The sequence below is a fragment of the Pelodiscus sinensis genome, chromosome 6 (genome assembly GCF_052426305.1).
Source record: "Pelodiscus sinensis isolate ZL-2025 chromosome 6, ASM5242630v1, whole genome shotgun sequence".
NCBI classification, from domain to species: Eukaryota; Metazoa; Chordata; order Testudines; family Trionychidae; genus Pelodiscus; species Pelodiscus sinensis.
Window position 1 is genome coordinate 45891699 of NC_143057.1, and position 288358 is coordinate 46180056.

At 40.0% G+C, this 288358-nt stretch overlaps 2 long non-coding RNA genes across 3 annotated transcripts; one reads left to right on the plus strand and one right to left on the minus strand.

Moving 5' to 3' along the window:
• Positions 1–21834: 21834 nt before the first annotated feature.
• Positions 21835–72301, minus strand: LOC102450182 (uncharacterized). Of its 2 annotated transcripts, XR_332499.5 has the most exons (5): positions 72160–72301; positions 70403–70507; positions 60341–60510; positions 57917–58010; positions 21835–22946 (listed from the first exon to the last, which is right to left on the minus strand). It is a non-coding gene; the product is annotated as an uncharacterized LOC102450182 (long non-coding RNA). The 2 variants fall into 2 exon arrangements; XR_332498.5 differs by lacking the exon at positions 70403–70507 and having other exon boundaries at positions 21841–22946.
• Positions 72302–106675: 34374 nt separating this feature from the next.
• On the plus strand, positions 106676–149362 carry LOC142829860 (uncharacterized). Its single transcript, XR_016349793.1, has 3 exons — positions 106676–107157; positions 133481–133580; positions 149283–149362. It is a non-coding gene; the product is annotated as an uncharacterized LOC142829860 (long non-coding RNA).
• The last annotated feature ends 138996 nt before the right edge of the window (positions 149363–288358 follow it).

Consider the following 288358-nt stretch of genomic DNA (forward strand, 5'->3'; position numbering starts at 1 on the left):
TAATAGACTTTGATTGACAGCTTTGAATAATTCTAGGGATTTGGCTCAGAGAATAACACTATATAAAGCAAAATGTAACTATTATTAGGTAAACTATTCATCACAACCCCTTCATCAAAATTAATTCAGTTTCTCTAAGTGTGAATAACTATCTAATAAAGAGTTAGCGGCATCATGCTGTCTGTGGACATTCAATCAGGATGGAATAATGTTGCAAACATAAACCTTTCAGTAACCTGCAAAAGGTCCCTGGTAGATTATTTTCCTAAACTAATTGCAGTGAAGAACTAATTGCAGTGAAGTAGTCTAAAGTGAAAATAGTGACTGTAAATATGATCTAATTTTGCATTTCATTGACAAATGAATACAGCAGACCCAAAACAGATAGCATGATCAAAGAGGTATATGTGTGTTTTTTAAATTAATAGAGAATAGACACTTTAGTGGCTCTCAGAAAACCACCATGTATCATTAAATAAACAATAGGAGTTAATGCAATTTTGATGTGGTGTGTTTATCCCATTTTCAGTTTTCTGAAAGCATTTGTACAAGCCCATTTTTGTTCACATGATTATTTGTAGACTGAATTATTTGCTCTGGAAGTGCTCTGGATTATTTGCTCTGGAAGTGCTCTTATTGTATTTATTCATAGGCTTGTGTGTTGGAATCCCATTGAAACAGAACCAATATAATGCAACCTGGGTAAGCAGAATAAAATCACAGATATATTAGTTTCTCATCCGAATATTCACAGCAGACCATTTGTGAGCAATCATCACTTGGTAGAAACTAGTTAAATAATTGCAATTAGTAAGCCAATGAATAAAAATCAATCTGTTTATAGGCAATTCAGAAACAAGTAAAAGGGATAATTTTTACCAAATGAATTATCTGCTGTGAATTGCTTGCCCCGCTGAGTGATAGGCACTTTGCAAAGAATGTCCATAAGTAAACTGTTGAACTAGTTTGTAGATTAAAGGCTGAAAATCTAATTTGATCCCCTCCTCCAGCCTTAGTGTTGAAGGCCTTCAGCAGGTCCTCCTGGGTAAGTGAATGTCACGTACAGTTATGCATGCACTTCCACAGGAGATATGGACAATCTTTACCACAGTGTCAAAGGATATGTCTACACTTGCTCCCTTGTCCAAACTAGGGATGCAAATGTAGCGTATTGAAGTTGCTAATGAAGCGTGAGATTTAAATATCCCATGCTTGATTAGCATATTCGCGTCCGGTCGCCATTTTAAAAATCCGCTAGTCAGAATTAACTCGCCGCGTGTAGATGTGGTATTCTGAAAGAAACCCCTTCCCTTGGATTAACTGTTACTCCTCATTGCACAAGAAGTAACAGTTAATCTGAGGGAAGGGGTTTCTTTCGGAATACCGCGTCTACACGCGGCGAGTTATTTCAGACTAGTGGATTTTTAAAATGGCGACCGGACGCGAATATGCTAATCAAGCTCAGGATCTTTAAATCCTGTGCTTCATTAGCAACTTCGGTATGCTACATTTGCATCCCTAGTTCAGACAAGGAAGCAAGTGTAGACATACCCAGAGAGATTGGCAATTGGCTTTTCCAATGACAAGCACAAACACATGCAGTTTCAAAGGGAATAGGATTAAGGTGTACACACCTTATGTACAACTGATAAGGATTGTTTGTGTGAGTGAACATAGAGTCCATTTGATCTCATAAAAGGGACAGTATTTGGTTGGGCTCTGAATGTAGTAATTTTGTGTAAATTTTTATTCTATTTTGTTTCTCCATTAGCTCTGCAGCAATCACTGCTGTCCTTGTGTGTCTTTATCATGGGTGTGGAAATAGGGTTGGAAAATCTATGTGGCAGCAGCCTTCAGTCCCTACTTCATACTGGCACATTTTTCCTCATATCAGAGATCAATCTATTGATGTTTATATTCAAATACATTAGTGTTAATTTGACTGAAAGCTAGCCATTCTACCTCTCTTTAAACCATTAATTTTTCAACCACACACAATTCATTTAATCCTGAATAATGTCCTATTGACTCAGATTATTCTTTCTTAATTCATTTCTGTTTCCTAATCTATTTTTCTGACTTCAGTTAAGTTTTATCACTGCTATCAGTACTGAATTTGTCACATTGAGTTAAGAACACCTTAAAGAAAAATAATTACATCATTATGATATTTGGTGTGATTTTGTCATTTAATATATTAGGGAGAAAATAAATAAGAGACATTGTTACTTTGGTTTTTTCTGCTGTTTGCCTCTATTGCTATGGAAACTTACTACCCCATGATAGATTGCTTCTTTTTTTCTTACTGTCTCCATATCAAAGACAATTTTCAAATGATACTTGTTATTAAACTTTTTCACTCTCAATTATGAAAGTATGTCTTTCATCTACAGTAGCTGTTACTGTATTATTACTTCAAATAATTTCATATTAATTGATCATGACCCACAGCTGGTGATACAAACTAAACAATTACATCTATCTATCTATCTATCTATCTATCTATCTATCTATCTATCTATCTATCTATCTATCTATCTATCTATCTATCATAAAAGGTTTTTTTTTTCGTGATTATTAATTTGCTCTTGTGAATTAAAAGAAAAAATAGCTGTTAGGAAAAAGGCAGCTGAAATCAGAAACTGGCACAAGCCTGTCTTGGGAAACATGAAAAATAAAGAAAACTACCTGTTAGATGATATTATCCATGCCCACCTAATGTAGTATTGTTCCCTTGGTGATATACATTTTGTACATTTTTTCCTATCTAGTATAAATTGACTCATGTGAAAAGGCTTTAATTAGAGCTAGCTCGGAAATGGAATTCCCACCTATGGAAAATTTGGGGGTTGGGTGAGAGGAAAAATCATTCTAATTTGTGACCAAAACAAGAATTTGAGTCACAGAGTGAGTAATTCCTTAAAATTCCATTTTGGAAGACTTGAAATGAAAAATTTCAGTATAGCACTGCCGACTTGGAAAGGATCTTGTCAATATCATGGTCTCCCTGAAGGCAGAAAGTGATGCTGACAAGAACCTTCCTGACAGGCAGCTGTTTTTTAAGCAACATTCAGATTTTTCCCACTGAAAATTTTGATTTTGTGAAATGGGTATTTGCTGTCAACTCTTGATTTTTAATTGCTTTCTCAGTTAGACAGTAACACTCCCTAGGCTACACTAAATGAGTTACTCTGATTTCTTGGGGTTTGCATCCTTCACATATGTGCATAGTGTTGTATCTAATTCCCTGAGTCCCTGCTTTAGATAAGTACTTACAGACAAGCTTATCTTTAAGACTATTCATCGTTCCATTAACTTAACAAATATATGCTTAAAGTTAGAAATGTACTTAAGCTCACTGATGAATCACAATCTTAGGGCTTGTGTACCTGAAAAGTATTACAGCGATCAGTGCGACTGTAGCACATCAGAGTAGACATTGCCTCTAGCAACAGGAGGGTTCTTTTATTGGCATAGTAAATCTACCTGTATTAGGGGTGGTACAGATTGATGGAAGAATTATTCTGTATACTAGTTGTATCTATATGGTTACATAAGTCAACTTAACACCCTGGGTAGTTAAAATGACCTAATTTTTTAGTGTTGACTAGGTCTTAAGTATTGCTAGTTATGCTCATTTTGGTTCCATTGAGATCAATGAGAGAAGGACTGAATCCTGACCTCTTTAGTCTGTCCTCTTACTCTATTTTGAATTGCAAATAAAAGAAGGTGATCCATACAATTAGGAACATTATCCCAGAATAGTATTACTTACAACTTTCCATTTACCCTTAACAAGTTGCAAGTAGAAAATACTGTGAAAAACAGCAGGTGGAGCTCCAAAGTTCATTCTAACTCATTTTTTCAGATGTCCATTGGAGAGAGAGAGAGAGAGAGAGAGTGGCTGACTCTCCAAGTTATTAAAGTTCTCACTTGAGATAGTCAGGTTCAAGTTCCTGCTCCACATGAAGCACACTGGAGATGTGAACCTGACTATAACACCTTCTTAGTGAGTTCTCTAACAAGTAAGAACCATTCCTTCATTTCCCTGCCCCCATAAACACCTTGCAATGGACCCACAGCTGGGAAATGACTAATCTGAAGATCCCGCTGGAGTTTAGGCATAAACTGAGAGTCAAAACTTGATTGGCTTTGCATATGCACATTGGCGTAAATTTAGGTGCCATGGGGACTTTACCAGCAGAAACTCTTGTGCTTAAGGAATTTAGGTGACATTTGAATGGGGTTTCTCAAGATCTGAATATTTTTCTTAAGCACTATGATGGGGTAGACCAGGCCCTGTCCTCCCTCCTCCCACTGAAGGCCCTGTGGTTCTACCATACCACATCCTAGAAAAGGACAATAGACAAGTCCTCCAGGAGGCTACAGAAGCTGTGGAAGTTCCAGCCAATCAGGGGCCAGGAAGGCCTACAAAAGGAACTGCAAAGCAGCTATTATTTGCAGGGCAGAACTAAACAAGACCAGAGATGACTAGTTGACTGAGGGAATGTCAGAACCATGGACAGCTCCAATTACGGAGTAAAAGACTGTAAAAAATATACAGGACTATGTAGCACTTTAAAGACTAACAAGATGGTTTATTAGATGATGAGCTTTCATGGGCCAGACCCACTTCCTCAGATCAAATAGTGGAAGAAAATAGTTACAACCATATATACCAAAGGATACAATTTTTAAAAAATGAACACATATGAAAAGGACAAATCAAATTTCAGAGCAGAAGGAGGATATGGGGAGGGGGTAAATGTCTGTGGGCTAATGATATTAGAGGTGATAATTGGAGAAGCTGTCTTTGTAATGGGTAAGATAACTAGAGTGTGTGTTTGAGACCCACTTGTAAAGTGTCGAATTTTAGTATGAATGACAGTTCAGAGGATTCCCTTTCAAGTGCAGATTTAAAAGGTCTTTGAAGTTGGATGCAGGTAGTTAAGTCGTTGAGACAATGTCCTTTCTGGTTGAAATGGCAAGAAACTGTTTTTTCTTTGTGATCCTGTCTAATATCTGTTTTGTGGGCATTGATCCTTTGGCGAAGTGTCTGAGACGTTTGTCCAATGTACATAGCAGATGGACACTTTCGGCACATGATAGCATAAATTATATTTCTGGATGCGCAGGAATGAGACTAATGAACTGAGGTAAAGCCCTGAGCTAGGGCCAAGGACTTGACTACAGAAAGCAAAGACCTGGAGGTGCCACTCTCATCCAGAGTGGAGAAACAGACTCTGAGGCACATTACAGAGGACATCAAGATGGGCCCCTGTTAAGTGTGTATCCTGGGAAGGGTTTTGAGTGATTCACACACGGGTGTGATTCGGCTGAAAGGCTAGGAAGCCAAAAGGCTGACATAAAGAGAGTCCAGGCACACACACTTGACCAGATGGGTCTGGAGTGGCAAAGTTCTCCATTTGTTCATTTCTTTGCAATGCATCTTTACATTAAACTTTTAATTTCATCTGTGACTATCACAGATAATTCATTCTCCAAATAACTGTATGTGGGTCCCTGCCATTAAACTATTCCTCTTAATAATTTGATGGCTGTAAAATAATTTCAGGAGATTAATCAAATGTCTTTATTAATAAACAACTACCTAGGTGAAAATGTGTTCCATGAACCACTAATCTCCAAATGTTCTACAGAATATTCATGTCCAGTAGATTCTAGTATGAAGGCAGTCTTCTAGTGCAACTTAAAATGTGTCGTCACTTAGATGAGAGAGCTAAAAACACAGGTATATGTAAGTTTGAGTTTTACATTACTTTAGCATTATGAAGAATTAACCTGTTAATCACAAATACAGACAAGTGTTTGATATGCAGTTTTAATCATCATAGTGCTTATCCCTCAAAGAACTGGGAAAGGCAGATAATGGGATCTTTTTTTTTATGACACCAGCCCAAAAATTCAAATTCCCAAGCTCTTAGGTCAGAAAGGTCTTTTCAGATATTAACAATTTTATGAAAAACAAATATACTGTAACACATGCTATGCTGATCTGTTTTTAAAACTTGAATTCCTTATTTAACAGATGCTAAAATGTACTAGGTATATTGGAGACAGAGTGATAGAGACACTGTAGTGTGAAAAATTGGGATGGGGGTGAGGGTAATAAGAACCTATATAAGAAAAAACCCAAATATCAAGTACATCCCTATAAAATTAGGGCATCTGGTCACATTAATTGGAGACAATGTTTGTGCCCCAAGAACATGACATAGCCTAAATAAATAATAAACAGACACAAGACTGGAGGAAAGAAGGCAATAGAAAGCAGAAGAATTGCATAAAAGTTTAGCATGTGTCTATTACAGGAATGTTTGATTTTCCAACATCAATATACTTAGAGCTTTTCATGCAGTGCTACAAAGATTCTGGTTTTCCCTGAAGCCCAAGGAACAGTATAGGGATGCTTCTGTGACTTAGACAAGCCACCAACATTGTTGAACTCATGCCTGTGGCCTCTGCCTTCTCTGGAACAGCCCAGGATTGGTAACATGAAAAAGTGGCTCAAAGCTGCCTTAGTTCTGCCATCCCTCTGGACTGTGAGTTTTTAAATGGTGCTTTACTTAATTTCTCAGCTAGCTTCTTCAGTACATCTTCATCAAATCCCTGGAACATAGCAACATTACTTACTGGGGAATCAATTCTGTAGATTACATGGAGATTATTTTTTGGTAGAATTGCATTGCATACGCATTGTTAAGGCATCAAAGCTCACTCTTTTCAGTCTTTTTTAAGTGTGCTTTATCAAAAACTGCTGAAATTGTTAGGTAAGAAAAGTGTAAGTTTGCTTATTTCCCCCTCCCCACACCCCAGCCGCTTAATTTATCTGTATTTGCAAAACCATAAAATGAAGGCTATCTTACTCCTGGGAGGAAAGAAATAAAAACAAGTTCATTTTAATAGTTTAAGTCTGCCTGTTTAACATGTCTGAAAGAATGTATAATATGTTAAATAAGCAATTTAAAATCTAAGTTTTAGAGAATCCCTTAGGAAATATTTCAAAGTTTATCATTAGGAAAAATAACCATTCAATAGTATTTGGAAATGCGACCTCTCTTTTTTGGTGTTTGGTGTTTGCTCTTGACATGCACCAGTGAAGATAAGCAACAACGCTACAGAATTTGGGGTCTGATTTGCAAAGCAATAAAGATTCATTAATACACATATTTTTATAAAGCGCCTTTTCACTGGAAAGATTTCACAGCATATATTTGGAGAAAAATCACTTCCGACGCTAAAGGCCCATCACCTCTGAAGCATACATCCATGTTACGTTGCCAGAGCCTACAACTTTTGAGAAGACCTGCAGCAGTTCTCTGCAGTTCCCTGAAATTTTTCAGTGCATGTGATTTCTTCCTGCCACAATCAATCACCTTCACAAAACCCAAATCAGTCTAATGCCTTGTTCCCTCATCACAATCCCCTCTGACTCTCATATTTCCTACACCCTAGTTTTCTCTCCACTCTATTCCCTCTACAGTTGTTCTTTTCACACTCCCTGGGTATATCTAAACTACAAGCCTCTGCCGACAGAGGCATGTAAAATAGGCTACCCGACATAGTCAATGAAGTGGGGATTTAAATATCCCCTGCTTCATTGAAATTAAAATGGCCACCACACTGTGCCGGCTCAGCTGATCGTCAGCACAGCGCGCGAGTCAAGACGCGGATCGGTTGACAAGGGAAGCTTTTGTTGACCGCTCCCTTATGCCTCGTGAAATGAGATTTACAGGAGCGGTTGACAAAGGCTTCCCTTGTCGACCGATCCACGTCTTGACTCGCGCGCTGTGCCAACGATCAGCTGAGCTGGCACAGCGTGGTGGCCATTTTAATTTTAATGAAGCAGGGGATATTTAAATCCCGGCTTCATTGACTATGTCGGGTAGCCTATTTTACATGCCTCTGTCGGAAGAGGCTTGTAGTCTAGAAATACCCTCTATGTCTCCTTTCCCTGTGTTCCCTCCACTACCTTTTGCCTTCCCCATTTCTCCTCTTTCACTTTTCCATATATCTCTTCCATCCCTATGGTAATGAAATGCTAAATAGTATTATGTGTTCAGGCATTGTGTGTAGAATACCTTATTTTAGCTAACTTTAAATGTACCTGGCACAGCACTAAGGGTTCTGATGGTATGTATCTGCCTGAAAGTAAGCTCTGTAGTCAGTCAATATCTGGTACAGAAGCTTACCTGTTAGTAGCTGCTCTGCAACCTACTGCTTACAAGAAGTACATGACATCTGTTATACTTTCAGGATCTCCTCCTCTCCCACATACTCCCTGATAAAACCAACTGAAGAGGATATTATTAAATGCCCTCTGAACCTTGAAAGATCAAGCCCTCCTATGATTTCATATTTGTAATATGAGAGGTTAAGGTTAATCAGTGCTTAAAATCACAAAACCCCCAAATACTGACTGCATTGCAGAGTGTATGTACGCTAGCCACATAATGGTTAGTTTATTGGTCTTTAAACTTAGCTGCAAAGTAGGCTTAGTCATCCTGCAAAAAGACCCAATTGAGACAGGGAATTATGGATTGGATTGCTGCTCTTCCCCAAAATCAGCACTGGTTGAAGGACCTGAAGTTGGTTTGGGGAGTAAAGAGGAAGAATAAAGCTCAGCCCTGGTCTGCTCTAGGACCTTATTTTGAAATACCCCTCCTCCCCCCAGGTTGAATTTATAAGTTGTGAATCCTCACTACCAAGCCCATTATTTCAAAATAATGGGCCACTGAATTCAAACTCTGTACTCCTGCTTTTCATGGTGTACCAAAAGTGTTTTCCTGGAAACTGTATTTTAAAACTAAAAATTTACTTTTTAAGATGAGAATTAAGAACTGAATGATTTCTGAATTGTGACAGGTTGCAGAAGAGAATTCCAACAGCCAGGGAAATCATAGCTGAAGGTATTGTGTACTTTAGACACCATGGCCGTGTCCAGACTCAGGGGTTTTTTCGGGAAAAGTAGCCTTTTCCCGAAAAAACTTCCCCTGCGTCCAGACTCAAGCCGCGTTCTTTCGAAATTATTTCAAAAGAACGCGGCTTTTCTTTCGATGGCGGTAAACCTCGTTTCACGAGGAAGAACGCCTTCTTTCGAAAGTTCCTCTTTCGAAGGAAGGCGTTCTTCAATGTAAAGAGGCCGTCTTCGAAAGAGAGCATCCAGACTCGCTGGGTGCTCTCTTTCGAAAAAGCGGATTTTTCTTTTGAAAGATCCGCCTGCAGTCTAGACGCGATCTTTCGAAAGATGCTCTTTCGAAAGATGCTCTTTCGAAAGAGCATCTTTCGAAAGAAGCCTGCAGTCTAGACATAGCCCATATGCTTACAGTTCAGAATGCCGCTCCCCTTTGGGAGTAACTCAGTAACTTTAAAGTCACTATAGCTCAGGGTTCCTTTGTATCATCATAATACTTTTCAGACAAACTTTTTTACTAGTTCACCTCAGTCTCACATATTAGGCTATATCCAATTCTTAAGTAAATTGCTTGGTCTTTTAATAAACAGAGACCTTCTTTTGATTCAGCTCCTTGTGGTTTCCCTCTACAAAAGTCTATATTGATTTCATGCTAAGTTTGCCTCAAAGACATTTTTCCAGCAGAAATTTTTTATTTCTTATTATTTCTTTTTCTTTTAATCCAAACAATGTGATTTATGCATGGTATCTTTAGATACCATCACCTACTTCTATGAAACATGGGACTTGGTCCTGATCTTAGGTTAGGTCTGAACTAAGATGTTAAAGTCTAGTCGAATAGTTGACTATCCGATAAGCATTTGCTAGTCGATATTCCTCCCTCCCCCCTCCCACTGCCTCTGAGATAGGGGGAGGGAAGAGGTACTTCAAAGTGGCAGCACTGCACAGGGACTCCCAGTTGACCCTAAGCACCCCATGGCATTTTCCCAGAACCCGGGATCAGCTGGGGAGTCCCCAGATGACCTTCGGCTCCTAGCGGCATGCAGTGTAGCATGGAGCCTGGAGTCAGCAGGGGACTATGAGTTCCCCGCTAATCCTGGGTGTGACAGACTGGGCCGCGTCTGGGCACCACTGAGGGCGTCCGCTCAGGGAAAATTGCTCAAAACAGGGCTGCTTACAGCCCCAGACTGGAGATTTTTTCCGAACAGGTCACAAACCAGTCATGCCAAGCTCTTCAGATGCCTATCCGGCCGGCAGGAAGCCTTACAAGCAAAACCCCTCAGACACTCCAGCTCTCCCTGTGCCACAATCAGCCCCAGGCCTAACACACAGGTGAGGGGTTATAAAACCCAATCTCACCTACCCCGAATAAACCACAGATTCCCAGTCAGTTTACGCTTTGGATATTACCCACAGATCATGCTGGGCCAATCTAAAATCTAAGGCTACGTCTACACTGGCCCTTCTTCGGAAGAATAAGAGATCCTCCAGAAAAGGGCTTTATTCTGGAGGATCGCACCAGTCTGGACGCTCTTTTCCGGCTTTTCCCCAAGCCGGAAAAAAAGCGGCGGCCATGTTTATTTAAATCCAGCGGGGGATATTTAAATCCCCTGTGGATTTCCCTATTCCAAAGTTAGAAATTAGCATGCCTCTTCCGAAGAAGGGGCCAGTGTAGACGTAGTCTAAAGGTTTATTAACAGAAGAAAGAAAAAGTATGAGAGTAAGGTTACTAATGAGAATACATTACATGCACCAATCACCAAGTTCTTGATGCAGGCTTATAGCAGAGATGTTATAAACTGCTATCTTAAAAGTTTCTGGTGAACATCCTGGCTGTGTCTAGACTGCATCCCTTTTCCATAAAAGGGATGCAAATTAGACACATCGCAATTGCAAATGAAGCGGGGATTTAAATCCCCCCCGCTTCATTTGCATAAACATGGCTGCCGCTTTTTTCCGGCTCGGGACTTTGCCGGAAAAAAGCACCAGTCTAGACCGGGATCTTTATATCCATCCCTGGTACCTTCCAAGCTGGAGCGGGTCATGTCGCCAAGTGACCTTATCCTGTGTCCCATGTCAGCAGCGATGATATTGGCTGGTTTGTAGGTCTCCAGATGCATTCCTCAGGTGTGTATTGGACACCTTGAGAGCCATTGTTCCTAGAACATTGCTAATTAGCATAGTCATTGACTAAACAATTGCTCTTTACAACAAGTAGTCCAGAGTCCATTGCTCTGTCTCAGACAGAGAACATTCTCAGTATAAGCACATAGTCCATATGCATAACTCCACATACAGATATCACACAAGTACATGAACAGCATACATAGAATCAGTAGAACATAAGCTTTCATTTGACACCTCACATGGCCCCCTTAGTACAGACTTTGGGGCAAATGCCTTCCAGTGTCTGTTTCCCTTAAAATCCAATAATGTGACTCTGGGCTCCATGAGCAAAAAAGCCCTCAGTGGGGACTACTGTGCATTTCAAAGCAGGCACGCCATGTGCAGCCCAGAGTGAGTGGGACTTCACTCTGGTCCCAGGCTGTACACAGAGTTCCGCATTCCTCCTTTGAAATGGACAAGAGCCCCAACATGGGCTCTCAAAGGAGGAATGTGGAAGTGCCTATCAGCTAATCAATGGTAATTCCGTCGACTAGTCAATTAACTGCAATTTAACATCCTTAGTCTGAAATACAGAGCTTCAAAATGTGAAATAAGTCACACATTTGAAGGACTTCTAGCAATCTCTTCTTTAAAATGTTTAAGAAAAACAATTGTCATTCTTCTTGAATTGCCAGTGATTGCTAAGGATCAGCAGGAAATACAGCTAATTACTTTTCCCATTTCATTACTTAGATAGACACATTCTCCTTTATTTCTTTTTTCTCTTTTCCCAACCTGTGTTCTCCAACTGACATTGCAAAGCAATTTGGAAAAAGTGACTTGGGTGTGGCATTGGGGAGATACTTCATGAAGTTTGAAGGCCTTGTAAATGGGAGAGGAGAGTTCAGATTTTTGTGAACTGGCTTTATGCATTGTGCCATAGTACAATGGAAATCATCGCGCTCTGTGTACTTCTATAACCCTCTTCACTACCCTCTTTCAGGTAAGGAATTATCACTCCTATCTTAACAAGCTGCCCGTTATTTCAAAATATTTTTTGAAATAACAGGTGCACTATTTCGGCATCCCAGTAACTCTCATTCCACGAGGGTTAAGGGATGTCTCAAAATAGTGCATTAGTTAAAAATCTAGTGATGTGCAGACGTGCCAAAATAAAATTGAAATAAGATACACAATTTGTGCGGTGAAAATTGCGTATCTTATTTCAAGTTTAAGGTACTGTGAAGACGCACCCTAACAGAGCCAAGAGCTGAAATCAAATCTGCCTGTGTCCATGAGAGTGATTTAATCATAAGACCATTCTATTTACATATATTAATACTTATTCAATCTCTGTGGTCCCTAGTTAAGTCAGAGGGAGCTCTCTTTGTTCAACACCTTTTGAAAATCAAGCCATAAACATCTGTTTTGTATACTTTCTCCAGATAAGAAAATATTTACCTCACACAAGTACCAATAGCATAATGTTTTGATTACTGAAAAGTTAGAACCGATTTACTATCATTCCCATTTATTACCATGCAGAGTGAGGAATGAGAGTGAATCCATCTCTCTACAGCGGCAAACCAGTTGTCAGCTACTCACACTATGTGCAAACCCACCTGTTGCAGAAGGGGACCATTACTTTAGCCTGAGTGTATTTAGCCAGTTCCCAGGATCATAATAATTTATCTGTAGTCTGTTCTATAAACCAAAAGGAGGTAGTCTCTCTACAGTTGGACCAAGATGCTGAAGGCTTGCAGTAAGAACTCAGCAACTTAGAGCACTAGCCTTGGAAGTCAGTAGACCTGAGTTCTCATATTGGTCCCAATGTTGATTCGCTATTTGACCTTAAGCATGTACTTTAATCTCTCTGTCTCTGTTTCTCAGCTGTAAATCAGAGGCAATAACTTACTTGTGCATTTCTCTGCACAAATTCATTACTTAATATTTGCACTATGCTGAGACTATATAAAGCACTGTGTAAGTATGATTATTAGACGATACTACAGCTTGGCAGAGCAAAGAGAAATACTGCTCAGGAGAAATCAAAATCCTTTGTTTGCTAGCCCTCATGTTTTTCACAGAGCTGAGGGCTGAAGGGGAGTGTTGATACTCGCAGGGTATGTAAATTGAGAAGGATTAGAGAAGAGAGTCTGGCAAAATCACTTTTTTTAGGAAGAGAGAGAGAGCAGCAGTATTACAAAAGAAAACAATAGGGAAGGTGCAAACATTAGCAATGGATATTGGAGGCTGAGCTGGAGGGCTCAGCTTAATGGTCTAAATGTCAGATTTGAAATAATTTATTTTCCTCAGGCGTGAGTTTAGAATTTGGGAAAAACCTCCACCTTCAAGACAAATTACATAAAGTGTGGATTTTTCAAATTCAATTTAAAAAACTGAAGCTGTTTTCCTTCCCTTCATTCATTATTGTGCTGTGTTCATTTTAGTGTTCTTATTGTCCATTGTGTTCCATACCAGAAGCTGTGTATATTTACTGTGAAAAAATACATAGTACTTTGGGACAAATTATATATAGAAGTAAAATATAATTACAAGAATCACTGGGACATACTGAAGATGAATGGTTACTTTATTGGGATATATTCCAGGAAACTATTTGACTATTTGGCAGGCTTGGAAGGATTAGAATTTTATCAATGTGTATGGGTGAACATTAATTCCCCTGTGAACATACAAACTGGGAAAAAATTATTTCCATTGATTATAATTGAATGTACAGATAGACAAAGTAAGAACATTGCTGCCTGAAGACTTATTAGATTTTTATTTTAGGTTATAAACATTGTATATTTTGCTGTGTTGTTGCCAGTTTATTTTAATGGTCATAAAGTTTCATCTTTTAAAATCTAAATGCCTCATTGATTGATAGCAGACTCAAGGCCCAAAAGTATGAAGATTTCAAACTCTATCAACCATCACAAATCTTTGTCAATATCTTTCAATGTGTTTTTGAGCAAGTATCTTAAGTAGCTTTCTCTTGTTGTTCCCCTTCCTCCACCTCATATGTTACAGATATATATTTACAACATTTACTTCTACTTAACTAAATTTTCTGTCTACTAATATCATATATTGAAATATTTACATCTTGATAATTAGGCCTAATAGAACCATATTTAAATTTTATGTCATATTAAAAGCAACAAAACCATTTCACTGTAAGTCTAGAACAATTCTCATGGAAGAATTCCTGATTTCCTTCCACTTGTAGTCTGGAAATCAACTAAATTAGGTGACAGGAAGTTGAGAGCAAGTTCTTTTGGGAAGAGAAAAATGGAATAAAAGGTCTTCTCCTTTTTAGGGACTCTTCTACTGGAATAGCAGTATGTTAGGAGGCTTTTTAGTGATGAAGAAAGGATCAGTTGTGCTCCTTTACTAAGTGGAAGACAAGAAATAGTGGGGAGTTTCTGAAAGTTTCACAATCAAGGAGAAGGAAGAGGCATTTGGAAAGAATAGCGGGTTGCTGAGTAAATAACTGGGGTCAGAGTCATAATACATGGACCAGGGCCAGGGCTGGCAATTTTCCCTGAAGAGAATTGTAATAAATATAAGGCTATGAAGGAGAAAAAGAGGCACTCCATGGAAGACTGATAGGAAGAGTTAGGAAAGAAATGTAAAGAGGGAGAACAGAATGTAGCTTGAGGAACAGTGAAGTAGAGTGAGGTGTATATTTTTTAATGAAGTGGACAAGTACTTCTTGGTTTAGGTTCCTTGAGTGAGAGCCTGGGAGAGCTGATACTCCCCACCCCCACCCCCTTCTTGTGCCACATTCAGAGGGGATCAAATATTTAATTATTTGGGGAAATCCCTGTTGCTTAGCTCATTGTATGTACTTTATTTAAACAAGATAAAACCATTGGAGTGGAAATGGAATAACAAAAGAGGCTAGCCTCTAGAAGTTGGGACAAGATCCAAAGAATTCTCTTTGCTGGGTTTATGGTGATAGGAAAATGAACACCTTTCAAATGCTTAGCATGAGAAGGCAAGGGATTATGTAACCCCCAAATCTATAGATCTTGTTTGTGGAAGGCCTGTTTATTTTGTTTGAGGTTTTGTTTATCCAGTGCCAAGCTGCCAATGTGCCAAAGGGAGATTGTCTCCTGTGAGGAAACTGAGTCACAGTCATGAATTTGGATAGAAAAAGGTAAATCATATGCAAATTGCACCACTATGTCATTTCCTATTAATAGCCACACATATGAATGCAATATATTTACTTAGGTTTTGATAGTAAAATTCACAAGTAATGTTAACTGATAGGTAATTGAAAATGGAAATTGTCACCTTTTAGTTTGCTTTTATAATCTGTCTTCAGAGAAATATAGCCTATAGTGGTGGTGTAATGTAAGACAAAAAATTCCAAACCTGGCTAACTTCCATTTCATATATTGGCTTCTCAATAAGTAAACTGGCTTTCACAAAAAACGTGAGCACATGCAGCTCATTTTGACCATTTCATTGGGGAGCTGCAGGTGTTAAGCACATCTGAAAACCAGCTGGCTTTATATAGGAGCCTAAATATAGGGTTCAGAGCCAAAATGTACACACTCCAGTTTTAAAATGCTAGCTGCGGTTTGTCCTAGAAGATATGTCTGCAAAATTAGTTCATAAATTCTGTTGAGTTCCTTGGGATTCTTGCAGCAGAGATATATAGTTGTTTACTTGGCTGTGATTTAAGATGATCAGCACACACTCTGAGCTTGGGTTGGAATGCTATCAATCATTTGTCAGCATACATAATATTAGAAATGTACACCTATAGTGAAAGCCAATCAACTTATTCTCATCTCTTACAGAAAATTATTTGGAAATGGTCAGCAATATTACCCTTCTAAGAGTGTATGGTAGAATAGTTTTATTTTTAACAAACTAAATAGAAACAAACCCACACCTGCCTGGGTTGCCACTGCTGCACATCTGAAAACCGATTATCATCCTGTTATTTGTATAGTGCCAAAATGCCATCAAGACAAATGTGGTAATGGTGGGGGTTGGAAGAAGACCCAGTCCCAAGGAGCATTTTTAGAGGATCCTGATCCTTTAGGTCAGGGGTTGGCAAGAAAACAGTAGTGGTTCATCACAGTTAGCCCCCAGCAGGCCACCACTGCTAAAATTGCGCTTCCACAGGTACCAGTGATTGCAGTTACTATTGGCTGTAGATCACCATTCCTGACCAATAGGAATTGTGGGAAGTGGCTTGGACCAGAATACCTCCAACAGCTTCAGTTGATCAGGAGCGATGATGCAATCAGAAGCTGTGATCACCAATACCTGCAGAGGCACAGGTAAATATAGTGGTGGGGGTCTGCTAGATAACCTTGGTGGACCAGACCTGACATGCTCATCCCTACTTTACACCTTCTGTAAATGAAACTTACATGGAAGCCAATACGTATAAATGGTGCCAGATTCTGCTCCCAGTGAAATTCATGGGATTTTAGCTATTAACATCCATGTGGGCAGGATCCAGGCTTTAGCAGGTCAGTTTTTCAAATATGCACAGGAAAACTCCTTAATCACTTTAGGACATTTGCATTTTACTTAGGAAATAGCAGAAAAATACTGAGTCTAACATGTAGTGTTTTTCTTATTATTGATAGTAGTGAATACTTCAACATATAGTGCTAGATCTACTAAGGTAACTTAGCGATGCATTGCCACCATGCCCCCCAGAGGATTCTAGTGTTGAGTTACATGCCCATGCTCTTCATGCAATACATGGAGAGAGACTGATGCCTAAGAATGGGATCTAGGAAGCCAGCATGTGGAGCCAGCTGTCCAAGCAAACCAGTAGGAAATGCCAAGAAGAGGAGTGTGGCCTAAGCTCCACCATCAGTGGGAGTAAATCTTCTCCTGGAGTTTCATTGCTACATTTTTTTAAAAAAAAGAGGCAGTGTCCTTGGGCCATAGAAGTAACCCCGTGAATAAAGTACTCACTTGAGAGAGACAAATTCAATTCATGTTACAAAGATTTGTCCTCCCTACCAAAGATTGTCCAGGGTCCATGCTACACTGAAGGTCTGTTCTGTCATTTTGAGATCTCCAGATGACCTGGAAAACCTGTGAAACTCAGACCTATATGACTTATACAACAAAGATTCGCTGGAGTTCATAGGGAGCCAGGTGCCATCTTTCCATAAATTTGGACTATTCTTTGTTCTTCTCTATACAGCAAAGTGTGGAGTATATTTGTCCTTTCTTTTATGTTCATGATATTCAGCAACCATAAAAGAAAATCTTCCCCGTGTTGCAGGGCCGAAAGATGGATGAAGCCGGGTGGAGTAGTAAGAAGCGATTTATTCGGTTACAGCATCCAGACCACTCATTCCCCTCTGCCTTGCAACCAACGAAGTGATCCCTGAGGTATGGTCACAGCATCTTTTATCCCTATCCTTCTCTTCGTACCCGCCCTATTCCTTTCTTTCCAAATCATCCTTTTGTTTCCTAATATGGTGAGGATTACTCCTTCCCAGACCCAACTTCTTTGCTTCCTAATATGGAAGCTACCTTTCCCTGGACCCTACCTATTGATTCCATATATAGTGTATTTGGAAGCCTTATTTTACTGGCAGCAGATTGGGTAACTGGATGGCCTAACTTAGAGTAAACCCTCAAATTAGGGAACTTCGTGGCTTAATTTATGAGAGGACGCTAATCCTGAGGCAATCCTTGGATTGCCCTCTTTCCTGTTACACAGGGGCCCCCAATTCAGCTGAGGGTCATCTTACTTCCAAGCTGGGGTTTCTGCGGAGAATTATGAAGGCAGGCTCTTATGCCTGGATCCTGCCTTCAGCTCCCTGTAGGTCAGATCCAATGCTGAGACCCCCTTTATTCCCGTACCCATACCCCTAAGTGCTTTCTCCTTTTTACATGTTAACTATAACTCTCTTCTTGGCACTTGGTGTCTCTCCATGTATTTACTCACCTTAACCATCTGCAACACACTTCCCTGGAAGAGGATCTCCTAATCTGTCAACTTCCAGTTAGAACACAAGTCTCTAGTTCTACAAAGTTCTGAACCTAACAGATTCCATATGTAAGGTAAATGTAGGGTTGTTCTTCTCCAAGACTTAATGAATTCCCCAGTCAGCAGGACTTTAACAAAAAGTTTTATTAAACATCTAAAAATTGAGAAATGTGGATGAACTGCATTAACACTTCATATCTGTGGGAGGAAAAGGTTGTGAACATTCTTTTATTGGAGGTTTTCAAAAGGAGTCTGGATAGTCATCTGTCTTCGATGGTTAGACACAAGTTCTTCATCTTGGCAGGGGGTGAGATTATATATGACCCTTTTGGTTCCTTCTAGCCCTATGAGTCTATGAATTCAGCTACACCGGATGTTTTATTTTCAGTTATGGGGAGAAAAAGTTACCAGTTAAGTTTTCATATGGCCATAGGAGACAAACCTCAGCCTATTTCACATGTGAGGGAAAACAGCATCCTGCTTCTTTTTCTTCCACTCCTAGGCATCGGTCCACATCTCTGTTTTCCTTACAAAGCTCAATCTCTGTTGGCTTATGGGCTTTTAGGTGACACATTTGTTACTATATTTCACAGTTTGTCTTTGGCTGTGTTTATATGAGTGGGAAGGGGATACAGTTATTACCACCCTTTCCATGCTCCAGACCATTATTCCAATCACAAGAAAACTATGGGACCAGCTATCATTATTTGGATGGCTTAATGATTCTTGGCTGCTCCATTCCCAGTATCTGAAGATACTTATTCCTTTCTATCTTAAAGAAGAGCAGTTTAGCAAGGCACATTTCCCCGATGTTCTAAAATATACATGAGATAGCAATTGCAGAAACTGTATTTCTGTCATATCAGAAACTAATAAAGTGGCACCTATCTCAAATGAATGTGCTGATTAGTCACTGGGTTTATGTGTATTGGATCTTATTTAACCTTTCTTTGCCTTTATTTTCTCGAATATAGCCTTTACAATTTGACAGATGTGTTATGTTGTGATAGATAGGAGGAGTGCTGGCCAGCACTGTGACTTACTGGTTAAACTCAAATAGCTGGCAAAAGGGTTGGCAGGGAAACAGAAGAACCAATGAGATACGGTGTTGAAATTTGAATTGTATAAGATATCTTGCCTGATTTTTTTGTGGGAGTAAATTAAGTCATGAGGTGTAGGAAAACAGAATGATTTAAACCCAAGCAGGACTACCATGCCTCCAAGGAATTCAGGATGTGTGAGTGGACTGAACCAGGAAGGGATCATGAGTAAATAAAGGGAAAATGTGTATTTAGTCGCGAACAGGACATTTTTCTTTGTTTTGGTTGTTTGGTTAAATTTCCCTCTGTAAATCTATCCCCAATTCATTCTCTAAGAGCGTACCCACAGATGCTCTTGGTGTTTTAATTTGCTTTACTCAGTTGCTCTTTAACACCTAGCAAATAAATGTGCTTTACAATCATATCTTTTTGTTTTGTTAATAAAATCACCTTTTTTAAGGTGATGATTTGATTCTTGTGTCCTGGAAAGAAACAGGAGGTCTGTGTGTGTGCCTATCTGGCCTGAGATGTCAGCTATCAGAGACACAGTTTGTTTTCTTTTGTTTCTTTTTTCAAGCTGTCTTGTGGCAGAGGAGCTTGGGGCTATGGCTATACTGCCTTTTTTTTCGGAAGAAGATATACAAATCGTGCTCGCATTTGCATATCTTCTTCTGATTCTTTTTGTGGAAGAGGTTTTGCTACTATTTGGCTCTGTGTAGTCGGGGCCAAATGTTGGGAAAAAAACCTCTTTCACAAAACCTCTTATTCCTCGTAAATCGAGGTTTACAAAACCTCTTCCGCAAAAAGAATCAGAAGATATGCAAATGTGAGTGCAATTTGCATATCTTCTTCTGAACCTCCCCTCCCCCAGGCAGATTAGCCATAGCCTGAGAGGATCTCTTTAAGAAAGATAATGTGTTTGTGGATCAAGTGGATTGATGACTAAGGAAAAATTAAATTATTATTTCTGATGTCTAAAATGTAAAGGAAGGAACACAGTATTGAAAGAAAGTCTAAACTTCCAGCACAACGTTTTACATTTATTAAGAAGGACAATTTGGTTCATTTGTTCAATTTATAGAAAATTCTTCTTATGTCTGTGCTGAAGCAATTATAATGAAACAGACCATATTATAAAGCACCTTCTTTTCTACAAATTCTATGAATATTTACTGTTCATTTCTGGCATCTTGCCTTATTTTTTGCTCAGATCATGCATAGCAGATGGTCAGAGAGCTGTTCTGAAGTGACTTCTGACAAAGAAAATTCCTGTGTGATGTAAAGCTGCACTAAGCTAGTTCTAACTCACCTGTTTTCTCTCCTAGTATAGCGGTGTGGTTTAGGTAGACTGAGAATGTTTTCACAGGCAGGAAGGTAAAAGACTGAACTGTCTTCGCTTCTGACATTCCCTACTAGCAGAGTGGCTTTTTAGGTAACTACTGTAGCCAGGGAACGGCTACAAATTATGCCGGTGGTTGGGCCAGAGACTGAGCAAGTGAAAATGTGTCTTAGAGCTATTTCTTGACTGGTGATATGTCCCTTAGGATACGTCTACACTGCGGAGTTTTTCCAGGATGCCTCTGCGACCAGGGAACACGTTTGCTCTTCTGCTTTTTTTTTGCGGAAGTGCAAACACACTATTTCAGAAGACCTGTCTTCCTCATTCCAAGAAGTAGAAGGGATCTTCTGAAAGAGGGGGATTTTCTGAAATTTGGCCCAGTTTAGACAAGCTAAATTTTGGAAAAGCCTCTTCTGAAAAATAATTGGAAAAAGCTGTAGTGTAGACCTAGTTAGCCCATGGGTTGAATGAATATAAACAAGTGTTTCCTGCTACACTTTATTGTAATGTCTTTGACTATTCTTATTAATTTTTCTCCACTTAGAACTAAAAAGATGGGGCTTTTCTTTTGCATTGATGCGTTGGACTTACTGTTTTCTGAAAAAGTCTATTTTGGCATTATTTAATAAAATATAAGACTCAATTTATAGCATTTAAATAAGATCAAAATATTGTATTTAATATCAAATTAATAAAAAGAATGGAAGTGAGACACTCTAAAATCAACAATTGAACAAGAACATTGATATTTTCATATTTATTGGAGCAAAAAATCCATTCACTCTCAAGGCATGTTATATCCCAGGTACTGTATAAACCGCTACTCTGAGAGGGACAATTTCTAGCTCTCAATCAATGTCATGTTATACTGCTAAGGGACAGTAAGCTCTACTTTTTGACATTTATAATAAAAATGACTAAACAATCCAGAATTTGTATTATCTGCTGTCTAGTTTAGGGGTTTTATTTTTTTTCTAAAAGCCCAGATCCCTGGTAGAGCCATTAGACCTCAGTATCAAATGGCTAAAATTAAATTTCCATGAGGCCTGAAGAAGTATTCATAGCCAGACATTATGTCTAATCTTATTCCCCATGTCTAGAGTGTATGTGATCATCCCTTTTTATCATAAATGATGCTTTCTCGGTACAGTGCAAGCAATTGTTAGCTTTTCATGTTTACAAATAAGAACAATGATAAAAGTGAGGTTTTATTCAGAATACTAACACAGCTATACAGACTCATATTTATTGTTCTTTCATCTTTGATATAACCAACAAGTACAGGATTGTTGGTATTACAAATTTCCCAAACCTTCACATTTTAAGGGGCTGAATTTTATTACAGAGCTTTTTCAAATGGTGCTAGGTTGACATTTCTTGGATTTTGGTCCCAATGGTATCTAAACAAACAGAAGATTAGGTACCAAGAGGAAGAGAGCAAAACATTAATTTTATAGAGTTTGTAGTGCAGTGGTTGACATTAAATATTTAGCATTTGCTAACAATTCCCATACCAGGGATATCTAGGGTGACCAGATTTTTTTTCACGTGGTTCAGATCACAGCAAGGTATGGTAGTGTTTTTTTCATGGATGATAGTAGCAGACCTCCGAGCCATGCAGGTCAGTTTTTTTATTGGAACAGAAATCAGTGACACACATTCAGGGTATGATAATGTTTATTTACAGAATACACACAATTCTGCTTTCCTGAAACACAGGAGGTTACAACTAGACTTGTCAATTTCCTCTTGTAAAAACCTTCGACACCACAACCTTTCACCAAGAAGTATCTTTATCAGGTTTTAGATTTTGCACACCTTATAGTTTAGGTGAGATATGCCACTCATGGATAATAAGATGATACTATTTCCTGTATTCATTCTTTCTTCTAAACTAAATTTTAAAAGCAACCCATTTCCTCCTCCCCCAATAACCATAGTTCCAGGGGAGTCATTCAAATAAGTGCACTGCAAAAAATAGGACAGCCAATCCCCAAAGCTGCTGATTAGCCAATATTTATATTTACCAAATCATCACAAAACTGCTTCTGTATTACCTTATTGTTTAATCAGAAGTCCATATAACACAGTTTCCTTGAAGTATCTAGCCACAGGCTTCTACTCAGAAACCCAAGTCAGATAAAGTTGTCCAATCCCAGAGGATTAGTCACATTATCTTTCAGGTCAATAAATATTTCAGACTTTATCCCCAATCAATTCTTATTAACTAAACTAAAATTTATATTAAAAGAAAAAAGAGAGAGTTTTGGTTAAAAGATTAATATACCTATAGATGTGAGTTCAATTCTTGAGGTACAGATACATAATAGAGATGGTGATCTTGTACTTACAAAGAGTTCTTTTAGAAATTAGTCTATGGTTATAGTTCAAATCCATATCCTGGGTGATTCCGGCCAATGACTGGGATCTCAGTCCTTATGGATTAGTTTTCAGGTGTATAAAACCTCAAGCAAATCTGAGAGAAAAATGGATCCCGCCAAAGGGACTTTTATTCCTTTGCAACAGCATCTTGACCTGGGAAACATAATACATTTTAAATGTAATGTTCTGTTACCAACCATCAGGGCAAATAGCACAAGGTAATTTAGTCATTAAACTAGGATGGGCAATACAATGGTAGACGTCTGACAGCGCTAGCCCGTTGCAGGTTGCTGCTATATTTACCCGCACCTCCACAAGTATGGGCAATTGCAGTTCCCATTGGTTATAGATAACCACACTCAGACAATGGGAGCTGTGGGAAGTGATGTGGACAGGGACATCATTTCCCGCAGTTTCCATTGGCTGTGAGCAATGATCCACAACTAACAGGAGCTGCAATTGTCCATTCCTGTGGAAGTATAGGTAAATATAGTGGCAGCGTCCCACCAGGAACTAGTTCTAGTGAACTAGATCCTGTTTTTTGCCCACCCCTGCATTCAATAGTTAGTCTATAAAGTGCTACCAGACCATTTGTTGTTTTTTTCTGTAGCAGACTAACTCGGCTATTCCCTGAAGCCTCACTTCACATACAGTTTACCACAGCCTTCAAAGAGACACAAAGTGCTTTAATCAAGTTTAATCATAAATGGTAATATTCTCTTCTGATCTTGAATCAAAACTATAGTAACAGGCAAGGATTATTTGTTCACATCACATGACCTGAGCAAACATCTACCATTCTAATACTCTAACAATGCAAGATCACATTTCAAAGTTCTAATCTAACCTGATGTAATGGCCCAACTGATGTAATTTACACATCTCCCCAACGAGTCTTTAAAGGTTGACCTTGGTCATTCAGACTATGAGCTGATTAACACTTTCTGACTATGTGCTACATTTTAATCAGATATGTAATATTTCAAGCAGATTATATCACCCCCTTAAAAAAAAACCAAACAAAATATCTACATTAAAACAGAGTTGAGGATATGAGTATAAAAGCAATGTAAAAAGTAAAAAGCATTACAAGAATATTATAAGACTCCCAAGAGCTAGCAGTGCAAACTCAGGAAATATAGAGTTAAAATATTTGCATTTCCTTTAAGCAAATGTTTGAATACTTTAACTAATCAATTTTAAATTTGCCCTGAAATGATGCCATGAAATAACAAAGGGATAATGATTAACACATCTTAGTGTCCATGGTTTGGGGTTAAACTGTTTTTAAAGACACATTAGGATTTTCATGCCCTCCCTATTTTATGGTGTCACTAATTTGTCACTTAATTTTAGTTATATGGATATTTTGATTAGTCCATGTTTCATTATCAAGATAACTCATGTATAAGGAAAACTAGCACAGATGCTAAACTTCATTAAAAACCCAGTTTTTAATTAATATTTTAAATTAATTACATATTCACTTGTAAAGTCTTAGAAAATTCATTCTGTATTCAAACAGCAAGCGTTATCAGTTTTAGAAGAAATGCTATAGTCTCTTCATACATAAAGGTTGAATTCCTACTTTAACTGTAAAATAGAATTCAACCCTAACTATGATTTTGCGACAAGTAACTTCCTAATGTGTTTTAGCACCTGAAAGTACTTCTTGTGCTATCAAAAGCTCTTTAACTCTTTTTTGGTACAGTATGTATCTCTACAAAGTAAAAGGCCACATTTGCCTCCTGCAGCAAAAGGTTACATGTCACTAACTTTATTTTCTGCTGCTACCAAGTCTAATAGTGCAGTCCAAAAGTGCAACTAATTACTGTTTCAAATGTACATACTATTGGACTGTAAAAAACCCGTCTTGCTTTTGATGATCATATATTACTGTTGAATCAATTTAGATAGTCAAACAGTAAGTGGATAATATTTCTTTGTAAAAGTATTACATATATTAGCCTTTTTTCTTTCACATTCCTTTCTATGGATATGTCTACACTGCACGCTTATTTCAAAATAAATTAATCCAGAAGAAATATGCCAAAATAATTATTTCAAAATAGCACATCTACACTACAGGGAAGCCTCAAAATTAGTCCAAGGTGGACTAATGAGGACATGCTACCTCAGTTTAGAGCCCCAGGAGGCACTGAGGAGTAATTACTTTGAATAGCCCAGAAGAGGAGTTATGTCAAAATAGCAGCAGTAGAGCATCCACACTACTGCTATTCCGAAATAGCTATGGGTATGTCTACACTAGCCCCCTAGTTGAAACTAGGGTGGCTAATGTAGGCATTCGAACTTGCAAATGAAGCCCAGGATTTAAATATCCCGGGCTTTATTTGCATGTTCCCAGGCGTAGCCATTTTTAAATGCCCCGTAGTTCGAACTCCCCACGGCTACACGTAGCATGGACTAGGTAGTTCGAATTAAAGCTCTTAATTCGAACTACTGTTAAACCTCCTTGCAAGGTTTAATGGTAGTTTGAATTAGGAGATTTAATTCGAACTACCTAGTCCGTGCCGCGTGTAGCCGCTGACAGGGAGTTCGAACTACGGGGTATTTAAAAATGGCGGCGCCCGGGAACATGCAAATAAAGCCCAGGATATTTAAATCTCGGGCTTCATTTTCAAGTTCGAATGCCTGCATTAGCCACCCTAGTTCCAACTAGGGGGCTAGTGTAGACAAACCCTATGTTATTCCATGTTATTCCTCATGGAATGAGGTTTACAGAAGTCGGAATAAGGCATCCGTTATTTCAAATTTATTTTGAAATAACAGAATTGCTGTGTAGATGCTCGCATTGTTATTTCAGAATAATAGTCATTATTCTGAAATAACACTGCTGTGTAAAAGCATCCTAATTTAGATATCCACAGGAAAAACATAGATTTGTGCAGTCCCTACTTCCCCTTCACAAGTTATAATTTCTAACATGCATTACAAATTATAATCATGTTTTAAAATAACACCACCACAAAAATCTTATAAAAAAGGGAATGAGGCTAGATTAGGGATGCTGCTTAAAATAACTGTTCTCCTTTAAATAAACATAGAGACCATCTGGAAGGGCATTATGCTCTTTTGTGATTTAAGATCAAGGGAAAAGCTTTTCCAGTCATCTGAAGCTCTTATGAAAACCAAAACCCAATCATTCTTGATTCCACATACTGCATATCTATACTGTGGTAATGACTTCAAACCATAGGTCATGCAGTTCAGAGTAAAATAGCTTGGCAGATAAGAGGCATCATTTCCCTTGATGCTATGGCAAACACACTCAGTCACTGGAACTGTTTTCTTTCAAGTGGATGCAGTCAATTTAGTTTTTCATACAGGCTACATTACTCTACATAATTACAAAGCTGAGGAAATCATATAAAATCTCATACAAGACAGCAACATTTGTTACATACACATTAAACAATAGGATGGCACAGGATGTTACTCCTAGGGCACAATTTTGTTCTGCGTCTATCTCTACAATTATTCAGAGCCAATAAATGGAAAGGTGGGAAATGAAGTGATAGGTATCATTTGCTCAGATTCAAATCAATGTTGCCTGATTTTGTCATCAGAGAGAGTTTCTACTTTGCGATCCTCATTACCTAATTTAATAGGCCTGTCCCTAGAAAGGATGAATTAATCCAGGCTTTAAGGTGTTTGCAGCAAGAGAGATTTAAGTTAGATATCGGGGGAAACTTTCTAACTAAAAGGATAGTGAAACATTGTAACAGGTTCCTGAGGGCAACTGTAGAATTCCCATTACTGGAGGATTTTCAGAAAATGTTACACAAACACCTCTCAGGGATATTCTAGATGGAGTCAGGTGTTAGCTTGAGGTTCTTTTCAGCGCTACATTTCTGATCCTACGACCGAGACCCCTGTTTATCCAGAGGTAGGTCCATACCAAATTCACAACTTTGAAATATGGTCTCCCCTTATGAAATTTAGTCTTGTATACTTATTCCCTATATCAGGGTGGGCAATAATATTTTATGGGGAGCCATTCCAAGAATTTGGAAAGTGGTTGAGTGCCGCATTCTTCCATGCTATTAATGGAGGAGGTGCAGGGTCTGGGATGGAGGCTAGGTGCAGAAGGGAGCTTGCAGTAAGGGAGGGAGTTTGGGTGAAGGAGGCAGTTGTGACCTGGGGCACTGGGCTGGGCTGGAGGGGGTTGGATTGTGACCTAGGACAGGGAATTGGGGTACAGGAGAAGGTGCAGGGATTTGAGTTGAGAGCGAGCGCAGGAGGGGACTATGGTCTGGGACAGGATTGGGGTGCTGGATCTGGGAGGGGTTATGGGTGGAGGATTTGGGCTTGTGGAGTAGGGGGCAGGAGTGGAGGGCAGAAGGTTGAAGAAGTGAGGGACTGGGGTGCCAGAGGTCGACTGTGCCAGGAGACTTACCAGCCAACAGCAGACCCTAAGTCAGCCTCCTTACCTGCCCCGTCCCTGAACAGGCTGTAGGCATGTGCTCTGGAGCCCCGTGTGCATCATGGTTGCCTATTATTGAAACAAGCAGCTCCCATTGGCCACTTTCTGGCCAGAAACCTACCAAAGGGATTGTGCTGGGGCGGGAACAGCTCCTAAAGCTTTCCCTCTGCCTTACGGACTCACAGTTTTAAAAGAATAACTGCCCCACATCCGTATTTCTAAGCGATGTGCGGGTGGGGTGAGGCAAACAGGGAGCCTGCCTAAAGCTCCCTACAGCATCTGCAGGCTCTATCTGGCGGTTTGGGGGGCTGGATGTGACCCACAGGCCATATTTTGCCCAGCCCTGCCCTATACTATATAGATTTCATGGGGGTAACCATTGTCTGTCAAATTGGGGGGTCCTGACCAAAAAGAGAGTTGCAGAGGGGTTGCAGGGTTATTTTGGAGCAGGAATGTGGTCACAGTATTGCTATTTTTACTTCAGTGCTTCAAAGCTGGATGACAGGAGAATAAAGCTGTTAGGCTGGAGCTCAGCATTTAAGGCAGTGCCCAACCACTAGCAGTGCAGACGTAAGTGTATAAATACCATTCCATGCTACTCTTACTTCTGCACTGCTGCCTTCAGAACTGGGGGACCAGAGATGGCAGTTACTGATAAAAAGCCCAGCTCTGAAGACAGAGCACAAAAGTAAGGCTAGTAGTATTTGGGGGACAATTACATGCCTTTTTAACATCTCCAAAAATTGCATTGACCAGGGCCAGGAAAAACCATTAGTTGGAGATAACCCTGACAACTCTGATGAAATTAATGACAAAACCAGTTCTAATGGACTGTGATAGGATGGATGAGGCCCCGAGCCCCCCTGCTGGAGGCCCTGTGGTCCTGCCACACGCCGGCCCCGGAAAAAAGGCCATAGACAAGTCCTCCAGGAGGCTAGAGTGGTTGTCGAGGAACTGGCCAATTAGGGGCTGCAAAGATCATATAAAAGTATTTGAATGTCTCTGGATCCCTGAAGAGGGGAAGAGTGAGTGGCTAACTGGCTCAAGGGAGCAGAAGCACCCAAGGATAGCTGTGTGGGGAGCTAGTGTGAAACTATGGTGAGCTGAGGTAAAGCCCTGACCTAGGGGCAAGAAATTGTCTGTAGGAGGAGAGATCCTAGAGGCACCATTCTCTCCCAAGTGGGGAAACATACTGACACATAAAAGGGACACTAGCAGAGGGCACCAGGATTGGTCACTATTAGGTGTGTACCCTGGAAGGGCTTGTGACTTCACACAAAACTTGGCTGGCTGAGTAGCCAAAAAGGTTGAAGACTGAGGGCAGTGCAGGCACATGCATTTGGCCAAATGGGGTGTTCGCAGCAAAAGAGTGCCACCCCATTGCATGAACACATCACTGAAACCAGCTACACTCTTCTGCTATTTTAACTTGAGTCACCAAACAATGTGTCAAATATAGTAATGATTTTCAGGCACTTCTTACCTGAGCTGGATTCTCACAAAAAGGAAGAATGCCAAGCCACTCTGAAATGACTAGGGGTATGTCTACACTGCACAGGTATCCCGAAATAACTACACTGTGTCTCCACAAGCCATACGTTATTTTGAAATATTTTTTGAAATAACTGGTACACTATTTTGCCATCCCGGTAAACCACATTGCATGAGGGAGAAGGGATGGCTCCAAATAGCCTGTTATTTTGAAATAGGTTTGAGATGAGAGATGCAATTTGCATAGCACAAATTGTGTGGCTTATTTTGAGTTGAGGGTGCTGTGTAGATGCACCCTAGAGCTACACTGCCTCTTTTTTTTGCAGAAGAGGCAATGCAAATGAAGTGCTCCTTAGCAACTTCTCGCACTTCATTTGCATAATCTCTTCTGATACTTTTTGTGCCAGAGGTTTTTGTGCAAAAACTAGCACTGTAGATGGGTCCGTTTTGCACAGAAAACCCTTTTGCGCAAGATCCTTATGCCTAAAAAAAGGAGATATACAGATCTTGTGCAAAAGGTTTGTTTTCTTTTATAGTTAAGAGACAAATAATTATCTCTTTAATTTTGGGAAATTATTTACACTTTTCAAAAATAACATTAATCAACAATACTTAGGGAAATAATTTGGTACATAGGAACATCCACTTTTGAAAATGAGGTTATTGGGATTACCATTTCAGTTTTTTCTCCTACTTCAATTCTAGCAGTTGTTGTTCTCACAACTTCCTAGAGTCAGTGCTTAATTATTTATGCCATTGAAAAACTGGGATTGCAAGCTCTCCTACTGCATTGAACGTTACTTCTACCTCTTGGCAATTGCTATCGTGAAAATATCTATCTTTTTCCTCTCAGTGGTCCAGCACAGCTTCTCACTCTTCTGACTCCCTAGATGTCTCTTGGGCAGAGAGCTGATTCTGTCCTCCCTCCTGATCAGAGTATTTTAGGTTACATAGTTCCCTGCCTACATTGCATTATTCCCAGCAAGACAGAATGTATTTGCTTCCTGTTTGTAGGTTGTGATGTATCATAATAGTCCATGGTTTTAAGTTATCACCAATGTTCCCTCTAATCTTTTCCGTCCAGATACAGAATATTTTTTAAAATTATGCACTGAGATAGGTGCAAATGTGCACCACCACTAAAAACATAAAACCTGGCTGTGGGCACTCTGATAATCATCTGGGCAGCATTTCAGTTTCTCCTGAATCCAGGAGAATCCAGTTTGAGCTAGTATAGTGGACGTGGTATCTCTCTGGAGAAGTTACAACCTAAGCAAATTTGCATAACCATCCCAGTTCTCCATCCCAGGATAAACTATGGTCACTCTTTCCATGGAATTATGTATTATCAGTTGCTCACAATGATACATACACATAATACAGGAAGATCTCCCAAAGATATTGCAGAAAACTGTCATATCTGTCATAGCGGTCATTGAAAAGAATTTTAAGGATGGTGAGATAATAGTTAGAATTATGTAGAGTTGGGGATTTGATATCCTGTGAATCCCCGGAGGTCAGAAAAAACAACTGCTATGCCATATTAGAAGGATAGAATGCTGAATTCTAGATCTGATGCCCATTTCTGTTTGAACTGTGGTCACTGTAGGGACTTCACAGGAGGAGAGCAAAAATAATGTTCCAGAGGTCCTGTGCTTCTTTTCTAGAGAAGCCCCCAAGCTGGGGGCTTTCCCAATCACACTGTAAATCAGAGCAGTCCCAAGACTATTTGACTACTGGTGACATCAAGGGATAGTTCTCAGCCATAAGTATGCATAGAACAGCAATGTTCCAGTCATGTCTGCTATGTTAGAAACATTAAGATGGACTACCTGTGTAGAGTTTTTATGTGGGCACTAATTAGTGCTCCCACTACACCAAGAAACACAAAAGGGACCTAACACAATGAACAATTAACTCTTTTGTGACAACTGTGGGAATGTTAGCACATTTTTAAAGGCAAAATTTAAATAGAGCTAATGCATCGAATAAGTTTCATACATATGAGCATATGAGTTGTTGTTTTCTTTTTTGAATGTGCCACATATTTTAATTGAAAATATACTGGGGATTTTCTGATAAAACCAGAAAAATTTGCATATTTTAAAAAACATTGAGGAGTTCTGTGGCAGCTTAGGGTACATCTGCACTGCACAGCAATTTCAAAATAAACTATTCCGGAATAGTTATTCTGAAATAGCTTATTTCTAAATAACACATCTACACAGCAGGGAAGCCTCAAAATTAGTCTGAGGCTGGCTTTTCTGATGTAGATGTGCTATCTCAATTTAGAACCCCAGAGGCACTGGGGAGGGGGCTATTTTGAAACAGCAAAAGTGGAAAGTCTACACACACCTTATTTCAAAATAGCCATTCCAGAATAGGCATTATTCCTCATAGAATGAGGTTTACAGATTTTGGAATTATTCTGAAATAACGGAATGGCTCTGTAGATGCTTACATTGTTATTTTGAAATAACACTGGTTATTTCAAAATAATGGTACAGTGTATCATAGAATCATAGAATCATAGAATAATAGGACTGGAAGGGACCTCAAGAGGTCATCGAGTCCAGCCCCCCGCCCTCAAGGCAGGACCAAGCTCCACCTACACCATCCCTGACAGATGTCTATCTAACCTGTTCTTAAATATCTCCAGAGAGGGAGATTCCACCACCTCCCTTGGCAATTTATTCCAATATTTGACCACCCTGACAGTTAGGAATTTTTTCCTAATGTCCAATCTAAACCTCCCCTGCTGCACTTTAAGCCCATTACTCCTTGTCCTGTCCTCAGAAACCAAGAGGAACAAATTTTCTCCTTCCTCCTTGTGACACCCTTTTAGATATTTGAAAACCGCTATCATGTCCCCCCTTAATCTTCTTTTTTCCAAACTAAACAAGCCCAGTTCATGAAGCCTGGCTTCATAGGTCATGTTCTCTAAACCTTTAATCATTCTTGTCGCTCTTCTCTGTACCCTTTCCAATTTCTCCACATCTTTCTTGAAATGTGGCACCCAGAACTGGACACACTACTCCAGCTGAGGCCTAACTAGTGCAGAGTAGAGCGGCAGAATGACTTCACGAGTTTTGCTTACAACACACCTGTTGATACAACCTAGAATCATATTTGCTTTTTTTGCAACAGCATCACACTGTTGACTCATATTCAACTTGTGGTCCACTATGACCCCTAGATCCCTTTCTGCCATGCTCCTTCCTAGACAGTCGCTTCCCATCTTGTATGTATGGAACTGATTGTTCCTTCCTAAGTGGAGCACTTTGCATTTCTCTTTATTAAACCTCATACTGTTTACCTCTGACCATTTCTCTAACTTGCTAAGGTCATTTTGAATTATGTCCCTATCCTCCAAAGAAGTCGCAACCCCACCCAGTTTGGTATCATCTGCAAACTTAATAAACGTACTCTCTATCCCAATATCTACATCATTGATGAAGATATTGAACAGTACGGGTCCCAAAACAGACCCTTGAGGAACTCCACTTGTTATCCCTTTCCAGCAGGATTTAGAACCGTTAACAACAACTCTCTGACTACGGTTATCCAGCCAATTATGCACTCACCTTATCGTGGCCCTATCTAAGTTATATTTGCCTAGTTTATCAATAAGAATATCATGCGAGACCGTATCAAATGCCTTACTAAAGTCTAGGTATATGACATCCACCGCTTCTCCCTTATCCACAAGGCTCGTTATCTTATCAAAGAAAGCTATCAGATTAGTTTGGCATGACTTGTTCTTCACAAACCCATGCTGGCTATTCCCTATCACTCCATTACCTTCCAAGTGTTTGCATAGGATTTCCTTAATTACCTGCTCCATTATCTTCCCTGGGACAGACGTTAAACTGACCGGTCTATAGTTTCCTGGGTTGTTCTTATTCCCCTTTTTATAGATGGGCACAATATTTGCCCTTTTCCAGTCTTCTGGAATCTCCCCTGTCTGCCATGATTTTTCAAAGATCATAGCTAAAGGCTCAGATACCTCCTCTATCAGCTCCTTGAGTATCCTGGGATGCATTTCATCAGGACCTGGTGACTTGCTGACATCTAACTTTCCTAAGTGACTTTTAACTTGTTCTTTGTGTATCCTATCTTCTAAACTTACCCTCTCTCTGCTTGTATTCACTACATTAGGCACACCTCCAGACTTCTCGGTGAAGACCGAAACAAAGAAGTCATTGAGCATCTCCGCCATTTCCAAGTTTCCTGTTACTGCTTCTCCCTCCTCACTAAGCAGTAGACACACTCTTAGGGTATGTCTACACTTGCAGCCTAATTCGAACTAGGGCTGCAAATGTAGGCATTCGGAATCGCAAATCAAGCCCAGGATTTAAATATCCCGCGCTTGATTTGCATCTTCCTGGCTGGGCTCCATTTTTTGAAATTTACATGCCCGAAGTAACTACCCGTGTCTACACGAGGCAGTGAAACGGGAGTTCGAAAGAAAGCCCTCGTTTGAATTACCTATTAAACTTCATTGCAGGAGGAATAACAGGTAGTTCGAACTAGGGCTTTATTTCGAACGCCTGCTTCACTGCCGCATGTAGATGCGGGCAGTTATTCTGGGCTTGTAAATTTCAAAAATGGTGCCCGGCCGGGAAGATGCAAATCAAGCGTGGGATATTTAAATCTTGGGCTTGATTTGCAATTTGGAATGCCTACATTTGCAGCCCTAGTTCGAATTAGGCTGCAAGTGTAGACATACCCTTAGAGACTAACAGATTTATTAGGACATAAGCTTTCATGGGTAAAATCCACTTCATCGGGTGAATTGGAGTGGAAGTTACAGAAGCAGCAGTATTTTTAGAGATACACTCTCTCAAAAGTCACAAAGGGATCAAACAATTTGTAAAATAATATAAAATGTATCAAGTTGGAAATAAGTGGGCATGCACTGACAAGGCACAGTATTTGACAAAGTGAAAATCACAGGATTACCTTGCAATTCTAATACACATTAATCAAAACCATGACTGAACTATTTATTGACATTTAATAGGTTTGCTACTAAGTATAGAGTGGTTGGCTGAAACTGTGTTGCAGTATTAATGATTACAATTGATCGTCTGGGTCTGGTTTTCAATAAACAATGGCCTGTTGTAAGCATGATTTATACCCCTAAAACACTATTTCCCCTTCCTTTGTCTATGACTTATTTACGTGAAGTATTGCAAATACTTTGGTTTACTATTATGTCTCAGTAATCAAATGTATTTTTAGTTAGCTGTCTGTTCCCAATTTGACTGCTTGAGCTCACTAGGCTGTCAGGAACATGAGTGCTGAAAGATATAATGAAGAACAACAACATCCCAATGAACTAAGATCTCTTACGATTCTGTCTTCCTGGCAATTGCAAGTGTATCAACAAGCTGAATAGCCCTTGTCAAGAAAGTGGAAGTGAACAGAACCAAGTAGTTAAAGGGCGATTATGAGCATTGTTTTCTTAGTCCAAAAACCAAATCCCTATAAATAAGAAAGGAAACAAAATAAATGAAGCCATTAAAAAAAAAAAACTTTGTAAAATAATACAGGATGCAAAAGAAATCAAAAGGCATACAGAGCAAAAGGAAAGGCAGATGAACCAAGTTATCAAAAGCGGGGCTGAAGGGAGGGAAAAAGAGTATTACCCTCCATTTACTTGCTAAATCAACTAGTATAAAAATGAAGCATCACTAAGGGTATGTCTACACAGCAAAATTATTTTGAAATAACAGCCTTTATTTTGAAATAACTTTCCTAGCATCTACATAGCCAAACCACTGTTTTAAAATTAAATCGAAATAGCGGAAGGCTTATTTCGAAATTGGTAAATCTCATTCCAGGAGGAATAGCACCAATTTCAAAACTGCTATTTTGAAATAAGTGTTGTGTAGACGCTTATTTTGAAATAGGGGGACTCCAGCCCTTCCCAGGGTGCCTTGGTGGCCACTCTGGGTACAACCAAGAAAATTCCTCTCCCTCCAAGCCTGTCAGCCCAGAGCCAGCAGTTGCTGCACCTGACCCAGTGGCCCCAGCATGAGTCAGGCAGCCAGTGACAGCCAGCCCTCCACAGAAGTCTGCCAAGGGTCAGAAAAGGTGGGCGCCTGTCTGGTCCAGTGCAGAGATCAGAGACCTAATTCAGGTTTGGGGGATGCCTCGAACGTCCATGATCTCCACACTAAATTGAGGAATACAATCGTCTACAGGTAGATGGCTGCCAGCTTGGCCACCAAAGGTCACATGTGAACCCAGGTTTGCATGAAAATAAAGGAGCTGCGGCAGGCGTATGCCAGGGCCACAGGGAGCAGCTCCCAACCAGGGGCAGACCCAGACCCCTGCCCCTATTTTGATGCCGTGGACCACATCCTGGTCATCGACCCTGGGGCAGAGCTTGCTGCCTCCTGCTGCTCCAGCCCCTGCTGCCTCCCCAGCTACCGCTCCTCCCCCCACTCCTCCCCCTCCTGCTTCTTCCTTCCCACCCTCTCAACACCCCCAGGGATACCAAGGTCCCCGCACCTATGATGCTGGGAGACAGTTGGGCTGGCGAGACCCCCAACCCTGAGCCCTGAGCTTCTCCTCCCCCTTCCTCACCTTATCTCCCCCTGCCAGCTCCCTTCTTCCAGGTTTTCCCCTCCCCTCTCTCCTCCTCTCTCCCACCGTCTTTCCCCAGTCTCACCTCAGTTTCATTCCCCTCCACCATAGTTTTGTTCAATAAAGAGGCTTTGTTGTAATTGTTACCCCAGAGTCTCAGTAACCAGCATAATCTTTTGAATTAATTTAGAATTTAGGATCAGGGATCTGATTGATGATGTTAAATGCCCTGGTTACCAGAAGGGAGGCCCCTGACACCGTATCTGATCACCAGTGATTTCTCCCCCCAAAAAAACCACGCTTGGAGTCCAGATTAGAGTTCACTAATATATTGTAAGAATTTAAACTGCACCAACAAATCCAACCCCCAACCCTAAAATAGAAGAGAAGGGAGACAGAAAGATCCCCAATACAGGTAAGGTATTTAAATGTTACAACAGTCTCTGTGTTGCCAATGGTGGTACTGCTGCTTGCGACCTTCTACCTTCTACCTTTGGGCTCAGGTTAGCCCTTAGGGAGGAACTGCAAGTGATTCCTTGCAGTTCTGAGATGATTCTTGTTGGGCCTTCACCACAACAGAGTGTTTCAGGGATGGTGACAATGTTATGGTCCGAGGCAGGTAGAGATCACCTCTGCTTGGTGTATCCCAGATCACCAGTGCTGAGCCTTCATCACAGCATGGTGTGGGAACCCACCGCAGTTGCGAATAATCCCTCTGCCTTTCCCCTCTGTGGTGCTGTGCTGTCCTCACAGACACAGACCGGAACACTGATCACCCCCTCCCTTGGGGTGCAGTGCTTTTGTAGAACCTTTGGAGGGAAAACTTGTGTAGGGTGGTGTGCACAATTTTGTGCTGGGTGCCAAGGATCTGTGTGCCTGGTGCAAGCCTCTTTGTGCCTTGTGCCTAAGTTGGTAATGAGTGCAAATACTTCTGGCGGGAAACAAATCCAGATCTTTCGACAGAGTTCTGATGGTAATCTCCATTTTGTTTTCCAATCAGTGATGACAATAGACATTTTAAGCATGCACCTTACCCAAATTCTGTACACAACAATTTCACTATAACCATTATGAACAGTTAAACATTATAACATTGGAGTCCCTCTAACATAATGAACACATGTGCCTTTTATTGTACTGCAGGAAGGGGTGTTAGGGAGGGGTAAGTGGAAGGACATGAGGGAGGAATGAGGCACAGGCCCCCAGTGGGGCACACCAGGAAGACTGTTACATCCTGCAGAAAGTGCAGGAGAAGCACCAGAGTGCTCAGGGGCGGCTTTGGCTCCATGCTGCAGAGTGCTGTGGTGTCCTGAGTGAGGGCAACCAGAGCACACAGAGAAAAAAAAATGCTTTGCTGTCCCTCAGTGAGGGTAGGCAAGTAAGCAGGGAAACCTTAGACCGGGCTGTCGGGGGAGTCCCTTTAAGCACAAGTCTCAGATACCTTGTGTGGCTGCTGCCTGAAGGTAACTCCTGACCTGATGCCCTGCCAGAACCGGTTCCGGCTGGCCTTAAATGCGATTCATCATCCTATCAGTGTGGACACACTATTTCAAAATAGCAAAATGCTATTTTGAAATGCATTTTGTGTCTAGATGTGTTATTTCTAAATAAGATATTTTGAAATAACACTGTAGCATAGACATACCCTAAGGGAGTTGCATTTGTGGAAAAGAGTGTTCATAATTCTTATGGCTGCTGCTTTACTGAGGAGAAATGAGACTGGCTTCTGGGGCAGAGCTATCATACCAGCGCTCCTGTCTGTGGAGCTTGTGATTGTGCACAGTGGGTGTGGCAAACCTAGGTAGACATCTTTCTATACTGTTATACATTTGAGTGGACATTTTTGCCATTATTATGGGAACACATGCAATTGCACACTTGAGTGAGCATTTTCTGCATTCTGACCTTGGACCTCCATCTTTAAACAAAATTGTTATAATGGCTTAGTTCCCAGAGCAACTTCAGACCCTATTCCCAAGGTGAACTGTTGTAAAGTACTCCATTAGGGGATAAGTCAGATTAATCCCAGATATCCTTTGATTATGAAAGATGTAGAAAAATTACAAAAGCAAAACAATGGAAATAATGATTTGTTCAGGATAGTTCACCCCTGCTGCATAAAGTAACCTTCATTCCATTTCTACTCTTTTGTTGCTCAGCTAGAGAGCATTAACCAGCTCTTTAGAAGGAAAATTTTTCTCCAGATCACGGCATGACATGATTCATTACTGCACTGGGAGTCAGTTAGAATGTTCAGCTAACTACTAAGCCATATTTTTATAAGTTGTTCGCTTTCCTTTCTTATTATTTGAAGGGAGAAAGTAGATGAGTATTTTCAACTTCATGTTTGCCTGTGTTAGAATAATCTTTGATAAGGATGTCTGACTTATCAAGTTATTTTTTCTGGACAGGGGTTACATTTGCAGGCATGATAATGAACTGATCACAGTACATTTGATATTAAAACTGTAACGCAAAACCTTTTTAACTGCTCGTGCTGTAAGCAGCGAGTGTTGCTTGTAAAATCGGTTAGGGAGGGGCTAATTCTTGAATGACCATATAGTTCTGAGTTTGATTAGTCCACAACGCCAGTAAACACAATGAAGGTATTATTCTCTCTGGGCTTAGTTCTGGAAGGTGCTGAGAAGTCTGGCTGTGACCCAGCAAAGTATATAAGCATATGAGTAATACAACTGAAATCAATAGGAGGACTACTATGCTAAAAGGAAAGCATGTGCCTCAGGGCTTTGTTGGAACAAGGCTAGACTGCTCAGCATCTTGCTGAGACATATTTATGACAGAGGGAAGGCTTATGAAGATTATTTCAATTAGGGTTATGTTTATGCCAGCATATGAAGATGAGAATAGTCCTTTGTTGGATCTGTTGCTATTCAGGTTTGGTTGATGCACTTTTATGCAGTTTACATAACCCAATCACCAAAGAAGCAGCATTTGCTGGCAGCTGAGACAAATGTTCATTCTTACTGAAATTTAACTAAATTATTTATATTTGATGCCTGCATCTTATAAATGCACTTTATGAATTATTCTAAATTATATTTTAATTTTTATGAAATGAGACACTTAATGGGGTAAAAAAGGGCCGAGGAAAGGATTGATGAAGCAGCAGTCATTAACGATGTGCAGCTGTTGTAAAATCAACCACTCCTACTTCATAATAAACTATAGACCCCCAAATGTATAGCCACACAAATGTATAGCTAAAATTTTCTGTATCATAGAATATATAGATACATTGTAAGATTAATCTTCTCTACATCGCAGAGTAGCAAAATTTATTGTAAATGAAGAAGTCATAAAAGAAGTTTACACCTACCTAAAATGTCTTCAAGTTCAAAAAATATTTAGAACATGTCAGATTTTGTGGGTGAGAGAGAAAATATAGGATGTACAAATGAATCTTGATGTCTTTGGTCACATTGTCTGGAGTGGCTCACAAATGAGTGCCTATTTCAGGGCAGATTGTCAGCAAACAAGGATAGACACCCAAACTGGTGGCATAGTCTATAATTAGATTTCCCAAAGGCAGTAACAAATGTGCACTCCTGAACCACTAGTTTTACCATGAGGTCATAGTGGCTGGTGGTATTGTTTTTCAATGTGGGCATTTCCCTTTAAACTCAGTTTTGGGAAATGTCTGAACCATTTTTTGCTGAAGATTAAAAATAAGCCTGGGACAGACACCTGGCATGGAAAATTTCAGCCTGAATGGTTCAATTTTGGCAAAATTATAAGCAACTAAAAACAGAACCTTATAAGCAGATGTGTAGCCCATACTTAATAGTCCATACATACTAATTGTGCTAGAAATGACTGATTTTGAATATAATAATTCTTTCAGAAGTGATCTGTTTCCTTAAAAACTTGATCAGAATTAAACCTAAATGGTATGAACTTGATCTAAATTTGGAAATGGTTTCCATGATTTATTTAAGATTATTTAATTTTATACCTAGCAATTGTCCCGTCTATGAAGAGTTGGCTGCAGAATTTTATGTGGTCCTATGGACTTACTATTTCAGATAATCAAATATCCTGAGATAGTTAATATGTGTATTAGTGTATGGTAAGCTGCCCTCAGTAACACCTGATATCACTTAGGTTGTGTGTCCAAAAACACTTTATGGAGCTTGTTATTAAGTTAATGCTTCTCTTTAGAAAGTAGTCAGTCAATGTTGGGAAAAGAAAAACACTTAGATCCTTTCGAATGAGTTAAAAGCAAAAAATAAAGCACTGGAAAGAAGTAACTCTTTAGTTTTGAATAGTCAGGGAACTCTCAAAGCGATAGAGAGCTCATGAATAGATCTCAGCTTATCATTTGTAGGGACCTATCGTGAGATAAGATACCTAGGACTCTGTATGCTACTTGTGAGCGTTTCAGGCAAAATGCCAGACCAGAGTTCCAAGTTCAAGAGGGGAAAATAATATTATCTTGTTCCATACATTTTACTGAATCCTTAAGCCTTGCCAGGAGGATAAATTGTGAGTGGATCTGTGTTTTTTCCTGCCAGTGTAGGCTTCATAACCTCATCCCAAACAGAAATTGGGAGATTTTAGCCTTTTGGTTGCTTGTATATTAAATCTTGTAGGATGTATTAGTACAGTTGATTAACCGATTAACTGATAAGCCAAAGCTTATAGGTTAATGCTATTGACTACATACATTTTGCCCCCACTCCTTGCCAGTACATTTTTTTAGCAGGCTGGCCAGCAGCTCAGCTCAGTCCCAGTTTGCACTGGGTCCTGGACGTACCCCCACTGAGGCGCTGCATTTAGAGTGTATAAAAAGTCAGGCAGCCAAGCTCGCTTCCAGCTCAGGCTGGGTCCAGGAGCTCAGACCCCTCCGCTCCAGAAAGGGTCTGCCTGGGAATAGTTGACTAAATGATAAGAATTCATGAGGTTAATTGACTATTAAATTAACCAATATTTAACATCCCTACAATCTTTCAGTCACAGGAGTATGGAATCTATAGAAATCCTCTACTATCGTATGTGAACGTATGAATAACCATGCAGCAGTTCTAATCAAAATGGAGCAAATACTGTAATGAAGCATGGACATTTTATCATGATAAAAACATTTCAGTTAAATGTTATACAAAATTCACCAAAAATGTTGCATGATAAAAGAGGAGACCCTCTGATTAGATGAAACTCTACCATCCTCCTAGTTAGAGTTGTAATCTCTTTAAAATCCTTTCAGTGAACACCTCTTTGCAGTATTGCAATCATTGCAATTGCAATTATGTTCATTACATCTTTTTTGCATAAACTGTTTTATTCATATTATTACAATTTACCATACATCACTAACAAAGCCTAAGCTGTTTCATTTTCCATTTTGTTATCATCTGTGTCTGATTACTTAAATCACATTGCATGATCATGCATATACATTTGTATATTTTCCCATCATTTTCCCTCAGATCCTACACTTATTTTTCAAGCACCTGAAGTTAACTAATGATATGCACTTTTCCTCTATATATGTGCACCTAAAAACAAACAAACAAAAAAAGACTAGACTTCCTTGAGCATAAAACAGTCTGAATGTAAACAATTGTCAGACTAGCAAGACAGAGGCCTAGCATAATGTTTGTTGTTTTTTCACAGCACCACTTGAGATAGCAATGCCTCTTTTCAAAATGAATTTAGACAGGGGAGATACGTGTGTGTGGGGGGAGGATCACAGGAGGTCATGTGTCCATCAAATTTTGTAGGCAGGAGGAGCAAGGGGCCAGAGCTTCTGGGCATCCGAGGGAACTAGCAGGAATGAGGGTCTGGTGCCAGCCATAGGGAACTGGCCCCACCACACTCACTGGCAGCAGTGGGGGAGGGTGGAGCAACATAGCCCTAGCTCACTTGGCTCTCCTAGTGTGTTACTCAGGGTAGGGCATGGGACCATTTCCACACTCACCAGCAGGAATTGGAGCAATGTAGCCGTGTCTCGAGCTCCGCTTTCCCCACCCATTGCTAGAGAGTACTGGGAAACTGTTGCTCCAAGTGCTAGACCTCCAGCCTCTCTAGTTTTCTAGGCCACATCTCTTGGGGGAGGGAATTTTGGGAAAGAGGCAGGGCAGAGAGAAGTGGGGCAGTGGTAAAATGGGGGTAGGTGGGACAGAACAGGGGTAGGGAGAGATGTGGCCTGTGGCAGAGAGGGTGTTCTGGCCCTTCTCTGGGCTAAGGTTTGCGCAGGGAGGAGTCATGTGGCAGGGCTGGTCACATGACTGGTGAACCCCATGTCTCCCATCACCAGTTGCCCCTGAATTTTGAAGTTAGAGAAAAAAGTAATATATATCTGTATAAACAAATCACATTATATTTTCTTTTGGGTAGCAAATGCTAAGTCAACATGCTAAAGGACTCATTCCATGGAATGGCAGTCAAATCACTAATGGTCTATGAGGGCAAATGCACACAGCAAGGCTAAAGCAAAAATAAGCTATGCAACTTGAGCAATGTCAACTGAGTAGCTTAAGTCAAAATAGCTTACTTTAGCTTTTGGTGCTGTCTACACAGCAGGAAGTCTGAGAAAGAGCACTCTTCTTTTGACTTCCCTTACTCATAAAAAGAGAGTTACAGGAGTCGGAGTGAGAAGTCCTCCAGCTCAACATTATTTTGACATAATGTTGAAATAACTGCTTGTAGTGTAGATGTGGACTAAGTTATTTTGGAATAACACTGCTGGGTGGACATATTTTTATGTCGCATCTACACTGCACCCTTAGTTTGAAATAAGCTATGCAATTTGAGCTATGCAAATTGCACAGCTTATTTTGAGTTAATTTTGAAATAGCTTATTTCGTAATGTGGCGCTGCCTATAAAACTTAGTCCTGCCTCGGTGGAAAAGAGTGGGTTTCATGACTCATGAGATCCCTTCCAATTCAATATTTCTATGATTTCTGTGATTATTAGTCAATATAATGAAGTTAACTGCTTATAGCACTTGGATGGTATTCTAGAACTGAAATAAATTCTGTGGCATTATAAAGTTCAGTTCAATTCCTATGAAATATCAAGTGTTCTTTTCCCTATACGGTATTTTCACATTGCAGTGAACACATTGTTATAAAGGTGGCTGATATTAATGAAGAGCTAAGTTGAATTAGTGTCTGCACTTGCCTGTCATGTACCTCCAAAAAACTCGAGGAGATGTGCCCATCACTAGTTTTGTGCTCTATGGTAGGAAAACAAAATTCTTACTGACCATATGGACTCATGGATACTGGAACAAATTGTAGAGCCACTGAACCAAACTATAAGCACTGAATATGATGGAAACCACTGCAAATCACAGGGTGTTGCTGCACTCCCAGCTCCGTTCATTCTAGTGCCTGTGATTGGACTGGATTGTTCCTTTCATTCAAATTTGGACAAATTATGAATGTTAGACAAAAAATAAAGGTATCTTCACCCTGTAATATATACCCCAAATAAGCCATAGGATCATTGGATCAGATAGTTAAATAGCTAACAGGATTATGGACCAAATTCTGCGGTCATACACATGAAATACAATATGTACTTTAATGGGAATTTCATCTCAGTGCTGCAGATGAGGGTTGCACTTTTTTCCTTGGAATGATTGGAGGTGCTTAGGGGTAGTGATTGAGGTTAGGTTATTTTACTAAAATAACTACCTGTCTGCAAGACTCATATTGAAGTCAATGGTGAAAACCTCTTCAAATACGCATAGAATTGGAAGTAGTTTACAATGGATTTCACCGTGGCATAAGAATTTGGTGCCTTGTTATTATACATGTTGAGGGAGTATTCTAGTTTAAATGTAATGTAAACCATTTACGTTTTCTCACGCAAAGACACAACTTTGTCAGAACAGCTTTTTTTCCCTGAAAAACACCATATTTTAGTTTTTTCTTACAAATTTTCTAAGACAATTAACTTTTGAGGGATTTTTGTTTGTTTTGTTGAGGACCTGCCTATAATGTGAAATTATTCAGTTAACATTCCTGCTCCTTCCCTTTTCAATGAAAGGAACACTGAAACTGGCTAATTATATAACAGAATGGCCTGTAAAATTTATCCATTATACTCCATGGCTGTGTCTACACTGGGCCACTTATTCCGGAAAGGCAGCCGCTTTTCCGGAATAAGCTGTGAGCTGTCTACACTGGCCCCTTGAATTTCTGGAAAAGCAGTGACGATTTCCTGTAAGAAATCAGCTGCTTTTCCGGAAAAACTATGCTGCTCCCGCTCGGGCAAAAGTCCTTTTTCCGGAAAACTGTTCCGGAAAAGGGCCAGTGTAGACAGCACAGTAGTCTTTTCCGGAAAAAAGCCCCGATCGCGAAAATGACGATCGGGGCTTTTTTCCGGAAAAGCGCATCTACATTGGCCACAGACACTTTTCTGGAAAAGGGGCTTTTCCGGAAAAGCAGCCTGCCAGTGTAGATGCTCTTTTTCCGGAAATACTTATAACGGAAAACTATTCTGTTTTAAGTATTTCCGGAAATTCATGCCAGTGTAGACGTAGCCCATATGTCTGAATTTCACTTTAAAATCTGAAGGGAAAATTCTTAGTTCCACAAAGCCTATGTTAGGAGCATTTAAAGTGGGCAGAAATGATTCCCTAAGAATTGCTTTCCACAGAGGACCTCCCAAGCCAGTATAAAACTGGAGTAAATGTTCTCAGTTCCCAACTATAGAGCATGGCACTTTCTTGTTCTGCTCAGACTTGGAAGTTCCAAAAATATGTTCAAATGGGCTGCTCTTGCAGAATTTCCAGAGAAATGAAAGTTACCAGAAACTTATCTTTTCAGTCTAATTTTTCAAACAGCAATTAACTATTAAGCTGAGCATCTAAATTTGTCAGTACTTTGCTTATCTGAAGGGACCTTCACCCATCACATGTGGTTTTCAGTGCCATTCAAAACTGTATCACATCATAATAATCGTCTCTGAGAAAGATAAGACAACTTGGGGAAATGGTGATCAATTCACACTGTGGTACCAGTACTAGGAGAGACACCTTTTGAAAGACACTTTTTTGGGGGGGGGGGGGGAGAAGAGGGGAAGGAGATTGCATTTCAAAAGACAGCTCAAAATATACCTTGTGTATATACATGTATCCGTTATGGAACCTCAGCAAAGTTTGAGATGATGGACACTTTGAAAGATGGGGAAAAGTTTGTGTGGGACAGGGAAATTGGGTCACATGCTCTTAGGAATCATGACAGGACTTCTAAAGCTACTGGGAATGGGAAGTCATGGTGATCTCATTGGCCACACTTTCTTAATGGAATACATATAATTTCATAAATATTGTATATCCCAATTGCATAGATATCTATAGCTATTGTCATTGAATGCAAAATTTGGCAACTGTGCATATTGGAAAATAATTATAAAAATTAGCTTTATCTTTCTGTATCCTATTCCCTTACTTTAAATTCACAATAGAGATAAGAACTAGATATTGTGACAGAATGTAGTACAGTAATAGCTAGCTGGCTATTGCAACTGTTGCTTGTCTCTTGTATTTGAACTGCTGCCCAGCTGTCATACATTCTTCCTCCCAAATTCAAAGTAGAGTTTAGAGACTGGCACTGTAGCTAATACTTCATGCTGATTTTCTGCTTCAAATCAATATCCACTATTACGTTGTCATTAGCTTTAACAGTGTATATAGGATATTCATGCTGCACACCACATCAGAAGGATTTGTAACATAGTTTGCATTTACAATTCAGTTGCTGTATTCTAGCTTTCATTTACTTTACTTATGTTTTCAAGGTGAACTGCTCAGAGGCCTTAGGCATTCTGCAAAAGTTATTTTTTTCTTAGTCTAAACAGGGATTTGGGGAATTATTCACAGATTTTACTGATTTTTTTCCCCTAAACTTTAGTCCACAGTATTTTTCCCAAGTTTTTCAGAACTTAAAATTTAGAAAAGTTCACAAACATGTTAAAGACTTAGCATTTTTGTGATGGTAGTTCATCGAGCTCTGGTTTTAATGAAGTATTTAAATGAATGATTAATCAAAACAAGGAGTAGGCTTTGGAGAACAATGGTTTTAAACCCCAGTTCAGTGTGGTGTACATAAGATGTACATAAGACATTCACTTGTGACTAAAGATGTGTCTAGACTACAGGGTTTTGTCGACAAAAGTTCACTTTTGTCGACAAAACTATACCTGCATCCATGCTACCGCTGAGTTCTGTCGACAGTAAGTCGACAGAACGCAGCAGTTTTGTTGACAGTGGTAAACCTCATTCTATGAGGAATAATGCCTTTTGTCGACAGAGTTCTGTTGATAAAAGGCGCTATTGTATCCACACTGTGCTTTTTCAAAAGAGAGCGTCTAGACTCTCTGTCGAAAAAGCAGCTTGCATTGTCCACAGAACTGGCTGTAGTCTAGATGCTCTTTGTCAACAGAGACTTTGTTGACAGTATCTGTCAACAAAGCCTCTATCAACAAAAGCCTGTAGTCTAGACGTACCCTAAGTAGATGTACAGAATATATGCTTAGAATAATAGGGACATCTGTAGCCAAAATAGAACTGGTGCTGAATTTCAAAATCTTTTCCTTGCTAGACTCTTCAGTAGGTTCTGTATGCAAAGTGGCAAGGTAATCTAAAACAAATCACATTTGTGATGGTATTTGTATTGGTTATAAAAAAGATTACACAATTTATGCTATTTACAGAAAAAAAAGCACACACAAAAACCCCCAACAATTCCAGTTACAGAAAATGGTGCATGGCATTCCTTTATATATATTTTAGACATAACAAAGTTTTTGGACAAGTAAATACGCAATAAATACTTGTGTGGAGAAATATCATTGCTTTCTTTCAGTAACATTGCCATCTTCTGGTAGTGTTGGGCACTATCAATATAAAGGTAGCGGTCGGGAATACCTGAATTCACATATATATAAAAAAGACTAATATCCTTTTCGCTTCTGATGTTTTCTTTACATTATTGACACAGTTAAGTGCTGAAGTCATCTGTGCAGAATCAGCTATCAATGGAAAATGCATCCCCTCTTTTTATGCCTCCCTGGGCTCCATCTTCCATTCTGTTAGTCATGGCTTGCACCCCCTTCTTTGCTTATTCTCTTTCATCCCCTAATTCTTTTATCCTTAGTTTGGTTGAAAAATTGATAATACTCAAACTTGATGATTTTTTTGTAGCTCCTAGTTTAATCTTTCACCCTCCAATAGTAATAACAGATAATCTGCTGGTTACATTTATTTCTGATTGATCTAGTTATACTAGCATTGCTGATAATGTTCCAGAAACTAGTGCTGGACATATGTGTCCCATCTGGATTATATAACTTTTGGAGAAGACGGCTATATCTAGAGTGGAAATTGCCTTCCTTTTCCCATCTGATAATCTCTTTGATAGGATTATGTTGCATAATGGCTGTGAACTGCTTTCTAGGCTTGTCTCCCCACCCTATGTTTCTTTGTTTACAAGTGTGTGTGTTTGGGGGGGGGGGGGAGAATTAGTGCAAGAAATAAAGAAATGCAAGCATCAAAATACATTCATTAAGCAATTGATGCACCACAAGCTAATAAAGCATTATTATCAAGCTATACCAAAAGGACAGGGTGCCATTTGATATGGCTTTAATCAGGCTGCATCTTTATTGTTAGATGTCTGAGATTACCCAGCAGATAAAAGCATACAGTTCAGGTAACCCTGTCTTCATTCAATATCTACTATCCTTGGGTGCATCCACCAGGCTGTTGTTCCATCAAGATCCCCTAATCAAACCCATTGTTGGGACCTTATCAGCCTTCCCCCCTTGAATTAGGGGTAAGATAGGCTGTTGGAAAATTAGTTTGGCTCCCAGCTGCACCAGTCATAGGAGTCCCAAATCTCTCTGTTTTACTCCTTCAAACTTCTCTTTAAGTACTTTACCAACCCATTTATCTGGCTACTACATTTCTTCCTTATGGAGTACTTGCACTGGATGACCACCGTACTCTTGTTGCAACATATAGTCTCACTCCCTTCACTCCTCACATAATAAAGCCCTGCCTGAACCTGCTGTGGGGAAGGCAACTCCTCTACACTCCATCAAAGTCAATCTCAAGTTGAGGGGAAAATTCCTTCCTAGCTCCCCTAAAAGGGAGCAGCTACCATGATACACGCAGCAGGTCCTAACCAAACCTGGTATTTTGATACTTCAAGGAGAATTCTGCTTTTCATGCCTGGATAGGCATGCCCCTTTTCACCCCCAGCCCTTCTGGCCCAAAGGAATAAGTCAATGTTTCCATGCTGACCCACTCCCCTTTTCTGAAGCAGCTTCTTAATCTCTCTCCTCCCATTCTTCTGATGAATACCAAAGCACTGTTCCTTTTCCCTCAGCAAGCTGGAAAACAGCTGCCCCATTTAAAAGTGAGGTGCGGTAATTTTATTTTCTTTTTACTTTCAGCTCAACCTTGCCAGAATGCAAAAAGAAATTCAAGAAGACTATTATATTTACGATGTAATATAGGTGTGTTCAAAAAAGCCTTTTCTTTAAGGAAGATGGATGCAGAAAATGCTGTTTATGCTTTTATGAACACGGCAATACCTTATGTTAGTTGAAAGTCTGCCAAAATGATTCGTCAGGGTCCTGCCTTAAGCACTTATAAGTGGAGCTGTGAAGTGCTAGAGCTAGTGTGTTTGTCAGCAATTCATAGAGGATGGAAACTGTTCACCACACTAAAAATGTGATTCATTAGCCAAAAGATGATGCATAACTGAATGCTATAACTTTTTGTACAACATTCTCTAGAAACTGCAAATGCATATACTTTGTGCCTCTGATCCCACAACCACTGGAGTCATTTGACAAAATGCTCATCAATTTCTGTGGTTCTCATATCTGCCATTCACTGGGTAAAATTCCGATCTTTGAAGTAAGTGGAAATTTTGTCATTCATTTCAATTTCACTCATTATAGCTGCATTTTAACACAATGTTTAACTTCTGCTGTGGCAGTAGTAAAGGTGTACTTGGCTAATTCTCCTGTGTAACATCCAAATAGCCAGAAAGTGTGTTAATGCAAGAATGGCACTTGTTTCCAATAGTATAGGTTACATCTCTCTAGTCCTGTACTCTCTGGTACGGTAACATCAGTGGTGCAGCATGATTTTAATTAGTCACATGTCCACTTATTATGGATATGGCCAACTTTCCTATGGTCCCATAAAGTTTATTTGCAGGCACCAGTCCTGGCTCTCAGTGTTCTGTGCAATTAGTTAGCTCTAATTTACTCCTAAATGTCTTCTAAGAGTCCACTAAGCAGTGTAAGTGCTGGTGATGCTGCTAGACAATATTGACCTCCTGTGGTTTGGCAAATTCTCTGGTTTGGCACCAGTCAGGTCTCAACTCTGCTGGACTAGAGAGCTTTGACCTTCATATAGAAGTTCAGTTATCTTTCAACTGTGTACTGTATTGCAAGTATGGAGCAATAGTATTATCTTATAGTTGTTTTTTAAATATATCCATATCTGTGAAAATAAATAATCTCCACTGATAATCTGAAGACACCTTTGTAGTTCAGTTCTACTTAGGACATTTGTTTATTTAAATAACATATTGACTACCAATCTGAAATTTAAAAAATAACAAATAGTTTTTCGGCACCTTATAGACTAACAAAAATGTAGATGGTATCATTAGCTTTCATGGGCACAACCCACTTCTTCAGATGAATGGAGTTAAGGAGTCCAGTTTCCTTTGTTTGTTTTGACTTTTTCCTTATTCTCCAAAATGATAGCTTTTAATTCTCTTTTAGATAAAAATTTCATAATAATACAAGCTAAGGATTTTACCTTCTTAAAGTTTAGTGCCATTTGAGCCTTTCTAGCTCAACACACAGCATATTTCTAGAATACAGGTCAGAATTTTAGCTCGGGACATTCATCCTAATTGCATTTATGAGCAGTTCTCAATAAATAGACATCAAATTGATAACGTAGACATGTTTACATATGCCCTTCTGCAAGTATAGCTGCAAGTATATTAATTTTAATTTTTATTTTGCTCACCACTTTTTGTAATACACTTAGATGTACTATAGTGTACTGATTTTCAATCCTCCAGAATAGAAGTTCCCTACAGATTTTTGAGATCTGTAAAGTCTAAAGACTCTATACTGTGCAGTGTTTTTCATCCTCAAGTTCAGGCTTTACTAAACAAATTTCATAAGTTAATAATGACGCCAGAAACTTCGTAGTACACAAAAAAGATCGACATTTTGTATGGGTAGTAAGAATATTCAGAGTTGTAATAGGCAAATATTAAAAAAAGGAAAAAAACTCCACAAGTTGTGAAAGGGATATAAACTTTCATATTTGAGGTTATGAGTCAGGTTCTAATTGAGGTTTAAAAGAAACTTTCAATGGAAGCAAGCGATCTCAGAACTGCACATAACAGGATTATTTTGCACCTTTCACTAGCACAGCTAAAACTGTCCATTGCTCTTCATGGGATACTAGCCTCGATAGTCTTCTTGATTTATTTGATCTAGCATGGCTGTTCTGAATTCCTAATAGGAATACTGCTTTCAACAGGACTTCACCCAGAAGTGACTTGTTCTTAACAAGGGGCCGTGAACTGCAACATTTAGATCCAGATCTAAACTTCCTAAAAGTCAGGCAGATGTTCACTTCTGAAGTTTTGATTCAGCCCCACCTGACTGTTAACATTCATTTTTATAATACATCAAGCAAATACACTATTGCATATATATGGCCAATTGCACAATCAAACTAATACCTAGTGTATTTTGCAGACAATCAAGTGCCTATTCACAAGATAATTGTGTAATAACTTTAGACAATGAAAACAAAATCTATAACAGAGCTTGGAGACACTTGGCTTTCAGCCACATGCATAAAAAGCAAGTTATAGGGCATAATTTCCTATTAATAGACACTCAAACATGTTTTGTCACTCAATCTGCAAAGTATGATTATTATAGTCAAGAATATTATTTAATAGAAAATAAATCAACAAACAAACAATTGGGATGGTAAATTAAAAGTCAGATTCAAAATAGAGGAATCCACAAAATGCCAAATTAAATACTTTAAATAATAAAGTGTGATATGCCTTAATTGATAATCAACCTCAAAATAACAAATTAATGAAAAGATGTTAACAAAACCCCTTTTATACATAGATTAAATAAATGAATTGGTGTTAATTAAGATAAAACATGATAACATGATTATAGGTATTACTAATCAGGTTTTAGCTTAAAGGAATATTGAGTTTTTAGGCTTTGTCTGCTTTGATTTGATGTTTATCTGAGGAATTGTACTTTGCTTCTTCACAATTCACTTGGAGCGGGCCTGCTTCTCCAAGTTCATATTACAAAATAGAAGAGGGGAAATTTTGTTTCTCTATCAGAGAGAGGTGGGTCTTTTTTGTAATAAATAGCCTTGGTTCAGATGTTCCCAAACTGTGGTTCACGGACCACTGGAGTGGTGACTTGTGGACCAGTTACTGATTTTCAGCAGAGAGCTGAATGGTCATAGGGTGCCAGTTTCCAGCTGCTATATCAAATTAAAAGACACGATAAGTATTTTAAGTACTGTCCTAATTTCACTTTCCCATGCTGACAATTACTATAGTTGCCCTAGGGATATTATGTGATTGAAAATGGTCAGAGAAGTGGTTCACGAAAAACCTCTATTTGTGATGATTCTATCCTATAAAAATATCTGGAAACCATTAATTTAGTGTTGTGACTATCTCCCTGTTGTGCCTAGCCATATCAACTGTCACAGCTTGCTACTCTCACACAATTAAAGCTGTTTTCTTTAGCTCATGTGGTAGATGATTATTGCCTTTGGTATTGAGGATTATCAACTGTGCTCTCGATTGGTAGTGTGGTGGTTTTTATGTATGCACATTGGTGTGTTACAGTTCCATTGTTTTTGAGAGATCTTACGATCATTGAAGTGAGTAGTTCCCTTTCTTTAATCATCTCTGACCATTACAAGTTATTATTTGATGGAGATCTTTGGCTTGTTGTGACCTAGTCTTCCTTTTCGTTAGGAAATCAAGCCAAGGAGATATTATCTTTAGATCATGACATTCCTCTTAAAAAATATTCACATTGTGCCTGGTAAGAATGAGGCTGCATTCAGAGTTCAGGGATACAGTGAGCATACTCATTCTCACAGGCCTGCATGTCATGACATTCAAGCTGCATCTGAGACGCTAGTCCTAGAAAAGTGCAAGATTGGATGTCCATGTCCTGTTAAAAATATTATTACACAGGTATTTTTGTAATAAATAGAATCTGTCACAGCTACATAATCTGAGAGACCCAGGGGGCCTGTTCACATCATGAGCAATGGTAATGCAGGTAGCTCGTTTGCAAGGAAATAGGTATTATATTCTATATAGTTCTATCCTGATGTGAAAAAAGACCCTGCCTCAGTTTTAAATGCTGTTATATATAACAGAAAATCAATTCCTTTTTGCTAATTAAATATCTCTTTTTCCTGCTATGCTGCATCATTTTCAGTGTTGTGTAACCTGATCTACCTCCGAGAGGGACACAGTGCTGAGACAAGCATTTTAAACAGATGTTCACTGGTAAAGTAGGGGTATGTTATATTCTTCTAACATTAATGGGAGACACACGTGTTCTCTTGGGGAACAGAGCCATTGATGGGAGAACTGAGCCATTAAGGATCAAATCCCAGATAAGAAATTATAACTTAACCTCTGACACCCAGCATGTTTCTGAGGATTTTTTTCCAGTTACATTTATCTTCAGAAACAATAAGTGAAACAGTAAACTATTTTCTTTATCTCCTGAGTAGAGATTTTTTCCACCTATTTAAAACTTTTTCTAATACCTATAGATGCACTGGAAACCTTTTTCTCTTCTACAATGTGGATCTTACGTGTAGGGATTAAAAATATATAGGATTACATTGCATGAGTGCAATTGTTACCATTTTGTCAAATAAGTCCAGTAAATTTCTTATGTTAACTCTTACCAGACATTTTTGTATGTAACCTAAATTGGCTAGAATCCACTGGGATCCCACATCGTAAAAATACTTTAAAAAAAAAATCATAGCTGAAATAGTATTTATATGTTGATTCTAAAATAGGAAAACCCACAGCATGGCAGACATTACTCACAAGTGTGAGAAATATAGCTGTCACTTTCTCTACTATCACCTGGGGTACATCTAAACTACATGGCTCCATCGACGGAGCCATGTAGATTTGTTTGTTTGGCAAAGGGAAATGAAGCCGCGATTTAAATAATCGTGGCTTCATTTAAATTTACACGGCTGCCGCGCTGAGCCGACAAACAGCGCTAGTCTGGACGCTCCCCTGTCGAAATGAAAGCCTTTTATCGACATCCCCGGTAAACCTTATCCTACAAGGCATAACGGGGATGTCGATAAAAGGCTTTCGGGTTGGCATGGAGCGTCCAGACTAGCGCACTGAGCCAACAAACAGCCGATCAGCTGTTTGTTGGCTTAGCGTGGCAGCCATGTAAATTTATATGAAGCCGCGATTATTTAAATCGTGGCTTCATTTCCCTTTGCCAATCTATCTAATCTACATGGCTCCATCGATGGAGCCATGTAGTCTAGACACACCCTAAGTGTCAATAGGTTTTTTGCTTTTGGCATCTGGTTGAAATCCTGAATCCTGAAATCCTGGAGTAGTGTAGAGCTACACCACATTAGCAGGAGCACTGATGATAACTATATACTCAAGGAAATAAAACCTACCGCTATACTTTTCCAGGAAGTGTGCTATACATTTCCTAGCATACCTAGCCAGCTCTGCGGGGTAGAGTGGAGTTGTGCTATAGCTCACCTTCTCACTGCACCATTTGAGATGGTTTAGTCTTAACAATGTGCTGTCAAGAAGTGGTTTCAGGAGAACATAAAGATTCCAATCATATGTGGGCTGCTGCTGAGAGCAGGGAAATGCATGAATGGTGTGAAGTCTCATATGCACTCCCTCACCTTTGCACAATCATGTTGAAGCCACTCACAATGTGGCTCAGTGCTTGTGCTGTGTGATTTCAGAGGCATTTTGATCTGTGACTTTATATAGCCATGTTGGTAGTTTAAAAGATCAATGGCGTCAAATGTTCTGTCAGACAAGTCCCCAAAGGATCAATTTGCCTATTCCAAGAGGGAAATCCTATACCGAGGGATTAACTTTATTGATTAAACAATTAGCACTAATCACAAAATGTCCAATGGAACAGTTTATCTTTGGAAAATGCTGAACTGATGAATTAAAATGTTTCATGGGTACTATCAGTTTTGTCTAAATTTTCATGGGAAATTATTGAAATTTTATAAGGTCAAGGTGTTTTGGTTTTGGCTTTGGTTTGACTTCTGTGATTATAATTCATATTCATAATTTTTATTTTAATAAGATACAATAAAAACTATAACTCTGAAATTAATTTTTCATGAAATGATTCCAAAACATTTCAAAATTTCAACTATTTGTTTCCAACTATTGGGGCAAAACCAAATTTCAAAATCTTGATCTGTTCTATGGAATATACATTCTGGTTTTCCTGCCTAGAAATAATATACAGTTCAACCATATTTCTCAGTTATCAGATCAGATAGGCTTATCCAGTTCGAAAACCAGCTGGGCTTTTGTAGCTGACTCTACAGATATCATAGTGCTATCTATATATGTATTGTCATTGTGTAATTCTGCCTGTTCTTCAGAAACCAAGTGGTTTCTTATTATGAAGGAAATGTGTAAAAGTAGCTTTCAGCCTATTTGTTGCTGAATTTGTTGACTGTAATTGGCTTCCTCTGGTGCAATATTTTGAAATACCCAAAAAGTGAAGTTCTACAATGGAGATTTATATACTTTTGGTTCTACAAGGCAGCCACTTGAACTTTAACACTTTCTATCTCTCTTTCTCATTATGGTAATGGCATTTTAATGGCTGACAAGCCAATTGAACTTTGATTGTTTTAGGGTACTGCAGTGCCAAATTTTAATGGCTGATGATTGTTGTTAATATCGCTTTCCTTTTCAAGGAGTGAAATAATTCCGATGGCATTTTTAATGGCTAATTATACCAATTAAACTGTCTCTGCCTCTCTACTATTACGATAATGGCATTTTTCCATGGCTAATGATGCCAGCTTAATCCCAACTGTGTCTATCATTCTCATATTTTTGTATTTTGCAGAAGCTTCAAATGAGTCAGTCTCTCTTCCTCCCTCCTCCCACAGCTTAAGACTTGCTACATTTGCAATTATTAGAGATGGTGGGAAACAGCTCAGATAAAACATAATACTAACAAAATGTGTACCTCAAACACAAACCAAACATAAAGTCTGAGGATGAATGGAGTTTCACTTTTTAAAATCTGAATTTCTACTAAACCAGAAACAAATATATGAAAATAACCAACATGACATTTCTGACTTAGCTGACACCAAAAAGTTCTGCAAAAAAGCCAGTTGTAGTAAGATGAAGGCCTAAAACAAAAGCCCATGTAACATAGGTCTGGTTTGAGGCCTGAGGCCTAGCCAACAGACAAAACATGGCTAATATAAAGCAAAGCTAAACTGTGAGCAAGAGGCAGGTCTCTGCTCACAAAACTTAGCATGAACAGGACTACGTCTACGTTGAGCTTTCTTGTGCAAGATGATATGCAAATGAGGCATGGTGATGAATATCGCTGCACCTCATTTGAATGCATAATGAGTCTCAATTTTTGCGCAAGGGGCTTTTGTGCAAGAAGGATCAACCTACACTGCTCCTTCTTGTGCAAAACCCCCCTCTTGCGCAAGTGCCATTCTGCTGCTTATTTTCAGGTAATTGGTACTGGTCATAAGTTGAAAGCACGTAAGTTGAAAGCTCATTAAAAGACACCTTGGTACCCACTCTCCACAGATACAGATCAGGTTCAGGAAAGGACCTCAGGAGCAGTGGAAATTTCCTACTGACTGAGTCATTCCATTGTTATGGGGTACAAATGCATAGTGGTTCAGTAGAGTCTACTGACAATTATTTTACTGTACTTTGCTTAACAATAAACCTGGCCTGGCACTTTCAGTCCTTATCTGATTTGTTGTCTTTGTGGACTCTCTTGGGGTCTGCTGTGGAGACTAAGTGCACAAGTCAACAGAGAACACATTATTGAGAATACATGCAAGCAGCCGTCTGGTTATTATCATCAGAGGAGCCTGTGAGGACACCTCGGCAGGAAATCCTGACCACTCCTGAATAACTGCACCAGTAGCTTCTAATATTTATAGCTTAGCAAAAGAGATTTGGATAAACATTCAAACTAGGTCTTCTGAGGTTCACTTATCACTAATAATTACACCTTTGTAGCAATTTGGATGTTAGCCTGTTAAAAGCATTGAGATTCAATATAAGGATGAGAAGCAGTGAGATCTGACAAGTACAATTTTTTATTTGCTAAACTCTCCATATTGGAATTGAAAATAGTACCCTGGAATCATTTTGTGTTTGTCATTTTGACTCTCTTTACTATTATATGTTTGCTCATTTAGTGCCCGCTACCTTCAGTGGACTGGATCCTTAGTGCCAAGTCTGAACTTAGTGGAAAATCTTACACTACCTTCAACATAAAAGAATAGAGAGGCCTACTGTTCTGTTGTGTAATGAGATGGTAGATTCAAGAAATCAATACTTTTGCTCTTTAAATGTATCATAGTAGTCTTTTGTTTCTCTTTTTTTTTCTATATTTGAGTAAGATAGTGAAAGGGAGTACCATCCATAGCTGCTAAATATTGATTTGAACTTTTAATTTAAGAAGTGGGTTAAAGAACTTTATTATGCACTTTGATAGAATTCTGTTTTTTTTTATCCAGTAAAGTGGTACCTATCTTACACCCAATGAATTCAATGGCAAAACTCATAAGTGTTATATGGGGCTAGAATGATGCCCAGCAGCAACAAAAGGAAATATATAGTTGGATATGCATTTGTTTGGCTATAGAAATGCCACTACTACAGTAATTCCTCGTTTAACACTATAGATACGTTTCAGAAAATGATCGTGTTAAGTGAAAAAGTGTTATGCGGGGACAATTTTCCCATTGAAAATAATGGAAAAGGTGGGGGTTGTGTTTCAAGCGGTGGTGTCTGTTGGGACCAGGACATAAGATTGGGGGAGAAAGGGGACTGGGTTACAACAGGTAAGGGAGGTGTTTGGCTCTGGGGAAGGAAAGGGGAGGAGAGGGGAGGAGGATTGTTTTGGGAGTATACCCCTGTGATGGGTCTGCCAGGACCTGCACTGCGTCCGGCAAGGGGGGGTCGCCGGGGAACGGTGTGGCAAGTGGCAAACCCTCCACTGCTTTACAGGGAGTGGGGTAAGCCCCGCGCAGCTGCTGGCAACAGGCTGGCTGGGGAAACCCAGCTGCAAGCCTGCAAGCGGGGGTAGAGGAGAGGGGGCAAGGTGTCCAGCAAGGGGGAGTCAGCGAGGAATGGCGCGACGAGCGGCGATCCCTCTGCTGCTTTGTAGGGAGGCAGGGGAAGCGCCACGCATCTGTCGGCAACGGGCCAGCTGGGGAAATCGTGTTATTCTGGGGATGGTCGTGTAATTCAAAAAAGTTCCCTAAAAAAAAAATATCATGCTATCGCGAAAATGTGTTAAGTGGGCACGTGTTAAATGAGGAATTACTGTATTTTAAATCTTTCTTGCATGGGAGCACTGCAGCATTTGTGTATAATAATGCCAAAAGATTAAACAAATACTCTTTGAAGTTTTCTTGGAAAATAATTTATGAATGAATTGAAACTGGTACAGGTCATTTGAAAAGCCAAAGTTTGAATTTTTGAATTCATATTACAGAAGAAATTGAGATAAATTAGACACTACTATGCCTATTCTATTTATCTTGTAGACTAAGAGTTTGAGATACTGGTTTGTAGTCCTACTTAATCCATTTTCCAATAAACAGCAAAATGTTAACCTTTTTATTTCAATCCAGTTTTTTATGAGTATACATTTGTATGACAATGAAAGTTTCATATGGGATATTATGAAATGTTTACACTGTGTAATAATACACTGTGCAATTACAAGGTTATAATTTGCTGTAGTTTGAAAAATTCTCCATACCACTTTGTAGTGTGGGGAATTAAACAGTATATTTTTATGCATCAATTTTAATAAATAATTTATTCTTCAAAGTCTTGTATAAAAGGTGAAATCCATTTAAACTTGTTAGTAAGAGAACATAGCATATGTTTCATATTCAACTACGGTTAATCAGTGTATTTTGACTGCATTTGAATGATAATAATTATTCAGGTCTATCATGAGTTTTCAGCTGAAATGAAGTCAGGTACTGAACTTGTAACGAAGCCTTTGTTTTGCTCTATTCATTAGTCTATCTTTAAATTATTGTACCATATGGCTAATATTCATCATCCAGTTGTGATGCTTCAGTTTCTTTGTTTGGGTTGCAAATGAACTCTTCTCATCAATGGAACATATGGCAAATATTTAAGAAAGACTGATGAATGTCATTTGATGCCTTGCTTCATTTAATTTCAAGCATGAGGTAATGTATCTGTAGAAGGCTTTCAACGCACTTACATTACAGTGACAGAAGACATGAAGGTGGAGCTTTCTCCCTTTCAGCTCAAAGTGAAGAAATATGTCTCACTTAATCTTGACACTATGGAAAGTTCTGGTGAAATAAAAAACATTTATTAATAACTCTGACAAGTCACATCAGTAGAATAACCCTTTCAAGACAAACAAGCTGTTTACAATGATCTATTCAATGCTTTTGGGGAAGAATTGCACACAAGATTATGAACAAGGTTTTGTTACAGTCTGTATAGTGTTGATCTAGATTCTAATCCTGTAATTGGCTCCATGACATTTTTACTCCTATATACAAACTTGCTTGAATGAACAGGGCCTTCATTGTATTTGTTTGCATGGTCTGATTATTATAATATTTCTTATATAGCATTTTCCATCCTTACACCTCAAAGTGCTTCACAAAATAGTGAAGTATCACCATGCCTATTTCATAGGTGAAGTGATTTTCCCAAGATCACCAGATACCTTCTTTCTATTATGGTAGTGCCAAGAGACCCCTTTGTTCCAGATTCTACATACACATTTTGATTATGTCTAGACTACAGGCTTTTGTCGACAGAGGCTTTGTCGACAGATGCTGTCGACAAAGAGCATCTAGACTACATCCAGTTCTGTCGCCAAAGCAAGTCTCTTTATCAACATGAGAGTGTAAATGCAAAGGACAGTGTAGATACAATAACGCCTTTTGTCGACAGAACTCTGTCGACAAAAGGCATTATTCCTCGTAGAATGAGGTTTACCACCATCGACAAAACTGCCAAGTTCTGTCAACGTTATGTTGATAAAACTCGGCGGTAGTGTAGACTCAGGTATAGTTTTGTCAACAAAAGTCCACCTTTGTTGACAAAACCCTGTAGTCTAGACACACCCTCTGAGAGAGCATCCCTGATGTCCAATCCTCTAGACCATACTACTCACTCTCCGAATTGTTGCTCCCAGTTCCTTATATTTCTGTACCTTCATATTTTTCACTTCACTCAAAAATCTTTTCTGACTTTCAATATTTTATCTACCTTCCACTTCTGTTAACTAGTAGTCCAAGTGCTCTCTCTGATGGCCATCAATGGATTATTTTGTGGACTCTGAATATCATTATTGATTTCAATCTTGCACTATGTTCTTGGCAAAAAAATCTCTAACCTAGAAATCACGTGTGTCCTAAGACTTTTTTTCAATGATGCAATGCACTCTGGGCACAGCTTATGAGAAAGCCTCCGACTGCAGAAAATGGCATACCGAATTCAATTAAGGAAGCCACTGAATCTTCTGCACTTTGACCTAAGGTGTCAGAAAGGAGCAGCAACCAGACAAGCATCCGTGTAAACAGGGGGAAAAAGGGATCTGTGCCCTGATCTGACTTAAATTGACATTGATTAGTGGAGTATCTGATGAACTCAGAATATTCACTTGAGTTTTTGAACGCTTATCTGTGAAGAACAGCAATAACTGTAGAGGTTCAGCTAAGTCTAGATGTGATTTATAAACAATGAAGATGAAGATTTTCAAAGGCACAAATAGAAGTTAGGTGCTGAACTCCCATTGATTTCCCTGGGAATATGGTGTCCAAAACTCCCTTTTGTCTTTGGAGATTTCCCCTTAAATTAATCTGTTTCCATATTTATGATTATGATCCTTAGAGATCAGCCTGAACCAGAATACTAGTCTTATCCATTTTCACTTTATGCAGATCCAGGATTTACAACCAACATTTGCAGTTCAGGTCCATCTCTAAAATAATTTATAGAACCACAAAATGGAACTCAGCCAGATGTCAGTGTAAATTTTCATAGGTTCATGTAGTGTCACCTCTTGTATAAAACAGTACAAAAGAATTTCACCAGTTTTACATGTATATTGAGTCTTATCAATTGTGTATCATGAAAGCATATGTTTCAGAAAGTCATTGCTAAGTGAGAATAATACTGAATGAGGAGGGAGGAAGCAGCGGAGAGGTAGGTGAACTCCTTAATTGTCCCTTTCCAGATTTTTGAACATTTTTTAAAGCAATGAATCATTTTTATACATAAAGTGTAATATTGATTTTTGGGATTAGCTGTACTCATCTGAAAAATGTTTTAAACGCTAACACTTTTAGCAAAGTTAGTTGTTTGGGAATACTATAATGCATAGCATATCTTTCCACTGTGCTTAAATAAAAGCTATAAATCCCTGTTCTAGTTTTCACAGCATGAAAATGCCACCAGAGCTCCCCTATCCTGGTGTGTCGTCAGTCCCAGAATCATATGATGGAATTACAGTCTTATTATATACCGTTGGAGGTACACTATTCCTGGCATTGAGACTGGAGAACATTTTTATGAATATATTTTACTTTCATGAATGTTCGCAAAAGCAAATATGATCAATTTTTCCCAACTTCATACACAAGTGCGAAAACAAATCACTTACCCACAGAGGCTGGGAATAAGAAAATTACAAATCTCCTCTCTGAATTGATGTTGCCATTTAAAGTGATTTCCAGTAAACCATTCATGGATGCTGCTGACCTCCTTTATTTTGTTCTTTTCTTATATAGCTTGTACTGATATAGCTATTTCACAGCCTTATAAAGCCATCCCCTGCAAAACAAAATATATCAATAACAAGTGAAAGTGTGTTATTACAGAAGGAATATATATCAAAGGTCAAATTGTAGATTGCATATTAGTTGCAGTGTTCTAATCTGCCTCGTCCATTCCCAAAATCAGAAGTCCAGGAAATGTATTGCATAGTGTATACTAAAGCACTTAATAAAGACTGTATTTTAACCCTTTGCAAAAGATGCAGTACCAATCGATACCAATGTAGGGTTTGATCCTGCTTCTATTCCAATAGCAGATATTCTTGAAACTGACTTCAATATGAGCAATACTAAGCTCAAATTTATATGTTGTCTGTAGGTCCATCTTGCTTATCATACCTGATTCTGGATGTTTTAATATATAACACTGAATATGGTTAAGAACAGGTAGCAGCACAAAACGTCTACATCCATTTTAACTCTGAATTTTGATTTAATATGAATCAGATAATCAATAACCTGTTGTGATACTGATAACTGGAAAAGAGTGTGGGGACAGCAGTACAAATCATAAAAGAAATCTCCACAATCATGGTTCCATGAGGAGTAACAGTAGTTCGGAATAGGAAGCCTAATCCGAACTACCTAGTTCGTGCCGTGTGTAGCCACGGGCACGGAGTCCAAACTAGCGGACATTTAAAAATGGCGGCGCCCGGCAATATGCAAATGAAGCCCGGGAAATTCATATCCCGGGCTTCATTTGCAACTCCAGTTGCCTACATTAACCACCCTACATCGAACTAGGGTGGTAGTGTAGACATACCCTTACTGAGATAATGCATGGACAGGACGAAAAGGGTCATCTTGAGTGTTTAGAGGGGAGAGCCTAAATAATTTATGAACTTTAAGGACAATCAGAGGAACCGTTCATCCTTAGACGCCAAAAGATAAAGTAATTACTATCTGCTATGAGAAATATGATATCCCACAGACTGCTACTCAAGATTTCAATAATGAATAACTAAAGTTGGGCCTTTAAATCCAGATTTAGAATCCTACATAAATGACTTATTTTTTTTCAAAACTGCTGAGCACCTAGCAGCTTCTACTGAAGTCAATTTTGAAAATATTGATGAGCAATTTGAGAATAAAAATCTTGGAAAGAGTGGTACAGTGGAGATCCCTGGTAATCTGTCATCTGAAATAGGAAACAATGTTTATGGGAGCTTTTACTGGAGAAGACATATTATAAATGCTGAGCTCTGTCATTTGAAGTAATGACAAATTGACCTTTATGTCTCAGGGCTTAAGACTATTACAACAGGCTCCCTAACGAGCAAAAAACCATCTGTTTGTGCTACTGTCTGAAAAAAGATCTTTGCAGAAGGAGAATTGCAGCTAGCAGGTTACATTTAGAAAGGAAACTTTGGATTGTTTTGAACAGATTTTTATTTGAGTATGTTTCCTTTTACAGGTTGCTGAAGTAACTGTCCCTTTAAAAGTACTAGATTCTCCTGGAGATTTGTTGAGCCTATCAGATACTTAGTTGTCAGATTAGATCAAGTAATGAAGACTTGTTTCTTTCAAAAAATTAAGCATGCTGTTGTCAGAAACATTCATTCAAATTGGTCTCTGGCCTCATAAATGGCCATTTGCACATCTAGTTACCCAATCTGTGTATTTCATTTCTAATCTCAGTGAATTAGGTCACAGTCACATTAGGTCACATATCTTTTTTAATCAGTCCCCGAATGACGCAAACAACCATTGATTGGCTGTTGCTGAGAGAAGGTGAAAAGGAATTCTCTATTTTAAATGTTTAACAGGAAACTTTGTTACAGTAGGATGACATCGTTAGTATAAATATTCCACATCTATGCTAAATCAATCTGTTATCTATGTTACTTATTCAGTGATTATTTTAGCATGCCATTCTTTTAGAATACATTTACCCAAACTGAAAAATAATGTAACATTACTATCAAGGAATAATATATATGAACACTTTTTATGGCTCTTTCTGCCATATTTCCTGCAGATTGATTATTTCTTATTACTTATACTTCTCATAGGCTGTGTCTACATTGGCACCCTTTTCCGGAAAAGGGATGCTAATGAGACAAGTCGGAATTGCAAATGCCGCGGGGGATATTTAAATCCCCCACGGCATTTGCAATTCCAACTTGTCTCATTATCATCCCTTTTCCAGAAAATGGTGCCAATGTAGACACAGCCATAATGTATAGGGAATGCTGTGTTTGAAATGAATTCTGATTCCTTTTGATCACTTTAATGAGGATCTATATTAGCTGGAACCCAAAAAATTGATAGGTATTATACTGGCAAGAACCGTGTTGGAAAAATAGATTTTATTTTCTCCAGTTGATTAAAATCCCAACCATTTTTATAATTGAAAGTCTGATGTCCTTTTTAAATGCCTACTAGATAAACTAGTTCTGATCGTGCAAGAACAATCCTGTACTTCAACATAATTGGTTTCTTTCTTCACTTCTTGGTAGGCAAACACAAATTTTTGTACCAAATCTGTGCTGCTTCATACATTGACTTCAACCTCATATGAAAATGTTCAATCTTTTCACACTGTTTTATTCATTCTACTGTTGTGGGTTTCTGTAACAATAATGCCACTAAAAAGTAACTCAATGTTCGTGTCAGAGAGTGGGATTCCCTGACCAGAATTCTTCACCAAATAGTCGACACTCCCTACATACTATTGTACAAGGTATACCTGGTGAGGTGTCATTTGAAAATAAATGATTCAGTGGCATAGTTTTAAGTGATTATGAGGTGAAAAGATCTGCTCCCCACCAGGGACTAGAGGAGATCCAGGGTTTCTAGTGGGGGAGTGGTCGTGGTGATGGTGGAAAGAAACAACCACCCTGGGCTCTGGTGATTTAAAAGGACTTGGAGCCTCATGCCACTTCTGCTGCACCACCCTACTGTCCAGAGCTCCAGGCCCTTTAAATCACCACTGAAGCCCGGTAGTGTGGGTAGGGCAGCACTGAAGGTTATCTGGGGGAGGCTAGCACCCAGCCTAGCCCCTTCCACCCAAGACCCTGTGCCCCACCTCTCACAGGGGAAATGTTTCCTCTATTTGTTTCCATCCATGGGCTGAATACATTTTGTTATGTGCACTGAGGCATGTGTGGAAATGCACCATCAACAGAAACACTTGCTGCTGGCAGAGTTGGGGAGGTCTGCTAATTAGCACCTGACTCTCTCCTGGGAGGCTGCCCAAGCACTCATTTTACAGAGAACACTGTCCAAGGGCTTGGCAATTCTGTCAGCAGCACCAAGGTCATGCTTTGTCCTACACAGTATGTAGGAGACCAAGCAGATGTTTCCCCAGCAGAGGAAATAGCCATGGCAAGAGGTTCTGAGCTGTGGCGGGAGGAGTGGAAAAGGTTTCTGGTGGAGGAGAGATGGGCGATGGAGGCCAAGTGACTGATTTAAGCACCAGTGAAGAGCAACTGAAGCTTAATGACCAAGACAAACATAGGGGCTACGTCTACATTGGCCCCTATTCCGTAATAGGGATGCTAATGTAGCACTTTGGAATAGGCAAATCCGCGGGGGATTTAAATATCCCCTGCGGTATTTGCATTAACATGGCTGCCGCTTTTTTCCGGCTTGTAGATAAGCCGGAGAAAAGCACCAGTCTGGACGCGATCCTCCGGAAAATAAGCTCTTTTCTGGAGGATCTCTTATTCCTACTTGAGATCCTCCGGAAAAGAGCTTATTTTCCGGAGGATCGCGTCCAGACTGGCGCTTTTCTCCGGCTTATCTACAAGCCGGAAAAAAGCGGCATAACATATAACGTAAGAACATAAGAACAGCCGTTCTGGGTCAGACCAAAGGTCCATCTAGCCCAGTATCCTGTCTACCGACAGTGGCCAACACTAGGTGCCCCAGAGAGGGTGGACCGAAGACAATGGTCAAGCGATTCATCTCCTGCCATCCCTCTCCAGCCTCTGACAAACAGAGGCCAAGGACACCATTTTATCCCCTGGCTAATAGCCTTTTATGGACCTAACCTCCATGAAATTATCCAGCTTCTCTTTAAACTCTATTATAGTCCTAGCCTTCACAGCCTCCTCTGGCAAGGAGTTCCACAGGTTGACTACACGCTGTGTGAAGAACTTTCTTTTATTAGTTTTAAACCTGCTACCCATTAATTTCATTTGGTGTCCTCTAGTTCTTCTATTTAGGGAACTAATAAATAACTTTTCTTTATCGGCCCTCTCCACACCACTCATGATTTTATAGACCTCTGTCATATCCCCCCTCAGTCTCCTCTTTTCTAAACTGAAAAGTCCCAGTCACTTTAACCTCTCCTCATATGGGACTTGTTCCAAACCCCTAATCATTTTAGTTGCCCTTTTCTGAACCCTTTCCAAGGCCAAAATATCTTTTTTGAGGTGAGGAGACCACATCCGTACATAGTATTCAAGATGTGGTCATACCATAGTATCGTGAGCTTTTGTGGGCACAATCCATTTCTTCAGATGGGTGGAGCAAAAAGGAGAAAAACTCAAATTTAAAGCTCCACTCTTCTGAAGAAGTGGGTTGTGCCCATGAATGCTGATGATACTATACATATTTGTTAGTTTCTAAGATGCTACAGGACCTCTTTTTTTTTTTAAGTTACAGACTAACAGCTATATCTCGCTGTGTGTGTATAGACACAGCTATACCTCGCTGACTAAAAGAGAAAGTCAACTATGGCTGGGAAAAGGGAGACTGGTGAGAGAAACCACCTTGAACAAAGCCTATATTTTTCAAGATTAAGTCTTAGAATTGTACATACATGCTTTCACTATAACTTGCTTGTAACCCTTTTGATTTTCCCCTTTTTTTAGCACCATTTATTTTATTATGTTGTTATTATTATTTACTATAAACCAACCCAGTGCTATGTTGAAAGGGAAATCTGTACAGTACTTACACCAGTGAAATTAACAAGAAGGTGAGTTTTGTGTCTTTAGAGGAACAAACAAATCCTATTTTTCTCCGAACTGTGTAGGCAAAGGTTAGATATTACAACATATGCTGGTTTTGGTGGGACTAAGGCAGACGGAAACAGCTGTGTGTGTGTGTGTGTGTGTGTGTGTGTGTGTGTGTGTGTGTGTGTGTGTGTTAGACTTACTGCTGCTGAATGTAGGGTAGCTGTATGCATCCCAGACCAGGACCTATAGCAGCAAAAACACTGTGAGGCACCCAGGGGTTTCAAAGCAAGTGGTGACACAAGCCCTCAGTGGTCTGGACAGCACATCAAACTACATCACACGCAGAACCTGTGGCATATTAAATATCATATGCTTTATTTAAAGTGTGAACTAATACTGCAAGTTACCCACATTACAATGCTCTTATGTAACACCTCCTGAGTGTGGTTTTCTGTGGGCACGCTGAGGCCTTGTCTGTACCTGCCTGGAGACTGACACTCCAGAGAGCATCCTCCCAGGAGTTGATTTAGTGGGTCTAGTAAGAAACCCCTAAAATTGATCACTGATGGTGCCCCCATCAACTGTGCTTCTCCACAGAGTCGCAAGGAGTAAGGGAAGTTGATGGAAGATTTTCTCCCATTGACCTCCCACAATGGGAATATGGAAATTCAACTGAAGGTACACTATTCTAATGTCTGGTATTATGTATATTAAGTCAACTTAGAGATTAATGAGTCTGCTACAGCCTTAACTAAGGGCCATGTGGCTTTCAGCTCATGCATTAGAACAAGACTGCTCAACTTTGGATGCCCCATGGGCCACAATGATACTCACAGCACATGCCGAGGGCTGCAACTGAAATGTGGGTGTACATACATGCAAATATATATGCAAATAGCTTTTCACACTGATGAGCATGAATGCAAAGATTAAGCTGTGGCACTGGACACAAACATGTCCAGTGTGAGCCAGTCAGCACCTCTCAGGCACTGCCCACAAGACTAAGCAGCCAGCACTTCCCACAATGCCCCAGCACTTCTGGCACCTTCTCTCTGAGGGCTAGAAACACTCACACCCTGTACCCGTCTGTTTCAGCTAGCCTGCCCGCTTGCGTCTTTCAACGCTCACTCCACATGGGAGATGCCTCGCTGTTATGGAGTGTGTTTCCAGTGGAGGCCATGTTCAAAGGATCCCACCTGCAGGCCATGTGTCGAACCCCGTGTAATCCCAAACTGCACCATGTGCCGCAAACAAATGGGCCGCAGGCTGCATGCAGCCCATTGGCTGTGTGTTGACTAGCCCTGAAGTAGAGGTTCATGCATTAAGCTTCAGAGGTCCCATGTTCAATTCTGTCCACTGATGACCACAGTCTGTTAGTGTTACATAGGCACAGGGTTTTCGGGGGGGGCAGGTCCGTGTTTTCCCAGATAGCATTTGCCTGATATATCATCACAGTTGTCCTTCAAATTGAGTTTATTTGAGTTTAACACTGACATACTGATTTTCTGGAAAGCCTGCCCTTGTTAGGAAGAGTTTTTTGGCAAGCCAGAATTATCAGATACATTTGCTGGCAGCCTATACTTAACATATTCTAATGCTGGGGCAAACACTTGCTGGGGAAAAGACTCTGTTGCTGGGCCAAGACTAGCTGTCATATAGCATGTATCTTTTATTTGGATTTTATTGAAGCACACATAGCTTCAGAAATCTTTCCATAAGAGAAGTGGTGATATCACTGGCATTGGAAAGGAATATTTTAGCCTTGTCTCAGGCTGCTAAAGAAGCAGCATTGAGTGTGCTGGGTACTGATCAAAAACCTAAGAAATGGGGAAGATATTACATCTGTTTGAGAAAAATGATACAAAAAATTCTTAAAAATGTGTGAAGTGTAAAAACTTACTATGATCAGAACATGCCATTTAGTTGCTCCATTTGTTCAAAGCAGTAGGTCATTTACTGCTACTTTAATGTGCTTATGACTTTTTTAGATTATTGCTATTGCTATCTATTTTTGCTGTTTAAACAATTAGATCTCAATACCTGTATAGTATATTTGTTTAGGGGGTCAGCTGGACCCAAGAATAGGCACTGTGTAGTGTGCTTCCGAATCTAGGGAAGTTTTGACTTCATCACAGTTTTATGGATCAGTGTTTACTATAAGACCCCAATATGGAAATAGTTGGTGATTTTTGGTCCAATGTTATAGTTAAAGCATTTGTTTAAAGTATTATTTGTTTTTAAGATCTTTTAGTGACAACCATCAGCTGAGGTGATTCAAAACCAAAGTCTTTATCATAAGTTTTATGACTTGATTAGATTTACTGACGGCTATGATGACTGCTACCATACATAAAGTGTTTGCAGGATCAGAGCCCAAGATATTGCCATGCTAAGGATAGCATTTTGTGTGTGAGAGGACAGTCCTTCCATAGCAATAATTCTTTTATCAGTGTATAGAAGTGACCCTAGAAGTAAAATGAGTGAACAAATTATTCAGTGTGAGAGTATGTCTAAACCAGTGACAGCTCCCTATGTATAAAGCAGTAACATCAAGAAGAAGGACAGTTGTTTTAATATATAGTATAAAAATTCCATCTGAACCTCTGTCACCTCCTTCAGTACATGACAGTACATTATATGATACTAATGGAAAAGAATGACAGTGAAAATATAAGAAAAACCCTTTAGGATTTCTAGATAGTTATACTTTTTCCAGCTCTTATTTTAAGAAGACTTTTTCTTCTGGATATCTATTTTCAACTACTTGCTTTCTTTCCTTTCCTTTCCTTTTTTTTAAGAGTTTCTCTTCCCTACTAAACTCCAGATCTTTCTTTATTTCCTCACATTCTGTCCTTCTGTTCTCTTTTAAAATATTTGTCTCATAACTCTCCTGTTCCTCTTTTTTCCCTTTTCTTTTTACCTGATTTCTGGAAAATCTATTTTTGACAGCTTTTATATGTTTGACTTAAATGTTTATGGTTTGACTTTAAGAAAAAAATTAATGAAGAGTAATGATTATATTCTATTATTGTTTTTAAGATTGATTCATTTGGCTTTGTATTTTTCCATGAATTAAAGAGCATTAAACTTTGCAGGTAATGAAGTTGAAACAGAAAACATGTAAAAGGAGAAAGCTATAATCCATAAAATTCACAAAATACATATATAGAAACCATCTCCCATAAACTTTATTTTAGATATTCCTGAATGTCCATGGACCTATTTTATGGTGAATGTGCCTGTTTCTATCAAGCTTTGTCTACACAAAGGAAAGTTTTGAAAAATGTATATTCATTGCTAACTCCAGCTCAGCTGAACCTAATGAAGACAGCCCTAATGGAGCCAGTTGAAACATAATGGAACCAGTTAGATTTGCTCTGAGCATGTCTAAAAAATAGTGTACTCAAAGGCTGCGTCTAGACTGGCATGATTTTGCGGAAATACTTTTAATGGAAAAGTTTTTCCGTTAAAAGTATTTCCTCAAAAGCGCGTCTAGATTGGCACGGATGCTTTTGTGCAAAAGCATCCGTGGCCAGTCTAGACGCGATTTTGTGCAAGAAAGTCCCAATCGCCATTTTAGCCATCAGGGCTTTTTTGTGCAAAACAATTCTTCCCTGTCTACACTGGCCCTCTTGAGCAAGTATTCTTGTGCAAGAGGGCTTTTTCCTGAGCGGGAACGTGAAAGTATTTGCGCAAGAAACACTGATTTTGTACATTAAAAAGTCAGTGCTCTTGCTCAAATTCAAGAGGCCAGTATAGACAGCTGGTAAGTTTTTGCACAAAAGCACTTGCTTTTGCGCAAAATCTTGCCAGTCTAGATGCACACAAATGGTATTGGGGCTAATGTTGAGGAGTGCTCTTAGCATGACTAAAGCTATAAACAGTGGAAAAAAATTCAGATAATTTCTTGTCTACCCAATATCATACTTATACCAGTTTTACACCAGTGTAACCCTATGAGGTTTAAGTGTAAGAGAGGGAAATTGCATCCTGTGATTTGCTGAGCAGCTTGTTGTATCATGCAAGCAAGGTACTAACAAACTTCAACAGGACTTTATTTACCAAAAGTGAAGCCTCTTTACAAAGCTGTTGCATCCCTCCGTAGTCCCTGCCAATCTTCTCCCCACTCCTTCCTGTTTCCTGTGTTTCCAGACTCCCCACAGCCAATGCTTCCAGTTCTAATAATTACAAGCAGCATCTAACACACCATACAGCTTCGATCCCTGACAGGAGTAGAGCTTGTTAAATAAAAAAAGGTGATAGTGCAAGGATAGAGCCCAGACACTTGAGTGTGCAGTCCTGGTTCTTCTTTACTCACAATCAGGTGAAGTACAGGGAAAGGAGTGATTAGCTTGTTGGCTGACAAGGACTGTTTCTTGTTGGGCATTGAACATCTACTTGTCAGAGATAGTGTTTCATGGGAGTCTCAAATGTTGAATCTTAAAATTGGGCACTAATTAACACTAATTAGAGTCCCCAATTTGTTTTTCCCATTATGACAACCTGCCACTACTTCCTCTTCCACAGTACTTAGCTCACCATAGAGTTGAGGTTTTCCCCCATTTTTTACCTTATTTATCTATGTCAGTCGATTGGTAGCTGAGTGCTAGAAGTTGGAATACTCAAAGGAAAACCAGAATGTCAGGGAAAAGTGAATTTTTGTAAAATCTTTAAAACAATAAATAAATAAAATACCATTTTTGGACCAGGTCTGTTTATCCCTGACACTGTCCATCCCTGGCACTTTGGCTCCCCCCCACTCCTTTCTTGCAGTAGCCTGCAGGGTCAAACCCTACATTATCTTTTAACTGATGAAAATCCAATGCTAATCCTCAGCAATTTTAATGGGGAGTTTCCATTTTAAAATATTTGGAATTTCTGGTTTAAACCCCCTGAATTGATGAGAACGACAAAGGAGAATTATTCCAAAGTGTGATGTTAAGAAGCATCCTTTCACATATATCCTAGGAAACAACAAAATACCTAATATTTCTTGGGTCCTTGCACATCTCTTCAGTAGTTATAATGATGGTTTTATAAATTCCTGTAAGATTTCAAGGGACGCCTTATTTTTCCTTCAGAGATTTGCTGAGAAAGATAGTTGTAGAGAAAATGCAGTTGAAATAGGTTTAGGGGTTCACAGAGGACAAAGACACAGAATAATGACTCTTTGTACAACACAAATAAGGTGAGATGATGCACTTCATTAAAAAGTGGCTGGAGCAATCAGAAGATATACAGTGTAGCTGAGGGCTTTAAATAACACGCCAATACAAGTGAAATGAGTTTTTCTTTCCTCTGAGCTGACAGTTCTATGGTTTATTTGTGCTTTTGATGTATTTTTAAAGCAAAAATCACGGTAGTAGCTGAGCACTCTGGGCTGTCTACTCTGATAGTTGTTGTGAAGTACTTGCTGATGGAGATGGGGTATAGTGAAGGTTTTTTCCTTCCCTTCCCCACACTTATTGTATCATAGACTAAGGTTCAAATGCTTTGAGTACTTATTCCTCTATGTAGTCCCACTAGATCATAGCAGTGCTTGTTGCAGTAAAAACATGCCAAATTGCCTTTTAGTGATTGTTAGTTAAACTAAACCTCTGTATTTTGTACATTTGTACTTAAGTAAATTTATTAAAATGAAAAATTATATTCATCGTAAATATAGCTTTCCAACTGTATAAATGTTGATAATTTCCAGTAACTTTTGTGATAGTCAAATTCATATGAAATGCCTAAATTATAGATGAAATGACATCTTAGAATTGCACACATAGTATTTCTCAGTGCTTGTAAGTTTGTCAAACTCCTAACAGCTGAGAACATTCTTTCTGTGAGTGTTTTATTCTCTCAAGATTACATTTCTCCTTATTTGATTATTTGTGGAAGATGTGAATAAGCATTTAGCACTATAAACATGTTAACATTATTTCACTATAATTTTGTGATAATAGATTATACATTTGGGTGGACTATTGTGAAGGACGTACAGCCGGTGGTTCCTGATTTACAAATAGTCGATTTATGACCGCTTAATGAGAGGTTTGGTCATAAATGCGGTCCCTGAGTTATGAACGCGACCCGCGCTTATGAACAGCATGGGGTCCGACTTATGAACATTTCGAGTTACGGCCAAGTGTTTGGTCTGTAACCAGTTCATAACTCAGGGACCGGCTGTATAGAGTATCTATTTTCTCCTTGTTACATAAAGGCTGAACACATTTAATTTCTTTGTACATCAGTGGAAGAAGAGAAAATGAATGAGTGAGTGTGTGTGAGAGACAGAGATGAGTAGCATTTTTTCCATTGGTGTGCATTATCTTATCCAGTCTTTCATTTTAGAGAAAAAAATCTTTTATTAGACTGGATATATTGAGGTTTGTAATGAAATATGGGGCCTTTCAGCACATAGTGAATTATTTAATTACATCTTGTGACCGGGTCCTCCGTCCTCGATCTGTCCCAAGGCACGGTCACCCGTCCTTGTAGTACAATAAGCTCGCTCCGGGAGCCAATTCTGGCTAGGTCAGTCTCTTCCTCGGAAGGGGGAAGAAAGGGGGGCCCGGGCCTGCCCTCACTCACGGGCCCCAGCCCAGGGCCCTAGGGATGGAGCTACTTTTGAGTCTCTGTCCGACTGGCGGGGGTGAGCCCCTAAACACACCAGCCCACGGGCTATTTCGCCGCCCTGCCCTGGTCTACTTCCTTCTTCCCCCTATCCCCGTCCTCGGGGTATTGGTACTCACGCCTTCGCGTCTCATTCGGCGGAGACTGCCGTGAGCACGTCCGGGTCTCTTCCCCCGTCGTGGAGCCCTCGCGGTCTCCTCGTCTCCCCCCCCTTCTCCGGTGGTTGGCAAGCTTTTAAAAGCCCCGCCGACCTCGGAGGAGTTCACGCGCCCCGCCCCCTTCCCGTCCGATGCGGCGTGTTCCTCCTTCTCCCTCTTGCTGGAGGGGCTGAGTTTAACTCAGCTGTGCGGAGACGTCGCTCCAGCTGAGCTGCGTTGGCGATCAGCTGAGTTGCGGCGCCGCTCAGCTGAGCCGCGGCGCAAGAGCAACCGGCGCACCGGCGGTAAGCGGTCTGTTGCCCCTCTGTAAGGGCACAAAGTCCTGGGGTTTGGGTGCGGGGTCTCGACACCCCATCACACATCTCAAGGGACTTCTTTACACACTCTCTCCACTTCAACTGGGCACTGAAAGTAACTGGATGCCATTACCATCAAACAGTTTTGATGGCCTATAAGTCTCAGTCCAATTGTAGTGGACAGGTATCCACATCATACAGTGTCACACCATTACTATTTATTGGGTACTTGGCGCCCCAATCATGCTTCTGTTGTACTAGGTCAGTTATCCCTAGGTGGTAGGGTATGTCCCCTTGGCGTGTGTGCAAAGGTGGCACTGTGGTACCTGGGGCACATCCATAAGGGTGAAGATTGAGAAACACTAAACCCTGCTTTGCCCTATGCCCTGCTCTGGGCCTGCCCCTCAGCTCTGCCATAGCTCTGTACCTAGCTGCAGGCCCCCACCATGGCCCACATACTACCTCCCTGCCTTGGCCCCTGGCTGCAATTCCAGACCTGTCCCCAGCTGTGGCTCCAACCTCCTCCCTTCCCCCTGTCTGTTCCTAGGTTCCCTCCCAGAGCTGCAATCCCACTCTCAGCCCTGACTCTTGGAAGGAGGGCGTGGGCAGGAGTGGAGGATGCAAACAGAAAAAATTTGGAGACCACTGCACTGGGCACTGTACAAACTGAAAACAAAAGGACAGTCCCCAGCCCAAACAACTTACAATTCACTACCAAAAATTATACTTATTGGAGCAGTTGTTGGCAATCCCATCAAAAGCCAAAGAGTGATTTGGCAAGACTATTCTTGTTCTGAGACATTATGGCTGGTCCCAGAACAAGGTTGCAGTTTGCTGAAGGAGTTAATACTGTGTCTAAGAAGAGAGAGGTCCAGGAGTGTCAATCTGCCACCTTTCACAAACAAACAAAACCAATTAAGGAAAAGGGAAAAAAAAGTTAAAGTTCATTTCCATTTTTTTGGACAGCTTTGAACTTTCATTTCCTTTTGCTTGGAATGAGTGGTGGCAGGGACAGTGGTGGGACGGATAAGAAGGCTGCAGCCATGATTCTTTTCCTTTTCCCCTTCAAGTTCAAGTTCTTTAATTTGTGTAAATTTGGGAGAGAGAAGATCTGGATTATTCTGATAATCAAACCTTCTGCATTATTAAGTTATGATACAATTATACAGAACTTCAAGTAGAGGTGGTAGACTAAAGGCCAAACTGCTGGTTGTAATACTATGCTGTACACACAACAGTACTGAAATCATCTTCCACATTTGTAGAGGTATGGCTTTTTGTCTTTCCTAGTCACATTTTTATTGTAAAATATTACCTGTGAAGATCTTTCATCTTCATTTCAGTTTTAAAAGTACATTACGTACTAACCAGTAGTTGAAAAATCATAGGAATGTACCTGTCACAAACCTCTTTTTTAAGGCTAAAATAAAAAATATCTTCTCAAGATGCAAAAGTCCAGAGAGCTCCTTCTCTTGATGAATTATTATAGTCTATGGAAATTCCAGTGTTCTGAGCCAAAGTTCAGTGATTTATGCTCTTCTTAAGAAGAAGGAACGTAATTTGAAAACATGATTGTTTTGCAGACAAATGTGATTGTTAAGATGTTCCTGCAGTACATTTACAGTTTAAAAATCAGTCTTGAAACTTTTGTAACCATAAAATATATCCCTAAACCTGCTAAAGTGGGTTGCTAAGCAGCATTTGATATTAGAGGGGACTGAACTTTCCAGTATAGTATACTGTTTAAGTGACTATGCATGTCACAACCTCTGCAGCAAATGTAACATCATTTAACCGGTCTAGTCTTTTGGGAAAAGTCTTATGGAATTTAATAGAGATCTATATCATTACCATAGTATTCTGATAAATGTGTTCACAATTCTGCAGAAAGAATACAATTCTCAATTGCATTCTATAGATTTTTAAAGTCATTTCTGTAAGTCTTTATTCAATTTCTATAGACCCCTTTAGTACATTGCTCTGCTCCTGGACTCAGGCAACCATCTTCCTCCATAATTTCAGAGCTTCTTGCAAGGGAAGACAGCTGGAGAAAGTGGAACTAAGAACATGTACATTGTTTCCTTCCCAATCACGGGAAGCATAAGAATGGCTATATAGGGTCAGAGTAACGGTCAGTCTCTCTTGAATTCTGAGAGAGCCAGGTGCTTCTGAGGGAATGAATAGGACAAGACAATTTTAGTCCTTTATTGTCCAGTCTCCACCTCTGGCCATAAGAGATGTAAGGACACCCAGAGTACGGAGGCTGTGTCCTGACCATTTTGGCTAATAGTAATTGATGAGTTTCTTCACCATGAACCTCTCTAATTCTTTTTTTAATATAATTATACTTTTGGGCTTCACAACAATTCACAGCAGTGAGTTCGAGAGGATGACTGTGCATTATATGAATTATTTCCTTTTATTTGTTTTAAACCTGCTGCCTATTAATTTCAGGGGATGATCCTTTATTCATATATTAAGGGGAGAAGTAACACTTCCTTACTCACTTTCTCCACACAATTCATGAATTTTACACACCTCCTTCATATCACTCCCCCTCCTTAATTGCTTATTTTCTAAGATGAAGAGTCCCAGTCTTTTTAATCTCTCTTAATATGGAAGCTATTCCATACCCCTAATCATTTTTGTTGGCTTCATCTGTACTTTTTCCAATTATAATAGATTTTTTTTTAGATGAGGGGACCAGAATTGCATACATACACTAGTCAAGGTGTGGGTGTAACATGGATTTTATATATAGCATGTGTTTATCTATCCCTTTCCTAGTAGTTTTGAACTTTCTGTGAGTCTTTTTGACTGCTGCTTCACAGTGGGTGGCTAGTGGGAACTCCATCAAAAATATATTGCCTTTACCTTGACCCTGTTCCAGGCTATAGAATCTCTTTTTAACAGTCAAACATTGACAGTGATAGAATATTTCACAACCCTAGAACTGTACACAGTCTCAGTGTAGAAGGACTTGCTACCTACCACGCCCACCCTGCTTCAAATGAGGACTACGGGTGGTGAGCTATAAAGGGGTTCATTCCCTACTGTAACAGTTCTGAGAGCCTTCCACCCAATTTCTGCTCCTTTAAAAAGTACCTCGGTTACATCTTTCATTGGTCCATTTTATCTGATCACTAAATCCCTTCCCTAAACATTACTTTCATTGGACATATGCCCCATGCTTGTGTAGTGAGTTACAACACCATAACCTACCCCCCATTTCCTGTTTGCCCCTACTAAGCCTGAATCCCCTCTCAACAAGGTAAAAATGTCCCAACCTCATATTGATCAATCTGGTAGAGAGGGAAAAAAAAGCTTCCTAGTGCCCTGAGAAAGGACTGACTAGCATAATGTCCAAAGTGGATCACAAGAAATCCTGGTATTTAACTATTCCTATGAGAGGAAGGGCGGGAGCTGTTTGGTCTGTCCAAATAAAGAGGCTTTACTGTAGTGCCATGGACCTAAATATTTCCGTCCCTCCTCCCCCAGTCTTCTGGTCACCTGAGTCAGCATTCCCCTCCTAATCTGGCCTGAACCTGCCACAGCAAGTCACTCTTTCTCTAGTCTTTAAAGAAGCCACCCAGTTTTTCCTACTAGCCAGACAGCAACTCCTACCACAGGGGTCAGCAATAAGCGGTCCATGTGCTGGACGCAGTTCACCTGGATTATTCCCTAGCAGGCCACCAGATGCTTTATTTACCTGAGCATCTGTGGGCATGGCCAATCTCAGCTCCCAGCGGCCACAGTTCTTCGTTTCCACCCAATAGGAGCTCCAGGCTGCTTCCCTCCACTCCTACTGGCTGGAAACAGTAAACTGTGGTGGCCAATGGGAGCTGTGAGTGGCCATACCTGAGGATACTCAAGTAAAAAAGAAAAGCCTCTGGTGGCCAACCAGGGTCCAGTTCTGGCAAACTGTATCCAGGCCATAGGCCCACCCATGGTTTAGTGCTTAGAAGTGCAGTGAGAGCATTTTTATGGAACATAGTTGCACAGGAAAGGTCATTTTAAACTTTGAAGCTTTATGTTGTTTTTGCTGGATTGTGTTCTGGTTGCTTTGTTGCTTAATTTATTCTGTGATCCTTTGTCATAAATTTCAGGTTTCTGAATGATAAATTCCACTGTTCTGGAAATTCCTGTTTGTTTTGGAAGCATCAGAAGTTGCTTATTCTGCACTGTAAAAATTTTTAGAGAAGTTATTTCATCTCAAATATCACATAGCATTACTGAGCTTTAACTAAATATATTTCATTTAACATTTTATATTTTGATTTTCACTTTCTCTTCTTTCACACATGCTGACATTGATTTAGTCACATCCAATACTAACCTGTTGATTTTTCTCATATTTTTTAAACTTCATTCTTGAGATAAATGTGGGATCACTCTTACATATATATGGTAATATAGGTTCTATATACTAGAATAAGAAGATAAATTGAGAGTATATATTCCATTTAAGTAAATAAAGTGATTGTATGGGCAGTTATTTTCTCATTTATATAAGCTATTTATTATTATTCTATTTGCAGAGCTAGAAATGTCAAAGGAATATTTTACCACAGCAACAAAAAGAAAGCAAAGTATAGCTCCCTGAAAACAAATTGATAATGATAAAATAAATTAAAAATTCATTGATATTATTAGGTCTCAGTGATTCTGGGTTGTATAAATATGCTTATTTATTTAAAATATCTCTTTAGTTCCTGAGTTTAGTGAAATGAAAATATCTTGGTGTAAAAAGAAAGTGTGCTTTATTTTATTTAGTATATTCTGCTAGTATATTTTTATATTTAATCTTATTAAATTTTATTGTATTACATTTCATTTTTTTAACTAATGGGTTTCATACTTTGTAGGATTAATTCTTTGCTTTTGTGGAATCTGAGATTATAACAAAATTAAACTGTTCAAAGATTAATATATTCTAAGGCCAGAAGATACCACTGTGATAACACAAACTGAACTCCTGTATAACACAGGCCACAAAACTTCCTCAAAAATAATTCCTTTAGCATATCTTTTTCTTTGGGCAGCGAGGAAGCATCCTATCTTGATTTTAAAATGGTCACTGATAGCGAATATACCATGACCCTTGATAAATTTTTCCAGAGCTTATTACTCCCACTGTTAAAAATCCTTTTCAGTATTCACTATCAGAACATGCTGTGAAACTTCCTAGATATGGTGCATAACAGAATGTTACCCAAAAAAAGACATTTCACATTGCACTGCATACTGTAGCAAGTCCTCAAGCACAATACAAGTTAAAGACTCTTTTGCATCTTCACTATGTTTTACGATAAGAACATCATTGTAATGCTCCAGATGATCTTCTTTCAGTTTAACTGTCAAGCCTCTTCCTCTTTGTTTTGTCATAGATGTTGTCACTTTGATTAAACATAGATTAGTTACATACATGTTTGGAAGCAAAAAGTCAATGTTTAAATCCCAGCTACTGAAGCAGTTAATTAGAACTGAGATACACTAATTTGTGTTGGCCTGAAAGGCATTGTGCTTTTAAAATATAATCCACCGGCAATTAATTTGACAGATCAGAACAAAACTTACCATTAATGTCAGAAATGGGTACATGCTGAATTATTATAGCTCTTAAATGGTGAAACTTTCATTTCCATATTTTGATCAGTTTACTGCAAAGGCGAAGGCTCATAGCTGTTTTAAATTCCATGATGGAAACTTTGCTGCACCTGAAGGCTTATTTCTAGGTAGAGGATTCTACTGTTGTAAGAAACATCCTCTGTCTTGTCCTGACAGTAAAGTTCCCAGCTAACTGACAGTAGAAGACGCAGTCTTGTAGTGTGTCTTATAACATTCAGTCTCCTGGCTAAACACAAAATAAAAATAATTGGAAGGAAGATTTATATACAGAAATTGCCCTTTAACCCATGTCATTTTTATCTTGGAAATATAGACATGGTTACCTTAGTACATGTAATGTGCACTTATTTATTTATTTAAACCCTCTCCTTTGAAGCAGCTGGGGAATAAACAGTAACATCTACCCAAGAATACCAAGAATATACTTCATCATCAATCTGCATCTGGTTGGGTGAGTGGTGGTGGGAGGGAGGGGGCACTGTACTTTTCTGCCACATACGGAGTCCTTTGCTGGGGGTGGAGTTGGCAGAGCTAAACACCCCCACTGAAATACACAGGAAGTACTTTTTTTGTTGTATTTTTCTTGAAGATTCAGGCAACCATTGCTGAACAAGTTATACTTTAGTCACATTTTCAAGTTTTTCTTCTGAACCATCTGGATTAGAAGTGTGGGGCTGGGAGAGGAAGAGGTGGAAAACTCTGCCCTTATTATAGGATTCCAGGAGTTGGCTTGGAATAGGCATGAGCCTATCATGCCAATTCTATAATCCAGCTTTAAATACAAGTCTGTTAGACTTTCTGTAATCAACACAGATGAAAGGGAGCTTTATGGAGAAGTGAAATGCAGACAGTCTTGCAGAGAAGTACAGGGAAGTTGTACCACAAATAGGGGAAGGAAGAAGACATAAAAGTTTTGTGCACAAAGATTACATCCAGATCTGGAATTCCTTACTCGCTTTAATATCTTTTTAATAATCTTTTCTTAGGCAAACTCCTGTTGAAGTCTGCAACAACAAGATTTAATCTGAGTGAGATATTTGTGAAATCTGAGTTCCAAATAACTCCCTCTGATCACAATTCCTGACCCTTTTTATAAGGCCACAGTTAAGGAATATGAAATAGGAACAGAAAAAAAAAAGTATTATGAACTTTGAGATATTTGACTGTTTACATTTGGGCTGTGTCTAGACTGGCAAGTTTTTCCACAAAATCATCTGCTTTTGTGGAAAAACTTGCCAGCTGTCTACACTGGCCGCTTGAATTTGCGCAAGAACACTGACGATCTCATGTAAGATCGTCCGTGTTCTTGCGGAAATACTGTGCTGCTCCAGTTCGGGCAAAAGCCCTCTTGCGCAAATCATTTGCGCAAGAGGACCAGTGTAGACAGCACAGTACTGTTTTGCGCAAAAAAGCCCCGATGGCTAAAATGGCGATTGGGGCTTTTTTGCGCAAAAGCGCATCTAGATTGGCACAGACACTTTTCCGCAAAAAGTGCTTTTGCACTAAAAGCGTCCATGCCAATCTAGACACGCTTTTCCGAAAATGCTTTTAACGGAAAACTTTTCCGTTAAAAGCATTTCCAGAAAATCATGCCAGTGTAGATGTAGCCTTGTTGTTTCCTACAGACGGGATCCCCAATTAAATTCTAAACTGAGAACACCTGAGTGAGATTATAGGCCCAGGACCTAAACTATGGTCTCCAGGACAGCAGGACTACGTCTAGACTGGCCCCAAATTCCGGAAAAGGGATGCAAAGCAGGTAAGTCAGCATAGGGAAATCTGCTGGGGATTTAAATATCCTCCGCAGATTTAAATAAACATGTCTGCCGCTTTTTTTCCGGCTTGGGGAAAAGCCGGAAAAAAAGCGTCTAGACTGGCGCGATCCTCCGGAATAAAGCCCTTTTCCAGAGGATCTCTTATTCCTACTTGAAAGAGATCTTGGAGTCATCGTGAATAGTTCTCTGAAGATGTCCATGCAGTGTGCAGTGGCAGTCAAAAAGCAAACAGGATGTTAGGAATAATTAAAAAAGGGATAGAGAATAAGACGGGGAATATCTTATTGCTCTTATATAAATCCATGGTACACCCGCATCTTGAATACTGCATACAGATGTGGTCTCCTCATCTCAAAAAAGATATACTGTCATTAGAAAAGGTTCAGAGAAGGGCAACTAAAATTATGATGGGTTTGGATTGGGTCCCATATGAGGAGAGATTAAAGAGACTAGGACTTTTCTGCTTGGAAAAGAGGAGACTAAGGGGAAATATAATAGAGGTACATAAAATCATGAGTGTTGTGGAGAAAGTGAATAAGGAAAAGTTATTTACTTGTTCCCAAAATATAAGAACTAGGGGCCACCAAATGAAATTAATGGGCAGCAGGTTTAAAACAAATAAAAGGAAGTTCTTCACACAGCGCACAGTCAACCTGTGAAACTCCTTGCCTGAGGAGGTTGTGAAGGCTAGGACTATAACAAAGTTTAAAAGAGAACTAGATAAATTCATGGTGGTTAAATCCTTTAATGGCTATTAGCCAGGGTGTGTAAGGAATGGTGTTCTTGGCCTCGGTTTGTTAGAGGGTGAAGTTGGATGGCAGGAGAGAGATTGCTTGATCATTTCCTGTTCAGTTCACTTCCTCTGGGGCAGCTGGCATTAGCCACTGTCAGCAGACAGGATACTGGGCTGGATGGACCAATAGCTCCCTGTGGTCTTCAGAAGCATATGTCTGGAGGTGATACAGAATGCTTCTCATTCCTGTGGCGTATGAGTGAGTATACAACTTAGGCTGTGGCCTCCATCCAGATTTTGAGTTTCAATAGTCCTGCACCCCCTCCCACAATGCACTGAATTCGTGCCTTCCTGGACCATATCAGAGCAATTTTCTGCTGCTTTTGATCAACAGAGGTGAATGTTAATCTTGCTCCTAGAGCAGCCATCTAGCCCACTGACCCCACATGGATGTTGATCAAGATGTGGCCTGAGTACACCACTCTCCAGGACTTTCTTGTAGGGCAAGAACATGCATCTTTCCTTGGAAACTGCATGAGACTACAGTAAGTGTGCATTGAATGGACTTTGGCCCAATGCCAAGAACAAATTACGTGCCTGAGGCTCCTGTGCAGATGTCAAAATACTCTTACAGTCAGTCTGGGAGGGCTCCCCATACACACCCTTAATACAATGAGCTGGACTGTCAAGGGATCTCACCTCAGAGTTTGAAGTGAAACACAACCCCTTCCTCAACCTTGTCAACCTCTCTGCCCAATGGGGCGCTAATGAAGATCAGGCTGAAGAGGTTGCAATGACAGGAAGCTCCAAAACAGCTAAGGATGAGGAGTGTGTGATTTTTGTGCCTCAACCCAGGTGAGCGAGCTGAGGAAGTGCCTCTGACAGACTCAAGAAGGACTCCAAGCTGTGGCAGGAGCCAGAACACCAGGCTGGCAAGGAACCCCTCCCCCCCACACACACACACTCTTACCACTAATATCCGCCCCTGTCCTGGTTCTAAATTACCATTTTTTAATCCCAGCTCCTGCTCTCCTTAACCTCCAAATGAGCCCTGAGCAAGGCATGGCTATAAATAATGATTTTATTGATTCCTGAGTAATCGCTGTTATGCATTTGGCAGAAGTTATATCTGAAAAACAGATAATGAATGAAAAAATCACTGTCCCCCTAAGTTTGCATATTTCTTGGCCAAAGGCTAATAACCTTGTGCTACAAGGAAGCAAAAACCTCACAAAGCTATGCAGTCCTAGAAATATGTGACAAGAGATCCCTTATGTTCCTGCCGTCCCTCCAGCAGCTGTCCAGGGTAGGAAAATGTCCCTCAGCAAAAGCAGAGGTCATTCTCTGCCTGCTTGCTTTACCAAGATGTGTGCACATGTGGTATCCTTCATTTCCCTTGCATTCTGGGAACCAGGAGCCCTGTGTATGTGAATGCGATCCAGCTAACTGTACAGAGTTTGTAAACCTGTACAGAGTTTGTACAGAGTTTGTGAACACTGGTTCAGAGCCCACTCAAGATGGAAGCACAAACTATTAAGTGCATTTGCTACACTGCACACATGTTCATGAAAAGAAGATTTCAGCCTACCAAACATGTACCGTGACTATTCGGCAGCAACTAAATTTATAACTGAATTCCCTTTTGTGAGTTGTTTCTATTGATTATTCTGCCTCCGTGGTCCACCAAGTCTTGCAGAATGAGTGAATAGTGAACTTCCAATTCATATACTCATCCCTTTTGGTCAAATGTCAAAGACCCTATCCTCTGATATCTAGCTATTATGTCTGGCATTTTGTTATGGCAACTACTCATGGGTAGATCATTGTTAATTGCCTTGGAAATCTGCACAACCATGACCCCACCAGTAGTTGGCAGCAGACCTACAGCTGTCAGGTGTTGCTAACGTCTATAGGCAATAGCCACCCACTTCTGCACTAGTATGGTTTCATTCAGTTGAAACTTCAAGAAATTGACACAAGCTCCTCACAAAGTTCCACGAAGATCTCTTTTCTCATTTGGAAATCCTGAAGCTGCTGTTCATCATCTCAGGTTTCCAAAATGATGTAGTAATTCAATCATACCATGCTGGTTTTCCTGCACCAGAAGTGATGGCCCACCCATAACCAAACCAGGGCAATATCAGTATTCACCATCTTTGTAATGTGTGAGCTGAACAAATCGTCATTGACCTTCCAGGGTCGCCATCTTTGAGTCAGAAAGTTGAGCCCTAATTCTGTCTTGCATCTCACTGCTCACCTTACTCCATTGCATAACCATTTGTCCCACAAAAAGGAGCAGAAGCAGAATTAGAACCACATCATTATTCCATTGCTTCTGCCTCGTTTGGCTGGGGAAAGATGTGATTAGGAGCTGGCATCAACAAATGAGTGAGGGAAGAGACAATACTAACAAGATGAACCCTAATAGTCTCCCTGACATAAAAAGACCTGGGATATTGCTCGTGAATTAGTAAAGCTACTATTGTGTCACAAAGGCAGCAGTTTTGGTGTATGTGCATATGCATAGTGTTATACTAGCATTCAGCACAGCATATGTTGAACTAGCATTCAGCACAGCACAGTTGGCATGACTATGGGGAGCATGGGCAATCATATCAAACACTTCTGAGCAGTGAAGTCAGACAGCGTAAAGCTGAAGTTGAATCCAGATAAGACTAAGGCTCTGTAGATCAGGAGGCCATCTGTTTGTAATGTGGCATGGCACCTGTTCTAGATGGGGTTACTCTTCCCCTGAAAGAACATGTACACAGCTTGGAAGTCCTCCTGGACCCTTTTTTAACATTTGAAGATCAGATTCCTTCAGGGACCAGGAGTGCTTTTGGGCAGCTTCGTTTGATCCGCCAGCTGTGACCCTTTCTGAACAAGCATGACTTGGCCACAGTGATCCATGCTCTTGTTACATCCTGATTGGATTACTGTAATAAACTTTATGTGGGGCTGCCCCTAAAGAGTCTTCGGAAACTTCAACTGGTCCAGAATGCGGCTGTTCAAGTCTCAACTAATACTCGTTATACAAAGCACATTATGCCAGTGCTTCGGCAGCTGCACTGGCTTCCGGTATGTTTCCAGGCACAATTTAAGGTTTTAGTTATGACCTATAAAACCTTAAATGGGGTATCTGAAGGACAGTCTTCTCCCATATGAACCTCCCAAGGGATTGAGGTCAGCTGGGGAGACTTTGCTTCGTGTTCCCCCACTTGTGGAGATAAGATTAACATCTACGCGGAACAGGGCATTCTCAGCTTTTGCTCCCAGGCTGTGGAATTCTCTTCTTTGGGATATTTGCATGGCGCCAGCGTTATCATTGTTTCGGCATCAGGCTAAACCAACCCTTTTTACTTGTGCTTTTATTAATGTTTGAATCTGTATGTGTGTGTTCCTCTTCTCTATATGTTTTTAGCAGGTTTTATGTCCTCTGGGGTCTCGTATTTTAAATTTTTATATATATTTGTATTGTGTTTAAACATTTTTTGTAAGCCGTCTTGAATATTTTTAAATAGAGAGGCATGGTAAAAATATTTAAATAAATAAATAAAAATAAATATGTCCACTTTGGATTGATATAATAATTTTTAAAAGGGAGAATGTGACATTTTGTTTTTCCTACTCTTAAAATTTCTGTTTTAACATAGTCTCCATTGCTTAGCACATGCTAATTTGTTCCTCATACAACCTGAACACTTCTCCAGATGTGCATCTCTCCACTAAACGTGAGTTATACACATCAGCTAGAGAATATAACCATTACAAAAGCATAATATTGACTAGGTAAGTTAAACAATAAAGCTAAATTATTCTTCTTTCAGGTTTACATGATTTAAAAAACAAAACCCTCAGGACGAGCTATAGTAAATTGGGTGATGAGAGGGAAAAAGGCCTTACATATGCTTCATACTTTCCTGAAATTTAGAGTAATCTGCTCATTCAGAGCAAACAGTATAATGGCAAGCATAGCACTTCAGGTTTTCCTCTAATACTTTTAGCAAAGAAGGATTTGCATTATATGTCCTTTGTCTAGAACAGCTTAGAAAGAAACAAAGCTAAAGGACTTCATATAGGGAGAAGAAAAAACTACATTGACCTTGGGGTTTAAATGTATTTTCATGAGATAAGGTGACCGTTGCATTCTTTGTTAGTTTCAGAATGAAACAGAGCCACAGGTCAGAGACCCTGGGGCTAATGAAGGAAAATAAAACTTGTAGTTCACTGCAAGAGCTGATTTATTGTCTTTGTGGAGTCTAGTTATTTTTATATCTTATTTTTGCTGAGTGCTTTTCCCCTGTGAAGCTGACTTTGTAATGGAAGTTTGTTTTTCCCTGTGGCATTTCCTCTTCTCTCACATTGCAGCCTAATTTTAAAGGTGGCATTATTTTGAACTGCAGAATTTTTGTGTGGACTGTTGTTTTGATTGCTATAAAGAAGATAAATAGAACTTTAGCATGGCAGCACAAGGAAAGAGATGCCATTTTTATGTCTTTGAGTATAATCATGTTTTTTTCTGTATTATTTATTGAGTAACAACAGTGTGCTTAGCACCATGCAAACATAGGAAGTATTACAGTCCTTGCCCTCAGTGACTGATCCAGGAAACAGCCTGTTCAGATGCTCAAAGAAGCCCCATCTGCTAACTCACATGCTTAAAGTTAACCATCCGCTTAAGTGCAAATCTAAAATACTACTGATATAGATAATTTTTTCACAAACAACTGAGGTAGTATATTGGACAGCCAAAGGAGTTGGAAGTGGTATTAGGATTTTGTAAACAGACAAGCAATTTATTTACCTAAAGGCTTCACTTCAATACAGGTAAGTTTAAATATAATTTTTACATGGTACCAATCACATGTTGTAACCTATGGGAATCTCCCAGATGAGGTTAGCTGATAAAGTCTTCACTTTGATTACAGGGGAACAAGACCTCCCATTTGGTACAGTTTCAGACACTTGGGATACTCTGTATGCATTTCCCATTCAGGAGTGAAAGGTCTCTCAAACAAACCAAAACCAACACACAAAACCTAAAAACACAAAACCCTAAAACAATTACAGTAGACTTCCGATAATCCGGAACCTGTGGGACCTAGATGGTGCCGGATTATCAGATATGATGGACTATCAGGAGGTACTATAAGCTGGTTATATATATACTGTATACATTATATACTGTATATAAAGTGTTCTTAACCCTTTTTACTGTACATACTGTATACAGTATACTGTAATGTTTTAGTTTTTTTAAGCCTTTTTTACCCTTTTTGCTCAGTTCAGCTGCTGCCATTGTTACCTTGTGACTCATTTTTTGCTGAGGCTCACTCGCTAGGCTCTTGCCATTTTGATGCCGGACTATCAGGAGTACCGGACTGTTGGATGCCGGACTATTGGAGTTTTACTCCCCCACAGACACCCTTGTAGCTCTTAAGCTATGACTGCTTTTGATAACTGAGTTTCAAGGCTAGTGAATGCTTACAACTTCTATTGTAATTCTCTGTGCTCTGCCTTTCAAACACTGCTTGTTTCTGCTTCTCTGTGACCTCTGTCTCACTCCTGGCTTGTCCTTGTAAGGTCTTTTCCGTCCCTCATGTCCTACTCATTTTTGTTCTTTTCTATCTCTTCCAGAACCTCTTTCTGCAGCCCTTCTCCTCCCAGCCTAGCTGGCTGCCAAAATCTCATTCGTTTTATAAAGCCACATGCAACTAGCAATATTAATTAACAGATTGGATTTTATTGGGTGGTTGAGCATTTTAAACAGGTACATGACTTTGGCTGGTTATGAGCCTATATAAAACAGTTTTGGATGGACTGGAAAGGGATTTAGAGGTGTCAGGGAAGCAAGAGGTTAGGGTTATCAAAATGCAAGAGGAATGTTAAGTGTAATATAGCCCTTTTGATATCTCAATTATAAATATGATAATTACTTTGTAAAAGCAGGTATTGGGTATCATTTTGTTACAGGACAGAACATCTGTAACAATTAGGAGTTTCAAATACCAGAGGGTTTTTAAAACATGAAGCACAATGGTAAACTCTATTAAACTGTAAATAAGGAAATCAGTGCTACCCAAGGATGCTTATATGAAGGCTGATGTATAAAAAAGTGACATGAAATCAATGTTTATTGTTAAACAGTGTTTAGTGTTGGCTAGACATTGATTTCTGTACAGGCTTGAGTTCAGCTATTTTAAGTAAAGTTCTGCAAGTTTTCAAGAACTGCGAGACTTTGTTTTTTCTTGTCATTTATAATGTTTATCTAGCAAAGAAAGAATCTCAAAAGATTGGAAGTTTCTGAAAACTCCATATACTTATTCAGCCCTTTCCCCGTTGTTTGACCTACATTACTCTGTTCTCCTTCATATTATTGATCTTACGTTCCTATTAGCTTTTTCTCCATCTTTCCTTCTTTATTCTCCTCCTAGTTTCACACTAGCATTACTAGCACTAGTGGTTACCTTCCCACATCATTATCTCAAGTCTCTCAATACAAATTACATATAGGATTACTGATGGCTAGGGGTGGGTAGGGAGAGGGAATCCCAAAGAAAATTTGGAACATATGGAAAATTTTTGTACTGAGAATTATGCAAAACTCTTGTTTGTTTTATAGTATTTCCCCCAAATTTTGTGCTACTTATTATGACTCCCTAAATTTGATTTTGACTTCATTTCTGCATATTTTTGATACAAAGTTAACTTTCCCTGAAAGTGGGTGTGTTTTCACGTAAAAAACTTTCCAATGTACCAAATATTTCATCGAAATGAGTAAATTTCCGAATGCTATAAACATTCATTGTTTTGTTTTTTTTTCATTTCCAGGGGATTTAAACACAGCACAGGTTAAAAAAATGCAAAAATGATCAGAAATAGTTATCATCCAATGAACTCATGAGGTGGTCATCTTAATATCATTCCCATTGAATAGAAACCCCCATTGTGGAAAACACCACCAGCAAACGCCAGCCTTCTCTGCATATTACACTTCATTTTTACATCAAAAGCTAGGTATGGGACACTTGGATGCCTTCCCCCCCACTCGTGCCCAGCTCAATGGGAGCAGGGGTTGCCGGGAGCGGAGGCGGGAGGAAGTAGGAGGCTGGCTTGCAGTACCTCATGTGCCCCGCAGAGCACTAGCTCCCATGGCTCTGCCCCTGTGGCCAAGTATTTACTGTGGCTGTCTCCTCTTCCCCAGTGAAGAGCAGCGGCACTGCCAGAGTAGGATGGACCCAACTGTTGCCAGGGGACCCTCAGAGGGACTGCTAGAGGGTTGTTGCTGCTGACAGAGTCCCACTGTGGAGTTGAGACCTTCTTGCCTGCCCCATGTGCGTCTCCCTGGTCTTGGAGGCAGGAGTACCCTGACTTTTCATGCTGCAGCTGCTCCTGCTTTCCCCAGGAACACTAAGTAGGCTGGAGCTACTCTGCCCAGTTCACATGTGGGTCATGCAGGCTGGGGAAGGTGGGGCAGGCGTGTCGCTATATGCATCACCCTCTCTCCAGGGTGGGAACGAGGTGTCCTAGAACTGGCTCCTTTTAGGTTTAAGATCATGGAGGATTTTGTTCTGTTTTCCAAGAGCTGTCCCATAATCCCTCTACTTGGAATTTTCTGTTGTTTGGCAATCTTTAGTACAACAGTGGAGCAGCAACATTCAACCTTAATCTGGATTTTAAATTCAAATCCCAGGCTTCATTTGCAACTCCGGTTGACTACATTACCACCCTAGTTTGAACTAGGGTGGTAGTGTAGACATATCCTCACTGATTTCCCCCCCTCTCAAATTTTTCATTAACCTCTCTTATGCGCACTCATTGCATGACTATTTTGAACTCCTTTATGTATAAAAACATTGTGTCCCACATTTACAAAAAAACACGCACACCTTCCACCACAGAAATTCTTGGGTACGGGCCTATATTGGCTTCCCTACTGCTCCCTGGGCAGCTTGCATGGTATCTGCCCAAAGCTCCATCTGGGCTGTGGTGTGACTGCTCCTGGGCCTGGAGCCACCTGCATCTCTCTTTCCCGCCTCCAATACCTCTCTTTTGGCCCTCAGAGCTCCCTGCTCTCCCCACTCTCCCGCTTCCCACATGTCACTGCCCCACCCCCAGGAGCTCACTCCCTGCAAGCACAGGGCTCTGGCAGCAGCTTCCCTCTGCCCCAGGTGGGGACTCACAGCAGCCCTTGAAAGAACAGCCTGGGGCAGTCCCTGCCCTGCATACAGGCTGCCCAGGGAGCAGCTCTTCCTGTGGGGGGGCATGTTTCACCGTCTCCCCAAGAGGCAGGGGGGTGCTACCTGTGAGAATCTCTTAGGGAGCAGCACCACTGGTGGGTGTCACAGTGACACACACCTGAACAAGTGCACATGACCTTATTGTTGATGCACAAGACAAAACTCACTCCACTCATGGATAGAAAATCTTAGAGGGAACATTGCCTGCAGCCCTTAAAGCTGTGGCCACAGGGGAAAGGGCTTATGGCACATAGAAAGGGCAACCAGAGCAGACAGTGAGAAAAGTTTGCTGTCCCTCAAAGAGGTAGGCAAAGGTGAAGAACTTGATACACAACTGTATAGGAGGGTCTCCTTAAGCACAAGCCTCAGAGAGCAGTTACAGGAAGTGACTGCTTTCCTGATATCCTGCCCAAAGTGCTTCTGGGGTGCCTTAAATGTGATTCAGCCTCCAATCTCATCAGTGTGGGTACTCTATTTTGAAACAGCTCTGTGCTATTTCAATGGGCATTTGTGTGTAGTGTAGACATACCCTGGGGAGCCACATGACTACTCGTTGTTTTTAAAGTTACAGACTACATGGGTACTCTTCTGAGACAACCACTTTTGTCATTCCTTGTTGAAAGTGTTGTTAGAAACCCCAGAATTATCTTCTCAACTGTAAGAATGACCCTTCCCGAGTAAGGCAGGGAAACATTTTCAGTACAGTGAGGATGTGGTTAAATAGCTGCTTTACATGTTGTACCTGTCCTGTGGATACCATAGCATATTTTCCTGATCTCACACTGGCATTTTTTTTCCTATTTGAAAGCATTGTTAAGGCAGTTCAAGCAATTCAAACTAATTATTTGCCAGGATGACATCTCAGAAGTACATTGAGCACTTATTAATGTCTGTTAAGCAATGGAGCCTTCCTGAACTTTTACTTTTTGGCACTTAGCTTCAGGGCCTTTTATTGAAACCTGATGCAATGCCAGCACAGGAAACAAAAATGTCAGGTATACAATCTTCTGCCATCCACTCTATAAAATTAAGAACGAAACATTTGCTTTGAACTCATTAAGCTATTTTGCCTCATTATAAATAAATAAGAGCTACGTAATACCTATCTTTTGTTGTTAAAATACTTTCCCATCTGTATGAAACACCAAGAGTTCTCAGTTAAGAAAAGTTTTGTTCCTGTCCTCTGTCATTCAAGTAAAAGGGCTGGAATTTCCATGCTATAGTTTGAGTAGAAATATATCCACTCTAGAAATCTGGAAGAGCATAGAGCACATCCACTGCTGGCTGGGATTATTCAATTGACTATGAAGTGAGATGAGTTGTTCAGTTGCTCTGAATATGCTCGTTTCTCTGTGCTGAAAGCTGTACATGTCCTCAAAAATGTATGTTCACAGTGTGAAAAAATAACTGCAGTTTCTTTTCAAATGTCAGAGGCACAGCATATGACAAGCCTTTCACTTTTCAGCAGGGTATTCCAGCTGCCACAAAAAGCTTCAGAATTGCAGCTCCTAAGGTAAGGTGTCATGCCACATAAAGGTCAGGCATAGTAAACAATTGAGCTATATGTAATGCATTTTTGTAACCATTATGATTAAGATGTGAGAACTGGGTGAAACTAATTGGTCAAATTCTGCTAGGGCTTATCTGGGTTTCTCTTAAATAGCCAAAGAAAGTCTTCTCTGGGAGAATTCACAGCAATAAATTAGGGCCCAAAGTTGGTGCAGGGAATTTTTAGGGAGGTAAGGCAACACAAAATGTGAGGGGATGTGGTTATAGGTTAGCTGATGGTGGGCTGATTCAGCTTATTTCCTCAGTAGCCTGCAGCACAAAAAAGCTAATACAAAAGAAAGGGTTCCCAGGAAGTGGTAGCAGATAGAAGGAATCCTGTTGCTATATCTTTAAAGACCTGGGACCTGAAGCCTTGTAGAGAAGGTAGCACAGCCTCCCTTCTCCTAACCAGTAAAGATGAGTGGGAGAAGAGGCCAGCATAAATGCTGCATCTTCCAAGGTAGTGGGGTTGATGTCTGCAGATGCTGAAATGATAAGGAGGCTCCTGCAGTCCCCTGAGTTAGTAGGAACCAGAAGCCAGCAGCAGAGGGCTACTGAAACTCTAGCCTGATAACTAAGTGGTATCCGTTGAGAGAGAGAAGTTGCAACCTGGCCTCAGGAAGAAATGTGGGGATGCCTGGGAGAAGGGGGATAACTGCTAGAGTTACTCAACTCCAGGAAGAAGTCTGGGACTCCTCCCATGTGAAGAGACAAAGACATTAGGGCTGACAATTAACACATGTTAATGCTTGAGATTAATGCAGGGCAGAATAAATGCATTAAAAAAATTAACACATGTTAATGTAAGGTTACCACACATCCAGTTTTTCCTGGACATGTCCTCATTTTCACCTGTTAAATGTCTGTCCATCCGGCTTTTTTAAATGGCAAAAAATGTCTGGGATTCTGCCCTGCACAGGGGATCAGGGAGTGGGCAGTGGCACGTGCCTGTCAAATAGAATGTTTGGAGCTGCATGCATGGACTGTTCATAGCCACTCTGCACATGCTCCCCAGTGCCTGGAGGGAAAAGCATGTGGCTGTGATGGCAGGGGGTCCATGGGGAGGGCAGGTCTGAATGGGAGGGATTTGGCTTCTCCCAGAGTCACTGTGTTACCCTCTGCCCTGCTATGTGATGTCCTCTGGTCTGTGGGAGGGGTGGGGCATTGGATTAGAGCAGGAAGGTTGGGGGTGGCTGGTTCTGCAGAAGGGGTGAGGGCAAGGGAGGCTATATTCTTATTATTCATATTTGTACAGGGGTATCACCTTCAGCCCCTGGAGGCTCTCATCATTGGGCTAAGACCCCTGCACTCCTATACCTCTTATCCCACCCCTGACACCCGTCCTCCCCATGTCCTTCACCGGAGTCCTTTTTCCCCGAACCAATGACCAGTCTAACTTGCCCGCATCACCCACAGCAGCCAGCCACAACTAGCTCTTCTCCTGGCAGGATAGACAGGAGGCCTGGGCCCGCCCTCACTCCAGGACCCAGCCCAGGACCCTAAGGACAGGAACCCTTGTTCCCATCCAGTTGGTGGGGGGGTGCCCCTTAACTCACCAACCCACAGGCTCCGAATGCCCCGTCGTGGGCTACTTCCTCCAGTCCCTCTCTGGGTCTTCTGCCCCCTCCTTGGCCGCGCTGATCCTCCATCCTTCCCCCCCTTCCAGCGTTCAGCCTCTCGCCCTTTGAAGACCCACGCTTCCTTGGCTCTGCTCTTTCTCCACCCCTGGCACCTCCCTGCACGCCTATGCACGTAGCCATGGGTGTGGGCTGTGCTCATTGGCCACATGCCACAGCCGAGCAAGCTCCACAATGTCTCGGTCTCGGGGCAGCTCTCTCGCGCTGAGGCGAGTGCGGGAGCTGGTGAGCCCCAGTGGCAGGGGATTCGCTGCCCCATCACACATCCCCCCCTTTAAGTATCTTACTTCAGCCTCCGGTTCATCATCGTTCTCTTTTACGCGTGAGAAGACATCCACATTAAGGTGTCTTGCTCCCGCCCGATGTAGCACCTCGAACTGCAAAGCTAAATACCATCTCATTATGTGAGGGCTGGTTTCTTTTCATCAATTGGAGCCAGCACAGGGGGGCGTGATCTGTTATATGCTTAAAAGAGTTTCCCAATAAATAATACCTTAGCACCTCTTTATGTCTTGGGGTCATGGCGATATGATGACATACTAAGGAAGTACGCTCCGGGACTGCCGATAGTACTTTTGGATAATCCCTGAGGACTGCCAATACTTCCTGCCACTGGTCTGCCCTCAGCTCATCCCCTAACCCTACCTCCTTGGGTCCTTCTAACTGCCTTGTCCAGGGCCCCAAATCGATGGGGATTGGGGAAAGGTCTATTAACAGGCTCTCTCCCAGGTTCCATTTTTTAAATAAGTTAACGTGGTAGACCTGCGTCCCCCACCTCTTGCCTACCAACCGGACCTCGGAATCTACGGTTCCTACCTTACGGATAATCTCAAAAGGGCCCTGCCACTTTGCCAACAACTTTGACTCCTTCGTGGGCAGGAAAAATAGTACCCTATCCCCCAGTTTAAATTCTTTCAACTTAGACTCACGGTTGTAATACTCTGCTTGCGTCTCCTGAGCCTGTAGCATATTGGCCTTGGCGAAATCCTCTAACCAGTACAACCTTACTTATCTAGATCCAGAATACCCCTCGGTTGCCACTCATATAAAAGCTCAAATGGGGAAAACACGGTGTACGATTGTGGAACTTCCCTTACCGAAAACAGTAAAACTGGTAACAACTTATCCCATTCCTGGGGGGGCCTCATCCTTAAAACGTCTAAGCATACTTTTAAGTGTTCAATTAAATCATCCAACTAGTCCATCTGTCTGCGGGTGGTAGACGGACATACACAAGGTCTTAATGCGTAACAACCTACATAATTCTGTCAGCAATCTAGAAGACACATTGGTCCCCTGGTCGGTCAGTATCTCTCGGGGGATCTCCACCCGAGAGAAGATCTTCACCAATTCCCCGGCTAGTGTGGAGGCTATAGTATTCATTAAAGGCACAGCCTCGGGGTACCTCGTGGCATAGTCCACCAGGACGAATATGTATTGATAGCCTGCCTTGGACCTTTCTAAGGGACCCACAAGGTCCATAGCTACCTGATCGAAGAGTACGCCAACCACCGGTAATGGTACCAGAAGTGCTTTTCGCTCTGACCGGGGCTGGGTCAGCAGGCACTTTGGGCAGGAGCTGCAAAAGTCCTGTACCTCCCTATGTACCCAAGGCCAAAAAAATCTTTGGGTAATTCATTGAAGGGTCTTTTCCTTCCCCAGGTGGCCAGCCCAGGGATTAGTATGAGCTAGCTGCAATACGTGCCTTCGGTAACACGCGGGTGCTAATAGTTGACATAGGGGTCCCCGTCTGCCTCCTGCCTCTGTTACCCAATACAGGCAGTCCCCTCATACCTCAAAGCAGGGCCCTTGGAATCCACTCTTGCATCCACTCTTGATCCCCTGTCCTGTCTTGCTCCCAGGCCCTCTATAGGCCTCTGTTCCTGCAGGAAGTCTTTGCCCATCACCCGGTTGACTGTGTCATTCAGGCCTCCCCGAGATGCCACCCCTTGGCTCACATTGAGGGTCTTGTCTTTTTCAATTGCCAGCTTCTGAGCAGCTAAGGCACTCTCGGGCTCGTTGACATCTCTCTCCGGAACCACCCGTTGACTCTAAGTCCCTACAATTCGTTGGAACCCCGGCCAGGCCCACCCCAACAGCACGGGGTATACCAACTTCGGAGCTAGGGCCACTTGGCATATTACCTCTTCTACCTCATCCTCTATCCGTACCCATGCTGTGGGGTAGGGCCTCACATCCCCATGGATGCACCGCATCCACACTAGCACCCCTGCCGGTTTGGATTCAATAACCAGATTGGCCCTAACAATTGTTTTCCCACACTAGGGTGGTTACCAGGGTTCCTTCTACCCTTACCCGAACCATCAGCTTTCCTGAGTCCCTGGGGTTGGCCCTGTGAGCTAAGAGCACTACTTGGCTGTTTGAACAGTCCATATAGGGACAATCTCTTCGGAAGTGCCCCTCCTGGCCACATTCATAACAACACCCTCGGGTTTTTCCACCTCGTGTCCAACTATGTCTACCCTCATCCCCCCCCAGCTCCTTTTCCCTTCCCCGGGGTCTCTGTTTCATCAGCAACTAGTCTTTCTTCCTCCCTGTTCAGCGGAGGCCCACCTACCCACTGCCCCCTTCCTTCTTGGGATGGGCAGGCCCTCCCGAGTATGGGGAGCTCTACCCTGCCTCCCACTACGTCCTTACTTCCACCCCCCGACCTTCGGCAGCTAAATAATCCTCCATCTGTGGAGGTTGCTGGTCAATGTCTACACACCCAGTGCTGGGCTTCCCCTGGTAGGATCTGTAAAAACTGTTCCAGTACTATAGTATTGGCCAGTTGGGTACTCCTACGGAATTCAGGTTCTAACCACCTCCAACAGGCCTTTCGTAATCTCTGCACCACCGCCGGGGGGCGCACCCCTGAAGGATAATGTTCCTGCTGAAACTTTTGTCTATAGGTCTTGGGCATTACTCTGGCCTGCTCTAATATGGCTTCCTTCAGTTCAGTTCATGATAATTTAAAGTATCTCTTGCCTCCAGAGCCCTATAGGCCAGCTATGCAGGTCCCGTCAAGTAGGGGGCTAGTAACATGGCCCAACGCTCATTGGCCCATCTGGCCGCTGTGGCCACCCTTTCGAATGTTACTAAATAGGCCTCGGGGTCATCCTGCGGGCCTATTTTCGTTAGTCGTATTGGTAGTTGTGGGGCCCCTGTCGGACTTGTCTCTCCAGGTGCCAGGTTCTCCCCCCGGCTCGTCCTAGAGCAATGCCCTGATGGAGCCACTGCTCACACTGGGCTTGCTGCTGGTCCGCCAACTCCCGCAGCAGCTCCCGCTGCTGTTCTTGATTTTGGGTGGCTAACAATTGAGTCTGTTGCTGCTGCTGTTGCCGTTGTTGTTCGGCCAGCCACTCAAACATCTTTGTTGGGTCCATCCTGCCCCCTTGTCCTTATTCTATCCATCCATCCATCCATCCATCCATCCATCCATCTATTTAGTTATTTATTTTTTTGTGTGCTCTCTGCCCCTCTCCAACAAGGGCTAGGGTTGAGTGCCCACATTCTCCAACATCTGTACAGGGGTATCGCCCTCAGCCCCCAAAGGGTCTCATCATTGGGCTAAGACCCCTGAATCCCTATACCTCTTATCCCACCCCTGACACCCATCCTCCCCATGTCCTTCACCGGAGTCATTTTTCCCCAAACCAATGACCAGTCTTTAACTCTCCCGTGTCACCCGCAGCAGCCAGCCACAACTAGCATTTCTCCTGGCGGGGATAAGAGGGGGGCCTGGGCCTCAGCCCAGAACCCTAAGGACAGGAACCCTTGTTCCCGTCCGGTTGGTGGTGGGGTGCCCCTTAACTCACCAGCCCATGGGCTCTGAATGCCCCGTCGTGGACTACTTCCTCCAGTCCGCCTGTCCCCTCTCCGGGTCTTCTGTCCCCTCCTTGGCCATGCTGATCCTCCATCCTTCCCCCACTTCTGGCGTTTGGCCTCTCTCCCTTTGAAGTCCCACGCTTCCTCATCTATGCCCTTCCTCCGCCTCCAGTGCTTCCCTGCACGCCTGTGCATGTAGCTGTCGGCAGGGTTCGTGTGTATGCGCCATGCTCCACAGCTGAGCAGGCTCCACATCGGGGTGGCTCTCGCACCACTGAGGGCTTCTGCTCCCCATGGGTGAGTGAAGAAGCTGGCGAGCCCCTGTGGCAGGGGGTTCACCGCCCCGTCACAGTATTGTTTAACAACAGGATTAATCATGATTTTTTTTAATGGCTTGACAGCCCTAAAAGACATAGAAAGAACACTCACAGAAGTGAGAAGCAGTTCTTAGAGGGCAGGTTTCAGAGGAACACTGAAATCCCAAATTGTTTTTATGAGGTTTTTGAATAAACTATCCTTAAGCTTTGTATTACTGAGTGTAGTGTCAAGAGTTCCTGAAGTAAAATTATTGGTTTCATGAGACAAAAACTGAAACAGGAAGTATATGCTGTGCCACACTTACTCAGTACGAGTAGCTACACAGCAATCACACCCTATGGTGAGGAGTAATATCACTGCTCCTCTCCTTTTATAATCCAGAATGCTTCAATGAATCTGGTCCATTATATTTTGGTCAGATGTATGGTTGGTCAAGGGATAATATCATAATTGAGGTGTGCTCTACTAGCTTGAAATGGACTAAAGTCCATCCTTGAAGTAATTCAAATAAAGCCACACAACATATTACAGTTATCTGTCACTTTTTGTCCTCTGTTGTTCATAGCAGTATCGGATATTCATCATCTTAACCCCGCAAGTCAGAACTGTTACCAAGCAACAACAAACAAAGGAGCTATACACAACCTTAAGAAGGAAAATGATGATGACACTATTCTCTTGGGGCCAATAATCTCTTTTGCTCACACTATTCAAAAGTCTTAGAACTCTATGATGTCAGACCCCTTAATCCATCAATTGCCTTAGCTTCAGCCACTCAGAAGTTCTTTGAGCATGGAGTAACTTCCCTTTCTTATGTTGGAATGCAGGGTGAGGTTGGGGGGCAGGGGCAGGAGTTAGAGGACTCTAGGGTAGGTAAAGCAATTCTTCTAACTCCAGAAATGAATCCAATGTTTGGCCAGTCTTAGTCTTCAGAATTGAACCGTATGAACATTGTGATTTTTTTTTTAAAGGTTAATTTTATCTTTTTCATCAGGGTACCTTTACTCATCGGTCACATCATGGTGTAAATTTGAGAATAACATCACTGTAGTCAATCTACTAGCTCTCAATTTGCACCCCTGTCACTATGAGAATTTGTATTGGGATGATTGTTTGATATCTCTCTAACCCAACTAAACCTGAAATGGATGCAAAGTAATTATGGATTTTCATCACTGTTTGTCTGTTGGCTTTTAGGAACTTATCAAAAATCAATTTTTCCAGCATTTCAGCTGTTTTGTACTGGGAGTAAGCCGTACCATGTCAGCTCTGTAACTTTCAATGGCAGAAGTAAGCTGCACTTTCTGCACAGTGAATTATTACCAATTCAGCAAACATCCATGATTTTGGACTTCTTGTCCAGGAAGATTATGGGTATCTTCTTGCTGGATGAATTCCTAAAGAAGCTAAATATAGGTTTTAATATACCATCCAGGCACTTAATTTTCATTTCAATAATACACTAAAGAATATCAGAAATCATGCATGAAGGAAAACCACAATGTAGGTAATATTAGCCAGACTGAGGCATTTTTCAATCTTATTTCATAGTATTATAAATACATGAGAAAACTTGGAAAGCTTTCATTATATGCAAATAAGGCTTTCCTCTGTAAATGTGTTTCAAACTCAGAAGCACATAATTTACCTAAGTGGTGGTTGCCTTTTAACTTAGAAATGTTCTGGAAACGAGCAGAAATTAGCTCAAGTCAGAAAACATCTTTGGTTTGGCACACCTCTTAGTATAAATTCATTGCTATCATTTCCTCAGATGCTAGAGGGAAAGTGAGTTAGGATAACAGTGGTTACTATGCCGTAGAGGAAATCAATTTGTAAAAAATAATAATAAAGTCTTTCATTTAAAAACTCTAAATCAACTTGTATTTAATATTTAAATAATTTTTCTATATGATATCAAAATCCTACGAGTCAATGAAAGTTAAAAATTATACAAATTTATGTGCAATGAGAGAGACAAATAAATTCCAAAAAAGATTTGTTCAAGATTTTTCAGGTATAGCATCTCATTTTAGCTCATATTATTCAAATCAGCAGTGTTTTAAATTACTTCATTTAAATTCATGTTCTATTACTCTGTTAATCATTGAACCATATAAATATAAGTCTACTGTGTTGTCTATCTCCATTAAAACAACTGATTTTTTCCAGCTTTCAAACTTAACTAATATAATACAAACTAGAGGAAGTACTCATAAAATGCAAAGATGTAATTTCTGGTTGTATGCATCTTAAAAAGATATCTGCATAAATATGTACTATTACAACAGCTTAAATTGTACTTTGTATTGGTCAGATCTTATAATTATGTAAAGCAACAATAGGCCAATGAGTGGGCTGCGTGAGTAGTCTGCCTTTATTTCAGTGGGAAGCAAGACTGTTGTAAGCAAGATGGTTTCTCAGGATAAGGTAGTTTTGCTAACTGTGCTTATGTACCTAGAATTTGTGAGGTGTGCCAGTTGAACCTTAGCAGCACTCTGATTGGGTGCAGAGGGAGCACACCGCTCTTACAGTCAATGTTATGTGCAATCAGCATGCATCTCACTTCACACGTTGTTTCTTTTCACTTTATTAATATTGGCAGGAAAAAAAATTACATGGATGGAAACCAGCAGAACCTGGCAAGCCTGCATGTGGGCAACAGTAAACAAAGTATCTTGCAGGCTACACAGACAACCTCAATGAAGGGGACCTGCAGTTTCAGAAAAATGTAACAGCTATCTTCACAATGTAATTCATGAACAGTACCAAAACCACATTTGCTCAAAACATTGCAGGAAACAAAAATCTGTGGAATTAGGTATATTTAATATAAAGGCATGATCAAATTACAGTTACATTTTGGATTATTACTCTCAATTTGAAACAGATGAGTAGCTGATTAATAGAAATTTGAGGTTCTTAAGAAGGGCAAACGTCTTCTGAAGTACTGTAATAAGGGAACACCAAAAACCTGGCAAAGCAATGCCAAAATAAACCCAGAATGGCCATAGGAACTCTATTAAACATTAATAATTTGGAGCCAAAACATAACACAAAACATTGCAGAGATGGAGTCCTAACAGTCTTCAGGATATCTCAGGAATGACTACCCTGCCCTCTACTTTCCATTAAAGGTGGAGTCCCAATGATCACTACCATGTAAGTTCTATTGAAAGAGCTTATAGTATTGCAGTAACATGGGTGGGATAAGTGTAACATGCATTCGTGTGGAGCATATCCACAATAACAATTTTGTTTCAAATGCTGTGGCTATGCGTTTAATACTGGGATAGTTTTCTCTAACATAAGTAATGTCACCTATAGTCATACCTTCCAGATGGAGAGAAGAGAGCACTAAGAGCAGTTTGGACTCCCTGTTAAATTCTATTTGGATGAGTAGACTCATCTCTTTCATGATACAGGAATAAACTTTTTAATTAGAATCTTAACCATCAACCATCTTCAGTCTCTTATTTGGTTTGGTTTTGTATTATATTGTTGTCTGAATCAGCAGATTCAAAACTGAAGTGACAAGGAGGAATTAGTCACCTAGATGCCGTTTGAGGCACATAAAGGAAAATGTTAAGACACTACTGGAATTCACAGAACCCCACTCAGTTGTCACTTAACCTATTTGGTGTCTAAGTTCTCACTGTCAAAGTCTTTAAGGTACCTAACTTTTGGTAGCTGGGTACATGTACAACATCCTCAGGTATAAAGTTGCTGGACAGCTACAAGCCTAACTTCCCGTGGGATTTGTGAACCAGCTGTCCTGCCTTTCACATGGAGTTTGATTCAGTAGGTATTCTCAGAATCTGCCAAATACATAAAGCCCCACACAAAACATAGCTGCTAGAGGTGTAGAGGTGTTACCCATCTTAAACGTTTAACTTAGCAATTAAGACAATTATGATGGTGGGAGACCCAAATTTGAATCCTTGCTCCCCAACTGGCAGGAGAATCTCTGATTCTTCCTTATCCTGGGTGAACTTTCTTAAACCAGGGGTGGGGAACCTCAGGCCCGGGGGTTGTACACATCCCCTGGATTACCTGGATCTGGCCCCCAAGGCTCAGGGCTTCCCCCAGAATTGGGGAGCACGCCTACTGCAGGAGTGGAACACACAAAATCTACTAGCCTGGGCCCCACTGGGCTCTGGTGTGTGAAGGGAATGTGGGGAGTGTCTTTCTTCTTCTCAGTCAGGGGCCACATCAGTAGGGAGTTTTTTTTGGCCTCTCCCTTGTGTGAAGCCACCAACTGATTTTTCTGTGGGTTAGTGGCCCATGACCCCAAAAATATTCCCCACCCTTGATCTAAATACTGCGATAAACATTATGGGAAAGTGGGGCCGTGTCACTACCTCTTTCCTCAGGGTTATTAAATTGCTGGCCAGACTAACTTAGGTGACTAACTACAGGATCTGATGGCTGTGTAGCCCAAACAGATGTAGCTCTAATTCTCTTTGAGGAGTGGGGCTTAGGCTATATCTCTCTCCTTGGCATTTTCTATTGTCTAGTTAAGACACTATATAGGGAACATAGATGCTTTTATTTTCCCCCAGGGATGTTCCATCTATGCTGAGCCCTGAGGCCCTGCCCCACTTCTACCCTCTGAAGTCCCAACCTTAGTCTGCCTTTTCTGGCCACCACTGTACCTTTTACCCTAAGGCCTTGTCTGTCTGCTGCTGACTGTGCTCCACCCTACCCCAAACTCCTCCTACTACTAACCACACCTACTAATTTATTATATTGATTTTACTGTGAGTACTTCAGCCCCAGACCACCCATGGAGACAGAGTCAGTGCTTATCATAGGGAGTCTGGCTACTTGACTCAGGTTTGAGAATTCTACTAAGCAGCAGGAAGTTAAATGTTGCAATGTCTCTAAGGACCCACAGTATTTTCAAACTAGAGGAACTAAAGGAATCCTTTGAAGTCAGGCAAATAACCCCTTCAAATTGACTCCTTTAACTGTATATGCAAGGTCATGAATTCCTTAAGGAAACTTTGTAACATTGTAGCAGAACACTACATTTTTTCATTGTAATCCTAGGTATTAGAAGTCTATTTATGACTGTAGAAGACAAATGTGATTCATAATAGTGAGCAAAGAAAACCAATAAAATATATTTTAAAATCAAACATATTTCCCTGATTTCATTTTAATTTTGTGTTATAATCAAAACTAATAAAACTTAGAATGTTTAAAATGTAAAGTTAATCAAGTGCTCATGAAAGCAGAGTGGATTAATGTAAATCAGGATGATTTAAATCCATGACTTATATCATGATTTAAATCACCTAGAAGAAAGCCTTGATTCAAATAATCTATTTTTTAACAGCTTTTCCATTTGTACTTAAATTATTTTCTAAGAAAAGGTGCATTCATACTGGTTGATATAAACAGTAATATATGTTGATTTACAATTAAATGAAACTTAGGTTTGGTATCTTTTTTCTACCTAGGAAAGCACTCTATATATGCATTTATTTCAGTAAATATATAGCTTAACATTTGCACATTCTTATCAATTAAACATTTTTAGCAAGTTAGAAAATGATGAATGGTATAATGCTTATTTACTAGATAATGTACTTTTTGTTCATGATTTGTGTCAGACTGTATTAGGGTAGTAACTGGTTTTACAAAACAGTATATCAGATGTATTAAACAAAATGTTCTTAAGTTCTGGATACATAAAATTCTCTTATCAAAGCATGTTTCACATTTACAACTAAATGATTTACTAAACATAAGGATTAACTGTAGTGAGTGAATTAAAGTGCTTAGGTCAGCATAGGAAAATTTTCAAACATAAATGAAAGTAACTGGTGCTTAAGTTCCTACTTGCCTAAGGCTCTCTTGAAATGAGACAGTCTCTTAACTTATTTAGCCTGACCAATTGTGCCATATTTATATAGCTTGATCTGAAAAATAGATGTTTTCCCGCTAATTATTTCTTTATATAGAAAAGCAGCCATTATCAAAAACCCTGTGTTAGAGGCTCATGGAGTCAGCATATTTACTTTTTATTGAAATGTTCTCAGATATTATAAGTAAGACGTTTAGACTTTGATACATGTATGAAATTCAGATTTTATTTTAAACAGATTTATTTGTAAAAAGAAAAAAGTTATCTTTAAATAACAAAATAAAAAAACACTGATTTTTTTTTTTAGTCTCCCCTGAAAAAGTAATGGATTTTAAAATCCATCTTGCATGATGACAGATTGAACACTATAGCATATGAAACCTATTTATTTACAGGAAAAGCACTCCCTAAAGAGTGATATTGCTAACCTTCCTAATGTGCTTCCCAGGCCACATCAGTCACTGATACAGGAAAATGCAAGAACTGTAAGTCCATTCAAATATTTATTCAATTATATCTTATTAAATATTATATTTATTAAATTATATCTTAATTCAGACCATGATCTAGTAATAAGTTATCTTCACTACTGTAATTAGTCCCAATAATCTCAGGATAGAGTTCATAGCATTTCTATTTATTAATGGTTAATATATCTTTAACCATACCATTTTTGGCTTCTGTTCATTCTCTCATTAATCGAGTTGTAGCAACCATTAATCAATAATACTTTAGATTTGTGAATTTCCTTGGTGAGTTTTTGGGTTTATTTTAGTTTTCTTTAAGTAAAAATACAATTTATGTAGAAAACAAATAAGACTTCTATAGAGCTGTGAGATTTTTGTGGACTCATGGAAATGGAGAAATGTAGCACATAGAACTATTAAATGTGAAGTCTTGTTTCATTGCATTCACGCTTCCACTTCTGTCCCCATTTATTGGTCCACATCACCTCCAAATTGCTCTAATTCATGTGGTGTTTGAAAATGTAGTGGTTCAACATTTGATACAAATATCTTCCATATTTGTTTTCAAGTTTCACAATTATCCTTGACCATTTTAGAGGTATGTAGTAGACTGGATACTGGATATACTGGAAGAGAATGTGGAGACTTAGCTGTATTGGCAGGTTATTAACTTGGTTACATGAGTTCTGTAATTTGGCTCACTTTTAGCAAATTTCTTAAGCATATGCTTACATCTTTGATGTCAATAGGGCTTTATTACATACTCAAATGGCTTTTCTGTGTAAGAATGGGGTTACTTATACTTATTACATTAATATCTCCTTAAAATATCTGGTATACATTGCATATGACAACAACACACTATATTAAAATAATATTTATGCTGCAAAGTCAAACATAGAGAATTGAGGAAATGCTAGAATTAAGGTTGCCCTTCTCTCGTTATGATATAGTCTTTACTTTGCATGGTCACCTATTATTTTTTTGTCTGCAGGACTCCTGCTTCCTTTAGGGAATGGGTAGTTATTCCTCTTTTTTTCAACTTCCTCATTGTGTGTGTGGACGCATGCCTTTTTAGCGCACACCATGCAATGCCAAAATTGCCCATTAATTTCGGATGCCCAGCTAGAATCACCTAGGGCCTGCTTTTTTCAGAATATGTTTTAAAAATAGAACTTAATATGTTCAAAACTTAGTCCCAGTAAACATCAGTTGCATTTGTGAGCACTCAGCACTTCTGCAAATTTGGCCAACAAGGTCTCATGCTGGTTACGTCAAAAATGAGAAATACCCAATTAGTGGGCAGCTGGAAACATAGCGATTTCGTTGAGTTGCTTAGCATCACATAGAAACTTCACAGAAACTCAGTGATGGCAAAGGCAGGGATAGAATCCAATTCTGTGCAGGCATTCAACATCTTTAAACAATATGCTCTCCTTTCCCTTCCTTCTAGCATTTTCCTTATTCACTGATCAGGTGCCAGATTCTAAAAATGAAACAGGGATGTGACGGATAATGACTTCCTTTGCTCCAAAAGTCTAATTCCCAGATCAGACCTTTCCTGTGCAAAAGGGAGAATGTGTTCATGTAATTAAAGACTATCATAATACATATGCAAAAGAGGCTGTGTCACATGGGCAACCTGAATTTTGGCATTTCCTAATTTTTTGAGTTTTTTTCCCAAGCTTAATGTTTCTTTCATATAGGAATTTAAATGTTTTTTATGTAATTTCCAAAATATTTTCAAAGATAAACTGAATTCTCTTCATATTGAATCATACAGATAATGGCTCCTCCAGCAAGGTCTCAACCTTGAGACCCACAATCCCTTCCTCACCCCTCTGCCTGTCCCCATCTTGCCTTCTAAACTTGTCTCCTTGTGCCTGTCCAACCTCACCCTAAGCTTCTTTCTGTGCAGGCATTCAACTTCTTGCAAACCCCATTATCTCCTCCCACTTAACTCATTTGTTAATCTCTTTGCTTCCTCTTATCATGCTACCTGGCTGGTAGCATTTGGATCAGGAAGAAGAGGGAATACTGTTCTCTCAGGTCATGTATACACTACAGGCAGTCCCCGGGTTACGTACAAGATAGGGACTGTAGGTTTGTTCTTAAGTTGAATCTGTATGTAAGTCGGAACTGGCGTCCAGATTCAGCCACTGCTGAAACTGATTAGTTTCAACAGCGGCTGAATCTGGACGCCAGTTCTGACTTACTTACAGATTCAACTTAAGAACCCCAGGCATCCCCAAGTCAGCTGCTGCTGAAACTGATCAGCGGCTGATTCCAGGAAGCCCGGGGCAGGGGCTTCCTGTAGTCAGCCACTGGTCAGTTTCAGCAGCGGCTGACTTGGGGACACCTGGGGCAGAGCAGCTGTGGTGCTGCTGGGTTGGTCCCGTAGCGCCCAGAGCGGCGCTACGGGACCAACCGGCAGCGCCCCAGATGCTGTACCACAGGCGTCCGGAGCAAAGCCGCAGAGCACGGGGGCAGCGGGACAGCCCAGATGCGCCATGGCTGTCCTGCTTCCCTCGGGCTCCGCGGCTTTGCTCTGCTTTGCTCCCCGTCTCCCTGGTCTGCAGACCAGGGGGACAGGGAGCAAAGCGGCGGAACACGCGGGCAGAGGACAGCCCAGACGCAGGGAGACGGGGAGCAAAGCAGAGCAAAGCCGCGGAGCACGCGGGCAGCGGACAGCCCAGACGCATCTGGGCTGTCCACTGCCCGCGTGTTCCGCCGCTTTGCTTCCTCTCCCTGGTCTGCTGGAGATCAGGGAGACGGGCCCCGTTCGTAACTGCGGATCCGACATAAGTCGGATCCGCGTAACTCGGGGACTGCCTGTACATGGAAATTGATGCCCCAGAGGTCGATCTTCTGGTGTTCAATTTAGCAGGTCTAGTATAGGGCTGAAGGCAGGTCTGGCCAGAATCTGGTACTGCTCCTTTTGTGAAGAGTAAGGGAAGCCAACGGGAGTGTTTGCTCCCATCAGACTTCTGCCATATGGAGGGCATAGAAACACAATTTAAGATACGTTGACTCCAGTTATGTAATTAATGTAGCTGGAGTTGTATATCTTAATTTGACCTTCTGCTGTAATGTAGACCAGGCCCCAGCGTGATGCTACAATAACCCCCTTTGTAGATGGGAAAATCAATTTCAGAGAATGTCCTGCCTAGCCTGTACAGTTCTGCATAGGAACATGCTCTGAACAGATGAAATTTTTGAAGAACTTAACTAACAAACTCTGATATGTGTTCTTGTGCATAATGTGGGTTGGCTTTCAGCTAGGCCAATTTTGAGTAGACTTGCACAGAAGCATTAAAAGGCATATCTTGAACATAAGGGCAACACTCATGCCAAATTTCAAGCCACTGTTCCAAAGCCTGATGGCATCAGCGCTTCTAAAATAAAAGACTGAGTGATTTTTTTTTACTACAGTCAAAATAACTGTCAAAACTGTCTCCAAATGTGTGGCTTAAGGTGGACTCCCAGCCAAGAAAATTTCAGCCTGAAAAGCAGAACTTTGACGAAATTTAAATTTATTATATACAGGATTTTATAATAAAAAACGTTGGACAACCTGAATTGTAAATGGTGACACAGGCTCTGTTTACAGAGATAGTGTGCATTTTGGCAGACTTAAAGTCCCACTGTCCGTTAGTTTCTTTCCATGGGGATTGTTTTGAACATTTTAAACTTCAGCTACAAACAGCTATCATTACAAAACATCAGTTTTCAAAGAATTTCACCATAAAGGAATCTTTTTGCCCCCAAATCATGGCATTTTTCCTATTAAATAGCATTGGCCCCAGTACCAAGCTGGAAAATATTCTGGATGGGTGGCATGATTCCGGTCTCATATTTCATTGCCCATTAGGGCAAAAAGTAAGCTTCATACTGTTATGAAGGGAGACATTCCCTGCTTTTAAATGTTGTACAAAGCATTTATTTCTATTCCTGGAAGATTTATTGGATTTAATCATGACTTTTTCTACCATTAAGAAGATATTTTTAGGTCAGTGCTGGGGTTTTCATCCCACAGCAGCCCTGAAGGGTTAAGGCGGCTTATAAAGGACCATTTAATCTTCACAGTTGCACCAGAAAGGAGGCCCAGGGATTTACAAACGCTAACCACAGATGAAGAACAGCTGGAGGAGGAGGGGTGCTAGGTTTATAAAAAGAGGAAGGCTGTAGTAGCAGGAAGCTATATGTGGAGGGCCTGCAATTATTTGCTAGAAGTGAATAAACCCTGAAAGAATGGTCATCCCTATGGGAGTTAAAGGAAGAAAGTTTGAAAAGGCAGAAGCTCTGGGAAGGGAATTATGAAGATCCTGATGGCTGATTATAGGGTTCCTGGTCTAGAACCCAGTATAGAGGCAGGGTGTGGGGTCCCTATGAGCTAGTGGAAAGTAGGATAAGCATGTTGGAGGCCCCATCTGATGCAATGAAACTGATACCCCAGAAAGTGAATTATACAGTCCCAGCAGGCAGGCAGATGCATGAAGAAAGAGCATTGTGCATTATAGCAAGAGAGACAACCACAGAAAAAGAATGACCTGCTGTAAGGGATACCAAAGCGAAACCAAGCTGCTATATCACACCTGGACAAGAAGAGGCACGCTCACAGTAAGTGAACCCTGTTACTAGGTCACATTTAGAAATGTAATCAGTATATTATCTTCTTGCCCTAGAGACCTATACAGGTGAGCTTCTATTAAAAAAGGAATTTGGCTTTCCAGGTGGAAAAATATAGAAATAATCCCAATTTTCTAAATACCTAGATCATGTTCAATGGGGAGAGGGCTGTGTGCACACAGAGAGTGGGTTGATGCAAAAGTTTTAGTAGCATTCATTTGGGCTTCCTCACAAAATTTATTCAGGATTTTGCCCTACATAAGTAATATCACCATCCCAAACTCATGAGATAAAAATTATGCCCAACACTCCATGCTCCTACTTTCCCATAAGTGCCTACATATGAATATTACATACATCTTTCTATTTATGGTGTCTGCGTAAATTAATGATGTATCTTTCACATTGTTCGTGTGTGCGAAATACACGTTTTTACTGCTGAGGTAAACTTATCTTACTGCCCCACCTTCTTTCCTTTTCTGTTGTAAATATGGGTCTGCTCACAAATCTTATTTATAACTATAAATGTTGTGATTAATGGTCCAGACTCTTACATTTTTGTAGTTTTTTTCTTGTGTTTTACTTAAATATTAATCTAGTCAAAAAACAAGTTTGATAAGATTATTCCATTTGGAGAAATTCTGTCACTGCTATTATTGGGAAGGCTGTTTATTTCCATGCTTATCATAAAGTATATGGGAAGAGTATTGTTAAAGACAAACAGAATATTGGTGCTAAACTGGGAAATAGGACATAATTCTCTTGAAATTTCCCTGACAAAGTCTTGGCTAAATCTAAAAGTGCAACTGAAGAAGTCAGCCTTGACAAGGATTAGCTTTCTATTAAATAATGTTTCAATAAATGGATTTGGGTGGCATTTCCTTAATTTTTTTTCATAAGTTTATTGCCTCTGAAAAGATGTAGATAGTGACTTTTCTGTTACTCAAAGTTACTGTATAACAAGAAAAACCAAGCCAAATGATGTGTACCTCTTATAGGAATAAAGAGTCTTTAATCTCCTTTGGATAAAATGTAACAAATATTTACAAAAAGAGCAAGCGCAGTAAAAGTTGCTACAGTACTTGCAGTAATCTGTGAATATTTTTGGTAAATGCTGTAAATTCAATTCAGTGCTATTTGCCTGGCCACATTCATTGGGGTTGATCTTCATCGATCTAAATTGTGATATTATTTATCACAGCTATTCTGTTTATAGAAACTAATTTCATAATAAATTATCAGCATCAAGAGTTTTCTGCTTCAGGTTCCTATATTACTGATTTTTTTTAAACTAGATGTCTCCTCATTTTTTGTGTTTGAATAAACATAAAAATTATTCTTTTTTATATTTCTCATGGTTTCTGCATACACTTTACATTTATTTGCAGGATGTCTTTCTGCCAATCTGAGGAAAGACTTAGGCAAGACTTAATGTACTTCAGAAAAATCTTATCCTGTCTTATCAGTATTCTTTCAGTTTCTAAAACTCACTTTTCTCTTGCTTTAATCAGTGCTAAAATAGACTGATTAATGTGTTGCTTGTGGCATTGATCACCTCATGTCTTCTTACTGATTTACCAGCTTTTTTGTTATTAAGAATGCAGGTGCTATCCTCACCACCCCTGTATTCACATCCTAATCACTAAACTGCAATGTTTTTTTTTAAAAGTCATATGATACATCAAAAAATAGCTAGTACCAGGCTGGTTATTAATTTCCTTGTCAAATGCATGTGCTAACTTTATATGTGAAGTTGTAAAATCCTTCAGTATGATCTTACTAGAACAGGTGTAAGACCAATAAGCTTAGTTGTGGAAGTAAAGGTGAAACAAATTTGTGCTAGATACAATAATGTGGGTTTATTTCAACTTACATATAGCAGTAAACAAAGCTATTGAGCTAAGCCAGCAGGGCTTATCCTGTTTTTGAATTTAAGAGTTGAAGAATTTAATATCTTTCACTCATGAGAGAGAGACATCAAATCCTTCGGAGGTCATCTTGAATACCTTTGGGAATATAAGCAACGAGAAGAGACTCCATCTTTATTATTCACTTTGGAGGATGACACCAAGCAATTTGATCTCTGATGTATCCGACCAGGCCAACCTGTTAAAAAAAAGTATACTGGAAAGAAAATTGTTTCTCTTACAGTCTGTTCAACATTGAGGGTATCTTGCTAAATTAAGTTTTGGACCTAAAGGCATAGTTTCACCCATTTGCCTGTAACTAACTGCCTTCTTAATCCATGCTTTCATGTTAATACACATCTTACTTTTACTGTAAACAACTCAGTGCTGTGTTTTGAAGAGAGTTACAATCCAGTTACAATGAGACCGTGATGTAGTGACTCTTTAACAGGGCAACAATCTTAATATCTGTGGTAGGGGCCTGTGAATTGCGGAGAAACATCTCCAAGAATCTTGGGGGCTGGAGATCCTCATTGTCATCTGCTAGGCAAAGCTTAGGGAGAGCTTTGAGGAGTTTGCTCATGAGGAGTATAGACAGAGAGGGGCTGAGACAGTCTAAGAGCTAGCAAAACTCAGTGTTGCTGAGGCAGAAGGGAAACAGTGACTCACAGGTCTGGGTATCCTCAGCAGCTAGTTACAACACGATTCTTTTAATTTTATTTGTATTATAATAGTGCTTTGCTGATCCAACTGAGATAAGGCTCCATTGTGCTAGGCACTGTACACAGTAAAATAGTTCCTGTGTCAAAATAGCTTGCAAACTAAACAGACAAGGAAACAACAACATTGAAAGGTGATGTACCCAAGCTCATACAGCAGGTGAGCAGCAAAATCAAATAGTTCATTCACTGGACTATTCTATTTCCTGACTTGACTTCATGTAGCATATCACTGAGGGTATGTCTACACTACAAAGTTAGTTCGAACTAACGGATGTTAGTTCGAACTAACTTTCATAGGTGCTACACTAGCGCTCCGTTAGTTCGAATTTAATTCGAATTAACGGAGCGCTTAGTTCGAACTAGGTAATCCTCATTCCATGAGGATTAAGCCTAGTTCGAACTAGCTAGTTCGAATTAAGGGGTGTGTAGCCCCTTAATTAGAACTAGTGGAAGGCTAGCCCTCCCCAGGTTTCCCTGGTGGCCACTCTGGCCAACACCAGGGAAACTCTATTGCCCCCCTCCCGGCCCCGGACCCCTTAAAGGGGCAAGGGCTGGCTACGGTGCCCGTGCCAGGTGCAAGCCTGCCAGCACCCAGCCAGCAGACCCTGCACCTGGCACAGATCGAGCCACCCACCCGATGCCCCCCAGCTCTCCCCCTCTTCCCGGGACCAGACTGGCGGCTCCCAGGAGCTTGCCCGGGACCGCAAGAGGCGGGCACCTGCCTGGGCTAGTGCGGACATCGTGGACCTCGTCCACGATCTCTGCACTAGGCACAGGAAAGTGGCCGGCTTGGGCAGGAGAGCAGGTGTGCAAGGGAATCAAGGGGGTCCACTGAGACCCCCGACCCTGAGCTCTGAGCTTACTATGGCCGTCCTGGGTCAGACCAAAGGTCCATCTAGCCCCGTAGCCTGTCTGCCGACAGGCCAACCCTAGGGACCCTGGAGGGGATGGACCGAAGACAGTGACCAAGCCATTTGTCTCGTGCCATCCCTCTCCAGCCTTCCACAAACCTTGGGTAGGGACACCACTCCTACCCCCTGGCTAATACCACTCCATGGACCCAACCTCCATGACTTTATCTCACTTCCCTTTAAACTCTGTTCCAGTTCTAGCCTTCACAGCCTCCTGCAGCAAGGAGTTCCACAGGTTGACTCTTTGCTTTGTGAAGAAGAACTTTCTGTTACTAGTTTGAAGCCTGCTACCTATTCCTTTCCTTTGGTGTCCTCTAGTCCTTCTTTATGGGAACTAATGAAGAACTTTTCTGTATGCACCATCTCCACCCAACTCCTACTTTTAGAGACCTCTATCCTGTCCCCCCTCCGTCTCCTCTTTTCTAAGCTGAAAAGTCCCAGTCTCTTTAGCCTCTGTTCCCAACCCCTGATCATTTTGGTTGCCCTCCCCTCTCCCAGCCTCTCTCTTCCCCTCTTCCACCTCCTTTTCCCAGTCTCCCCCAGTTTTGTTCAATAAAGACAGATTCCATTTTGGAAGACACGTTATCTTTATTTTGTACATCAAGAAGAGGGGCTAGGGAAGGGTAAGTGGAAGGAGGTGAGGGAGGAATGGGGCACGAGCCCCCGATGGGAAGGACTGGGCTGGCTCTGCGGGCTTCTGGGGGTGGAAGCTCTCCTGCAGCCCCCCAATTGCCCCCTCTCCCCAGATGGCAGCCTGCGGCAAGTGCAGCTGGGCTGATGGCCGAGTGGTGTGATGTGCCCAGTGTGGGCACTCAGGGCACTCCAAGCCAGGACTGCTTTGCAAGCGGGGCACCCCGAGAACTGTCTGTCCATGGAGTGGTATTAGCCAGGGGGTAGGAGTGGTGTCCCTGCCCAAGGTTTGTGGAAGGCTGGAGAGGGATGGCACGAGACAAATGGCTTGGTCACTGTCTTCGGTCCATCCCCTCCAGGATCCCTAGGGTTGGCCACTGTCGGCAGACAGGCTACTGGGCTAGATGGACCTTTGGTCTGACCCAGGGTCGGGACCCTTTAAGCACAGCCCTCGGCTAGCCTGAGACAGCATCTCCATGCTCTAAGTCCTCCTCTGATGCTCTGCCGGCACTGCTTCCGGCCATACTTAACCCCGCAAAACGCTAATTCGAACTAGTTTTTAGTTCTAGATGCATTAGTTCAAATTAGCTTAGTTCGAATTAACTAATTCGAACTAAGTTAGTTCGAATTAGCGCTGTAGTGTAGACATACCCTGAGAGGTGTTGCATGGATAGGTCAAAGATAAGAACTCTCTTTAGATCATACCATATGAATCCTTTCTCCAATTTAATTTCTCTTTTCCTGGGTTCACATTCTCTGGGTACTTTTGTTTGTACACTGCTTTGGGGAAGGATGTTATATAAAGCTGCAGGATTTTCTTGGATAAACTAGTTGTTATAAATTATTAAATCTGTGGTAATCAGGTGTCAGATGTATCCATTCTATTGCTATTCTACAAGATTTATGTATATGTATCTCATTTTTGTCCTCTCTGCTGATTAAGAGAACCTCACAGCATTACTTTATGCAGCGTGGACAGTGTTTGGGCAGGAGATATGCTGCTGCTATGTACCCCATCTCCATTCTTCAAGCTTCTAGTGTATTTTGCACACAGGTAGAGGATGCAGCTGAATGGTGAAGATTCTCCAAGTCTCTCCCACTCTCAGAAGGAAGTGTTGAGAGCAAAGACTTCTCCAGACTTTCCAGGGACCAACTCCTTAGCCCAGAATTCTACAATGTTTAGCTGTAGTATTTAGACTGGACTATACTCCCAACCTTTATTTTGTGTTTGGAGAAGCTTTTAATTGTCTCTGAGTAGTATGTTATCTTTCTTGGAAGCATTAAGATCTCTCCATTTCCTGTGTTACTTAGTAGCCAAAGAGAAATATTACTCTTATTTCTTGAAATTATAATTAGCAGGTAGGCTTAATGCTAGATTGCGGTGATCACCTGAAGAAGTGGGTTGTGCCCTCGAAAGCTCATGATGCTATCTACATTTTTTTTTAGTCTCTAAGGTGCTGCAGGACCATTCATTGTTCAAAGCTCTAATCCTGGGGGGGGGGGGGAAGCTTATGCATATGCATGGTTATGCCCACTGACTTCAGAGAATTACTTCTGATTTAAAACAGAATTGAGATGAGAAAGGCTGCATGTGACTTCTAACTGGGCAGTGACTCTTTAAATAGATTGATATTAAATTAATATGTTTCTAAACAAAATAGCTGTATATAAAATGCCATGCTTTCATAAAGCTGTACCAGGAAAGTGTTCTCACAACCCATTAGAACTTTCAGTGCAAACTAAACAGATTAATGCTTTAGACACAATTTCCAACGCTGATGATAACCACCACTATTTCAAACTCTGCTTGTTTCTTAATGGCTTTTTTCTAATGGGGTAATGAAGAGATGGGGCAATTATGTATGTTTTTGACAATATTTTGTGTTACTTGCATATCCTTTGTGTTCTAACAGCAACTTTCTCCAAGGCTCAAGTAACAGAGTAATTTGCCTCACTGTTTTTTTTTTTTTAAGTAATTAACCTTCTGCACAAAGTACTGATTGCAAAAATCAAATCCAGAAATCCAGCCTAGATTCTTTGTACATCACACCTCACATGTTATAAATGTGTCTGGAGCAGAGAGCTGCAAATCTGTATTTCTATAGATCCATGTAATCCTATGCAAACATAGGCTATGTCTAGACTGCAAGCCTCTTTTGAAAGAGGCTCTTTCGAAAGATACTTTCGAAAGAGGCTCTTTCGAAAGAGAGCGTCTAGACTGCATGTTGAACTTTCGAAAAAGCGGCTTGCTTTTTCGAAAGAAAGCATCCAGTGAGTCTGGATGCTCTCTTTCGAAGAAGCCCTATTTACATTGAAGAACGCCTTCTTTCGAAAGAGGAACTTTCGAAAGAAGGCGTTCTTCCTCGTGAAATGAGGTTTACCGCCATCGAAAGAAAAGCCGCGTTCTTTCGATTTAATTTCGAAAGAACGCGGCTGCAGTCTAGACGCAGGTGAGGTTTTTTCGAAAAAAGGCTACTTTTTTCGAAAAAAACCCTGAGTCTGGACACAGCCATAGTGGCATAGTGCTTCAGTGATGTAAAAATGTAGCTGCTAAAGTTACTTTAGCTAACTCATTGAAGTCAATTTACACTAGCTGAAGTTCTGTCCCCTGTTTGTGTTGTCTTATTTTACAGAAAGATGAAAGCACACCAACTTTCACTACACATTCAAATAAATTGTGTTTTAAGGGGTCATGACCCCAAACTGGGTCACCAAAATGTGTTAATGTCATATGGGTTCAGTGATCCCTCTCATTTTTCCCCCTTCCCAAGTTGAACAAATTTTATATGTACCAATATGGAGGTAATATGTGACACATCACCTCCATATTGGAGCACATAACAAAATTCGTGCAGCAGGGCTGGGGCCACGGGGTTCTGAGTGTGGGAGGGACTCAGGCCTGGGGCAAAGGGTTGGAGTGCAAGGATGTGAGGGCTCTGGCTTCAGGTTTGGCTCTGGAATGTGGTTGGGGATGAAAGGTTCAGGGCAGGGACAGAGGTTTGGAATGCAGGGGTGTGATGGCTCCAGATAGGGGTGTGAGTCCTAGGGCTGAGTCAAGAGGTTTGGGGTGAAGGAGGGTGCTCTGGTACTACTGCATGGACTCACTCTCCTTGTAGCAGAACCTGGGCTGGAAGGGACAGGCACCTCTCCTTGCTTGGCAGCTCCAGGCTGGGGCTGTGGAATATGTGCCCCTCCCTCAGCTCTTCAGGTTCTACCAGGCGATGGGTTGGTGCTGGGCCCTTGCCACAACAGGGGCCCTGGAGGCAGCTGTGGGAGAGGCAGCCCTCTGCTGATTATGGCAGGTCCCCGGGCAGAATCCTTGAGCACCTGCACTGAGCTAACTAGAAAACTCAGCAGCTATGCAGTTTATAGAGAAATTAGCATTTGAGGCCTGGTATGGGGGTAGGAAGGATCAGGTCATGCCTCCGCAGATCAGGAGGAAGGCCTTGAATAGAGGCGGCAGAGCCTGTGCTGCAATGATTCCATGGTGGCTCTGTCCTCCTGGGCTCGGCTTCCAATTCCAGGTGTTGTGCTGCAAGGGGTTGCATTGCTACTTGAGCGTGGCCCAGCCATCCCTCCTTCATGAGGTCACAACACACAGAGCAAGGAACCCTGCCACCACTATGGTGTGCATGACATATTTAGTATATTAACGTGTACAATGTAGGCAAGAAATATTTAGTAAAACTGATATTTTTTGTGCAAAATCTTTTTACTGGGTCACAACAGGCCATTCAAGTTTACAAATGGGTTCTGACTCCAACAGCAATTGAGTCTCACTGGAGTAATATTCTCTTCCAATAATCCAGTTTTACAAACTCTGCAAACTCATAAATTAGAGTGGTTACAGACCACTTAAATACCAAGGGACTTGTCATTCCCTCAACAAAGAAAGCAGGTGACGATCACTTAAGTTAGAGACATACACTTGTTAAACATGAGTAACAGCTAGAGTCAAAATAATAAGCTTGAAAGAAAGCTGCACTATCTCAAACTTTGAGGCTGTTTAGATCTGAATTTTGATTTATGCTCATCCATCCTAGTATAAGAACTTTGGTTGGTAAGACACTTACCAGCTGGAGGTTTTAAAGAGGAAACCCTTTAAATTATGGGGTGAACTTCTGACTCCTTTGAAGTCAATGTGGATTTTATCAATGATTTTCCAGAGGTAGGATTTCACTACTGATTGGCTAGCAGTTCAAGGCAATGATTTATAAACACATACTTGGTCCTTCCAAACCAATTGGGAAAAATACATGCAAATGCTATACTATGTTTTTCAACTAGAATAAATTACTATTTATTGCACTATGGAGCTGGGCTAATGGAGATGACACAATATTGGCATACCCTAGCAGTAGCAGTAGTTATTTTAGATATAAAATGCTGACTGCATATAGTTGTGGGGGAGAGTTACTTTTAGTGTTAAATATGTTTTCTAACAATCCCGGGGAATTCTTTGTTTTTATTTTTTTCTCCCCAACAGCTCCTTTGTTCACTGGGTTTGAAAAGTAATAATGGGTATCTTGTCCTTGTGATTTAACAATTTCTTTTCTTTGCCTACCATATTTGCATTCAAAGCACAAGAACTGTTCTATTTCCCAAGCCATGGTTTTGCCTATCCCATGAGAACTAGGAGCAAAATGTTCAACTTTAATTTTAAGTGCTTTTCTTATTAGATAGGACCCTGAATCTGTAAAGCAGCTATAAATATTACATAACCGTAATGCACTTGTTTTCAAGGTGCAGCTATGCAAATTTTGGAGGAAGAGTCCTTGAGTTCTGTATTTAGTGATTTGTCCACTATCTTAGTAATACAGTAAAAAGGGAGTTAAAATATGACTCAAGCATTTCAGTTCAGCAAAGTAAGGAACGAGTATTTCACTTTGTACCTTGTTTTTCTGCTGTTTTAATCACAAGGATTGGAGCCAATACCAGATCGTTCTGATACTGTACTTTCACCACTACTTTGATGTGCAATGAGCCAAAGTAATTGAAAACATCAGACTCCACAAGTCCAGCTGTCAGCAAAGTGACAAGTTGCATTAATCTTTCTCTTGAAGACAAAGGGCCATTTAGGTTTTATTTTCTTCATAATTCCAGTTTTAGACTTATTTCATTTTTCCTGCATGTATGTCACCTATGGGGTTCCTACCTCTGAAGCAACATTTATTAGAGTGAAGTACAGGTGGACATAGGGTAGATATACATATCTGTGGGCGAACTTTTCTAACATGGCCACAGGCTTTGATGGCCATCAGTACCTACCTTGTGACATCTGTGGCCTGATTTTTTTTTTATTGAGAACTGCAGTAATGAGGAGTACAGATAATAAGCATAACTAGAAATCCTATCTAAAGTTGACCTCTCCAAAATCAAGGTAACCAAAATCTGTGGCCTCTTAAACACTTGTCCATGATGCTTGTTATAGTAAATCATATAGTAGGTTAATGGATTCTGGTGAAAATTGTTTGAAATTTAGATTTGTATACCAACATAGGTGTAATTCAATTGTCTGAGCATCATGAAATGTTTTCTTGTCCTCTTTAGATGTACATAAAATTGGTTGAAAAGATTACTCTTTGGTTATGATGTATTACTAACAACAAACAGTACAAGAAAAGTTTTTTAAAGTGTATATTAAAATCACTTCATTGTGCCAGACTAGAAACCCTTTGCTAGTGTTTCTGAGCAGTCACGTTTGCTCCATTGGGATTGCTTGTGTGAACAATTGCTCACCCATAGGATTAAGAGATGCCTAGTCTGGTTCTAAGGGTATGTCTAGACTACAGGGTTTTGTGGACAAAAGTGGACTTTTGTTGACAAAACTATACCTGCATCTACACTACCGCTGAGTTCTGTTGACATAATGTCGACAGACCTCAGCAGTTTTGTCAACAGCGGTAAACCTCATTCTACGAGGAATAACGTCTTTTGTCGACAGAGTTCTGTTGACAGAAGACATTATTGTATCTACACTATCCTTTGCGTCTACACTTTCATGTCGACAAAGCAGTTTGCTTTGTCGACAGAACTGGATGTAGTTTAGATGTTCTGTCGACAGAAGCTTTGTTGATAGTATCTGTCAACAAAGCCTCTGTCGACAAAAGCCTGTAGTCTAGACATACCCTAATATGAGAAGGGAGCTCAATAGTTGTAGACCCTCATGCTTCTCCAGCAAGGTAAACTGGGTAATATCAAGACCCAAATTTCAATCTCTGAAAACACTGGGAATTTACAAAGTCTGTATCAGCCAAAATAAGAACTAATCATACTATTACTTTAGCCCTGGTCTACACAAGGGATTTATTTTGAAATGACCCCTCTTATTTTGAAATAACAAGTGAAGCATCCACTCTACCAAGTCCATTATTTCAAATAATGGGCTGGTTACTTTGAAATCTGTAATCTTGTTTTCCTCAGGGAATAACTTCTTTTTCAAAAGAGTTATTTCAAAATAATTTCCTTGTGTGGACATGCCCTTAGTGGGCTAAATTTTTTCACATTTGTTCATAAAGCAGAAACTTATTTTCACTCCCACAAATCCTTCTAACTTATGAAATACAAAGCATCTTTACACTAGTTGTAAGGATTCAATTGTTCAATGTACTTGGAGCATGATATGAATGACCCTTCAACTACATGAGAGACTGACTCAACTTCTAGTTCCTTGAAGTGAACTTGTGTTTGCAGAGTACAGTGACCTGTGAAATATTTTGATGACTGATTCCATAAGGCTGAATGTCACTGAATATTATTCAAAACTAATTATTCTGTGGGCTATTTAAACAAATTAAAGCGATAAATCATTTCATTTCAATTACTGTTAAATGAGGTGTTTGCAAAAGTAGCTTAGATTTTTTTGTAACTGAAAGGCATATTGAAGAAAGTGGTTTTTCATTAACCATCAATGAAAAATAAACTTGCTTATAGAGAGCCTTGTAGCTATATTTTTGTATTAAGACTAGATTGTGGGTGAACTGGGAAGGAAGGTCCTAAGGAAGTGTCAGCCATTGGTCTGTTCTGTGTCTGCTCCAGACCATCTAGAAGAGTTGGCTGGTTGTGGAAGGAGGAAGCTAGATGAAATGTATTATGAGAATGAGCAGGTGCTCATTGTGCTTGTTCTTCCTGCAGCATGTTCCTTTCTGGAGTTCCCTCTGGGGCACCAGTTTAGTACAACATTTTACTCAGTGCTCTGTGGGCAAATATTTAAGATATCCTAAATTCATATTCTTAAATATTGCAGAGATTTTGCAACAATGTTAAATTGCCATGATGTTTCTCAAAGCATATATTTGTGCCAAAGAACATAGATTCTAATTTTCATTATGGATGGTCTTGCATCTTCACTAATCAGATAAATAGCTATAGGGTAGCATGGCCGCCCACACCAACCTGTCAATTTCTAACAATTCTTTGAAAAAGCCAGAATAGAGAAGAAATGTATAGTAACTATAAGCTTGCTCTTGGACTATTGAAGTCAATAGAAGTTTCGTCACTGACTTGAGTGAGAGAATCGAGCAGTTAGTTGTAAACAGCATTAAAAAATGACAGTTTTATCTAAGATAGATAAAGGTTTCCTCAATGGTTTCCTCAGTCCCCATTAGTAATTCCTTTGAAAACTACAGATACAGAGCTAGTAAGCAATTTAAGATTTACAGTTACTCCGAGCAAACTGGGAGTTTTAAAGTATCACCACCTTACTATACTTGTAATTGCTATGAGTAACCTAGGGTACGTCTAGACTACATGCCTCTGGCGACAGAGATTAGGCTACCTGGTATAGGAAAATGAAGTGGTGATTTAAATAATCACCGCTTCATTTAAATTTAAATGGCTGCCGCGTTGAGCCGATTGGCTGTTTGTCAGCTCAGCATGGTAGTCTGGACACTCCATGGTCGACATCAGAGGCATTTGTTGACCTCCAAGGTATGCCTCCTGGGATGAGGTTTACCTGGGAGGTCGACAGATGCCTTTGATGTCGACCGCAGAGCGTCCAGACTACCGCGCTGAGCCGACAAACAGCTGATCGGCTCAACGCAGCAGCCATTTAAATTTAAATGAAGCGGCGATTATTTAAAGCACCGCTTCATTTTCCTAGGCTGGGTAGCCTAATCTACATGCCTCTGTCGCCAGAGGCATGTAGTCTAGATGTACCCCTAGTATATTAAGGGTGGTGGTTTTCTCTGGCAACATTGACTTAGTAACCATCACTCCAGATAACTTTTCTGTGTAATTATCTGACAAGGTGTTTTGGCAGTTATGGTGATCAGAGAGACAGATTCCCTTTTATTTCCTTTTAACAATCAAGGTTTTATTCAGCAAGTGTTGGCAGAGAGACCTGATCCCGCTCTTTGGCTGCCTAACTGCTCCATATGGTGCCTAGATTTTGTCTGGTGGCTATGCAAATAATATTTGGTTGTTACCATCCTTATGTTAGTTTTTCAAATCCTGCCCTGCAGCATGCCACTAGTGTTGGTCTTATTTAGTTTAAATACACTGAATAGCTTATTAAAATAGACACTATACTCTCTGAGACCATATCACCACCTACACTGATTTAACTGACACAGGGCCAAATGCTTACCTGAAATAATCTGGGCTAGGCCCATTTCACAATGGGATGGAGCTATCTGAATGATAAAGGATTCAGATATAATGATGTGTACAGTATAAGAACCAGAATAGAATTAGTGGAGAGTATTAAAAAAATAAGTCTTGCTTACTTGCTCAGAATTTTACATATAATTCAAGATCACTATTTCAGATGTCTTAAACACTTCAGAGGGACAGCCGAGTTAGTCTTTAGCAGGAAAAACTTTAAAAAACAACAAATAGTCTAGTAGTACCTTAAAGACTAACAAAACATGTAGACGATATCTTGAGCTTTTGTGGGTGCAATCCACTTCTTCAGATGACTGGAATATTAGAAGTCTAGATCCAAGAATAAATTTGCATTGCTGGTGCATATCTCCAAACACAAAAAGAAAGCTTGAGAGTATAGTCCAGTCTAAATACTACAGCTTAACATTGAAGAATTCTGGGCTAAGGAGTTGGTCCCTGGAAAGTCTGGAGAAGACTTTGCTCTCAGCACTTCCTTCTGTGGGTGGGAGAAACTTGGAGAATCTTCACCATTCAGCTGCATCCTCTGTCTGTGTGCACAATACATTAGAAGCTTGAGGAATGGAGATGGGTTACATATAACCAGCTCCTTCATAAGGCTCCATTGTGCTAGGCACTGTACAAAGTAAAAGAGTTCCTATGCCAAAATAGCTTGCAAACTAAACAGACAGGGAAATAAATTTATTCTTGGATCTGAACTTCTAATACTCTAGTCATCTGAAGAAGTGCATTGCACCCACGAAAGCTCATGATACCATCTACATGTTTTGTTAATCTTTAACGTGCTACTAGACTATTTGTTGATTTTCAAGTCTTAAACACTGTTACTCACTTACGTTTCTCTGTTAGGGTACATCTAGACTACAGGCTTTTGTCGACAGAAGTTTTGTCGACAGATACTGTTGACAAAGCTTCTGTCGACAAAGAGCGTCTAGACTACATCTAGTTCTGTCGACAAAGCAAGCCGCTTTGTCAACATGACAGTGTAGATGCGAAGGACAGTGTAGATGCAATAATGCCTTCTGTCAACAGAACTCTGTCAATAAAAGGTGTTATTCCTCGTAGAATGAGGTTTACAGCCGTCGACAAAACTGCTGAGTTCAGTCGACGTTATGTTGACAGAACTCAGCGGCAGTGTAGTCGCAGGTATAGTTTTGTCGACAAAAGTCCACTTTTGTCGACAAAACCCTGTAGTCTAGACACACCCTTAGTGTATGTCCCTTTAACCACATGAACCAACTTACTAATTTAAATTTTACATGCAGTCTTGTTGTAGCCATGTTGATCCCAAGATATTAGAGAGACCAGGTGACTGAGGTAATATCTCTCTTAATGGACCAACTTTTGTTGGTGTTAGAGACAAACTCTGGAGCTTACACAGAGCTCTTCTTTAGATCTGAGAGATATACTCATGGTCTCAGATAAATAAGGCATACAAAAATTGAGCATAAATAGTTAATAGAACCATTCAAGACAAAGCGACCCATTATCACCTCTCCAAGCATGGGAAGAGAGAACCTGGACGGTGGGGTTTAAGTGGATAATCAGCTACACATCTGCTGTTTCTATTCAGTCCATATTTTTAGTATCTAGCATTGTTAAGAATTTAAACTCCCAAGCTTATCTTTTGAAGGTGTTTGTGTTTCCTTTGAACATGAGGACTAAAGGGTCAAATAGAGTGATCACGCTTCAATGCAGAAATAAATCCCCTTCTGAATGCACACCTCTGTCTGTCACCACATTGGAACCCATATGTGGTGTCATCAAAGAGTTAGGACTTATATAGAAACACATCCTGAAAAAAATCTTTCTTGGACCCTCTCTCCAAGCTCATCAAAAGCTAACTTCCCATGGATCAGGACTCACCAACTCAGAGGTATCTGACACTGCTAGAACAACAGATGCAAAATCTGAAAACATCTTTCCTTTGCTGTTATGATCAATCCCCCCACAAGTCACTTTTTCACTGATGTACCTGCACTAAATTCCCTAATGATAACTATCTGGGGGTAACCAGACAATCAGTACATTTGAAACTTAATTCAAGGTGTTTGTCTTTCATCATTTTTCTATCACCTGTGAGTGAACACTTTTCTCAAAGTGATATCTCTATCTGGCTCTTCATCCTTAAAGGAAACTGCAAAATATTTTCACAAAATGTGCCTGGAAGTTTAATTGTATAACTGTGATAGATACTAAAAACTATGGACTGAACAATGACAATGGATGTATGTCTTATTGCATCAATCTGTAGCCCACTTACCGCACTCTCCCCTATACAAGGTGAAGTGACGTATTAACAACTCTCAAATTCATTAAAGGGGGTGGGGAGAGAAGAGCATTGAATGGGGAAGTGGGGTTTTAGGGGGAGGGTGTAGAGAGAAGTATGCTGGGATCAGGGCTTCTGGAGGAGGGGGAAGAGGCAGCATGGGGCCACGTTCAGGCTCTAGTTCTCTCTCTACACACACACACACACACACACACACACACACACACACACACACACACACACACACACACAAAATTAAGATGCTTCTGCTGCTCCTGGTTAGAAAAACTTGTAGATGACATATTTGATTGTCTGGATTAATCTTGTTCTGGTGCTTTTCACTGTGGGCTATTATAACAGCATAATTTTCATTTTAAATGATTTTTAAATCAGCTGTTGATAATGGAAGATTTTCCTAATGCATGTGCAGAAAAAGATTAAGGTTACCTTGGGAACTTCTGCTTTGAATTTGCTACCTTATATAGTTTTAAAAATAAGAAGTTTAATTACATTTTAATATTTGATCATTTCATGGATATGTTCTGAGATGTAGCATGAGAAATGTTATGACAAGATGTTGGTTAATTGTGATTTTTTTATATCTGCATACATAGCAAATGCTGACCATGTTTTAATACTCCAAGACAAGAGTGATCATAGCACTCATTAACATCTCAGGAATTGCTTGAACAGTAATGTGAAGAAAAAATCAAAGTGACCAACAGGTCAGTTAGGCCAATGCATTGTTACTTTCTGGACAGAGATTTTCTTTGTAAAGGCAAATAGGTGACAATACAAATAAGTATATTGATCTTCATATGAATCCAGGAAGATAACCGTAGCTATATTTAGACAAGCCAAATTAGTATCTTAATTTCATTAATTTCAATATACTATTTATCAAGTGTCTTGTAATTATTTAAAAATGAAAACCAATACATCCTGTTCCTGTCAGCTACTTCCTGGAGGATATCCCCACATCTATGCAAAGAGGCATTGCCTTCAGTGATGTTTTGCACAGATACAGAAGAATACATCTTACAGGATCCATGACAGGTTTGTAATCATATTTTTGCTATATTGCAAATAGCTTTTATATTTGCTGATAATCACAATACAAGGTACAGTTTCAAAATGATATGAATGTTAACCACATAGTATGCACTGCTATCAAACATAACTGAAAACAGCATATTAATTATACATATTCTTGGTGACAAACTAGAGTTGATTTGGAATTTTTTGACCTTTTTTGGCTGAAAAGTGTAGATTTGTCAAGAACTAACCTTTCTGCTAGAAAAGGTCAGTGACAACTAACTTTTTAACTAAAAAAAATTATGAGCAATTCAAAACTGTCTGTTTTGCTTTGACATTTTCTAACTCTGGTTTTCTCCTTTTGTATGATTTTTTTTAATTTAAGCTAAGAACAGTTCAAACATATACAGTCAAAATCCAAAACAAATTTCAGAATTATTTAAATGTTTTGATGGATCTGTGACATATAGAAATTTCCTGAAATAACTTTGAAAAATCGTAATGAATTAAATTTAAATATCTTTGGATGTCACTGTATTACATGAAAAGATTTTGTATCATTGTGAGGCCTAGATGATTACAGGACCATTGAACAATATTGCTGACAGGAATGATCTTTTGGAACAATGTATAATGTGAATTACTAGGAAATATAAAATTCCTCCAACCTTTGCTTATGCTTATCCCTCTCTTTTGAAACTATGTCCTAAGGAAGGGACCATTGTCTATTCCCAGGACCTGAAGATCAAAGGCACAAGCAATATAAAGAACCAGATTGATCTGTCCAGTCTGCTTGTCTATTCTGCTGATGCTATTATGAACTTATTTAGAACCACAGGAAAAACTCTTTGGTGAGTTTGAATGACTGATTCAGGAGATACCTCTTGGTGGGATTGGAGGAGTGGAGTTCTGACAAACTTGTTAGTATGTATGTACATCCTTTTGTTTTATGTTTTCTCTGTAATTTTTTAATTTAAACAATTTATCTTTAAGGAGGAGCTCTGTGGTAACACATATATATGGGCAACTACCTGGTCATAGTCTTCCAAGAGAAAACAAATTGCAGACACTGGTGTTTTAAGATGTCTGGCTTGCTAGACATATTATAGTGTGGTTGGGGAACTACAGTTGGGAAAACCCTCAAGGAGAAAGAGGGATGCAGAAGAAAGGTGACTACTAGGAACAGGAACCCCTGCTTGACCACAAGGGGAAATAGAAGTCCTAAATATGCACTAGGGGAAGTTCTATGGCTTGTGTTCTTGTGGTCAGATTGGATCACAGTGGCCCCTTCTGGACTTGTAGTCAATGTACCTATGAGTTATCCTGAGCTGTGACAGAACCCAAACTGAAATTCAGGAAGTTAGTTTTTATTTTTATTATTTATTTATTTACATTTAATCACAATTGGAGGTGGGGATCTTTTTTTTTCAAAATCTGAAAAATAAAATAAATTGTGCAACAGGTATCTTTTTCTTGCCAGATCTAAAGCAAACCATTTTTAACGGTATTATGTGAAAAGAATATGAATGTCTAACAGCACAATAACTTGTTGTCACCCTCATTCTGGGAGAGGTGAGTGGTCCAGACATGGGATGATTCCTTGGTTGAGGCTATTAGTTAGATATAAACTATGGCTATGTCTACACTGCAGGCTTCTTGCGCAAGAACTCTTTTGTGGAAGAGTTCTTGTGGAAAAGGTCTTCCACAACAGCATTTCTACACTGCCATGTGCTATTGCGCAAGAGATGTACTTTTGCGCAAGAGCATCCATGGCAGTGTGAATGCTCTCTGGCGCAAGAAAGCTCTGATGGCCATTTTAGCCATATGGGTTTCTTGCACAAGTATCTACACTGCCTTCTTGTGGAAGAGCTCTTGCACAAAAGGGCTTATTCCTCATGGGGAGAGGAAAAACTCTTCCAGAAAAAGCCCTGTTTTCTGACGCTGTACTGTAAATTTACTTGCGCAAGACTTCCTGTGCAGTGTAGATTCTCTTCAAGTTTTTGCACAAGAACACCTGTTCTTGTGCAAAAAGCCTGCAGTGTAGACATAGCCTATGAGTTCAAGTCGATCTAAGCTATGCAATTTGAGTTACGTTAGTAACATAACTCAAGTCAATGTAGCTTAGGTCTACTAACTGTGGGCTCCACATTGTGCTGAGTGAAACTCTCCCATTGACTCCCCATACTCATCTCATTCAGATGGACTACCAAAGTGTATGTCTGAACAATTGGGAGTTGATTTAGAAGGTCTGTATTAGACTTGCTAAACTGATGCCTGGTGGATCGATTTTAGCAGCATCAATCCCAGCTGTAGTGAAACAAGCTCTGAGATAGAAGAAGGATAACTTGATCATTGCCTATTCTCTTTATTCCATCTGAATCATCTGACATTGGCCACTGCCAGAAGAAAGGATGCTATGCTAGATGGACCATAGGTCTGATCCAGTATGACCATTTTTATGTTCTTAAACTCTCTGAGTCATAGTCATTTTATTTTCATTTGGAATCTGGCCCCGTGACTTTGGCCTGTAGGCACTACGATAATACAAATTTCTAATAATTATTAGCAGTTAATGCATTCTGGTGGCTAAAAGCTGTGTGCTGGAGTGGTGGTTGTTTTAGGTTGGGTTTAATGAAGCTGCAGCCTGATATGTTCAATCCATTCGTGTTCTGTGTGTTTTATTATGTACGTAAGTGTGAAAATAGTTCTTATCCAACAGGTTTAAACTTAATTTATTCAGACCTATCTAAAATACTTACATGGTACACCACTTTAGTATTTGTGCCCCTTTTAATATCTTTAATGTATTTATCTGCATAATAGGCGTGTGAGGTTGAAATACTATCCCACTTTAAAATTGGGGAGTTGAGGTACATAGAGACTAAGTGACCTGCATGTACACATTCAGATAAACATCTGATTATCAGACCATGGGCTCAGTTTTACATATGATTCAGGCAAAAGAGCAACTGAGTATAGTGAGAATTTAATCTAAATATGAAAACAGGTTTTAATTGTTTACATTATTATTTAGTAAACCTCACCAGTTTTATGAGACTTACAGTAAAAAAAGTCCTAACCCCAAAGATATATAAAAAAAAGTCAAATCTTCTAGGTGTATTTAATTTGACAGACAAAGAAAGTGAAATATATTCCAGCTTGATATATAGAAATGTATATAAGAAGAAATTTATAGAAAGGTATGTCAAAGTGGATCAATCAGGTATATTAAGTTTCTCTTAGTCATTCAGATGGGAATGTGTTCTATTGCAAGAAGTATTCAAAATATGAAGTAGTAGGATGAGGACAAAAAAGCTAGTCTTATGATTTCTTATCTCTTCTGTCATGTCAATATTCACAGATGTGACATCCTGTTTAAAGGAATTTTCATTCTTCTATGAATGTGCAGGTATGATACAAGTGTGTAAGTGATATGACCATGTCACTTTATTAGAGACCAGAGATATTCCAGGGATTGAAAAATATGGATATCTCTTTGGGAATCTTTATGAAAGTAGCCATCCAAATGTCAGTTTAGGTATTTAACAGCTTTTATGGCTGTAATCGGCAGTAGACCATGTTACAAGTAATAAACATGTGCTGAACTCCATAAACAGAAATTGCAACAAAATGTTAACAACCACTTTGTTCACATGATTTCTCCAGCTACATAAAGAGCTGGAGAGGCTATAATAAAACAGATGTTATCTTATTTAAGGTGCAAATGAATAAACAATTGAACTTCAACCAGCTAGGTCAGTTGGATCCTGTAATTTTGGTATGTTATTCTTTGGCATCACATAAAGCATAGCTGTCTGTCTTCAAAGTAGATCAAGCTAGCTCTGTCATTATTGTATGGGTATCCATCTGAATATTTTAAAACTGTTTCAATAACAATTCACAGCTTCAGTGGTTCAGTTAAACTAGGGTTTGTCTATATTAAGGAATTATTTCGAAATAACAAGGCGAGTGTCCACACTACCAAGTCTGTTATGTTGAAATAATGATTTTGTTATTTCAAAATAATATCTCTGCTTGTGAAGAGGAATAAGCTTATTTTGAAATAGTTATTTCAGGAATTATTATTTCAAAATACCTTATTTCAAAATAACCTAGGGGTATGTCTACACTACCCCGCTACTTCGAACTAGCCGCGCGGCACGGGGTTCGAACGAGCGGGGATTTAAAAATGGCGGCGCCCCGCTTATGCAAATGAAACCCGGGAAATTCAAATCCCGGGCTTCATTTGCAAGTGCGGTATGCCTACATTACCCTGCTAGTTCGAACTAGCGGGGTAGTGTAGACATACTCTAGTAGTGTAGACATTGCCCTAGTATTTAAGAATTAAAATTAACATTTATAGTTAATGACAATATTTGTACTTGTTCATTAAGAATGTTACATAGATTATATTATAGAACTCTTAGAATACATCTACACTGCAATGCTATTTCGGGATACTAGAGTACCCCGAAATAGCTAACCCATGTCTTCACAGCAAGCCTGTTATTTCAGGTTTGCTATTCTAATGTCCCTGTAAAACTTATTCTACAAGGAGTAAGGGACTTGTTGGAATAGCTCTTTATTTCAAAATTTGCCAAATGACAAAATAAGCTATTTTGAAATAGCATTGAAATAAGCTATGCAATTTGCATAGCTCAAATTGCGTATCTTATTTTGAGTTACAGTGCTGCGTAGATTCACCTTTAGTTTCTTCAGTTCCTTCTCCAAAGAAAGTAAATTCCTTCACTGCAGATGGCTCACAGGAAAATAATGGTAAGACAACTAGACAAAGTTAATATCCCCTTGTAAGTACAACACAAGAGTGCAAAGATGTGAGAAGTTTCCCAAGAATAATTAGTACCCAGTAAGTCATATCTCTTAGTATTGTAAGGAATGAATAAATATGTTGATGGATGGGAACAACTAGCAAGGTGCTCATACTGAGGATGATAGTCAATTTGGAGCTCATTTCTTTTACTAGTGATCTTCAAGGCACATGCCAACATTAACCTGTTTCCCCAGCCCTCCTCCTGAGGACTGGAGGAAACCAAATGAAGAAAAATGGGAAGGGTATGGAGGTATTAGAAATAATGGAAGTTGAGATATCAAGGATAAATCTTTTTATTGAACTGCAATAATCTGCAAAAGAAGTCTGGGAGTAGTTGAGGGGATATAATAATAGTATTTGTGGTCCTGTGACCAACTGAACTGACTTTTTTGATACAGTGCACAGGGTACTGGATGGGCATATTATAAAGTGTTTATAAAATTAAATACAGCATTGAGGGGTTTTGAGTTTACAAATAGAAATGGTGTCTAGAAAAGGCATAAATATGCATTTTAAGTTTATCATCAACTCTTTCATAAAAAATGTTATTGCTTTTATATTACCTGTCAGAGGCTTTCTTTCTATCTGTCTACTGTATGAATAATATATCTGTCACTGAAGTATCTAGTTGTTGCTATCTAGGTCTCTTTTCCAAATTATTCTTTTACTTACCTTATCATTAATTCAACATGTCTATCTCTGAAGTACAATTTAAGAGGGGATATAAAAACTACATCATGGAAAATTTATTTTTTGCACTTAATTTATTCTGATAACTGAATATTTCTGGATTTTTGGACCATAGAAATTAGTAAATATATTTATAATAGGTTGTGATTGTGGAAAGTCTAATTTTTTACATACTATTCTCAGTGGACTTGAAAAAGAAAAATTGAAGTACTATAAATCTTAGTCATTAAACTATTCCCTTTAATTGCAACATAAAACTTTCCTGTATATACAATAATGCACAATACATTCTGACTGAGATTGTATCTGTTTATTACTGAACAATTGTCACATGAATTTTGGCCTGAATCCTGCAATTGCTTGACCACATGAATAGCTTTACTCATATGAGGAAATTTTTAAGTACATGCTTAAGTGTGTTTTGAATCAGGAACTTAAGCCAGATCTGGGCCTGGTTCAAGTCAGGTTCTGATATTCTGTGTGTCAGGTTCTGATATTCTTACTTGCACTTAGTATTAACTCTTGAGCAGTCCTGTTGATTTCAAAGTTATTGCTCCAGAAGTGAGGTACTTCTTGACGAGTGTAAGCAGAGTAGAAACTGCCCTATAGTAAATGCTATACTTCTAAGATATTAAAGAACTTTTGAATGTGTTGATTTTTTTTATTATCCAATAAGGACATCTTTAACCTCTTAATTTACTTCATTCATTCTTTTATAAATTTGGTGCCTTGTTTTCAAACTCAGTGAGATTTGGAAAACTTTCAAAGCTTTAATGGAGAGGGAGAGTTAGAGAGCTTGCATAAATTTCACCAATAAAGAATATTGTATATATGTTAACAACACTGGGTTGTTTAATTTTGTATTTCTGTTTTTCAATTTGGTCCACCATGAATAATTATCTCATCAATTTATAGTGAATTAAATCTGATGCATATTTTATATTATATGGTACATAGCGAACAACTTATCAGGAAGATATTATGTTCCTGATAGAGTTATGATCCTTCCTCCTGAATATCTATTACTCGTTTTAGTGTATTAAAGACATGAGTTATTTACATGGGGTAGTGACCTTGAAATTCTGAATGGCATAATGATGATGATACTGCTATTACATTATCTACTAATAACTGTATAGATAATGTCACTATTAGAGATGAATGAACCACTTTAAATAGAATGAGAATCACCCTTCTCTTTCTCTCTCACTCACCACTTCCCTGTCATCTCTCCATTTGTTCCCCCTTTTTCAACCTGAATTTTATTTTAAATGTTCTAAACTGTTAGGATAAGGTTTTGGTATGTTTAATCTCTCCGGATGCATCTATATTGTACTATAGGTTGAAATAAGATACAAAATTTGCATAGCTCAAATTGTGTATCTTATTTCAATGTTATTTCAGAATAGCTTATTTCAATGTTATTTCAGAATAGCTTATTTCAAAATTTGTCACTGTCTACACAGCATTTATTTCAAAATAAATTGCTATTCTGAAAAGTCCCTTACTCCTCACAAAATGAGGTTTAAAGGGAAGTCGGAATAGTGAGCCTGTTATATTTCAAAAATAATGGGCATGCTCAAAAGACACGGAATAGCTATTTTAGGATGCCTCTGCTATCCTGAAACAACACTGCAGTGTAGACGTAGCCTCCCAGTTTCCAGAAACTAAATACCAAATATTATTCACATAGCCTCTAAATCATCAATCCTAATGCAAGGTAAATGGCCAAGGTCCAAACTTCCCTTCCTTCTCTACCTCCCTCTCCCGCCTCACAAACAATAGTGATAGGTATCAAGTGTGTAGCTTTTTAAGAACTGGATTATTAAATATTTGTGTAGTGGACTGCAAACATTTTGAAAGGAAACAGAAGGATGTAAATGATACTGTTACAATTACAGTGGTCTTACACTGAAAGAAGAAAGCAAGTTTCTTATACTGGTTTAAGGAAAACCTAAGAGGAGAAAGGGAGAGATAACCAAGAGCTTTGGAAATGAAGAAAGGTAGAAATTGCCAGCTATATAGACTATCTGAAGTTATTTCCTTGTTTCAGCATATGAAGTGTGCTGATTACAGTTCTTGTGTGTTTTGTATGCAGTTTGATTTTTTTAAAGTATCTTCTGTGGCTCCAGGCAGAGGTTAAGTGCCATTGGTTTCTTGGTTTATATATATTTTCTTATTTTCATTAGCAGTCACACACTGAGGTTAAGCTTTTTGTATATAATCACTTGAAGATGTAAACTTCACTGTGGCATTAACTACAACTTGACATAATGAGTTATTCTGATAAGCTGCATGATTACTCACAGATACATGCAGTACCCGAATAGTTGTACATTTGTTTTAGAAAAAAGGTATTGGTTCATCAAGTCACCCACAACCTCAGTGATCCATGATAGAATTTCAAACAAAAGCATTTGATTTGTGTGAGCCAACTATACATGTTTTCCTTCTCCCTTCTGAGAGTTGCATAATTCATTCCAATAATGCATCCGAGGACTTGGTATGTAATCAAGAAAAGCACTGTGAATTTAACAGCAAGAGCAAAAGTACTTGTAGAAACAAACCCCACATTTGTTACCTATGAAAAATGAACAATTACATAAACATTTAAGGTTTATTTCTCCCTTTTGGATACAGTCTTAAGAAATTTGATAGTAAATGGTATCCTTCCTATAGAATTTTTAAATTAAAGTATGAGATGCTCTACTGATTCAATCTTCTTTATTAAATTATTTGTTATTATTTAAGTTCTAATAGGGTTTTTCAACATTCTAAAAAATGTAATATTCTATTACAGCCTATAGATTTTGTGAGTAATTTCTATACAATCCTGGCTAGTTTCTACACAAACCTATTGATTTCATCCCTATTAAATTCTACAAACCTTTTTATTAAAGGTCAAGACCCCCCTGTCCACAATTGTGAACTTGCATTAGTAACTTCATTTTAGCAAAGAATAACAAATAACAAGCTATAGGTAATGCCAAGATATAGTATACTTACTTTAACAGGGGAATTTTCTTTTGGTTATTTGCAGCAATATAGCCCCCCTGTGCCACCTGAGTGTGAAATGAAGTCATAACTATGTAGAGATTCTGACCTTTATGCAATGGTATCACCACTTTTCCAGATAGTAGAAAATCAAAAGGATTCACATTGAGGAAGTTTGATAACAAACTCCTGACTTTATTTGCAGTCCAAAGAATCTTTTCAAAAGACTGATGTATGGTTCATATTATCTGAAGTTCATTGCAAGTGTGATAAAACACTCTTTTGTGCATGTTTCTGATGTTAGAAACATGTTTTCTCAGCATGTATAGAAACAAAAATTATAAGTATCCACATATAGAAACCTATACTATACTTTATAATCTTTTGTAAATGGAATTTAATTAACAGCATTTTTATAGAAACTGTATTTTTCTGTTCCTAACACATTAAACCAATGGAGTGTATCATAATGACTTCAGTTCATAAAGTTCAGTACTAGAAATAACTGTCTTGGAGCAAATGATGACCTTAAACTCTAGCAATTACTGTTGCTAGTTCCTAATGCTAGGTGCTAATGTATTTGGAGTCAAAGGGTTAAACAAAATTGAGCAGAAATATCTCTCAGCTCAATGCCCAGGGGACTAATGTCATTTTCACAACCAGGAAAGGATCATAGAAAGTTAAATATGGATACATTGCTACTCAAATGGTGCCCAAAGTTATTTGCATGCCCCTACGAATAACTAGATGCACAAAACTGGTAACTGTCCATATGCATATTTTCTGGCACAACATAGGCACGGAGGATTGAGAATCGAAATATACATTCACCAATCCTGGAAGAGGTTTACTAACTTTGTGCTTAATTTTCCATTGTTAGAACTTAAGGAGTCTTAGCATCCATTAAAACAATAATATGGAAAATCAACCTATTATAAATGTTTTCCTGATGAGGTATTTATAAAAAAAACAACAACCCATGACTAGAAATAAGCATGCATGTTTAAGGCTAATCTATATAAAACACAGAGCACTTCCATTCAAAAGCTTCAAATAATTGTACAAATATTAATGAACAAATCCTTATAAAATAATAACCTTTATTCCAGTTTTGCAGTTCAGGAAATTGAATGACTCTGTCTCTTAACTGCAAGACTATCTTTCCTTTCTTGTTTTTTCTGTAGAAGTTACCAGAATGTGCTAATTGGTATAAAGGCATATAGGAAGTAACAGTGCTTACCCTAAAAAGCTTGTACTCATTGAGATAATTTTGTCTAAGGAATTAGAATGAGAGGTGTATAGTAACAATTTAAGGAGGGACACTTGAACATAACACGCTGTCTTGACACATGCATTGATGGCATGCACTCTTATATTTGATCTCTTGACAGTGTGCTCCCAAGTGTAATGCTGGGATGAGCTGGTGGCTGAGTGGTCTCTGGAAAGCCAGTGGATATGGTCTGATTTAGTTCATATAGCTCTGCCTACAGTCTGCAAGAAGCCCACTCAGAAAACTCTAATCTAAACTCTTTTGATCCCATCTAGAATTTGAGTAGCCCGTAGTATCCTTTGAGTGCTGGATAGTTACCCTTCCATTTTATGTCTTTGGTGGGTATCCCTGGTTTCCAATCCTCATTCTTTAGAGTAAGCAGGATATTTGTCTGTCCAGAACTATATCAGACTCTGATCATTCCTAATTACAGCTAGCTGATAGATTGACTAGAGCCACCTCCAGAAGACACCAACTGCCTGGGGAGGAAGGTGTTAGGCAGACAACCAGATTGTCCCAAGAAGACAACAGTGGTAAGTAGCTGCATCTGTGGAACTTGAGGGGTAAATCTGTTGTTTGGGAGTGGTTGCCCTGTGGGGGATGTGAAACAGGAAGATGTTCTGTAGAAACAGATTAAATAAAACTAAAAGAAAACTACTCAAAATGAATAAAAGCAAAGGATATAGTTCTTAACATCCAAGAAATAGGTGGATTTTGTGTGATATTTCACCTAGTGATCATTGGGTCACTTCATATTTTTAATGTCAAGATCTTTCAATGTTCACCATTTTGACACCCTCAGAAGACTCTTCCCTAGGATGAAGATATTACTTTCCTCCAGCAAAGCGAACATCAGTAATGGTAAAACTAAGAGCCACGTTACTTGGAAATTATGCAGTGAATTTTTTAGTAGGGAAGGTAATGTTCACTGAAATTATTGCTTCCTCAGTAGATTAAAAATTAATTTTCTAAAGGAGGTGGCTTTGTCAAAAAGTGACAAGAACAGAAGCAAACTCAGCATACTTTTGGATACTTTATTATTTAAAATGAATAGTACTTCACACCTATATAGCTATAATGGTGCGTACATCAGCTCGTTAATTCTCTTAACTACTCTATAGATAATTAAGGATTGGATTGAAAACCTATTGAAGTTGATGAATATTGAGAGTTAGGCCCTCAAAAATCTGGGGTTTGAAGCTGGATGTTCCTAGCTCCCAGGCCTGTTCATAGCCCATTGGATCTTTCCAGAGGAGAAAGGGCTTGCAGAAGCAGAAGACACAGATAATCCTTGCTTGAAGCCAATACCAGGGAGCCCCCAAACTGGGTAATATTGGCTGGGAATGAGCTGAATAAGCAAATACACATTAAGCAGTTTCCATTATAGTACTTCTGTGAAACCCCGACCATAGTTAATAACTGTATTATCCAGAAGACAATAATGGTACAATACTGCCTAGCCATCCCTTAAGGAAAATACAATACAATACAATAGGCATCAAACCAGTAAGATGCTCTAAAACATAAAGGGGGTTCTATGGAAGTGCCTCTGTTTTATAAACTACATAGAAACTCATGCTACTGTATGAATGTACATATTGGACAATAACTAACTGCAGATTCCAGTGCTGACTGAACCTGGTGCTATTATAAATGAGAAAGAGCTCTCAACTATGCTTCCAGTGATTTCATTTGTTCCACACTGACTCAAAGACATTACAGGCTTCAGAGTGACCCTGTGTCAAGGAAGGAGACCATGCCTCCTTGCTATGAATTCTTCTGAGAGCAACTCATGCAGTAGGGAACTAGCTAGAAGTCACTTAGTTCTATCCTGTGGCAGGGCCAAGCAGCAGGGAGCAAGGCAGCAAACAGCTATGCTGGGCCCCTGGGAAAGGTGAGGAAGAGGTGGTTCCACACTCCTGGAAGGGTCGAGGCACAGCCTTTCTAATCCTTAGAGCATACTCATTGTGTACTGTGTGATTCTTTGGCAGATATTCAAAAGGCCTTGGGTGCTGGGCCTCGCAACTGCCGCAGTAGTAATAGCCAGGAGCTCCAGGCTCTTTAAAATCACCAGACCCTAGGGCTGTTGCATCCTTTGCCTCTCCTCTCTGTTGGAAGGTCTGGAAGGGGGTCTATAAATCCTGTATCCCTCAAGCAGGGCCTGGAAGTCTACAGCTGGAGGGCAGGGATAGGGTCCAGAGTGACCTAGACAGATGAGAGGATTGGGCCAAAAGAAATCTGATGAGGTTCAACTAGGACAAGTGTAGAGTTCTGTACTTGGGACGGAAGAATCCGAAGCATTGTTACAGACTGTGGACCAACTAGCTAAGTAGCAGTCCTGCAGAAAAAGACTTGTGGATTACAGTGGATGAGAAGCTGGATATGAGTCAATGCTGGATATGAGTGTGCCCTTGTAGCCAAGAAGTCTAATGGCATATTAGGTTGCATTAGGAGGAACATTGCCAGGAGATCTAGAGAAGTGATTATTCCCCTTTATTCGGCTCTGGTGAGGCCACATCTGGAATATTGTGTCCAGTTCTGGGCCCCCCACTATAGAAAGGATGTGGACGCATTAAAGAGGGTACAACGGAGGGCGACCAAAATGATTAGGGGTCTGGAGCACATGACCTATGAGGAGAGGCTGAGGGATTTGGGTTTGTTTAGTTTGCAGAAGAGAAGAGTGAGGGGGGATTTGAGAGTAGCCTTCAACTTCCTGAAGGGAGGTTCCAAAGAGGATGGAGAAAGGCTGTTCCCAGTAGTGACGGATGGCAGAACGAGGAGCAATGGTCTCAAGTTACAGTGGGAAAGGTCTAGGTTGGATATTAGGAAAAACTATTTCACTAGGAAAGTGGTGAAGTACTGGAATGGGTTACCTAGGAAGGTGGTAGAATCTCCATCCCTAGAGGTTTTTAAGTCTCGGCTTGACAAAGCCCTGGCTGGGTTGATTTAGTTGGGACTGGTCCTGCCTTGGACTCGATGACCTCCTGAGGTCTCTTCCATCTCTATGATTCTATGATTCTATTATTCTAGCTAGGGTCCTAGATGACATCTTTGCTAGCAATCAGTTATGGCATCAATTAGTCTCTCTCTACCCAGGGCCCTCTATTAAGGTGGGCAGCCAACAGTTTGTAGCTCTGGTCTGAGTCCATGCAGAGCAGCACAGAAGTTTAGAGGATGGGGGACAATTTGCTCTCAGGTAGGAGTAACAGTCAAAAGTAATTGGGTGCCCTAACTCTGGCAGGTATAAGACCTAAATAGGCTTCCTGGACTGATGGGGTGGCAGATTAGGGGCACACAGGACATTTCACTCCACTGTGTTCCAGCCCAGGATCCTATCAGATTGGGCTACAACATACTGACCAGTATACGGTTATTCCTACAGCCAAACTCTATTATGCTACCCTGGAATACTTCGTACCCTTCGAGTCCTGTTGTTCCAGGACTGTCCTTAGTCTCACTTTGGTAAACAGCCAGTGGCAGGGCCACCATCTTCTCATGGTCCCCTGGATCTGGCAGCTCTGACAATGTTTCTGGATCTCTGGCATGGTGCCAGCCTCCATCAGTTCTAAGCTCCAGCAGTAGGGAAGAAACATCTTGCTCTTCTTGCAGCTCTTCCTTTACTGAATGAAAAGGCTGGTCTTCTATTCTACCACTCTGATCCTGTTCTACCCCTCTGCTTTCAGCAGAGCAGCTGAGGATGTTCCAGTTCTGCCTACCTGGGAGACAGTCATGAATCTGTCCCTATCTGTCTCAGCAGGAGGCCATGCCCCCCTGTTCTCTACAGTGACAATCCTAGAATCTTACTATATCAATTATGCCCCACTGTAGAATTCTTTTTTATATATTATCAGAGCATCTAGTAGCCCACAGTCAGGGTTTGTCTGAGTGTACTCGGCAAAGGGAAATGAAGCTGCAATTTAAATAAGGCATAAAGGATCTGACGACAAAGGGTTCTGGGGTCGGCGGTGCCTCGTCTAGAGTACTGCACTGTGCCAACAATCAGCTGATTGGCACAGCGCGGCAGCCATTTTGATGTAAATGAAGCTGCGATTATTTAAATCACCGCTTCATTTCCCTTTGCCAAGTACACTCATCTACATGGGTCCGTCTATGGAGCCATGTAGTCTAGACACACTTGCAAGTAGTACAATAGGATCTTGATCCGCATTGTACAACCACAGAACAAAAATTCTATTTCCTAAATCTAAGGATCAATGAGACAATAGGTAGAAGCAGGCAGACTGATGGTGATGTACAAGAGAACAATGGGACAACATTGGTCAGAGTTCTGAGAAGGGGTTTGAAGTGGAGTAAATTGTTTTGGGAATTTATAGGACGCATCTCCCAAGTGTGAGTGGTTGCATGGGAACAAAGCCCAAAGATGCTTAACAAGTAGGTGAAGCAACTAGTATAATGATCTGAAAGGAGGCAGTTCAACATATTGATAATGAGAGTACAGGTAAGGTGGGCATAGGTCAGAAAGGGGTTTGATAGTAAAAACAAAGCTGCTTACGTTTGATATGATAGAGAAGAGGTAACCAGTGGAGACTGGAATGATGCAAATAGAGGATAGATAGGCTCCTCTTTAGCATACCTCTGTGTGAAAACACCATTCCAGGAGCAATTTAACTAGAACATAAAACTACCAAGTTGACATATTCTTTGCTGTTCTGTGAGATGGTCCCTTTATATAATCTAAACATTCAGTGAGCATTTTTGCAAGCATGTTTGATTTAAGATTCACTGTCACAACGACATGTCTTCCAGCATTACTGTTTCCCAGATCTCTTACTCCTATTGAGCATGTGTGTTTTGGATTATTTCCTGTGCTTTGGATTATAAAGTGTTTATGGCAGGGACCAGGCTGATTTTGTGTGGAGAAGAGATCCTAGAACATTGTGGGTGTACTACAGTCCAAATGATAATATAACCGCTTAAAACTGATGGGCATGCACACACAAACACAAGTTACAAGGATCAATAGCCGAGAGAGGGAGGAAAAAAGATTAAGATGACAACACAAGAAATGGTATTGTTAGCTCTTCAAAAGAAGTCTGAAATGAGATTCCATGCCATCGCAATAAATAGAATGATAAAACTGGAATGGAAAGGTTAATGGTGTCTTTTGAAACTACTCAAGTAAAGTCTCATTAAGTCAAATAAATCTAAGTTTCACATTTTTCCTTTGTGTGAACCTATGTCTGATACTGAATTCATACAGTGAGCACTCAGTTTTTATAAAATCACTCAAATGGCCAAGAAGTCCCTGTTTCTTCTAAAATGGTAAACTTTCATTGGCTATTAAAAGCTTTCTTAACAGAACATGACTAACCATCTTTTGTACCATATTGAATTACATTATTAAACAATTTTATTGATTTTCCCCACATCTGTGCTCCTGCAATTTAAGTACATTACTGTTAATAAAATCATGATGATTAATCCACATAGTAATAATCTAGTCAGTTAATAGCTGGATACATTTTATACCTGTAAATCAAGAAGGCTTTAAGAGGACAAACTGGTATTCTATTCATGTAAAAAAAAAAGCAATTCTGAGAATGGAGATTCTTCCTACTGCCTTAATAAATAGTGGCTTGGTTGGGCCATATACTGTTCTCAATTCATGCAGATAGTTCCCATTGAAATCAATAGCATTTAATTCTTGGTCAAGGGTAGCACATAATCCTGATGTCTCACCAGTCTAGACGCAGCTATGCATTCTGTCAACTTTCTTTTGGTTGTTGATATTTGCTTCTTCCCTCACCTTTCTTGGAATTAAAATGGGTTAGATGGGGAACAACACTAACAGTTTCTTTTACTAGTTTTAGGACAACACTAACAGTTTCTTTTACTTTCCATAGTAAATGCTCATAATCCAGCTGCTGTCACTTGGTGTTCTGTATCCATGTGAAAAAATAGAGCTTTCATTTATGGTTCTGATGTGCAGCTGTTGCAAATACAAATATAGCTAAGCCAATAATCAGCTAAGTGGGAAGCCATGACAGGGCTAAATAACAGAATTTCAAAAGAATTCGTTAGACTGGATGCAGTACCAGGCTAAGCTAAATGCATTTTCTTAAAAGCCTTACATAATAATTTAAGCTACTTCTCACACTTATATAACTGAACTACATTACATCAGTTTGAGTTGCTCATACTTCCCCAGTCACTAAAACTTTATTGCCTATTATATCAGTATTGTCTTGTCAAATAGACACAATATATAGTTATTACATATTGTAAAATCCCACTGGAATGGAGAAACAAGCTCTTATTTAGAATATGGCTGCCAAATTTCTATGTGTAGGTTGTCAGATTTGGCCTCTTTGGACTTGTACTACTATGTTGAAAACAGTTGTATAGACACAGCTTTTAAATTATTGATTGGGCTAGAGCTTGGGCACCCATAGACACCCCTAGGCCAGACCTAAACTGAGTTCCAGCACAAGCATTTATGTTTACCCATTTATTTTTGGCACCATAGTATGAGCCCCTTTTGCCTGAATCTGTTGAGACAGCTCAGAGGTTCACTGCTATGGGCTGTAGATATATCTCATGATAATGTCCTTTATGATTGTGTATTTGTGATATGGTACCTATCAACTGACAACTCAACTGACATCAAATATCTCCTTATTAGAGATAAATCAGCACTAAAATGGTGACTGCTGCCTTCTTTGGGTTTGAGACCATTTGACAGGAAGTGAAGGTGTTGTATGTGCCCAGACACCTAGGAGATAAATCACAGGCTGGTGAGCCACTGGTTCCTAAGTTCTATTGTGACCTCTGTGTTACTGGATGTTCTTTATTTTCCATCACAAGAGTGGGGAAAACCAAACCTAGAGGGAATAAAAAAGTGATTATGAAAATTATCACAAACAGCAAGAATAAAAACCGTTGCTGAGGAGGGTTACATTTAAACACCTCTCTTTGATGATAAATGAAAAATGTTTAAGCCTTTATCATGTTTCTGTGGCCTTTGTTGTGTCTTAAACCATGCTACATTGATCTATACTTGTAAAATTACAGACCACAAATATTTTAATCATAATTGTAGATGAAGATAGAAAAATCTAGATCATCAGGTCCTCTCCCCTTCAATTTGTCGCTTACAGCACATTGTCTTCCCCCAATCCAATTCTGATAGCAAACTAAATGCTTAGCAGCGACTCCTAGCATTGATTTCAGTGTACAGTATATCCCCATAATCAGCCAGTCAAGGGGAATACATTTAATATTATTGAAAATGGAGTAGGTGTTGCCCCTTCCACCGCAGAATCTTCTTTGATATCACCAAATGGTGTTTATTACCTTTAATGTAGCAAGAATTGTTAAGTAAATTTTATCCAGGGAGAAAATGTTTTAAATAGTGGTGTAAAGCTTATATCTATGTTGAATATCCCCCAAAGCTTAGGTAAGGGGGGCCTAAAACCACTAATATTAAGCATGTAAATGGTCCCATCCTGCAGGTGAATTTACATCAACACAGCACCCCCACTAAAGTAACTGGGCTCCACATCATTCGGAGTTCCACAAAGAGAGCAAATTGCAGGCTCAAGTGTTGAAGTGCAGCAAACCCATAAAATTCTTAAAAGGGAACAGTAATAAATAAATCTTTGTGCAAATGACTGAACAGAACTTCTTTAAAACTTTGAAAAACTGCCTATGTGTGTACATAATTACTTGATATAATTAAAAATATTGCCTAATTACATTAATTACATAAGTATAGCACAGTTAAAAAATATCAATCCTAATTAGTGTATATCTTTGCCTGAGAGAGTGTATTGCTCCCATTTAGTCTCAAGGGTAAAATATACATATGTTAAAAATACCAAGCCTAATTATATCTTTACTAGAGGTTATATCTGGTTATGTACAAAGAAAAATACTTTTTGTGAAAATGTTTAAATACATATTTACTAAAGAAAATCAAACAGTTCTTTGGAAAACTATAACTTCCTTAAAAAAAAAAGATTGAATCAAATTTTAAAGTGTTTTATTTTCTTCCTTGTGGCTCTGGTGGCTCTAAAAAGGCCGGTCATACATCAAATAAAAAAATTCTTTATAAAATCTAATTAGGTCTTAATTAGGCTGCTTTCCAGAGAAAATATTCATGAATGTTTGGACTATGTAAAAAAATTACTGATTATAGTTCTGTAGGAATTTAACTTATTAAATAGAAACGGTTTGAAAACAAACAAACAAAAACTCTGAGAATTTCTGATGGAAAGATGCAAAAGAGACCAGGTGATGCAAACCTTAACGAACAGAAGTAGTCCCTTTGAAATAATGTGCTCACTTGTTTGATTAAAGGTTTGTAGGACTGGGTCTTCTCAATATGGCGAATTTATATAAGAATGTGCCTCTTTTCTTCAATAATAGTGCCCTACAGTTCATTTAAACAATGAGGTAATTAAGATTAAATGAGCTGTTGGACCGCTAGAATGGAGCAAATATTTCCTCTGTACACCTCTTCTAATAAGTCATTTTGGAAAAAATAAATCTAAGAATCTGTAGGATTACTGAAAGTAATCTCCATCATGGTTCATGTAAAGAGATGAATAGCAGTCATCAAAATATCCATCAAGTATGCAAAATACTGTAACTAAGGAAGACTGTAAGGGTTCTTTCAGGGACTCCCAATAATTTTCAAAAAAGCAAGAGCAACCTGTTAAGTGCAACTGTTTGCCTTGGCAATATCTCCTGATCAATAATGGGAGAAGTACAGGCGACCACCAACTTGTGACCTCCCGACTTACGATTCCCCTCTTTTACAACCATTTTTTTCATTCGAGATAGCTCCTGGAATCCCCTAATTTATGTCTGCAGCTCACATTTACAGTGGCGTACGATGCAGACTCCACCCATCATCCCAAAACAGGAAATGCACAAGGACAGTCAGAAGCCTCAGCCAGTACAGTCCATTGAGAAAAGCCCTCCAGAAACTAACTTCATCTTAACTAAGCTCCCCCAGTAAAACTCACCTCCTTTTGCAAGTAATTAGATTTTGATGATCTGGATGACCCAGCTGCAGTCTCAGTCCTGGAATTTTAGTGCTATACAGTATTGTATACTTAAGAATTTTCAAATGTATTTTCTGTGCTTTATTTTCATATTGAATGTTTAAGTTAATAAATGTTTGTAAATGTTGGCATATATTAGTGTTTTATATAGTTTTCCTCCATTTCCAGAGTCAGTTTTGGTATTTTTAGGGTATGAAATTGGTTTCAAGGAAGAGAATCGCCATTTATAACATTGTGCTTCTAAAAAATAAGGGTTCGACTTACAACAGCTTGACTTACGATGGTTCTCCAGAAACCAATTAGGCCATAAGTGTGACCTATGTATGCAAATTCTGGTATACTTGATTCCCTATAGTTGATCTGACAATAAGCATAGTTTCTTAAAAGCTCTTCCTGGTGATTATTGTCTGATAAGCAGGACTGAAAGAAGTCTACAATTTTTTTTAATTTAATGAAGGAGGAATGTCAAAGTCTGCAGAAATCAGTTCTGTAAATGATTATAACAATGACAAGGAAATCCCAAATTAGATAAATCAAGCATAGTCCAAGTTTTAAGTCTCTGTCTTCTGAATTCATCCAGTGCTATTTGGGGGACAGCCTTGAGATGATGATCTTACTAAAAATAATGTATGGATGGTCAAAAAATGTGGCAACAGGCTGCTAGATGACAGAAAAATAATTAATTTAAGCCTTAATTTATGCATATTCTATGGAGTGTTAGCTACTTCCGCACATTTCACGTAAACTGAAGTTGTGCTGAGACTGCTACCTATCATGCCAACAAATGCTGCTTCTTTGTTTCCCGCCTCAAATATTTTAAATAAAGAGGTAGGGTACAAATATTTTTAAATACATAAATAAATATAGCATGAAGTTGGTTGGTTAAGACCATGTAAGTAAAAAGGAAACATACCCATTAATCATAAATCAAGGCCTACATGCTAAACCAGGGTAGCCTTTAAAAATCCTCACAACTGATGAGCACCAATCTGAGGCATTGATGGACTAGATTAGAAATGGAATTACTGTTTCAAATATTTATAATGTGCTGGCATACATTTTTCACCCTTATCTGTAGCTTAACTAATTCAAGTGACCAAAGATGGGGGACCTGCATTTGGAAGTCTCACTCATAACATTACTATATTTACATTTCTCTCTCTCTAAATTAAACAGCATTTCTTACTTTGATCCATTTGTAACTACTTTTTAGCTTTCAAGAATTTATCAGCTGACAGTCAAGCCTTAATTTTACTATCAGTGGAGAAGAGCTAAAATATTTAAAGCACCTGCTTCTGAAAGAGAATTTGTTACAGAACTGGTAATAACTAAACATTAAATGATCTGACCTCAATAGAAATGCAATTACAGTATATATAGAATCCTAGAAGTATGGGATTTGAAAGGAGCTCAATAAGTCATCTAGTCAAGTCCCTTGCACTCAAGGCAGGGCTAAGTTATAATAAAAAGACCATTCCTGACAGGTATTTGCCTAACTTTGTTCTTAAAAACCTCCATTAATGGAGATACTACAACTGCCTTAGGCAATTTGTTCCAATGCTTAACTTCCCTGACAATTAGGATTTTCCCTCCCCCCCTAAAATACAACCTAAACCTCCCTTGCTCTAATTTAAGACCATTGCTTCTTGTCCTATCCTTGGAAGTTGAGGAGAATTTTTTTTCATCCTCTTCCTTGTAACAAACGTACATATTTGAAAACTGTTATCATGTCCTCTCTCTGGCTTTTCTTTCCAGATGACAAATAAATCCAGGACTTTTCACTATTCCCCAAAGGTCATGTTTTCTAGACCTATAATTTTTGTTGCTCTTCTCTGGACTTTCTCCAATTTGTTCACATCTTTCCTGAAATATGGTGCCTGGAAATTACTGGATACAATATTCCAGCTGAATCCTAATCAGTACAGAGTAGAATGAAAGAATTACTACTTGCAACTTGCCTGCCACACTCCTGCTAATGCATCCCAGAATGATGTTTGCTTTTTCTTCAGAGTCATATTGACTCATATTAACTGGTGCTCCAATATGCAGTACTCCTTCTTAGGCAGTCATTTACTATTTTGTATGTGAGCAACTGATTGTTCCTTCTTAAATGGATTGTTTTGCATTTGTCCTTATTGAATTTCATTCTGTTTAATTCAAACTATTTCTCTAGTTTGTCCAGATCACTTTGAATTTTAATTCTATCTTCCAAAGCACTTGCAGTCCTTTCCAGTTCGATATCATCTGAAAAATTCAAATATACTCTCTATGCCATTTTCTAAATCATTGAAGATAAAATTAACAAAGCAGGACACAGAACTGATCCCTGTGGGATCCCACTCAATCTTGTTTGACTTCCAGCTTGACTCCTTGGGAACAGTTTTCCAACCACAGTAGTTACTCACAGATTATATTTCTACCAGACTTTGGTATAAAACTTCCCCTCCCCCACAAAATCTTAAATCCCTAGATTTTGGGAATAAAACTTCTGCTGCCACCACCCAAGTACTGATGTGAAAAATCAGGGAGAGATCACTTGGGAAATCTCAGCCCTAAAGTACAAAGCAGAACACAACCATTAACAAATACCAGGTTAATAAAAGAAAAAATAAAACTTTTATTATCACCACAATATTCGTGTTGCAAGCATAATAACTAGATGGAAAAGTAACAAATAATACACTCATGGAGAAACTCCATGGGTCTAAAAGTGCACAGACATCAGATCCCATACCCAAAACATAAAACAATAAAACCTAATGGATTTATCTAAACTTTACCCTTCTTACAGAAAGTGAAGAAAGAGTCTTTTCTTGGAGGGAGACATAGTGTCTGTCCCCCTCAATAGCTGGAGAGAACTGCCTCCAGAAAAAAAGGAGGGAAAAACCAAAAATTATTTTGTCCCAGTTTGAAATTCCTACCTACATTCCTATTGGCCACTCCACCTGGCTAGGTAAGGAACATAGTTAACCCCTTAGTCCCCAGGCTACTGGCTAACCGTCATGATCATGACACCCCCGTACACATTCTTCCCATGGGATCTTAACTACTAACTCCACATAATTTTGCTCAAAATCCATTTTCTTTTTTTTCCTGCTGTTTTCTCTCCTACTATGCCTAAGAATCATACACTTTCACTTCTCATTGGAGAAGAGAGGAAGGAACAGTGCTTTCCTATAGAACAAATAACTACCATATAGAACAATTAAATTATCTTGAACTGGTGACTCTAGTCAACTGAGTGACATGTTTGCTTACTGAGCCTCCACTTCAGAGAGATGCTGAGAGGGTCAAAGAATATACTTAATGAATGCAACTTATTGTTATTACCTAGCTCTCAAGGGAAATCCAGATATGGGAAACCACTTGCTCTACAGGATCTGTGTTGATTTTATGGGGAAAGGATGAGAAAATATATAGTGAGGCAAACTCAGACAGCTGAGAGGTCAGAAGTGAAAATATTTCATTATACAAATAGACATTTTAGTCCAACACTAATCTTCAATAACAAGCACTTTTTCCCCTTTTCTAAAAAATGTCTATTCTGTAATGGTTTCTAGATCTAAAGACTATTACCATAGGCAGAACCAAACCTGGGACCTCTGGAGTTTTGTGCATGTGCCTCTACTGCTTTTGTGTTTTATTGTTTAATAGTGAATCTACTTGAGTCTTTGCATTGAGAAATCACTGGGGGAAAGACTTTTACAACTGGCACATTTCAACGCTGTCTGGATTGGGTGTTAATCTTGGGGCAGACATCCTAAACTAGTGGTATGTTCTTGAAGTGGTGCAGTAACCCACTCCAGCAGGGCAGGACCAGGTTAATATTTTGTAGGCTTGCCACCAAATATATTTGTGGTCCCCATGTAGTCATTATTGGCCCCTTGCAAATGTGGGCCTTGTGTGGCAGTGCTATAGTATACCTGGTACAGGGTCTCAGAAGCATTTATAATTTTGATCACACACTTCTACGAGATTGTATGTACTTCTATACACAGCTTCATCAGCCCCCAGTTTTTCTCATTGAGCCATGTGGGCTTACCAGTGTCCACAGTGAGTAGAAATATCAGTCTACAACTACACTGCAGCACTATTTAGAGATATCGGAGGTACATATTACGTATTCCACATCTTTTGAGCACACCCATTATTTCTAAATCTAACAGGCTTGCTCTTCTGACATCCCTGTAAATCTCATTCCACGAGGAATAAGGGACATGGGCAGGCCTGGTTTTTCCACTTGACCTGCACCTTGCCACAATGAAGCATGGCCTTTACAGACTGCAGCTTGTCCTTGAGGCAACGGGCTAGACTTTGGGGTTTCACCTGGCCTCTGAGGTTGCCGTGGTCCAGAGAGAAATGTGGGTCCAGATAAAAAAAATGGAGACAGGATAGTGGAGTGATGACTGGTGAGACACTGACCATAAGAGGACCATGGACTCATCTAATTCCCAACGTGACGATGGTGAATCAAACTGTTACAATTCTGTAACACCAACCCAGTCCCAAATGTAATTCCCACAGTAGCACAATGGAGTCACAGATAGTCCCCTTAGATATTCCAGTCTATTTTGCTACCTGAGCAATCTTTATTATGTGATGAATGGACATTTACATAAAAAAGTCACAAGGATTCAAGGTAAATCATGTCCCAAGGGACCAGTTCATGCAGGTCAAATTGCATCCTAGATCTCGCACCACAGGCTATGTCTACATTACAAAGTAAAGTTAGGAAAAGATACGCAAATTGCAAACCTCAATTTGCGTATTTTCTTCCAGTTTTTTCGGAAGAAGCTTTTCCAAAATTTGGCTCGTCTACACAAGGGCAAATTTCAGAAAAACGTCCTCTTTCAAAACATCCCTTATTCCTCGTGCATTGAGGAATACAGGGATGGCGAAAGAACGTATCCGCCTTTTTGGAAACTTTTCTGAGAAAGCAGACATATTCTTTGGATGTGGCAGAGCTTTTCCAGGAAACCTCTGCTTTTGTTCTCATTGCCACCTCCTCCCTAGAGTTGTTTTTACCCAGCTGCCAAGCTAAGATGCTTACTGACCCCTTTAGTAACAGTCTGTAGGACAGCACTAAAGGAAAGAGATGAATACATAGAAAAGTCCTGATGTTCAGATTCCCCCAGAGGTGCCTAGAAAATAACTAGAACAACAATGAGACCTGCAAAGCCTGAAATAAGCACCTATGTCTTCTCATTCATTGTATAGGGAGATGAGATACCTAAGATTGTGATCCACAAATGTTAGAGTTCTCTAAAGTAGACTTACCAGCATTCAGGGTATACCCTAAACTGGACTTAGGTTCATCCCAGCAATCTGGATTTAGGTATCTATCTCTACTGGAAATCTTTAGCTGGAAAGCCCTCTTGTGAAATCAGGCAGCTGGCAGCTTAGGAGCCTAAATAACTTCTTGTGAGAATGAGTTAGGTGTCTACCTCACTCTACGCAGCATGACCAGAGCAAGAGGAACAGCCCAATTTATAACTTTTAGTATAGTAGTTAGAATACTCCCCTGGATGTAAAAGATCCAGATTAATTTCCCCCTTCTGTCTGAGGTGACAAAAGGGTGTGAACAGGGGGATTCCACCTCACAGGAGAAACCACTGAGCCATGAAACGGGTCTCAAGCTTGCTTGTTAAAGTTTCACTATGTATAAATACCGAAAACGGTGTGCTAGAGGCAACAGAGTGACTAAATTGACAAACCAGTTGTTAGGGCAATCACTTGGGAAGTTGGTAAGCCAAGGTCTTAGTCCTTTTGTCCCAATGATTCCTTAATAATTTATCCAAAGTGCAAGAGTTTCAACAGTTTAGCCCAGGATAGGTATTAAGTGGCCCACAAGCTGGATGCAATTTGTCAGGGTTAGCCCATGGCAGGCTGCCTGACCCTTTATTTACCTAAGCGTCTACAGGTGCAGCCTTGATGGCTGTGTTTCACTATTCCCAGGCAATAGGAGCTGTCGGAAGCAACAGGCAATGGGATCAGTGATATATGGCGAACAGGAACTGCAAACAGCCATATCCGTGGACAGGCAAGTAAATAAAGTGGCCATCAGCTGGCTAGGGCTAGCCTGGGCGAACTGCATTTGGCCCATGGGCTGCTTATTGACCACCCCTCGTTTAGTCAGATGGCACTTCTCTTCCTAACTCTCTCTCTTGGTTTATGGAACATGTTCAGGTTTTGATGGGAGATCAGCACCTGGGATGAAACAGAAGTGGTATACCTATCCAAAGGCAAAATCTTAGGTGCCTGGAGAAATTTTAGGTGCAAAGCTAGCTTAAGCATCAACAGAGTTAGTTGGCAGCCAAGCAGGGATGTTATGAATTGCAGTGTGGCTTATGTCTGGGGTTAAAGTGAATAAGGCCATTTGTGGATCTGAGCCTTATTCATGTATGGAATTTAACTTGTGTGAGTAAGCTACTGAATTACTAGTGTAAGTAAAGTTGTAGACTGTGTGTTTAGAGAACATGGTTATGTTATGGTGTTCAAGCTTATGCAGCATTTTATTCATGGAAAAGGAATATTGAACTACTTAAAGAAATCACATGATTTCTGCAGATTGTGGGGGTATATTCGATCATGGAACATATATAGACTACATAATGATGACTGGCAGGGAAGGAGTTAAATTTTGTTCGCTGAAGAGGAGAGCTACAACAGGAGTTTTGCCTCATATCAGGGTCTGTTGAACATCCCAACAATGTGGGGAATATTATTGGGCTCAACTGAGACCAGTTACTTTATTTAAACAAAAACAATCACAGCAGCTGGGATTATAAAATGAAAGAGCAGAGAAATCTTTTGTGTGTTAAGTTCCAAGAGCAAAATAAATAAATAAATACATACACTGGTAAATAGCTCATGTTTTTCTCCATTGTGTTCAGTGGTATGAAAGTACGAGAAAAGATTTTAAAAACTAGAACTTAGGATCTTTTTCTATTGTTTAATGGGGATCTATCTAAGCTCTAAAATTGCTCTTTTTCTCTTTGGTGTTGTGATAGAAATCCTATACTTTGCTACCTCAAGGGAATGTTATTTTGATGTTTCAAAAGCAGGAGTATGCCTTTATATTGTATGTGGCCTGATTCTGGATATAGAAATGTGATTGATCAAGAAAACTCATTTAACAAAATGTGATTACAGCATGGACATTGTTTTTATTTACATGTAACTGAAAACTACTTTTAATCCATATAGGAGCCTTTACCTGCGTCCACTAAAGAAAATAAGAACCTGTGTCCCCCTGTTCCACGCTCCCCACCACCACACTGCAGGTAGGATGACTTGCTAATATGCTGTGGGACTTAAACTTATGTGGGAATGACATCCCAGAACTTATGCTGTTGACCTCAGTGGGAGAAATACTCTCCCCTAAAATCATGAGAGAACCTAAATAAAAGGGAAAATCCATCAATTTTTCTCAATGAAAAGTTTTTTCAATGAGTAAAGGAGAGCTTTTCTGGCAAATATACATCTAAAAACAAAATTATTTCACCAAAAGCCAAATTTTGGCTTTAAACAAAAACAAAAATGTCAGTGGATGTTCTCATTTTTCAGCTAGTTCTCAATGTAAGTTTTATATTTGGGGTGGAAATGTGTAAATGGCAAGCCCATATTGTGTTTCACTCTCTTTAAATGAGTGAAACAAAACACAAAAGTTGCTTTATATATGAATACAAAAATGGACACATTTTGGTTTCAAGTCTTCATGTAACTGAAATTTAAATTCCTGTGGTTGCCACTCTAATGATGTTTAAATGTATATCTGCTGCATTTTAGGCCATGTCTATACTTACCAGCAGATCGACACTCTGGAGGTCAATCTTCCGGTGTTTGATTTAGTGTCTCTAGAAAGGACCTACTAAATTGAACGCTGAGGGCACACCCAATGGTACTAGTACTCCTCCTCACAAGGAGTAAGGGAAGCTTGTGGGAGCATTTCTCCCATCAACCTTCTACTATGGGGATGGTGCCAAAGTTTGAATTAAGGTACATTGACTCCAGATATGCAACTATTGTAGCTGGAATTGTATATCTGTAGGGGTCAACTGCAGAAGAACTCTGTATGTGTGAAGTATAGGGGTAGTGAGGCCTGAATTCTCCCTCCTTTTTCCCATTCCCCTCCCCCCCTTTCCTACTACTGATGAGCCAGAAGCAAGCCTCTAGGAATGTACGCCATTGTAGCAAGAATGAATTGTAGATAACGCGGGAACATAACAGTCATGTTTACCTAAATGTACTGATCATGTAAACAAAGTCAAAGGACAAGCAGTACAACTGAGCCATACTGTAACAAGCAATGAGTAACCCTCAGATATTTCCAAACTGCCACAACCAAAGGGGTGTGTCAGGCTGGATGGCTATTCCTAAGCGCACTCCACAGTGTAAATGAAGAGGAAAAGGAGTAAAGTATGTTTTGAAGCAAGTATTGAAAAAGTTTAGGCAGGCCCATGGTCTGATAATAATTTAGCTTGTTTATATTATGCAGACCTTGAAAGCAAATTGGAAAACTTTTATAGACCCTTAATCTCACCCAAAAGACTGCTGCAGTCTGTCTGTTATCAAAAATCCTGTACTGAGGAGTTTTTTAAGAAAAATTAGCTGACTTTAAAAATGAATATTTGGATTTACCAGAGTAAAGGAATCAGAAGGTATGATGACTAATCAAGGAGCCCATTCTTCTTAATAAATTAGTAATGGACAAAACCTGTGTGCCTGGAAAGGAGTCATTTAGCAGGAAAAGCAGAATCAAGTACAGACCATAAGAAGGAATAATCATGTGTTAAGGGGGTAAAAGATTTGGGGCCCTGTGTGGGCATAGTAGAAAGAATAAGGAAAGCAGAAGTACAGGCATTGGAAAGTTAAATTACTGGGAAAAGAGCAAAGTTTTAATTTGAGGAATATTGCAAGTGATTAAGGGTATGAGAAGGTGAGAAGTTGACTCCTTGGGAGTGTGGAAGGAATTAAACAATTGTGGTAATGTGTTGAAAGGAAATCTGCTATAATGGACTCCTTGTTTTTGTGCGGCCTCTCTCCTAAGCAATGTGTAAATAATCCAGGCAAAGAAACAATCTAATTTAAATAGTTGGCTATGGACACTTTTGTTAAATTTGCTAAACAGGAAATAAAGGATTCTACTGGAATGTAACTGGTCAAATGCCTAACAGGGAATCGATTGCAAATTGTGAATGTATTTGGTAGGTTTCAAATGAATTGGTTTTATTTTGTTTTGAATAATGCCCTCTCACCTAAAATTGCAAACTGACAGGATACTTTGTGCCAGACTCAAATAGCTAGTGCTGCTTGTCCTGGGGAATTTAATCCTTAAGGTGGTTCTAAAACTGGCAAACTGTTATGCTAATAAGCTACATAAAACCTGTAAAACACCTCGGCTGTGTCTACACTAGCAAGTTTTTCTGGAAAATCATGTGATTTTCCAGAAAAACTTGCCAGCTGTCTACACTGGCCGCTTGAATTTCCGGAAAAGTACTGATGATCTAATGTAAAATCATCAGTGCTTTTCCAGAAAAACTATGCTGCTCCTGTTTGGGCAAAAGTCTTTTTCCGAAAGACTTTTGCCCGAAAGGGCCAGTGTAGACAGCATAGTTCTGTTTTCCGCAAAAAAGCCCCGATCGTGAAAATGGTGAACGGGGCTTTTTTGCAGAAAAGCGCGTCTAGATTTGCCACGGATGCTTTTCCGCAAAAAGTGCGTTTCCAGAAAAGCGTCCTGCCAATGTAGACGCGCTTTTCTGAAAATGCTTTTAACAGAAAACTTTTTGGTTAAAAGCATTTCCGGAAATTCATGCCAGTGTAGTTGTAGCCCTCCTGTACTTCAAAGAGAAAGCCTTTTATGCTTGCTGGAATGGTCACTAGCAAACACCTTGTGCTAAGGAAAATCACTATAGCAGTAAAGCCTCTCAATTACTACCTGTGAATAAATTTGGAGCTGATTGTGAAAATGGTGATCGAGGTTTTTTTGCGGAAGAGTGCGTCTAGATTGGCCACGGGCACTTTTCCGCAAAAAGTGCTTTTGCGGAAAAGCGTCCGTGCCAATCTAGACACTCTTTTCCGAAAATGCTTTTAATGGAAAACTTTTCCATTAAAAGCATTTCTGGAAAATCATGCCAGTCTAGATGTAGCCAGTGGGTGTTGTGGAAGATATAGTTCAACCAGGGAAGCAAGTCTGTAGAGGAGGCTTCTCTTTATAGGCTTCTCTTTATATAACCTGATGTATATATTTGTTCACATTCATGTACAATTGAACGCTGCCTGACATGAATGTTTTTCATGCCTAACAGTTATGTAAACGCATTTAATCTGTGAATGAACATAAAAAGCAAGTGCATTTCAGTAGGAAAAAAACAGAAGGTCAGTATGTCCTATTAATACACACAAAGCCACATTTAAAACACATTAGCTTTGTGACACCAATTGGAAAGGACAGGAAATTGCACATTAAGGAGTAAGTGGTGCCCTGAACTCAATGATTATCCATGATAGCTTGAGTTAAGACAGAAATATCAGGCTAACTTTGAATTGCCTTGTTTCTACTGTTCGGAATTATATTTGGGGCAGGAACCTAAAGATTAAAATAATACTGTTTATCTGTAGGATATTTACTAGTGCTTTACCCCCTTCTAAACAGGGCTGGCTTTACCATGAGGTGAACTGAGGTGGCTGCCTCAGGTGCCAGACTGTGGGAGGGGAAAGGGGCGCCAGTAGGACCCAGAGTGTAGAAAATTGTGTCTGCTGCCGGTGCATATGTATTCTCTCTTCTCTAGAGTAGAACAGGAAGAAGGCAGTATTGAGACCTTTCAAAGTTTTGGCCTAAGCGAGGGAGTATGGGGGCATCATTTGAGCTCTCCACCTCAGGTGCCAAAATGTTGTGAGCCGGCCCTGCTTCTAAATACCCCAGACAATGGGGACACAAATAATTACTAACCCAAACAGATCACACCTGTGCAATAATATAGTTTAAAGTCCAAGTGCAGCTATCTAAATATATACATACACAATTCAGATGGATAGTTATACATGCTGTTACTCAATTAATGAATGTACAAAGGTGGTATGATGGTTCAAGTTAGGTGTTCACACTTTAAAATAGTCATGAATAGGCGTTGCAATTTGAAATGGAATAATCAACTCCATACCCCTCAAATGACTAACACTTTAATCAGTGAAAACTCTGAATGTGACTGAAATTCAGTTTAGAAAGAGCAAAAGTGGAGGTGGGGAAGGAGGCATGCCTTGTAGAATCACTCATCTGTTTCATAGTCTGTTTCATAGTCATGCCTTGTAGAATCACTCATAGTCTGGTTGTCTCCAAAATAATACAATAGAAAATTCCTAGATTTTCCTAAACAAAGAGAATCTTGGGCCAGCATTTTGTTCTATTTCATTTGCATAACATGTTGTCACTTTCAATCCACTTTTTGCAAGCCGTGTGTCTGTACAGCACCATGTTTAAACATTGGTGACATGCTATGCCTACTTTGTATGCTTTCATTTTCAAAGTGAATTCAAGTTGGTTGGTGAGACTTTCTTGGTAAAGGCCAAAACTGAACTGACATTCTTTTCACTGAATCTTACCGAGTGAAGTCTGCCTCAGATACTCATTTAGGCCTGATCTACACTAGGACTTCAGTCCAAAATTAGCCTCCCTCCCTCCCACCTCCCCCTGGTCAAATTTGTAAGCGATGTGTCCACACTACCAAGCCCGTTATTCCAGAATAAGGGGTTGTGGAATTCAAACTCTGTAGTCCTGCTATTCATGAGGAATAACACTATTCCTGAATTTGAAAGTCTGAAATAACATTAGTGTGGATGCTCCAGTGCCACTAGTTTGAACTAATTGGCTTCTGGGAGGACTCATGGAGCTCCTCAGAGTGTTTCCTGGGCAGCAAGACTGAGGTAGCACATCCATACTAACGGAACTTGCCTCAGACTACATTTGATTCTTCCCTGTAGTGAGGACGTGGAAGTTCGAATGTGTAAAATCGAATGACCAGAAGTCAAACTTTGTAAATTTGAAATAATCTCCTTGTGTAGACATGGCCTTAGTGTGAAGAAAGAGCTTGTTAAGCAGGGATTAGATCTCTGAATCTTCAAAAATGACTGACATCCTTGACGTAAAAACCAGATCCAAATAATCAGTGGTAGTATAGTAACTTCAGTGTTTTTTGGATGAGGTCCTTGATAAAACAGGAGTGTCAATCATAATGACGTCATCCTAAGACCAATGACGACAATGAAAAAACTGAAATTGTAATGATAACAGTGCACTTCAGTGGGTGTGAACTTAATTTTTAAGTGACGAATTGATTAGGTTTACAGTTATGGTATGTGGTCCAGAACATTCTTTGACCAATTTTAAATTGAGTAAAGGTCAGAGCATTTGGTAGTAAATCAAATGAAAGACTAAACATCTGAAAGTGTATATCATTGTGAACCTAGGTCTCACATTTTGGAAAGTTAAAAGTTATATAATATAACATATTACAACTAAAAAGCAAACTCTAGTTACTATGCAATATCAGACAGCCCATATCTGGGCCTCTGTTTGGCTTCTTTGCCCATCATTATATAATAACTGCCTTTGCTTTTGGAAATGTTGAATGCCTCAGTACAGATGCCCCAATGGGAATGTAAAGCATGTGCCACTGAGAAGAAAGAAACCAACACTGCCGGTATGTCAGCAGGTGTCTAATGTTCATTGCTGTCTTCACTAGTGTTCAGCTAAATATCTCAAAAACAAACATTTTGCTTGATTGTGAATATCCGCTTTCAATCTTGACACTGTATGTGACAAAAGTCATGTTAAGAAGGGTCTGTCAGCTGTATCTTCAGAAGATTTGACATTTCATTCAGTAGAAGAAAATTATTACACAGAACAAATGAAGTACTTCAGAAACCCTGGCTGACCCTTTAAAACAGGACTTGAACACATTTGCCTTAAAAAAACCTGCCAACATTTCTATTCTCACTGGACTTCTAGCTGAAACTCTCTGAGAGTAGTCTATTTTTTAAAAAAAACCCTCTTCTAACATTGTCTATTTTTATTGTGTTCAAGCTGCATTTTCCCTAAATGTGAAATTATTTTTAGCCTTATCACACTGTCCCCATCTTCCCAAAACACTTAAGCTTTTAAGAAGTCAATTTTCCATCCATCTGCCATTATTTTGTATTGTAGCTAATGAAGTCAGATAAGGAGGTGAAGATGCAACATAACGATCAGTCTGCAAATAAAAACTCAATGTACATATGTAACTCTCCTTGGAATTGCAGATTGTAAAAGTTTGAAGTACTACTTTGTAATGCCTTAACAGGGTCTTATTAACAGGGATTATAATTAAACACTAATGTTATATTAGCACCTAGATGCGAGTCAGGGGGAGACCCTGTTGCTTTTGGTTATGTAAAAGCAGGGAGTAGATAACATTATCATTGAATATTTAGTCTTGAATTTGTAATGCATAACTACTATTACTACACACACATACACATATTGCATATATGTGAATGTGCTGGAGCCATTGTAAAATATTGTCTGTATACAACTATTACTCTCTTGGGTCTCATATTGAAACTGCATAGAGCACCAGACTAAGGAGAGACTCCATTAGAAAGCCTTAATATAGGGAAAGGGATCATTCTGCTAGAAAAGAACAGCCATGATTTTTACAAAGGTGGAAGTGTTTTCTAACTCACTTGAGAGCATCACATTACCTGCAGTGATGCATTGCCATGTGTGAGTGGGGCTTACAGAACTACTACATAGATAAAGAGGGAACAGATTAAGGTGGAGCAAAACGCATGCTAGACATAGGAATCATTAGTCTAAGATGGCCCAGTTGTCCTAGTCACAAAGAAAATGGGGATTTATTAATATAACATGGGAGCTGTGTCCAAGAGACTGGTTAATCAGTATTAGGTGAGTTCCAGGACTTTTTTCTCTCAGATAAATTACAGCTGTTGCTAAATTTAGTGAAACTAAAGTGGAACACAACACATGTGGAGAAGATATTAAAAAACCCAGGAAGCAAGTTTCAGGACACATGGACTGATGCTCTGGAGGTTGACCTTCTGGCATTTGATTTAGTGGGTCTTGTAAGGGCCCACTAAATCAAACACTGAGAGCACCCCTGTCAGTGATGGAATTCCTACTCCTCACAAGGAGTAAAAAATGTCAACGGGAGTGTTTTTCCCATCAACCTCCCATTGTGGGGATGGCACCAAATTTTTAATCAAGATACATCAACTTCAGCTATACAATTAACATAGCTGGAGTTGCTTAATTCAAATTTATCCCCTTGTGTAGACCTGGCCTCAGTTAAGTTGTCCAAATGTACAAAGTGCAACAAAGATTACCCAATCTGAGTTGAGGGTGGCTACCAAATCATCCAGATCTCCTGAAAGTGGAAGCTGAATGGTCCACTATTATTGGAGGCCCTCTGGGTATGTCTACACTACAGTGCTATTTCGAATTAACTTAATTTGAAATAGTTAATTCGAATTAAGCTAATTTGAAATAATGCATCTATACACAAAAACTATTTCGAAATAATATTTTGCTATTTTGAAATAGCATGTCCATACTGAGTGGACGCTGAACCAAGGTTAAGGCTGGCCGGAACCAGTGCCAGCAAGGCATCAGGTTAGGACTTAGTGTGTGGGGATGCTGCCTGAGGGACCCTACCCCCACCCCGGACAGACAGTTCTCAGGGTTCCCCACTTGCCTGTCTACCTCGATGAGGGACACCACAGCACTCGGCCACATGGAGCCAGAGCTGCCCCTGGGCATGCTGGTGCGTCTCGTGGGGTTGTTGCCATCAGTCCGGCTGCACTTGCTGCAGGCTGTCATCCGGGGGGGTATATCCCCTGTCAGGCTCCTGGGAGCTGGCAGACTGCTCCTGGGGAGAGGTGGAGGGCTGGCTGCCAGTGGCTTGCTGGCTCATGTTTTGGGGCCAATGGGTCAGGGGCCCCGGTGGCCACTGCTGGCTCTGGGCTGGCAGGCTTGGAGCTAGCACAGGCATTGTGGCCAAGGTCTACGCCTTTAATGACTCTGGGGCTGGGGGAGAGGAGGATAAGTTTTCCTGTTTGTGTCCAGAGTGGCCACCAGGGCTCCCTGGGAAGGGCTGGAGGGCCCCCTATTTCAAATTAAGTTTCTACACAGCACTTAATTCAAAATAGCTATTTCAAATTTGGTGTTACTCTGAATAAGGACTCCACTATTTCGAATTTATTTCGAAATAGCGGTTTGCCTGTGTAGATACTGCTGTTATTTCAAATTAACTTTGTAGTGTAGACATACCCTCTCTCTTGCTTGGTCCGGTCGTTACTGGGGGGAAATGGTCTGATAGTTCTATGGTGGATCCTGGAGTTGCAAGAGATGGTTGGAGTAGCAACCATGAAGGTAAAGCTCACTCCTTTGCCTTTTTTAGTCAGCTGCTTTGTGTCCAATTCCCCCCTTCTCTATTTCTTTATTTTTAAGAAAGACCCACAGAGGGGGGGAGATGGGCAGAATAATTAATCACTTTACTCTTTGCAAGTGAAACAGTGACAGAGCCAGTTGGTGAACTGAATCTTGGGAAGGAACATCAGAAGAGACTGTTGCCTTCATGATGCAGATACAGCTAATGGGCAAAATTGCTTTTGACGTTCATTCCCAAGATTCAGTCCACCAAGTGACTCTGCCATTGTTTCACCTACGAAGAAAGAAGTAAGTATTGTGCTCAGTAAAACCTTGCAATCTTTGAAATGTCATGTTTCACATCTATTGATGAAACCTATGTTGAAAAAGAGAATCAATGGATAGTGGATGACATGTACAATATTACTATTGTAAACTACTGAATGTAAAACCTAAAATGTAATAGGGCTTATAGTGGGACTATGTGAAGTAATGATCCTTCAAGATCAGTTGACACAAGGTCATGAAGTATAGAATAGGAGTATTTCCTGACTTGAGCAGATGAATTTATTGGCTATTGTAAGGAAGAGGCACTTGGAGTGAGTGTTTAGGATCGAATTAAGTTGTGAAGTTAATTTCTATCAAGACCACTTTGAGGGCCAGTTTCACAGCCTATTAATTTATAAATGTATCTGATTAATTGTACAGTAGCGGTATCAATTGGATGGTTATGTTAAACTTGTTTACAAGTATGAAATAACTCGGACTAAATGAATCTATAATTATATGGGGCCCACAGTAATTAACTATTTGTGATAGTCTAGTGCATAGCTCTGATGCATTACAAAAGACACATGAGGATGGGAAATCAGTGTGGTAAATTGACATGGTTAGATGGGCAAATTAAAAGATAGAGGGAGTTTAGGGAAGAGAAAAAGGGATTATATATTTAATATATAAAATTATATAAATGAATATATAAAACAAATATTAAATCATATATTTTCTATTTTATTAAATATTAATACAATAAGATATTAAATATTTAATATATAAAATATTAAAGGCCAGCTCCTCAGCTAACATATTTCAGCATAGTACTAGAAAGTCTATGGTGACTTATATCAGCTGAGAATCTGGCACAAATTCTGCATGTAGATCAGCACACTTAGGGTGTGTCTAAATTACATGGCTCCGTCAACGGAGCCATGTAGATTAGGCTGATCGGCAGAGGGAAATGAAGCCGCGATTTAAATAATCGTGGCTACATTTAAATTTAAATGGCTGCCGCACTCTGCCAACCAGCTGATGATCAGCTGTTTGTCAGCAGATCGGGGCAGTTTGGACGCGCTGCAGTTGACAAGGAAGGCTTTGTCAACCGGCGCAGGTATGCCTCGTGAAACCAGGTTTACCTGCCCCGGTTGACAAAGGCTTCTTTGTCGACCATGGCACGTCCAGACTGCCCCGATCTGCCAACAAACAGTTGATCATCAGCTGAAGCAGCTCTTATTGCAGGTGAAATGAGTCAAATATTTCATGTTAAAAGTGGTTTCAAAATAAGGTAACACTTTGCTAAAATGGGCTAAAAATTGAAAGTTTAAAGCATTCAAAACTATTGACTAACTGCAGTAATTTCAAGTCTCAATGTAGAGAGTGGTTACAAGTCTAGTTCATGCACAAAGCCTAAAATAAGATCAAGATATTTAGGAAAAACCACGTAGTTTTTTCAAAGTAACCAGTGGAGAATCTAATTCAAATCGTCTTGTAACGTTCTTGAGGCTTATTAAATAAAATCAATAAGAAAGAAATAAAACAAACTAGACTGTGTCTGGTGAACTGATACAGGGCTGTACGTGTTGTTCCTAACCCTCGCCTCCAGGACACATTTTGTATTTCCCACACTCACAGCATATTCCCTTCTGATTTAGAGACGCTCCCTCATAATCTTTGACAGAACTGTTTCTACAGTTCTCATAGAATTGAGACCTTTAACTGAGAGGAGTAGAAGTCAAAACAAAGACCCTCTAGGTTGGCTTTGCTGAATCCTGATAATCTGCTCTGATAACCGGGTACACTCTGGTTTTACTAATATAGTGAAAATATAAGGTTGAACAGTTGATTTCACTACATACTTAGACTCTGAAGATTGTATATTGTGCCAGGAAGTGGGGGATAGCCTAGATGCTAAAATAAGCAGCTATTTGCCTCCTTTCACCAGGTTTTAGACAAATTAGTTTGATGCTATTAACTCTGAATTGTGCTGTCATTTTGGATCTGTCAGATGCCTGTTTCTTGTGCAGTGTTACTGACATTTTAATTTAAGGTTGAAGGTATCCTGTTGCAGCATTCTGATATAGTACTAGTGAAAACTGAAGGAAACTTCATGGCTGTGTCTACATTGGCATCCCTTTCCGGAAAAGGGATGTTAATGAGACACTTCGGAATTGCAAATCCGCGGGGGATTTAAATATCCCCCAAGGCATTTGCATTTACATGGCTGCCGCTTTTTTCCGGCTCAAGGTTTTTGCCGGAGAAAAGCACCAGTGTAGACGCAATTTTCTGGAAAATAAGCCCTTTTCTGGGAGATCCCTTCAAGTAGGAATAAGGGATCTCCCAGAAAAGGGCTTATTTTCCGGAAAATTGCATCTACACTGGCGCTTTTCTTCGGAAAAAACCCCAAGCCGGAAAAAAGCGGCAGCCATGTAAATGCAAATGCCGCGGGGGATATTTAAATCCCCCGCGGATTTGCAATTCCTAAGTGTCTCATTAGCATCCCTTTTCCGGAAAGGGATGCCAATGTAGACACAGCCCATATGATTATAGATATTGCCTTTATTACATCTGTTTGATAGCTCCATAGAAAACATCTGCCTGGAGAGCAAATGGTTTTGTGAGTTTGAAAAGCATTCCAGTTTGTAATCTTAAGGAGGGATTAATTAAAATGTTGCTCTTTCCTATGCATATGTGGTTTGCCAGTTTATCAGCATGGCTGATTTCAGAACTAAAGGATGCAAGAAACAATGGTAATATTTTCCTTACTTTGGCATATGCGAAACTTGTATTCAGTTTAGTGCGGCAATCAACAATTTAATGAAATGATGCCAACGTATTTCCAAATACATGAACTGAAATTCTGCCCCATTTTTTTAGACTCTTTGTATGAGAGAAGCCATTTTGTCAAGTCCTTGAGAGGTTCTGAAAGGCAAGTTACATTGTACTTTTAATATAAATAGGAATAATGGGTTTTTCTGTGAAAGCAATGGATTCTATGAAAAAGGATGTGCACATCCATTAGTTGGTTAATGGTTGGTTCTGTACATTGGATATTTTAGGGCTAAAGCAGGTATCCTTTTTAATTTTTCTTGAGTTCTATTATAAGATTGGCACAATCTATAGAGGAAACAAATTTAGCTCTTGCATGTGTCTGACAAGATAAGATGGTGTCACAAACAAACCTGAACATTATCTGCATCTTGGGGAGGAGGCTAGGACCTGTTTAATGCAGCCCTATTATAGATCTTCCAACATGTGTCAACTCTTGTTCTAGTAACCAAAAATGACTGCTTGAAGTGATGACTCTAAAGTACTGACTTCCATTTGCACTCTCCTCTGCAATATCCTCTTCCTGATTAATATTTCAAGGCATAAACTAGTTATGTGTTAAACATTTAAAGATAGATGATTTATTTTTTAGCAATTTCAGTGTAACATGCATGGTATTTTTGGCCAGGTTCTGTCAGGCATTGATTGTCAGGCATTGATTGGCACTATCCCTGATGCTCAGAGACTAGAGCAAAAGCACCATTCCAAAGGAACAATGGGCATAGGTTGGCCACAGACAAAACTGTTGCTATTTTCCCACATTTTTTCATAAAGAAGGATTGGTGTGTTCTGATTATTTTTAGCTGAAATGAAAATAGACTGGAGTATTGCCTAATGATACATAGCTTTATGCCAGAATCACCATTTGTGCGCAGACCACAGAATCCTGCAACTATCTTACTTGTCTATATACAGTCAAAGAGGTTTGTGTACACATCTATGTGGTTTAATCAGTCCCCAATAATTCCAATGTAACTGACATTGCTAATCCCCACAGAGGAAGCCCACTTGAGGCTGGCTGAAAGCTGTTACCAGGTTCCTTTTGAGCAAGTTATCGTCTACAGAGAAAACAAAACTTTTTCCTTCCCATTCTTTTCCCTTTTAAGAACTGGAAGCATGAGGCAGGCTCTAGGTAGCATAGGAAGGAAAAGAGGGAAGCACTCTAAGCAAAGTTGCTTTTTCAATGCCAGTCAAATCTTTCTCATAAGTTAGAGCAGATTTAAGGCAAGTTTGGCTTCCACAAACCCAAGAAATTGCTCCAGGAGGTTGGGATTGTTGAGCACAGTAGTGCTCTGTGCTTGCCCTCTTCATTCTAGTTATACAAGAAGACTGAAATCTAAATGGCTTTTCATGATGTTCTTATTTTCTAAGCTGACTCAGCCTATAATACAGTGTTTCTTAAACTTTTTAAGAGGGAGGAACACAAAACAATAGTTTTTTTTATGAGGAACACCAAGGACTTTTTGTTGAGGGGAAAAAAAAAAGAGGCCGGGGAAAAGTTATTGAGGGAAAAAAAAAGGATCAGGAGGAAAGTTCTTGAGGGGGGGGGGAAAGGAAAAAAGTCACCTGTTCCTTTAAGAGTGGTCATTGTGAACTGTGTTGTTCTCCGTGACATACCTCCAACTGCCTTGTGGCACACCGGTGTGCCACGGAACACATTTTAAGAAGCACTGCTATAATGCCTAGTATCACCCTCATAAGTTTTGGTCTATGTAAACATAGAATTAAAAGTATTGGTGGGATGCTCCCAGATTTAAAGTTGACAATATAAAAAAAATCTTTTTAGATGACTAATTTAAACAAAACTGTTGTCTGTTTTAAAATATGCTGAGGGCCACACAAATACAAATTCAATTAAATGAAAGCAATGCCTCCAATGAAAACAGAAGTCACTATGTTCAAAGTTTGCCCCAAATAACTGAGGTCAGAAATCTTCCCAGATGATTTAAAATACATATATAGACGATCCACTGTGAAGTATTGGCATAGACCATGGTCCTGCACTAATTATACAGCTACTGTTATTGCAGGGAAAAGACTAGGGGAGACACACCTGAAGTAAGACTATAGTACCAACTCTAGGGGTATGTTTACATTTTCACCCTCTTTTGAGAGAGGAATGCAAATGAAGACATTCAAAATATCCCGTGCTTCATTTGCATAATTGCGTTATGGAGCTATTTCGAAATAACAGACGCTGTTAAGACGTGGTTATTTTGAGAGAAAATCTTTCTCTTGAAATAACTGGTACACCTCATTGTATGAGGAATAAGGGTTATTTTGAGAGAAGGGTTTTCTCTCGAAATAACCGCATCTTAACAGCATCTGTTATTTCGAAATAGTTCTATTTTGAAATAGCGTCATAACACAATTATGCAAATGAACCACATGATATTTAAATCCCAGCTTCATCTGCAATTTTGAATATCTTAATTTGCATTCCTCTTTCGAAAGAGGATGCAAATGTAGACATACCCTAGCAGAACACGTAAAAAGCCTTTCTCAATGAAGCTTCAGAAAATGACTATGTGGGGCCCTGTGTATATTTTGGAGCCAAATGTGAAATCTCTCTGAATACAAGCTGAACAGATCCTCTGCCTGGGACACACTGATTCCAAAAAGGCAGTGCCAGGCCCTTTAAATTGCTGTTGGAGCACAGGCAACATGCTCCAGACTGCTGGCACGGAGGGTGTGGCACTCTCCAGGGGATGCTGAGTGCTGGCTGCCCCAGCCACGCTCCTTCCACCCTAGGCTCTGTCCCTTCCAGGAATGTAGAGTCAGGCCTCCCCATCTTGCCCAGGGGCCCAACAAATCTTGTCTGCCCCCTCACTCCCGAAGCTGAATGTGAGTCATGAAGTTTTTACCAGCTGAAAAACCATCAGATGCTGAATTATTTTCCCTTTGAATTTGTCTCTTTTTCAAACCCCAGGCTCTATTTACCCCCTCTCTTGGGAATTAGCAAATTGCAGTATACAAACAGACCTCCCCAAGTTTACATTATGATCCTTTATTATTGAATCAAAATTAAAGATGAGTAGCTGAAGGGTATGCATGTGTTCATTTTAAACAAAATGTGATTTGGAAAGTAGGTATGCTTAAAGAAGCATGCTGTGGCTCACCACCCTAGCAGCAGCCTAGAAAAGGCCAAGGGGAGGGGGGTGAACTCAACATGTGGAGTGGAGAAGTACAAGCATGTGACAAACAAAGCCATAAATGGAAAGGTTGAATCTGATTGGTTTAGAAGTTTGTGTTATGTAACCTGTAACTGCCATGTGCTATAAAACAGCAAGGGGAGGGGCTCCTTGCTCGAGGGGCTCTGGCTGATTTTAGTACCAGTGGCTCTCCCTTTGTGCACATCGAATGAAGTCTTGTTGAATTGAAGACCCTTGATTCTGCCCAGCACCTGACTCTCTGGGAACCACAAAATCCCAACAGTAGCTAATTAGCTAGCAATTTTTCCCTAAGGGTATGTCTACACTAGCCCCCTAGTTCGGACTAGGGAGGCTAATGAGGGCGACTGAAATTGCACATGAAGCACGGATTTAAATATCCCGCGCTTCATTAGCATGTTTCCAGGCGGTCGCCATTTTGGAAATTGACTAGCCCGGAATAACTGCCCGCGTCTACACGCGGCAGTGAAACAGGAGTTCAAAGCAAAGCCCTTAATTCGAATTAGCTGTTAAACCTCATTCCTTCATGTAATTACACAAAACTTGCTTAGTAACAACTACAAATTTCATTGTCATGATCTCTCTACTTGAATATCCCTTCTGTTATTTTCTTAAGCTGTTTTATTGATAAAATGTAATGTTAATATATGTACTCTTGCAAGTCATGTATCTACCAAAACAGTGAGCTGGCAATATATACTAATGTAGTATTCTCTCAGGCTATGTCTACACTACGGAGTTTTTCCAGGATACTACTGGTATCCTAGAAAAACTCTGCCACATCCAGGGAATGGGTTTGCTTTTTCAGAACAGTTTCAGAAAAAGCGGGCACATTCTTTCAGAAGTCCTGTATTCCTCATTTTATGAGAAATAAGGGCTCTTATGAAAGAAGATGTTTTTCCCACATTTGGCTCCGTGTTGATGGGCCAATTGTTGGAAATGACTCTTCCGGAAAAAAAAAAAAGGAGAAAAAGGTACACAAATCGCATATCTTTTTCTGGAAAAAGATCACAATGTAAACATAGCCTCAGCAAGATTAAGATTAAATCAAGTCAGATTGTTATTTCTAACCATAAAAGGGAAGAGAAGAAAATGGAAATGTGTTGCAAGAAAGGTTAGGGCATGTCATCACCAGAATGTGCTGCCTTTAACTGATAGAAGCAGATGATGGCAAAAATGTTTGTTTATATTCTAAAGCAGGGCTACTCAACACATGGTCTGCGGATCACATGCAGTCCGTGGCCCATTTGTTTGTGGCCCGCGATGCAGTTTGGATTTACAGAAAACTGTTAGATGCAGCATGTGGGTGGGAGCCAAAACAAAAAAGTAGTCAGTATAATGGTCTTCTGTTCATATGCGTTTTAGTAGTTAAATTCCTGGATTGTCCTTGCTCATTAAAAGTGCTGTCATATTGGTGGAAATCAGGTAAATATTGCATTATATTAATATCAGCAGAACTGACTTAAATGTGGCCTGTGTGTTGTATAGTCTTGCCTTAATCTTTGTATTCATGGCTGTCAGTGTGAAATAAGCTATTTGCACATATATTTGCATATATATTTGCATGTATATACAACCACGCTTAAGTCGTGCCCCTCAGTGTGTGCTGTGAGTTTCATTGTGGCCCCATTGTGGCTTCCAAAGTTGAGTAGCCCTGTTCTAAAGCATAACAACATTTTAAATTTTGCATACAATGGTGATAGGTTAAACATCTAAAATCTGTATTTATCCAGATTTTGTATATCTTATTGTATATGTTTCTTTTTCATGTAAGGCAGCTAATGAGAATGAACTAAAAATTGATGAGACAAAAAGAATCACTTTAGACTGTTAAAATCTTATCTCAGTGCACAGGCTCAGTAACATTAATGGTATATGTTTTTTCTTTTACCTGCTGAGCATTATACATTAAGACTTATGTAGTATGACATTATAAAACACTCAAGCCCTGAGTTTAAAAGCAGAAAAGTACAAAGTAAAATTACATCATGTGAATATTAACATACTAGAACTAGACTGGCCTGGTAAGGTATGTCCTTCAGTTATAATATTCCTAGACAGCTACATTTTAACAAACTGTGGGAAGGTAAGGTGATCACAGAAGAATAGGGTTGGAAGAGACCTCAGGAAGTCATCTAGTTCAACTCCTGCTTAAGCCAGGACCAATCTGAAATAAACCATTCCAGTCATGGCTTTGTCAGGCCTGTCCATAAAAACATCTAAGAATGGAGATTGCACCACTTTTCTAGGTCACCCATTCCAGTGCTTTACTCCCCTCCTAGTGAAATAGTTTTTCCAAATAGACCTTCCCCACTGCAACTTGAGACCATTGTTTCTTTTTCTGTCATCTGCACCCACTGAGACAGTCTTCCTCCATCCTCTTTGGAATCCCCCTTCAAGTCATTGAAGGCTACTATCAAATCCCTTCTCACTCTTCTCTTCTGAAGATTAAGTAAGTCCAGTTCTATCTACTTCTCTTCATAAATCATGTGATCCAGCCCCTAATAATTTTATTGCCATCCACTGGACTCTCTCCAATTTGTACACATCCTCTTTTGGGGATGGGGGGAGTTCCAAAATAGACACAATACTTCAGATGTGGCCTCACCAGTGCCAAAAAGAGGTGAATAATCTCTTTCCTTGATTTGCTGGCAATGCTCCTACTAATGAACTGGTGTGCTCTACTGGTCTTAAACTATGTTACACGACTGTGCTGCAATTAAACTCAATTCTGATCAAAATCTCCTACAACTAGAGATGCAGGTGTGTTTCATAAACAGAGATTTCCAACTGAGGCCTTGGTGATGGTTTAGGTGTTTGGGGCTGGGAGGATAAGTTGTCTGAGTAATTTTTATCTCTGTTGAATGTGCTCAGTGCAGTGCATAGGGGATAGGGTCTTCATGGAAAATTTATACATAAACAACTTTTTAAAAATCACTTTTGGGGTTTTGAGGTGTGTGGGAAGCTATTTAAGAAAACTGTTAGATACACAGAAAACCACAATCCCACTTGAGTAATAATATTATGTTAGGTAGAAAGGGAAAGTTTGCTATCACAGGGTGAACCTCTCTAGTCCGGCACCCTTAGGATCTTACCAGTGCTGTACCAGAGAATTTGCTGGACCATGGGAGGTCAATATTATCTAGAAGCATTATCAACACTTCAACTGCTTACTGTACTCCCTGAATACTTTTAGAGGTAGATTAGAGGTTAATAACAACACAGAACACTGAGAGCCAGTACTGGTGGCTTTAAACAAACTTTATGGGACTGCGGGAAAGTTGACCACACCCCTTATAAATGGACATCTGGCTAACTAAAATCATGACAGACCATGGATGTTACTGGGCCAGAGTGTGCTGGACTATAGAGGTTCAACCTGTAATATGAATCAGGATTGAAAGTTTAGAAAATTTTATAAGGAGCACAAAAAGATACAAGAAATATAAGGAGATATAGTTGGCACATCATGTTACAGAAGACATCTGAATTGTGCTCTTTCACAGAGACTTTACTTTTGTGTTTCATGTATTATTTCCCTTTCTCTGAAAATAACACACAAACAAATTCTGAAAGGTCAGTTAAAACTCTTTATTGTTTTTTAGTTCATGCATTCCAACTGAAAGAGGAATTGTGGAAAATAACAAGAAAAGCTTTTTACATAGTATAGTAGTAAAATTTAATACTTACCATACAATGGTATATCTGTCACCTTTTTTATAGGCAATAGATATATTTGGACACAGAAAGTACTACAATTATTGTGGGAAAGCCTGTTTTCACCCACTTCCACCTTTACCCAAAGTTATTCTTTCCTTCTGTGATTTACTTTCTTGGTAAAAGTCAGGTTTTAGATTGTGAAAAAACTTTCTATTCATAGGAATGTAATTACACTTCAGGTTGAAATGTGAAACTCTATAAACTGGGACTCTGGTCCAGCGACATCCATGGTCCAGCATCGATGTTGCAGGACCAGAGAGTCCCAGTGGAGAGTGAGCACTGTGGGGTCAGCAGGCTGCCTGAAGCGAGATGCTAGTGGGGCCATCCAGCATGCAGCCGTGGGACTGCCTAGCTGGACTGTGAGACCTGGAGCCTGTCTGCCTGTTAGGTCTGAGAGCCACAGCAGCAATAGTGGCTGCCCACATGAGGCCAGGGGCCCTGGCATGGCTGCCCACATGGAGCCAGGAGCCATAACAGTGGCAGCTGCCCAGCAGGGTTGAGAGCACCATCAAATGGTTGCCCAAAGGGGTCAGCAGGACAGTGGGGCCAGCAGCAGGTGGGGAGTCAGTTGGGAGGCCAATGGGCCAGGCCAGGGCTGGAGGGGCTAGTGGCAGATGGGAGGAGTCAGAAACAACCTCCCCTGATCTAGCAAAATCCCTCACCTGAGTAACAAGCATGCTTTTTCTTCCCTTTCAAAATACTAAAGAGAAATCTATGTTTTTTGATACCTTTTTACTTTGGGCAACAAACTTTCTCTGTGCTTCTACATTTTTCTGAACTCCCATATTTAATTAGTATAATATAATGCATTGAAATATGAGTCATTTAATGCTTCACCACAAACTATGAAAAAAGTTTATTATATAATGCTAATTATGTCACTATCAGAAACTGCAGAGGAAATATTAGTTTTTAGGCAAGCACCAAACTATCTGTTTTCCTTCCAGCATATAAATAAAAATGAATGCGGCTCAGGGGAAGGTGTCAACAAAAACTCATGTTCTTCACTTAGTAAAATATACTGCTGAACCGAGAGTGTGTGGCAATGATGGTTGATCATTAAATATATCAGTTACTGTTTCTTCCAGTGCATGTCATTTATACTTTCATTATAATGGGACTACTTCAGTGTTAACTTTTGAAGCATGTACATTCTTCCAGCTGACAAATATCCAAAGAAAGATTCTCAAAGGTGCTTAGAAATTCAGGTAGGTGCTGAACACTATTTAGAAAATCACCTGAACTAGTTAGGCAGCTATGCCCAACCAGTTAAAGTGCTTCTGTAAATACAGGTAGGTGCCTACCTACATATCTTATGTATTTGGCCCCTACAGTTTGTGTACATGCAAAAAATGATGCTTTAGCTATAAACTGATACAAACACGCATAGAGCTTGGGCAGAAGTTATATACATAAACAAATTCTTATCAGTACAGCTTTCTCCATCCTATATGAAAATAAGTTCTATGAGCACGACTTATTTTCATATAGGATAGTAAACTTTAAGAACAGCCATATGATTCCTATATCTTACTGCAGTTTACTTGCCCAGTCACTATAGTTAGGGTTATGATCTCATAAACCTGCCCTTTAGTGTGGTCTGCTCATTACTCATTGCACAATGTTTTTGCCGGTCGGTATTCACAGGCATTTTATAAATCACTATGGCCAGTTTGCTATCTCATAAAAATTGCACACTCACATACCTGTCAGTGATTCTGTCTTAGAGAATTAGACAAAAAGGAGACATCTGAAAATTATTTTCAACTGCTCTAAAATTCTTTTGCCCAACATGATTTTCTATTTTTTTCTCTTCATTGATTACAATGGCAGTCCCAGGGCTTTTTCCGTGTTGTGGATGATTGTATAAGTCAAGTAAAGCTTCTAAACCTAATTTCTTTGGCACAATAAATAAAAAAGACCAAACAAATAGTAATAACAAAGTTTCATTCAACTTCATTATTTTACCTCCCCTGTTCTTAGCTGCTTCTTAAATTATTCCTTATAGAAGATGTATCTAGTACAATTTCAATTTGAATAGATAGTGCTTATCTAATTTTAACACAAGATGCTTTTTACCTGTGTAAAGGCTGAGATAAGATTCTATTAGCAACTATTGTGTTGTCTTCATATATAAATATGGGTATGTCTACACTACCCCGCTAGTTCGAACTAGCGGGGTAATGTAGGCATACCGCACTTGCAAATGAAGCCCGGGATTTGAATTTCCCGGGCTTCATTTGCATAAGCGGGGAGCCGCCATTTTTAAAACCCCGCTGGTTCAAACCCCGTGCAGCGTGGCTACACGGGGCTCGAACTAGGTAGTTCGGACTAGGCTTCCTATTCCAAACTACCTAGTTCGAGCCCCGTGTAGCCGCGCTGCACGGGGTTCGAACCAGCGGGGTTTTAAAAATGGCGGCGCCCCGCTTATGCAAATGAAGCCCGGGAAATTCAAATCCCGGGCTTCATTTGCAAGTGCGGTATGCCTACATTACCCTCCTAGTTCGAACTAGGAGGGTAGTGTAGACTTACCCTATGAGACCTAAGAGGCTGAATTGTATTGCTTGGTGCCAAAGTGGCACTTATACCAACACATTGCACAGTGTAAAACATGGAAATGTATAAAAATCAAGCAGAACAACATTAGACCTTGGGTTTTGACAGATAAAAGTTTAGGTAAGATTTTAAAACCCTCCCATGTCTTGATCTGTTCATTATATTGTACACATTCATTGTCAGGGAAACTCTACAACATGACTTTTGAGGATGACTTTTTTTCATTCAAATGACTCTATGATCCATATTCTTCATTATGGGGGTGCTTGTCTTTAATGTAGTTTACATATCCTACTGCATTCAAACATAATATAAATATTTTCTTAAATATCCTGTTTGAAGTTAAAAGTAATCCCTTCGTATCGCTTCTTAACTACAATGTACTCAGTCTTTTCTGCTTTCTGATGTGTGTTATGATACATTCTTCGCATTACATATCTCAAGGGAATGTTCACTTTGGTAACCATGTGTTTTTTCAAAAGTGACAACTACAAATATATAGTTTGAACCTCTGTAATCTGAGATTCTCTCATCCAGCAACATTTCTGGTCTGGGACTGTTGGTGATCTAGTGGGTGCTCCAGCGCGATGGCAATCACAGGGTATGTCTACACTAGGAAATTATTTCAAAATAACTACATTTGAAATAACTCCTGAATTAACAATTGAAATAGCATGTCCCCACAATGAGGGAGCCTCAAAATTAGTTTGAGGCAGGCTCCATTATTGTGGATAGCTACCTTGATTTAGAGCCCAAGGAAGCACTGGGAATACTTTGAATTACTCTGGGGAGTAGTTATTTTGAAATAACAGCAATGGAGTGGCCACACTACTGCTATTTTGAAATGACTATTTTGAAATAAGCGTTATTCCCTGAGGAAAGCAGGAGTCAGATTTCAAGATAACCAGCCTGTTATTTTGAAATAGTGGGCTTCATAGTGTGAATGCTCCGCCTATTATTTCAACATAAGGGGTGTGTGACAGGGAGCATGTCCTGCACTGGCCCTTTAAGGGCAAAACCCCAGCCCAGAGCCAGGACTGGAAGCAAAGACCCAGCTGAGGCAGGTTGGGCTAATGAGGGCCCAGCTGGGAGCTATATAAAGGAGAGTAGTTTCCCACTCAAGGAGGAGCAGTGAGGGCTGGCAGCTGGGAAAGCAGGAGGCTCCCAGGAGCTCAAGGAGTGCTGGGGCGGCAAGGCAGGGCCTGGGGAAGCTCTGGTCAAATGAGCTCCAAGCCTGTAGGGCTTGGAGCATGGCCCGGTGCTAGAAGGGCTGTAGAGGGACAGCCTTTGTAAGCGGGGGTAGCAAATCCACACCCCTTTGCCGGTGATGAGTGACCCTTACAGACTGCAGTTTGCCCCAAGACGGGGTCTAGATGAAGACTGTCAGAGGGTCACTGAGGCAGGGTGGTGAGTCCACTCCCCCATAGGAGGTTATTTCAAAATAACTTCCTAGTGTAGACTAAGGCACAGGGAAAATCTGGCATCAAGCTTTTCCAACTGCCTTGCTCCCTCTGTGTGCTAGCAACACTACATTTAGCAATTTCTCCTCTACTCTCCCAGAACTTTCAGCCCTCTGAAAACAGCTGATTTTCGGATTTAAAGTCCAGGGAGGGAGGTGGAGGTGCTAGTGGGGACAGTGTGCATTCAGGGGAAGACACAGGCCAGATGTAGAGCTCTGTGGCCAGGATCCAGAACAGCTGCAGAGGGATCAACATTGACCTCCTCTGGTCTAGCAAATTCCCTGGATCAGGGCCAGTCAGGTCATGAGGGTGCAGGTTCAATCTGTACTAGCTTTAGGGTATTTACTACTAGGTGCTTGTTCTGCTTTTCTGTTGGGTTCAACTGGAGAGATGTTAGACCCTGTCATTCTCCCAGATCCACAAACAGATGGATCAGATGATCCCTCTAGGGCTAACTAACCTGTTCATGAAGCCTCATACCCAGAATGAAGAATTTGGAAGAGAACATCAATAACTCTTCATGACCACTATTCTCCCACAAGAAATGATTAATGAGGACCTAAACTACCAGCTCATTTAAACAAGGTGATTTGCTCTTTGGGAATAGAAGGTCTATGATGTAAGTTACAGTGAAGCAAAACTAAATCTTAGATGGAGTCTTTATCTTCACACTTGGTGAAATCAAATGTCAGACTTTTCACCTTTCAATTCCTTCTCCTCCAAAAAGCAACAAAACCCTTACAGTTACACTAGGACGTTGAAATGTCAAGATGTAATTACTATAAAATGGTGTATTTTGATTTACCCAGAGTTGCTTACGGATTTAGTGAGGTGCTTCTTGTTAGTGGATGGAAAAGGTTCAGTGGTGATGTTAATTCCTTTTTACTTGGCTTCTAGTGTGACAGTCTTGTACATGCTCTTTCCTGCTGATGTGCTTTCCTGCTGATGTTGTTGCTCCTGTGACAGAGATTCCCAAGTGCTTTTTTACCCCCCCTTCCATACCTTTATGAATTCCTCATGGACTACCTCCCTTCTCATTCATTGTCAGAGACTACCCCTTCTCCTACTCACAATTGTGCAGCACTCCCATGGCCAGGGCTTGACAAATAATACTCGCCACAGGCGAGTAGATTTCAGCCGCGCACCCCGTTCATTCGTGGCTTGCGCATGCACATTGCAGATCTTGAGCATGCGCAGTACGGGGCTGGTGAGCAGTTTTCGCCACCGTTCGTCAAGCCCTGCCCATGACAATTACAGCTTTCTCTTACAGATGGTAGCAGTTGCTCTGTGGAACCTTGGAGAATGAAGCTGTGTTATTTATCTTTGATTATGGAGAGGTTAAGATGCATCCCTACTATATAATCTGTGGTCTGATTCTTTTTTCTTCAGCTCCATCTAGGAAAGCCAATGTGTAAATAGAAACTATTATTAAATTTCCATGGAAGTCAGTGGAGGTTGCCTAAATAGATAGTGAAGGAGGAAACAACCTCAGATTTCTGCCTACATATTTTACTTCTAGCCCTAGATTCAAGGTGAAAGGAAAGTTTTCAGAACTATCATTCTACTACTTATGCACCAATATTTTTATTAGAAACGGGATTAGCAAAGGAATAATTCTCTCTACTAATACAAGATTTCTCATTTCAATTGTAAACCTCATTTGTATTGAAAATCTACCAAATCTCATAAATCCTCAAATCATATGCACCTCATTACAAATAAACTATTCCCTGTAGAGAATTCTAATTCATTTTTGTCAAGCGGGTCATGGAGATCTATCATTGATACAGAGAAAGGAACATAAATCTCTCTTGTTGATTACTTATACCAGTGCATATACACAAACTCAGAACTCTCTAGGATATTTATTTCTGTTCAAGAATACGTCTGCATTTTTCATTGAAAAATGATAATTTATAGAAATTGAAACTGTTCATAATTCAAAAAAATTCAGAATATTTTCAGAATTCTCAAAATAAAATGACCTGGTTTTCTAGTTTACATCAGCATTTTGTTTTGAAATGTAACCTAACTGGATGGCAACAAAGGGGTGAGGAGGAAGGATGAAATTAGTTAAACAAGATAGACTTTTATTTGTATTTAATATTTTGTTTTAAAACATGGGAATTTCAATTCTTCATCTCCATTTGTTCAAATATTTGTGGTATTGGAAAAGTTTCTTGAATAGCTCTGTTTATGAAGAGATTATGCAATACAATATTTTGAGCTAAAACTTTCTTTAGCATACCAGCACCCAAGTGTGCACCACAACACTGCCATTTTTTTAAATGATGGTCAATATAAAGGTTTTTTAAATTTATTTGAATCTCTATTTACCACTTGCAAACAATTGTATTAAAAGCCTCCTCCAAAGCTACACCAAACTGTAGGGTCTAAGGTTTTAAATTGCAACTCGTAATCTTTGTCAAACTTTGTAATCTGTGTAACTCTCAGCCACCTTGCTTGTAATGTTCCCTAAGCTGCATTCTCCCCTGGGTGAATGGAGAGAAAGTATGAGTGAGAGAGTGTGTTTGAAGAAGACTGGGAACAATGGACCACATGTCAATGAGTCATCACAGTCTGGGGATGTTCCCTGTTGGATAAAGGGAAGTCTGGGCATGCTCCCTGATGACAAGGTGAATGAGTCAAAGGAGCCATTCAGACACTATATAAAGAGAAGGAGCACATGTGAAACTCTCTCTTTTTCCTCCTCCGGATCCTGAGAAGCTCCTCTCCAGTGTCTCTCTTCCTGACTAGCTTCCCTAGCCATGATGAGCAGACAGACCCTCCAGGATCCACATGCCTTGGCTCCTTCTGCAACCCATATGTCTGTGTTAGTGGCTGAAGGCAGGAATGAATGGGTGTGAATGAATGGAGGGGAGTGTGCTTGCTTGCTTGTTTGTGTGTGAGTGTGTATGTGAGAGAGAGAGTTCTATCTTCTTTAGTTCAAACCTTTGGTGGCTGCTTTCTCCTCTTTAGTTTTACCTAGTGTAAATAAGCCCATACTAGTGTAACCCTGGATGGTCTCCAGTGAGAATATTTTGGGGGTAACACAAACTGGCAAATCTCAATATTCTGTAAACACTATCAGATACTATTTTTATTAGATTATAAAGCATAAAGGCGCTTGCCATTGTAGCTTTAGAGTTACTCTTTTTTGTGCACCTGACAGTGAGCTTAGTGATGCACAGAACAGAAGAAGGCACAATACCAAAATAAAAGACCCAAATGTTACACTTCTCCCCTCCCCCACCTGACATCTAAGATGATGAATTACTTCAAATATATAAATAACTACTTTATTGAGTGTATTCTCCACTTAGTAGGATCCAGTGGCTGATTATTCCTTTGTGCTTAATTGGGTGGGAATTTCCTTTCTTGATTCACAGAAAGTAGGTTATAACTGAGATTTCTCATTCACATAAAAAATCTTCCATCTATTAAAAACAGTAAATAAATCAAGACCTTCTTACATAGGTCAGAACGTCAATCACTAAGTAACTTGAGGGCAGATATTTGTGTGTCAGTGCTGCTCTTTGAGGGACAGATTTGTTTTATGAACCTGGAATGGAGAGAAGATTTTTACCAGAAAGCTTCAAATGAAGTAAGGGAAAACTGAAGTTCTTAAGGGAATATAAGAATTACTTCATGTGTTGACCTTGGGATGTACAGGAAAGTGGCAGTGCCATAAAGGTGAAGAATTGTTTAGAAGTTTTAAGAAACGGGAGTAAATTAAGAAAGAACATTTAGGCTGACTGAGGAGACCCTTCATGAGGCTCTCAATTATTCCCTCCTGGGAAGTTATGGCAGACCCATCACTTGAGTCATAATAGGCTGGAAAATACACTCACTAGTGTACAAAACAGAATAATCCTGTGTGGGTGGGGAGCTAGACCAAATGGGTCTTTTCCAACTTTAATGTCTATGTTTTTATGAAACAGTAAATGATCAGAATAAATAGATACTGAATCTAATTTACATGTGAATTGACTTTTTTCATTCTTAACTATTCCAGCGTGAACAGCTAATTGGCAGCCAACTATTAATTGGCTAGTCGAAACCAAAAGGCCAGCTGGCACAATTTTACATTTCTCTCTCGCAGGGTTTATAGATGCATTCTGGGTAAGGTGGGAATAGTGTTTTACAGCAGCAATTAGTTCATTCCTGAGATAAACTACAAATAGAAATGGATATGTACATACAGCAAGAAATGTGTTTTCCATTCCTCTGTGACTGAAGAAATGACAGCCAGTGGGCTATGGGCCATACAAATCCAAAATGCCATCTGACTACTGTCAGGTTCTTTTCCTCGTAAGCTTGAAGTTTGCTGCTTGGATGGTAAAGGGATATTTTGTTCACTGAATTACTAAACACTGACTATTTGAATAGTCGGTGACAAGCTAGTTGGTAGCTGTAAATTCAATTAAGTAACAACCAAGTCATATTGATTTTTATTACTGATGTCTGGTTGTACTGAAATCTTCCAGAAATTGAGCAGGCTGAGAATATTCTGTAAAACTTCACCAAAAACTAAGTGAACTAAGGGGCTGACTCAGTTCTTTGTTTTGAAAAAGTGGCTGAAAGTTCAATTGTTTTGTTTGTAAATGTGTGAGGAAGGGAATCTAATACTGGCCTGGAAATCTTGAGATAAAGCTTTCTTATGAGCCTTTCCATGTTTCTAGATGAACTGGAGATGACATGATAGCATCCTTTGGATGTCACAAATGTGAACAATAGTGGGAGAAATAAACAACAATCTAGGCTCTCCTTAAAGGTTCATTTGTGTGCGCTCTCTGTGCTGGTCCATGCCAGAGTCATATACACCTCACTCCTTACCCTATCCAAAAAAGGAAAAAGTTCAGTTCAATTTTTGAGTGAAGTCTGCTTTTTCTAAGCCATCTTATTTTAGCATGATCACTACTTCCACACTTATTTTATCTTCACTCATTAGTTTTTTTCACCCTGTATTGCATCAAGAGCTACTTAAAGGACAAGACCTTCTTCCTCATGCCTTTGATTAAGAACTGCAGAGGGTTTAGGGCAGGATCTTCACTCATTACCTCTCCTCAAAGGCCTAAAATTCATAGTCCCTTCTTTTAGTTTGGCTCTGCATGAATTACCCCCAAAGGATCTAAGACTCAAGTGTCATAGAAGAAGCTAAATTAGATAGGGGAAAAATAATTAAAAAGAAATGGCAAATTCATATCTAGCCTAAATTGGCAGTAGCTAATCTAGGTACAACACAGCCTTGTAATTGCCTAATAGAAAAGACTGAAAATGAAATTACTCACATCTTTTAGGCTCTATATGCCAATAACCCAGAATCAGTCTTTTCTCAACTTCAGTCAGCTCTTAATGACTCTCCTTGCTGTTATATAGGCTTAAAATGAGCCTGAGGAGTGAGCTTGCAGTAGCATATGGGTCTACAGAGGCATTCGTTTCAAGTTAGGGAAAGTTAATAGTTGCAGAACTGTGCCGATATTAGAAACTCTCTTCCCCCTCACAATATTATCAATATTTCCAGTTTTATTCACTATTATATTCAGTCTTGTATGAGAATATCATAGGAATCTGTACACAGCAGTACTTACCTCATACCAGAGTTTCTCTCCTTTTGGATGTGTATACTAATGGCTCTTGATGTCTTAGGCCAAATTACCATCATCCTTCACCTTCACACCACCCCACAGGACTCAATCCTCCCCTATATTCAGTTACACTAAGGAATTGGAAAGGTGACTTACTGAGCAAGTCTGCATTTCTCTTGTATAATGAGTCCCTGGGTGGGGTGCTTCCCTGCTTCCATCAGACATTAGGGCTTTGTTTTGATGAATTGGTATTTTCTGACAAAGTTTTACCCAAAGTGTATAAAAGTTTCCAGTCTGTATCTCCTGCATCGGACCACCTTCCAGAGATATGCTTGCCTAAACAAGAAAGCTCAAGAGAGGAGTTCCAACTGAAGAATATTTGTCACAGTTATCTTTTCCTACAATTTCTAAAGTTTTTGAAACGGCTACTGAATTTGGCCTGTAAATAATTTTCTGTGAATGGGAAGTCAATTATGAAATTAAATTCTTAAGAGAGTTGGTCCAAGGCTATAATTCTTTTTAATGTCCATCTGCACAATTGCTTATTCCACATAGCATAAAAACATGCACCATCCTCTTGTGCTGCAAAGGCTTCAAATGCTGCCTTATGCCAATTTATATAATCATTTGGGGAGAGGAGAATCTGTGCATTTGTGACACTGCTGTTGTAAAATGTCATTGAAACTTCTTGTATTACACATTTCTTTTGCAATAGAAGGATGATGCAAAACGTTAGACACTAGTAAAGTAAATTAGATAAGAATATGTTGTAGGAAGAAAATTGGAAGCCTAAATGACCACCAATTTGGAGAAAATTAATCTTGGTTCGTAATTTTAAAATGGAATACTAATGAAGGACATATGAGAATCAGAATAAAGAGGAAACTCTGTGGATGAGGAGTACCAATAATTTGTCTATCAATGATACCAGTGAAGCAGCAAGAAGCCACAATATATACTGTTCTAGTTCATTATAGTAAGCAGTATTAAATAAACTTGTCATGATAGAGCACAAGGACTTAGTCATTAGGAGTAACTTATGAGGTTTAAAATGACCATCCCAATTAATTTCTAGTCCACAAATTACAGTTAATATTTTCCTGTATAACATGATACTTAAATGTTAAAAGTTATTCTCTATGCTTTGATTCTTTCACTCCTGCTGTGTCTGATCCTCTGAATGTCAAATGCCAATTTATGTCAGCTGATTATGTGGACCAATATCTGTTTTTCTACTCAGTAGTTCAAGTACGTACAGTAGACTTAAAACATAATATTGATGTTAGGAAACTAATGTTATTTCTTTAGTGTTATGTTCTCAAAACTAATTTTTATTTTGGAATTCATTTATGGTCAAGTAGTTTTGTCTTGCACATCTGCTGCCTTTCAACCACTGGCACACACAAGTATATTTGAAATGCTCATATTAAATACAAAAAAGTACATGTGTGTAACATTAAGTGCTCTGATCCTCGTCATTAGAAAACACAGGAAGAGCCCCACATAAATGCAGAGGAGGGCTGTAGAGACTATCTTGGTTGATCTGGGGTCAGATTATGACACTGAAATGGGATAGACGAGAAGCAAGTAGGGCAACTGGAATTCAAACTGCATTTTAAAGTGTTCATTTTTATTTTTATTCTCCTCTCCATTTGTCTCTGTTACAAATTAGGCCACCAGAAATCAGTGTAGTCTGGTTTTCATAAGAGTGGCTCAAAATTGAATCAGTATTAATGTGCATTGGCAATACTAGTATGAGGATGATTGCATAGCACTTTCCCACAGGGTGACCCTGATCTCAGCTCACTGACAATGGAATCAGCAAAACACAATTCCACGGAAGTGTTTAATTTGGCATATATCCAGTGTAAAGAAGGACAGGATCAGGCCCTCATTTGTGAGCACTAATTTTGCTTATACATGGAACATTAAACTAAATTTGCAAGTCAACAGAGCAATTGATGCTACTCTTTCAAAGATCATTGTGAATGAATTTTGGGATTCCTCCTCTTAACACAGTTTACTAGAATTACTATCTGAACAGAGTTTATTTTGCAACTTCTTTTTTTCAAGAATTTAATCCATGCTGTGTATAGTTCAGCATGCAGGTTAATTTTGAGTAATTCTTGTTTGTCATCTAGCTATGTAACTAAGGTGACCAAGAGGCTGTTATCATTCTAAGAGGCTAAACCACTGACACACCATTCTATAAATTCTTAATAAAGCTAGGAAAAATTTCACCCATCAAACTTTTTCTATGTAAGTGTGAACAGGTACCAGTTTCATTACTGAAGTAAGTTTTGTTCATGCAGCTCTTAGAGAAGTGAGCTTTATCAGGTCCCAGCTCATGAAGCATAAGGGCCCACAGAAAATAAATAATTCTTGCATACATGATAAATCCTTCTGCCTGTCCAGCTGCTACCCCCATAGTATAAGGTTCTTCTAGAAGAGGTAGCTGGAGGTTTGAAGCTGTATGTGTCCAAACACTATATTTCATAATCTTTTGGTCTCACCTGTCTTTAGCTGTATGGAAGCACTAGATTACCAATGAATATTGGAGAAAAAAAACCCTCAATGCAATCTATCATCAGATTCTAGTGCTTGATATAAGGGAAGAGAATTCCTTTTGGTTATATGATTCTATGGAGAAGATATGATTATGGAAAATTCTAGAATCATTGTATGTTACCATTTAAAATTACCATCTGGTATGGCCCAGTAGTTCTTCTGTTGTAGAAAATCACATCAAAAGGCAGTAGACATTCATATTTATTTCAGTTAGATACAGATCCAATTCCTGTTGTGAAGATGAAGCCAATGATTATAAAGCAAGAATGATCAGCCAGCTCAATTTTCTAAGTCTGGCATGTCTTTTTTTTTCTTCTTCTTCTTCCAAAAAGAAAGACATGCACAATAGTCCATTTAATAGAGTATTTAAGATGTACTGTTATGGTTATTAATTTTAACTTCCAACCTCTCTGCTTCAATAATTTTGCATCATATTTGTTTCCTATTTTTGCAAAAGAGAAACAAAAGTAATTAAGCCATTATGCTTTCAAGTACTGTGGCCATATGATTTTCCCACAGGACCTCCAAAAAATTGACATTGATGATAAACAGAAGGGACTGAGATGGATCAAAGGAATGCGATTTGTGTAAATCTTAGAACTATGTGGGAAACCAGGCAGATTTTCCACCTCATACAGTGGTATAATATAATAAAACTCAGAATAATATAGCTTAAAGAAAAAGCAGTAAAACATAAGAGGACAGACTAAATGATCACATTGGTTGCTCCTGGCCTTAGATTGTATATGCAAATGAATTCTGGCATCATCTAAGGATCTTTCAACCTTCCCTCTTTATTTGTAGAGGGAGCCAGGATCTTCTGTTTCCAGCAAGCCTCCTAGATCTGTAGCTTACATAAATGTCAGTGCTGAAGGCTCTCGATCCCTCAGCTTCTGTCAGTTTCAGTTCAGAACTGAATAGACAAAGCAGCAGAATGAATGAATTCTCAGGTAGGCTAACAGTAAAAAAAAAAAAAAAAAAAAAAAAAACCACAAAACATAACAAACAACATCATCAACAACAAAACTTGGCATCAGCATAGAAGGACTGGAACAGAAAGTTGTATGCTTTATCTGGGTTGTATCAAATCTCTGCAGACAAATATATAGAATATACCGAAAATGGGGGAGTCGAGAGTACCCCCTCTGGAAAAAATAAGGAATACTTGTCGAAAGGGAGTTGGATGGAGGAAATTCCGTGAGGCTCATCTCTTCTGGAAGGAGAAGGAAAAACCATTGGGAGAAGTGGGATTTTTTTTCCTCTTTAGAGCAGAATGTCTTCAGAGCTTGTGTTGTAATGACATTAAGCCAAGTGTCAATAGTAAGATGACCAAATTCAAGCTACACAAATTAATTTTTTAGTTCACTGACTATGCTAAACTTAAAAATGGCCCTTTTCAAATATTTTGTTTAGAAAAATAAATGAAGTAAATAACTAGAGCAAAACATTTCACTCTGAATGTCAAAATAGAATACTTAGTTTCCTTAGATTATCCGCCCCTCCCCAACCCCCAAGCAAAAATGATTTGCCAAATCATCACATATTTGTGACAGGTTTTTGCCAATCCAAATATGCATTTTTTAAGTGGGAAGTAAGTTTTTTTGGCCAAAATCTTACTCGTCATGTCCATATAATCACACTGCGGTACTGAGGCTATCAAACTAGAAGCCATATTATTCAGATTTCATTTCAGCTGTGCTCAGTCAGTTAGGAATGTTTGTCTATTTCCTGTATGTACTAGTTGTGCCCATGCTGAACATGAAGCTTTTAATGTTTCCTTACTGCAGTGGATATGGAAAGTAGCAGGTCCATTTCCAGAACTGACAAAATGAAAACATTCTATCTGCAGTATTTAACTATCAAACCTATTCCTTATTACAGTATTTTAATTAACATATGTAATATTTTCACTAAGGGGAAATTGACCACTGTGCTGAGGACCAGTACATGGCCTGGGCAGTGGTTCTTCCTTGATTAGGTGGTACAGAAGATTTGGTTGGTGGCTTTGCAGTAGTGAATTTGGTAATGATTTCAAAGATGTGCGTGTGTGTGTGTGTGTCTGCGTGTGTGTGTGTTTAGAAGGTACTTTATCAGCTAATTACTTCTCTTTCCCTCTTTTTCTGCAATTTATTTGCAACTCTGGAGAAGAAGAAGAAGTGGGTTGTGCCCACGAAAGCTCATGATATCATCTGCATCTCTTTGATAGTCTCTAAGATGCTGCAGGACTACTCGCTGTTTTTACATTTTTTCTCTCTCCTTGTTACTCTAATTTTACTTAATCATCTTGTCATAAGTAAAGTATATATCAAAAGATTCCATGTGATTACAATATAAAGGAAGCTGAAATGAGATTTACTGGCTCATTTAGGTGAACGTTTCAGAAATTAAAAAGGTAAATGCTAAATAAAGCTATAACAATGGCCAGTATCAGGAGCCCCAGAAACAATAATGGCAACCATGTTACATCTCAAATTATTTCAGGCTCTGGATGCTGATCAGAAATATAGCTTAGTATTACAAAAAAAGAATGGATTTTACTGCATTTCTAATGTCTGACATATGAGAGTTCATGGGCTGCAACTCCAGTTCTTTATGCATTTGGGGAAACAGGCTAAAAGGCTTCTTATTCCTGCTCCCTACCACTGCATGCCCAAGTTACTCCAAGTTAGCATTTTTCCTTATAGTTATATGGTCTTATGTGAAAAGTCTTAGCTCTCATTGTTCCTCTCATGTATTCTGAACCTGGAGACTATAAGGCTACATCTAGACTGGCATGATTTTCCGCAAATGCTTTTAATGGAAAAGTTTTTCTGTTAAAAGCATTTGCGGAAAAGAGCGTCTAGATTGGCACGGACGCTTTTGCACAAAAGCACTTTTTGCAGAAAAGCGTCTATGCCAATCTAGACGCGGTTTTGCGCAAGAAAGCCCTGATAGCCATTTTCGCCATCGAGGCTTTTTTGAGCAAAACAGTTTTTAGCTCTCTACACTGGTCCTCTTGCACAAAAGCATTTGCGCAAGAGGGCTTTTTCCCGAGCGGGAGCAGCATAGTATTTCTGCAAGAACACTGACAATCTTACATTAGATTGTCAGTGTTCTTGCGCAAATTGAAGCGGCCAGTGTAGACAGCTGGCAAGTTTTTCCGCAAAAGCGGCTGCTTTTGTGGAAAAACTTGCCAGTCTAGACGCAGCCTAACTGTATAAATATATGTTGTAACTATTTCCCAAGCAGAGCTATAATACAGCCATTTGAACCCTAAATTCTTTTTAGTGGGTCACTTGAGTATTTCCTCAGGTAAGTAAATCCTCAGCTGGAATAAATCCATGGTGGCATTTCTTACTTGCACTGGTTCTTGGGAAAAAGGTTATGATCAGATTGTCCCTATACTACAACATACTCCAGAGTGGTTTCTGGAGCTGCTGATGCTAGCTCAGTTTACAGCAGGTAACAGACCCAGGAGACCAGCTAACTGCTGAGGAAGATGAGTGTAAGGGGTTCAACTATATCCCTGAATTGTCCATCCTGACAGTGCCCTAAGCACGCTTCAGTTAAGTGCTGCAACATGAAAACAGAACTTATGGTTACAACGAACCTGACATGGAGGTGAGGAGTGTCTATGTGTTGGGGCGGTGTGTCATTCTACTTTACTTTATGTACCAGATTGTTATAAGTGAGGCTTGAAAAACATGTTTTTGTTTCTATTTTATGTATGCATCAACTGGTGTGTTTAAATGGGCATTTTAATGTTTAAACACTCATGTACCCACTTTTATTTAGTGTGAACTTTTTATAGAAGGCACAAGAATATATGTGGATCTAGAGCCTCAGCTAGGGTTGCCAACTGCCCAAACACCCTTTCCCCGACCCTTCCCCTGGCTCTGCTCTGCTCACTCTACCCACCCTCACTCACTTTCACCAGGCTTGGGCCAAGGGTGTGGGAGCAGGCTCTAGGGCTGAGGGTGGGGTGAGGGCTTTAAGAGGGGCCGCAGGATTGAGGAAGGGGATTGAAGTACAGAAGAAGATATGGGGTACAGATTCTAGGAGAGAGTTGGGGTGTGGAAAGAGGGTTAGGACTGTGGCTGGAATGTGGGATGTGGAAAGGGGCAAGTGCACAGGCTCCAGGCAGCAACACGGGAGGGCTAATGTAGGCTGCTTGTCTGCCCTAGCCCAGCACCATTAATAGAAGAGACCAATATATCCCTGTAACTCCTGACAGGCTAGGGGTGTTTATGCACTTCAGCACTGTATCTGCAGCTCCCACTCAATTGCACTTTTAACAGCCTCAAATTTCCTGGTTTAGCTCCAGGAGCATGTGGTAGATAGAGCCTGATTCTGGGAGACTCCCAGCAAAACCAGGAGGACTTGAACATAACTACATAGCCCAATAAGCAGAATTCTCTGTAGAGACTGCTTTGTCTCTGCTAAAGAATACATATAACATGTGTCTATGTGGTATGATTTTGAGGGAAGTTTTGCTATGTATTTTGAATCATCAAAGATCTAAATTTTATTCCAATTGCCACTATAGGTGTTTTAACTTTTAGTTTCAAAGCAGCCTAACTACACAACTGCTCGTTTTTTTCTTGTTGCTATAAGTTTCAAATTAAAAAAGCAGGTATTCGATACCGTCAGGAGAAAAGGGTATCACTTTAAAAGAACCCAGATAATGCTAGAAAGAAAGTTTGCCTAGCTGACTCTAACACACCAGGAGTGAGTCAAAAATCAGAAATAAAAACATTCCTTTTCAAGTCAAAGCTGTTACATAACATACTGCTAGGCGGATATTATCAAAATTGATGGCTGGTCAGATGCAAAAGAGGCTGTATTTTCATATGTGATAAATAGCTGCATTAAGCAAGTAGTTAAGATTATGGTACCAGGTGACCAGCAAAAAATAATTATATTTTATTACAGGCAGTCCCCGGGTTACGTACAAGATAGGGACTATAGGTTTGTTCTTAAGTTGAATTTGTATGTAAGTCGGAACTGGCTCCAGATTCAGCTGCTGCCACTGAAACTGACCAGGGGCTGACTACAGGAAGCCGGAGGCAGAGTTGCTCTGCCCCCAGCTTCCTGGAATCAGCCTGATCAGTTTCAACAGCTGCTGAATCTGGAGCCTGGGACAGAACAGCTGGGGCGCTGCCCGGTAGGTTCCCACAGGACCAACCCGGCAGCACCCCAGCTGCTCTACCCGAGGTGTCCCGCAACAAAAGCCTAGTCTGTTGGGGGGGGGGGCGCACTAGCTGCACCCCCTCCTCCCGCAGCAGACCAGGGAGACCCGAGCAAAGCTGCACAGGCGCAGGGACCCCGCTGCCCATGCGGCTTTGCTCCTGTCTCCCTGGGGTGCTGGGGGGAATCCCCCCCAGCACACCAGGGAGACCCAAGCAAAGCCGCACAGGCGGAGGGACCCCGTCGCTCGTGTGGCTTTGCTCCTTTACCCCCGAGCAAAGCCGCACAGGCGGCGGGATACCGCTTGTGCGGCTTTGCTCCTGTCTCCCTGGTCTGCTGGGGGAGTCCAGCAAAGCCGCAGGGGGACAGCAGGGGGACAGAAGCAAAGCCGCTGGACCTCCCCAGCAGACCAGGGAGACCGGGAGAATCTTTTCTCACCCTGGAGGACACGGGCGGCGACCGTAAGTCGGATCCGCGTAAGTCGGGGACTGCCTGTACAGTGAAATGAAGACTTTATCAATGAAAGTGTCTGCTGGGAGTGACTTGTTCTTTAGGAAATCCCTTAGATGTTTCTTTCTGCTATACCATATCAGAATTGCTGGCAAATTCATTGATCTCTTCCCTGACTCCCCAGTCATGTGTCAGGTCTAGTTGTGATTGCTCGCCCTTTATTTTTCTTTTTATGAGTGGGTGTCATGTTATTGGATTTTAAAGTGAGCAGACAGATCACTCACCGCTGCACCCATGGGCAGTGTTTGCCCCAACTTCTGTACAAAGTGGGCCATGTGACATGTCAAATGAAAGCTTATGCTCTACTAATTCTATGTATGAGACTCATGTGCTTCTATGTTTGTGTGTGAATTTATGAATATGGGCTCCATTCTCGTATTATAAATGTTCTCTGTCTGGAAGAGAGAAATGGCCCTGGACTGCCTGTTGTGAAGAAGGATTGTTCAGTGAATGGCTATGTTAATTAGCACTGCTGATGGACAACTGCTCTGAGAGTGGCCAATCCACACCTGAGGAATACGTCTGGAAACCTGCAGACTGGCCAGTGCATAATGGCTACTTGTATGTGAAACAGAGACAAGTCACTTGATCATGTGACCAACTCCAGTTTGGGAGACAGAGATATAAAGTTGCCATGAAACTGCCTCCAGTTTGTCTTCAATCTTGTTACTGATCCCAGAGGCATCCTTTCTAGGGACAGAGAGCCAGGAAGGATTGCTGACCTATCCTCACGCGCATTGCTGAGATCTACCTCAGCAACCTCACCACATCACATGGATAGCAACAAGGCTTATCTACCAATAAAATGGAGCTTACCAGAGTCCATCACTCAACACCATATATCGGCATCACACCACACCCAGACCACACCCATGCCACTCCCAGAGCACAAACAATACCAAATATGGTAATAGGCAATAACATGAAAACCACTGAGCCCTAAGTTCGGGCACGACTCCCAAATATTGGAAGAAAGAATCCGAGTCTGGCTTAGGACTGATCACCCAAAGGCCACCTCCCACCCACCGAATCTAAAAAGGGGTGTATGAATCTTGAGCATACTCCGATTCCTTGTATGTCTTTGTGCTGTTGTTGTTGCTGAGTTTGTAAGTATTTAATTTACCCTCACTGTTGTTAAGTGGTTTAAAAGAGACAGGTTAGAAAATATATTGCTCAGTTTTAACTTTTACCTTTGCTATTGTCAGTGTGTTTAAAGAAACAGGTTTTGAAATGTGTATATATTTGACTTAGCTGTAACTTAAGTAGAGTTTTAAAAATTGTCGTGGTTCAATTGTTTTGTGGCAAATATTGGGTAATTGATCATTTTAAGTTGTTCAGTTTAATAAATCATTCCTTCTTTGTTAAAACTTGTCTTCCCATCATTCGGTGTTTTCACTGGGTATTTGGCCTTAAGCCTCTGGCACTCCCGCCATTTTACCGAACCGAGCACCAACAAGTATATACACGAGAGACTTTTAAGCTAACAGTTTGTAACATCTCTGCTAGGAGCCTGCATCAAGAACATGGCAATTGATGTATGTAATGTATTCTCCTTAACAGTCTTACTCTCAATCTTTTCTTTTTGTTATTAATAAATGTTTAAATTTTAGATTCTAAAGGATTGGCGCAGCATGCTCTTGTTGGTAAGATCTAAAGTATAAATTGACCGGGGACTGTGGCTGGTTCTTTGGGACCTGGAGAATCTGTTTGGAATTGGTGAGATTGGGTTCTATAACCCCTCACCTATGTGTAGGCCCGGGGCTGATTGTGGTAAAGGGAGACCTGGAGTGTTCGAGAGGTTTGCTCATGAGGCTTCCTGCTGGCTAGATTGGCAGCTGAAGTGCTCTATGTGACTGGTTTGTGGCCTATTTGGGGAAGGTCTCCAGTTGAGGGCTGTAAGTAGCCCTGGTTTTGTGCAATTCGCCCTGAGCAAATGCCCTCAGCGGTGTCTGTCACAGTGGGGTAAGCAATTCTTGCTTGCTTTCCTCTTGACACAACAGTTGTGATCCCTGGTCAATCTCGATAGTGGCTTTTCACTACTTGTTCATTGTGCCACTTCCATTATGCCCTTGGTACCTTGTAAGACCCATATTACGCTTCCCTTGTAGCTAGCTTACTTCTGTTTTATATGACTTTGCATTTACACTCCTGGAAAAGTGCAAAGAATCTTCTCATAACCAACAAAGAGATCCCAAAATAATGGCCAGAGAATGTAAGATAAGCACTATAAGCACATTGCTTCTAAGGGTATGTCTACACTGGAAGCTTCTTTCGGATTAAGCTTTTCTGGAAGATATCTTCTGGAAAAACTTATTTCAAAATAGAACGTCCACACTACAGAGAAGCTTCAAAATTAGTCTGAGGCAGGCTCCCCTAATGTGGACATGCTATCTTGACTTAGAGCCCCAGGGAGCACAGGGGAGAAATAACTTTAGAATGGCTCTGGTGAAGAGCTATTTCAACATAGCTGCAGTGGAGCACCCATGCACATCCTCTTTCGAAAAACCTTTTTTGGAAAAGGGCTTATTCCTTCTGGAATGAGATTTACCAACATCGGAAAAAGCCTTCCATTATTTTGAGACTCTGTCGAAATAATGCCATTGCTGTGTGGACACTAGTATGTGTTTCCAGAATAATAGCTATTATTCTGGAAAAAACGGTGCAGTGTAGAGGCACCCTAAGGCTGAAAGTGGGATCAGTAATATGTTTAAGATTACTGTCCTAAAACAAGGATACAGAAGTGACCTAAAGAATGTCCATGGGACGTGCATAGGAGTACAGAGCGTTACTTACTCAGCTTTCAATTCAATTTTAAGCCAGGCACTTTTGTGCTGAAGGATGTTATGGTCAATTAACTACTGTAACTATTGTGACTGTCACATTGAGGAAAGGGAAGCTTTTTAAAATACACGTTTTTAATTTGGAATAAGAATAACCTACGTTCAGTTACTTGTTTAAACTTATTTAGTCATCTGGGGAAGAAAAACCGTGGAGAAAATTTCACAATAGCCAAGTTCTCTGATGATTTGCAGCATTCTGATTTAATCAGGTCTAAAATACCACAAAAATGTCTTCTCTCATGGCTTGTTCTATCTAATTTTTGCCCTGCTATGATCAGACGATGCAGTGGCATGCAAAAAAAAAAAAGCCAAGATATTGGGTAAAAATTTCAAAAGTCCATTTTGAACATGAGACTTGAGTGTCTAATGAGCACTCAGGAAAAATATATCTATTATCTAAATATTTTTGAACCTCCAAAAGCAGTAACTCTAATACTTCAGTTCAAGTTTTAGGTTTTAATATTATTAAAATGTTTTGCTTAGCCCTGCTATAAATGGTTTCATGTATGTTCAGAAGAGTGGAATATGACTATATTACAGAAATATCTACTCAACAACTTAGTATTATGTTGAAGTTATTTGTGGAGCAGTAAATATTATAGGATACCTTTTAAATTCCTTAATGAATATGGCATATGGTGGTCAACAGTAGAACTGTTCAAAAAATCAAATATTCAGTTCAAGTGCAGGTCTCAAAGTATTTACTTATATGTACATACAAAATGGTTTGTCAACCCAAAATTAAACCTTTCATTTTTTATTTCAAATATATTAAAACATTGACGTGAATTCTAAAATAAAGTCAAAAGGTTTCATTTCAGAAATTCCAAAATGAACTGTTTTGATACCTCCAATATGTTTTCTCCCTCCAATGTCACTGTAATTGACACATTTGAATATTTTCAGTTTACCAAAATCTGTATTTTTCTGGCAAAAATGAGAGGATGCAAATACAACTTAGCTTATTTTAGTTGAGAGATAAATATAAATGCTTTAATTTTAGAAATGCAAATCTTTTATTCCTTTTTGAAATTGAACTGGTAATATTTCATAATATGATCTAGCCATAATGTATTCAAGAAGCTTTTTGCTGCCTAGTTCATACTTAATATTGTACTTCATTATGTATTTGACTAGTTAGTTTCACCCTGTGCAGCAGCATACTGAAGATTATGTAATTCTGCAGCAGTTGATTGCTGCTTAAGTGTGGGGTATGCAGACTGTCAAAACTTCATTTCACACTTCATCATACAAGAAGCTTTTTGCTGAGTCTATTTTATTTCCAGAGAACACTAGAGTACATTCTTCAATTAAAGGTGCAATTGCAGAGTAAACTGTATTCTGTGAACATCACCTTATGGACGTTTACTGTAGACAGTGGTTAAAAACTTATTTAGCTTAAAATATGTCATGAAATGAAGGTCATATAAACATTTTTCAGTTCAGAATTGCTTCCTAGTGCAATCAAAACAAAATGTGGGACTATTCTATCTCAATTAACATTTCTGCTGAAGGTTAATGATAGTAGCATAAAAGACCATTGCTGCTGTTGGCTCAAATTCTTTAATAATGAATAGTTGTCTTAAAATAATGCCCTTCTTATAGGTGATAACACTTGGAATTCTGTTGTTTTCTGTTCCACTTGTCATCACTTATAGCCCTCATTCTCGCAGGCCTTGGGGAAAAGGCCAATCCTCACCTAGAAACAATCCCTTAATCGCAAACAAATTCTTTTCAGTAACTACGCAAGGCATCTCCATCATAATTTTACAGGAACCTACCCCTACAGTCAGCCCCAGTGCCAACTCTACCCACACATCTACACTAGCAATTTCATCACTGGACCCAACAACATCAGCCACTACATCAGGGGCTCATTTAACTGCACATCCACTAATGTGATCTATGCCATCGAATGCCAGCAATGCCTCACTGCCATATATATTGACCAAACTGGACAGTCTCTGGGGAAAGAATTAATGGACACAAAACCGATATCAGAAAAGGCAACACACAGAAATCTGTTGGAAAACACTTTAACCTGCCCAGGCACTCATTAATGGCTCTCCAAGTCACTGTGTTGTTTCAGGCCAATTCCACAAGCCAAATACACAGGGAAGGGTTGGAACTTAATTTACAAGTTTTCCGACTGTGGCCAATCAGTCTTATGGGACCCTAGGGATGTGTCTACACAGCAAAATTATTTTGGAATAACTGCTGTTATTCTGAAATAACTATGTGAGCATCTGCACAGCAATTCCATTATTTTGAAATAATTTCAGAATAACAGACAGCTTATTCCGACTTCTGTAAACCTCATTCTATGAGGAATAATGCCTATTCCAAAATAGCTATTTTGAAATAAGGTGTGTGTAGACACTCCACTTCTGCTATTTTGAAATAGACCCTCACCAGGGCCATTCTAAGTTATTCCTCCCTTGCTAAATTGATATAGCATGTCTACATTAGGGAAGCCTACCTCGTTCTAATTTTGAGGTTTCCCTGCAGTGTAGATGTGCTATTTCGAAATAAACTATTTTGGAATAACAATTACAGAATAGCTTATTCCGAAATAACTGTGCAGTGTAGACGTAGCCTCAGAGCCCAAAATCTTTTCAACTGTTCCACAAGAGTTGGGAATCCTGTGGGACAGAAGGCCCTGTGTGTGTTCTGGATTTTAAAAAATGCCCTGAGTGAATTTAAATACAAAGATTTTTTATGTCAAAACTTTCTTTGTTCTGTTGGTCTTGTGAAAAATGTATTTCAAACCAGTATATGCAAGCCTTCTTGGGTAGATGTTACCCCTGTTCTTCACTCTAATCTCCCTCAAACACACTGTTTGAAGTTCCTGGAAGAGTTGTGGTAACCTTCTCCTAATTTTCAATGGAACTTAATACAATATGATACCCAAAGTTATTGGATGGAGTATCTGTAATAGGGGGCTCTTCAGTCTAGCATGAAAGTTATAATCATATCAAATGGCTGGAAGTTGAACTAAACAATTTCAGACTAGAAGGCTACGTCTACACTGGCATGAGGTGTACAGATAGTTCGGAATGGCTACGTAGTTCGAACTATCTAGCCCGTGCCGCGTGTAGCCGTGTGGCATGTGGTTCGCACTAGCCGGCTTTTAAAAATGGCGGCACCGGCTTTATGCTAATGAAGCCCGGGAAATTCAAATCCCGGGCTTCATTAGCAAGTTCGGTATGCATACATTACCCTGCTAGTTCGAACTAGCGGGGTAGTGTAGACATACCCTTAGGGAACTATCCACAAGGACTCAAATCTCTTTCTTGATTGGTAAAAGCTAATTTAGACCTCATCATTTTATATGTATAGTTTAGATTGTTTTCCAATATGCATTACTTTGCATTTATCAACAGAGAATTTCATCTACCATTTTCTTGCCCAGTCACCAATTTTTAAAGATCCTTTGGAGCTCTTTGCAGTCTGCCTGGTACTTAACTAAGGTGAGCAGTTTTGTATCATCTACAGATTTTCCCACCTTGTTATTTATTCCTTTCTCCATATCATTTATGAGCATGTTGAATAAGATTGCTTCCATTAATTACAGACCCGTATGGGACACAACTACTTTCCTCTCTACATTCTGAAAACTGACCATTTTAACTACTGCTTGATTTCTATTTTTTAACCAATTTCCAATCCATGAGAGGACCTTCCCTCTTCTTCCAGGAGGGTGTGTCTACACTACAGTGTTACTTCAAAATAGCTTATTTTGAAATAGTTATTTTGAAATAACGCATCTACACACAAAATGCATTTCGAAATAGCATTTTGCTATTTTGAAATAGCGCGTCCACACTGAGTGGACTCTGAATCGTATTTAAAGCTGTCCAGAACCAGTTCTGGCAGGGCACCAGGTCAGGGCTTACTGTGTGGGGCTGCTGCCTGAGGCTATCTGAGGTCTGTGCTTAAATGGACCCTCCCACGCCCACTGGACAGCCAGGTCTCAGGTTTCCTTGCTTGCTTTTCAATGAGGGACAGCAAAGCATTTTGTCTCTGTATGCTCTGGTTGCTCTCACTCAGGACACCACAGCACTCTGCAACATGGGCACTCTGGTGCTTCTCTTGGATGCTTTGCTGTGAGCCAGGCTGTACTTTCTGCAGGCTGTCATCCGGGAGGTCCATCGGGGGGATGTCAGTATCCAGGAGGCCCTGTGGGAGAGCTTCCACCCTGAGGAGCACTAAGAGCCTCCCTGCTCTGGCCCACTGGGGGCTTGTGCCTTATTCCTCCCTCACAACCTCCCACTTACCCCTCCCTAGCCCCTCCTTCCTGATGTAAAATAAAATATATGTACTTTCATGAACACAAACTCTCTTTATTTAACAAAACTGGGGGGGGGAATGAAACTCTGGTGAGACTGGGGAAAGGAGGCGAGAGAGGGGAGGGGAAAACCTGGGAGGAGGGAGCTGAAAGGGGGAAGCAAGGGGAAGAAGGGGGAGGGAAGCTCAGGGCTCAGGGTTGGGGGTCTTGCTGGACCAACTTGATTTTCATGCGAACCTGTTCCTGGATTTCATGTGGCCTTTGGTGGCCAAGCTAGCAGCTATCCTGCCATAGATGGCTGCGTTCCTCCTTTAGCGTGGAGATCATGGTTGTTGGGAGCATCCCCCTAAACCTGAATAAGGTCTATGATCTCCACCCTGGACCAGGAAGGTGCCCACCTTCTCTGGGCCATGGCATGCTCCTGAGAGCTGGTAGACTGCTCCTGGGGAGCGGTGTAGGTCTGGCTGGCAGTGGCTTACTGGTTCATGTTTTGGGGCCACTGGGTCAGGGTCAGTGACTGCTGGCTCTGGGCTGGCAGGCTTGGAGCTGGCACAGGCACTGTGGCCAGAGTCTACCCCTTTAAGGGTTCCAGAGGGGGGAGAGGGGAGAGAGTGGAGTGTACTTGGTTGAGGCTGGAGTGGCCACCAGGGAACCCTGGGAAGGCTGGAGGCTTCCTATTTCGAAATAAGGGTATGTCTACTCTAACTCGTTAGTTCGAGTTAGGTAGGGTAATTAGGGCAAGCGGAGTTGCAAATGAAGCCTGGGATTTAAATATCCCGGGCTTCATCTGCATGTTCCAGGGCACTGCCATTTTTAAATCCCCCTTAGTCCGAACTCCGTGCCCGTGGCTACACACTGCACGGAGTGGGTAGTTCAAATTAAAGATCCTAATTCAAAATACCGTTACTCCTCGAGACATACCCTGGCAGCTTTCTTTGCTTAAGAGTCTTATGTGAGGGACCTTCTAAAAGGCTTTCTGAATGTCCAAGTACAGTATATCAACTGGATCTCACTTGTCCATATGCTTGTTGACCTCTCAAAGAATTCTAAAAGATTAGCGAGGCATGATTTACATGTTGATTCCTTCCCAAAAAATTATATTAATCTATGTGTCTGAAAAGTCTGTTCTCTTTTATAGCTTCAACCAGTTTGCCCAGTACAGAAGTTTTACTTACCAGTCTTTAACTGCCAGGATCACCGCATGAGCCATCTTTAAAAATTACCATCACATTAGCTATCCTTCAGTCATTTAGTATAGAAGCTGATTTTACATATGTTACAAACCAGTAAGTAAAAATGCAATGTCACATTTGACTTCCTTCCAAACTCTTGCGTGAATGCCTTCTGGTCCTGGTGGCTTGTTACTGTTTATCACTTTGTTCAAAACCTCCTCTACTGAAATATTAATCTGGGACAATTCCTTAGATTTGTCACCTAAAAGAATGGCTCAGGTTTGGGAATCTCCTCACATCTTTAGTTATGAAGATTGATGCAAAACTTCACTTAGTTTTTCTGCAATGACCTTAAGAACATAAGAATGGCCATACTGGGTCAGACAAAGGTCCATCCAGCCCAGTACCTTGTCTGCCAACAGTGGCCAATGCCAGGTATCCCAGAGGGATTGAATAGAACAGGTAATGATCAAGCAATCTCTCTCCTGCCATCCCTGTCCACACTCTGACAAACAGAGGCTAGGGACACCATTCTTTACCCATACTGGTTAACAGCCATTTATGGACTTAACCTCCATGAATTTATCAAGTTCTCTTTTAAACCCCATTATAGTCCTAGCCTTCACAACCTCTTCAGGCAAGGAGTTCCACAGATTGACTATGCTCTGTGTGAAGAAGAACTTCCTTTTATTTGTTTTAAACCTGCTGCCCATTAGTTTCATTTGGTGGCCCCTAGTTCTTATAGTATGGGAACAAGTAAATAACTTGCTTTTTTGAATGCCACTGCACACTGTGTGGACGTCTTCAGAGAACTATCCCCAAGATCTCTTTCCTGATTAGTTGTAGCTAAATTAGCCCCCATCATAATATATGTATAGTTGGGGTTATTTTTTCCAATGTGCATTACTTTACATTTATCCACATTAAATTTAATTTGCCATTTTGTTGCCCAGTCACTTAGTTTGGTGAGATCTTTTTGATGTTCTTCACAGTCTGCTTTGGTCTTAACTACCTTGAGAAGTTTAGTATCGTCTGCAAACTTTGCCACCTCACTGTTTACCCCTTTCTCCAGACTGTGTATGAATATGTTGAATAGGATTGGTCCCAGGACTGATCCTTGGGGAACACCACTAGTTTTGCCTCTCCATTCTGAAAATTTGCCAATTATTCCTACCTTTCTTTTCCTGTCTTTTAACCAGTGCTCAATATATGAAAGGATCTCTTATCCCATGATAACTTAATTTACATAAGAGTTTTTGGTGAGGGACCTTGTCAAAGGCTTTCTGGAAATCCAAGTACACTATATCTACTGCTTCCCTCTTGTTCACATGTTTGTTGACCCCTTCAAAGAACTCTAATAGATTAGTAAGACATGAGTTCCCTTTACAGAAACCATGTTGACTTTTGCCCAGCAAATTATGTTCTTCTATGTGTCGGACAGTTTTATTCTTTACTATTGTTTCAACTAATTTGCCGTTAGACTTACCGGTCTGTAATTACCAGGATCGCCTCTAGAGCCCTTTTTAAATATTGGCGTTACATTAGCTATCTTCCAGTCATTGGGTACGGAAGCTGATTTAAAGGATAGGTTAGAAACCATAGTTAATAGTTCTGCAAATTTCACATTTGAGTTCTTTCAGAACTCTTGGGTGAATGCCATCTGGTCCCGGTGACTTGTTACTGCTAAGTTTACTAATTAATTCCAAAACCTCCTCTAATAACACTTCAATCTGTGTCAAGTCCTCAGATTTGTCACCTACAAAGGACAGGTCAGGTTTGGGAATCTCCCTAACATCCTCAGCCGTGAAGACTGAAGCAAAGAATTCATTTAATTCCTCCGCAATGACTTTGTCTTCTTTAAGTGTTGTATTTCAGTCGTCCAGGGGACCCACTGGTTGTTTAGCAGGCTTCCTGCTTCTGATGTACTTAAAAAACATTTTGTTATTACCTTCTGAGTTTTTGACCTTTTTGACATTATCATTCCTGAGTGCTCCTTTAGCTTCTCGTTTGTCCAGTGGCCCCACTGATGGTTTGTGAGGTTTCCTGCTTCTGATGTACTTAAAAGAAAGAAAGAAAACTTGCTATTACTTTGAGATTTGGGTTAGCTGTTCTTCAAATTCTTTCCTGGCCTTCCTGATGATATTTTACACTTCATTTGCCAGTTTATACTCCTTTCTATTTTCCACACTAGATTTAACTTCCCGCTTTTAAAGGATGCCTTTTTGACTCTCACTGCTTCTTTTACATTTTTATTTTTTAGTCATGTTGGCAAATGTTTGACCTGGGAATAATATGATTGGCTCATGGCATGGTATTGGCTATGGTGACATTTTGCTGTAAAATTTACTCTTATGGAGGTTAGGCAAACACATGTTTAAGTTGGTGGGCATGATCATGCTCTTCATGTGGGATAACTGTAACAAGCTATTTGACTCATTTTTGAAGTAAGATAGCTAGAACACAAGGAATTCAGCTAGGATCCAAAACTCAGGCCATACAGAAGATGGCCAGAAGCTGAGTGATATGCACAGAGGTTTTTGCTGGGGGATAAATACAAATGTGGAGGGATTTTTTTGGTGCAGGGATTCAGGTGCTGCAAGCACAAAGCAATATAGAAATCAGCCAGAAAACCAAGGAGATGCACTTGCAGCATGAACCTGAACTTGGGGGGGGGGGGGGGGGGGGGGGGGGAAGGAGGCTTTTTGGGATGAGTCCTAGTCAGAAAGAAACTAAGAACTGTGAGCAAATACATCTGGTATTTTTAGGTCAAACATTTTCACCCATTGAAGTTTAGCATTTGTGAAATTCAAAATTGTACATCACAATAGTGACTAATGCTGGTTTCGGATTGTCAGCTTTGAATCATATACATATCTGCAGTACCCATAATGCAATGGAAATAATGGATTAAGTTAAGGAATGTGGATGTAGGGTTTGACCAAAAAAATACTATATTCCATTGCTGTAAAAATCACAGGGTCAGATTCTCAATTACATTCCAGACCTTTTGCTCTAGGCCAGAAAGCAGTTAGAAATGATAAGCTGAGAATTCCTCATCGTTCAGTAGCTCACAGATGGCATAAAACCACTAGTACTTGCTCCTATCTCCCCAATCCCAAGATACAAACTTTGCAAAAAAGGACGAGACAACTGTCTAGCATGTATACACCTCATACATTTACCACTCAACATTTCATAATAATTCTTTATCTCTGCTAAGTAAACATTCCAATATGCTAGCCAAAATATTTGCTCACATTTTTTCAATGAATCTGCTTCAGGTATGTTCATGTAATTCAGTGTTCAGTATGTCTGTCTTCCTTTGATTCAGGAGCTGAGTCTCTTGTAGCTTCCACCCACACAACTTAATTCTTTAGCTGAAATTATAAAGGATCATACTTTCAGTTCTGAAACATTTCAAACAGCACATGCCTTCCATCACTTCCACATGCCTTGTTGTGTTCATTTTTCACAAATATTATACAGAATGAGTTTACTAATGGGAATATTTGTAAAAATGGAATATTTTAAGTAAATATTGAAGAATCCCTGTGGGCAAATACATTAAGATTTGTAAGTTTACGCATTTGCACCAGAAACTTTAATGAGCACATTAATTTCTTGAGTTGGGAGGGGAGAAAAAAGAAACCTGATTTATGATCTATTTGACCAGCAATATATAATATAAATTTGAAATACTGACTGTACATAATGAATCCTGAACAATTTTCATATGCAGAATTGCTCACCATAATTATTGGGCAAATAATGTCAAATAACAAAGTTGAGAAAATCACAATCTGCTTGCAGAGATGAAAAATAATTTTCATCAATTATATGTTAAAAATGTATTTGCTGTATTGATCTCACTTCTGACCATAGGAAATTATAACCCATTCCAGGGAGATGCTGTGTTACCTATGAGAGGTACTACACACCTTCTATTCTCATTAAAATCAGTAGAATTTGATGGTGTTGAGCATGTCACACAATCAGGTGCTTGGTGTAATGAAAGTCAGCATGTTTGTGATGAGGAGAACATACTCCGCACTGAATTGGGGGGGGAGATAAGACTCTGTGGGTGTAGGAAGTCCTTCCCCTTTACCCAGACTAGGCATGTTCCAAGTGCTGGAGAAGTATAAGAGGCAACCAAGCAGCTCAGTCTTGAAGGAGAAGGACCTCTCACTGGAGCTCCTGAACTGCTGCAGCCAGCCACTTCAGGGGTGAGAACCAGAGGCTTGAGAGACAGCCACAATGCGACCCCTATGGGATTCCTGGAAGAAGCGGCCACTGGAGAGCCAGAAGACCCAACTTTCACATTGAACATTGATTCAACCAATGAGGTAGAAAGAGACTCAGGGAGAGTGCAGGAGTAGCCTCTCCCATCTCGGTGTCCTCAGTGAGTTTCAGCCAGATTTCCTGCTGAGGGAGTGGCAGACTGTACTGCTGCTCACAGGGTCCTGCTCCCTGTCACAAACATTACACCATAACTTCAGATGCAGAGCGTTAGCCCCCAACCGCACTGTCTGTGGCTAATAAGTCATACTGTCCTGGACTGTAGGCTATTACAGGCAGTCCCTGACTTACGCGGATCCGACTTATGTCGGATCCGCACTTACGAACAGGGCTTTCTTGCCCCGGAGGTCGAGGTAGCGGATTGCTGCCTGCGAGCTCCGGGGCGAGAAAGCCCCGTTCGTAAGCTGCTCCCGGTGCCCCTGGTCTGCTGGAGACCATCTCCAGCAGACCAGGGGCACCGGGACTGAAGCCGCAGCAGCAAAAGCCTCAGAAGTGTGGGAACCCGCCGCTGCTGCGGCTTCAGTCCTGGTGCCCCTGGTCTGTTGGAGACGGTCCCCAGCAGACCACAGGCACCGGGAGCGAAGCTGCAGCAGCAGCGGGTTCCCGCGCTTCTGAGGCTTTGCTCTGGCAAAGCCTCAGAAGTGCGGGAACCCGCTGCTGCTGACGCTTCAGTCCCGGTGCCCCTGGTCTGCTGGAGACGGTCCTCACCAGACCAGGGGCACCGGGACTGAAGCCGCAGCCGCGGCGGGGTCCCGCGCCTCTGAGGCTTTGCCAGAGCAAAGCCTCAGAGGCGCGGCACCCCGCTGCCACTGTGGCTCTGCTCCCCGTGTCCCTGGTCTGCTGGGGGGGGGGCGCAGCTAGTGTGCCCCCCCCAGCAGACCAGACTTTTGTTGTGGACCCTGGGGCAGAGCAGCTGGGGTGCTGCCGATTGGTCCTGCAGCGCTGCTCTGGGCACTACTGGACCAACCTGGCAGCACCCCAGCTGCTCTGCCCCAGGTCCTGATTCAGCTGCTGCTGGTCAGTTTCAGCAGTGGCTGAATCAGGACGCCTGGGGCAGAGCAGCTGGGGTGCTGCTGGGTTGGTCCAGTAGCGCCAAGGAGCGAGGAGCGGTGCTACTGGAGCAACCCAGCAGCACCCCAGCTGCTCTGCCCCAGGCATCCCCAAGTCAGCCGCTGCTGAAACTGACCAGCGCTGACTACAGGAAGCCCGAGGCAGAGTTGCTCTGCCCCAGGCTTCCTGGAATCAGCCGCTGATCAGTTTCAGCAGCAGCTGACTTGGGGATGCTTGGGGTTCTTAAGTTGAATCTGTATGTAAGTCAGAACTGGCGGTCAGTTTCAGCAGCGGCTGAATCTGGACGCCAGTTCCGACTTACATACAGATTCAACTTAAGAACAAACCTACAGTCCCTATCTTGTACGTAACCCGGGGACTGCCTGTATTTACTGACGCTAGCAGGTGGGTCATATTGCCCCAAATTGAGGGCTATTCATGAACTCGGGCTAGTGAGCCATATTGCCTTGGACTGAGGGATATGAGTATTGACTCTGGCCATTGGGCCACGCTGCCTGGCGAGCAGGGCCACTTATGGACTTGGGATTACTCAGAGACTGGTGAAGTTTCGTGGATTACAGAGACAGACAACTCCTGTAGCCAAGAAGGCAGTTTGCACATCCCAGAATGAGTTCACCCTAGTGACGGAGAGTGCTTATTCTGCTGCAAAGTTCTTTCACCTCTCTGTGGCCTTCCTTGTGTTTTATGCAAACAAGAAATGCACCCAGTTGACTTTTTCCTTTGAGATAGCCTTAGTGCTATTTTTTATGTTCAGACTGATTAGTATTGCATTCATATAATTTTATAGCTTCTTGCTTAAATTGCATATTGAGGGTTGGGTTTTTTGTTTTTTTTTTGTTCATAACTGCAGGCATTCTGAGGATGCTGCTAGGTAAGCACAAATAATAGAAATGCAGCAGCCTTGATAATGTAAGGTTTAATGAGTCTGGGAACACAGTGGAGTGTGATTGGGTTGGAAACATTACTTTGATTGAAATATATCCTTTCTAACAAGTCCTTCTACCGTATTAATTTAAACATAGTCATTTTGCCACTAAGCAGAATTGATTGTTAGCTGTGACTTTTTTAGCTGCTTTAGTGAATAGTTTGAATACTTCTAAATCTGGAGAGTAGTTCCCAATTCCTGTGTAAGATATTATGGACTAGTTTACTGCTCAGGAACTCACATGTGAAATTGCAGAATTACTAACTGTAGTTTAAAAGTCTCAGGGGGTAGCTGAGTTAGTCTGTAGCTGATCAAACTTAAAAAAACAACAAATGGCCCTGCAGCACCTTAGAGACTAACAAAATATATAGATAGTATCATGAGCTTTTGTGGTCACAACCCACTTTTGAATGAAGCAAGAGTGCCTGAGGAAGGAAGGTTAAGCCGTGATCTGAAGATGCATGGGCGGGGATAAACAAAGTAGAAATAAGTCCTATTTATACATTTTTAACTAGAACAATATTTTTACTGGAATAGTCTTTTGTTGGAAAATGCTGATTCGACCAAACTGAAATGTCACCCTGCTTTGTTTTCTGCCAATGTACCTACTCACCAGCTGACAGGCAGGCAGGATGCCCAGGTCTCTTCACTCGCGATGTTTCCATAACAGCCCTACTCCTTTAGGCTCCAGTGCTCCCTAGGCTGTTCTTCTGGGCTATGACTAAATAGTGGTGCTACTTTGGGAGTATCGCAAAATAGCTATTCTGTGTCTTTAAATGCTCCCATTATTTCAAAATAGATTTCAAAATAACTGGTGTGCTATTCTGATATCCCTGTAACCCTCAATCCCCTGGGCTACGTCTAGATTGGCATGATTTTCCAGAAATGCTTTTAACGGAAAAGTTTTCCGTTAAAAGCATTTTCGGAAAAGAGCGTCTAGATTGGCACGGACACTTTTCCACAAAAGCACTTTTTGCGGAAAAGCGTCCGTGGCCAATCTAGACGCGCTTTTTCACAAAAAAACCCCGATCGCCATTTTCACAATCGGGGATATTTTGTGGAAAACAAATCTGAGCTGTCTATACTGCCCCTTTTGTGCAAAAGTTTTGCACAAAAGGACTTTTGCCCGAATGGGAGCAGCATAGTATTTCCGCAAGAAGCACTGATTTCTTACAGCAGGAGGAAGCTGGTAAGGGGAGCTGAATAGCCAGTAAGTAAACAACTGGAGTGACCCAATAGCAGCTTTCTCAGAGTGGGTCTGTGAACTACTTGAGAAACACTGCTCTAGATTTCTAAGATAAAGTGATAATTTTCCACAATTCTGAAAATCCTCTAGGTGTTTTAGCAACCCAATCCCAGATGATTCTTATAGACTTCAAAGCCGAAAGGACAATCAGTATCATCTAGTCTGACTTTCTGCATATTGCAGGCCATCACTCACCCATTCTTGCAATAGAACACTCAGTACACCCATGTTCTATCAACAGCTATGTGTCTAGTGGGAAAAATCTATTCAGCTCCTGTTGAGGCAAAGACCTCTTTCCTGTGGTTGGATATAATTTGTTCTGCTGTTTTTAATGTTTTTGTGTTTAATGATTACGATGTATTTAAATGTTATAAGTTGGACAAATACCCCATCAGGCTTCTATGAGCAGAGCACAGAACAAAGGACCCCGGTGAATTAATGTCTACCAGCCACTAGAGCACCTCAGCCAAAGCCACTTTCATTTTCAACTTCATCTCTGTCAGGGTTCCAATGGACATTCTGTTAGCCAGGAGGTGAGCTGACTTGGCACGAATCCTAAATAACCTTCACTGGCAAGATTCATATGGATCCCCCCAGGTAGAGTGTACAGCCGCCCTCTGGTGGAAAATCTGTCAAGAAGCATTTGTTTTGTCTGTCAGCACTTCTCCAGGGTTAAAACACCCCAAAGTCTATATTTTTGACAAAACACTAGATTTACATGTCTTTGGGACTGAATAAACATAAACATTTACAATATGATCTCCGGTGCCTTGCATTTTTCATCCTCAAGTCCAACTGAGCTACGTTCGTCTCAGGATTCAAGGCAAAGAGGGAAAGGAGTCTCGTGACTGATCTTGGAACAGCTTTAGACTGTTTTCACATAAGATGACAGTAACAGCATCTAAGGGCCATTCTGTTGTCCTAAGTTTGCTGTATCAGGGCACATAATCTTAAGGATAAACTATTTCCATGGTACAATGATCAAACAGTGAAGTTTGGTGTGGGTGGGGCTTGGAGTGGGGCCCTGGCCCTACTTCCTCCCTGTCTCTTTTCCGTATGATTTGTTTCCACGGGGGAACATATTTAGCAATTCTTGTAGTTTTTGCAGTTGTGATTGACCTTGTAATATGCTTGAAAGACCAATCGAGAAATAGTATCATTCTCACAGACTAATCACAATCTGAACCTTGTGTGTAACAAAGTAGTGCCTTCTAGTAGTGGGCCCACAAAAGATAAGATGCTACTACTCTCTCTCTAGGAAAACATGTGTTTTCCTTTAATACTAACACTTAGGTTTGGACCAGAGATGTAGGAATGCCAACAAGTGTGCATTTGTGATTTGCATAGTAATTTATGTCTAGAGCTGGATGAACATTTTCAGATGCAACTTTTATTGCACCCTTGGGGAAAACAAATCATTTAACATAAGAACATAAGAACAGACATACTAGGTCAGATCAAAGGTCCATCTAACACATTGTCCGGTCTTCTGACAGTGCCAGTGCCAGATGCCCCAGAGGGAGTGAACAGAATGGGTACCATGCCTACCCATCCTGGCTAATAGCCATTGATGGACCTATCCTCTATTAATTTATCTAGTTCTTTTTTAACCCTATTAAAGTCCTGGTATTCACAACATCCTCTGGCATAAAACTATTTCCATAGCAGAGGAGAGAAATAAAAACAAAACTAGAAATGTTTCATTTCAACACTTTTTCAAAACAAAAAGTTTCAACTCTAATTGAAAGTGACTTCATCTCAAATTTAACTTCCATTTTATATTTTTTCAATAAGGTAACCCCCAAGATCCTCTAATAAGATTAAAGTAGAACAAAATATTTCGCTTTAGAGCGCCTCCCATTTTTAATTATTTCTTTTTTACCTTCTTAAATTTGGTGAAAAATGCAACAAATGTTCATTTGGTGTTGACCTGAAAGGATTCTTTCTGTCCAGCTACTGAAACAAAAACAAAACAAAACAATCTGTTCACACAGCTTCAGTTGTATCTGACATCTTTCCCACATGGAGTATATCTTCCTTTAAAATCTTTCAGACGTTTCCTTTGATCACTGGATAATGTTAACAGCATAGTAAAATTAGAGTAACAATTACTATACTGAAGAAATGTAAAAAAAACCTCTGGCTAGTGGCTTCTTCATTTAGGTAAAGACTGTGATCACTGAACAGTAAAAAGACATGGGTTGTTATGGGTGGATGTTAAAATTCCTTGAAATAGGTGAAGAATATGCTTTATGATGGGGAGAAGGATAGCCTAAGAAAATGTACATTCCTTGAAGGACCATTCGTGCTTTTTACACTGGTGCATTTGATCAAGGACAGTTTATCTGTTATGACTCCTGTAAACACCAGAGGTGATCTGACAAAAGAATTTGTGCTGGAAATAAAACCCCACAAATTAATAACCATGTTTGACTGTGAAGTTTGCTTCAGGAATCATCTCGAAGGCGAAAGACAATATTTTTGTTGTGAACTTTCAGAAAACAGCCTTATTGTCAAGAGAGCTTATTTAAATTAATCCTTGGTTCTATTTGCAACCTACACACGAATGTAGCATTTCACAAAATGCTAACTTCTGAGGTTGTTCTGAAAAATAGAACTCCTAGGGAAGTTTCTTAAATATTTTTAATAAAGAGGAGCAGTTTGTTCAGATAAGTCAAATCATCCTCATTCTGAATATGAAAATTACTTCTCACCTTAAAGTTCCATTCATTTCTATGAAGAACATGGGAGCTATCTGTTTCACATTTATGAAAACGGTGGGAATTCTGTTTAATTGAGTGGGTGACTCTGAAATGTAATCCTGAGGTACTATAAGAAGGCAGCTCATGGTTACAGATAGTTCAATTGCCAATACCTAACACAACGAAGTTACCAATTCTTCTGAAAGGTCCCCAACATTCTGAGAGAAGTGGAAACCTAAATGGAAGATTTGGACCAAAGGAGCTCTGAAATGTATAAATAGCTTTTGATTTACAAGAGATGCTCTGTTTGGCGGTTAAACTGTCAAAGAGGCAGAAGTTGCATGGATGCAGCCTGTTCTTCTCATCATTTGTGCTGAATGGGGCAAGTGTCAAATGACATTTACTTAAACTAAGAAGAAAATGCTAAGTTGAGGTAGAAAATATGCATTTAGATTTTTGTTACTTTAACATCTTTCTCTTTATTCTATACACAATTAAGTATTCGTTTTTGAAGAAGTTGTCCTGGGTAAGTGCAATTTCATATTCTTCACAAGCTCCTGGACACAGTCTATATAGTAGTATCCAAATCCAATGGAGTCTACTGAAGTAATATGACTGAGACACAGGAATTCTATAAGATGGTAACTACACCTTAGATTGGGAGTAAATTGCAGGAATCCTGGAAGAAATACAGAAATGGGTGTGTCAGTTGGAAATAATGCGTACACAGACTGACACAGGAGTCAAAAGTAAAAATTAGCATTGCTGTCAGAGTAACTTTAATAAAATATCTATAAATAGGAGCACGAGTGGCTTATTTAAACTGACAAATATGGTTATGTGGAACAGTAAGTACAGGAAGAAAAACTGAGCCAAAATATTGCTAAAAGAAACTTCTAGTCTTTCTTTCCAAAAAATGTATTCTTCACTTTGCTGTGTAAGAGTTTCCATAATTAATGAGGTCTTAATAGCATTTTTGGCTCAAACCTAAAAAATAAATTCTGTATGAGTAATAACTAAAATTTATTCTAGCAGAAATGCAACACAGGAGCTTTTGCTCAAGTTTTTTATGAATTAAAATTGCACATAATGAGATATTTCTGTAACAAGGTTTTTTGAGTGCACACATTTTTGCATGCAAATCGGTGTGCTGTATAACTCAGTTCATGAAAACATTTGGTGGACAAAACAATTTTTTGTAGCCAGTAAGAAAATTCTGAACAATTCCTTTTTTCATTATTATAAACTCCCTTTTCATCTTAAAACAATTTGCTTCCCGGATCAATATGCATTTCCTGTGCAACCATCTTTCATAACACAAACCAGCTAAAACTATTACAAGAAAATTAAGGATGAGAGAGATTATTATTAAATTGAGCAAGAGTACATGAAAAGATGTGGTGATAGTTAAGGAACAAGACACAATTTTCTACGCAGCTAAGCTGAAATATTTCCATAATTTGTATGAATTATTAAATATTATTCCAAGGATCTGGTGCAGCAGTGAGCCCCCCCAAATGGTTTTGTTTCATTATGATTAACATCTATAACTTTTCAAATTTTAACCTGTGATGATGTGCCAAGATATTGTTCCATCTATTGACAAATCTGTATTCAGGATTTCTGAATACAGTACCAAATTATTGTGGTTTTGTAGTTGCAAGTATCTCTTGGTGTTGACACCAATATCCAATAGGTATAATTACTGGACTGACAACATTAGTATCGAGGGGATTGATAGAGGTGGATTTGACAGTTTCACAGACAATACACTCTTGAAACTATATATAAAATCTGGAATTTCCATAGGAAGATAAGAATTTCCATGCTGGATCACGTCCATAATACCAGATATTGATTCAATACCAGATGTTGGTCAAGAAGGTGCAAGACAACTGTAATGGACAAGTATGGAAAACCCAATTATATCAGTGGTTTCATACTAAAGTCAGGCAGTTGCTGATTGGCTTTTGCCCTGCTCATGATAATTTGTACCACTTTGTAAATTTTAAAATAATTATGGACTTCAGTATTTGTCTACTCTGAACTCTTGGTTTTTAATATTTTGTGGGAGTGGGTTCCACAAATTTTGGGGGCTTTATGTATAAAGGAAACCTATTTTATGAGTTTTATATCTGTGTCCTGTTAACTTCCTTGGACACATCCTTGTTCTTGCATGAGCTAGAAAGGGAAAACAGGAGCCTCGGGATTATTTTCTTTGAAATGATCATTATTTTATAGCTCTTATTGGGTCACCTCTGCTTCATCTGTTCTCTAAATTGTATGGTGTTAATCTTTTTAATTGATCATCATGTAGAAATCTTTTCATGTATCTAATAATTTTCTCTTAGGGCAAGCTCTACCAAAATACTGTCCGGTTCTCTTAGACATTCTAAAAATTTGCAGGAAAAATATTTGGTACTATCTGGATTCAATGGATTGTGATTTTATTTGTAAATTACAGAGTTTTAGCATGCAAGTCAGATCATACATATCTATTGCAATTCACACTTCATAAATAAAAGAGCTGGGGAAATGAAAATTTCTTTTAGCCTTTCTGGCAAAGTGGCTCTGAATACCATGCAGATATTTGCTGAACATAAATTAAGAAAATTAATGGATAAAATGCTGATAACTTCTGCTGAAAACATGCTGTGGTAAAAGACCAACATTTGTTTCACAATCTAACAAAAGCAACAATGCTTAATTAAAAAAAGAGCTTGAAAATCAAGTTAATTTTGATTGATAGCTCCAGGGTCTGTAGCTCAGCCATATTTGGCCTTCTGTGGTGTGAACTTCAAATAGAGCTTCTGTAATAAACTAAGCCATCCCTTGGCTACTGTGTGGGCAGGAGGGGGTTTACCTAGGGAAGTAGTAGAGTCTCCATCCCTAGAGGTGTTTAAGTCGCGGCTTGACAAAGCCCTGGCTGGGTTGATTTAGTTGGGATTTGTCCTGCCTAGAGCAGGGGGCTGGACTTGATGACCTTCTGAGGTCTCTTCCAGTTCTATGATTCTATGATTCTATCCCCCAGGGAACCTGACTGCAGAGGCTTCAGCAACCCACCCAGAGAGGTGGCTCAGTAGGAGAGGGTGAATATGGGGCAGTACCTAAGGCAGGGATAGTGTGTTAGGATGGTGCTAAGCACCTTCCCAGGCTGCTGTTGTGGAGCCTATAGGGTTAGGGTGCAAACAAGTTGGAAAAAGCTTCCTTCCCACAACTAGAGATCTTAACTGGGGGAGAAGGGAGGCACTTCTTTGTGCCAGTAGCATGTGTGGCTTTGACACATGCAGGGCTTGACTCCTGGGCCAGCGGGTCTTGAGCTTTCCAAGGCTGCCAGCTCAGACAGAGGTTGGGGGCAGGAGGGGGAAGGACCCTGGAGCCAGGTTGTTGGTTCATTGAATGATCTGACCAGGGGCTGGTTATCTGCACAGTGCTGGAAGGACACACCCTGCCATGGGACATGGAGAAACAGCAGAGCTGAGGGAATTGAAAGTGTATGGCAAAGACAGAACAGGGACAAGGGCGACACATAAAGGGCTGTGCAGGACTATTCTTAGGATTTTTGGTGTACTTCACAGTACACCGAAACTACTACTAAACTGGTGCCCCTATGCTTAGCAAACAAACATAAACATACACTATTGGAAAACTTGCCAGATGTGCTTTATTAAAGTGAATTTAAACAAATTAAGCACATTATAATGCTGATGGTCTAAGGCTGCAGTAAAGAAGTAATTCTATAGAAACATTCTGATTTACTGACAGTATGATGAAAATGTACTATGTACTTGAGAGTTTGTGCATCTGTCTGTGGCCATCCATCCATCTGTGAGTCTGTTTGTTAGGGTTTGGTTGTGCCAGGACAATGGGATGTGCTTGGAATTAATTTGTTTCTCATAAAATGGAAAGGAAGAGATCTGGTAGGGAGGACAGTTATACTGTAGAATGTTCACAGAAGAGGACAGCAAGGGGCCAGAGATGGGGATTGGGAAAGCTATAATTTCCTTGATGCATCACCAGGAACTAGGGATGGGAAAAGGGACAGCTATCTACTATATATTTTTTATGTGTTTGTCCCCTACCCAGGGTATATGCATGCCTTCTCTGTCTGTGCCAGCTGCATCAGCCATGAAGAGGTGCTTTCCACCTGGCCCCAAGCTGCTGCAGTGGGAGAGGGCTGGGTTGTCCTCTCTCCCCAGGGAAGCCTAGGTAATGAACATCTCATCCCTGGCCTCCCCCAGAACAATGATTTACATAAAGAGAAACAAAGCTTGTTTGATTTAAGGACCCCCAAAACACCATGTAAATCTTCTAGTAATATAATATTTTACATCTGTCAACACAACATTTTATTGGAAATTATTACAAAGAGATATTGAAACAAGGATTTGTTTTTAATCAAAAGCAATCTTTCTAGCTTTTTTGGCTGCAAAATCAATAATAATGTTATCATATGACAAAGATGAAGTGATATCTTGTTCAACTGCAAGAATAGCAAGACCAGTCAAGCGTTCCTAACTCATTGCAGAACTGAAGTAGCTTTTAATGAGCTTTAGTTTTGAGAAATACCATTTTCCTTATGCTACTGTTACAGGAATTGTTAGTAGAATGAGTGGCAATGTATACATTAGGATATGTCAACAAACTTGTTGTATATTTAAGTTGTACAAAGTCCATCCCCAGTTTTGTATGTGATGATGCTGATGACAATGTCCTCGATTTTTCATAGAGTTCAAATCCATTGAAACTAAAATCGTCACCATGCTTCAAGAGGTTCGCTAGGTTTATCCGCTTTGTCATTAGCTGTTCTTGTGTGATGGATGTTGGTTGTTGGTTACAATAGTTGTGAGTTAAAACTCTGTGTCAACCTTATATTGTAAATAGGTCTGTGGCATTATCCAGTTAACTCATAGCAACCGTGTATTTACTTCATGAAATTTCGACAAGACATTGTGAAAATATAAGCCATTGGCTGCCCAACTTCTGGGGTGCTAAAAACGATATTGACACACTGAAAAGCAAGAGAATCTTAATATGACATATGATCACATTATAACAGAGTGGGCAAGAGAGCCTCCGTGGGCTGGATCCATCTTGCCAAGTGGATTGATCTAGCCCACAGATGCCCTGCCACTCTCCCACTCTCAGGCCAACCAGGGTCTCCTCTCCCACCAGGGGTGCCCAGCACTTAGAAGGAACCACCAACTGAAGTACACTCTAAATGCCATTCACCCCTTGCAGGGTGGGGGCAGGGAGTGGAGACTTCGTGTGCTCCTCCCACCCCCAAACCTTGATTAGCCTGGGGGCAGGAGGAGCGCATGAAGTCTCTCCCACCCTGTAAGGGGTGCAGACTCCTAGAAGGAACTTCCAGCTGTTCAGAGCTGTCAGTTCTCTCTCTGGGGTGGATAGCAAAGAGTCCATGCCCTTCCTCACTCCCAGGCCAATCAGGGTCTGTGAGTGGGAAAGCACAGAAGTGTCCTGGTCCCGCCCCTTCTTCCCAAGGCCCCTCCCCTCCCGGGGCATCCTTCTAAAATTATTGCCCACCCCTGCTCTATACGCTAGTGAGAAGATAAGTATATCAGAGTTGTCAGGAGTGCTCTATTTAGCAGTTACAAAGTTAGAGGAAAGTCGGTCAACAATTTTTATTTGATGTAAACTGGCCCACTCCTTCCCTCAACTCAAACGTGTCACAAATAACTATCAACTTAATTTTCTGTTTTTGGGGTAAGGTATTTGTTTTTTTAAAACAGGATTGTTACGCATTTTTTTGGAAACAAAGTTGTTAAATGAAACTCTCATGGTTTTGATAAAGATTTTTAAAATGTTCCCGAAATTCTGGCAAAAAAAAAAAAAATAAATAAAGGAAAGCTGGTCCATTTTCAACAGATAGAGTTGAATAAATGTAAAGAGAAAATAATTCATACTAGACAATAGCTCTGATCTTACAATATTCTATCGCTAACAACATATTCATGCTCAAAGCTGAGCAACAGTGTAAATTGCTTTCATGTTTGACTTTACCTCCAGGCCTCTGTAGGAGAGGAAATAGATGGAAAGCTGTGGAACACCAAAATCCATCTCTTATGGTGCAGAGTGCAACCACTAAGGCCAAGTCACGCCACTGGACACCCCTGCTAGCATCTCGGGGAAGGGGGATTTGTGGGCCTGTGGCAGCTCCTCTTATCTCATGCAATGAATGGGGAATGGGGAGACAGTGGGAGGCAGTGAGAAAGATAGGGGAACAGGGGGAATTATGGAGGCAGGAGAGGCAGTGAGAGAAATGGGAACAGGACAACCATGGGGGGAGGGAGGCAGGTGAAAAGAAATGGGACAGGAGCCAAGGGGGCCTACTGATCAAGAGGAAGCATGCAGCAGGGTCTGTGTTCATGAACTGGCATGCGAAGTGGCTAGCCTGGCACTCTACAGCTTTGCTTGACCTTAAGCCTTGTACATCCACCCTATCATCAGCCACTGGATCCCTACACTCACTGCTGGTGGATGGGCAGCTAGTGAGCAAGGATCCAACCAGCAGCTGGACTCATATGTACTGATGGGAGGGGAGAGAGAGAAAATATAGGAAAAATTGCCTATTTTTAAGAAAAAGTAGACACACCTGAAGGAAGTTTTAAATATGGGACTGTCCCTTTAAAAACCAGACATCTGGTCACCTCAATGCAAGCTATAATGAAACATATGGTGGTCATTCCAGCAACTGGTACACTTAAATTGGTAGCAGTGGAATCCTATAGTGATGCCTCATGTATACTTGTAATGGTGGCATATATTTAAATGGGGAAAGTTGCCAATATTGACTTCATTTCAACAAAATATATATAAATATTTTAGAAGTCAAACAACATTGCAAAATGATGGGGCCAATCAAACCATAATACGTAGATAGGTCTACGGTTAGTGGCCATCTTGTCCCAGGTTTTATATGATCATCCATTCAAATTTACACTTCAGTGCTATTTGTTTCACAATTTCAGTAGGGTTACTCCAACATGTTGATTAACCCACCCTTCCCTAATATTATCAGTAACCTAGCAAATGCATTTTTCTCTCTTAAAATGGGTTTTTCAGGCATTACTTACAGAAACAAAACTATATTCTTTTCTAAAGATTCACAGTTCTGTTTAGCAGGCAGTATAAAACAAAATATATTAAGTGTTTTTGAATTGATGCTTCAATTCCTGATATATTTTGGAGTGTCACTCAATGTGCAATCATCAAGTAATCTCAAAAGAATCCAAGACAAATTTGAAGGACCATCAAACACTTCCCATTTAGTGATTCACTGAAACAAATTAGAGACTAGTACTCCTTTAAAATACAGAAGGTTTATGTCAAGTTACAATGAGTGAAGGGTGGGCTTCTCAAGTTCAGAAGCTTTGGTTTGTATAAAACAGCTTGTTTTATGTTTGTGGGATTTTTTTATTGTTTACTCAGAATTTGGAGGGTAACTTAGAGAAATATAACTTTATACCGGATGCTAGGGACTTCCTATTTTCATCTGGGTTGTAGATAAAGCTGAAAATTGGTATTTTTGTACTTTGATTCTGAGAGTAACCAAGTTTATGGATTTAAGGGGTTTTAAAAATAATTAAACATTTCTGAATCTTACAATACTCAGATCACATTTGATGTAATGTTTGAATGACAGGATCATTTGTATTTTATATGTACTTATTCAAACACGTTAAAATAAAATAATTTTGTAGGCTATGTACTTACTAGACCTATAGAAAACAAAATTTGGTTTCAGTGACTTGATTCTTGACAGTTGGATTATGATCCTTCATTTTTCTTCATCACCCTATGTGACTAGAAAAGGAGAAAGCTATATCTGGATCCATAGTATGACAGTGAAAGAGCATTCTGATCTTTCCTTAGATTAAAAAGTTCATATAGGTAGCAGTAGACTTGAACGTCCCATTACATTTCAGATCATCCTCAAATGGTGCATAATCAGAAATTCATAACTCTTGGCTACAGGTTTCATGAATTTCAAAGCTAGTTGCTTTGTTACACCATAATTTTTACCATAAGTATAAGCCAGATATTGAAAGGTATTTAGGCAACTAAGATGCAGCTAGGTGCTCAATGGGCTGTTTCCAAACTCTATGAAATGACTGAATGGGGTTAGTCCACAAACATTATTGTCGAACTCATCTGGAACTAACATAATTCAGATCCTGATTCCTTCCTTAATTATTTCCACCTGGCAGAAGACTGCCATAAGCACTCCCACACTTCCATACCTGGTCCCAGCCCATTTCTGGGACCTCACTGGTCTTTTCTCTAGCTGGAGAAAGGAGGGGTCCATCTCCTTGCTGTACTGAGCTTACTCATCTAACTCCCAGGAGGCAGTTAGGAGCAATGATGCTTTTGAAATTCCAGTATACATTCATTTGCATCTTTAAAAGCTAGAGTATTGGCTAGATGAAAATCTGCTGCATTGTACATGGTATTTTGCGTTTTCTGGAGCATAGAGATTTTTTAAAGATGTGGGTTGTTTTAAAATGATTTTCATTAGGACAGTGTAGCTAGACAGGAACCTTTTTTTGTAACATCCATTTTTGCTTGTTTGGAGCATACAGGGCACACAGAGCAGAAAGCCCAGGCTGTGTGACCGTGAATGGCTGTAAACAGAGATATGCCAATTGCTGACTAAAAGGCTGCTGAAGAGTGCCTTTGACTTAACCTATATTGACACGAAAACACAGCCGTCTGCGGGGGGAGGAATTTCTCACCCAGTAAAAAAAATGTCTAGTACTTACAATTTAGTTATTTTTCTTGCAAGTGTAAATTAACTTGAAACTTGCTTGTAAGAACTGGCACCATAAAATGGACTAGTACAATTTGGCATCTTAAGATAAGAAAGAGGATACGGGCCCTCAGGGGTATAAAAATGAGTCCAGCAGCACATTTACTTTGAGTGTTAATCTACCATCTATCTGCTGGTCGGATTAGGTGTTTGATCTTCCGAGGTTCCAGAGGGGATGCCCACCTCGTATTCGTCTTTCCTAGGAATTGAGAGACCGGCCCTGGCCTGACATGCTGGAGTCGAGAGGCACAGAAAAGGGTAAAAATTGTACCTGGATGTGGTCTTTTGTTTTAAGTGTTCACATAGACTTAGAACTTTTTAAAGATTAAGCTGTCACTTGGTACCATTATTTCTATTTTTTATCTTTACCTTTTCCTGTAACCATTTTTAAGACCTATATATATTTGCTAGCATTTAAAAAATAGAGCAATAGCTATTGTAACCATATGATTTATAAGCTTCTTTAATAAACCTGTAACTGTTTAAGCTTTAACCTGACTCCTTCAGTTGCTGTAACAGAACCAAGCACAATTTAAAAGAACTTCAGCCGGTCATAAAGGGACAGGCATAGGAAAAGCTTGGGCGTTTGGATCTGTGTCACTCCCAGGTGACTGGTTCATTGGGGCACCTTTCAGTCTTTCCCTAAGGCTGCCCACTGCGAAGGAACCCTGGGTGTGTCTAGACTACAGGGCTTTGTTGACAAAAGTGGACTTTTGTCGACAAAACAATACCTGCGTCCACACTGCCTTTGAGTTTTGTCGACGTATGTAAACCTCATTCTACGAGGAATAACGCCTTTTGTCGACAGAATTCTGTCAGTAGAAGGCATTATTGTATCTACACTGTCCTTTGCGTCCACACTGTTATGTCGACAAAGTGGCTTGCTTTGTCGAAAGAACTGGATGCAGTCTAGACGCTCTTTGTCAACGGAAGCTTTGTCAACAGTATCTGTCGACAAAACTTCTGTCAACAAAACCCTGTAGTATAGACGTATCCCCTGTGTTCGAGCAGCTAAACTCTAAGGTGTAATAAGCTCTTCCTATAAACAGGGGTGTCTGTTGGCCTGCTGGCTACCCTCTGCGATGGGACCCCGGTCCTAGCAGTAAAGACACGGACGTTAAACCTTTTCTCGGAAACACACACACACACACACTGCCCTGACCGTTGGCTGACAGAATTGGCGTAGTTGGCAGGATTGTGTTATTGGTTCACATACAGCAACATGAAGCCTGTCACTCTGGACATGGATTTTAGCTGTATAGAGAAAGAGTTTACCCAAGAGGGATGGGGCAACCCTAAATGGGATAAAGAGATGTTAGGGAAAGGCTTTTAAAGGGTGTGTGGCAAGCAGCCTGTACTAGCTACTGGAACTTAGAAACAGAGCTTATCAGAGTGCAGAGAGAGAGATACGAACTCTGGGCGCAATGCCAGAACCTAGATACCCGGATGCGAACCCTAAATAAGGACATGGAGAACCTACAGGAACAGCTCCTCCTGAGGCTAGAGAGGGGAAAGAGAAAGTAATTAATGAAGAAAAATGAGCGTTTGGAGCTGGCTTTAAAACTTTGCTAGTTCAAACCCCTGCTCTCCCGCCTTCCACTGTAACCAAGATAAAACAGTACAGCTATGGCTCCAGTCTGAGAACTAATTAAAGTTTTGGAAAAATGAGGAATCTTAATTCGTACCTACTCCCTGTATAATTTCCTTGGCAAGCATGCTCGCTGGGAATGAGCCCCCTCCCATGAGGAAGCTCTGAGACAGCTGATAACGAGATATGCACTTATCAGTCTATAGGTCCAATTCACCCTAATGCCCCATTTTATTTGTACCTCACTGTGGGAAACACAGGAATGTCCTATGCCTTATGGCAAGAAGGAGAAACAGTACCCCGCCATCCCATACAGTTTGGCTCGAAGTTATGGCAGGGGTCACAATTAAATTACTTGCCTTATGAAAAAGTGCTTCTGACAGCCTACACAGCACTAAGGAAAACAGAGGAGCTAACCCAAGCTCAAGCCATAACACTTCACACTCCTCTCCCAATCATTAAGCCCATATTGGAGGGAAAGGAGTTGCAACCGGGAATAGCCCAAAAGAAAATGACTGTCCAAAGATGAGCACTCTATTTACACTACAGACTTTGCTGCAGCATAGATGTTATGAAAACCCTATACTGAAAAGTTTAAAATCAGTAATAGCTGACTGCAATACTAAACAGTCAGATTTACCTATTAAAAGGAATCAGAGGGTGTGAGGGAATAATTAGAAAGCCCACCCTCCTTACCAAATTAATACTAGATAAACCTGTGTCATTGAGAAAAGTCATTTAGCAGAAATCAGGATGTATCATAAAAGGAAAAAGCATGTGAAAGGAGAAAGCAAAAAGTTTAGAGCTCTATAGGTATACAGGCAGTCCCCGGGTTACGTACAAGATAGGGACTGTAGGTTTGTTCTTAAGTTGAATTTGTATGTAAGTCGGAACTGGTACATATTGTAGGGGAAACTCTAGCCAAACATTTCTTCAGAGCTCAGTTTTATTCTCCCACACCTCACTTCCCTCAGTCCTTTATTCTCAAGCTGAGGTGTCTGCTGTGAAAAGCCGCTCCGCATCTCCCTGGTCTGCTGGGGGAGGGGGCGCTAGCTTCGCGTCTCCCTGGTCTGCTGGGGGGAAGCAGCTAGTGCGGGGTTGCCTCACCCCGTTTGTAAGTAGGGATCCGATGTAAGTCGGATCCATGTAACCCGGGGACTGCCTGTAGTTGAAGGAATTAAGTGATTATTGTAATATGTGAAGGGAAACCTGCTTTAAAAATGACACCTTGTTTCTTTGCAGCCTCTTTCTTAAGCACTGTGCAAACCATCTAGGCAAAGAAACAATCAAATGTAAACATTTGTCTAGAGACACTTTTGTTAAATTTGCAAAAGGAAAATTAAGGATTCTACTGAAACTTAATTAGTTAACTGCATAAAAGAATGAGCTCTATATATTGTAACTCTATTTTGTAGGTTTCAAATGAACTAGTTTTATTTTGTTTTAGACAATGTCCTCTTGCTTAAAATTGCAAACAGACAAAGCACAAATTAGTTAGTGCTTCTGTTGGGCATTCAACTTTTAAAGTTAAATTTGCTCTCTAAGAAAATCAAGTTATTGATTTAAGAATCCAAACTCTGAAACTTCACTGTGTCTCTGTTCAAGGCTGAGCTGATAACACTTTTAGCTTGCTCTCAGATCCAAGGTTGTAAGTAGGTGCAGACTGCCTGTCCGTTCTGAAGAGGTTTGAAACCAACTGTCCCTCCTAAGTAAGCCTGTAACATTGTACATATGATTCTTTTCAGAAAAATAAAAGCTTTTTGCTTGCAGGAACAGTAACTGGCCAACCAACACCTTGTGCTAAGGAAAAGCATTATAGCTTTACACATTAAGCCTGATCTGTGGTACAAGAGAGAAACTGAGGCATGCCACTGTTAGGGAAGGCTAGCAACTCTAAGGGTATGTCTACACTACCCCGCTAGTTCGAACTAGTGGGGGTAATGTAGTCATCCGCAGTTGCAAATGAAGCCCGGGATTTGAATTTCCCGGGCTTCATTTGCATGAATCCGGCTGGCGTCATTTTTAAATGCCGGCTAGTTCGAACCCTGTGCCGCACGGCTACACGAGGCACGGAGTAGCTAGTTCGGATTAGGTTTCCTAATCCGAACTAGCTGTACACCTCGTTCCACGAGGAGTACAGCTAGTTCGGATTAGAAGCCTAATCCGAACTAGCTACTCCGTGCCGCATGCAGCCGCGCGGCACAGGGTTCGAACTAGCCGGCATTTAAAAATGGCGCCGGCCGGCTTCATGCAAATGAAGCCCGGGAAATTCAAATCCCGGGCTTCATTTTCAACTGCGGATGACTACATTACCTCTGCTAGTTCGAACTAGCGGGGTAGAGTAGACATACCGTAAGGTAATTCAAAGAAGTAGAAAGTCACGAATACCAATAAAGCGCCCTTGTTCTCGGAAAGTTGCAGCTCACTAGCCCATGGAAGTGGTAAGGAACTAGCTGTAACCGGTTCCCCTAGTAGATCTTAGGCAGTATTTTAAGTTATAATGGACCACCCCGACGGGGTAGAAATGTTTTCTTGTCTTTCAGATCATCAGAAAGCGCTGGTGCCAGCTAAAGAAACAACAACAACAACAACAAAAAACCATGGTTCTGTGTCATGACACAATAAGTTTGTGTTCTGTCCAAGTTTGTCTTGTGTGTCTTAATTTTAATACGAATTGCAAATATTGTTGTGTGTAAGATATTGTTTTAATGAAAAAATACTTTAAGTAAAGCAGAAGCATGAATTTAAACCAACAAAATTAATAATTGGGCCCAATCAATTGGCAACTCTAAACTTAGCCAATTGGCAACTTTAAAATTCAGTAAAAAGATAATAGTTTAGTAATTGTTAGGCTAGGAGAATGTTAACAGTGTCTCCACAGGTAAATAAAGAAGAAACTGGAAAGAAGCAAGAAGTGCATCACGTAAACAAAAAGACTGAGAGTGGGGTACCAGCCCTCTCCCCCACCGGATTGGTTTTGCTTTAATGGCCACACAAATGAAATATTTAGCTTCTGTAAATTTGCACACCAACCATAAAAGTGGTTTGGCCAGAGATAATAAGAAATCTATAAAAAACAACACGGGCAAGTGAGACATCAGCATATTTAAGTAAAAATGCCCACAACAATGAGAAAACTAGTAACCTCACCATTGCAATAACAGCTATTTGCCCTTCTACTCATTAGTGCCTGATGCCTTTAAAGGCCTCAAGAATTATGGAATTGCATGAGTTAACAATTAAACATCTGTGAACCATGCTTGGTCCTATAAGAAAAACAGTGACTCTAGTCAACGTTACCTCCTTCAAGTCACATACATAGAACAATATACACTAATAGCAATAGGGAATACACGGCCTTGGGCCGCCCCTCATTCGCACATAATTATTTTCTTTATTGTAACAACATGAACACTACGAGGACAAAGAATACGCAGTCCTCTGAGTTAAAGTTTGTATGGAATATTGTGGGAAAGAAGCTAAACACTAACATCAGGCCACTGAAGTTGGACCTACTGACTCCCACTGGGGCTTACCACTTAAAGCCCAGACAAAGGTAACCCCTAAGTCATGGCTGTCATTTGTTAACCAATGGCCATTGCTAACTTGCTCTCATTTGGATATCATCAACCAGGACCTTAAGGACAAAATAGAGCCTCCCAATTGTGCATCATGCCCTGAACAGGCCCCTGTCCCAGAACCAGGACAATTGTCACTAGTCCTTACCTTGGTGATGTTCCACACTGGTATAGACCAGCTGTGTGCTAGACTGGCTAATCAAATTGGTAAGTGCCTAATTAGGCAACGATGGGGCTTAGCAGATATCATTGCAGATTGGTTTAAGCCTAGAAACTCTGTCAGCAACACTTATGTCATAGCCCAAAAATTGTATAAAAATCCAAGCTGGTAGATGCAGTAATATCCAGTGCCCGTGAAGGCCTAGACACCAGCCAAGCTAATCAAGTGATCCTAAATAGTTTGAAAAATCTGCCCAGCTCTCTGTCCACTTCACTAGACCTAACCAGATATTTAAACCAGAGACTAATTAAATTGTTAATTAATAAAACTACATTAAAGGAATTAAAAGGCCAGTATTAAAAAATAAGATAGCTTTGACCACCCAGCCCTTACGGTAGTGAGTCCCCATCTCCCCCGTGCCTACCCATAGGAGTGGGGAAGTAAAAAATCCATGAGAACCCAAAAGCCCACAGATGGTAAATGGAAAAACAAATAAGACACTGTGGTAATCAAACACCCCAGTTTAAAAATGTAAACCCACGTACTGCACTCCTACAAAGGAAAAGGAGTCTGGACCACTGCAGATGCTGGACTAACACCAATAACCATTACTGAGGCTTGGATTGTATCCAAGACCGGCAAGCCTTATGTTTTATTACAGAAAACTGAGGCAATAGCCCTAAACAGTGCTCCAGTGGGATGTATCCCTCCCAACGCTGGTGTGAATCTGGGAATCCACCATGAACTTTTGGTATATATACCGCTTGCTGTTGCAGTGCTTGCAATCGCTGTTGTTATAAACTAAACTATGAAAAAAAACCTAAGCTGAAGCAAAACATGGTACTCCAACTTGCCATGGTCTTCTTTCTCTTTCCAACTGCTACTGCTGTACCAGAACACCCTACTCGACTCCTCTACCAGACTGGGAATCAAGTTTGTCCCTCTCAGCCCAAACAACTGGTGGAACAAGAGCAACATCTTCCAATGGGGACCAGTGTGGTTCGATGACAGCGACCACCGCAATCCTCAAAAGAACTTTAAGGGGAGGCAAGGAAAGTGGCAACGGACTGTATAGAGTAAGATATGCTGTAACTAAGAATGTAAACATCTCATGGCTAAATTGGTTAGCCCAAGAGCTAGAATTTTCCTTAACTCCTTTCCTACACTCTATTATAACCACTGTTCTAATCATTGTAATTGTTGTAACCATTTTCTGCATAACCCTATGTATTGCAAAATGCCTAGTTAATGTAGCTATCTTTTCTGTGCACATTCGATACACAGCAGTAGGAAAGGACCCTAGACAATTCCTAGATCCTAAACCTTCTATTCCGGCCATTAGGCACTTCTAGATTCCCCCAATGTGGGCAAGAGGTGATGGTATCACCGCCATCTTGTATCCTGGGATGTGGTGTGTCGTATCAGGGGGTGGAATGTAGCCAGACAGGAACCCCCCCTGTAATATCCATTTTTGCTTGCCTGGAGCATACAGGGCACACAGAGCAGAAAGCCCAGGCTGTGTGACCATGAATGGCTGTAAACAGAGATATGCACACATACACACACTGCCCTAACCGTCGGCTAACAGAAAGTCACAAATGAAACAAAAAAATGCTTTGTCTGGAAAGTCTTCTACATTGCAGGTAAGCATATTTGCAATAAGTCATGAGTGTTTATTACAAGTTTTGGGGAAAAGTGATTAGAAGGAAGGATGGGATGGTTACACAGATATTAATATGGAATAAATCCATAGTCTTTCTAGCTAATGTTCTTCCTCTGACAGTTACCTATGACCAGAACTTCAGTGGAAGGCAAATTTAAAAAAACAACTTGATACCACTTGAGATACCACTCTATGAGGGAAGTTGTCTTCCTGGATCAGGCTGAGAATCATGAAATGGGAGTATTGTGGATTCTTTAATTCTGTAATGTTCAGTTTTTTTCTGAAGATCCTATTTTTATTTCTGGAATATTTTAATTTTACAAAAACCTTCAATGTATCTTCTGGGGGAACAAGCTAAATATGTGGGCTTGTCTGATTAAAACTGGCCTACTCCCACTACACTAGCAATATTTTTAAATCTGTTTTAAACTGATTAGCCATTTAATTTAATTGAATACCTTATTTTTATATTTCCTAAACAATCTGATTAACGTTTCCTTGATCTTTCATAATTTGACATCCAGGATTATTTCTCTGGAGTATTTCATCTTTCCTTTCTCTTCCATACTTAGTGATTCCTGGCTTGGATCTATTCTAAAAATAAATTTCACTTTCACCCACTTTTAATCAAGGTCACTGATCTCTGAACTCTTCTGTTTCTGCGCTACCTTTTCTGAGATGTGACCAAACTGAGAACTATGTAGGGTGATGATGTACTAAGTTATTGATACAAGCTTAATGCCATTATAATTTATTTTTTTTGCATTATTCACTGAACACTACCAATCCAGATACCGATCTTGGGGCAGCCTGCTATTAACCTCTTTTCGCAGAGAGAATTACCCATTTCTTCTCACACTTTGCTTCCTATCTCTTAAACAGTTTCTAATTCATATCTGAAATTCACCTCTGACACTGTGATTGTTGCCATTTTCCCTTAATGACCTCTTCTGAGAGGCTTTTATCACAATTTGTTGGGAAGTCTAAGTAAATTACAATTCCTGGTTCTCCTCCTTTATCACTATATCCAAAGAATTCTAACAGGTTAGACACATAGCTTGCAAAACATACTGGATTGTCATGGTCATACTCATGAAGGAGTTCTAATGATTTCTTGTTTTTCAGATTTTTTTTCTCTTGACAGATGACTAGGGAGGAGTATAAATATATTGCTTGAGAATGTAGGGGAGTTATCAGGAAGATGAAAGTGCAATTGGAATTGTAGCTAGCAAGGGATGTGAAGGGTAACAAGAAAGGTTTCTTCAGGCATGTTAGTAATAAGAGGGTGATCAGAGAGGGTATGGGGCCCTTACTGGATTAGGGAGGTAACCTAGTGACAGATGATGTGGGAAAAGCTGAAGTACTCAATGCTTTCTTTGCCTCTGTCTTCACAGACAAGGTCAGCTCCCAGACTACTGCACTAGGCAACATAGTATGGGAAGGAGGTGGGCAGCCCTCGGTGGAGAAAGAATAGGTTAGGAACTATTTAGCAAAGCTAGACATACACAAATCCATGGGTCCAGATTTAATGCATCGAGGGTACTACGGGATTTGGCAAATGTCATTTCAGAGCCTTTGGCCATTATCTTTGAAAACTTGTGGAGATCGGGAGAGATCCCAGATGATTAAAAAAGGCAAATGTAGTGCTCATCTTTAAAAAAGGGAAGAAGGACAATCCAGGGAACTACAGACCAGTCAGCCTTACCTCAGTCCCCAGAAAAATCATGGAGGAGATCCTCAAGGAATCCATTTTGAAGCACTTGGAAGAGGGAAAAGTGATCAGGAATAGTCAACATAGATTCACAAAGGGCAAGTCATGCCTGATCAATCTGATTAGCTTCTATGATGAAGTAACTGGCTCTGTGGATATGGGAAAGTCAGTGGATGTGATATACCTTGACTTTGCAAAGCTTTTGATATGGTTTCCCACAATATTCTTGCCAGCAAGTTTAGGAAGTATGGATAAATAGACTGTAACATGGATAGAAAACTGGCTAGACTGTCTGGCCCAACAGGTAGTGATTAATGGCTCGATGTCAGGTTGGCAGTCAGTTTCTAGCAGAATACCCCGAGGATCAGTTCTAGGGACGCTTTTGTTCAACATCTTTGTTAATTCCCTGGATGAGCGGATGGATTGTACCCTCAGCAAGTTTGCAGATGACAGTAAACTAGGGGGAGAGGTAGATATGCTGGAAGGCAGAGATAGTGTCCAGAGTGACCTAGATAGATGAGAGGATTGGGGCACAAGAAATCTGATGAGGTTCAACTAGGACAAGTGTAGAGTCCTGCACTTGGGATGGAAGAATCCTAAGCATTGTTACAGACTGGGGACTGACTGGCTAAATAGCAGTTCTGCAGAAAAGGACCTGGGGATTACAGTGGATGAGAAGCTGGATGTGAGTCAACAGTGTGCCCTTGTAGCCAAGAAGGCTAATGACATATTAGGTTGCATTAGGAGGAGCATTGCCAGCAGATCTAGAGAAGTGAGTATTCCCCTTTATTCGGCTCTGGTGAGGCCACATCTAGAATATTGTGTCCAGTTCTGGGCCTCCCACTATAGAAAGGATGTGGACTCATTAAAGAGGATCCAGCGGAGGGCAACCAAAATAAGTAGGGGCCTGGAGCACATGACCTATGAGGAGAGGCTGAGGGATTTGGGTTTGTTTAGTCTGCAGAAGAGAAGAGTGAGGGGGGATTTGATAGCAGCCTTCAACTTCCTGAAGGAAAGTTCCAAAGAGGCTGGAGAAAGGCTGTTCACAGTAGTGATGGATGGCAGAACAAGGAGCAATGATCTCAAACTACAGTGGGGGAAGTCTAGATTGGATATTAGGAAAAACTATTTCATCAAGAGGGTGGTGAAGTACTGGAATGGGTTACCTAAGGAGGTGGTAGAATCTCCATCCCTAGAGGTTTTTAAGTCTTGGCTTGACAAAGCCCTGGCTGGGTTGATTTAGTTGGGATTGGTCCTGCCTTGGGAAAGGGGCTGGAGGTTTCTCACAGCTCTAGGATTATATGATTCTATGATTCTGTGGAGGGGCTTAATAATTTTATTGAAAGATAAACAACTGGATTTTGGATATCAATATCAGTAAACAAGGGCCAAAGTGTTCTTAATATGCATATTTGCATGGGCCTAAAATATCTGCATAAATACTGGTTTGTTGTAATTTATCGGTAGGAAATAAGAAGTGCAGGGATATTGGTGTATACATATATTTACTGTGGAAAGTAGACATTAAGGTAGCATAAATGGGAATGCTAGTGATTCAGTAAGACATGTTCTTGATAGTAATGAGTAATAGTCCCCGTCCCTTCATTCCAGCAGAGTGGTATTAAGCATAGTTACTATGGATTTTCAGTAGTGTAACAGTCACTACTTCCTCATGGCAACGGGCCTTAAGCTTGCCAGAGCTTCCCCTTGCACACAGCTCATTACCTTAAAGGGGGTAGAGCTTAAGGATTACATTTCAGCCTTTATTATAATCAATAGGAAAATAACCAGCAAAGCCAACTTCTTATTGTTATTTTAATGTGCTATGCAACTAGCTGTGCTCCTTTGCAAGCTGTCCTTGTCTATTCTTCAGTGGTTGGTTGGATTGTGAGAGAAGGTTGTTCTAATCAGATTTTGGCTTGTCCTTTTTTTTGACATATCCGCTTTCAAAAAGTATGCAGACACTATAACCAACCTATTTGAGAGCTGTGCATTTCAGATAAACCAAATCCACATCATGAACCTGTCTTACCATTTTATTGTTACTTTCATTTATTGTGGCATTCATTGGTAATAGTTGATTATAAAAAGTTGTAAGGACATTATTATGAAAGACCTTGAAAAGTAAGGAGGTTTTAAGGTTTTATTGAAGTTAAAAATTAAGTTTTGTCAATGAAACTTCTGCATAAATTATTCATGGAATACCATAGTGCATGAATAATTCACGTTGTATCTTTAATTAGACACATAAAGAAAGTTCAGTAGCAGCCTATTGGTGCTTTAATGATCTAGAAACAGATCAGATTTGAAAAACAAAGAACACTTGCTCAAAGTGAAATTAGCAGACAATTATTAAACATCTCATTGTAATTGAACTGCTATCAGTACTGTTTATACCCACAAACACTCAGTTCATTATGATGTATAGTGTATGTGAAATGCCAATAAAATAGGGTCCGGCAATGAGATTTTTAATGAAAATACAGTGGCATTTCTGGCTGTTATTAAAATTAGAAAAATGAACCATGAATAATAAGATTTTTGAGACCTAATAGTGCAAAATAATGGAAAGCTTTATATCAGTACATAATAACAATGGCTGGTTACTATTAATACATGTCTTGAAGTTTGCAAAATGGAATATCCTCATTACTGGAGTACTCTCCATCTTGGTTTTACTCTAATATAGGGTTATGTGTTAGGGCTAAGGTCACTGTCAATACCAGAATATATTTGTCTTATTTTAAAACTTATTTTCTTACTGTGAAGACAACTGAGATGCATAGGCACAGGAATGCCAGAAACTACATAGATACAGCCACTAAAGCGCAATGCAAATAAGTGATCAGTGTAGTGGGTGCCTGGAACACTGGTCTATGAAGGTACAAGGGAAAATCAAAGTAAATATATTTTAATCCCATTTTTTATATTCTATGGCTGTTGTTATATCATCAGAGTATCAATTTTCCAGCAGTGGTTGCCCCACATCTAATGTTCCAGACCAGTAGTGCACATTCCAATAGGGTATTGCAAAGCACCAGATGCAGATCTTTAGGATAGTCACTCACATTTAACTGAAAAGGCCATGCAGAAAAAGCAGAGTTGTGCAGGGAATAGTCAAAAGAATATGTACAACTACCAAGGAGAAGTGTTATAATGCCCTGCCTCAAATTTATCTCTAGAGCCTTCAGAAATTCAAAACACAATTCAAGGGTCATGTAATAGGCGTTCTCATTCTGACTGCTCTGTGAAGCTCATAAGCCAATATGGTTAGACTGTTTTTGCTAGAAGTATTCGAATCAGTCAGTAGGAAAAGTTGGGGATTAAGAGATATTAGCAGAGAATACGAGATGCCAACTCTGTCTTCTACAGGTAATGGCGTACCAGGAGCTCAGAGTCTGGAGTTCATGGACATTCTTGCAGATGGTCTCAATATCAGGAGTGTAGCAGAAGCTGTGCTGTCAGCACCTTCCTTCTGCCACTTCCCTTCATGCTGCCACCTTCCCAATCCTGAGTGATATCAGTGTGTGATGTGGGAACCAAAATACAGTTATGCTGAGAGGTCACCACTAAGCTTGCCAAAAATCCCTGAGGCAATGATCAGGAGCAAGTTGCATTGCCTCTCTGCATCCCAGCCCCACACCAGTCTCTCTGAGGAGCACTTAGAAGACCTGGCATGGTGATAGCATTCTAAGTTTGTGTTTTCCCAACTTCGTTCTGTTATTTATTTCTGTTTATGTTGGAGGAGGGAATGATCAAGTTACCTAAAGGGAAAACAAAATTAATAGTCATTCCTTGCATTTTCCAGCTTACGTGTGGTAGTGTTGGCTTCTATTATATATAACTATTCCCTGAAAGGCAAAATGGTCCAGGTTCCTGGAGCAACTGATAGCTATACCAGAGGAAGCTTTTACAACTGCTGCTTTAACAGTCAGATGAAAAATAGTTACCCAAGTACAATTTATTGACAAATTTTTATGGCAATTTTTTTCTGTACACTTTCTGATGCTGCCTTCAATTCATTGCCTGCCATGGAACAGAAGATTGGCATTGGTAACATCTGTACCTTGGATAGAGACATTTTTAACCTACGCTGCCTTATTTTATTGAAATATTCCAGCAGTTCTTTAAAACCTAATACACTAGTAAATCAGTAATCACAGAAAAACCCTAGGCTTCTATTCTTCTTACACCAACAATGAAAGATGGTTAGGCAATGCCTAAAGAACAATGAGCTACCAGCCTAATTTTTCTTAATGGCTTTTGGGGAAATGATGCGTTTGATTTTAATGGTGAAATTAAATGAATTAAAATGAATGCAGTAATACTATTTTTGCAAAATGACCTCCATTCCAACTGTCTAAAGAGACATTTTTCTCCGCATTGCTGCAACCTGCTACAAAGTAGAGCGACACGTTGTGCTGTTTCAACAAAAGCAACATTTCTATTTCTTTTGTTTTCTTACTAACATTATTGTACTCTGAAAGTACATATTTGTTTCTTGGATGTGGTAACATAGACCTCACCAGTGAATTCTAGCTACATTTTACTGCTTCAGTGACTCAAAAAAGTAAAATAAAACAAACAAATAAAAAAACCCAACCGCAAACTCAAAATCTGGTTGAGCTAGCAAAAGCATCTAAAACATGCCAGTCAATCTGGCTTCTGAAAATGACATCAGTGAACCTTGTTTCAATTATTTCTTATTTGTATGGATCTCATATTAATATTTGAGGGTATTTATGTGGATTTAGGATAATGTCTAGATCAAGGCTTATACAAGTTTTTATACTAATTTCACATTATGCATTTGATCTGGCTAAAAGCATATCCTTTCTCCCATGGGAGGAAAACAGAAATGAACATCAAAACAGAAATGAATAATCAAAATCTAATTCAACAATTTGAAGAGCAGGAAAATAATTGGGCATTCTGAGTCTGGTGGACTACTCGCATTTTCCCATTCTATGCCTTCAGGAAAACCAGTTCATCATTGGTTAGCCAAAGATATTAGTTTTCTAGAGCAGAACCTTTGTCTTTTTCTGTAGCTTTGATCCATGACATGAGCAAGATGTGGTGAGCTGTAGTGTCATTAATGCTCCAGCTGACATAGCCTCTCAACAGAAAATACTATAGAGCTATTTGTAACAGTCACTGAGTTTGACTAGACATTTGATAGAAAAAAGTCTAAATAACTGCTAAAGCATCAAAAGACATTCTCAGTAAAACGTATCTGCAGGGTGTGTGTGTGTGTGTGTGTGTGTGTGTGTGCACGCACGCAAGTGTAAGTAATGTAGCTGTAAAATTTTAGCATCCTCTATGCCTAGAGGGCTGTGTTGTTTTCCCATTTTTCTTCTTTTGGCATCATGTTTTAAATTTTGGATTTAAATAAAAAGGATGTCAATAAAAGTGATGCTTCTTAGCAGGTTCAGTTGGTTTATCATTTCCCATATATTTATTCAGTGAGGCTGTTGTGTCTAAACTACATCTCTTTTCTTGAAAAAGGGATGTAAATTAGACACTTCAAAATTGCAAATGAAGTCGGGATTTAAATTTCCCACATTTTATTTGCATTATGGCATCTGTGGTTTTTTTGAAAAGGGGTTTTTCAAAAGAAAAGTGGCTGTTTAGACAGGGGTCATTCAAAAATAAAACCCTTGTTTGAAAGATACTGTACTCCTGAAAAAAATAGGGAGAAGAAGAGGAGCATGTCAGGTTGTCTAGAAACCAGTGAAGAGGAGGGAGGGGTGTCATGTCTGACTGGTTACAGTAATTATCACAATTGAGGGCCCACAAGGCCCAGTACGGATGCATTCTAGAGTACTACTTCATCAGCTGTCACCTACCTTTGGAAAAGACCTACATATTTTGCTCTACCGATTGTCCCTTTCTTCCCTCCCAACCTTCCCTCCTTCCTCCCCTTAGTCTACGTCTAGACTGCAATGCTTTTCTGGGATACGGGAGGTATCTCAGAAAAGCAATAACATGTCTAAAGAACGCACCCACTTTTCTGAAAAAAATTTCAAAAAAGTAGATTTGCTCTTTCGCCATCCCTGTAAATCTCATTATATGAGGCATAAGGGATGTGTCGAAAAAGCACTTTTTCCCAAAGTAGATCTGCCAAATTTCGGAAAAGCCTCTTTCGAAAGTAAATCGGGAAAAGATACACAATTTGTTTATCACAAATTGTGTATCTTTTTCTCATTTAACACTGCAGTCTAGACGTAACCTTAGGCTGCATCCAAAAGTTCTGAACTCTGATCAGAGCATGAAAACATCTAATGACTAGAAAAGTGTCAAACTGCGTGTTGCTACTACAGCTTATATCCGTTAGCAAAGCAATATGTTGCCATCACACACAACAAAGTGGTACCTCCCACATATTAAGAAAGATTTCTGAAAACACACCATTGACTTATCTTTCAGCTCCTAGACTATTTAACAGACGTGGGCTGAGAAATGAAGTTCAGGTATTGATTTGGATTATGTGTAAAACTGAGTATGGGTTTAAGGGAAAGACATGAAAACAAATTGGGCCCAGGAGTGCAGACAGTTAAGGTGATAGCTTTTGGGGGAAAACAAATGAAATAGCTTTCTGGAAAGGGAAACATATATTGTGGATTCTGGCTATTAAGAGCTCTTTAGATTCCTTAAAGAATGTAATTTTAGCTTTTCTTTCCTATAATTCAAGGGAGAAGCCCATCTAACTCAGTTTGCAGAGAAGCATAGATCAGACAAATTGTGCTTGTTGTCTACTTGTTGATTTGAATTCATTTTCTCTAATGTGTTCTCCTATTTGTAAATATAAACATTCATGTTTTAGAGAAAGGGACACTGGACTGCTGGCTACAGGACCCCCAAGCAGGCACCTGAATCCATTTGGGCCTGTTCAATAATGAAGTGGATGGCGATATCTGATTCTGAACTAAGATAAGAGAATGAGGCCTGACATTTGAAGGTTTATAACCACGATGATTACTCAAATGTGTATATGCAGAGGTCACCCAAAGAAGAATAGCATCAACTGTATTCTATACTTGCTTTTAATCAGTTACTGAAACTCTATTTTACAGCATAAAACTTCAGGAAATAGAGGAAGATTATACTCAGTTTCACTTTTAAATGTTATTTTCTGTGTCTTTTCCCCATCTTTGTTTTTCCATTAAAATGGTCATTCAGTGTAAATCTAGATTTAGATATTAGTACAAAATGACAATGTGTAGGCATTTTTATCTGAAATTGCATTGCATTGTGTCTTAGTAATCAAAAGCTGTATCTGTATGAAAATTATCTTCACACATAATCTTATTTTCAAGGTATTTTGCTTTGATGCATTTGTTCTTTATAAAGTTGATCCATATAAGAATACCTAAGATTTTCCCTGAGGACATAACTATCTCAGTTTTCCATTTAAAAGTGGCAATAAGTGTCAGTTTATCCAGTGCATGTCTACTGTTTCCAATAATAATGCCTCAACATTTCATTTCTAAATTGTCCATATAGCTTAAATGCTTAATTGTGTTCAATATAAACTGAAAACAAATATGCAGAACAGAATACATAAAAGAAGGCAGTTTCTTTTCTCTCTTGGAAAAAGAACAGTATTATTTTCAAGGACTGTAAAAGGAATCAAAAAGTGTAAAATGAAAAAAATGCTAAATTATAGGGAAGACAAGCCTAAAGCAAAAATAGAGAAATTGTTTGTTTGGGAATTGGGGTATGCAATATATAAAGGAAACATGCCCCACAATACTATCTCAAAATACAGATACAATAGGGATCCTTGAGGCTATAATTTAAATAGATTGAGGGTGATACATAAGAAGCTATAATTGTGCCTACAAGAAGTTTAAGGGGATTTTACAGAGTAGCAGAGAATTGTGGAAAATAGTGATGCTGCAGATGGGGTTTACAAAATGCAGAGGTGTCAAACAATCAACCTGCTTTCATGCATTTTTGTGTACCTGTAGGATGTAAGATTCCGTGTAAAATCAAATGTTTCTAGCTCTCTTGGTCACAGCCAATGTGAACAAAGTAAAGCATGCAGTGTGGTCTTCCTGAGGCTTCAGATAGCCTGAAATAGACTGAGTCATGAGCTCCTTTTCTCCCCAATATTTCCTTTTTAGAATGTTAATTCTAAAGCTTAGTGATGACTCTTTGACTGTCAGCATAATCTGTTTACTTGTTGTTTAAGGTATGTCTACACTACAGTGCTATTTCAAATTAACTTAAGTCAAAATAGTTAATTCGAATTAAGCTAATTCGAAATAACGCATCTAGGAATAGGATTTTGCTATTTTGAAATAGCACATCCACACTGAGTGGACCCTGAACTGAGGTTAAGGCTGGCCGGAACCAGTGCCAGCAGGGCATCAGGTTAGGATTTAGTGTGTGGGGCTACTGCCTGAGGCTAATTGGGCTCCATGCTTAAAGGGACCCTATTCCCACCCCGGACAGAGTTCTCAGGGTTCCCCACTTGCTTGTCTACCTCGATGAGCGACAGCAAAGCAGTTCTGTCTTGGAGTTCCCTGAGTGCCTGCACTCAGGATACCACAGCACTCGGCCACATAGAGCCAGAGCTGCCCTTGGGAATGCTGGTGCGTCTCGTGGGGTTGTTGCCATCACCCCGGCTGCACTTGCTGCAGGCTGTCATCTGAGGGGGTCCATCAGGGGGCTGTCAGGATCCAGGAGGCCCTGAGGGAGACCATCCACCCCTCGGAGCCCTCGGATCCTCCCCGGTCCTCCCCACCGGGAGCTCGTGCCCCTTTCCTCCCTCATGCCCTTCCACTTACCCCTCCCTCGCCCCCCTTCCTGATGTCAAATAAAAGACATGTATGGTCAAAAATAGAAACTGGGTTTCTTGAACAAAACTAGGGGGGGGATGAACCTTTAGGAAGACTTGGAAAAGCAGGTGGGAGAGGGGAAGAGACAGGGTGGAAGAGGGGAGGGGGAAACCTGGAAGAAGGGAGCTGGAAGGGGGAAGCAAGGGAAAGAAGGGGGAGGGGAAGCTCAGGGATCAGGGTTGGGGATCTCGCCAGACCAACTTGACTTTCATGCAAACCTGCTCCTGGGTTCGCCTGTGGCCTTTAGTGGCCAGGCTGGCAGCTCTCCTGCCATAGATGGCCGCGTTCCTCTGTCTAGTGCGGCGATCATGGATGTTGGGGGCATCCCCTCCAAACCTAAATAAGGTCCATGATCTCCACCCTGGACCAAGAAGGTGCCCGCCTCCTCCAGCCCCTGTCAGGCTCCTGGAAGCTGGCAGACTGCTCCCGGGGAGTGGTGGAGGGCAGGCTGCCAGTGGCTTACTGGTTCATGTTTTGGGGCCACTGGGCCAGGGGCCCCAGTGGCCACTGCTGGCTCTGGGCTGGCAGGCTTGGAGCTGGCACAGGCACTGTTGCCAGGCTCTACCCCTTTAATGGCTCTGGAGCTTGGGGAGAGGAGAGTAAGTTTTCCTGGTTGTGCCCAGAGTGGCCACCAGGGCTCCCTGGGAAGGGCTGGAGGCCCCCTATTTCAAATTAAGTGTCTACACAGCACTTAATTCGAAATAGCTATTTTGAATTTGGTGTTACTCCTCGTAGAATGAGGTTTACCAAATTCAAAATAAGGGCTCCGCTATTTTGAATGTATTTTGAAATAGCGGTTTGCCTGTGTAGATGCTATTAAAGTTAATTTGAAATAACTGCTGTTATTTCGAATTAACTTTGTAGTGTAGACATACCCTCAGTGAATGAAATAAAGAATGCAGTAGGGAGTGAAGCCTCCAAGGGATGGGGCAACGTGGAGTTTCCCAAAGGTTGGAACTACGGAATGTTATTGAAATGTGAAAGGTGAATTTTCACAAGCTAATATAGTCATTCATCAGAGAGCTGGCTGTAAGGACAACACATTATAGGCAGGGCTGGAAGTTTTTTTTATGAATCTCTCCTTATAAGACCCTGCTTTCAGTGTATAATCTTGTGAAACTAATTCAGCTGAAATTTTACATCTACCATCTCCTCCTCCTTGTGCAGTGGGTGAATGGCTGGCTTGGGGATGCAAGCATCTGCCCCTTCCATACCTCCACCTGAGCCCAGCTCCCGTACTGGCTGCTGGTCCCTTCCTTGCAATCTCAGCCCTCCCATTATGACCACTGGTCCCTACCACAGGCTAGTGCCTCCCCACCGGGACTGGGCAGCCCCAGTTCATCCTCTCTCCCTGGCCTCAGAGTTGGGTAACCCCAGCTTCTCCCTGATCCCCAGGGCTGCTGTACAGCCCCGGCTCCACTTTGGCCCCCAAAGTGCCAAGCAGCCATTCTGTGACACCAGCCTTGCCAGCCAGCCAGAGGGTGGGCAGCCCTCCTCATCTCCCTATCCTTTTGGGAAGGCAGTGACTTTCCTTGCATATATTACTTACTGCCCAAGCTCCTCCTGATTTTGGGGGAGGAGGAGAAGTAGCCAAAATGGCTCAGCCATTTCCAAGAAGAAAGAAGGAACTAGGACTGGCTCAGCAAGAAAATTGGGGGAAAGCAGCTGGGTTGGGGCAAGTCACAATTAAAAATGGCAAGGAAACTGGGACTGAGATGAAAAGCTTAAGTAGAGTCTGACTGGGTAGGTGTGGAGAATGGGAATGCATTAAGGAGTCACACAGAGGAAGACACAGGACAGGGCCAGGTTGTTGCAACTGGGGAGAACCATGCTTTGGATGAATGAGCAGAAGTATTTCCGCACACTTTTCTCTCTCAAGCCTGGAATTCAATCCATCATTCCAGAGTCTCATAGTTTCTTTGTTGCCAGCAAAAAATCTGTGAAACCCACTGGCCAAATGTCTTGCCCCATTCTGGTGCTGATTCACGTAGGAGATAATAACCTACTAATTCTATCTGTCTGTAGCAGAGATCAAGTGGCAGAGATCTGGCATTTCCTAATTTTGAGTGTTTGAATTTGCAACCTTATTAATGTTCTTTTAACAGTTTTTGTCCAATATTAATGTTTTATATAACTGAAGGTTTCTTAAATGTTCCCAGTATGTGTTCTGTATAAAGGCTATATTTACTACAGTATTTAACAGTAAATTAATTTGTTTCTTGAGGAATAATACTAGTTACCTCCTGTAGATTTGAAAGAATTATTACAGGAATATCTTGTAATTAATTGTAAATTATTAAAATCATTGTCAAGACATAAGCACAGTTCAGTATAAGTGAAAATTATATGTTTGTGAAATCCCTTCCTGATCTCCTGGAGATATGCTGTGATAGTATAATAAAAGAAAATAATATAGTAAAAGCATATTGATTAAGAGAATTCTATGTGAGACTCTGAATATGGAAAGCAATTTGGGTGAAAGTGATTCTCAAAATCATGCCTTTTATTATTTGAGTGAAAGGAAGGCATAACTGCAGGAAAGTAACAACAATGGACCTAAATATTGGAGACTTTAACCAACTGGGAGAACTGGTAAGTAAGGTCCCCATGGAACAAAATCTGGAATAAAGGAGTTCAAGAAAGCTGGTGATTTTTCAGACAACATTAAAGGCACAACTACAAAATACTGATTTGAAGGAAGGAGGAAGAATACAAAGAAGCCAATATGAGACCAGCAGGACCATGGGCAGTCGGTAATGTATATAAGAATGACCATACTGGGTCAGACCGAAGATCCATCTAACCTAATACCTGTCTTCCAACAGTGGCCAATATCAAATGCCCCAGAGGGCGGGATCACAACAGGTAATCCTCATGTGATCCCTCCCCTGTCACCTACCTCAAGAAAAACAGAGATTAGGAACACCATTCCTATCTATCCTGGCTAATAGCCATTTATAGATCTAACCTCCATGAATCTATCTAGCTCTTGTTTGAATCCTGTTAAAGGTCTAGCTGTCACCGCATCCTCTGGCAAGGAGTTGCACAGGTCGACTGTGTGCTGAGTGAAGAAAAACTTCCTTTTGTTTGCTTTAAATCTGTTGCCCAGTCATTTCATTTGGTGACCCCTAGTTCTTTTATTGTGGGAATAAGTAAACAACTTTTCCTTATTCACTTTTCCATACCAGTAATGATTTTATAGACCTCTCTCATACCCCCTCCCTTAGTCTCCTCTTTTCTTAGCTGATAAGTCCAAGTCTTTTTAATCTCTCTCCATATGGGACCCATTCCAAATCCCTAATAATTTCTGTTGCCCTTTTCTGAACCTTTTCCAATGCCAATATGTCTTTTTTGAGATTAGGCTACCACACCTGTATGTAGTATTCAAGATGTGGGCATACCATGGTTTTATATAGAGGCAATAAGATATTTTCTGTCTTATTCTCTATCCCTTTTTTAATGACTCCTAACATTTTAATTGCTTTTTTGACTGTCACTGCACAGTGAGTAGATGTTTTCAGAGAACTATCCACAATGACTCCAAGATCTTTCTCTTGAATAGTTGTAGCCAAATTAGTTCCCGTATATATAGTTAAGATTATTTTTTCCAATGTTCATTACTTTACATTTATCAACATTAAATTTAATTTGCCATTTTGGTGTCCAATCACTTAGTTTGGTGAGATCTTTTTGAAGCTCTTCACAGTCTGCTTTGGTCTTAACTATCTTGAGCAATTTGGTATCATCTGCAAAATTTGCCACCTCACTGTTTACCCTTGCTTGTCATTTCAACCAGAAAGGACACTGTCTGAATGACCTGCTAACCTGCATCCTACTTCAGAAGACATTCAAATCTGCACTTGAAAGGGAATCCTCTGAACTGGCATTCATGCTAAAATTCGACACTCTCTGCAGGGGAATTAACAAAGACTCCAATTATCTCACCCATTACAAAGATAGCTTCCCCAATTATCACCTCTAATACTATTAACTCACAGACATTTCCCCTTCCCCACCTCTAATATCATTAACTCACTGGCATTCACCTTCCTTCCCCCCCCCCATCCCCCTTCTGTTCTGTAATGTGATTTGTCCTTTTCATGTGTGTTCATTTTTTTTTATATTGTATCCTTTGGTATATATGGTTGTGACTATTTTCTTCCATTATTTGATCTGAGGAAGTGGGTCTGGCCCACGAAAGCTCATCATCTAATAAACCATCTTGTTAGTCTTTAAAGTGCTACATAGTTCTGTATTTCCTTTCTCTAGATCATTTATAAATAAATTGAATAGGATGGGTCCCAGGACAGACCTGTGGGGGACCCCTCTAGTTACCTCTCTCCACTCTGAGAACTTACCATATATTTGTTTCCTGTCTTTTAACAGTTATAAGTCCATGAAAGGACATTCCCTCTTAACTCATGACAACTTACTTTACTTTGGAGCCTTTGGTGAGGGACCTTGTTAAAGGCTTTCTGGAAATATAAGTATACTATATCCACTGGATCCCCTTTGTCCACATGTTTGTTGACCCCCTCAAAGAACTCTAGCAGCTTAGTAAAGCATGATTTCCCTTTATAAAAACCATGTTGACTTTCCCCAACAAATTATATTCATCCATGTATCTGACAATTTCATTCTTTACTATAGTTTCAACTAATTTGCCCAGTAGTGACGTTAGACTTTCCAGTCTGTAATTGCCAGGATCACCTCTAGAACCCTTTTAAAATATTGGCATCACGTTAGCTATATTCCAATTATTAGGTACGGAAGCCAATTTAAAGGATAGGTTACAAACCACAGTTAATAGTTCTGCAATTTCCCATTTGAGTTTTCAGAACTCTTGGGTGAATGACATCTGGTCCCGGTGACTTGTTACTGTTAAGTTTATCAATTTGTTCCAAAACCTCCTCTAATGAGACTTCAATCTGAGACAATTCCTCGGATTTCTCACCTAAAAAGAATGGCTCAGGTTTGGGAATCCCCCTAATATCCTCAGCTGTGAAGACTGAAGCAAAGAATTCATTTAGCTTCTCTGCAATGACTTTGTCATCTTTAAGTGCCCCTTTAGCATCTCGATCGTCCAAGGGCCCCACTGGTTGTTTAGCTGGCTTCCTGCTTCTGATGTACTTAAAACCATTTTACTATTACTTTTTGTGTGTTTGGCTAGCTGTTCTTCAAACTCCTTTTTGGCTTTTTATTATATTTTTACAATTAATTTGACAAAGTATATGGTCCTTTCTATTTTCCCCACTAGGATTTGACTTCTACTTTTTAAAATATATATTTTTATATGTCTCGGCTTCTTTTACCTGGTTATTAAGCCACGGTGGCACTTTTTTGATTCTGTAACTGTGTTTTTTAATTTGAAATCTTTATTTAAGTTGGGCCTCTATTATAGTGTCTTTGAAACATTTCTACATAGCTTGCAGAGATTTTACTTTTGTCACTGTACCTTTTAATTTCTGTTTAACTAACTTCCTCATTTTTGTGTAGTTCCCCTTTCTGAAATTAAATGCCACAGTGTGGGGCTGCTGAGGTGTGTTTCTCACCACAGTGATGTTAAATTTTATTACATTATGGTCACTATTTCCAAGTGGTCCAGTTATATTTTGCTCTTGAACCAGATCCTGCACTCCACTTAGGATTAAATCAAGAATAGCCTCTTCCCTTGTGGGTCCCAGAACAGCCTTCCCAAAGCTGCCTACATGCCCAACCCAACCAATGATCTAGACCACGTTAGTTACCTGAAAAGCTGGAATCCTGAACAAGTGAAAATAAAGACTCATTTATAATGAGTACAAAAGAATATTCACAACAGAGTAGGGACAAAATCAGAAAGATTAAGACACAAAATAAGTCAAGAAGACGTTCAAATACATTAGAAAGATGAAGAAAAATGTAAGTCTTCTGTTTGGCAGAGAAGGTGAGCTAATAAGCTATGATATCAAGAATGCTGAGGTGTTTAATGTCTATTGTTTCAGCCTTTATAAAAAAGATGCAGAAGTGATTCATTAAACAATCCAATTTGTAAGGACCTGGAGGACAACAGTGTTAGAAGGGATAACTAGCCTGTATTTGTCAATCATGCTAAACCAACTTAATTTCCTTTTTTTGACAGGGTTACTGGACAAATGTATGGGGGAAAACTGGATGTGAGTTCTTCATTATAATAAAGTATCATTGACATAGTATCCTATGACTTTCTTATAAGCAAACTAGTGAAGTGTGGTTTAAGTGAAATGATTATAAGGTGAGTAAAGTGTGTGAAAAAACACTATCAAGAATGTATTAATTACCTAATAATAACTGATTTCCAAAAAGGAGGTGAATAATTATATTATTATTTTATTGTATTGTATTAGATAGTTACCTATCTTCCAAAAATTTATCCAAGTCATTTTTGAACCCCATTATAGTTTTTGCCTTCACAACAACCTCTTGGCAAAGAGTTTCACACAATGGCCATGTGTTATGTATAGAAGCACTTAGATTTGCTTGTTTTTAAAACTACCACATATTAATTTCATTGGGTGACCCCTGTGTCTTCTGATCTCTGAAAGCCCCCTGTAACATTCACATCCTCGACAACCTCACAGTGTTTTATAGATATCTGTCATATACCCATCCCCTCCTTAATCATTCCCAGTCTGTCTTGGGGAGACCCTGAGCAGTGTGGAGTGGGAGTAGTTCATTTTGTGTTCAAAGTTTCATTTTCAAACTAGAAAACCTAGGAGTAAGACTATTTCTGTGTCCTCTTCCCTTTCTCTTTCCTCTCTTGCTGGACTTCTCCTGGTGCCCTTTTTTTTTCTTTTTTTTTTTTTTGTTCCTGTCTTGTAACACATTTCAAAAAACAATGAGGCAGGATTCCTGAATTATACAGTCAACTCTGCTATTTGCCACTACGTGAATTTGGATAAGCCTTTGTAGCACAGATTCTCTGTCTAAAAAATGAGGATAAGGATATTCTTCTGGAATTGTCCAGTGTCTGGTTATGAAAAAACATATATATCCAATGGTGGTGAAAAGTAGATTTTCCAGTCCTTCACCTCTCCTCTGTGCAGCACACAGATTAAACTGATTACTAAAACAGTGCTACAAACAATACATTTCAACATGCAAAAAACTCTCACAAATCCCAGGTGCATGCAACACAACAATCAATACAAGGCAGAGCTGTTAAACTCAGAAAGCTCTTTGGCTTGTCATCACCAATGAAGACATATATTAGACATTCCTGGGATCTACACCTTCTTTCTCTCCAGTGGAGCAAATAAATTCTGACCACAGGAAATCAAACAAATGTGAAATGCCCAATAAACAATATTTTGTATAGGTCATAAACTAACATTCCTTGCTACTAAAGTGATGCAGAAGAGCTGAAAAATGCTGGGCTTGAACAGTGGGCATGAAATCATTACAATTTTTAGATGCACAAAAAATGTGGGATTATGACCCACTTATAGTCTTTTCCCAATAGCAAAAATTGTAGTCAATGTAACATCAAAATTGTTACCGTAATCTATTTTTTACGTTTTGAAACTTTCCAGAAAATTCTTTTTTAGCCTGAAGTTTTCCATGGTGGAATTATGAATTTGTATGGGCTGTAAGAAGTGTTCTACACTAAAGGTTACCATATGTACAGGAATTAATTTTTACCAAGAAAGCTGCAGCTAGCATCATAGGTTTCCAAAGCAGCCAAAGGTATTATTGAGCATGGGTGAAATTCAGCGTTTACAATTTAAACTTTAAATATTTGGGGATTTTCTTTACCTAATGAAAGGATCAATCCAGAATAAGCCAATTTGAAAATTTCAGGTGGTAAATTCAGTTGTATTTTAAGAGGCTTGTCATGTTTTCAATAAATTGCAAGGGTAATTTTGTCATCATTATATAACTTACAAAAGGCTGAAGTGGAATTTAAGTGCTGCATGATGGCCTTATCCATCCACTTTTCAAAGGGGGAAATGACTCCACATAGAGCCAGGAAGAGGAGAATCAGATACTATGTTTTTGGAGCCTTTATGAAGGAGCAAAATGATTAGTATTTCAGCTTCTTCTAAATCTGGGATTGTGTAACAGCCTAAGATATCATTTGAAACCAACATCAGAATGAATCAATTGGCTATATTGCATGTCAGATTACAACATATATTTTTGCAAATGTTATATTTTATGCATGGGTGTTTGGTCTGTAAGGCAAAACAAGTCACAGCATACCCAAAGCTGAGCTGGGCTGGCTCTGCCCCACCCTGCCTCCAGCTGCCACTTGGGGTTGCTGTGGGATATTTAGTGTGGTTCAGGCAGGTTCCAGGGTGGCTGGAAAGGCAGAATAGCAAGAAGCCTCCTCAGCAGCCTGCCCCGATCCTGCATGGCATGTGGGCTGTGTCTACATTGGCATGATTTTGCGCAAAAACATGCTGCCTGTCTACACTGGCGGGGAGTTCTTGCGCAAAAACACTGACGTTCTAATGTATGAAATCAGGGCTTCTTGCACAAGAACTATGATGCTCCCGCTCAGGGAGCCTCTTGTGCAACTGTTCTTGCGCAAGAGGCCAGTGTAGACAGGCAACGTTAATTTCATGCGCAAGAAAGCCCGATGGCTAAAATGGCTAGCAGAACTTTCTTGCACAAGAGAACATCTACACTGGCACAGATGCTCTTGCGCAAAAGCACATCTCTTGCGCAAAGGCACATGCCAGTGTAGACGCTCTCTTGCACAAATACTTTAACGCAAAAACTCTTGCGTTAAAAGTATTTGTGGGAAATCTTGCCAATGTAGACGTAGTCAGACACAAGACTCCAATTACAGTCACAAGCAGTATTCCTTCTAAGCTAGCCCACAGCACAGCTTCATAGGTGATTAATTAGTCCCCCCACCCCACCCAGTTAGAGGCTCAGTGCTCCCTGTGTAGAGTTGACTGACTGGGTAAGGTTGATTAATCACCTGTGAAGCTGTGGTCAGCAGGCTCTCCCTGCTGTGATGCAACCTGAAGTTCCATTCATCTCACGGATCCAGGAGGATTGTTAGCTCTGCTCTACTGGTTTGTTCTATTCAGCTCATCCAGCCCCCTTTTACTGCACCTTGGCCCAGGGTGAGCAAAGTGGGGATTCCTCCTTTGCACTCTCCCTGCTCTGGTGGTTCTTCTGCTTGTGTGTGGAGTGGTGGTGGGTTTGGTTTCACTTTCCCAGCTACTGAGCCTACTGCTGGGGGCTCTTTTCCTCTTGCCTTTTCCCCCACATATGCTCCCCACAGTCACCTCTTCTACTAGTGTGTGGAATGGGGGGGAGGAGGGGGAAGGGATTGCCTCACCAAATGAGTCCTGCAGAGATAGCTGCCTGATTTTCCCACTCCCCTCCCCTTGTTCTCTTCCCCACAGGCTTCCTGTTTTCTATGCCCTGCAGTGGAGTTGTGTGGGGGTGAGGAGGTAGGAGAAGAGTCAGTGGGAAAGGAATGGGGAGTAAGAGGAAGGAGGAGGGGAGAGTGGAGAAGAAAAGGGGATGAGGAATTGGGGGGAAGAGGTGAAGTAACCAGGAGTCTAGCATTCAGTGTCCTCTCAGTAGCAGCTGGAGCTCCCTGGTTAAGCAGGCCCATCTAATCCTCACCTTGACAAGCCCTGCTCACCTAAAACCTGAACTCATCCAACAAGCTCCCCCCACCCAGGCCACTGAGCCCCAGCAAGTTGCACATGAACCTCCTATCCTATGAAGTCCCACTTCCTCAGCACCTGGGTCTTACACTAAGCCCCACCTCCTCCTGACTCCTCCACTGAGTTCAATTAGAATTCCATTGCCCCTACATCATAATCCCCCAGTGAGCCCCTATGTACCCAGAATTCCCACTGAGTCATCCACACCCACACTGCCCCACACTCAGATTCCCCACAATAACTTTCTCCACACTTGGATCATGCTGAGCTGAGCCTGCCCAGTCACACCGAGTATACCTGGCATAGTGAAGCCCTTACACCGTGTTAGGGTCAAGTGCAGCCTCACTAAGGAGATCCTGTATAGGGGGGAAGCTAGGATTTCAGGGTGATCTCCATACCTCAGTGCAGCCTGTGCTGTTCTCTGCTAGAAATGTGAAGATGAGGGTTTTTTTTAATGGCCTTTCTGTCACAGATTTTCAGTAGGACATTGGAATCATCACTTAAGGCTTGGTCTCCAGGGTAGTTTTTCAACTGATTTAAAAAGAAAACAGTGGATAAGGAACTTAATTATTCTGTGCCTCAGTTTCTCCATTTGAGAAAAGGGGTAGTAATAATACATGCCTGCTTCACAGAAATTTGTGTAAATTCATTCATTTTAGTTAAGTGTTTTGATGTCATCAAATAGAAAATGCTGAGAAGAGCAATTTTGCAAAGCGTTTCTTACCATTTCAAAATCTTTCTGCGTTATTCATGTAGTAGCCACTGCTCTTGGATTACAGGAGAATTTCAATTTGGGACTTTATGGGCTACTTCCTCCTCCCATTGTGTAATGCTGGAGCAATCTGCCCAAATGTAGTGCTGTTAATTAGGTACCTTCCGCATGTCCGGCACATGGTACAAAATATGCTTCGTTTTGTTGAGAGAGAAATTGCAGAAAAATAACTTGCTTAGGTTCAGGGATTTTGCTGGAAGGGGACAAGCAGACAGTGAGCAGGGACACAGGATGTGCAGGGAAGAGAGGAGGGAGACAGTGGGAAGGGAGCAGGGCCTGGGCTGGGAAGCTATTGTCTCCCCAAGTGGAAGCTTTTCCAACTTCCCATGATTTTATTCATTCAATTAATATTGTACTTCAGGTATTTAAGATTAAGTTCTAATAAATTTAAACACTGACATGCTACTATAAGATTTTTTTTCCTACAGCACAAATTGTATCATGATTTGTATCTTCTTTATATCCTTTGACAATTTTATTTCTTGAGAGCACACTATAGACCTAAGCCTACAATCAATCTGCATAGAAAATCTCATTGGCTTCACTGACAAATAAGAGCATAATAACATTTCAGGACCCACGTATGGGAACAGATCCTTAGCTATTCCAGGGTGAAAAACTGTTTGATCTCTCACTGTTTCCTGATATTTGCTTTTCTCATCTCAGTATTCTTTTCTTAGTGCATCTTATTTTATTCAAACTTAAGAACCCCTTTTCAAGATAGAAATTGATTATTCACTTCTCAACCTGCCCATTTGCTCTTTTTTATTAGAATTGGAGCATAGTAGTTGAATTATATAAAGATAAGAAGAAGAGTGTCCATGAAACATGACTGTCTTGACAGTCACACCAGCTAGCTTTCAAAATGACAATTTTGAATTCAGTGAAAAAAATCAGGAGTAAAAAATACTACTGCATTTTAAACCAGATGCGCGGTATTTAGGGGAGACTACAATTTTAAATCATCATTTACTCTTTTAATGTCTTTGGTCTGGATGTAGCAATCTTCTTCTAAAATATACACCCCATTTTCATGCTTTTGAATGTATATGTTTCAAACAAGTCACAAATAATTCAAATTAAGACTTAACCTAATATTATTTAATGAAGAAGTTTTCTTGTGTGGTATTTGTTTGTCATATCCATTGAAGGATGCTATAAATCTCGATAACTAAAATTTGTACTAACCATTAAATTAACATGCTCTACAAATTTTATTATTGAACAAATCTTTAGTGTCATTACCTTATGAATCATTCTATGTCAAATTTGCCCCTTTGCCGCTTAGGAATAGCAGCCCTTATTTTAATTTTTTTTAAAGAGATCATTCTGCCACTATCCAGAATGATTAGCCTGTTAAACTTTTGTAATCAGTGATGGCCCCAGAACATTCAATTACTTCTTTTAACTCCCTATTACCACTTATATACAAAGTGGAATGTATAAAAAGGCTTCCACTCTTGTGTGAATTGTAAGAGAGATACTGAACTGCACAGAAAAGCAAATACTGCATTTTCCCATATCCAGATTTTTTAGGGGGTATTGTTGTCCTTGATGCTGATCATATTCTTCTCCATCAAATTTGTTTAATTTTTGGAGATATTTTGTTGTGTTGGTGTTATCATATCAGTTTAGATTCTACTTCTTTCAGATTACCAGCTTTTCCAATCATAATCTTTGAAGGAAAGATCACTATCTCTTGCTGATCCTGGAAAACAGAACACCGAAGAATGCATTTAACAAGTATATTAGGTGTGTGGTGTCTTTTTAGTAAAGGACCCAAAACCACTGCTTTACAGAGAGAGTTATGCATATTAAAGTGCTTTTTGGGCCTGTAGTTAATGACCTGTAACCTCCAGATCTTGGTGCAAGTACGAAGGGTAGGAAAGATGCTCTTTTGATTAAGTCACTGGATCATCTGATTGCCAGAAAGTTTGGCTGGCTTCCTGCTTCTGATGTTCTTAATTTTTGTGTCCTTTTTCTAGTTGCCCTTCAAATAATTCTATAGCCTCCTAATTATACTTTTATATCTGGTCTTCCAGACTTTATGCTCTTTTCTGTCTTTCCTCAAGATTTGATTTCCAGTTTGAGATGTCATTTTGTGTCTTTTGCTCTGTAGTATAGCTGTGGTGGCATTTTTGGTCCAATTACTGTTGGTGGGAATTTTTTTTGGGGGGGGAAAGGGGAGTGTGAGGACATATACATAAGGTCTTACAGTATATTACAGTGTGTTTAAAAAGTAACCATGCAACTTGCAATTTAACTCTTAACTGTTCCTCTTTGTTTGTGTTTGGACTCATTTTTGGGTAGTTCCCCTTCTTGAAGATAAATGCTCCAGTGGTGTGTTTCTTTGGAGTCTTGCTCCCTACAAGGATGTTAAATTTAATTACAGTAAGATCCCTATTACTGAGCTCTTGAACTCTGTATACCTCCTGGACCAGATCTTGTGTGCTACATAGAACTAAATCGAAACTTCTCTTCCTTTATAGACTGCAGGCTAGCTGCTCTAGGATGTTGTCACTAATTCTGAATAGAAATATTATCTCTGTATCCTGTCCTGAGGTTAAATGTTTCCAGTTAATATGAGGATAGTTGAAATCCCACATTACTGGTTTCTTGTTTTCTTATTGTTATTGCACCTCTAATTTCACACAGCAGTCCTACTGCTATGTTCTTATTATTCAAACATGATTTTTTTTACCACTGAGCTCCCAGAGGGGAGGGATAGCTCAGTGGTTTGAGCATTGGCTTGCTAAACCCAGGGTTGTGAGTTCAATTCTTGTGGAGGCTATTTGGGGCAAAAATGGTCAGCAATGGTACTTGGTCCTGCTGAGAAGGCAGGAGAATGGACTCAATGACCTTTCAAGGTCCCTTCCAGTTCTAGGAGATAAGCAATCTCCTTTATTTATTTATCTGTTTGATTCATTTAAAGTTTTGACTTTATTCTTTCACATATAGTTCTACTCCCCCACTAGCCTAATCTATTCTCCTTCCTTTATACTCTCCTTTTCCCAAAAAAGACTCCCCATTTTCTAATATACCTAAATCCCTTCTCTAAAAACCATCGTCTCATCAATGCATTAAGACTTTGCAGTTTTTCATGTCTAACTGGCCTTAGATGTGGAACTGGAAGCATTTCAGTTTCCCTCCACTCCAGCTTAGAGTCATAGAACCATAGAGCTGGAAGAGACCTTGGAAGGCCATCAAGTCCAGACCTCAGCCCAAGGCAGGACCAATCCCAATTAACTCAACCCAGCCAGGGCTTTGTCAAGCCGAAACTTAAATATCTCTAGGGATAGAGACTCCACTACTTCCCTAGGTAACCCATTCCAGTGCTTCACCATCCTCCTAGTGAAATAGTTTTTCCTAATATCCAACCTGGACCTCTCACACTGCAACTTGATACCATTGTTCCTTGTTCTGCCATCCTTCACTACTGAGAACAGCCTTTCTCCAGCCTCTTTGGAACCTTCCTTCAGGAAGTTGAAGGCTGCTATCAAATCCCCCCCACTCTTCTCTTCTGAAGACTAAATAGACCCAACTCCCTCAGCTTCTCCTCGTAGGTCATATGCTCCAGCCCCCTAATCATTTTGGTTGCCCTCCGCTGGACCCTTTCCCATGTATCCACATCCTTCCTGTAATTGGGGGCCCAGAACTGGACACAATATTCCAGATGTGGCCTCACCAGAGCCAAGTAAAGAGGAATAATCACATCTCTGGATCGACTGGCAATGCTCCTTTTAATGCAACCTAATATGCCATTAGCCTTCTTGGCTACAAGGGCACACTGTTGACTCGTATCCAGCTTCTCATCCGCTATAATCCCCAGGTCCTTTTCTACAGAACTGCTACTTAGCCAGTCAGTCCCCAGCCTGTAACAATGCTTGGGATTCTTCCATCCCAAGTGCAGGATTCTACACTTGTCCTTGTTGAACCTCATCAGATTTCTTGTGGTCCAATCCTTCAATTTGTCTAAATCACTCTGGACTCTATCCCTGCCCTCCAGTGTATGTACCTCTCCCCCTAGTTTAGTGTCATCCGCAAACTTGCTAAGGGTGCAAGCCATCCCCTCCTCCAGGTCAGTTTGATCATCTCCTTACCTAAGATTAGCCTTCTGCTCAACAGCATAGAGGTTCTCAGACTGGGGATGGGACTATTCAACGGATTTTCAGAAAGTATCATCTGTGTTCATTGTTCTATCTTAGCTATTCCAATGGAGCCACTCCTTTCCCAAGAGGCCACATTTGGACTATAAGGGCCATGAGTGACTTGCAGCAAATACATACACATGTCACCTGCTCACAAAAGAAGTAGTGCTTCTTTCAATACAATACACTGGATTGCCTTCACTTTTGCTTCTGAATGTAATGTTTACTCTTGCTGGGGTTTTTTGTTCTTCTCTATGTGAAGAACAAAAACGTTAATGTCTTAAGTGAATCTGTCTGTCTGTCTCTCACTCACAAAACTCCTCTGTTTGCTGTTCCCATTCACTGACTCCTCTGGTGTCATACATGCTGGCTTTTTAAACCCCTCTTCTCTCTGAATTAGCCCTGCTTCCTCATCAAGTGATCCAAAAGGGATTAGACCTCAAAGATGGCCAGCTGGAGCCTTGTTAGAAGTTCTCAGCTTTGTCTGGCAAGCTTCTAGGCTCAGCACACAGCTCCCCAAAGAGACCACACTATATACTTCTATCAAGCAGGCACAAAAGCACACTGCAGTTAAGCAACTCAGCCCAACAATAAGGTGCCACAGGACTCCTCGTCGCTTCAGCCCAACAGTCACACAGTCACTTCTCACCTGGAGAACTCCCTCACCAAATGCACCTGTTTGCCATTCCTGTTCACTAGCTCCCCCGATGGGATGATGTTAAGAACATGCATCACTTCTGACTCTTGTGCAACTTTGCCCTGCTCTGGGACATCAGACTCCAGAGCTGTCAGTCTGGCTTCTTTCTTTTAGAAGCTCTAAAAGGAAAAGAAAATATAATTTCCTTAAAACATGTACAGTACGATATTGTTAATATTCTGTCGTGTTTGGCAATGTAATAAGACTGCTGACAAAAGACTTTGATTTGGAGGAAACTGCAGAGTCAGTGAAAGGGAAACTCAGAGCTCAATGGAACAGTAAGTTATTGAAATATGCAAACAGAAAAAGACCATTTAAATTGAATATCTCAAATTATCCTTTAAAAAAATACTCTCATGCTGAAAAACCTCAGAGGGATAGCTGTGTTAGTCTGTAACTTTAAAAACAATGAGTGGTCCTGAGACACCTTAGAAACTAATACAAATACATAGAATCATGAGTTTTTGTGGAACCCACCTCCTTAGATGAATTGGAGTGAAAATAACAGAAACCAAGAGATAGATGTAAATAACAGCATTATTGCATTTCTGTCAATTGTAAGACTTCTGTTAATGAGGCTAATTAAGTGGGGTGGATGTGACCCATACATAGCTTTTGATGTGGAAATGCAGATGCTAATGGCAGGAGAAATTGTCAGGTTGAAAATAAAAATATGTATACCCCTTTCCTATGAATCACCTTTATGTTTCAATGACATGTTGGTTAAAAAAAACCTATTGCTCAAAAGCTACATGCATAGCAATAAGAGTTGGCAGAAACATATTAGACTAGATGACCTAACTCCTGACTTCTAACTCTTAATTTTCTAATGTTGAAACCAATTGAGTTAAGTGCTCCCACCATTGCCAGGAGAACTCATTCCATAGTAAAGTTCATTGTCAGAAGTTTCTAATCACAGTCCATCTAATTATCTTTTTAATAATTTCAAACAATCATTTATATTTGCTCTGTTTGTCAACATTTTTTTCATACAGAGATGCTCAATGGAGCTTTTATTTGGTTTTTAAGTTTCTAGAGAATCCATTGTCATTTGAGTTGTCCAAGCATCAAAGGTATACTTTTCCTTGATATTCAGATAAAACTCTTGCATTCACATTGCTTAAAAACATAGGCACAGGAAGCAGGCTGCAGCACCTCCATACTTTGCAGCTGGCTTCCCACACATCCAGAGGCTGACACTGCTGCCAACCCTGCCATGGGGTCCCAACTTCTGGATGACCCCCATGAGGTCCTGATGGGCCTCCAGAGTCTCTCTGGCCTCACTGCTGCCAACAGGCCTCCAGCTCTGCCAGCCCTCAGGGTCTCATTGAACCCTACCCTTGCTTCCGCAGGCTCCGTTACCTGTTGGCTCCAGGGTCCATGCCACCACAGCAGTTGTCCCCAGCTGTGGCTCCAGCCTGGGGGCAGTGAGGCTCTGGGGTTCCCAACTCTCCTGCACAGGAATGGTGTCCAATGGGTCCAGTCCAGGAAGAGAATGAACAAAACAAATGTAGGGAAGGGGGCACAACTCAGTACCTCCACCTAAAAACTGTTCCAGTGCTGCTACTTAACATGTCATGTTTCCTAGATCTAATTGAAATTTACAGAGCAAACTGTTTCAAAAAATATTCATTCAAAACCTTTAAATTGATCAGTGTTTAAATCTGACATTGTGGAAGCATGTTTAGATCTTTTTCCTAGTCTTTTTAATTAATGCATACCAGAGGCCGTCACACCAGTGCTTTATAGAACTACTTTGTTAACTTCTCTTATCTAGGTATGCAAGGTAAAATGTCGCAAAGGTATCTGGCAGGTAAACTGCTCCTTATAGTCAAATGCAGTTTTAGCCTCTAGGCGCTCTTGTGCCGGCAAATGAAATCTACACTGGCCTTTTCACTGCTACTCATATTTAATTTTCTTTTCACTATTACTCTTTCTTGTCTTTCAGTACCTCTGTTTCTGAAGATTCACCCTCCTAATGAGGTGTGTTTCAGTTTATTTTTACCCCCTTGCATTACTCTGCATTTGTTCCAGGTGCAACCTATGAAGAAAGGCTGAAAGAATTGGGTTTGTTTAGTTTAGAAAAGAGAAGACTGAGGGGGGACATGATAGCCATTTTCAGGTATCTAAAAGGGTGTCATAAGGAGGAGGGAGAAAACTTGTTCATCTTGGCCTCTGAGGATAGAATAAGAAGCAATGGGCTTAAACTGCAGCAAGGGAGGTTTAGGTTGGACATTAACTACCCTAACTGTCAGGGTAGTTAAACACTGGAATAAATTGCCCAGGGAGGTTGTGGAATCCCCATCTCTGGAGAAATTTAAGAGTAGGTTAGATAAATGTCTATCAGGGAGGGTCTAGACAGTATTTGGTCCTGCCATGGGGGTAGGGGACTGGACTCGATGACCTCTCGAGGTCCCTTCTAGTCCTAGTATTCTATGATTCTATGATTCATTGGTTCCAGAAGGGAAGATGGAAAACTGCTTGGGGCTAGCCTGAGTCCTTTTCCTCACCCACCCCCAAGCAGGGCTGGTGTCACTGAAGATCTGCCTACCCCCTGCAAGAGACTTGGATTTTGATTGTGGCTCCCCAGAGCTCACCATCCTCTTCTCTTCCTGTGTGGGGCTGACATTACCATTCACCCCCTCTGCATATTCCTCCTTACCCAACATCTTTTGGAAAAAAGTGGCCATTTGTCCCAATTGTTTTTGCCCAGGGGGCTGACAGAATTGCTGGGCCTGTCAGCCAGGTGGGTTACAGAAAGGGCGGGGCTTCAAGTGGAAGGGGTGGGGGTGTAGGCTAGCCTCCCTCTTCCAGTCGTTCTGCATCACCCAGAGCATGCAGCCCAGGGCTTTGCTGGCGATTTAAAGGGCATCTTGAATCAGTGGGTCCTGGGGCAACTACCCCTTTCCTTCCCCTCCAATTGGTGGGCTTGCTCTTGCCGAAAGAGCAAACAGGACAAATGGCCACTATTGCCAACATGTCAAAACACCTGGAGCAGGCCTTAAGGGGACTGTCTTGGCTGAAATGGGACATGTATTTTCACACTATGCAAGTGAGACCTCCAGCAGTCTGACACCTAAGAGCTGTAGCTCCTTTCACACTGGTATAAGACAGGAGAAATGATATTGATATCAATCATGTTAACTGGTGAAAGGTTCCTAATTCTTTATTTCATTTCTACTAACCAGATCTGTGTACAGGTAATTTAAGACAAATCTTTAGTAAAAGAGAAGAAGTCCAGGGGACGCTTTTAAACTGAAAATATTACCTTATACATTAGAAGTTTGATAACTCATAAAACTATGGTTTTACAATTTTGTTTCAAATAATTTTCCTAGAGAAATAAATCAATACATCATTCCATACTCCTGTAATTACTGACATTCTTTTATGGATGAAGTTAATTCTATTTTTTGTACATATAGGAACATATTGATTTTTTTCATTCTTGGATGAATTAATGGATTTCTTCAATGCTATTGTGTGCTTACTAAATTTGGGGGCAAATAATATGCTATTTCTGTTCTATGTTTCTATAAAAACATTAATGCTGGTAATTTAAGGTAAATGCAACTTGAGTGACTAACTTTTAGCAATAGTATTTAACTGAAGCTGTTATCTTAGGAAGAAACACTAGTTTCTGTATGGGAGTATGAACTAGTGGTTTCAGAAAGTCTTTCCAAATAATGATTTTTTACATACCTTCTAAAAGGCATTGTGGTTAAGAGATGCCATATTAAAGATATGGGTTCCATCCCCAACTATGTTAAAAGTGATATTCTGCAACTTCCTAATTACCTTATCTGGAAAATTGTGCTATTCCTTTCTGTGACATCTTCATCAGTAGTAAGGGCTATGAATATCAGAAATTTAACACCAGTCAGTGAAACAGCTAAGAGTAAAATTCATGCTTTCATGCTGGCTTCCAGCCTTGTGCATCTTTCTTTAGGTCAAAGGAGCCTGACAACTGCTGTTGCTGTATTCATTCTGGATACTTACTAGCTTTTGGGAATATGCTCAATAGAGTTGGGATATAAAAGGCTCTGGGTAACTAGCAGTGCAGATGAATGGAGATTTTTATCAGCAAGTCTTTGACAACTTTTGAGTCAGTGCAAATTGTAATTTTTTAAGGTTTATAGCCAATCTGTTTACAATCTCTAACAAAAACAGTAACTGATTTTTTTCCAGACGCTGTTTTGTTTATGGTAAAAAAATTGTGATTTGGTGAACATGGTTAGGAAAAATATAGAAAACTTTTTTTCAGAACTTCCTGTGAAAAATAGTTACTTTTCTGTCAGCTCTATTTATAATTCTGCAAAAACAATGTGAGTTTTTCATGTAGCTATAAAGGAAGTATGCCAAATATCTGCACAAAACTCAACCACAATGCTAATACTTTTCAAGGAAACAGAAGACGTTCCTAATATTGTCAAAACTACCTACTTTCCTTTCAGCTAACATCTGAAGCATCCAAAGCACAAAATTGTTCAGCCTGGCATGACAGACGCCTGACATGAAAAATTTTAGTCTGAATTATTAAAGTCAGTAAGAGCTAGAAACCATGGAAAATGGTGTTATAATGGCAAGTAGTGGACTACCTTAACCTTAAGGGTTCTTACCAGCTATGCTTACATTATCCATCTTTTTCTTCAAGTTTTGGATTAACAGATTTTAAAGAATAAGACTCCAGAATTGAAAATAGACCAAAAAACCCCCACTCCCAAATAAAAATAGATAAAAGTAAACCATAAACAAGTTGTGATATGCTTGATTTCCCCCCTATAAGTAGAGGGTTGAATGTACTGCACACAGATTTGGAAGGTTGTTGGCAGTATTGCCAATGTACTCCACTAGCAAAGCCATATTTAAACTCTGGCCAGGCTTCTATAACATTCCTACTGAGAGAGAACACATTGAACATGTGCTGAGTCATTGCTATTGACCCACCTCCTTTTTGAGCATATCCAAATTGTGGGCAGTGTCAACTTGTTCCCGAAGGAGCGATTGTTGCCAGCAGCTTGCAAGATCAAGAACCAGGTATCTTACCCCTACTGTGGGGGTCCTCATAATTTGGAAATCTGTTTCCATCCTTATTTTTCCCATACCAGCTTCTTTCATACTTGATGGGATATTGTCGGACTTTGCTTCTTTAGGCTAGGTTTCACAGACTCAGAGGACATGTATACTGGGACCTTGACGAGTGATGGTTTTCTTTTTGTTTCACAAGGAAATTTCTTTTAACTGACTTTGAATCATACCTCCCATGCAGCGTTCCCTGTAAGCTGTGCACTTGTGAGACAATTCAGGAGAGATTCAAATGCCACCCAGCTGAACAACAGAGTACCCACAGCTAAGTGTTTTGTTTCTACTAGTGGTGCACATTTGTACATGACTTGGTGCACATAACATTATTCTGCACATGGATGGAATGATTAGATGGAACATGGTTTCCATGTCTCTTCTACTCATTTCCCTGTTACACATTTTAATTTCATAGGATAGCCTGTCATGTATTCCACTCTGTTGCTTGCTTACTTATCATACCAATTGATACTTGTTGGGTCTATACCTGAAGCAAACAATGAGAATACTTTATCTCAGTCTTTTACATATGAGACAATAACTATGAAAAAAGTGATAGTGAAAGTGTTGGCCTTTTTACCATTATGGAGACTGAGTTCATCTATTAAGAGCAGGTAAAGCATATGCAGGTTCTCACCCTATCAATGTTTCTAGCATCTTGAAGATGAAATGCTATGTGGGTGTTATAATAGCCATTTTCTCCTGTCCATTCAAACCTTGGCCTCTCTGCTGAGGCAGCATCAGGAGCAACACATAAAGTCAATACAGTTGTGGCAGAGGCTCCTTTGAGACAATACACATGATCACTACAGATGCACTGATAGCAGCTCATTTTATAGAGGTCAGGGAACAATCAGCAAACAATGACAATTTTCGGTCACACTCAGTCGAGCTAGGCTGCACCAGAATCCAAGGCTAAGGCCATTTAAATACAGAATACTGACAAAATGTGTGTCACAAATGCCCCGGCGACTGTTCTGTGAGAGAATAATTTCCTTACATGGTAACAGAGGTTGGCTATTTATGCCATTAATTCAAAAACCAGAGGTCTGTAATGTATCACTAAGAACCCAGAGCCAAACCCTCCTGACAATACATATCAGATCAACTGTTAGATAAACTTTTACTCGCCCACTAAGTTATCCATTGACCTAACAAAAATGGAACTTGAAACTGACTTTCATTTTCAAAAGATCTACAAACAAGGACTTCTACAGCAAAACAACCTCCCTCCCATTTATATAGATAGTCATGGGTGGCTTTGTAATTTTGAAAATGAGTTATTTTAAATTGTATAAGCGATGAGGAGTCCTGTGGCACCTTATAGACTAACTGAAGTGTAGGAGCATAAGCTTTCGTGGGCAAAGACCCACTTCGTCAGATGCATGCATCTGACGAAGTGGGTCTTTGCCCACGAAAGCTTATGCTCCTACACTTCAGTTAGTCTATAAGGTGCCACAGGACTCCTCATCGCTTCTGCAGATTCAGACTAACACGGCTACCCCTCTGATACTTTAAATTGTATGATTGTAAAAATAAATACTTTCATATAGCTTCTTGTTCTTTACAGTGCAAAGGAAACAGATAAAGTATTGGTCTTATAATATAGAAATAATTGATAAAATTCATAGGAAAGGTAACAATACATTTATAGCATAAGACACTAAAAGGGAAATTGTCAATAGTTAAATTGGTCTGTCTCCTCCTGCTACTTATTTATATCTTGGCTGCATCTAGACTGGCAAGTTTTTCCACAAAAGCAGCTGTTTTCCACACAGGCCGCTTGAATTTCCGCAAGAACACTGACGATCTCATGTAAGATTGTCAGTGTTCTTGCGGAAATACTATGCTGCTCCCATTCGGGCAAAAGCCCTCTTGTGCAAATGCTTTAGCGCAAGAGGGCCAGTGTAGACAACACGGTATTGTTTTGCGCAAAATAGCTCCGATCGCGAAAATGGCGATCGGCTCTTTCTTGCGGAAAACTGCGTCTAGATTGGCATGGACGCTTTTCCGCAAAAAGTGCTTTTAACAGAAAAACTTTTCTGTTAAAAGCATTTGTGGAAAATCGTGCCAGTCTAGACGTAGCCCTTGTGTATTTCATTTTTTTAAATATCTATTCCATTGCATGCAAATGGCAGTAAAAGAGTTGCTACATTTTCTCTTTGTATTTAATTGCATGATAAGTCTTGTTCCTTCATGATAAACTAATGTTGTTCCTGAGACTTGAAGGCTATTTTAAAGCCTCGCTCATTTGGAGCAGACCCTGTGCCAGTGCAAATATTTCAAACCAGCTGTTTGAGAATGCTACAGTCATCTGTTCAAACTATAACTGTAAAAGCTAATGGAAAACAGGATGTTAAATTGTCTGCCAGCTTGATTTGTGAAAATTGGTCTTTGCCATAAAGAAACAATAAGTAATTAATACATTATTGGGGATGCAGCTGGTATTTGCTCTTGGGAAGGAATAATTTCAACTTCCATTCTAGCCCTTACCTTTCAGGTACTTCAAGCATTCTCAAATTATGATTGATAATCCCAAATGGTACTATTAGTTTGGTTATGGCCTAGCATGTGAAAAGACCCTGTATTCCTGTACTACTTCTAGTTTCAATTAAAAATAATGATCAAAACTTTGTGCATAAGTACTTGTGTGATTTGTGCACACAATTTTTTTAAAGTGTATAGATGCATGTGATATGTGCTTTTCTTCCTATACACTACTGAACTGCTGTACTGCACATTTCTTATATACTGACCTTTCACTGACTGACTTTATTTCTAAAGCGCAACTTGTAAATATATGAAGAGTGATTTATTGGCGTAGGGATATATTATACAGATGGTTTGAACTAAAATGTTTACCCATTGACAGTATTCCTGCACTTTTTAAAAAGTTTTTTTTAGTACAGAATGAGTGGTCCTGTAGCACCTTAGGGACTAACAAAATACAGACAGTATCATGAGCTTTCATAGGCCCAACCCACTACTTCAGATGACAGAACAGTACTGTATTTTTATTCTGTACTCTGTCCTTTACAATTTTTATTTAATTTAGCCTTTCAAGAGTTAATTTTTTTCTGCTTCTTTGACACTGGAGTGTAGCCAAAGCTCTCTAAATATCCTTAGTAAAAACCTAATTTGCAGAAAATTTCATTATAGGTAGCTGATCTTCAATTTCCGTCTTCCTTAACTTCTGACCATTATGGAGATTGAAAAAAAATTACCTTCATTTTCTTAAAGAATAGAGGACTATAGGCAATTTATTGCAGCACTTATTATAGAAGATGCAAGCAAAACCAGAGAAATCTTCTGATATAAATAGAAAAGAACCTTTATTATCTCCTTGCCACTTTCTTCCCTCATTTCTTGCTTTCATTCTTTCTGTTATATATCCTCTTTTCTTGTAGCTACTTTCCCCTCTTGATTCTTTTCTCCTCCCCTGTTGTACCTTTAAATATATTGATCAGTCTTTATATAATAACTGTTTTGCCTTCCTCTCCAAATTCATCTTGCTTTTAGTATAATGAGACTTTTTGTCCTCTTAGCTCAACAAAACCTCTAGGTATCTTCCTGGCCAAGACTTGAAGCCTCCTCTTCCTCAAACTTTCCAGTCAGCTACTGTTTATTAGGGAACACATTAATATCCTGTGTTCCATGGTTTTTGTGGCTCAGTTCTTCCCCTACCTCTCTCTTCTTTCATCGATTCCTTTAGCAGTTCTTTCTCCCTACTATCTCTGTCTGTGCCCCATTCCATTCTCTCTATGCTTTATTACCTCCTTGACACATTGATTCACTTATCTATATACTGACAAATGGCAAATCCTATTTCTCCATATCTAACTTTTCTTTCCCCACTCCTGTATTTTGGGACTCTTGCCAATCTCCTCATATCTCATTGATTGCCTGCCATCAATTCAGGTTTAGTAAAGCTAAACCGAATCTCATTGTAACTGAAGACTCACTTCATTGCCATTTATTTTTCACCATTGCTGTGCTGTGAAAGAGGGTGATAGCATTTTACCCTCTCTTTCTCTCACCCAGGATTGCAGTCTTAGGGTCATCTTTGCCTGTTTGCTTGGATATTCTTCTTGTGTATCCAAATCTTAGATATGTTACTCAGATTAAAACAGAAAAGTCATATTTTAGATTCTGACACTTCCTGTATGCCCTAGGATTTCATACAATAATCATTCTATCACCACATATGCAGATTTCCTGAGGCCCATTACTCTTGAAAAACTCTTGCTGCTGAAATATCATGGCTATAGATCACTTTCAAGACATTGACAAACCCCACCTGCATCCAGTGTCTGAAATCATTTTCCCATCTACCTGCCTGCTCCATTAGCAATGCCATTGATTTCTTTTCACTCCCTTCTCTTTATTTTTTCTCATGCCTCTCCTGTACAAAATATCCTCCCACTCCCATCTTGCCAGAGCATCCTTATTGATTTATCTGATATCTATTTGAGAGAGTGAGTCTGTCTGTCTGTTTCTCTGTTTGTTCAAGAACTCCTCTTAAACAGCTTTAGGGGGTAGCTGAGTTAGTCTGTACAGGATAAACTTAAAAAAACAACAACTAGTGTGGTAGCACTTTATAGACTAACAAAACATGTAGATGGTATCATGTGCCCACGAAAGCTCATGATACCATCTACATCTAGTTGTTTTTTTAAGTTTATCCTTTTAAACAGTAAGAGCTAGGACAACACAATTCAGTATATAGCTTCCCTTATCATAACTTAAAGCAAGGTAAAGGTTTGGTTATGCCAGGAAATGGGATTGCTTCTCACAAATCCATACAGAAATGAGACAGAATCACCAGGGAGGTGAAAGGGGTTGGCTGCGGGCGTGTTCCTCCCGTGAGCCTCCCACCCAGCAGGTACCTTTTTGGGGAGTTAGGGGGATAGGTGACCCCCTCTCCCCAGATTCATACTGAGACACTTCTGACTCTTCCCTTTCATTAAAGAACAAGGGGGAAGTGCACAATTTGCGGTATTCCTCACTCTGGCTAGGGAGGGCAGAGGAGCTATGTACTTGGCTTTTTCCCTTTCTGTCCTTGTCAGGAAATGAGAGCAAACAGCCATGGTACAAATGACCTCCCTGCCTATCAATCATCCCCCACTCCCTTCTGAGAGCCCCTCCTCACTCCCAATCCTGAAGCCCTCTTTAAGATGTCAAGGAATGCCAGGTAAATGTGCCAGTAAAATATAAAAGGATGTTCCAAGAACATCCCTTCTCAGTTCATCATGTAATCTGAGTTTATTTTACAAAATAGTCTTTGGATACAGAATGCTTTCAGTTATATCCTGTGAATGGCTAAATATAATTCCATATTTATTACTATTAAATAATATCCCTAAATTATTGAAAAAATATCTAACATCTCACTCCCTACAGTTTTTATAAGGCTGGCTATACAGCTCAAACTACAGATGTCAAAATCACAGTGATCAAGATATACTGTCGAAGATTTTGTTGATTTAAAGAGCCATGATAACTAAACATATCTCCTTTTTGTGGCCTTCAGATGAGAGCGCATTAAAATGCTTTAATTTCTATATGATAGGAAATAATTTGTCATCATCATCCTTTCATGCATGTCCTTGTCAATAATACATTTGGGAACCAAAACATTTTCATTTGCAAGTATTCTGAACACTAGCCTACATTTTAAGGAAATCTGTTTTACTACTAGTTGTGCATAATGCTCTGTGAAAGCTAAAGGGAAGTGACTGTTCACTATCCATACAGATGTCACAAGTATTGTGGGATTCTGCCTACTGTGGTGAGAAATAAATTGATTTTTAGGTTCTTCCACGCTAGAACCTCATTTAGTTTGCCTCGCCCAAGTTTTAAAATTGAGATAAAACAGAACAGCAGACTTATCTGATTAGTCAATTTTCACAGCCTTGACCTTAGTCAGCAACTTCTCTGTTTTAATTCCCCATAGCCACGGTGATAAAAATGCACTTCTACAAAGGCAAAGCCATATCCCTTAGCTTGTGTTTTGTTTTCGGTCTTTTTTTAAATACTGCTCCTAGAGTTCAAGACCAAAGTGGGTAAAAATAATATCTTTTATTGGACCACCTCTGCTGTTGGGAGACACAAGCTTTTGAGCCATATAGAGCTCTTCTATCCTTCACCACTATCATAATCACATATGTTTTTGTACTAGGTATCATTTGAAAAGTCATCAGTTAAGATTATTATTGTGTTGAATAATACATATGACCATTTGCAGTTAGGAAATTTGATTATCTACTTGTGAATAAATGTGTTGCAAGTTAGTAGCAACAAAGGAGCAACTAACATCCTCAAGACAGATTTACATCAGGATTAGCCACCAATGTGGCCCTTTAAGGGGAAATCTATTCTCCTAGTGAGCCCCTCCTGAAGACTCCTGAGACAGCACAGCATGCACACAACTGGGCTGTCTGTTCCTTCCTTCCCCCAATACACAAAAAGAGTACAAAATGAGGGTACTTGACTTCATCTCCTCCACCTACTATGAAGGCAACAAGAATATTTGGAAGAAACAGCCTGTAGACTGTGGAAACTGATCCCAGGTTGAGTAAGGAATTCAGCCTGGATATTAAGAACTGTGAACTGTTTTCAATGCCCATTGAGGTGAGAAAAAAACTGCTCGATTAAACTCTTGCTTAGTCTGAAAGTTTAGTATTTAGAATGTATGTTTTCCTATGTAACCATTTCTGACTTATGCCTACCACTTGTAGTCACTTAAGTTTAGCTATAGAAAGATAGATTTTTATTTTAATATTTTATCTTTACCTGTGAGTTGGTATAAAGTGCTTGGTCAAGCTATTCAAATTACCAAGGCTAAAGCATATCCACTCTGTTTGGAAGGAGTGGTGAACTAATTAATGAATTTACACTAATCAAGAAGGTCTTTTGTAGTTTGAGACAGTAAAATTCTGAGTTTAGGGTTGGGGATTTTCGGGTTTAAGTAAATATGAGCGACTGAGTGCCTGCATGTAACTTTAGGTGTGCTTTCATGTGCTAATGGTTATGTGAGGACAAACTCAGAAGGAGCTTCTTGTCACCAGCAGAGTAGCATGATGAGTACCCCGAGACAGAGAGGAAAGGGAACAGAGCAATTCCACAGCCTAGTTGTACTCACAATCACCTACCTTGTCTCTATAATATGGTGGGACCAACATGGATACAACTACACTGCATGTTTCTGGTTTTGTCCTTGTAATGCAGGAATTGGATCAACTTCCCTTTTTTTAGGTTCAGCTTTCAATAAAGTAATTATAGCAGTTAAGATGTGCAGATAAAAGAAGGTGCCTGAGCAAGTATTGTAAAGTTGCTCATATCCAATAGATCATTCAATTTAACTTAGAAATTAACAACACTCTCTTCATATTGGCAGTTTTATTTTCTCCAAGTAGAGTGAAACATGATGCTCTCTCTCCTGTTTTGCTAAGCCTGCATACGGAAGCCTTTATCCCCAGCTGAAAGCAACTATTTAAATGAAGTATGTACATTTTCATTTTATTTTCCAAAAACCAAAAATTGAGTTAAGCACCCAAGCAACACCAAATTAATCTTCTAGTTTTTTATACATATGAAATTTTACACTATTGTAGGACACTAATCAAGTATTGAACATGCCATGCTGCGTGTCTTAACTAGCTAAGAATGCTTTTGAATAAAACTCTTAACCTACACTCATTAAACCCATTATAAAATTTAAAAATGCAAATGTATTTTCATTGTTATTAATATTTTGCAGTTTATGTGGGCAGTAGTTAGTCTCCAGAGGCCATTGTCTGCAGTGTACAGTCTGTGTATCATTTGTCATAAGGAAAGTAATAGCATGTTGCTTGTAGTACTTGGCAAGGTCTAATCAGAGTTGAGCTGCCACAAACAGGAACTATTCAAGGACTCAATTAGAGGGGAAGTAATCTGCCCCTGGGAAAAGCTTCTAGCATCAGCATTTTGAGGTACCCATAGTAATTGCTATATGTGAATAAAAGCAAACTGAACAGCTAGGAAAAAAAATCCATTCCAATACAAAGTGAACATTCCAAGTTACCAATTCATTAGCATTTCAAATGGGGAAGTCTAGGTCAGAGATTCCATATGCAGAAATGGCCTTCAGAACACTCATAGCAAGCAATCAATTGAGAGAGTGCTCTTCTTTGTGTATCCCATGCAGCTCCTGGGCTGACCCTATCTCCCCATCAGGCAGCACAACTGGGAAGTAAGAATTATAAATAAACATGCCTTCACTCATATAAATATGGAATCTTGCTCTGCTCCACCAACCTAGCACTCCTGTCAGAAAACAGGGGAAGCCCTTGCCCCCCAACTCCGCTCCCTGGCAGGTCGAGAGGATTGCAAAGCAGAAGTGGTAGAGAGGGGACCTACTTGCTTTGGCTCAGGGTCTCATAAGCTCTCTGTTCAACAGAATTCAATTTTTACTTTGTATATAAAAAATATTCAAGGAACTATAATCCGGCAGTGAATTATACTAATAAATATCTTAAAATGCTTGGACTATGTTTTTTGTTGAATAACCAGTTACCTCCGGGTAGACCAACATTTGGTTTAAAAATCATATTTGTTGTGATATTGGATATGCTTAAAAATATCATAATACGTAAAAGCCTAATGTCTGCAAAAGTTGCATTTAACTCCCAAATCTGGCCTTATCATCGTCATTCACCAGAGGCCTGATCTTTCCATTGTCCTCCATGGACTATGGATGAAACGCTAAAGACTTGACCTTACACCATTGAAGTTAATGGGATGTTTTCTATAGGGACTGATACTCTCCCATGTAAGTAAGTGTCCTTGAAATTGCAGTGTGGATGTGGACTATGGTATTTTGGAATAACATCAGTTATTCTAAATAGGGATGTAAATGACTAGTCGACTAGCTGATAAGCATTTGCTCAATGGATAGTCGACATGCTATTCGATTAGTCGCTTCCTCCCCACCCCTTGCAGCCTCTATCTGAAAAAGGCAGCAAGACAGGGGGGAAGCAGAGAGGGTGCTTCAAAGCGGCAGTGTCATGGTCATCCCAGGGCCTGAACCCGGTACTGCTGCTTTGAAATGCGATGAGAAGCACAGGGCCAGTGGGAAACTGCTTGAATCCACTGCTGAGGCCATACTCCCAGCAACACTTTCTCCTTTGAAGTGCAGCAACAGCCCTGCATTTCAAATTGCATTCACTATTAAATTAGCTAATTAATCAAAATTTTACATCCCTAATTCTGAAATAACACTCCTGTGTAGACATACCCTTAGAGAAGTTTCTCCCTCTCCTATGTTGTTTGTTTAAAAGATTGTGTTAGAAGGAGTTTATAAAGGTTGGCTCTGATATGGCAAATACTGTGCTCTGTTTAAATCTGTTCAGTTATTGGCACACACTTTTTTTAAAAAAAATGTTTGAGTACAAAATGATACCCAGGAAACAAGCTACTGTTAAAACACCTCCATGGCTTTTTGCACTCATCACAATTTTCCCTATGATTTTGCAAGATTTTCAAAATCTTCAGGAGGTCCACATTTTTAAAGGGATGTAGGTGCTGCTATGCTCATTGTTGTAACACCTAGATCTCATTTTCTACAGGGGTTTAGGCACTTGCGAGCCCAGGAACAGCTACATCCCTTTAAAAATCTGGAGGCTCATAACTTAGAAACTCAAGTCCCATTAACAGCTGTCACTTCCAAATGCATTAAACCCTCAAACAATGGAGGTATTTTGTGACTCACCCCACTATTTACATATTGGGTGTCTCCAAGTGCTTTTTCACGTTGAATGATTATTTATGGAGTAGAACTGCATGCAGTTTTCTCTATGTAATACTTCTGGGATGAATGATTCATATGTATTCTACGTCTTATTGAATAGACCTGGGGATAGGACTACTTAGAATGAGCTTTCAAATAATGTTACAGTCCTAAATTATACCTATTAGTTAAACATTTAATCTGTACCCTTTAAAGTGTAACCCCCCAAAATTTTCGAAGCATTAGCTTCTGATCAATTTGCTAAATACAGAGCAATATTTTCCAACAGATTTTTCTGCATGAATATTTTAAACTGCAAGTGTTAATATCTGGATACCAAAGTGTTTATTATGCCTTAAAATATGTATGTTTTAATTTCAAGGCCCATTACATTAGGCAAGAGAATGCAACTAGCCTTATAAAATCTCTCAGCTTTAGGCTGCAGAAGACATTTTAAAAAAAGCAATAAATCTCTGGAGATCATACCAAAACCTACATAAATGATTTGAAATGGAACTTGTGAAAGGTCATTGAGCCTGAAAATAATGCACTGAATGTCTCTTATCAAAACTTTGTAATGATGACCACCTGACCTTTTCATATACTTATATGAAGTTCATAACGTTTTCCTTTAGAATGACTCCTAAAGCTAAACTAATTCTTATGCTTTCTTACATTTTCTGTCCAGGCATTTGAACATGCAACTATGTACAGAATTTGCACTGTTTTATTTCTTCTAAATTTTGAATATATTAATTCCAAAATAGCTAAATAAACAAAAATATGCTATTCAGGGATTCAATGGGAGTTTCTAACTACTTTTTCTGCATTATGTTGAATATCATGAGGACTTAAATACCTAGATTTCTATTATGTCCTTTCTTAAAAGTTTATTAGATCACCATAGTCATCAAAGCAAAGGCACACCAGTCTTGCTTTTCAGATCTGACTTTTGGAGGGTTTTACACATTTTTACAAAGCACACCTAAATAAATGTCTTGTGCTTCCAATTCTAAACTTACTGGAAGTTAGTTATTTCAGTAAAGTGCCTGACTTTCAGCAGGACTGACTTGCTATTGATACAAAGGGAGCTGCACATACTCAGTATTTCTGTGTCAGGCTAATTATTCACCTGCCAAAATGTGCATTCACACTCAAGTTTAGACAAACAACTATTGATTTGTGTGGTTGATTAAAAATAAATATTATGCTCAATTTCCCTCTTGTTCTCTAACTCTGCTTTCATGGGATGTAATTATTGAACTGAAACTTTAAAAAACAGCTAAGTAAGCCCCAAATACATACTGTACTTGTTGTAGCTCTTCTCCAACTAACTTTGATTAAAAGCAGTTGTACTGTTAAAGTATTTAACTGAAAAAGGTAAAACTAAAACTAAACTAGCTTTTAAGCAACTTTGCTAATGTTGCTATTTTAGCTGAGATTCAGATGGAAAAAAGTCCGGTATCAGCAGAAGCAAGCTCTATTAACAGGATTAACTTGAGTTTCTATTAAGACAGCATTTAGCAGTCCAGAAGGAAGCATAAGATTACCACTTGGATCACAGGGTTGTTGAAAGATAACACCAGAAACTTAATGGGCAGAAGTGTAAAAATATTTCTTTCAACATTTGTCCTTTCTGAAATGTATGGTTCTGATGTGACCAGCCTAATATTAAATAGCTCGTATTTTATACATATATATTTAAATAGATGATGGTCCCATGTTAAAAAAATGAATTGAGTATGCTTGTTGTCCCATACTTTTTTAAACAAAAAATCTCTTTTCTTCTTTAAAGCGGACTTTAAAGTTAGAAATAAAATTTTATTTATTGGTTTCAACACTGTCTTTAATGGAACGGTGCTTTTCATTCTCTAGTCTACCTTATATATACTGTCTTTGCCAATATTTCTAACCGTCAGCATCCACAATCCCTCTCCCAAGATCCCTTTTTGTGAAGAAAATTTTCTCCAGTTTCTTCTTAAGTCTGCACTGGCAGTGAGAGGAATAGCTGGAGAATTAAGAACCATCCATAAGATTCCCTGAATAGGTTCCTAGATGCTCTGCATATTTCCCCAAATTCTTGTTTTGAAGGTCTTTGATGGAAACAATGGGTTAGTGGTAGGCTTTGGATAATCCCAGAATCAACTAATTCAAAAACAGAGGGTGGATGCCATAAATGGGGATGACAAATTCATTCTTTCTAAAGCTGTGCTGCTGTGGGGATGCATTACACTAGTGCTGGGACAGAACAACTGAACAATCTGGCTGCGTTTAGACTGGCAAGTTTTTCCTCAAAAGCGGCCGCTTTTGCAGAAAAACTTGCCAGCTGTCTATACTGGCAGCTTTGAATTTGCGCAAGAACACTGACAATCTAAGGTAAGACTGAGAACCATTTTGCGCAAAAAAGCCCCGATGGCGAAAATGGTGATCGGGGCTTTCTTGCGCAAAAATGTGTCTAGATTGGCACGGATGCTTTTTCGCAAAAAGTGCTTTTGCGCAAAAGGGTCCGTGCCAATCTAGACGCTCTTTTCCACAAATGCTTTTAACGGAAAAACTTTTCTGTTAAAAGCATTTGCGGAAAATCATGCCAGTCTAGACGCAGCCTCTGTGTTCCTAAAAAGATGTGATTGTCTATTTTTAAATACCACCATATGAGAGGGTGTCCATGGAACCTCCATCTAAAGGCAGCCAGAAAACAGCTTCACATGAAGATGTTAGCACTTCTCTTAATCATGAAGAGAACACTCTTTGGAAATGGCTGTACAACTTCATCTAACTGTATAATCCTACAGTGTTTTCCCACTCCCACAGGGGTATGCTACAGCAGGCTTGAGGGTAGGGTGTGGGGGAAGCCCTGAGCCTCTTTGCAGAACCCTTTTGCTAGTGTTTTATTCTTACATGAAGAATGCTATCTGGCCTGAACTACTTGCAATAAAATGATCACAGATTGACAGAGCCAGACAAGTACCCAGAAGTCACCTACTACAGGACAGGCCCAACAAGAAAAAATAACACCACAGGCTGTCACCTACAGTCCGCAGCTAAGACCCCTCCAGCACATCATTGACAATCTACAACCTATCCTGGACAACAATCCCTCACTCCCACAGATCATGGGAGGCAAGCACATCCTCACCCACAGCCAGCTCCCAACCTGAAGCAAATACTCAACAGTACCCACAAACCTTACCGAAGAAACATTAACCCAAGGATCTACCTCTGCAACAAATCCCATTGTCAGTTCTGTCCACATGGCTCTACAAGTGACACCATCACAGGACCTAACCACATAAGCCATACAGTTAGGGGCTCAGCCATCTGCACATCCACTAATGTTATATCTGCCATCAAGTGCCAGCAATACTGTTGTGTATAAGCAGTAGAACACTTTAACTTTTACAAAAAACAAAACAAAAACTTTCAAAACAGACTACCAAAAAAAAAAAAAAAAAAAACCAACAGTAGAACTGCAATTCATTTGCACATTTAACACAATCAAATTAGGATTGATTAGGATTTAGCATGTTTCTCACAGTAAAGACAGTTTTCTCTCTTTTGCTAGGCACACCTCCCCACCAATTGCTGGGAGTGAGCCACATCCACTCTGCCTGAACTGGCCTCATTAATACTAGTCCTACACTTGATAGTAACTCTCTTCTTTTGATATGTTAGTACATGCATATGCTCCTACTACTGTGATTTCCACTCCATGCATCTAATGAAGTAGTTTTTAACCTATGAAAACTTATGCCCAAATAAATCTGTTAGTCTTTCAGGTGTCACAGGACTCCTCATTGTTTTTGCAGATACAGACTAACGTGACTACCCCTCTGAGATTAATCATCACTGTAGAGAAGATAAAAATTGCATTTGCTACACAGCATAAATGTACATGAGTTTGAAGTATTTTCAATGGTGTAAGGGCACTAGAGTCAGGATTATTCAATGCTCTTAACATGTCAAAACAAACACTAAAGGTATGTCTACACTATGGGACAAGGTTGACTTAAGATATGCAACTTCAGCTACGTTAATTGCATAGCTGAAGTCAAAGTACTTTAACCTGAGTTTTGTCACTGTCCATACTGCAGGAAATTGAAGGAGAACTCCCTCCCTTTGACTTCCCTTACTCCTTGTGGAAGCAAGTCTACCAGTATCGAATGGAGTTCCCCTCTCTGTTTGAATTAGCGTGTTTTCACTAGACCTGCTCATTCGAACCCTGGAAGATTGACAGCTGCAGCTTCTATCTTCTTTGTAGTGTAGATGTACCCTAAATGTGACTATCATATTCGGGTTCTGCACTTGCTGCTCGCAGTGCTTCTGGCTTTTCTACATGAAGCAATGCACTATGGGTTGCCTTCAGCAACTCAGATAAAAAGTGCAATTAGGAGAATTAATATTGTAGAGGATATGTTCCCAAAAGATTTGTAATGAACTGGAATAATCAACCTAAAAATAAGACAACGTGGAAGCTTTGATTGCAATTCATAGAGAGAAAGTCTAATCATACAATAAACTGCTGTTTTTCAGGAATTTCTGTAACTCTCTCTGGATGATGCCCTAGATGCTAGTTTTATTGCCCATGAGAGGTTTTAAGCATAGAGCCAGCTCAGGCTAGACACCAACACATCAGAGAGGCTCATAGCTAGTTACCGTTCAGATGATAGACATGTTTTGAACACTTTTATTGATTTTTTTTTTAAAGAAATGTTTACAACTAAGGAAGTCTCAAAGTGAAGGATTTCTGTTAGAATTCCAGACAGTTTGCATTTATTGGTTCACTCTGGATACTAGTTTCAATTTTTGTTGCAGTTAGTTAATTAGATGATAGTTCAGTATTAAAACTATACAGGGATTCTGTGAATTTTCTCATTTAAAGTTATTTCGTTAACTAAGGTTATTCGCTGTTACTATTTTGGATGCATAATCTAAAACTTGTCTTTTCTTTTATTAGGAAAATGCTTTTTCAAACTTTCCCTACATTTAGTTAGAACTAACCTAATCAGTCCCAATATTTTAAAAAAAAATCAAATTGAATATTGATGCTCCCATTGATTTAAGTGGGAGCAGTTATTATCCATTACACATTTGACACTTAGGACAACGACAAAGCTCATCCACTCCTATTTGTTTCTGGCAAGTCTTTCAGTGGTTCCCCAGCTATGCCCTGGGATTTTCAGCTCAGCTTTCATAGCTCTTCAATATGAGGTTTTTTTGGGGGGAAAGGGCGTTTGCCTCATTTTCACTTGCCTTTAGGGGTCCATTTTATTGCTATTTTGGGGACAGAATAAGTTTCCAACCAAAGCATATGGCCAATCCATCTTCAGAGCTTCCTAGTAATGATGGTGTTAATTTTTTCTTGGCTGCACTGAATAAATAGATCTTGGTTTGAGATTGCTTGAGCCAAAAGATATGGAAGGTTTTTCTGAGGCAAGTTATATGGAAAGAAGATCATTTGGGTATGTCATGCTTTCATTCCCCAGCATCCTGCAGCTCTGATAAATCTTGTATTAGGTTTTGGCATTACATTTTGATGATTTCCAATCTGCATTTAAGTTCTTGCAGGTGTTACTGACTTTATTGGGTCTGTTTTTGATGTCCTCGCTTGTTCCACTATCCTGGCTGCCAAAGTATGGGAATGTTTTTACACTGGTGAGAATATGATTCTTTGGTCATACTGCTAAGAACCCTGTCCCCTAAAAATAGGTACAGCAGTTGAAATACCACCAGGCATACCAGAAAGTCTTATGACTGAGAGACTAACATAACTATATTGTGAAAGAAATGACAAGTGGGAGCATAATTTACCTGAAAACTCTCATTGTCTGAAATGGGGAATGTGTTGTGCACATATTTTAGTCAGCACTCTGATATTGGTTTAGATAGTGCAGGAGTTCAGCTAATAGGAGGGTCCATTTGACTCTGAAGGAATTGAGGTGAGGAGTGTGACGGCCCGTGTGGGTGCGAGCGCCCCCTTCCGGTGGGGGAAGGGAGGTTCAGCGGACCCGCCGTCTGGTCGTTTGAGTGTGATCACCCGGCCGCGAGTCCGGACCGGGGATCAGCGAACTCGGGGATTCCTTTTCCTCGGGGCTGGCCCGGGGTACCAGTAAGCCCGGGGTCCCGGCGAGGGGACGGGGTCGCCTCCGGCGGCCTGCCCATAAGTCGGGTCCCCGTCGGGACAGTCCAAGTGACAGGGTCCTCGCCCTTTTATCTAGTCACCCCAGCGGGGTTCTGTGGGTTGGGGTGTCGTGGTAGGGAGGGGGGATGTGGGGGACCCGGACCCGCCCTCTCCACCGGGTCCCAGCCCGGGGCCCTAAGTGGGGGGAGAACGAAGCGTACGTTCCTCCCACGACAGGCGGGGTTTATCCCCGTAACGCGCCTGTCCACGGGCGCCAAAAGGCCCCCGCCCCGGGCTGCTTCCACTCTCTGCTCCCCTCCTCCCCGACGGGGGAAGTCCCGCAGTCACTTACCCCGCCCGAGGCGCCGTTCTCGTCCTGCGGCCGTCGTGAGGGTTCAGGGTCGCTCCCTCGTCTCCTCCAGCGCGGGGGGGGGGGGGGTTCCCCTCGGCGGCTAGGTCGGCGGTGGTGGCGGCAGCTCTCCCGAGTGCCGCCCCTTCCTGCTCCGCCGGACCGCTTTTCAAGCGGCCCGGGTGATGACGTCAGGGGTGTTCGGGCCGCCCCCCCGGCGCCCTGGCGTCCGTCGACGTCACGGCCGGGGTGTCCCGGCCTGACGCCGGTCCCGTGCGGCTCTGGCCGGGCGGAACACCGGGCGGACTCCTCGCCCCCCTCGGGGGGTTGTCCCTGACCCCTCCTTCCCTGCCGGGGTTTTAGCCGCCCCTCCCCCTGCGGGGTTTCTTCCCCGGCGCGCTCTCCCTTGCTCTCCCGGCTGCCTGCCGGTCCGTCCGGCGGGCTCCAGGGGGCGCTGGCGGCCCTGGCGCTAGTGCGGACCGGCGGGGGTCCGTCACAAGGAGTCCAAGTGGGAGTAAGTTGAAAAGATGAGTGAACTATCCACTAGCACCGTTCACATGTTGAAGGCCCTTAGCACACTGGCTTCAGTGCCTAAGCGCTTCAGTGCATAAAGTTGGCTGTAAACATTTTTTAAAAGACAACTCAATAAAGAAGATCAATATCTGCCTTTCATTCTAGCAAAAGCTCCACTGTGCCACTGAGTGAATCTTATGTGAGCACAAGCCTAAAAACTCTTGTGTGGCTAACTTGGCAAGTGTCCTTTAATAATTATTAAGATGTAAATCTCCAGTAGGGTATGTTAGCCTAAACCATTCATCGTAACTTTAATTTTTACTATTTTAATTGGACTTTCAAATTAAATATTATTATAATTCAAATAAAGAAAACAAAGAAAAAAGCTAATTTTTAACCACATGAGTATTTTAGCATATTGGAGGACTTCAAACAAAACTTCATGGCTATGTCTACACTGGCGCATTCTCACGCAAAAACTCTTTTGCGGAACAGTTCTTGTGCAAAAACTCTTCCAAAAGAGAGCATCTATACTGGCATGTGCTATTGCGCAAGAGATGTGCTTTTTCACAAGAGCATTCATGTCAGTGTAGACAGTCTCTTGCGCAAGAAAGCTCTGATGGCCATTTTAACCATAGGGCTTTCTTGAGCAAAAAATTCATGTTGCCTGTCTACACTGGCCTCCTGCGCAAGAACAGTTGTACAAAAGGGCTTATTCCTGAGTGTGAGCCTCAGAGTTCTGGTGCAAGAAGCCCTGATTTCATACATTAGAACATCAGTTTACACTGGCCGCGTGTTCTTGCTTAAGTAGACAGGCAGCAAGTTTTTGCACAAGAGCAGCCACTTTTGCACTGTGCACTCATACACACACACACACACACAGAAGCAACCAACTAGTTGCTTCTACTAGCCTCACTGCTCAGGTGAATTAGATTGGAGAGGAAGGAGCCAGGCTTCTCCTGATCCGGATCAATGCTCCAACATTGACAAGATGAGACCAGGGGTCACCTGCAAGACACTTTACATTTATAATAGATTCCCTCTCATGCAAATCAATTAGTCATCATGCTGCCATATTCACCTTCAAAGAGGGTTTATGAATTTGCTTCCAAAGAAGTCTGACTCCCAATGTCATCAATATGTCTGATCTTTTCTCAGTGAGTCCTCTTGACAGGTCTTTTTGTCCTTGGATCTGGTCCTATTCTCCTCTCCAACTGTTGCAGCCCTTCATAGACCTTGCCTTCCTCATTCACACCTCATTCATTCTACAAGGCAATCAATTAAGTAAAAGGGGAGAGATCTATTCTACTCATAGCAAAGGACATTTTTCTTTACCTTGTCTATTCTTAGGGGTGATTAAAATTATGCCAATGCTTAATATAAAGTTCCTACATCAAAAGACTTAATACAAGGTTATATGAAAAGGCTTAATACAAAGTTATATGAAGATGCTTAATACAGAGATTTATCAAATGAAGATGTTTAATACAGAAATTTATCTATACTCGCACTCCCTCGAGCACTGTTTTGACCATTCAAAGATCTGAAAAGCCCAGACTGGTATCACTGTTTGCACCTGAAGGATGCTAACATGTTCAGGTTAAGGTTCAATGTCTTAGAGTTGTCAGCAGGAGGATTCCCTCCAGAGGATCAGTCTAAAAAATTGCACAGTTTAGTTGAGATATTGGGAAGTTGGAAAAGTTTAAAAAAATAAAGCCTACCTACAGTCAAGTATTCTGTGGTCCCTGAAGAGGACCACTTCCACTGTGGACCCTGTGAAAGTGATTTTAATTGGCCTATGTGCTGTTTCACACCTGAATTTCCTTCCATGGCAACTAAAAACATGATCTCTCCTAGCAGTTTTTATAATGTAATTCGCATATTTGGAAAGTTAAAATTGTAGAAGGGTGCAGTTTAAGCATCCTATCCCTCTCTTAAATTGGACCTTAAAAACTAAGCTTGTGTCTACACTGCACCCCTTTCCCGGAAAAGGGATGCAGATTAGACACATCGGAATAGCAAAATCCGCGGGGGATTTAAATATCCCCCGCGGCATTTGCATTAACATTGCTGCCGCTTTTTTCCGGCTTGGGGATAAGCCGGAGAAAAGCGCCAGTCTAGACGTGATTCTCTGGAATCTCTTATTCCTACTTGAAAGTATTCAAGTAGGAATAAGAGATCCCCTGGAAAAGGGCTTATTTTCCGGAGAATCACGTCTAGACTGGCGCTTTTCTCCGGCTTATCCCCAAGCCGGAAAAAAGCAGCAGCCATGTTAATGCAAATGCCTCGGGGGATATTTAAATCCTCCGTGGATTTTGCTATTCCGATGTGTCTAATCTGCATCCCTTTTCCGGAAAAGGGGTGCATTGTAGAGACAGCCTAAATGTCGGGACTTCTGAACACGTGATTATTAATAACACATAATGTATTCAAGACTACTCAATGTGCTATATCAAGTACTAACCTTTTGTAATTCATTTGGGTTAGGGAACAGAAGAAATCATAAGCACCAGCTTCCGTACCAGTGAATGGGTGTTCAATCCTCTCTGCCCCAGGTCCTTCCCCCACTCCATCACTTCTCCAGAGCATTTACCACCACCACTGACAGCAACACATCTTCACTCCTTCCCCATCCTGCCTCATAATGCCACAAAAATGTTTTGCAGCAGTAGTAGGCAGTGTTCCCTCTAAGCTGCGTGGCAGCATAGCTTCACAGGTGATTAATCAGCCCCTCCCAGTCAGTCAACTCCATGTAGGGAGCCCTGAGATTCTGACGGGGTGGGGCTGATTAATCACCTGTGAAGCTGTGCTGCCACTCGGCTTAGAGGGAGTTCTGGCAATAGGCTCTAGGAGGGAGAAGAGGAGGGCTATTGGCAACCGTAGGTGTTGAACACCCAATTTTCCCCATGAGTGCTCCTGCCACAGAACACTCATGGAGTCAGTGCCTACAGAATAAAACAAGGGATTAGCAGAACACACTTTGGAATGGTTGATGCACTTCAACTAGCTCATATCTGAACAAAATAATGAGATAGACGTCACCATTTTCAAACAATTAACCCATGGTATGCCATTGCAGAGGAAATAAGTCTTTATCCTGTACTTCTGACACGTTTTTAATGCTTGTACAAGTAGTAACCACCATTGTAGTCCTGGGCTGTGCTGCTGGATAATAAACCTTTTGTTTTGTAAGTGAAAATTTAGGCCTTGCATGAAAAATGAAAGGAACAGATGTTAACAGTGGGGAAAAAAATGAATTAGCAAGTGGCATTGTAAATACTATTTACCTGCAAGATACATATTAAGAAGAGGAATGTGTAATAAACGTGCAGCTGTGCATACAAATATGCTTTGTTGCACCTGGATAGCTCATGGTCTATACAGGGATTGCTTCACAAAATTAGTAAGCCAATCAAAGCACGCAAAACAATGTAGAACAGTGTTTCTCAACTGTTTTTTATAAAGTAATCCTTTTTAAAAAAAAGTTATAAGTATCCCCAGTACCTACAGTTTTCAGACATTTTCAGTTTTCACAATTTTTTTTCTACCATTGCAACATTTATTTAAACAACTTAATCGTAGCCAGGTGGACGATGAAATTTTTGGGTGTAAAGTACAAAAATAATAAAACACTTTAAAAACAAATTTAGTTTTCTTCAAATTTCAGTTGTGTTGACGTACCCTCCAGACACCGAAAGGTATTTGTACCACTGGTTGAGAAACAGTGATGTACAATGTAACATGTGTGTGTTGGACTGTTTTTATACTTGTGTACTTTAGAGTTGTAGAGCCCCCTAACCCACATCTGTACATCTGAGCCTGATCACTCAAGGTATAATTATATGCAATGTGAGTTTAAAAAAAAAACACCTTCAGTGATGAGTCTGTATTCAAACCCGCTTTTTGGATTCCAGAGAACTGGCTAAAGTTTTTCTCCCAGAACTCCTTTCAGAGGTCTGCTGAGCTTGCGTACCAGGAAGTACTTTGCTGTGGCCAGGGTAGACAGTTAACATGGTAAGATTACTGACAAACATCAGTATCCAAATTAAAATGTAAAGGGCAAAAACTGTTTGCAGGAATCAAGACAGTGAGCCAAAACTGCTGAACCACCCTCATTGTCTCATTCTAGGAGATTATTCATAATCTTACATAATATAGGTCATAAACTTGTAAGTGAATCTGAACAGAAAATGATAAGGTTTTTGTCCCAGAATCAGACTACACAGCATTTTGCAAGGACCCTGGAGATGTACGATAAGGGCATTCACAGTGAAAACAAAATATAGTCTCCAAGACTTTTATTGATATAAATGGAGTAATAATCAAATGGAAAAGTAATCAGTCAGAATTACAAAGTGAGTAATATTGTTCTGGAGCTAGATGTGCTTATTAACTTCCTAGATTAAGGCAATCACACTCTTCTTTGATAATAGGTGTTAAGAGACAAAAATGATCCTCACTTGTTGCATGCCAAGAGAGTCAGATGTTAGTTTCCTCATTTCTTGAGCAGGAGGTGCAGAATTTAGGAGATGCTAGAGAGCTAATTTATAATCTGACACTAATAGGGTGTGTTGCCCCTATTCTTGAGCCTCAGAACTATGCCCCTACTTCCCACATCCAAACTTAATTTCCTCACCCACAAAATATTAGGGAAAACTTATTCTCCAGGCTGGCATGCTCATTCTCACATCTGTTATTTCCATGTTCTATGTAGTGTTCCTGATCATTTTAAAGAGGGCATGAACTAATAGATGGCTATCTCCTTATGCCAAAAATCTAACTTGTTTAGTTTATTTTCACTTATCTAGGTTAAAGGTCTTGAACATATGTATGGTAGCTTGCTTTAGCTGAGGGTACGGCTAGACTACAGGCTTTTGTAGACAGAGGCTTTGCTGACAGATACTGTAGACAAAGCTTCTGTTGACAAAGAGCGTCTCGACTGCATCCAGTTCTGTCGACAAAGCAAGCCGCTTTGTCGACATGACAGTGTAGACGTAAAGGACATTGTAGATGCAATAACGCCTTCTATCGACAGAACTCTGTCGACAAAAGGTGTTATTCCTCATAGAATGAGGTTTACAGCTATCGACAAAACTGCTGAGTTCTGTCGACATTATGCCGACAGAACTCAGCGGCAGTGTAGACGCAGGTATAGTTTTGTCGACAAAAGTCCACTTTTGTTGACAAAACCCTGTAGTCTAGACACACCCTGAGTATACAGGAGGTGGATCTCTTGTCTTATAGATTTGTCTACAGTAGCTTTTGGCTATAAGTATATTAAAATAATCAAATCCATTAGAAAAGCAAGCAGATATACCTATGGGCTACACTCCCTACCCACCATTTGAGTCACCATTTGGTCTTAAGATCCAGTCCCCTTCCCCCACAGAACAGCCTAATAGAAATGAAGTGGTGAGTAAAGAAAATGAAGAGGGCGAAAAAAAGAGAGAGATGTAGAAAGAAAATTAAACACATTGTAGAGTTCTTAAACTTGGGCATAGAGAAATACAAAAGAGACAAATATTTTGAAGAATGAATGCTGAAAATTATAGTCTTCTAAGGAGTCATCATTTTACTTAGAATGGGTAAAACTCAATGAATTCAATTTTAGTTTGTATAAATTTGTCAGATCTTATCCCTGAACCTCTTTTGTTGAGAAACTGCACAGAAAATGTAAGCAGACAGAATGTTTAATGACAGTTCTAGTATGTCTTGACTTCAGCCACACTAGAATAGTATCTCTCTCATCCATTTGGCAAGTGCTGTTTAACAGAGATGCAAGAAAAGATGATTTGGCAAATTTAACCCAACTTTGACCCAGAACTAAAACTTCTATGGAGAAACAAAGTTGGATCAGTTCTTATTATATCTGAAGTGACTAAGTACCAATTCACTACAGCTATGTTTAGACTGCATAGTTTTTCTGGGATACAAAATATCCTGGAAAAGCTCTGGTGCATCCAGAGAATGCGTCTGCTTTTTCGGAACAGTTTCCAAAAAAGTGGGTGCATTTTTTCTACATCCCTGTATTCCTCTTGGTGAGAGGAATAAGGGATATTCCAAAAGAGGAGTTTTTTCCAAAATTTGGCCTCGTGTAGACTGGCCAAATTTTGGAAAAGCTACTTAAAAAAAAGTGGAAAAGATATGTAAATTGCAGTTTGCAATCTGCATGCCTTTTTTCTGATAAAACTCTGTTGTCTAGACATAGGCTCCCCCTAGAAAATCATTTCCAATGAAAAAGGATGAAAGTGTTTTTAACACTTTCTTCTCCCTACGGGAATCCAAGAGTTAATGTCAAGCAATATTTCCAGCTGTGTGGTGGGAATTCACTTCTCTTTCATATATAATTCATATGAGAAAGTGTTTTACAAGTTTCATTTTGAGGTTCACTGGATGTTAAACTGTAATGTTATTTTCTTTAAAATTATTCAGTTAAGTTTTTCTTCCAATGATTTTTCTGGAAAGCATCATCAGAGGGACTTTTTTTCCTTTTATTTGCAATTAAGATAATGAATATAGTCACAAATTCTAAAATATGTTTGATGAAAACTTAAGAATAAAAGAAAGAGTTCCACAACACCTCCACATTAATGAACAAGACAGGTAGAAGCATTTGGAAGTGTGCATTATTTCATTTGCCTCATTATTTAAATGAAAGTGAAATGCTTATTGTGTATAACCAATTTGGCTAGATATTTATAAGCAGCTTAAAATAGTGATGACAGACTCCAGAGACTGAGACTTAGTTCAGCTAAGAACCACAAAATCCATATACCTATCCAGACTTCTCATAGATGATCTTCCTGATTCATCAAAATAGTGGTGAGCATTAGTACAGGCTCCCAAGAGATTTATCCTGTTTCCTGTTTTTGTTTGGTGAGAAAAGGACATGATACTAGCCTTTTACAAAATTTCAATTCCTTTACTTCAGACAGACCTAGAAAATGCAAAGTATAAACAAACATTTTTTTAAAATTAGTAAATCAAATAACATTTCTGGGTCACCCACTATTTGTCCTGGCCCCTGGAAAGAAAAAGTTAAAAGTGGAAATTTAAAAGAGATTTGGTAAAATATGAAAATAGCAGCTTAATTATCCAAATTAGTTTCTCCAGTCAAAATTATTTTTAACAGCTGCATTGTACTTCCATGATCAGAGTTTTACAGTCTTGCACTTATTTGAGATATATATATATATATATATATATATGTGTCTCAGGAATTAGAAGTGGGTAGCATTACAGAAGAATGGCAATTTTCCAACCTGATTTTGATAGCCTTTTAAAATATAACTGTAAGTGTACAAAATTTTGCATTTTCATAGCTATTAATAATTTTATTCTTTCAGATATTTTCATAAAGTTCCATGAAAGTGCACATCTATGGGCAATATAATCCACAAAAAAAGGATAACCACAAACAAAGAGCAACTACAAAGCCACAGCTGAGCAGGTGTTTTGTAGAAAGAAAAGCACAGTATATTTTTAAATGTGAAATACAGTAGAGGGCAATTCCTGTTCATAATAAATCAACACAAATGCTGGTTTTATCTTAGAAGATGCTTGCTTGAACAGTAAAAATGTCAACTGAATTTAAGCTAAAGAAGCAGATGCTTTAATGGACCGAAACAGCAGCCCTACCTATGAGAGGGAAAAAACACATTTCCCAGATCTTTTCTCTGCTTCTGGAACATGATTATTTAGGGGGGTTATTCCTTGCCTTTCCAGGGATGATGTAGAAGAGAAAGCACAGAGCATAACTCCATCATTACAGGTTGAAGCTCTGTAATTCAGACTTCCCTGGTCAACAGATGATGATCCAGCATCACTGGTGATCCCATGGGTGCTCTATGTCTGGAGACCTGGCAGACTGTGACCAAAAGCATTGCCAGTCCAAGGAAGAACGGATCCCTGAAGGACACTGGGGCTGGCACCCCAGGGGCCAGAGCAGTGGAGCCTTGGTACTCCAAGGGCTGATGGCCGGGAATGGAGCTGGGCCAGTGGCCAGGACAGAGGGACTGGCATTGACTTTCTTTGGTTTGGCAAATTCCCTGGTTCAGGACCAGTTAATTCCTAAGGGTGTCAGGCCAGGGATGTTCAACCTCTAGGTCAAGACTACTGAACTTTGGAAGCCCTGGGGGCCACAATGATACTTGCAGCACATGTTGAGGGCTGCAACTTAAGTGCAGTTGCATAAATGTGCAAATATATATGCAAATATATGCAAATAGCTTCTTTCACACTGATGGGCATGAGTACAAACTTTAAACCTTAAGCCACAGCACCTCTCAGGCTCTGCCCACAAGGCTAAGCAGCCAGCATTTTCCACAATGCGCCGGTGCTCCCAGCACTTCCTCTCTGGGGACTAGAAATGCCAACATCCTGAACTGTCTGTCCTGACAGCCCTTCCGCTTGCATCTTTCAATGCTCACCCCTCCTGGGAGTTCCCTCATCATTGTGGAGTGTGTTCCCAGTGGAGGCCATGTTCAAAGGATCCCATCTGCAGACTGCATGTTGAACCCTGCATAAACTCAAACCACACCGCAGGCCACAAACAAATAGGCTGCGGACCACATGTGGCGTAGCCTTGCTCTGGGTGATACAATTTTTAAGAGAATTTTGTGACCACTAAGAAGGATCAAGAAATAGTTCAGGAGGCCATAAGAAGCTTAGAATTATGGTTAGACAAAGTGAGATTCAGGTTGAAAATGCAAGATTATAGCTGAGGAGAAATAATAGAAAATACGGAAACTAACTGGGAAAGAAAAACTTAAGCAGCATTGATGCCCAAAGAAATCTACAGTAGGAATGATGGTGACTCTCTCTTATTTCAACCTTAAGAGTTCTAAAATCACACTTTTAATAACAATGAGATTCTTGAATTTCATGCCAACCAAACAACTGTGTATTTTTCAGCATCTTCTCATTTAAACTTTAGAGAAACTGTCCACTCCTAATTTTTCTGCAATCATTTTAGTTTAAATATTCAGATCTTAAAATCACACACAAAGCTTCCCTCTGGAGCAGCTCCCAGGGGTACTCCACATGTCTTCTGCCCATCTTCTGAGGTGAGGAACAAAATATTCCTCTTTATCTCTCTTCCTTGTCATCCTCCTGACTCTCTCAACATCATCCCAGATTCTATGCCATAGTCAGCAGTGCATCCCTCTCTCTTCCTTCTAGCCCCAACTTGTCTTGCCAAGTGTCCTGCCCTATCTGTCTCTTGCTCTCTCCCCCAGGACATTCTCCATCCTTTACGTTATATTTCTATTTTCATTCTTTGTCTTTTGATCTCTGCATTTCCACATACTGCACTTTTCATAATCCCCTTTGTTGCATTGGGAAGACTGGGTCCTGGCAGTATTTTTTTTTTATTTTGGTCAAAATAATGAGAACCCTTTTAGCACTTAAAAGGGGAAAAGGCAATGAAAACAACAACAAACCCTTTTCAATTGTGAGATGTGAAAACATTGGAACACCTGGCAAATCTGTAGACATGAGTTTGCAATATGATATGGTAGTAATAAAGTCAATGCTATTTCAGGCTGCACAGTCATGGAGCAGGGAAGTAACTGTTTCTCTTTACGCAGATCTATTGCAACTACACCTGGAAACTTCATTTACTTCGGCGTACCCTGTTGTTACTTCAGAATGACAAACCGTCAGGAGCTCAGAATGCAGCTCTCAAAGTCTTCAGGGATGGTGAGATTGATTTATGAGTAGACATGACTAGTCTGGCTACTTAATGTTAAAGAGTGAAATATTTCTAAAGTGCAATTGCTAAGGAGGGAGAGGAATTATTTAGGGTGGTATGAGAGTGTGGCCAGACAGCCTGCCTCCATATTATCCATCTTATTTGCCTCTCTGAAGCACAGGGCGGAGAAGGAGCAATAATATCAGCATAGTCTATGCTGGCTCATCTGATCCTGAGAAGCTGAAACACAGATATGTGGATGGAGAAGCAGCTAAGTCAATAAGCTGGCCTCGAGGCTGCGGCTGGCATCTATGTTGATTCGAACACACACAGTCCCAGGAAGAGGAATTTCCCACTGAGAAAACAATGTCCTGTACTTCAAAATTTAATCATCTCAAATCTCTTACAAGTGTAAATTAAGTTCACAACTCCCTTGTAAGAACTGGTCTCACAGCAGACAGACCAGCATCAATTGGCAATTAAGATAAGAAAGAGAAATACGTGACCCCATGATTATAAAAGTTGGGCCCAGCACACACTCACTTTGAGTGTCATTCTACCCTCTACCTGCTGGTCGGGTTAGGTGTTTGACCTCCCGAGGTTCTATGGGGACGCCCACCTCGTATTTTCGTCTTTCCTAGGAATTGAGGGACCGGCCCTGGCCTGACAGGCTGGAGTCGAGAGGCACAGAAGGGGGTAAAAATGGTACCTGGATGTGGTCCTCTGTCTTAAGTGTACACATAGAAAGAGTAAGCTGTTACTTGGTACCATTATTTCTATTTTTCTATCTTTATCTTCTTTGTAACCATTTTTAAGACCTATATTTTGCTAATAGTTAAGAAATAGAGCAATAGCCATTGTAACCATATGATTTATAAGCTTCCTCAATAAACCTGTAACTGTTTAAGCTTTAACCTGACTCCTTCAGTTGCTGTAACAGAACCAAGCACAATTTAAAAGAACTTCAGCCGGTCTAAAGGGACAGTTATAGGAAGAGCTTGGGCGTTTGGATCTGTGTCACTCCCAGGTGACAGGACCCACTGGGGCATCTTTCAGTCTTTCCTCAAGGCTGCCCGCTGCGAAGGAATTATGAAATTCTAGCAGCTGAAATCTAAGATGTAATAAGCTCTTCCTATATAACGGGGCGTCTGTTGGCCTGCTGGCCACCCTCTGCGATGGGACCCCGGTCCTAGCAGTAAAGGCACGGACGTTAAACCTTTTCTCGGAAACATACACACACACACTGCCCTGACCGTCGGCTGACAGAGAGGATAACAGTTAGCTAGGAATGAATAGGATGACATTTAAGAAAAAGGAACTATGAGGTAAAGCTTGTGTAACCCACACACACACCTGCTGGGTGTGGTTCCCTGTCCTACATAGTAATCAGTTACAGAGAAAGAAAGAGTGAATTTCCTTTTTAGCCTTAGCTGAGAGCCAGCTGGCATTTAGCTCAGCAATAAAGGCTCATGCACTAAACTCCAGAAGTCTTAGGTTCAATTTTGCCTGTCTGTATGTATGCTATGAGATATGTATTAGGCTTTGGCATAGGTTCCTAAGGGTTTAATGCATGTCACATCACTTAATATAACTAGACTGGATAATATATTAGAAAATATAGGAAATGATTCTGCATTGGCATGGAGGCAGATAAGTAGGCTCCATTCCCACACTGATTTCAACTGGGCCTCTGTTGACTAAAGTTAAGGATACACACACACAAGTTCCCATCCTAAAGCATTGCTATTGCAACCTTTGAAACGAAGATTTGTCGTACAAATAAATTTAGGGGCACAGTGAAATCTCAGTTCTCATTAGGGTAAATCTGTAGTATGTGGAATAATTTTGGATTTACATCAATAAATCAGATCAGAATCTCCTCTATCAGCACTAAAAATGTTCTATTTATAAATTTAACAGGGCTTTTATATTAGCAGGGGTGAAATTGTTCAGAGGCGACCTACTGTGTTTTCCATGTGCATTAGTAATTTAAATGTGGTTCTTCTACATATGAGAATATATCACAACTTTATTTAATATTACAGGAAACCACAAATAATCATTTACTATAGACTGCTTTTAACCCACAGCTTCAAACTGTGCACCTTTATTTATAATAAAACATTCTACAATTTTCTGCTGCTCAGAGATAATTACACAGATGGTGATTTAAGTACAAAGTGCTTTGAATAATTAGTCTTTCCTTAATTTACTAACTGAAAGATATTAAACAATAGTTTATTCCTTCTGAAAGTAAAAAAAAAATGCATTCTGCCTCCAATTATAATATTTATAATAGAGGCTAAAAGAAAAAGCATAAAGTGATTGCTGACCTGTAAGCCTTAACTGACAACAATATTCTGCAACTCTCAGGATGACATGGCTGTTGCTTTTTTCTAAGAGATTTCATGTTCATTACCATAATTAACAGCTCAGAGTACTGAATATAAAGGAAGAATTTACATTTTATAATGTATTTTTTTTCACTGAACCCTCTGGGTCTAGTAGATCAAGTTGTCAAATACCTCAGCAGGTAGAAGCTTTAGGAATTTACCTAAAATTTTCTAACCATATATTTAGTATAAATGAACGCATTGACATTACCTTAAGATTATGTTAAAATCATTCGCCTGTCTTATGGACAATTTGTTCTTAAAGGTAGATTGGATATGAGCAAACTATACCTCTAATAAAGAGTTTCTGCTTCATTTGGAACTTGCTATTAAAGAATTTGGATGACAAATTCTCATTGTCTAGGCCTGCTATATTTCCTTAGGTAAGAAATTCTATTAACCGAAAAAAATATATTAGTCGAAAAATTGAGGGACAAAAATGTGTAGGCTCATAAATCCATATTCAAGTATCTAAATAAGTAGACTTATTTTCAGATGTGCTGAGCATCTATGAATACATGCTGGAGTCAAATGCCCTTGCTGGGTCCTTAGCATTTTTGAAAATCAAGTCTTTATTTGGGAACCTAATCTTTAGATGCCTATTTCTGAACATTTTAACCTTGGAACTTAACTTGTCATCTATTTTGATTATATTTGATTAGATGATTATTAATTAAAATTATATTAATCTTCTGAACTTGAAGCCTTCCCATGCTGTCAAACATTGCTTGTGGCATGAACAAAGCTCCACCTTCTTCCCTATCTTGAGATGCTTTTTTTACTTCTGGTATGTTAAATATTAAGTCTATATTGTTCAGAGGAATTCTTTCAGTTGACCACTTTTACATTTGTCTCCAAGTGCCCACCAGTGGCACACCTTTCATGACAGATGCTCTAGCTTTATTCTTAACACATGATCCTACCATTTTAATCTTCTTTTCTTGATAGTTTTGGAGATAAAGAATTGAATTTTCTAACACATGTTGGTATTAGTTATAGATTAATTTCATTTAACATTTAGTGTTTTCCCAAGGTGTTTGCTTTCAGAGCTTTGTCTGCACCACTGGTAGATTTCAAGATTTATCATTTATATCTCAAAAGGGAAATAACATTTAAGTTGCAAATTCACAGTGACCCTATGCTATGTCTTTAAATTGTAAATTGTCTATGAAAAAATCTTGTTTAAGATGAATTTATATGCCCACGTGCCAATTTACAACATTATTTCCTTCTTGACTTCCACATTACCTTGGCAATAGCATGCAAGTCACGTGAATTGATTTCTCTATTTTATACCCCGGCCTTCCATGTAATGCTTGATCTAGTAGTTGATGGTATTCTTATATCTGTCATTTTTATCACTGCTTATCTTTTTTACCATTCTGGACAATCGTTCAGTCTTTGTTTCTATACTTGTTGAGCTGTTGTTTTAAAAAAGTAAGGTCATCAATCTAAATCTTCATTTTGACCAACAGGAAAGCAGTAAATTTCCTGTCTACTCTCAAAATCATATATTTACTCCTTTGCTTCCACCAAATCTACTGAAGATTAAAAGTTGTCCAGTTTGAACATCTGGGCATGGCCATTGCCATTCAATAACTGTTTTCCGAAGTTCCATAGATACCTAATACAGAGTAATACCTCTCTCTAGAAGGAGAGCACATATTAAAGTTAGCCTCAGAGCCCAGAGTCAAAAGGAAAAAAACTATGAATGCATGTTTGAGAAATTAAATATAATATTTTCTTTTACAGCACAGATTTTATAGATTCATTAATTTTAGTAGCAGTAATTGTAATCACATGCAAGCTTCATTCAAGAACTAGATCCCCCTTGTGCTTGGCACTGCTCACATATGGAACAGAAAGGTGGTCCATGCTTGCTAGGGTGGCTTCTGCAACATTTAAAACTAGACATGTAATAAACTGTGTCTACACTGGGCCACTTATTCCAGAAAATCAGCCGCTTTTCCGGAATAAGCTGCGAGCTGTCTACACTTGCCCTTGAATTTCCGGAAAAGCAACAATGCTCTACTGTACAAAATCAGCCGCTGTTCTGGAAAAACTATTCTGCTCCCGCTCGGGCGTAAGTCCTTATTCCGGAACACTGTTCCGGAAAAGGGCCAGTGTAGACAGCCCAGTAGTCTTTTCCAGAAAAAAGCCCCGATCGCGAAAATGACGATCGGGGCTCTTTTCTGGAAAAGCGCGTCTACATTGGCCACAGACGCTTTTCCGGAAAAAGGGCTTTTCCGGAAAAGCAGCCTGCCAATGTAGACACTCCTTTTCCGGAAAAACTGAAAACGGAATAGTATTCCGTTTTAAGCAGTTCCGGAAATTCATGCCAGTGTAGACACAGCCTTGCTGTGTCATTGAAGTCAATGGACCCTTCCCATTTACTTCAGTGTGACCAGAATTTCATCCTTTTTGTTTTACTCTTATTTTTCCTCTCTTCATAAATTTATTCTGAATGAGACCATTAGATCAGAGAATGTTTTGAGGAAAAATCACATGGCATGATCTTTCTGAGAATTTTCAGTAGTCCAACTAAGGAGGTAAAATTACTAATACTGGTTGTGGGGCTCGTTGTTTCTTTTTCATTTGTTTATTTTTGCATTTGAAAATGTAAATACATCAACACAGAAAATTTCTGCAGAAATGTAATTGTTTCAACAAAATATTCTGATCCAGTATATAATTTCTGGTCAGAATATGAGCACGAGAGGAAACCTCTTGCTTTCAATATTCAAAAACCTAGAGAGGTCATTCACCCAGAGTATGAGAATACACAGGCTATGTCTACACTACACTAATGTATCGGAAAAAGGTATGCAAATCACATCCCGCAATTTGCGTACCTTTTTTCTGATAGCTTTCTGGGAAGAGGCTATTCCGAAATTTGGCCCATCTACAGAGGGCCAAATTTTGGAAAAGCCTCCTCCTTTTGGAAGAGCCTTTCTTCCTCATGGGAGGAAGAAGACAGAGATTCTGAAAGAGCGTGTCTGCTTTTCCACAAAAAAAAGCAGAAGAGTAGACATGTCCCCTGAATGTGGCAGAGTTTTATAGGATACCTCTGGTATCCCAGAAAAACCCCATAGTGTAGACATAGCCTCAGATGTTCTCTTTCTTCTCCACTCCACTTCCTTACTTCCAGTTGTTCGCAAACTGAGCATATTTTGCAGAGAGCCCTACAAATTGTTTTCCTCCTCATTTTCTTTTTACAGGTCTACTTTGAGACTTTTTGGTCAAAAACAAGTTAATTAATCTGACAGTCTACTTGAGCCTTTTGAGCTCAAGCTCATCAACATTTTTATTTTTAAAAATAAAATTTATTTGATATTTTCAATTATTTTTATACATTTTAATAAGATTATACACTTCCCTTGTGATGTTTTGAGTTTTAAAAAGGAAAAATTGGTATTAAAATAATTTGTTGTACTAGAAAAAAAATCTTAGTCACAACTTTTAAAGTAAAAATCTTATTCCCAAATGGAGAAAGAGAAAAAAAGGAAATGTCTGAGAGTTCAGTCCCTCCACCCCCATTGAAATGAAACATTATAGTAGAAATAAATATCAAACAAATAAAAATTGTGAAAAAATCAAGCAAATTTATAAGAAATTATCTATATTTTCATAAGACATACTTACTTTTCCCCAAAGGGCTCTAATTTATCTACTTATCCTCAAAACCTATGTTTATAGAAAAGCTGGTATCAGAGAATGTATGTTTTTAAGGGTTTGTCTACTTCTGAAATCTGCAAGACACTGTTATAGCACTGCAGTGCTTCAGTGAAGACCCTGTCTGTGACAGCAGGAGGGGTTCTTCCCTTGGTGTGAATAATCAACTTCTGCAAGAGGTAATACGGGGCTGAGGTTAGGTTGGTTTAAGTGCATTGCTTAGAGGAGTGGATTTTTCACACCCTTCAGCAATTTAGCTACACTGACCAAATTTCCTTCCGTAGAACAGACCTTATAATCAGTGCTAGTTAGGATAGAAATGGTTCAGTGAGAAATGTCAGTCACCTGCAACAACTTTATTCAACTCAGTTGATTAAATCTATACCAGTCATTTGGTATAGCAAACAGAATAATTGATCCTAGGAAAATATTTTATGTTCCCTACTTCAAAAATAAACTCTACATCTTTGCAGCAGGAGACGTATCCCCTTTTATCATCAATTGAACACTCAAGTACTTCTGTTAGTCTGTGTGGGAGGAGTGAAAAGTGTGTTCAAGATAAATTAAACTAAGTAGTATTCTTGAGTGAATCTTTTATGTAATATACTATTAAACTTGCTGAAGGTCACCTCTAGGCAACTAAAAAGTTCTGTATTTATAAAGAATATTGTTTTTTCCTTATGGTCTGGATTCTGTAAGTTAAAGCTATTACTTCACAATTATAAACATTTTGTGATTGTTTTTTTTGGTGGACCAACACTATTTAAAAGGAAAGAAACACCAATCTCTTCTTTCTCCCCTTTTGAGGTACAACCAGATACTAAATTTAGTTGTAATCTGGAATCAAAATTTTAAAAGAAGTGATTGAGTAAAAACCCAAGTATGGCTGTTGAAAAATTAATTCCCAGTTCAACAAAAGTTAATTATCTTACGTAATAAACCCTCAAAGGGTGAAATGATCTCTGGTGCATGTCTGATGTAAGTAGTGTCTGCATTTTATTTGCATACTGCTCAAACCGTTTTAGAGGTCGATGTTGCAACTTATTTAACCAAAATTTTACCATTTCCTTTAAGAAAACTCAATTCCATTCCATGACTCTCAAGACATCTTAATATTATGGGGGAGGGGGATCTTGTCTTGAGCACAAGACTAATGTTTACAAAAACACCTAAGCATTTGGCCACATGTTTTTCTGAATAGAAAGATTTAAACATGCTTAAATGGATTCTTGAAATGGGGCCATGCAACTCAGCATTTACATAAAAATCTTAATCTGACCATACAGTATACTGTGGACTTTAATTTCACAGACTTTTAGGGCATATCTACACAGTCTTGTTAATTTCTCCTCATATGGAAGCTGTTCTTTACCCCTAACCATTTCTGTTGCCTGTTCTATATCTTTTCCAACTACAAAATATCTTTTTTTAGATGGGTTGACCAGATCTGCATACAGTATTCAAGATATGCACATACAATGATTTTATGTAGCAGCAATATGATATTTTATCTTATTATATATTCTTTTCCTAATGATTCCCATTATTATGTTAGACTGATTTTTAGACTGCCACTGAACATTGAACAGGTGGTTTCTCCTCTATCCAAAATAATTCCAAGATCTCTTTCTTGAGTGTTAACAGCTATTTTGTATCTATAGTTAGGATTATATTTTCATTCGCATTATTTTGCACTTATCAACATGGAATTCCATCTGCATTTGTGTTGCCCAGTCATCCTATGTTGTAAAATCCCTTTATAGCTCTTTTCACCCCTTTTAGTCCCTGTTTACCCCTTTTTCAAGAACATTTGAAACACAGTAATCTAAATACAGATTCCTGTAGCACAACACTCATTCCTACTCTTCCCCATTTCCCCCCATCTTTGAAGTGGAGTACCCAGCAATGTTTTCATGATGATCTAACAATCCTTCAACTACTAGAATGCCCAGCTTTTTGTTATTTTTAATTTCCCTGCCTTCCTCTTTTAATAACAAACACCCTGCCCCAAAGGCAAAGCTTCAAGTAGCTCAAACTCTGTTGCATTTAAGAACTGCCTCTGGAGTCAGTGCATACAGCTTTTAGCAGACCTCAAGTATATAATCCCGGGGGTTCAAACTCAGGAGAGAGGGGCTACTGCCCCCATTAATGGCACCCTTGGTAATTCTTTTGATTTCTCATGGAAATAATCATGGTAGTACAGAAGCTTCAGGGGGTAGCCAAGTTAGTCTGTTACACAGAAAAAAACAGCAAGCAAATGGTCTGGTTAGTCACTTTATAGACTAACAAAACATGTAGATGGTATCACGAGCTTTCGTGGGTACAGCGCACTTCTTAAGATGACCAGAGTTATGAGTAGGGGATATGAAATAAATAAGAGAAGGGAAATGGGAGGGGGGGAAAGAGACAGTTACGTATATGTGTACACATTTGCAGGATCACAGCCTGAATCAATAATATTGCTTCACATCCTGATAAACATTGATCATAACTATTGATATTTTTCAAAACCAATTGTTTCATAGATTTACATAGAAGTACTTGGTTTCTCCAAATTAACTTGGATTTGTGTTAAACCCCCATCCATGTATATGATTATTTACAATTTTTTAACACATTATCCTATAGTGACAGCTTCTCCGTAAGCAAGCACATTGTGTAAAGTAATAAAAAAAGAACTCAGTCAATATAAAAAAAGATTCACAATAAAAACAAAATGCTGGGTATTTCTTATGTTAAAACTGGGTTTTGTGAATCTAAATTTATGGTTTGTAATTTATCAAGATTAAGGCTGGAATAGCTATTTCTCTTAACTCTTAAAAAAGTCTTGCATGGCTCCTGCTATGAAGAAATAATGCTTATGGAGGAACATATTTGGGAAAAATTGCATGATACATGTAGCAGCACTGCAGTATCTGACAAGCTGCTTGCTAGCCATTAAATGATGGGTTTGAAAAATTCAAACAATCTGAAAATTCAAAATATAAAACAAAATAGGTTTTGTTCCCCACGTGAAATGACCACCAATTCCAGTCCTAATGGGCATAACCTGGTTCCATATTCAGTATGGCATCATTTCAGTAATGTGCGTGGACATACAGGTTGGACCTCTCTGGTTCAGCAGCCTCAGGAACTGACCATTCCTGAATGAGTGAATTTGCCGGCCTGGAGGCAGTCCCCTGCTTCTGACCCCCTAGCCCACCATCCTACCCCACTGCCTTTCCCCTCCCCCCCCCCCCCCCCACACACACACCATGCTGCTGCAGCCCTGGTATCCTGGGCTGCTGTGTCACTGGCCCCGGCATTAGCCCAATTCCCGCTATTTGCTGAGGCTGCTGCATCTCTGACCCAGCTACTGGGGCTGCCGCAGCCCCAGATATGCTATTGGGGCTCAGGACGCAGTCCCAGCCCTGCTGGTCTTCCAGCCACCAGCCCTCTTGCCATTGGGGATCCCATCCAGGACTCCAAGTCCAAGAACATTTGTGATCATGCTGGACCATGGATGTTCCCAGACCAGAGAACCCCATTTTTCAGAGGTCCAACCTGTAGATAGAAATAACTAAAGGCAGGGTGGTCCAACCTGTAAACTGAGGTTAATCAGTGAAAATTGTCAGACTTTTGTGGTTGTACAATTTTTTCCATCAATGACTGATGCATCTCACGTGCTCCTCAGATTTCTCTTTCTTTTGACTAGTTGTCTCAACATTCTTTTGCAGTGCATATCTACTCTGAACAGTGACGAGACAAATGATATGGGGAGGTTCTATGTTCATTTTGTTTCAGTATTCTAGATCGCTTTCTCTTACATTTACAAATTGAAATTGTTCCTTTCACTCAGCGCCAGTCCTGAAAACTTAGTCTTGGATTACAGTCAAACAGTGGGATTTTTTAATAGCTTCCAGACTGGATTACAGCAATACAATATATGATTGCTTGAAACACTACAGCTTAGAAAAAAGCTTCAATAGTTCAGAAAGCAGAAAGAGAGTTCTTCATGGCCCAACAGATTGCTGAGAGCACATTCCCTCATTCTTTGTTTCAACAGCTCCCTACTCATCATGAAGTAAAATATATATAGGTTTCTTAAGATAATAGTGGATTTGTGTACCACAAGTTTGCATGCAGTATTCTCAGGAGCAGGCACAAGATTTTGGAATTCACTTCTACAGTAGCCACAAACATCACTACCTTTGTCCAAATGTAATTTCTACTTCTCTGACCTTGTGTACTCTCACATAAAATCACAATGGAAGATCAGTGAAACTGTAATCTAAAGACTACTTTAAAAACAGGTAAAATTATACAATTTTGATTCTGCCACAAGCATTAATGTTAAATCATACTTTTTCTAAAGTAAACCCCAAATAAGTCAGCATTTTTTCAACAGTGTATCTATATACTGATAATCACTGTTCCTTGGAGCCTCAAGGAAGCTAAAAGCAAAATGCTATTTTTTAATATTGCATTTTATTGTTTAAAAGGCTTAATATCCCTTTATTAGCTGCAATGTGGGTTTATTTAATTAGCTGGACTCAGTAAAATACTGTGGCAATTACAAGGTTCATCTTGCAGAAAATATTGTACAAGAAAAGCATTTTATATCCTATTGAAGTTCTATAGTTGCAGCTTTACAATATGTTAGGCAGCAATTTCCAGTTTCAGTAGGATACAGTTCAGCACTGTTTGTCATTTATATTTGTAGTTTACATAGTTTATCATAATTTTGTGACAGACTAAAAATATTAGTAGGCACCATTTACCACATGGATATTTGTTTTATTGACAAATGCTAATAGAATTGATTGAAAGTGGTGTTCCCTTGAGGCCCAATACTTCTAAGCTGTGGTAATGTAGACAAAGTATCACTGATGAATATGTTCATTTGGCTAATCAGCTTTTTTGTTTATTTCGTAAGACAAATTTAATATTAGTGGGTTTTTTCTTCAAATTTTGCTTTAGCTAATTACTGTGTAGTCTTTCGAGATCCAATACTAGTTACAAATGTTTTACTGCTGACTTCAGTGGGAGTAAGATTGGACTGTGGGTGATGCAAAGTAACTTGTAAATCATGCATGAGCTTGAACAGATATAGTTACTTCACATGGCTCAAAGTGTGATGTTGATCAATTTGAAAAAAGGTGTTTGATACCATTTCCCATTCTCCTTACAGTTAGAGCTCCCAAACCTTATCTATTAATTTGGAAGTTTGTATTAATGCAAAGATTTATTTTCAGTTTTAATTTTGTGGACAATTTCACAA